General features: G+C 45.5%; 3 protein-coding genes across 22 annotated transcripts in view; 2 read left to right on the top strand and 1 right to left on the bottom strand.

The window, feature by feature from the left end:
• Positions 1-62,799, top strand: part of cntfr (ciliary neurotrophic factor receptor) — a 461,919-nt gene extending 399,120 nt beyond the window's left edge. The window contains exons 7-9 of the mRNA XM_045692705.2: positions 43,163-43,352; positions 54,597-54,729; positions 58,115-62,799. Of these exons, the coding sequence (XP_045548661.2) occupies positions 43,163-43,352; positions 54,597-54,729; position 58,115 (324 nt within the window). The 3' untranslated portion in view covers positions 58,116-62,799. The remainder of the gene's footprint in view (positions 1-43,162; positions 43,353-54,596; positions 54,730-58,114) is intronic.
• Positions 62,800-98,477: 35,678 nt separating this feature from the next.
• il11ra (interleukin 11 receptor subunit alpha) lies at positions 98,478-200,465 on the top strand. Its single transcript, XM_014139063.3, has 12 exons — positions 98,478-98,631; positions 165,712-165,811; positions 167,903-167,969; positions 174,978-175,147; positions 175,405-175,519; positions 175,625-175,791; positions 177,085-177,251; positions 179,403-179,547; positions 187,742-187,831; positions 192,080-192,173; positions 192,347-192,426; positions 198,030-200,465. The coding sequence occupies exons 2-11, from the start codon at positions 165,712-165,714 to the stop codon at positions 192,423-192,425; spliced, it is 1,194 nt and encodes a 397-aa protein (XP_013994538.1). The 5' UTR covers positions 98,478-98,631; the 3' UTR covers position 192,426; positions 198,030-200,465.
• A 10,552-nt stretch (positions 200,466-211,017) lies between these two features.
• Positions 211,018-220,935, bottom strand: tmem267 (transmembrane protein 267). 20 transcript variants are annotated; one of them, XR_014380256.1, is made up of 4 exons: positions 220,611-220,935; positions 217,718-218,161; positions 213,606-217,460; positions 211,018-213,531 (listed from the first exon to the last, which is right to left on the bottom strand). XR_014380256.1 is itself a non-coding variant. In XM_014139062.3 (3 exons), exons 2-3 carry the CDS (start codon positions 218,099-218,101, stop codon positions 217,125-217,127), a joined length of 720 nt encoding a protein of 239 aa, XP_013994537.1. In that variant the 5' UTR covers positions 218,102-218,161; positions 220,611-220,935; the 3' UTR covers positions 211,018-217,124. The 20 variants fall into 20 exon arrangements, 1 of the variants encoding a protein (XP_013994537.1); XR_014380258.1 differs by having other exon boundaries at positions 211,018-213,751; positions 213,825-217,460; XR_014380262.1 differs by having other exon boundaries at positions 211,018-213,642; positions 213,825-217,460.
• Positions 220,936-288,358: the final 67,423 nt, after the last annotated feature.

The raw sequence follows: 288,358 nt of genomic DNA, 5'->3' as shown, positions 1-288,358 counted from the left end.
CCCAGGGCCTCTCATATTAGACTGCAGTAGTCTCTGTCCCAGGGCCTCTCATATTAGACTGCAGTAGTCTCTGTCCCAGGGCCTCTCATATTAGACTGCAGTAGTCTCTGTCCCAGGGCCTCTCATATTAGACTGCAGTAGTCTCTGCCCCAGGGCCTCTCATATTAGACTGCAGTAGTCTCTGCCCCAGGGCCTCTCATATTAGACTGCAGTAGTCTCTGTCCCAGGGCCTCTCATATTAGACTGCAGTAGTCTCTGTCCCAGGGCCTCTCATATTAGACTGCAGTAGTCTTTGCCCCTGGGCCTCTCATATTAGACTGCAGTAGTCTCTGCCCCAGGGCCTCTCATATTAGACTGCAGTAGTCTCTGCCCCAGGGCCTCTCATATTAGACTGCTGTAGTGATGAGGAGAGAGAAAATAGCTTTGCATGCTATTTCAGAATATAGGAATTATTTGGCACTTCTATTTTCTTACATTCAGGCCTATACAGGGTATGTATCTACAGGTCTATATGGGGTATGTATCTACAGGTCTATACAGGGTATGTCTATACAGGGTATGTAACTACAGGGTATGTCTATACAGGGTATGTATCTACAGGTCTATACAGGGTATGTCTATACAGGGTATGTGTCTACAGGGTATGTATCTACAGGGTATGTATCTACTATACAGGGTATGTATCTACAGGGTATGTATCTACAGGTCTATACAGGGTATGTATCTACAGGGTATGTATCTACAGGGTATGTATCTACAGGTCTATACAGGGTATGTATCTACAGGGTATGTATCTACAGGGTATGTATCTACAGGTCTATACAGGGTATGTATCTACAGGTCTATACAGGGTATGTGACTACAGGGTATGTATCTACAGGGTATGTATCTACAGGGTATGTATCTACAGGGTATATACCTACAGGGTATGTACCTACAGGTCTATATGGGGTAATAGACTGTTTATAGAAATAACCGTAGAGATATACTATTTATAGATAGACCCATATAGATATACTATTTATAGAAAGAACCACATTGATCTATTATTTATAGATAGATATACTATTTATAGATAGACCCATAAAGATATACTATTTATAGAAATAACCATATAGATGTATTATTTATAGATAGACTCACATAGATATACTATTTATTGAAATAACCACATAGATATACTACATATAGATAGACCCATAAATATATACTATTTACAGAAAGAACCACATAGATGTATTATTTATAGATAGACCCATAAAAATATACTATTTATAGATATACTATTTATAGATATACTATTTATAGATATACTATTTATAGATAGACCCATAAAGATATACTCGGCTTAACTAATGACTAGAGAAGGAGGATGCATCTCTACCCCATGTGAGGTGGCAAATAACACAACAAATCAATAATCTGACTCCCTATGTTCGAAATGCAAACCAATAATTCCTTTTACAGCTTTTTCAATGATTTCGATTTTATATGCTTTCATCATTTCAGACTTTACACATGCGCCCGCCCCACTGTGCAGGAGCCCCTGGGGCTTTCACGTGAGTGTTTCTGTTGTGTCCATACTAAACAATGTCAATAGTTTATTGCCGACGCAAACGTGTTTCAGTGTCTGGGAATAAAGATTGTGGTATTGTTGTTGGTAATTTATGGTTCAAGGTAGTCCATTCGTTAAAATTCCAAAATACTATTGAAAGGGAGTGCGGTAGGGGATGGGAAGCCCCTCAGCCTGAAGTAAGTCTGTCCACCTCATGTCCTTGTCCGTGTTGTCCCTCTGGTTGATCTCGTTTCGTGACCCGTCCGCTTCCTATGACGAAGTAGTGCATTCCTCCTGGTATTTCTCTCAGCAACGTCTTGAAGTAGAATTTTAAAGGCGACGGGTGTGGGACTTGGCTGATCGAAAGGAGACTTTGTTAAAATCAGGATGGCCTTGCAGCGTTTGTCTCCTCCGTAACAGGGCCACTTTCTCCTCCATTGGACAGACACTCTACCTTCACGACCCTGGGACCTTTTCCTCTTTCCCTCATTCTCTCAGCGACCATCACCTTTGTTTTGCAGGCCTGCTGATATCAGTTGGTTCACTTTGGAGATTAGTTCCTCATTTTCATCGGCTGGCAGTCCTGCCACTATGACAGACACATCTAGGTCAAACTATATTGTTTCGGCAATGCCTGTTCTTACAGATTCTAGAGATTCTATGGCGGTCACCAGGCGTACAACTTCAACGGCTATGTGGTGTCATAGCTGCTTGCTATTTTCTCCGGTTGGAGCAGCAAAGCTGTGTGATTGTCCTGGATGGTTTTTCCCCAGAGCTGTGTGATTGTCCTGGATGGTTTTTCCCCAAAGCTGTGTGATTGTCCTGGATGGTTTTTCCCAAAGCTGTGTGATTGTCCTGGATGGTTTTTCTCCAAAGCTGTGTTATTGTCCCGGATGGTTTTTCCCCAAAGCTGTGTGATTGTCCTGGATGGTTTTTCCTCAAAGCTGTGTGATTGTCCTGGATGGTTTTTCCCCAAAGCTGTGTGATTGTAGTGGACGGTTTTCTCCAAAGATGCACGTAATCTGTCAACTTTACTATTGATTCCTTTTTCAATCCTCAGCTTCATTTAGTCCATATTTTTTTCCATCTACGGTATATACCTAGACTCCTTATCTTCGTCATGAGATTATCCATGCTATTGGCACTTTCTTTCTTTGATAAATTCGGCTTCATGCTTTTCTCACCACTGCATAGGTTTCTACAGGAGTCAATATGTTTTAGCAATTAGGTGTTTCTGTTATTGCCGTTCAAGGTAGCTAGCTAAGCTTATAGTTAGACTAGTTAACCAGCTAACTCGCCAAGCATTCCCTAACAGGTCTGTCAGTTGACTGGTTTCACCCTCACGGGATTCAGACTGCAGCTGCCTCCATTTACGAGCCCGATCTCTATGTTTTAAACTTTTTTAAAAAAAAGCTTTAAATTAAAAAAGTTTGAAAGAGTTTTGAAAGAAGCTGCAGTGTTTTCACCGCCGTGTACATACATACATATAAACAGGAGTAATAGTGACCAGTAGCAGGATAAATAGATAGATACTAATGGTAAAATATACATCTAAACAGCAGTAATCTATATCATATTATATTAGAATCTATATTAAGGCAAATAATATGGCTAAACCCCAACGTACTGATAGAGGAAAGACTAGTTTTGTTGGAGAGAATGTCCTGTATAAGGAAGGTATCATGTTTATGAATGACATTGTAAACAGCGATGGTAGAATTATATCATACAACCAGTTAATCCAGCTGCATGGAGACGTAGCCGAATACCAAATTATAACCAACTCATCAGATCTCTGCCACAAAAACGGAAGAGGCAATTACTCAAAAGAGAAAGGAATAAAAATTATAAATAGTTTAAAATTAACAGCATAAATCGTGAAATATATCAGTTTCACTTACGGTCAAGAAGGTTGACAACTATGCCGCATAGATCAGTCAGCCTTGTGCAGACTGCTTCTCTGAAACATAATCTATAGATCAGTCAGCCTTGTGCAGACTGCTTCTCTGAAACATAATCTATAGATCAGTCAGCCTTGTGCAGACTGCTTCTCTGAAACATAATCTATAGATCAGTCAGCCTTGTGCAGACTGCTTCTCTGAAACATAATCTATAGATCAGTCAGCCTTGTGCAGACTGCTTCTCTGAAACATAATCTATATATCAGTCAGCCTTGTGCAGACTGCTTCTCTGAAACATAATCTATAGATCAGTCAGCCTTGTGCAGACTGCTTCTCTGAAACATAATCTATAGATCAGTCAGCCTTGTGCAGACTGCTTCTCTGAAACATAATCTATAGATCAGTCAGCCTTGTGCAGACTGTCTCTCTGAAACATAATCTATAGATCAGTCAGCCTTGTGCAGACTGCTTCTCTGAAACATAATCTATAGATCAGTCAGCCTTGTGCAGACTGCTTCTCTGAAACATAATCTATAGATCAGTCAGCCTTGTGCAGACTGCCTCTCTGAAACATAATCTATAGATCAGTCAGCCTTGTGCAGACTGTCTCTCTGAAACATAATCTATAGATCAGTCAGCCTTGTGCAGACTGTCACTCTGAAACATAATCTATAGATCAGTCAGCCTTGTGCAGACTGCTTCTCTGAAACATAATCTATAGATCAGTCAGCCTTGTGCAGACTGCCTCTCTGAAACATAATCTATAGATCAGTCAGCCTTGTGCAGACTGTCACTCTGAAACATAATCTATAGATCAGTCAGCCTTGTGCAGACTGCCTCTCTGAAACAGAATCTATATCAAATCAAGGTTTGATATAGTACAGAGCATCTCTCTTGGTACTGTCCATCAGTGGCCGGTTTTTGGAGTCCAGGAATGCTTGTTAGGTCATAATATCAGGGAGGGTTTGGACCTGCAAACTGTATTTCTGGGGGATTTGAAGGACCAGTCAGTCAATAGGTAGTATCATTGTGCTCTTGTTTATTTTTGGGGCGATTTGGGTAAAAAGGTTGCAGATGGGGGAGGTTCAAGTCCTTAACAAAACACCGTGGGAGAATGAAGGTCATGTATTGGGAGGAGAAATGATAGAACTAGGATTTATTGGGAAAGATGGGTTGAGCTGTGGCTGTCTGAAGAGCGGAATTAATTACTGTTGGAATAATTATATACACAAACAAACAGTTTAAATGTTTGTGATCCTCCAATCAGGGGTGAGGGGTGGGGATGGGATTATTGTACGTTTTGGTTTCTGTGTTGGTCCTGGGGGTTGTGGGTAGCACGATTCCATGCCGGGAGTCGGGCGGGGCTTGGTCCTTCCCACCATTGGAAAATGTTGTTGGGCCGGGTACAGGGTCTTCACCACTGATAGGAACACCACTGATAGGAACACCACTGATAGGAACACTACTGATAGGAACACCACTGATAGGAACACCACTGATAGGAACACCACTGATAGGAACACTACTGATAGGAACACTACTGATAGGAACACTACTGATAGGAACACTACTGATAGGAACACCACTGATAGGATCACTACTGATAGGAACACTACTGATAGGAACACTACTGATAGGAACACTGATAGGATCACTACTGATAGGAACACTACTGATAGGAACACCACTGATAGAATCACTACTGATAGGAACACCACTGATAGAATCACCACTGATAGGAACACCACTGATAGAATCACTACTGATAGGAACACCACTGATAGAATCACCACTGATAGGAACACCACTGATAGGAACACCACTGATAGAATCACTACTGATAGGAACACCACTGATAGAATCACTACTGATAGGAACACCACTGATAGGAACACCACTGATAGGAACACCACTGATAGGAACACCACTGATAGAATCACTACTGATAGGAACACTACTGATAGGAACACCACTGATAGGAACACCACTGATGGGAACACCACTGATAGGAACACCACTGATAGGAACACCACTGATAGGAACACTACTGATAGGAACACCACTGATAGGAACACCACTGATAGGAACACCACTGATAGGAACACCACTGATGGGAACACCACTGATAGGAACACCACTGATAGGAACACCACTGATAGGAACACCACTGACCAGAACACCACTGATAGGAACACTACTGATAGGAACACCACTGATAGGAACACTACTGATAGGAACACTACTGATAGGAACACCACTGATAGGAACACCACTGATAGGAACACCACTGATAGGAACACCACTGATAGGAACCCCACTGATAGGAACACCACTGATAGGAACACTACTGATAGGAACACCACTGATAGGAACACTGATAGGAACACCACTGATAGGATCACTACTGATAGAATCACTACTGATAGGAACACTACTGATAGGAACACCACTGATAGGAACACCACTGATAGAATCACTACTGATAGGAACACTACTGATAGGAACACTACTGATAGGAACACCACTGATAGGAACACCACTGATAGAATCACTACTGATAGGAACACTACTGATAGGAACACCACTGATAGGAACACCACTGACCAGAACACCACTGATAGGAACACTGATAGGAACACTACTGATAGGAACACCACTGATAGGAACACTACTGATAGGAACACTACTGATAGGAACACCACTGATAGGAACACCACTGATAGGAACACCACTGATAGGAACACTACTGATAGGAACACCACTGATAGGAACACCACTGACCAGAACACCACTGATAGGAACACTGATAGGAACACTACTGATAGGAACACCACTGATAGGAACACTACTGATAGGAACACTACTGATAGGAACACCACTGATAGGAACACTACTGATAGGAACACTGATAGGAACACTACTGATAGGAACACCACTGATAGGAACACTACTGATAGGAACACCACTGATAGGAACACCACTGATAGGAACACCACTGATAGGAACACCACTGATAGGAACACTACTGATAGGAACACCACTGACCAGAACACCACTGATAGGAACACCACTGATAGGAACACCACTGATAGGAACACTGATAGGAACACCACTGATCGAATCACTACTGATAGGAACACTGATAGGAACACCACTGACCAGAACACCACTGATAGGAACACCACTGATAGGAACACCACTGATAGGAACACTACTGATAGGAACACTGATAGGAACACCACTGATAGGAACACTGATAGGAACACTACTGATAGGAACACCACTGACCAGAACACCACTGATAGGAACACCACTGATAAGAACACCACTGATAGGAACACCACTGATAGGAACACCACTGATAGGAACACTACTGATAGGAACACCACTGATAGGATCACTACTGATAGGAACACCACTGATAGGATCACTACTGATAGGAACACCACTGATAGGAACACCACTGATAGGAACACTACTGATAGGAACACCACTGATAGGAACACTACTGATAGGAACACTACTGATAGGAACACCACTGATAGGAACACTACTGATAGGAACACCACTGATAGGAACACCACTGATAGGAACACCACTGATAGGAACACCACTGATAGGAACACTACTGATAGGAACACTACTGATAGGAACACTACTGATAGAAACACCACTGATAGGAACACTACTGATAGGAACACCACTGATAGGAACACCACTGATAGGAACACTGATAGGAACACCACTGATAGAATCACTACTGATAGGAACACCACTGATAGAATCACTACTGATAGGAACACCACTGATAGGAACACCACTGATAGGAACACCACTGATAGGAACACTACTGATAGGAACACTGATAGGAACACTGATAGGAACACTACTGATAGGAACACCACTGATAGGAAAACTGATAGGATCACTACTGATAGGAACACCACTGATAGGAACACTGATAGGATCACTACTGATAGGAACACTACTGATAGGAACACCACTGATAGGAACACTGATAGGATCACTACTGATAGGAACACTACTGATAGGAACACCACTGATAGGAACACTGATAGGATCACTACTGATAGGAACACTACTGATAGGAACACTACTGATAGGAACACCACTGATAGGAACACTGATAGGATCACTACTGATAGGATCACTACTGATAGGAACACTACTGATAGGAACACCACTGATAGGAACACTGATAGGATCACTACTGATAGGAACACTACTGATAGGATCACTACTGATAGGAACACTACTGATAGGAACACCACTGATAGGAACACTGATAGGATCACTACTGATAGGAACACTACTGATAGGAACACCACTGATAGGAACACTGATAGGATCACTACTGATAGGAACACTACTGATAGGAACACTACTGATAGGAACACCACTGATAGGAACACTGATAGGATCACTACTGATAGGATCACTACTGATAGGATCACTACTGATAGGAACACTACTGATAGGAACACTACTGATAGAAACACTGATAGGAACACCACTGATAGGAACACTGATAGGATCACTACTGATAGGAACACTACTGCACTATTGATGCTGCTTTCCCATTTGTATTGTTTTTGTTTTGTATTTGTGTTGTTTTAGTAAACCTTGGACAACATTTTCAAAAGAAGCCAATTTCCCAATTCAAACCACTGATGGAATGACATTACAATTTCATTACTGGAACCTGGTAAAATGATGTTTGTAGTGTGACTAGTATAGTAGTGTGGCTAGTATAGTAGTGTGACTAGTGTGACTAGTATAGTAGTGTGACTAGTGTGGCTAGTATGACTAGTGTGGCTAGTGTGGCTAGAGTGACTAGTGTGACTATTGTGACTAGCATGACTAGAGTGACTAGCATGACTAGTGTGGCTAGAGTGACTAGTTGGACTAGTGTGGCTAGTATAATAGAGTGACTAGTGTGGCTAGAGTGACTAGTGTGACTAGTATAGTAGAGTGACTAGTGTGGCTAGAGTGACTAGTGTGGCTAGTGTGGCTAGTGTGGCTAGTATAGTAGTGTGGCTAGTATAGTAGTATGACTAGTGTGACTAGTATAGTAGAGTGACTAGTGTGGCTAGAGTGACTAGTGTGGCTAGTGTGGCTAGTGTGGCTAGTATAGTAGTGTGGCTAGTATAGTAGTGTGACTAGTGTGGCTAGTATAGTAGTGTGACTAGTGTGGCTAGTATAGTAGTGTGACTGGTGTGACTAGTATAGCCACTAGTATGGCTAGTGTGGCTAGTGTGGCTAGTATAGTAGTATGACTAGTGTGACTAGTATAGTAGTGTGACTAGTGTGGCTAGTATAGTAGTGTGACTGGTGTGACTAGTATGGCTAGTGTGGCTAGTATAGTAGTGTGGCTAGTGTGGCTAGTATAGTAGTATGACTAGTGTGACTAGTATAGTAGTGTGACTAGTGTGGCTAGTATAGTAGTGTGACTAGTGTGGCTAGTATAGTAGTGTGACTGGTGTGACTAGTATGGCTAAATCAAATCAAATCAAATGTATTTATATAGCCCTTCTTACATCAGCTGATATCACAAAGTGCTGTACAGAAACCCAGCCTAAAACCCCAAACAGCAAGCAATGCAGGTGTAGAAGCACGGTGGCTAGGAAAAACTCCCTAGAAAGGCCAAAACCTAGGAAGAAACCTAGAGAGGAACCAGGCTATGAGGGGTGGCCAGTCCTCTTCTGGCTGTGCCGGGTGGAGATTATAACAGCACATGGCCTAGATGTTCAAATGTTCATAAATGACCAGCATTGTCAAATAATAATAATCATAGTAGTTGTCGAGGGTGGAACAAGTCAGTAACACAAGAGTAAGTGTCAGTTGGCTTTTTCATAGCCGATCTTTGAGAGTATCTCTACCGCTCCTGCTGTCTCTAGAGAGTTGAAAACAGCAGGTCTGGGATAGGTAGCACGTCCGGTGAATAGGTCAGGGTTCCAGCAGGTCTGGGACAACAGGTCTGGGACAGGTAGCACGTCCGGTGAACAGGTCAGGGTTCCATAGCTGCAGGCAGAACAGTTGGAACTGGAGCAGCAGCACGGCCAGGTGAACTGGGGACAGCAAGGAGTCATCAAGCCAGGTAGTCCTGAGGCATGGTCCTAAGGCTCAGGTCCTCCGAGAGAGAGAAAGAAAGAAAGAGAAAGAGAGAATTAGAGAGAGCATATTTAAATTCACACAGGACACCGGAAAAGACAAGAGAAATACTCCAGATGTGACAGACTGACCCTAGCCCCCCGACACATAAACTACTGCAGCATAAATACTGGAGGCTGAGACAGGAAGGGTCAGGAGACACTGTGGCCCCATCCGATGAAACCCCCGGACAGGGCCAAACAGGTAGGATATAACCCCACCCACTTTGCCAAAGCACAGCCTCCACACCACTGGAGAGATATCTCCAACCAACATACCATCCCGGGACAAGGCCGAGTATAGCCCACAAAGATCTCCGCCACGGCACAGCCCAAGTGGGGGCTCCAACCCAGACAGGAAGACCACGTCAGTGACTCAACCCACTCAAGTGACGCACCCCTCCCTGGGACGGCATGGAAGAACACCAGTAAGCCAGTGACTCAGCCCCCGTAATAGGGTAGAGGCAGAGAATCCCAGTGGAAAGAGGGGAACCGGCCAGGCAGAGACAGCAAGGGCGGTTCGTTGCTCCAGCCATTCCGTTCACCTTCACACCCCTGGGCCAGACTACACTTAATCATAGGACCTACTGAAGAGAAATGTCTTCAGTAAAGACTTAAAGGTTGAGACTGAGTCTGCGTCTCTCACATGGGTAAGCAGACCATTCCATAAAAATTGAGCTCTATAGGAGAAATCCCTGCCTCCAGCTGTTTGCTTAGAAATTCTAGGGACAGTTAGGAGGCCCGCGTCTTGTGACCGTAGCGTACGTGCAGGTATGTACGGCAGGACCAAATCGGAAAGATAGGTAGGAGCAAGCCCATGTAATGCTTTGTAGGTTAGCAGTAAAACCTTGAAATCAGCCCTTGCCTTAACAGGAAGCCAGTGTAGGGAGGCTAGCACTGGAGTAATATGATCAAATTTTTTGGTTCTAGTCAGGATTCTAGCAGCCGTATTTAGCACTAACTGAAGTTTATTTAGTGCTTTATCCGGGTAGCCGGAAAGTAGAGCGTTGCAGTAGTTCAACCTAGAAGTAACAAAGGCATGGATTAATTTTTCTGCGTCATTTTTGGACAGAAAGTTTCTGATTTTTGCAATGTTACGTAGATGGAAAAAAGCTGTCCTTGAAACAGTCTTGATATATTCTTCAAAAGAGAAATCAGGGTCCAGAGTAACGCCGAGGTCCTTCACAGTTTTATTTGAGACGACTGTACAACCATCCAGATTAATTGTCAGATTCAACAGAAGATCTCTTTGTTTCTTGGGACCTAGAACAAGCATCTCTGTTTTGTCCGAGTTTAAAAGTAGAAAGTTTGCAGCCATCCACTTCTTTATGTCTGAAACACAGGCTTCTAGCGAGGGCAATTTTGGGGCTTCACCATGTTTCATTGAAATGTGTGGCTAGTGTGGCTAGTGTGGCTAGTATAGTAGTGTGACTAGTGTGGCTAGTGCAGTAGTGTGGCTAGTATAGTAGTGTGGCTAGTATAGTAGTGTGGCTAGTGTGGCTAGTATAGTAGTGTGGCTAGTATAGTAGTGTGGCTAGTGTGGCTAGTATAGTAGTGTGGCTAGTGCATCTGCTAAATTACCTAAATGTAAATGTAGTGTGGCTAGTATTGTAGTGTGGCTAGTGTGGCTAGTGTGGCTAGTGTGACTAGAATGGCTAGTGTGACTAGCGTGGCTAGTATAGTAGTGTGGCTAGCGTGGCTAGTATAGTAGTGTGGCTAGTGTGGATAGTGTGGCTAGTATAGTAGTGTGGATAGTGTGGCTAGTATAGTAGTGTGACTAGTGTGGCTAGTATAGTAGTGTGGCTAGTGTGACTAGTGTGGCTAGTATAGTAGTGTGACTAGTGTGGCTAGTATAGTAGTGTGACTAGTGTGGCTATCTTGACTAGTGTGGCTAGTATAGTAGTGTGACTAGTGTGGCTAGTATAGTAGTGTGACTAGTGTGGCTATCTTGACTAGTGTGGCTAGTATAGTAGTGTGACTAGTGTGGCTATCTTGACTAGTGTGGCTAGTGAGAGAGATGGAGCGAGAGAGAGAGATGGAGCGAGAGAGAGAGAGATGGAGCGAGAGAGAGAGATGGAGCGAGAGAGAGAGAGAGATGGAGCGAGAGAGAGAGAGATGGAGCGAGAGATAGAGAGAGGGGAGAAACACACATTTCTTTAATCTGCATCCCCTCAGCCAATCTTACATTTTTGTCTTTTCCTCTTCCTGCTTCCCACCATTTCTCTCTCGATCGATCTCTCTCTCTCTCTCTCTCTCTCTCTCTCTCCCTGCCCCCTCCCTCCCTCCCCCCTCACTCCCTCTTTATTTAATGTTTTTTGTGTTTGTGCCAGAAGTCACTCTCATCCACCAACCAGCACTTAGATTAATCAATAGCTTTCTGTAATGCAGTAACATTAGCATGGTGAGGAGAGGAGAGAGAAGCTCTCTGTTCAGCTGTCTGCTCTGACTGTAATGCAGTAACATTAGCACGGTGAGGAGAGGAGAGAGAGCTCTGACAGTCCAGCATCCCTCCCTCCCTCCCTCCCATCCTCCCTCCCTCCCTCCCATCCTCCCTCCCTCCCATCCCTCCCTCCCTCCCTCCCATCCTCTATGCTCTGCTAACAAACACACACAAACAAAACAGTTGAACATGTCTTTCTCTTTTGCCTCTCCCACTGTCTCACTTATTCACTCCCACCTTTTCATTCTCTCTTTCAGACACATAAACACAGATATAAACACACATAAACACATATAAACACACACACACACACACACACACACACATACACACACACACACACACACACACACACACACACATCGAGACATTAGTACAATGGCTGTCCTGTAATCAGTAAAGCAGGGTTGGATCAGGGTTGGAGCAGGGTTGGAGCAGGGTTGGAGTAGTGTTGGAGTACTGTTGGAGCAGGGTTGGAGCAAGGTTGGAGCAGGGTTGGAGCAGGGTTGGAGCAGGGTTGGAGCAGGGTTGGAGTAGTGTTGGAGTAGTGTTGGAGCAGGGTTGGAGCAAGGTTGGAGCAGGGTTGGAGCAGTATTGGAGCAGGGTTGGAGTACTGTTGGAGTACTGTTGGAGCAGGGTTGGAGCAGTGTTGGAGCAGTGTTGGAGCAGGGTTGGAGCAGGGTTGGAGTACTGTTGGAGCAGGGTTGGATCAGGGTTGGAGTAGTGTTGGATCAGGGTTGGAGTAGTGTTGGATCAGGGTTGGAGCAGGGTTGGAGCAGTGTTGGAGCAGGGTTGGAGCAGGGTTGGAGCAGGGTTGGAGCAGGGTTGGAGTAGTGTTGGATCAGGGTTGGAGCAGGGTTAGAGCAGGGTTGGAGCAGGGTTGGGGCAGGGTTGGGGCAGGGTTGGAGTAGTGTTGGATCAGGGTTGGAGTAGTGTTGGAGCAGGGTTGGAGAAGGGTTGGAGTAGTGTTGGAGCAGGGTTGGATCAGGGTTGGAGCAGGGTTGGAGCAGGGTTGGAGTAGTGTTGGAGTACTGTTGGAGCAGGGTTGGAGCAAGGTTGGAGCAGGGTTGGAGCAGGGTTGGAGCAGGGTTGGAGTACTGTTGGAGCAGGGTTGGAGCAGGGTTGGAGTAGTGTTGGATCAGGGTTGGAGTAGTGTTGGATCAGGGTTGGAGCAGGGTTGGAGCAGTGTTGGAGCAGGGTTGGAGCAGGGTTGGAGCAGGGTTGGAGCAGGGTTGGAGTAGTGTTGGATCAGGGTTGGAGCAGGGTTGGAGCAGGGTTGGAGCAGGGTTGGGGCAGGGTTGGGGCAGGGTTGGAGTAGTGTTGGATCAGGGTTGGAGTAGTGTTGGAGCAGGGTTGGAGAAGGGTTGGAGTAGTGTTGGAGCAGGGTTGGATCAGGGTTGGAGCAGGGTTGGAGTAGTGTTGGAGTACTGTTGGAGCAGGGTTGGAGCAAGGTTGGAGCAGGGTTGGAGCAGTATTGGAGCAGGGTTGGAGTACTGTTGGAGTACTGTTGGAGCAGGGTTGGAGCAGGGTTGGAGCAGTGTTGGAGCAGTGTTGGAGCAGGGTTGGAGTACTGTTGGAGCAGGGTTGGATCAGGGTTGGAGTAGTGTTGGATCAGGGTTGGAGTAGTGTTGGATCAGGGTTGGAGCAGGGTTGGAGCAGTGTTGGAGCAGTGATGGAGCAGTGTTGGAGCAGGGTTGGAGCAGGGTTGGAGTACTGTTGGAGCAGGGTTGGAGCAAGGTTGGAGCAGGGTTGGAGCAGGGTTGGAGCAGGGTTGGAGTACTGTTGGAGCAGGGTTGGAGCAGGGTTGGAGCAGTATTGGAGCAGGGTTGGAGTACTGTTGGAGTACTGTTGGAGCAGGGTTGGAGCAGGGTTGGAGCAGGGTTGGAGCAGTGTTGGAGCAGGGTTGGAGTACTGTTGGAGCAGGGTTGGATCAGGGTTGGAGTACTGTTGGAGCAGGGTTGGAGCAGGGTTGGATCAGGGTTGGAGCAGGGTTGGAGCAGTGTTGGAGCAGTGTTGGAGCAGTGTTGGAGCAGGGTTGGAGTAGTGTTGGAGTAGTGTTGGAGCAGGGTTGGAGCAGGGTTGGAGCAGGGTTGGGGCAGGGTTGGAGTAGTGTTGGATCAGGGTTGGAGTAGTGTTGGAGCACGGTTGGAGCAGGGTTGGAGTAGTGTTGGAGCAGGGTTGGAGCAGGGTTGGAGCAGGGTTGGAGTAGTGTTGGAGCAGGGTTGGAGCAGGGTTGGAGCAGGGTTGGGGCAGGGTTGGATCAGGGTTGGAGTAGTGTTGGATCAGGGTTGGAGTAGTGTTGGAGCAGGGTTGGAGCAGGGTTGGAGTAGTGTTGGAGCAGGGTTGGTTCAGGGTTGGAGCAGGGTTGGAGTAGTGTTGGAGTAGTGTTGGAGTAGTGTTGGAGCAGGGTTGGATCAGGGTTGGAGCAGGGTTGGAGTAGTGTTGGAGTAGTGTTGGAGCAGGGTTGGGTCAGGGTTGGAGTACTGTTGGAGTAGTGTTGGATCAGGGTTGGAGTAGTGTTGGATCAGGGTTGGAGTAGTGTTGGAGCAGGGTTAGGTGGTGTTGGATCAGGGTTGGACCAGGGTTGGAGCAGTGTTGGAGTACTGTTGGAGTAGTGTTGGAGCAGGGTTGGGTCAGGGTTGGAGTAGTGTTGGAGCAGGGTTGGGTCAGGGTTGGAGTAGTGTTGGAGTAGTGTTGGAGTGATGTATATTGTTCATCCCTCTGTTCATCATTATCCTGCAGCTCGCTAGACTATCCCAATGGACCCATGGGCGCATCCTGACCAGATGGTCTCAACACACACACTGCTGCTGCTGCCAGGGCAAGAGAGAGTACTCATTTCAGATTAAAGTCCTCACAAGGATAGTAAAACAAGGAAAATGTGGACAAGACATTTTGCCGGTCCCCACAAGGACAAATGCTGTTTAAGGCTTAGGGGTTAGGTTTAGGTTTACAATTAGGGTTAGGGCTAAAGGTTAGGTTTAGGGTTAGGTTTAAGAGGGTTTATGTTTATGTTGGTATCAAACCTTGGGTTGCACGGGCCTATTGCAACTTTCTACCCTGTTTCTGTGTTGTACATTTGACTGTTCTGGAGAAAGTGGGAGGACATGAGAGGCAGAGAGCTCCGAGGGGTCACTCACAACAATTCAAAAGCAGGGGGAAGACAATCATCAATGAAAACCTGGGAGTGAAAGGTTTAACTTTAAACCAAATGTCATATAAAATCACAATAAAACATGCATACTAGATCAATTATGGTTAGGGTTAAAGGTTAGGGTTAAGGGTTAAAGGTTAGGGTTAGGGTTAAAGGTTAGGTTTAGGGTTAGAGGTTAGGGTTAGGTTTAGGGTTAAAGGTTAGGTTTAGGGTTAGGTTTAGGGTTAGGTTTAGGGTTAGGTTTAGGTTTAGGTTTAGGGTTAAGGTTAAAGGTTAGGGTTAGGTTTAGGGTTAGGTTTAGTTTAAGGGTTAAAGTTAGGGTTAAGGTTAAAGGTTTAGGGTTAAAGTTAGGGTTAGGGTTAAAGGTTAGGTTTAGTTTAAGGGTTAGGTTTAGGTTTAGGGTTAAAGTTAGGGTTAGGGTTAAGGTTAAAGGTTAGGGTTAGGTTGAGGTAGGTTTAGGGGTTAGGGTTAGGTTGAGGTAGGTTTAGGGGTTAGGGTTAGGTTGGTTTAGGGGTTAGGGTTAGGTTGAGGTAGGTTAAGGGGTTAGGGTTAAGGTTAGGTTGAGGTAGGTTTAGGGGTTAGGGTTAGGTTGAGGTAGGTTTAGGGGTTAGGGTTAGGTTGAGGTAGGTTTAGGGGTTAGGGTTAGGTTGAGGTAGGTTTAGGGGTTAGGGTTAGGTTGAGGTAGGTTGAGGGGTTAGGGTTAAGGTTAGGTTGAGGTAGGTTTAGGGGTGAGGGAAAATAGGATTTTGAATGGGAATCCATTGTTTGGTCCCCACTAGCAAAACAAAATAAAACTGAATCTAATTGTATATATTACATTTGCGAACGACATCCGGTGTAGACTTTACCGTGAAATGTTTACTTACAAGCCCTTCCCCAACAATGATAAATAAGAAAAAATAAACAAAAGGAAATAGTAACACAATAAAACAACCATAAAGGCTTTATAGACCAGTACCGAGTCACTGTGCGAGGTCGTCGAGGTAATATATACGTAGGGGTAAAGTAACTAGTCAATCCATATAGATAATAAACAGTAACAGCAGTGTGTGTGATGAGTGTGTGTGTGTGTGTGTGTGTGTGTGTGTGTGTGTGTGTGTGTGTGTGTGTGTGTGTGTGTGTGTGTGTGTGTGTGTGTGTGTGTGTGTGTGTGTGTGTGTGTGTGAGTGTGTGTGGGTAGAGTCCAGTGAGTGCGGTGAGCCGGTGCAAGAGCATCCCCCTAAAAAAATAATTGGAGACAATGTAAACTGCCTGGGTAGCCAATTAATTAAAAGTTCAGCAGTCTTATGGCTTGGGGGTAGAAGATGTTCAGGAGCCTTTTGGTCCCATACTTGGCTGTTTGGCCAGTACTGCTTGCCATGCAGCAGCAGAGAGAACAGTCTATGACTTTGGTGGCTGGAGTCTTTGACAATTTTTGGGGTCTTCCTCCGACACCGCCTGGTATAGTCATGTACTGACCTCTGTTGCACCTTGAGGACTGATGCCAAGCAGTTGCCATTCAAAACGATGAAGCAGCCAGTCAAGATGCTCTCAATGGTACAGAGGATCTGAGGGCCCATGCCAAATCTTTTCACCCTCCTGAGACGGAAAAGGCGTCTTTACAAAAGTGTTGGTGTGCTTGGACCATGGTAAGTCCGTAGTTTTGGTGGCCCCGAGTGGCGCAGTGGTCTAAGGCACTGCATCTCACTGCTAGAGCGTCACTACAGACCCTGGTTTGATTCCAGGCTGTATCACAACCGGCTGTGATTGGGTGGCGCACTATTGTCCCAGTGTCGTCCGTGTTAGGGTTTAGCCGAGGTAGGCCGTCATTGTAAAGAAGAATTTGTTCTTAACTGACTTGCCTAGTTAAATAAAGGTTGAATTGGTGATGTGGACACCAAGGAACTTGAAGCTCTCGACCCGCTCCACTACAGCCCTGTCAATGCTAATGGAGGCCTGTTTGGTCCTCCGTTTCCTGTAGCCCACGATCAGCTCCTTTGTCTTGCTCACATTGAGGGAGAGGTTGTTGTCTCTGACCTCCTCTGTGAAGGCTGTCTCATCGTCGTCGCTGGTCAGGCCTACCGCCATCATGTTGCCGTCAAACGTAATGATGTTGTTGGAGTCATGAGCGGCCGTGCAGTCGTTGGTGAACAGGGAGTACAGGAGGGGACTAAGCACGCACCCCAGAGGGGCCCCCATATTAAGGGTCAGCGTGGGAATGTGTTGTTGCCTACCCTTACCACCTGGGGGTGGCCTGACAGGAAGTTCAGGATCCAGCTGCAGAGGGAGGGGTGTAATCCCAGGATCCTTAGCTTAGTGATTAGCTTTGAGGGCACTATGCCGTTGAACTCTGAGCTGTAGTCAATGAGCAGCTTTTTTACATAGGTGTTCCTTTTGTCCAGGTGGGAAAGGGCAGCGTAGAGTACAATAGAGATTGCGTCATCTGTGGATTTGTTGGGGCGGTATGCGAATTGGAGTGGGTCTAGCGTGTCTGGGATGATGGTGTTAATGTGAGCCATGACCAGCCTTTCAAAGCATTTCATGGCTACATATGTGAGTGCTAATAGTCATTTAGACAGGTTACCTTGGTATTCTTGGGCACAGGGACTATGGTGGTCTGCTTGAAACATATAGGTATTACAAACTGGGTCAGAGAGAGGTTGACAATGTCAATCAAGAGACTTTCTAGCTGGTCAGCGCATTCTCTGAGTACGTGTCCTGACAATCCGTCTGGGCCTGCGGCCTTGTGAATGTTAAACTGTTCAAAGGTCTTACTCATATCGGCTACAGAGAGAGTGATCACACAATCGTCCAGAATAGCTGGTGCTCTCATGCATGGTTCAGTATTACTTGCATCGAAGCGGGCATAGAAAGTATTTAGCTCCTCTCGTAGGCTTGTGTCACTGGACAGCTTGCTGCTGGGTTTCCCTTTGTAATCCATGCTAGTTTTCAAGCCATACTTCATCCGACGAGTGTCAGCGCCGGTATAGTAGGATTTGATCTTGGTGCTGTATTGATGCTTTGCCTGTTTGATTGTTCCTCGGAGGGCGTATCGGGATTTCTTATAAGCGTACGGATTAGTATTCCACTTTAGCCTTGAGCTCAATGAGGATGTTGCCTGTAATCCATGGTTTCTGGTTGGGATATGTATGTACAGCCAATGTGCGGACGACATCGTCGATGCACTTAGTAATGAAGCCGGTGGCTGATATGGTAATACAATAACATCAGATGAATCCCGTCACAATTTTCAGTCTGTTCTAGCGAAACAGTTCTGTAGCTTAGCATCCGCTTCACCTGACCACTTCTGTATTGAGCGTGTCACTGGTACTTCCTGTTTGAGCAGGAATCAGAAGAATAGAGTTATAGATTTGCCAAATGGAAAGCGGGGAAGAGCTTTGTATGTCTGTCTGCGGAGTAAAGGTGATCTACACATTTTTTGCCTCTCATTGCACAGCTATATACAGTGCATTCGGAAAGTATTCATACCCCTTGACTTTTTTCACATTTTGTTACGTTATAGCCTTATTCTAAAATTGATTAAATACAATTTTTTGTTCATCAATCTACATCTCATAATGACATCACAATATCTCGTAATGACATCACAATATCCATAATGACAAAGCAAAAAAATGTTTTTAGACATTTTTGTACATTTATAAAAAATTCTAAACAGAAATACCTTATTTACCTACAGTGGCTTGCGAAAGTATTCACCCCCCTTGGCATTTTTCCTATTTTGTTGCCTTACAACCTGGAAATAAAATGGATTTTTTGGAGGTTTGTATCATTACATTTACATAACATGCCTACCACTTTGAAGATGCCAAATAATTTTTATTGTGAAACAACCAAAAAATTGACAAAAAAACCTGAAAACTTGAGGATGCATAACTATTCAACCCCTCAAAGTTAATCCTTTGTAGAGCCACCTTTGGCAGCAGTTACAGCTGCAAGTCTCTTGGGGAATGTCTCTATAAGCTTGGCACATCTAGCCACTGGGATTTTTGCCCATTCTTCAAGGCAAAACTGCTCTAGCTCCTTCAAGTTGAATGGGTTCCGCTGGTGTACAGCAATCTTTAAGTCATTAGGCCATTCCAAGACATTTAAATGTTTCCCCTTAAACCACTCGAGTGTTGCTTTAGCAGTATGCTTAGGGTCATCATTGTGGGGAGGCAGGTATCCTAGTGGTTAGAGCGTTTGACTAGTACCTGAGAGGTTGCAAGATCGAATCCCAGAGCTGACAAGGTAAAAATCTGTTGTTCTGCCCCTGAATAAGGCAGTTAACCCACTGTTCCTAGGCCGTCATTGAAAATAAGAATTTGTTCTTAACTGACTTGCCTAGTTAAATAAAGTAAAAAATACATAAAAAAATCACACAACACTGTATGCAGTGGCATATTCCCTCTGCAGGGCATATACTACCTCATTTTAATACTTTGTTTGCATCCCACTGGCACCCTATTACCATAGGGCCTGTCATGCACCCTATTACCATAGGGCCTGTCATGCACCCTATTACCATAGGGCCTGTCATGCACCCTATTAACATAGGGCCTGTCATGCACCCTATTACCATAGGGCCTGTCATGCAAGCTACTACCATAGGGCCTGTCATGCACCCTATTACCACAGGGCCTGTCATGCACCCTACTACCATGCCAAATAATGTCCCCCGGCCAATTAGGTCCCCCTCTACGTCACAATGGGATTCGCTAAATGATTATCGTCCGTTGCTATACCAACAGCGTGATGACCTAATGATTAGACTTTTTCATTACAGCCTAAACGACGGGTTTTTTCATCATCGCTATGCAAACAAGACTGATTTCTGTGAGTGTTGGGTACGTTGTTGACATTACAACATTAAATCCATGTCTTAAACGTTGCTACGTTTCGGAAATGTCAAAGAAAAACGTGTCATCTGCTTGACACATTAAAGTTACTTACCTTACAGACCAGGAAGTCAGATAATTTCCACTCCATTCATATGCAAATCCGTTTTATTCATACAGTGGCTCGTCTGGCTGTCATGTTTATATATTAACCTGCCCTTCCCTTATCTACACTGAAATAATATAATTTCAGCATCCCTCTATTAGGATTAATCTCCCATAGGTCGTTAGTACCCCCTTGTGGTTGAATATATATGTATAGGATTCAACAATAAATAATGTGGAACAAATAAATACCATCAAAGGATACTTTACAACTTACAATAACGAACACCGTATGAAACAGTTGATAAAACCAACGTGACAATATTTAAGATTATATTACATCAACTTTATATTTTTGTGATACATTTATTTTCACAAAGATTCACTTGTAATGAATACATTTAATATGCAAATGTGACATTTACAGACAATTCGAGGAAGTTTCAAATATCTACCAGCAAACAAATGGAAAAATATACAAATATTTACATGCTTGTAAACGTTACTTGGAATACAAGGCCGATACATGTCCTATATACTTACCAAACAATTGACCAGCTTCACAGCCAATGTCTGCAAGGAAACACACCTTTATAAAAATTCAAAACAATATTACAACCGTTTATTAAGGTTGTTTACAATAACATACAATTTACAACAAGATGCAATGTATTAAAATACCTACCGTCTTGACGTGGGGAGCCGGCCAAGCAGTGACAACAAGGGTGGGGATAACATCAGCCAAAACAGACGACGGACGATGGACACGATGGACAGACAAATTCATGCACATTGACGACATGTGGCAAGCATTTTCATGTGTCTTGTTTGTCTCATCTCCAGGCCACCTCCTTACCTTCTCTCACGTATTTCCGACAGAAGCAGTGGACCTCTGTAGTGTAGGGTGTAGACACCTTGGGCCGGTCAAAAGTAGTGCACTATGAAGGGATTAGGGTTCCAATATGGACGCTGACATCCTCCACAGCTCTCTCTGTAACACTCTGGAGTAACCTCCTGAGCCAACTAGCACATTACAGGAGGCAAGCACTGGCTATCACTGGATATGTTTACCTCCACAGCTCTCTCTGTAACGCTTGGTGGACTGCTGTTAACGCTTGGTGGACTGCTGTTAATGCTTGGTGGACTGCTGTTAATGCTTGGTGAACTGCTGTTAATGCTTGGTGAACTGCTGTTAACGCTTGGTGGACTGCTGTTAATGCTTGGTGGACTGCTGTTAATGCTTGGTGGACTGCTGTTAATGCTTGGTGGACTGCTGTTAATGCTTGGTGGACTGCTGTTAATGCTTGGTGGACTGCTGTTAATGCTTGGTGGACTGCTGTTAATGCTTGGTGGACTGCTGTTAATGCTTGGTGGACTGCTGTTAATGCTTGGTGGACTGCTGTTAACGCTTGGTGGACTGCTGTTAATGCTTGGCGGACTGCTGTTAATGCTTGGTGGACTGCTGTTAATGTTTGGTGGACTGCTGTTAACGCTTGGTGGACTGCTGTTAACGCTTGGTGGACTGCTGTTAATGCTTGGTGGACTGCTGTTAATGCTTGGTGGACTGCTGTTAACGCTTGGTGGACTGCTGTTAATGCTTGGTGGACTGCTGTTAATGCTTGGTGGACTGCTGTTAATGCTTGGTGGACTGCTGTTAATGCTTGGTGTGGTATAGAGAAACCTCAAAACAGCAGGTTACAGAGGAGCCAGGCACCACAGACAATAACAGCAGGTTACAGAGGAGCCAGGCACCACAGACAATACCAGCAGGTTACAGAGGAGCCAGGCACCACAGACAATAACAGCAGGTTACAGAGGAGCCAGGCACCACAGACAATACCAGCAGGTTACAGAGGAGCCAGGCACCACAGACAATAACAGCAGGTTACAGAGGAGCCAGGCACCACAGACAATAACAGCAGGTTACAGAGGAGCCAGGCACCACAGACAATAACAGCAGGTTACAGAGGAGCCAGGCACCACAGACAATAACAGCAGGTTACAGAGGAGCCAGGCACCACAGACAATACCAGCAGGTTACAGAGGAGCCAGGCACCACAGACAATACCAGCAGGTTACAGAGGAGCCAGGCACCACAGACAATACCAGCAGGTTACAGAGGAGCCAGGCACCACAGACAATACCAGCAGGTTACAGAGGAGCCAGGCACCACAGACAATACCAGCAGGTTACAGAGGAGCCAGGCACCACAGACAATACCAGCAGGTTACAGAGGAGCCAGGCACCACAGACAATACCAGCAGGTTACAGAGGAGCCAGGCACCACAGACAATACCAGCAGGTTACAGAGGAGCCAGGCACCACAGACAATACCAGCAGGTTACAGAGGAGCCAGGCACCACAGACAATAACAGCAGGTTACAGAGGAGCCAGGCACCACAGACAATAACAGCAGGTTACAGAGGAGCCAGGCACCACAGACAATACCAGCAGGTTACAGAGGAGCCAGGCACCACAGGCAATAACAGCAGGTTACAGAGGAGCCAGGCACCACAGACAATACCAGCAGGTTACAGAGGAGCCAGGCACCACAGACAATAACAGCAGGTTACAGAGGAGCCAGGCACCACAGACAATACCAGCAGGTTACAGAGGAGCCAGGCACCACAGACAATAACAGCAGGTTACAGAGGAGCCAGGCACCACAGACAATACCAGCAGGTTACAGAGGAGCCAGGCACCACAGACAATACCAGCAGGTTACAGAGGAGCCAGGCACCACAGACAATACCAGCAGGTTACAGAGGAGCCAGGCACCACAGACAATAACAGCAGGTTACAGAGGAGCCAGGCACCACAGACAATACCAGCAGGTTACAGAGGAGCCAGGCACCACAGGCAATAACAGCAGGTTACAGAGGAGCCAGGCACCACAGACAATACCAGCAGGTTACAGAGGAGCCAGGCACCACAGACAATAACAGCAGGTTACAGAGGAGCCAGGCACCACAGACAATACCAGCAGGTTACAGAGGAGCCAGGCACCACAGACAATAACAGCAGGTTACAGAGGAGCCAGGCACCACAGACAATACCAGCAGGTTACAGAGGAGCCAGGCACCACAGACAATACCAGCAGGTTACAGAGGAGCCAGGCACCACAGACAATAACAGCAGGTTACAGAGGAGCCAGGCACCACAGACAATACCAGCAGGTTACAGAGGAGCCAGGCACCACAGACAATACCAGCAGGTTACAGAGGAGCCAGGCACCACAGACAATAACAGCAGGTTACAGAGGAGCCAGGCACCACAGACAATACCAGCAGGTTACAGAGGAGCCAGGCACCACAGACAATAACAGCAGGTTACAGAGGAGCCAGGCACCACAGACAATACCAGCAGGTTACAGAGGAGCCAGGCACCACAGACAATAACAGCAGGTTACAGAGGAGCCAGGCACCACAGACAATACCAGCAGGTTACAGAGGAGCCAGGCACCACAGACAATACCAGCAGGTTACAGAGGAGCCAGGCACCACAGACAATACCAGCAGGTTACAGAGGAGCCAGGCACCACAGACAATACCAGCAGGTTACAGAGGAGCCAGGCACCACAGACAATACCAGCAGGTTACAGAGGAGCCAGGCACCACAGACAATACCAGCAGGTTACAGAGGAGCCAGGCACCACAGACAATACCAGCAGGTTACAGAGGAGCCAGGCACCACAGACAATACCAGCAGGTTACAGAGGAGCCAGGCACCACAGACAATACCAGCAGGTTACAGAGGAGCCAGGCACCACAGACAATAACAGCAGGTTACAGAGGAGCCAGGCACCACAGACAATACCAGCAGGTTACAGAGGAGCCAGGCACCACAGGCAATAACAGCAGGTTACAGAGGAGCCAGGCACCACAGACAATACCAGCAGGTTACAGAGGAGCCAGGCACCACAGACAATAACAGCAGGTTACAGAGGAGCCAGGCACCACAGACAATACCAGCAGGTTACAGAGGAGCCAGGCACCACAGACAATAACAGCAGGTTACAGAGGAGCCAGGCACCACAGACAATACCAGCAGGTTACAGAGGAGCCAGGCACCACAGACAATACCAGCAGGTTACAGAGGAGCCAGGCACCACAGACAATAACAGCAGGTTACAGAGGAGCCAGGCACCACAGACAATACCAGCAGGTTACAGAGGAGCCAGGCACCACAGACAATACCAGCAGGTTACAGAGGAGCCAGGCACCACAGACAATAACAGCAGGTTACAGAGGAGCCAGGCACCACAGACAATACCAGCAGGTTACAGAGGAGCCAGGCACCACAGACAATAACAGCAGGTTACAGAGGAGCCAGGCACCACAGACAATACCAGCAGGTTACAGAGGAGCCAGGCACCACAGACAATAACAGCAGGTTACAGAGGAGCCAGGCACCACAGACAATACCAGCAGGTTACAGAGGAGCCAGGCACCACAGACAATACCAGCAGGTTACAGAGGAGCCAGGCACCACAGACAATACCAGCAGGTTACAGAGGAGCCAGGCACCACAGACAATACCAGCAGGTTACAGAGGAGCCAGGCACCACAGACAATACCAGCAGGTTACAGAGGAGCCAGGCACCACAGACAATACCAGCAGGTTACAGAGGAGCCAGGCACCACAGACAATACCAGCAGGTTACAGAGGAGCCAGGCACCACAGACAATACCAGCAGGTTACAGAGGAGCCAGGCACCACAGACAATACCAGCAGGTTACAGAGGAGCCAGGCACCACAGACAATAACAGCAGGTTACAGAGGAGCCAGGCACCACAGACAATACCAGCAGGTTACAGAGGAGCCAGGCACCACAGACAATAACAGCAGGTTACAGAGGAGCCAGGCACCACAGACAATACCAGCAGGTTACAGAGGAGCCAGGCACCACAGACAATAACAGCAGGTTACAGAGGAGCCAGGCACCACAGACAATACCAGCAGGTTACAGAGGAGCCAGGCACCACAGACAATACCAGCAGGTTACAGAGGAGCCAGGCACCACAGACAATACCAGCAGGTTACAGAGGAGCCAGGCACCACAGACAATACCAGCAGGTTACAGAGGAGCCAGGCACCACAGACAATACCAGCAGGTTACAGAGGAGCCAGGCACCACAGACAATACCAGCAGGTTACAGAGGAGCCAGGCACCACAGACAATACCAGCAGGTTACAGAGGAGCCAGGCACCACAGACAATACCAGCAGGTTACAGAGGAGCCAGGCACCACAGACAATACCAGCAGGTTACAGAGGAGCCAGGCACCACAGACAATACCAGCAGGTTACAGAGGAGCCAGGCACCACAGACAATACCAGCAGGTTACAGAGGAGCCAGGCACCACAGACAATACCAGCAGGTTACAGAGGAGCCAGGCACCACAGAGAATACCAGCAGGTTACAGAGGAGCCAGGCACCACAGACAATAACAGCAGGTTACAGAGGAGCCAGGCACCACAGACAATACCAGCAGGTTACAGAGGAGCCAGGCACCACAGACAATAACAGCAGGTTACAGAGGAGCCAGGCACCACAGACAATAACAGCAGGTTACAGAGGAGCCAGGCAAGACAGAGAAAGCTCTAATAGTGTTAAAGTGAAGGTACTACTGTTTTTTATTTTATTTTATTTCACCTTTATTTAACCAGGTAGGCCAGTTGAGAACAAGTCCTTTATTTAACCAGGTAGGCCAGTTGAGAACAAGTCCTTTATTTAACCAGGTAGGCCAGTTGAGAGCAAGTTCTCATTTACAACTGCGACCTGGCCAAGATAAAGCACAGCAGTGCGACACAAACAACAACACAGAGTTGCACATGCGATAAACAAACGTACAGTCAATAACACAATAGAAAAGTCTATATACAGTGTGTGCAAATGAGGTAAGATTACGGAGGTAAGGCAGTAAATAGGCGGTAGTGGCAAAGTAATTACAATTTAGCAATTAAACACTGGAGTGATAGATGTGCAGAAGATGAATGTCCAAGTAGATATACTGGGTGCAAAGGAGCAAAAAACATCAATTACAATATGGGGATGAGGTAGTTTGATGGGCTATTTACAGATGGGCTATGTACAGGTGCAATGATCTGTGAGCTGCTCTGAGAGCTGAAGCTTAAAGCTAGTGAGGGAGATATGAGTCTCCAGCTTCAGTGAGTTTTGCAGTTCGTTCCAGTCATTGGCAGCAGAGAACTGGAAGGAAAGGCGGCCAAAGGAGGAATTGGCTTTCGGGGTGACCAGTGAGATATACCTGCTGGAGCGCGTGCTAGGGGTGGGTGCTGCTATGGTGACCAGTGAGCTGAGATAAGGTGGGGCTTTACCTAGCAGAGACTGGTAGATGACCTGGAGCCAATGGGTTTGGCGATGAGTATGAAGCGAGGGCCAGCCAACGAGAGCATACAGGTCGCAGTGGTGGGTAGTGTATGGGACTTTGGTGACAAAACGGATGGCACTGTGATAGACTGCATCCAGTTTATTGAGTAGGGTATTGGAGGCTATTTTATAAATGACATCACCGAAGTAGAGGATCGGTAGGATAGTCAGTTTACGAGGGTATGTTTGGCAGCATGAGTGAAGGATGCTTTGTTGCGAAATAGGAAGCCGATTCTAGATTTAATTTAGAATTGGAGATGCTTAATGTGAGGCTGGAACTCCTTCCAGTTTACAGTCTAACCAGCCAACAAGGTCAGAACCGTCCAGAGTATTGATGCTGACGGGCAGGTGGGTGCGGGCAACGATTGGTTGAAGAGCATGCATTTAGTTTTACTTGCATTTAAGAGCAGTTGGAGGCCACGGAAGGAGAGTTGTATGGCATTGAAGCTCCTCTGGAGGGTTGTTAACCTCTATGGGCTAGGTGGGACGCAAGCGTCCCACCCGTGGTGCACTCCATCAACAGCAGGTGCATTTCAAGAGCGGCAAATTTGAATCCAAATAAATGTCAAAATTCAAATTTTTCAAACATACAACTATTTTACACCCTTTGAAAGATAAACATCTCCTTAATCTAACCACGTTTTACGATTTCAAAAAGGTTTTACGGCGAAAGCATAAATTTAGAGTATGTTAGGACAGTACATTTACAAGAGTTGTGTGTAATGTTTTGTCAATTCAAAGACAGGGTCACCAAAACCATAAAACCAGCTAAAATGATGCACTAACCTTTTACAATCTCCATCAGATGACACTCCTAGGACATTATGTTAGACAATGCATGCATTTTTAGTTCTATCAAGTTCATATTTATATCCAAAAACAGCGTTTTACTATGGCATTGATGTTGAGGAAATCGTTTCCCTCCAATAACCGGCAGTCAAGTCAGTACCACAAATTAAATAATTAAAATTAGAAAACATTGGTAAAATATTATATTGTCATTTAAAGAATTATAGATTTACATCTCTTGAACGCAATCAACTTGCCAGATTTAAAAATAACCTTACTGGGAAATCACACTTTGCAATAATCTGAGCACTGCGCCCAGAAAAATACGCGTTGCGATACAGACTAGACGTCATGTTGGGGAGATCTAAAATCGAAAATACTATGTAAATAATCCATTACCTTTGATTCTCTTCATCAGATGTCACTTCCAGGTATCACAGGTCCATAACGAATGTAGTTTTGTTCAAAAAAGCTCATCATTTATGTCCAAAAATCTCCGTCTTGTTAGCACATGATCTAAGCCAGCCGGACTTCTCGTCATGAACGAGGGGAAAAAATATATTTACGTTCGTTCAAACATGTCAAACGTTGTATAGCATAAATCATTAGGGCCTTTTTTAACCAGAACATGAATAATATTCAAGGTGGACGAATGCATTCTCTTTTATAACGTATTGGAACGAGGGTACCCAACATGAACTCGCGCGCCAGGTGTCTAATGGGCCATCATCGTTCCATGGCTCTTGTTCGGTCAGATCTCCCTCCAGAAGACTCAAAACACTTTGTAAAGGCTGGTGACATCTAGTGGAAGCAATAGGAAGTGCCAAAATATTCCTCAGCCCCTGTGTTTTTCAATGGCATAGGTTTAAAGGTAATACAACACATCAGGTATCCACTTCCTGTCAGAAAATGTCTCAGGGTTTTGCCTGCCAAATGAGTTCTGTTATACTCAGACACCATTCAAACAGTTTTAGAAACTTTAGAGTGTTTTCTATCCATATATAATAAGTATATGCATATTCTAGTTACTGGGTAGGATTAGTAACCAGATTAAATCGGGTACATTTTTTTTATCCAGCCGTGCAAATACTGCCCCCTAGCCCTAACAGGTTAACACAGTGTCCATAGAAGGGCCAGATGTATAGAGAATGGTGTCATCTGCGTAGAGGTGGATCAGAGAATCACCAGCAGCAAGAGCGACATCGTTGATATACAGAGAAAAGAGTCGGCCCAAGAATTGAACCCTGTGGTACCCCCATATAGACTGCCAGAGGTCCGGACAACAGGCCCTCCGATTTGACACACTGAACTCTATCAGAGAAGTAGTTGGTGAACCAGGTGTGGCAGTCATTTGAGAAACCAAGGCTGTTGAGTCTGCCGATGAGAATGTGGTGATTGACAGAGTCGAAAGCCATGGCCAGGTCGATGAATACGGCTGCACAGTATTGTATTTTATCGATGGCGGTTATGATATCGTTTAGGACCATGAGCTGGGCTAGATGGGACGCTTGTAATAGGAGCTTTCTCTTGCGTCCCACCTAGTCAACAGCCAGTGGAATCGCGTGGCGCGAAATACAAATACCTCATAAATGCTATAACTTCAATTTCTCAAACATATGACTATTTTACACAATTTTAAAGACAAGACTCTCGTTAATCTAACCACATTGTCCGATTTCATTACTGTTCTCTGATAGTGGTAAAGTGAAGGTACTGCTGTTCTCTGATAGTGGTAAAGTGAAGGTACTACTGTTCTCTGATAGTGGTAAAGTGAAGGTACTGCTGTTCTCTGATAGTGGTAAAGTGAAGGTACTGCTGTTCTCTGATAGTGGTAAAGTGAAGGTACTGCTGTTCTCTGATAGTGGTAAAGTGAAGGTACTGCTGTTCTCTGATAGTGGTAAAGTGAAGGTACTGCTGTTCTCTGATAGTGGTAAAGTGAAGGTACTACTGTTCTCTGATAGTGGTAAAGTGAAGGTACTGCTGTTCTCTGATAGTGGTAAAGTGAAGGTACTGCTGTTCTCTGATAGTGGTAAAGTGAAGGTACTGCTGTTCTCTGATAGTGGTAAAGTGAAGGTACTGCTGTTCTCTGATAGTGGTAAAGTGAAGGTACTGCTGTTCTCTGATAGTGGTAAAGTGAAGGTACTGCTGTTCTCTGATAGTGGTAAAGTGAAGGTACTGCTGTTCTCTGATAGTGGTAAAGTGAAGGTACTGCTGTTCTCTGATAGTGGTAAAGTGAAGGTACTGCTGTTCTCTGATAGTGGTAAAGTGAAGGTACTGCTGTACTATACACAGTGGTTACTTGGTGGTTGGAGATTGAAACTACAATCGTACGTGGCCTGTATGACAGGCATCACCACAATAGCTGAACAGTTTGGCCTCTTTTTCTGACCCTGTCTGTAGAACGACTGAAACTAATGACCCTGTGCTTTGAAAGCACACGCGATCACCTTGGCAACATACTAACCATTTGCTCCTCTGTAAAGGTACAATTTTGTTAGCGTCATAGGCAAAATGTCTATCTGTGAATGCTGATGGCCGGAACAAAGAAAAGCTCAGCCTTACAAATATCCATCTGGAATGTGGTTAGAGGGGGGGGGGGGTGGTCTCATTTGTCGGATTGACAGGTTCCATTTCACCCCCAGCCACTCTCCTCCCAGCAGTGAAGAGTCAGACACACAGTCTGAAGGCTGGAAGATGGAACACTGGGAATCTCTCTCTCTCCTCCCCCTCCCGTTGGAATCTCTCTCTCCTCCCGTTGGAATCTCTCTCTCCTCCCGTTGGAATCTCTCTCTCTCCTCCCGTTGGAATCTCTCTCTCTCCTCCCGTTGGAATCTCTCTCTCCTCCCGTTGGAATCTCTCTCTCCTCCCGTTGGAATCTCTCTCTCCTCCCCCCCGTTGGAATCTCTCTCTCCTCCCGTTGGAATCTCTCTCTCCTCCCGTTGGAATCTCTCTCTCCTCCCGTTGGAATCTCTCTCTCTCCTCCCGTTGGAATCTCTCTCTCTCCTCCCGTTGGAATCTCTCTCTCCTCCCGTTAGAATCTCTCTCCTCCCGTTAGAATCTCTCTCTCCTCCCGTTGGAATCTCTCTCTCTCCTCCCGTTGGAATCTCTCTCTCTCCTCCCGTTGGATTCTCTCTCTCTCCTCCCGTTGGAATCTCTCTCTCTCCTCCTGTTAGAATCTCTCTCTCCTCCCGTTAGAATCTCTCTCTCCTCCCGTTGGAATCTCTCTCTCCTCCCGTTGGAATCTCTCTCTCCTCCCATTGGAATCTCTCTCTCTCCTCCCGTTGGAATCTCTCTCTCCTCCCGTTGGAATCTCTCTCTCCTCCCATTGGAATCTCTCTCTCTCCTCCCGTTGGAATCTCTCTCTCTCCTCCCATTAGAATCTCTCTCCTCCCGTTAGAATCTCTCTCTCCTCCCGTTGGAATCTCTCTCTCTCCTCCCCCTCCCGTTGGAATCTCTCTCTCTCCTCCCGTTGGAATCTCTCTCTCTCCTCCTGTTAGAATCTCTCTCTCCTCCCCCTGTTAGAATCTCTCTCTCCTCCCGTTAGAATCTCTCTCTCCTCCCGTTGGAATCTCTCTCCTCCCGTTGGAATCTCTCTCTCTCCTCCCGTTGGAATCTCTCTCTCCTCCCGTTGGAATCTCTCTCTCCTCCCCCTCCCTTTGGTTAGTGTTTCAGTCTTCAGCTTCAGGGAGATGAGAAGCTGTAGCTGCAGTGATAAGTCGGACTCAGTCAATTAGGGTCCAGCGTCATGCATGGCCAGGGTGTCACATGTACTTTGCAGGAAATGAGACGGGCTGAGATTAAATCTGGAGCGCAGGGATTCACAGGGTCAAACACACACACACACACACACACACACACACACACACACACACACACACACACACACACACACACACACACACACACACACACACACACACACACACACACACACACACACACACACGATCTGCTATGTGTGTTTATGCGTGACGATGGAATAGGGTTGTGTGTGTTTCTGAATAAGGGTGTCTGCTAAATGTCAAAATGTATGTGTGTTTCTCTCTCTCTGTGTTTCTTTCTCTGTGTGTTTCTCTGTGTGTGTTTCTCTCTCTGTGTGTGTGTGTGTGTGAATGTGTGTGTGTGTTTCTGTGTGTGTGTGTGTGTGTGTTTCTCTGTGTGTGTGTGTGTGTGTGTGTGTGTGTGTGTGTGTGTGTGTGTGTGTGTGTGTGTGTTTCTCTGTGTGTGTGTGTGTGTGTGTGTGAATGTGTGTGTGTGTTTCTGTGTGAATGTGTGTGTGTGTTTCTGTGTGTGTGTGTGTTTCTCTGTGTGTGTGTGTGTGTGTGTGTGTGTGTGTGTTTCTCTGTGTGTGTGTGTGTGTGTGTGTGTGTGTGTGTGTGTGTGTGTGTGTGTGTGTGTGTGTGTGTGTGTGTGTGTGTGTGTGTGTGTGTGTGTGTGTGTGTGTGTTGGTGATACTCTTCCCGACCTGGCCCTAGATACAGAGATAGAAGCCCCGGAATTTTGGTTTCAGATAAAAGAATGCTGTTGCTTCAAAGCGTTGATTTACATACCAAAAGACTGAAGTCAGGCTGGGTGTCACTGTCCTTTCTCTCTCTTTCGTTATGTAATCTCTGAACAATTTCCAACTCTCTCTGGTCACTTTCCTCTCCCTCTGGTCTTGCCCTTCCCCCTCTCTGTCTCTCTCAATTCAATTCAATTTAAGGACTTTATTGCCAAGGCAAGTGAAATAGATAAAAACAAAAGTGAAATAAACAATAACAAATGAACAGTAAACATTACACTCACAGAAGTTCCAAAGGAATAGAGACATTTCAAATGTCGTATTATGTCTATATACAGTTTTGTAACGATGTACAAATAGTTAAAGTACAAAAGGGAAAATAAATAAACGTATTCATGGGTTGTATTTATAATAAGGTTTGTTCTTCACTGGTTGCCCTCAGTTTCCACCTCATTTGGAGGGCAGTGTGCACATAGACTGTCTTCTCTTGAGAGCCAGGTCTTTTGTCACTATGTACTCTCTATTTAGGGCCAAATAGCATTCTAGTTTGCTCAGTTAATTCTTTCCAATGTGTCAAGTAATTATATTTTTGTTTTCTCATGATTTGGTTGGGTCTAATTGTGTTGCTGTCCTGGGGCTCTGTGTGTTTCTGTTTGTGTTTGTGAACAGAGCCCCAGGACCAGCTAGCTTAGGGGGGACTCTTCTCCAGGTTCATCTCTCTGTAGGTGATGGCTTTGTTATGGAAGGTTTGAGCTTCCTTTTAGCTGGTTGTAGAATTTAACGTCTCTTTTCTGGATTTTGATAATTAGCTAATGTAGTCATAATTCTGCTATGCATGCATTATTTGGGGTTTTGCATAATACACACAAAAAAAAATGAATTCTGCATGTAGAGTTTCAATTAGGTATATCTCCCAATTTGTGAATTCTGTGGGTAAGTGGACCCCAGACCTCACAACCATAAAGGGAAATGGGTCCTATACATGCCTATAGTATTGTTAGCCAGATCATAAATGGGATGTCACATTTTATGTTCCTTTAATGGTATAGAAGGCCCTTCTTGCCTTGTCTCTCATATCGCTCATAGCTTTGTGGAAGTTACCTGTGGAGCTGATGTTTAGGCCGAGGTATGTCAAGGTTCTTGTTTGTTCTAGGGCAATGGTGACTAGATATCATTTGTATCTATCTCTCTATCTCTCTCTCTCTTTCTCTCTCTCTCTCTCTCTCCCTCCCTCCAACAACCTGACACTTCCCTCCTCACGCCAGATAGATTTGTAATAGAAAATTCAAGACTGTGTTCAGGTGTTCAGTTGTTCAGTTGTTCAGGTGTTCAGCTGTTCAGGTGTTCTGTTGTTCAGCTGTTCAGGGGTTCAGTTATTCAGCTGTTCAGGTGTTCAGCTGTTCAGTTGTTCAGCTGTTCAGTTGTTCAGCTGTTCAGGTGTTCAGCTGTTCAGCTGTTCAGGTGTTCAGCTGTTCAGCTGTTCAGCTGTTCAGTTGTTCAGTTGTTTAGCTGTTCAGTTGTTCAGCTGTTCAGGTGTTCAGCTGTTCAGGTGTTCAGCTGTTCAGAGGTTCAGCTGTTCAGGGGTTCAGCTGTTCAGGGGTTCAGTTGTTCAGGTGTTCAGCTGTTCAGGGGTTCAGGTGTTTAGGGGTTCAGTTGTTCAGGGGTTCAGCTGTTCAGGGGTTCAGTTGTTCAGCTGTTCAGGTGTTCAGCTGTTCAGGGGTTCAGGTGTACAGGGGTTCAGTTGTCTGTGTGTAGATGGAAAGTATAAAGAGCACTTTGAACTGCAACACATGGTAAGTGATTAAAACATAGGCCTAAATGGAACCATGCTCCCTTCATAGTGCACTTCTGCTTTCCATGGCCCTGTACTCGGCCCAAGTGTTGGAAGTATCCTGATTTGCTGCTGGTCTGTGTTGAATCTCGAGCACAGAGTTTGAACAGGCATTTGATTAGTATACAGACATTATTACATTAAACATAATAGCCACTTATCTGTCTGTCTTAGCTTCATGCTGCTCTCTCTTGAATCTCTAGCTGTGTTTGGACAGACATTATTACATTAAATACAACAGCCACTTCTTTGTCTGTCTTCACTGGGGCAATAGACTTTATATATGCGATTTTAGCAGAGGATTTTATCCAAAGCGACTTTAGTCATGCATTTTACATATGGGTGGCCGCAGGAATCGAACCCATAGTCCTGACTTTGAGGGTAGTTCATGTATTTAGGTAGAGTAGAGGTAGTTTATATAATTTAGGTAGAGTACAGGTAGTTTATATAATAATTTAGGTAGAGTACAGGTAGTTTATATAATTTAGGTAGAGTATAGATAGATTATAGGTAGTTTATATAATTTAGGTAGAGTATAGATAGAGTACAGGTAGTTTATATAGTTTAGGTAGAGTATAGATAGATTATAGGTAGTTTACATAATTTAGGTAGAGTATAGGTAGTTTATATAATTTAGGTAGAGTATAGATAGAGTATAGGTGGTTTTTATAATTTAGGTAGAGTATTGGAAGTTTATTTAATTTAGGTAGAGTATAGGTAGTTTAGGTAGAGTATAGGTAGAGTATAGGTAGTTTAGGTAGAGTAAAGGTAGTTTAGGTAGAGTATAGGGAGAGTAAAGGTAGTGTAGGTAGAGTAAAGGTAGTGTAGGTAGAGTAAAGGTAGTTTAGGTGGAGTACAGTGGCTTGCAATTGTATTCACTCCCCTTGGCATTTTTCCTATTTTGTTGCCTTACAACCTGTATATAAAATTGATTATTGGGGGGGGTTGTATCATTTGATTTACACAACAAGCCAACCACTTTGAAGATGCAAAAAACAGAAAACTTGAGCATCCATAACTATTCACCCTCAAAGTTAATCCTTTGTAGAGCCACCTTTGGCAGCAGTTACAGCTGCAAGTCTCTTGGGGTATGTCTCTATAAGCTTGGCACATCTAGCCACTGGGATTTTTGCCCATTCTTCAAGGCAAAACTGCTCCAGCTCCTTCAAGTTGGATGGGTTCCTGCAGGTGTACAGCAATCTTTAAGTCATTCCACAGATTCTCAATTGGATTGAGGTCTGAGCTTTGACTGGGCCATTCCAAGACATTTAAATGTTTCCCCTTAAAACCTCTTACATCTAGACGTTCTGCTAGCGGAACACCACTCCAATATCCAATGATAGGGCGTGGCGCGAAATACAAACTCCTCGAAAATCTGAAAACTTAAATTTTTCAAACATATGACTATTTTACACCATTTTAAAGACAAGACTCTCCTTTATCTAACCACACTGTCCGATTTCAAAAAGGCTTTACTACGAAAGCAAAACATTAAATTATGTCAGCAGAGTACCCAGCCAGAAATAATCAGACACCCATTTTTCAAGCTAGCCTATATGTCACAAAAACCAAAACCACAGCTAAATGCAGCACTAACATTTGATGATCTTCATCAGATGACACTCCTAGGACATTATGTTATACAATACATGCATGTTTTGTTCAATCAAGTACATATTTATATCAAAAACCAGCTTTTAACATTAGCATGTGACGTTCAGAACTAGCATTCCCACCGAACACTTCCGGTGAATTTACTAAATTACTCACGATAAACGTTCACAAAAAACATAACAATTATTTTAAGAATTATAGATACAGACCTCCTTTATGCAATCGTGATGTCCGATTTTAAAATAGATTTTCGGTGAAAGCATATTTTGCAATATTCTGAGTAGATAGCTCGCCATCACGGGCTAGCTATTTTGACACCCACCAAGTTTGGTACTCACCAAACTCAGATTTACTATAAGAAAAATTGGATTACCTTTGCGGTTCTTCGTCAGAATGCACTCCCTGGACTTCTACTTCAACAACAAATGTTGGTTTGGTTCCAAATAATCCATAGTTATATCCAAATAGCGATGTTTTGTTTGTGCGTTCAAGACACTATCCGAAGGGTAACGAAGGGTGACGCGCGGACACGTATCGTGACAAAAAATGTTAAAATATTCCATTACCGTACTTCGAAGCATGTCAAACGCTGTTTAAAATCTATTTTTATGCGATTTTTCTCGGAAAATAGCGATAATATTCTGACCGGGAGTTGTTGTTTTCGTTCAAAGACTGAAAAAGTAAAATGGACTCTTCACGTCCACGCGCGCGCCCGTCTCATTGTTCTCAGATCGACCACTTACCAAATGCGCTACTGTTTTTCAGCCAGTAACTGCAGAGTCATCATTCAACGTTCTGGCGCCTTCTGAGAGCCTATGGGAGCCTTAGAAAGTGTCACATTACAGCAGAGATCCTTTGTTTTGGATAGAGATGACAAAGAAGGCCAAGAAATGGTCAGGCATGGTACTTCCTGTACAGAATCTTCTCAGGTTTTGGCCTGCCATTTGAGTTCTGTTATACTCACAGACACCATTCAAACAGTTTTAGAAACTTTGGAGTGTTTTCTATCCAAAGCTACTGTCAAGTTGTGTATGGTTCACACTGCAGCTCTTTGCCCAAACTTGAAAAAGGCCTTTAAGGACTGAAGGACGCAAGGGACAACTCAATTTTCTTCTGACTTCTTTTATTTCTTTAGCCAGTTAGTTAGTTAGTTAATTAGTTAATTAGTTAATTAGTTAGTTAGGTTGATAACCTTTAAAGGCAAAACACAAAAAGAAATATACATTACTTCAAGTAAGGTCATTTCAAATTAAATATATAATCTGAACGTAGTCATATTATCTAAATTATACTATATACTAAATTAGACATTTGGTCTCAATTCTCAACACAAATAAACACCTAACTGGCCACAATTTTACACAACAATGTCCATGTGCCTACCGGTTGAGTCTCCAGAATCCTAAATGAGCTGAATGTGTATGGATGAGAGTCTCCTCTTCCGTGAAGGACTTCCAGTGAAATGCTTTTCCACCAAACATTTCACCACCTGCTATCACAAAGGTGCACCAGTATATATGTTCCCCAGGGAAACACAAGCTAATGATGGGTTCCACAATGCATACACTCTTTCGCCCCCTGCTGGTGTTTTATCTTTGAAATCAGTTGAAAATCTGAACGCCTTGAATATGAATACCTGTCTTTTGACGCAACACCTCCCACTTGATCTCCTGGTTCTTGAACCCAAGGAGGTCACATCGGCTCCAACTTCTGCTCTTCTACAGGTAATAACACAACCAAACGCCTGACGTCCCTGTGAAGAATTGTAGCAGGGATTTTGGTTGAACGTTTCTTTGCTTTGTCTCCACAAACATGCTTCAAAGTTGAGATGGGATAACTTGGGAAGGTTCGTATATTTGCATCTCTCACAATGCCCTCCTTGTCAGCGTTGACATTGACGACCCTACCAAGCTTATACTGACTCCTCAAAGCGTTCTGGTCTGCAAGCCAGACGACGTCTCCAACGGCCACGTTTCGCTGCTTTGTGTGCCACTTACTCCTCACAAACAGGTTAGGTCCAGTCAACTGACTCCACTTCCTCCAGAACCAGTTAATTTCTGCTTGAATAACTCTTAACCTTTTGTAGGAGTAGTCTTCAAACTCAAAGCTTCCTAAGTCTCCCCTAGGTCCAGTCCTTCCAAGAAGAAGAGAATTAGGGCTGATGTATTCTATGCAGTCCTCCCGACTCTGAGTCCTGGCATCTATGGGCCTTTCATTGGCAAGGTTAGCAGCCATGAACATAAATGTTTGAAACTCACTCCATGTGAAGAGTCCTTCGCCTCTCATATTGTGCAAGGCCCGCTTCACAGTGCGAACAGCTGCTTCTGCAGCACCATTCCTGTGAAGGGAGTCTGCTGGGTGGATCTTCCAGCTCCACTCTGTTCCATGCTTTGAAGCTTCATTTTCAAGCTCAGATGTAATTTGTTGATCCAGGAAGTGGTAGAGCTCTTTGAGGGCAGGTCTGGCACCCACAAAGTTCTTTCCAGGATCTGACCACAGTTTCTTTGGATGCCCTCTCAGTGCCGTGAATCTTTGGTAGGCCAGTAAGAAGCCTTCAGTTGACTGGTCACTGACAACATCTGTGTGTATAGCTCTGGATGCCATACAGCAGAAGACAATTCCCCACACCTTGAGCTTGACTTTCTTTCTCACCTCGTCCTTGACTTCATTTGGTCCAAATAAGTCCACTGTTGTGTACTCAAATGGTCTGGCTGGTGTTATACGCTCGGGTGGAAGGTCACTCATGATCTGTTGGCACTTTCTGGCCCTAGCCTTTCTGCACACCACACAGTTGTCAACTCTCTTTTTAGCCAGCTTCCGGCCTTTTATCACCCAGGCCTTCTTCCTCATCCGGAGGAGTGTACCTGCTATTTCTTCATGGTTTGCATCATGGGCCTCTTGGGCTAGGAGAGTGGATATCCATGCCTCATATGGTAGAATTGGTACAGCAGTCTCGTCCTCATCAAAGATCTTGAACCTCCCTCCACAAACCAAGAGCCCAGTCTCTTCATCTCTGTAAACAGCGAGTCTGTTGAGAGTGGTGCCTTGAAAGGTTATACCTTCTTGTGCTGCAAGGAACAGGTCTCTTAGTGCATCTTCACACTCCCCAACAGTGAGTACAGCTTGTTTGCCTCTGGACTTCCAGTTTGTTGAAAGAATTTCCTCCCACTTTGGTTTATCTGAGGCTGAATTCCTGGTCAACACTTCTTTCCATTTCGTTGCAGCTCTCCAAACCCAGGCAGTGACTCGGATCAGCCTGGTCAGGCTGCTGAATTTCCTGATGTCAATCAGTTTTGTTACCGCAGAGCCAGCTGGTGGTCTTCGGATCTTAGTCTTAGGTTCATCTGGGTTATTTTGCCTGCTTTGCTGTGCATCACTCTGACTTTCCTTCTGAACTCCCACTTCAGGAAGTACATCATTCTTGTTTCTCTTGGCCTGCGCTCTGGTCAGTGCTGCAGAGAAATATTTCCTTTGAAGTTTGTTTATGCCTTCCTTGGCATAAGCTGCAATTTCTTTGGCTGACTTCTGTGGCCACTCTTCCATGGGTTGCCGCAGGAACGCTGGTCCATTTTGCCACATGGAATCTTCTTGGAGGTCTTCCGGGGCTGCCCCTCTTGTTATGATGTCAGCACTGTTCAGGCCTCCCGGGATCCACCACCAGTCTTCGACGGATGTGGATTTCTGGATCTCTCCGACTCTGTTCGCGAAGAAAGATTGATACCCATAACTGTCTCTCTGGATAGCTCCCACCACAGTTTGACTGTCCAGCAGATGGAGCCATCGTTCAATTTCTATATGACTGTGTTTTTCAATGTACTTTCGAAGTCGTGCTGCGCAGACAGCACCGCAGATTTCAGCTTTCACTGCCTCCCCCTTTTGGTCCAAAGGTGTGAGTTTTGCTTTGGACTCAACCAACCTGACTTGGATGCCTTTCTCGGTTTCCCATCTGAAGTACACTACAGCTCCATAGCTCTTCTCACTTCCGTCAGAGAATGTTATTCCCCAAGGTTTACCAAGCCAGTTGACTGGTGTGAGGCTTCTGTGGAAGGTGATTTGGCTAAGACGTGTGTACTCCTCAAACAGTTTGATGGTTTCTTCTCTCAATTGTTCAGACAGAGGTTTGTCCCACGTGTTTCGGGTCAGAGTTTTGCCTCCAGCTTCTTGAAACGCCTTTCTGACAAGAATGGCACCCTTTTGTTTGGCAGGTGTGACGAGGCCTATTGGGTCATACAGGCTAGCTACTTGGCTTAGCAGTTCTCTTCTCGTCAGTGGGTTTGGAGTTTTCCCTCTCACCTCTTCTTCAAGGAGATTTTGTCCGACTCTCATCTTCTTTTTCCTCTTTGAGAAATTGATTGAAGTCATAAGGTACAGTTTGTCCTCTTCAACAAGGTATCCAACTCCAAGGGCTTTATTGTCTCCTTTCCTTATCTGGTTTGGGAGAATAAGTACGGTGCCTGACACCGCTCCTTGTTCTCCTGGTACGATCTCCTGCCTCCCACTTTGGCCTGACCGGACCCAGGGTTTGAGGAAAAATCCGCCTGTCCTCAGGATCTCTTCAACTCCTTTGGTGTCCTTGTCCAGCTTTTGTAAGTCATTATGGGAAGTCAGGATGTCATCGACATAGGCATCCTCTTCAAGGATCCTACGTTCCTCCTCCAGGTGAGCGAACATGGGCAGTTTTGCTGTCTCTCTCATGGCCAGTTGTGCAATGCTGGTCGATCGCCAATGTTGACTCTGGTGATGGCATACTCTTCAATCTCTTCCTCCTCAGTGTTTCTCCAGAGAAATCTGTGGAGATGCATCTCCAGGTTTTCTAACCACACCGAGTTGTACATCTTCCTGATGTCGCCAAGAGCAGCATGGACACCTCTTCTGAACCTGAGTAGTACTGCTCGGATGGGATTGAGAACATCAGGCCCTTTCAGCAGCAGGTCATTCATGCTGACCCCTTTAAACTTCTGGCTGCTGTTCCATACCAGTCGCACAGGTGTTGTGACAGAGTGTGGGTTTGGCGCCACCAAGTGGCTGACATACCATACTGGTCCTTTCCAGCTGGCGATCATCTCTTTGGTGAGTTTCTTTGCTGCTCTTCTCTCCACCATTTCATGCACTTGAGCTGTGTATGCCATTTTCCACTCTGGCTCTTTCTTGAGTTGTTTTTCTGTTCTTAACCTGTTGGGTCTAGGGGGCAGCATTTGCACGTCTGGATAAAAAAAATGTACCCGATTTAATCTGGTTACTAATCCTACCCAGTAACTAGAATATGCATATACTTATTATATATACTTATTATATATATGGTATTGTCTCTATGGTTATAATGCAGTTATACACAGTATTGTCTCTGGTTGTAATGGAGTTATGTTATGTATTGTATATATGTTTATAATGAAGGTATACATAGTATTGTCTCTATGGTTATAACGATATGGTGTTATATATGGTATTGTCTCTATGGTTAGAATATAGGGTGATAGTTATGGTGGCTATGAAACGGCCCTATGGTTAGAAGTAGTGTACAATACTGTAAAGGCATTTGGGGTGCTGGCATGGTCGAATTGAAATGAAAGTCATCTCTCTTTTTGGCTCTGAGACTGCCAGTCTCAAGGGAAGTGAGCAACACTCATGACCAATTACGAAGAAGACAGTTCCATTAAAATGTAAATGTAGGAGCCAAACAAAGCTGAATTTGATCGTTATTCTCCATTCACCAAAGAGCCACAGGGGGGTGTTGGGGGGGTAACTCTGAGAGGACACACAGGGGGTGTTGGGGGGGTATCTCTGAGAGGACACGGGGGTGTTATCTCTGAGAGGACACGGGGGGGGTGTTGGGGGGGTATCTCTGAGAGGACAGGGGGGTGTTGGGGGGGTATCTCTGAGAGGACACGGGGGGGGTGTTGGGGGGGTATCTCTGAGAGGACACAGGGGGTGTTTGGGGTATCGCTGAGAGGACACAGAGGTTTTGGGGGGTTATCTCTGAGAGGACACGGGGGGGGTGTTGGGGGGGTATCTCTGAGAGGACAGGGGGGTGTTGGGGGGGTATCTCTGAGAGGACACGGGGGGGGTGTTGGGGGGGTATCTCTGAGAGGACACAGGGGTGTTGGGGGTATCTCTGAGAGGACACACAGGGGGTGTTTGGGGTATCGCTGAGAGGACACAGAGGTGTTGGGGGGTATCTCTGAGAGGACACGGGGGGGTGTTGGGGGGGTATCTCTGAGAGGACAGGGGGGTGTTGGGGGGGTATCTCTGAGAGGACACGGGGGGGGTGTTGGGGGGGTATGTCTGAGAGGACAGGGGGGTGTTGGGGGGTATCGCTGAGAGGACACAGAGGGGGTGTTGGGGGGGTATCGCTGAGAGGACAGGGGGGTGTTGAGGGGTATCGCTGAGAGGACAGGGGGGTGTTAGGGGGGTATCGCTGAGAGGACAGGGGGGTGTTAGGGGGGTATCTCTGAGAGGACACAGAGGGGGTGTTGGGGGGTATCTCTGAGAGGACAGGGGGGGTGTTGGGGGGGTATCTCTGAGAGGACACAGAGGGGGTGTTGGGGGGGTATCTCTGAGAGGACACATGGATGTAAAAAAGTGTTGTTCTCAGAAGAGTATGAAAACTGCAGGCTGAGTGTCAGACCTCAGACCTCAGTCTTCTAACACAGACAGGTGGAATGGGTTTCAATCATTGTTCTTCTCAGTGCAGTAGGAGCTTTCTCAAAGTAATAGGAGCTTTCGCTCAGTGTTATAGTAGTGTACTCTCAGTGTTATAGTAGTGTACTCTCAGTGTTATAGTAGTGTACTCTCAGTGTTATAGTAGTGTACTCTCAGTGTAATAGTAGTGTACTCTCAGTGTAATAGTAGTGTACTCTCAGTGTAATAGTAGTGTACTCTCAGTGTTATAGTAGTGTACTCTCAGTGTTATAGTAGTAACTGGAGCTTTCTCAAAATAATAGGAGCTTTCTCTCAATGTAATTGAAGCACTATTTCAGTGTTATAGGAGCTTTCTCTCAATGTAATAGGAGATTTCTCTCAGTGTTATAGGAGTTTTCTCTCAATGTAATAGGAGATTTCTCTCAGTGTAATAGGAGCTTTCTCTCAGTGTAATAGGAGCTTTACTCAGTGTAATAGGAGATTTCTCTCAGTGTAATAGGAGCTTTCTCTCAGTGTTATAGGAGCTTTCTCTCAGTGTAATAGGAGCTTTCTCTCAGTGTAATAGGAGCTTTCTCTCAGTGTAATAGGAGCTTTCTCTCAGTGTAATAGGAGCTTTCTCTCAGTGTTATAGGAGCCTTCTCTCAGTGTTATAGGAGCTTTCTCTCAGTGTAATAGGAGCTTTCTCTCAGTGTTATAGGAGCTTTCTCTCAGTGTAATAGGAGCTTTCTCTCAGTGATATAGGAGCTTTCTCTCAGTGTAATAGGAGATTTCTCTCAGTGTAATAGGAGCTTTCTCTCAGTGTAATAGGAGCTTTCTCTCAGTGTTATAGGAGCTTTCTCTCAGTGATATAGGAGCTTTCTCTCAGTGTAATAGGAGCTTTCTCTCAGTGTAATAGGAGCTTTCTCTCAGTGTAATAGGAGCTTTCTCTCAGTGTTATAGGAGCCTTCTCTCAGTGTTATAGGAGCTTTTAAAAAGGGTTATCACAGACAGTGTTGACTGGATTGTCTAAAGGAAGTGACACCCCAGTACACAGTAAGAGGTACTGTCAATTCTCTCTGATTAGCTAGTTGCTTTTAAATAAAGGGTCTCCATTTTGATCCTCGCACTGTATTCAGTAACATAAACATAAAAGATGGAGAACTTTTCAGTGGTTAGTGGTCATTATGCAGTTATCACCTCCCTGTGTCTCTACCTCTTCCCTTCCTGATATCTGATTGGTTCGAAAATGTCCTGCCTCTCTGATTGGTGTGTTTCAGGTGGAGTTGTCAGACAGTACGGCCCACACCATAACGGATGCGTACGCAGGGAAGGAGTACATCATCCAGGTGGCGGCTAAGGACATGGAGATCGGCACCTGGAGTGACTGGAGCGTCGCGGTGCACGCCACACCCTGGATGGATGAACCCAAACAGATCACCTCCACCACTGAGCAGGAGCCCCTCCTCGGTACCTACCCAACGCTAACCCTAACCCTACCTCTACCCTAACCCCTGACCCTAACCCCTATCCCCTGACCCCTAACCCTACCTCTACCCTAACCCCTGACCCTACCTCTACCCTAACCCCTGACCCCTAACCCCTGACCCATAACCCTACCCCTAACCTAACCCCTAACCCCTAACCCTACCTCTACCCTACCTCTACCCTAACACCTGACCCCTAACCCTACCTCTACCCTAACCCCTAACCCCTAACCCTACCTCTACCCTAACCCCTAACCCTACCTCTACCCTAACCCCTAACCCCTAACCCTACCTCTACCCTAACCCCTGACCCCTAATCCTACCTCTACCCTAACCCCTGACCCCTAACCCCTGACCCCTAACCCTACCTCTACCCTAACCCCTAACCCTACCTTTACCCTACCTCTACCCTAACCCCTAACTCTACCCTAACCCCTGACCCCTAACCCTACCTCTACCCTAACCCCTAACCCCTAATCCTACCTCTACCCTAACGCTAACCCTAAGTGCAGTACATTTGACAGGTGCAGACAGAGACAGGTGAAGAGAGAGACAGGTGCAGAGAGAGACAGGTGCAGAGAGAGACAGGTACGGAGAGAGAGACAGGTACAGAGAGAGAGAGACAGGTACGGAGAGAGACAGGTGCAGAGAGAAACAGGTGCAGAGAGAGACAGGTGCAGAGAGAGACAGGTACGGAGAGAGACAGGTACGGAGAGAGACAGGTATGGAGAGAAACAGGTGCAGAGAGAAACAGGTGCAGAGAGAGACGGGTGCGGAGAGAGAGACAGGTACGGAGAGAAACAGGTGCAGAGAGAGACAGGTACGGAGAGAAACAGGTACGGAGAGAAACAGGTGCAGACTCCATTCCAAAGTGTCGTCTATATCAGCTGCACTGACCAATTTATAGTAGCTATTTCTGCGAAAAAAATGCCATGCTATTGTTTGAGGAGAGCTCCTAACAACAAAAAACTTTTTCCAACACAATAGGTTTCATAAATTCACCTCTGAAGGTGAAATGTGTAATTACATTCTGAAAGCTTGCTCTGATTTATCATCCAAAGGGTCCCAGAGATAACATGAAGTGTCATTTTGTTAGATAAAATCATTTTTCATATCCTAATAAGGTACATATAGCATGCACGTTCGATTTTGTATTTCCACACGTTCAATTTGCAAAGAAAGGAATCTGTGAAAATCGAACTCTCAGCGTTGTTTCAACCAGTCAAATCACATTTGTATCTATCCCTCAGAGATCCTAGAAGGTAAAAAGATTCCACTATTTCATTAGGGATGTAGTATATCCTATAGGACATCACATTTGGTCAGAGAGTGACGCCTTCATGGCACGCCGATGACGCGGGCGGCCATCACAACTATAACTTTGTAAAATGAGCACCAATCGGGTCAAACAAAGCTAGCTAGATAGCCAATGAGCTGGGCTTTACGGGAGTATCGGAAACCATGTATATCTCGTGAAATGTTGTTACTAGCCTTGTACGACCGCATGGCTTTTCATTTTGGACAAAAATGATAAGGCTATTCAGAGTTATGAAGTTATGAAAACTGGTTGTTTTGCAAATGTTGAACTTATAATATGGCTACTAATACTGGAAAAGCTAAATCAAAGTCCAAGTATACAGATTTGACGGTATTCTTGCAGAAAAATGGAATATGAATGCGGCTGTCTTTTTCACGATTTGCCCAAATGTACCTTGGTGACTTCACACTAAAAGTCTTGAGGATCAGTCATACTCCAAGTCATCCATCTGAAATGTTGCACATACACTGCTGCCATCTTGTGGACACTATCGGAATTACAACCAGAGTGATGGCTATAACAGTGACCTTTCTCTTCCATTTCGAAGATGGCGATAAGAAAACACTGGTTGGTTTTTTCTTTGTATTTTCTTCTACCAGATCTATTTTGTTATATTCTCCTACATTCAATTTGCATTTCCACAAACTTCAAAGTGTTTCCTTTCAAATAGTACCAAGAATATGCATATCCTTGCTTCAGGGCCTGAGCTACAGGCAGTTAGATTTGGGTATGTCGTTTAGGCGAAAATTGAAAAAAATGGGGGCTACTGGGTTGATTCTAATGGGATTTTGATATACTGTAAGAATGGAGATCCAGCTCAGTTCTCTACTGCTCCCTGCTGGACATCCGATGTACTGCAACTACTTCCTTACACACACACACGTACAAGCACACACAAACACACACACTGTTCACATATATAACACCAGTCAAAAGTTTGGACACACCAACTCATTCAAGGGTTTTTCTTTATTTTTACTATTTCCTACATTTGTAGAATAATAGTGAAGACATCAAAACTATGAAAGAACACATGGAATGTTGTAGTAACCAAAAAAGTGTTAAACAAATCAAAATATATTTTATATTTGAGATTATTTTATTTGTTTATTTGTTTATTTTACCTTTCTCATTTCACCTTTCTCACCAAGTTCTCATTTACAACTGCGACAAAAACAACAACACAGAGTTCCACATGGGATAAACAAACGTACAGTCAATAACACAATAGAAAAATCAATGTACAATGTGTGCAAATGGAGTAAGGAGGAAAGGCAATAAATAGGCCAATAGTAGGGAAGTAATTACAATTTAGCAAATTAACACTGGAGTGATAGATGTGCAGATGAAGTTGTTCAAGTATCTCAGTGTAGCTGGCTGCATCTCAGTGTAGCTGGCTGCGTCTCAGTGTAGCTGGCTGCGTCTCAGTGTAGCTGGCTGCGTCTCAGTGTAGCTGGCTGCATCTCAGTGTAGCTGGCTGCATCTCAGTGTAGCTGGCTGTGTCTCAGTGTAGCTGGCTGTATCTCAGTGTAGCTGGTTGCATCTCAGTGTAGCTGGCTGTATCTCAATGTAACTGGCTGCATCTCAGTGTAGCTGGTTGCATCTCAGTGTAGCTGGTTGCATCTCAATGTAACTGGCTGCATCTCAGTGTAGCTGGCTGCGCCTCAGTGTAGCTGGCTGTATCTCAGTGTAGCTGGCTGCAACTCTGTGTAGCTGGCTGCATCTCAGTGTAGCTGGCTCTATCTCAGTGTAGCTGGCTGCATCTCAGTGTAGCTGGCTGCATCTCAGTGTAGCTGGCTGCATCTCAGTGTAGGTGGCTGCATCTCAGTGTAGCTTGCTGCATCTCAGTGTAGCTTGTTGCATCTCAGTGTAGCTGGCTGTATCTCAGTGTAGCTTGGGGATAGAAGATAGTCCTGTAGCCGTTCTGTTAGCTATTTAGCAGTCTCTTATGGCTTGGGGATAGAAGCTGTTCAGGAGTTTATTGGGGTCACATTGATGCAGAAGCAGAGAGAACAGTCCATGGCTTGGGTGGCTGGAGACTTTAACGATTTTCCAGTTCTTCCTTTCACACTGCCTGATATAGAGGTCCTGGATGTCAGGGAGCTCGGCCCAGTGATGTACTGGGCTGTCGCCCCCTGGCGGGGCGGCCATACCAAGCAATGATTCAGCCAGTCAAAATGCTCTCAATGGTGCAGCTGTAGAACTTTTTGATGATTTGAGGGCCCACGCCAAATATTTTCATCTTACTGATTGGGAAGAGGCACTGTTGCGGCTTTTTCACAGCTGTGCGCGTGTGAGTGGACTCTGATTTGGACTCTGAGTGACTTTAGGCTCTCAACTGGCTCCACTGATGCCTACCTGATAAACAACCAACCAACCAACCAATCAAAAGACAGCACCTTCCCCCTCAAGTAGACACCAAGACGGCCCTCAAGGAACTTCATCAAAATATCCCTTTTAAACATCTTTCCATGAATTCTGGTATTTTCCAAAAATCGAATCCAATTGTATTTGTCACATGCGCCGAATGTGACAGGCTTACTTACAAACCCTTAACCAACAATGCAGTTTTAAGACAATAAGTTACGTTTTAAGAAAGTATTTACTAAAATAAACTGAAGTAAAAAAATGTAATAAAAAAGAAGAAAATAGACAAATAAAAAATAATTAAAGAGCAGCAGTAAAATAACAATAGTGAGGCTATATACAGGGTATTACGGTACAGAGTCAATGTGGAGGCTATATACAGGGTATTACGGTACAGAGTCAATGTGGAGGCTATATACAGGGTATTACGGTACAGAGTCAATGTGGAGGCTATATACAGGGTATTACGGTACAGAGTCAATGTGGAGGCTATATACAGGGGGTACTGGTACAGAGACAATGTGGAGGCTATATACAGGGGGTACCGGTACAGAGTCAATGTGGAGGCTATATACAGGGGGTACCGGTACAGAGTTAATGTGGAGACTATATACAGGGGGTACCGGTACAGAGACAATGTGGAGGCTATATACAGGGTATTACGGTACAGAGTCAATGTGGAGGCTATATACAGGGTATTACGGTACAGAGTCAATGTGGAGGCTATATACAGGGTATTACGGTACAGAGTCAATGTGGAGGCTATATACAGGGTATTACGGTACAGAGTCAATGTGGAGGCTATATACAGGGGGTACCGGTACAGAGTCAATGTGGAGGCTATATACAGGGGGTACCGGTACAGAGTCAATGTGGAGGCTATATACGGGGGTACCGGTACAGACTCAATGTGGAGGCTATATACAGGGGGTACCGGTACAGAGTCAATGTGGAGGCTATATACAGGGGGTACCGGTACAGAGTCAATGTGGAGGCTATATACAGGGGGTACCGGTACAGAGTCAATGTGGAGGCTATATACAGGGGGTACCGGTACAGAGTCAATGTGGAGGCTATATACAGGGGGTACCGGTACAGAGTCAATGTGGAGGCTATATACAGCGGGTACCGGTACAGAGTCAATGTGGAGGCTATATACAGGGGGTACCGGTACAGAGTCAATGTGGAGGCTATATACAGGGGGTACCGATACAGAGTCAATGTGGAGGCTATATACAGGGGGTACCGGTACAGAGTCAATGTGGAGGCTATATACAGGGGGTACCGGTACAGAGTCAATGTGGAGGCTATATACAGGGGGTACCGGTACAGAGTCAATGTGGGGGCTATATACAGGGGGTACCGGTACAGAGTCAATGTGGGGGCTATATACAGGGGGTACCGGTACAGAGTCAATGTGGGGGGCTATATACAGGGGGTACCGGTACAGAGTCAATGTGGAGGCTATATACAGGGGGTACCGGTACAGAGTCAATGTGGAGGCTATATACAGGGGGTACCGGTACAGAGTCAATGTGGAGGCTATATACAGGGGGTACCGGTACAGAGTCAATGTGGAGGCTATATACAGGGGGTACCGGTACAGAGTCAATGTGGAGGCTATATACAGGGGGTACCGGTACAGAGTCAATGTGGAGGCTATATACAGGTATTACGGTACAGAGTCAATGTGGAGGCTCTATACAGGGTGTTACGGTACAGAGTCAATGTGGAGGCTCTATACAGGGTGTTACGGTACAGAGTCAATGTGGAGGCTATATACAGGGTATTACGGTACAGAGTCAATGTGGAGGCTATATACAGGGGGTACCGGTACAGAGTCAATGTGGAGGCTATATACAGGGGGTACCGGTACAGAGTCAATGTGGAGGCTATATACAGGGGGTACCGGTACAGAGTCAATGTGGAGGCTATATACAGGGGGTACCGGTACAGAGTCAATGTGGAGGCTATATACAGGGGGTACCGGTACAGAGTCAATGTGGAGGCTATATACAGGGTATTACGGTACAGAGTCAATGTGGAGGCTATATACAGGGTATTACGGTACAGAGTCAATGTGGAGGCTATATACAGGGTATTACGGTACAGAGTCAATGTGGAGGCTATATACAGGGTATTACCGGTACAGAGTCAATGTGGAGGCTATATACAGGGGGTACCGGTACAGAGTCAATGTGGAGGCTATATACAGGGGGTACCGGTACAGAGTCAATGTGGAGGCTATATACAGGGGGTACCGGTACAGAGTCAATGTGGAGGCTATATACAGGGGTACCGGTACAGAGTCAATGTGGAGGCTATATACAGGGGGTACCGGTACAGAGTCAATGTGGAGGCTATATACAGGGGGTACCGGTACAGAGTCAATGTGGAGGCTATATACAGGGGGTACCGGTACAGAGTCAATGTGGAGGCTATATACAGGGGGTACCGGTACAGAGTCAATGTGGAGGCTATATACAGGGGGTACCGGTACAGAGTCAATGTGGAGGCTATATACAGGGGGTACCGGTACAGAGTCAATGTGGAGGCTATATACAGGGGGTACCGGTACAGAGTCAATGTGGAGGCTATATACAGGGGGTACCGGTACAGAGTCAATGTGGAGGCTATATACAGGGGGTACCGGTACAGAGTCAATGTGGAGGCTATATACAGGGGGTACCGGTACAGAGTCAATGTGGAGGCTATATACAGGGGGTACCGGTACAGAGTCAATGTGGAGGCTATATACAGGGGGTACCGGTACAGAGTCAATGTGGAGGCTATATACAGGGGGTACCGGTACAGAGTCAATGTGGAGGCTATATACAGGGGGTACCGGTACAGAGTCAATGTGGAGGCTATATACAGGGGGTACCGGTACAGAGTCAATGTGGAGGCTATATACAGGGGGTACCGGTACAGAGTCAATGTGGAGGCTATATACAGGGGGTACCGGTACAGAGTCAATGTGGAGGCTATATACAGGGTATTACGGTACAGAGTCAATGTGGAGGCTCTATACAGGGTGTTACGGTACAGAGTCAATGTGGTGGCTATATACAGGGTATTACGGTACAGAGTCAATGTGGAGGCTATATACAGGGGGTACCGGTACAGAGTCAATGTGGAGGCTATATACAGGGGGTACCAGTACAGAGTCAATGTGGAGGCTATATACAGGGGGTACCAGTACAGAGTCAATGTGGAGGCTATATACAGGGGGTACCGGTACAGAGTCAATGTGGAGGCTATATACAGGGGTACCGGTACAGAGTCAATGTGGAGGCTATATACAGGGTATTACGGTACAGAGTCAATGTGGAGGCTATATACAGGGTATTACGGTACAGAGTCAATGTGGAGGCTATATACAGGGTATTACGGTACAGAGTCAATGTGGAGGCTATATACAGGGTATTACGGTACAGAGTCAATGTGGAGGCTATATACAGGGGGTACCGGTACAGAGTCAATGTGGAGGCTATATACAGGGGGTACCGGTACAGAGTCAATGTGGAGGCTATATACAGGGGGTACCGGTACAGAGTCAATGTGGAGGCTATATACAGGGGGTACCGGTACAGAGTCAATGTGGAGGCTATATACAGGGGGTACCGGTACAGAGTCAATGTGGAGGCTATATACAGGGGGTACCGGTACAGAGTCAATGTGGAGGCTATATACAGGGGGTACCGGTACAGAGTCAATGTGGAGGCTATATACAGGGGGGTACCGGTACAGAGTCAATGTGGAGGCTATATACAGGGGGTACCGGTACAGAGTCAATGTGGAGGCTATATACAGGGGGTACCGGTACAGAGTCAATGTGGAGGCTATATACAGGGGGTACCGGTACAGAGTCAATGTGGAGGCTATATACAGGGGGTACCGGTACAGAGTCAATGTGGGGGTACCGGTACAGAGTCAATGTGGAGACTATATACAGGGGGTACCGGTACAGAGTCAATGTGGAGGCTATATACAGGGGTTACCGGTACAGAGTCAATGTGGAGGCTATATACAGGGGGTACCAGTACAGAGTCAATGTGGAGGCTATATACAGGGGGTACCGGTACAGAGTCAATGTGGAGGCTATATACAGGGGGTACCGGTACAGAGTCAATGTGGAGGCTATATACAGGGGGTACCGGTACAGAGTCAATGTGGAGGCTATATACAGGGGGTACCGGTACAGAGTCAATGTGGAGGCTATATACAGGGGGTGCCGGTACAGAGTCAATGTGGAGGCTATATACAGGGGGTGCCGGTACAGAGTCAATGTGGAGGCTATATACAGGGGGTACCGGTACAGAGTCAATGTGGAGGCTATATACAGGGGGTACCGGTACAGAGTCAATGTGGAGGCTATATACAGGGGGTACCGGTACAGAGACAATGTGCGGGGGCATCGGTTAGTCGATGTAATTGAGGTAATATGTACATGTAGGTAGAGGTGAAATGACTATGCATAGATAATAAACAGAGAGTAGCAGCAGCTTAAAATGAGACAGGGCAATCTCCACAAAGGCAAAAAGGCAATTTTTGAACAATGGATGAGCTTTTCTTGGTAATCTACTGGAGAATCATTTAGGGTTCAAGTAAAACTGTTGAATAAGTGAAGCCTTTAGAGAGAGGTTAACCTGTCTGGGAACCTGGGACGTTTGCGTCCCACCCTAGTCAACAGCCAGTGGAATCGCGTCGCGCGAAATACAAATACCTCATAAATACTATAACTTCAATTTCTCAAACATATGACTATTTTCCACCATTTTATAGATACACCTCTCCTGAATCGAACCACGTTGTCCGATTTCAAAAAGGCTTTACAGCAAAAGCAAAACATTAGATTATGTTAGGAGAGTACCCTGCCAAAAAAAATCACACCGACATTTTCAAAGCAACTAGCATGCATCACAAATACCCAAAACACAGCTAAATGCAGCACTAACCTTTGACAATCTTCATCAGATGACACTCCTAGGACATCATGTTACACAATACATGCATTTTTTGTTCGATAAAGTTCATATTTATATATAGAAACAGCTTTTTACATCGGGGCGTGACGTTCAGAAAATATTTTCCCTCAAATGCTTCCGGTGAATCAGAGCTACAATTTACAAAATTACTATTCGAAAACATTGTTAAAATGTAATATTGTCATTCAAAGAATTATAGATTTAAAAATAACTTTACTGGGAAATCACACTTTGCAATAAACGAGGTGCTATGCTCAGAAAAATAGGCTAGGCGATACAGGTTAGCGCCATCTTGGAACCATCTAAAATCAAATATACTATTTGAAATATTCCCTTACTGTCACGGCTTTCTTCGTCGGAGGACGATATAGCGAAATCGTCGTCCGAAAAGGTGGACCAATATGCAGCAGAGTTGGCGTTCATTTTCTTAATTTATTAACGAACGTTGAACACGAGAAAAAAACAAGAAAACAATAATGACAGTTTTGCTCACAAAAAACACGCAATGCAAAAACAATCTCCCACAAATACAAGACAAACACACCCAACTAAATATAGGACTTCCAATCAAAGGCAACACCAAACAGCTGCCTTCAATTGGAAGTCCACCCCAATTAACTCAACATAGAAACACACTCACTAGACTACACATAGAAATACATAAACATAGACCATAACTCAAAACCCGGAAATAATAAATCAAACACCCTCCTAACTAACACACCACCCCGAACCACATAAAACAAATACCCTCTGCCACGTCCTGACCAAACTACAATAACAATTAACCCTTATACTGGCCAGGACGTGACACTTACCTTTGATTATCTTCATCAAAAGGCACTTCCAGAAATCCCAGGTCCACAACAAATGTAGTTTTGTTAAAAAAAGTTAATAATTTATGTCCCAATAGCTCCTTCTTGTTAGCGCGTTCCGAAGGCTACTCAAAATGTACGAGGCGCGCGGGACTTGTCGTCACGAATGTGCAAAAAATATATATTTACGTTCGTTCAAACATGTCAAACGTTGTATAACATAAATCTTTAGGGCCTTTTTCAATCAGAGCTTCAATAATATTCAAGGCGGACGATTGCATTGTCTTACTAAACGTTTCGGAACGAAAGGGTACCCACGAGCGCCCGCGTCATAATAGTAATGGCCCTCCCTCTATGACCAACTTTCCAGGCCTCTCGTTCGGTCAGTTTTTACCGGAGAAGACTCAAACCACTTTGTAAAGACTGTTGACATCTAGTGGAAGCCTTAGGAAGTGCTCAATGTATCCTAACTCACGGTGTGTTTCATAGGCAAAGTGTTCAAAGTGATTCCACAAATCAGATTTCAATTTCCTGTTAGGATTTGTCTCAGGGTTTTGACTGCCATATGAGTTCTGTTATACTCACAGACATCATTCAAACAGTTTTAGAAACTTTAGAGTGTTTTCTATCCAAATCTACTAATTATATGCATATTCTAGTTACTGGGCAGGAGTAGTAACCAGATTAAATTGGGTACGTTTTTTTATCCGGCTGTGCTAATACTGCCCCCTAGCCCCAACAGGTTAATGTGTGTGATAATGTGTAATAATGTGTGTATTGATGTGTGTATTGATGTGTGTGATAATGTGTGTGATAATGTGTGTATTGATGTGTGTGATAATGTGTGATTATGTGTGATAATGTGTGTATTAATGTGTGTGATAATGTGTGTGATAATGTGTGAATTAATGTGTGTGATAATGTGTGTATTCATGTGTGTGATAATGTGTGTATTAATGTGTGTATTGATGTGTGTGATAATGTGTGTATTAATGTGTGTATTGATGTGTGTGATAATGTGTATTAATGTGTGTATTAATGTGTGTGATAATGTGTATTAATGTGTGTATTAATGTGTGTGATAATGTGTGATAATGTGTGTGATAATGTGTATTAATGTGTGTGATAATGTGTGATAAGTGTGTGTATTGATGTGTGTGATAATGTGTGATAATGTGTGTCATAATGAAAACAGGACAGTATCACCACGTGACCATATCCTTTCCTGTACCTCTATTGGCACGAATATGACATCACTACAAACTGACTTCCTGTTGGAGGAACTGTGTTATTGATTGTTCCCGATTCATTCAGTCTCAGTTTATGAAGATATGAATGAGTGAATGTTCATCCATCCTGCTAGTAACATATTGACAGGTGTATTGTGACTAGTGAGAAGTCAGCCAGGAAAAAAGAAAGGGAATTCATATGAGCACCACAAAGCCTACATGCTGTCCCGAGATGTTATATTACTGTAAACATTTCCCTCTACTTCTAACAACATGTAGACGGGTTAGGATTCTCGAACAGCCGACAGCGTTCTCTTAGAGTAGGGGCTATAACACAATAACGTGATGGACTGCATACATGGTAAATACTGTACCGCATTGCTTCAACACTAACACGTGTTCTGACATGTACTGGCAGCCTTCTGCCGTCCTCTGATTGGACCTGTGTGATCTCTGCTCTTTTTATTGGTTGTGTCTGTAACTTGCTGTGTCTTATTGGCTGTGTTCCAGACACCACCCCTTCCCCAGCCCCTCCCTCAGCAGAGCCCCACAGGGCGGGCGTCCCAGTGGATGGTGCTTCCTCAACCCTCCTCTCACCCCTCCTCTGGTACTCCTGCTATCTGCTGCTAGGGGCTCTAATCTGGTGAGTATACATCCTAACTAATATACATTACACTGCTGCCTGCTGCCAGGGGCTCTAACGCTGGCCCTCGTGTGGTGAAACCAAAACACTTATCATGCGTGTTACGAGATTACTGTGAACCAAACAGAACAGGAGGAAGAGGAGAAGAGAGTAGAGAGTAGAGAGCGGAAAGATTAGAGAAGAGAGAGAGGAGCAATAGCAACAGGAGAGGAGATAGTATAGAGGAGAGAGGAGATAGGAGAGAGGGGAGAGGAGATAGTAGAGAGGAGAGAGGAGATAGGAGAGAGGGGAGAGGAGATAGGAGAGAGGGGAGAGGAGATAGTAGAGAGGAGAGAGGAGATAGTAGAGAGGAGAGAGGAGATAGGAGAGAGGGGAGAGGAGATAGTAGAGAGGAGAGAGGAGATAGGAGAGAGGGGAGAGGAGATAGGAGAGAGGGGAGAGGAGATAGTAGAGAGGAGAGAGGAGATAGTAGAGAGGAGAGAGGAGATAGGAGAGAGGGGAGAGGAGATAGTAGAGAGGAGAGAGGAGATAGGAGAGAGGGGAGAGGAGATAGTAGAGAGGAGATAGGAGAGAGGGGAGAGGAGATAGTAGAGAGGAGATAGTAGAGAGGAGAGAGGAGATAGGAGAGAGGAGATAGGAGATAGTAGAGAGGAGAGAGGAGATCGTAGAGAGGAGATAGTAGAGAGGAGAGAGGAGAGAGGAGATAGGAGATAGGAGATAGGAGAGAGGAGAGAGGAGAGAGGAGAGAGGAGATAGTAGAGAGGATAGGGGAGAGAGGAAAGAGGAGAGGAGCTAGGAGAGAGGAGATAGTAAGAGGAGGAGAGAGGGAGAGGAGATAGTAGAGAGAAGAGAGGAGATAGTAGAGAGGAGAGAGGAGAGAGGAGATAGTAGAGAGTAGATAGTAGAGAGGAGACAGGAGAGAGGAGAGAGGAGATAGTAGAGAGGAGATAGTAGAGAGGAGAGAGGAGATAGTAGAGATTAGAGAGTAGAGAGGAGAGAAGAGATAGTAGAGAGGAGAGAGGAGATAGTAGAGAGGAGAGAGGAGAGAGTAAAGAGGAGAGATGAGGAGTATAGAGGAGAGAGTAGAGAGGAGAGAGGAGATAGTAGAGAGGAGAGAGGAGATAGTAGAGAGGAGAGGGGAGATAGTAGAGAGGAGAGAGGAGATAGTAGAGAGGAGAGAGGAGATAGTAGAGAGGAGAGGAGAGAGGGTAAAGAGGAGAGAGGAGAGAGGAGATAGTAGAGAGGAGAGAGGAGATAGTAGAGAGGAGAGAGGAGATAGTAGAGAGGAGAGAGGAGAGGGTAAAGAGGAGAGAGGAGAGAGGAGATAGTAGAGAGGAGATAGTAGAGAGGAGATAGTAGAGAGGAGATAGTAGAGAGGAGAGAGGAGATAGTAGAGAGGAGATAGTAGAGAGGAGAGAGGAGATAGTAGAGAGTAGAGAGGAGAGAGGAGATAGTAGAGAGGAGAGAGGAGATAGTAGAGAGGAGAGGGGAGATAGTAGAGAGGAGAGGGGAGATAGTAGAGAGGAGAGAGGAGATAGTAGAGAGGAGAGAGGAGATAGTAGAGAGGAGAGAGGAGAGAGTAAAGAGGAGAGATGAGGAGTATAGAGGAGAGAGTAGAGAGGAGAGAGGAGATAGTAGAGAGGAGAGAGGAGATGGTAGAGAGGAGAGGGGAGATAGTAGAGAGGAGAGGGGAGATAGTAGAGAGGAGAGAGGAGATAGTAGAGAGGAGAGAGGAGATAGTAGAGAGGAGAGGAGAGAGGGTAAAGAGGAGAGAGGAGAGAGGAGATAGTAGAGAGGAGAGAGGAGATAGTAGAGAGGAGAGAGGAGAGGGTAAAGAGGAGAGAGGAGAGAGGAGATAGTAGAGAGGAGATAGTAGAGAGGAGATAGTAGAGAGGAGAGAGGAGATAGGAGAGGGTAAAGAGGAGAGATGAGGAGTAGAGAGGAGAGAGGAGAGAGGAGATAGTAGAGAGGAGAGAGGAGATAGTAGAGAAGAGAGAGGAGAGAGGAGATAGGAGAGAGGAGATAGGAGAGAGGAGATAGTAGAGGGGAGCGAGTAAAGAGGAGAGAGGAGATAGTAGAGAGGAGACAGGAGAGAGGAGAGGGTAAAGGGGAGAGATGAGGAGTATAGAGGAGAGAGGAGATAGTAGAGAGGAGATAGTAGAGAGGAGAGAGGAGAGAGGAGATAGTAGAGAGGAGAGAGGAGATAGTAGAGAGGAGAGATGAGGAGTATAGAGGAGAGAGGAGATAGTAAAGAGGAGAGATGTGGAGTATAGAGGAGAGAGTAGAGAGGAGAGAGGAGAGGGTAAAAAGGAGAGAGGAGGAGTATAGAGGAGAGAGGAGAGGGTAAAGAGGAGAGATGAGGAGTATAGAGGAGAGAGTAGGGCCTCTGTCTGCCAGTGCAGACATCCTGTCCCTGACTTTATCCATGCAGCCAAATAGGCCGGATGTGACAAACTTTGTCAGTCTTTATACACAGTCACACCAGTAGTTGATAACAATAGTCTTTATACACATTCAGTACATACGTTGTTTATATCAGCAGTCCTTCCTCATTATTATGAAGCAGTTCTTGATGAGTCACCCATTTTAAAACAGGAACAGATGCAATATGTGATTGTATATCTGGTGCATACAGGTAGATTACTGATGTCTAAGGTCGATTCTGACCTATCTGGTGCTTACAGGTAGATTACTGATGTCTGAGGTCGATTCTGACCTGAAACACCACTGTTAGTTTGAATCCAAACTTTTTTTCAAGAGACGCTGAAATGATTTTGTTGTGTATGCTGTTCCTCAGTTTCTAACTCTGTTTGTTCTCTCTCTCTCTCTCTCTCTCTGTCTCTCTCTCTCTCTGTCTCTCTCTCTCTCTCGCTCTCTCTCTCTCTCTCTCTCTCTCTCTCTCTCTCTCTCTCTGTCTCTCTCTCTCTCTCTCTCTCTCTGTCTCTCTCTCTCTCTGTCGCTCTCTCTCTCTCCATCTCTCTCTCTGTCTCTCTCTCTCTCTGTCTCTCTCTCTCTCTGTCTCTCTCTCTCTCTGTCTCTCTCTGTCTCTCTCTCTCTCTGTCTCTCTCTCTCTCTGTCTCTCTCTCTCTCTGTCTCTCTCTCTCTCTGTCTCTCTCTCTCTCTGTCGCTCTCTCTCTCCGTCTCTCTCTCTCTCTGTCGCTCTCTCTCTCCATCTCTCTCTTTCTCTGCTCTCTGTCTCTCCATCTCTCTCTGTCTCTCTCTCTGTCTCTCTCTCTCTCTGTCTCTCTCTCTCTCTGTCTCTCTCTCTCTCTGTCGCTCTCTCTCTCTCCATCTCTCTCTCTCTCTCTCTCTGTCTCTCGGTCTCTCTGTCGCTCTCTCTCTCCATCTCTCTCTTTCTCTCTCTCTCTTTCTCTCTCTTTCTCAGATGTGATTAATTCCTGTGGAAGAAATTAAGGAGTATTCTATTTCTCTGCACATGTTAATGGACATCCTACATTGATCATTTAATTCAAGTTTCACACAACGTTAAGTAGAAAATAAAGAGAGATTATGAAGTCAAAGTTAAAAAGATACAAAAAAAAAAAAACAACATCTACTCCAACAACAACAACAACAACAGCAGCAACAACAACAACAATAAGAGAAACAACAACAACAACAACAACAACAACAACAATAAGAGAAACAACAACAACAACAACAATAATAAGAGAAACAACAACAACAACAACAACAATAAGAGAAACAACAACAACAACAACAACAACAACAACAATAAGAGAAACAACAACAACAACAACAATAATAAGAGAAACAACAACAACAACAACAACAACAATAAGAGAAACAACAACAACAACAACAACAACAACAACAACAATAATAATAAGAGAAACAACAACAGGTACTAACAGACAGCAAAGCTACAGAGCTACACAGATACAGATCTCATTGATTGATTGATTACCACGGACTCCAACACAGAAACAGGACTGTCTCCAGCTTTGTGGATCTGCGACTGATGAGACTTCTGCTGGGCAGCACAACAGACTGATTTCATTCTCCATCTTTTATTTTGGTTTTAATTGATTTTGTAAACAATTGTATTCGTTATCCAGTGATATTTGAGACACTTGTAAAGATCCCAAGATCCTTTCTTTGACATACAGCTAACTCGTCATGCCAAAGACTTGTCTTGGAGAAGTTTTCCCACAATCCTTTGCTTCCTGAAGCCTGTGCCTGTGTAGAAAGGATGGAACCCGGAGTATTTGGTAACTCCAGGAATCTGCATCTGACCGACCGACAAGAAATTTTCACAACAAAACAGAGAACTAACTAACAGTTTGGAGAAAATCCTGAATAAGCCTTCTTTACCTGTTAATGGTTTGTTTTGCACTCAGCAATCACCAAGAGAGTTTAGCTGTAAAAACACTATGGATTGGGGTTTTTTCTATTGAGGAAATACAGTAGAGATCCATATTTTGGGACCTCAGAGCTCTCACACAAGGCTCCATACATTAGGCCGTCAGTCCTCCAGAGGAATAACGCTCTGTGTAAAACACATGAGGTTACCTTTGACATGAAATACCCATTTAATATCACAATTATTATTGTTGTGCTCTGTCATATAACACCAGTCCAAAGTTTGGACACCTACTCATTCAAGGGTTTTTCTTTATTTTCACTGTTTTCTACATTGTAGAATAATAGTGAAGACATCAGAACTATAAAATAACACATATGGAATCATGTAGTAACCAAAAAAGTGTTAAACAAATCTAAATATACAGTGCCTACGGAAAGAATTCAGACCCCATAATTTTTCCACATTTTGTTGCGTTACAGCTATTTTCTAAAATGAATGAAATAAATAAAAATCCTCAGCAATCTACAAACAATACCCAATAAATAAAAAGCAAAAACAAGTTTTTAGAAATGTTTGCACATTTATTAAATATAAAAAACATAATAATTACATTTACATAAGTATTCAGACCCTTTGCTATGAGATTTGAAATTGAGCTCAGGTGCATCCTGTTTCCATTGATCATCCTTGAGATGTTTCTACAACTTGATTGGAGTCCACTTGTACTAAATTGAATTAATTGGACATGATTTGGAAAGGTACACACCTGTCTATATAAGGTCCTACAGTTGACAGTGCATGTCAGAGCAAAAACCAAGCCATGAGGTTGAAGGAATTGTCCGTAGAGCTCCGAGACAGCATTGTGTCAAGGCACAGATCTGGGGAAGGGTACCAAAACATTTATGCAGCATTGAAGGTCCCCAAGAACACAGTGGCCTCCATCAGTGTTTAATGGAAGAAGTTTGGAACCACCAAGACTCTTCCTAGAGCTGGCCGCCTGGCCAAACAGCAATCGGGGAGAAGGGCATTGGTCAGGGAGGTGACCAAGAACCTGATGGTCACTCTGACAGAGTTCCTCTGTGGGGATGGGACAACCTTCCAGAAGGACAACCATCTCTGCAGAACCACCAATCAGGCCTTTATGGTAGATTGGCCAGACAGAAGCCACTCCTCAGTAAAAGGCACATGACAGCCTGGTTGGAGTTTGCCAAAAGGCACCTAAAGGACTCTCAGACCATGAGAAACAAGATTCTCTGGCCTGATGAAACCAATATTGATCTCTTTGGCCTGAATGCAAAGCGTCACGTCTGGAGGAAACCTGGCACCATCCCTACAGTGAAGCATGGTGGTGGCAGCATCATGCTGTGGGGATGTTTTTCAGCGGCAGGGACTGGGAGACTAGTCAGGATTTGAGGCAAAGCTGAACGGAGCAAAGTACAGAGATCCTTGATGAAAACCTGCTCCAGATCTCTCAGGACCTACGACTGGGGCGAAGGTTCACCTTCCAACAGGGCAACGACCCTAAGCACACAGCCAAGACAACGCAGGAGTGGCTTTAGGACAAGTCTCTGAATGTCCTTGAGTGGCCCAGCCAGAGCCCGGACTTGAACCCGATTGAATATCTCTGGAGAGACCTGAAAATAGCTTTGCAGCGATGCTCCCCATCCAACCTGACAGAGCTTGAGAGGATCTGCAGAGAAGAATGGGAGAAACTCCCCAAATACAGGTGTGCCAAGCTTATAGTGTCATACCCAAGAAGACTCAAGGTTCTAATCACTGCCAAATGTGTTTCAACAAAGTACTGAGTAAAGGGTCTGAATTCTTATATAAATGTAATATTTCATTATTATTTTTTTAGAAATTAGAAAGCATTTCTTAATGTTAAAACCTGTTTTTGCTTTGCCATAATGGGGTAATGTGTGTGAGGATTAAAAAAAACATACATTATAGAATAAGACTCTAACGTAACAAAATGTGGAAATATTAAAGCGGTCTGAATACTTTCCAAAGCCACTGTATTTTAGATTTGAGATACTTCACGTAAATTCTTCAAAATAGCCACTCTTTGCCTTGATGACAGCTTTGCACACTCTTGGCATTCTCTCAACCAGCTTCACCTGGAATGATTTTCCAACTGTCTTGAAGTAGTTCCCACATATGCTTAGCACTTGTTGGCTGCTTTTCCTTCACTCTGCGGTCCAACTCATCCCAAACCATCTCAATTGGGTTGGAATTGGGTGATTGTGGAGGCCATGTCATCTGATGCAGCACTCCATCACTCTCCTTCTTGGTCAAATAGCCCTTACACAGCCAGGAGGTGTGTTGGGTCATTGTCCTGTCGAAACAATTTTTTTTAGTCCCAGTAAGCGCAAACCAGATGGGATGGCGTATTGCTGCAGAATGCTGTGACAGACATGCTGGTTAAGTGTGCCTTGAATTCTAAATAAATCACTGACAGTGTCACCAGCAAAGCACCCCCACAGCATCACACCTCCTCTTCCATGCTTCACTGTGGTAACCACACATGCAGAGATCATCCGTTCACCCAAAATCTCAAATTTGGACTCATCAGACCAAAGGACAGATTTCTACCGGTCTAATGTCCATTTCCCGTGTTTCTTGGCTCAATCAATTCTCTTCTTCTTATTGGTGTCCTTTAGTAGTGGTTTCTTTGCAGCAATTTGACCCTGAAGACCTGATTCAAGCAGTCTCCTCTGAACAGTGAGATGCTGAGATGTGTCTGTTACTTGAACTCTGTGAAGCATTTTTTTGGGCTGCAATTTCTGAGTCTGGTAACTGTAATGAGCCTATTATCTGCAGCATAGGTAACTCTGGGTCTTCCTTTCCTGTGGCGGTCCTCATGAGAACCAGTTTCATCATAGCGCTTGATTGTTTTTGCGACTGCACTTGAAGAAACTTTTCAAAGTTCTTGAAATGTTCCGCATTCACTAACCTTAATTTCTTAAAGTAATGATGGACTGTCGTTTCTCTTTGCTTATTTGAGCTGTTCTTGCCATAATATGGACTTGGTCTTTTACCAAACAGGGCTATCTTCTGTACACCACCCCTACCTTGTCACAGCACAACTGATTGGCTCAAACACATTAAGAAGGAAAGAAATTCCACAAATTAACTTTTAACAAGGCACACCTGTTACTTAAAATACATTCCAGGTGGCTACTTTGAATAATCTCAAATATAAAATATATTTTGATTTGTTTAACACTTACTTTTTAACTACATGATTCCATATGTGTTATTTCATAGTTTTGATGTCTTCACTATTATTCTACAATCTAGAAAATAGTAAACATAAAGAAAAAACCTTGAATGTCGAAACCTTTGACTGGTTCTGTATGTGTTTATAGTATTTTGGGGCTCTATTCTAAAGCTGAAGCATTATAGATTTTGCGATAGAAATTTAAAGGTAATTTCCAATTGAGCCGACATATATTAATGCAGTCTCTGCTAAAGTGGGAACATTGCCTTTAAATGTCAAATCAGGCTGTATATAGAATAGAGCCCCAAGTATTTTTTTATTTTCTTTCAGACATTCAGAATGGCTTAATTCTCCATGATCATATTTTGTAAAAACTATGATATGTATCTTTAAAATGAAAAAAACATTTATTATTTAATAATGTATGTACTAGCTTTAGATTCTTGTAACCTGTACCTGGGTTCTTTTTATAGATATATATACAATGAGAGGTTGTTCATTAAATGTGACCATTTCACAATGAGTAGCATCTCTGTCATTTATTTCTGATCGTAACTGCATAACACATTCCCATACTGTGCAACATGTCAGCATATGGCCATAACAGTGATGTTTGTTCATTACAAAAGCTATCCCGCTCTATGATTAGACAGGCAGAGAAAGGAGGCCCCTCCAGATGCCGATGGGAGACCTTGTGTAAAGGAATGGAGCTGAAGTTCCTTTTCCAAAAGGAGATTTCGTTAACAGCTGTTTGAGCTAATGTCAAAATTCTCCCTCTGTATTTTCAGTCAGACAGAGGGAAGAAGCCGCTCCAGGTGCTGTTGGGAGCTGAATTTCACTGTGTAACTGTCTCCGAATATGTCTTTGTCTGTGTATCATACAAAAGACGGAGCACTTGTAACAGTGCAGTCTGTGTTTATTACGTTAGATTGTCCCGTCTCTCCAGGTTCATTACTCTCTCCAGGTTCATTACTCTCTCCATCTCTCATTACTCTCTCCAGGTTCATTACTCTCTCCAGGTTCATTACTCTCTCCATCTCTCCAGGTTCATTACTCTCTCCATCTCTCCAGGTTCATTACTCTCTCCATCTCTCCAGGTTCATTACTCTCTCCATCTCTCCAGGTTCATTACTCTCTCCATCTCTCCAGGTTCATTACTCTCTCCATCTCTCCAGGTTCATTACTCTCTCCATCTCTCCAGGTTCATTACTCTCTCCATCTCTCCAGGTTCATTACTCTCTCCAGGTTCATTACTCTCTCCATCTCTCCAGGTTCATTACTCTCTCCATCTCTCCAGGTTCATTACTCTCTCCAGGTTCATTACTCTCTCCAGGTTCATTACTCTCTCCATCTCTCCAGGTTCATTACTCTCTCCATCTCTCCAGGTTCATTACTCTCTCCATCTCTCCAGGTTCATTACTCTCTCCAGGTTCATTACTCTCTCCATCTCTCCAGGTTCATTACTCTCTCCATCTCTCCAGGTTCATTACTCTCTCCATCTCTCCAGGTTCATTACTCTCTCCATCTCTCCAGGTTCATTACTCTCTCCATCTCTCCAGGTTCATTACTCTCTCCATCTCTCCAGGTTCATTACTCTCTCCATCTCTCCAGGTTCATTACTCTCTCCAGGTTCATTACTCTCTCCATCTCTCCAGGTTCATTACTCTCTCCATCTCTCCAGGTTCATTACTCTCTCCAGGTTCATTACTCTCTCCAGGTTCATTACTCTCTCCATCTCTCCAGGTTCATTACTCTCTCCATCTCTCCAGGTTCATTACTCTCTCCATCTCTCCAGGTTCATTACTCTCTCCATCTCTCCAGGTTCATTACTCTCTCCAGGTTCATTACTCTCTCCATCTCTCATTACTCTCTCCAGGTTCATTACTCTCTCCATCTCTCCAGGTTCATTACTCTCTCCAGGTTCATTACTCTCTCCATCTCTCCAGGTTCATTACTCTCTCCATCTCTCCAGGTTCATTACTCTCTCCAGGTTCATTACTCTCTCCATCTCTCATTACTCTCTCCATCTCTCCAGGTTCATTACTCTCTCCAGGTTCATTACTCTCTCCGTCTCTCCAGGTTCATTACTCTCTCCATCTCTCATTACTCTCTCCATCTCTCCAGGTTCATTACTCTCTCCAGGTTCATTACTCTCTCCATCTCTCCAGGTTCATTACTCTCTCCATCTCTCCAGGTTCATTACTCTCTCCATCTCTCCAGGTTCATTACTCTCTCCAGGTTCATTACTCTCTCCAGGTTCATTACTCTCTCCATCTCTCCAGGTTCATTACTCTCTCCATCTCTCCAGGTTCATTACTCTCTCCGTCTCTCCAGGTTCATTACTCTCTCCATCTCTCCAGGTTCATTACTCTCTCCATCTCTCATTACTCTCTCCATCTCTCCAGGTTCATTACTCTCTCCATCTCTCATTACTCTCTCCATCTCTCCAGGTTCATTACTCTCTCCATCTCTCCAGGTTCATTACTCTCTCCATCTCTCCAGGTTCATTACTCTCTCCATCTCTCATTACTCTCTCCATCTCTCCAGGTTCATTACTCTCTCCATCTCTCCAGGTTCATTACTCTCTCCATCTCTCCAGGTTCATTACTCTCTCCAGGTTCATTACTCTCTCCATCTCTCCAGGTTCATTACTCTCTCCATCTCTCCAGGTTCATTACTCTCTCCAGGTTCATTACTCTCTCCAGGTTCATTACTCTCTCCAGGTTCATTACTCTCTCCAGGTTCATTACTCCGTCAGCTGAATGTGTAGCAGGACGTCCTCTAAAACTCCTATACTTTATACCACAGGCTGCCCTGTATGTCTGTCAATCAATCAATCAAATGTATTTATAAAGCCCTCCTTACATTAGCTGATGTCACAAAGTGCTGTACAGAAACCCAGCCTAAAACCCCAAACAGCAAGCAATGCAGGTGTAGAAGCACAGTGGCTAGGAAAAACTCCCTAGAAAGGCCAGAACCTAGGAAGAAACCTAGAGAAGAACCGGGCTCTGAAGGGTGGCCAGTCCTCTTCTGGCTGTGCCAATAAATATTATAAGAGAACATGGCCAAGATGTTCAAAAGTTCATAGATGACCGGCAGGGTCAAATAATAATAATCACAGTGGTTGTAGAGGGTGCAACAGGTCAGCACCTCAGGAGTAAATGTCAGTTGGCTTTTCATAGCCGATCATTCAGAGTTAGAGACAGCAGGTGCGGTAGCGTGAGAGTCCAAAACAGCAGGTCCGAGACAAGGTAGCACGTCCAGTGAACAGGTAAGGGTTCCATAGCCGCAGGCAGAACAGTTGAAACTGGAGCAGCAGCATGACTAGGTGAACTGTGGACAGCAAGGAATCATCAGGCCAGGTAGTCCTGGGGCATGGTCTTAGGGCTCAGGTCCTCCGAGTGAAGAGAGAGAGAAAGAGAGAGCGAAGGAGAGAGAGAAGGAGAGATAGAAAGAAAGAGAGATGATTAGAGGGAGCATACTTAAATTCACACAGGACACCGGATAAGACAGGAGAAATACTCCATATAACAGACTGACCCTAGAAACCGACACATAAACTATTGAAGCCTAAATACTGGAGGCTGAGACAGAAGGGGTCGGGAAACACTGTGGCCCTGTCCGACGATACTCTCGGACAGGGCCAAACAGGCAGGATATAACCCCACCCACTTTGCCAAAGCACAGCCCCCACACCACTAGAGGGATATCTTCAACCACCAACGTACCATCCTGAGAAAAGGCCGAGTATAGCCCACGAAGATCTCCCCCACGGCACAAACCCGAGGGGGGCACCAACCCGGACAGGAAGATCACTTCAGTAACTCAACCCACTCAAGTGACGCATCCCTCTTAGGGAAGGCATGGAAGAGTACCAGTAAGCCAGTGACTCAGCCCCTGTAATAGGGTTAGAGGCAGAGAATCCCAGTGGAGAGAGGGGAACCGGCCAGGCAGAGACAGCAAGGGTGGTCTGTCGCTCCAGTGCCTTTCTGTTCACCTTCACACTCCTGGGCCAGACTACACTCAATCATAAGACCTACTGAAGAAATGAGTCTTCAGTAAAGACTTAAAGGTTGAGACCGAGTCTGCGTCTCTCACATGGATAGCAGACCATTCCATACAAATGGAGCTCTATAGGAGAAAGCCCTTCATCCAGCTGTTTGCTTAGAAATTCTAGGGACAATTAGGAGGTCTGTGTCTTGTGACCGTAGCGTACGTGTAGGTATGTACGGCAGGACCTAATCGGAAAGATAGGTAGGAGCAAGCCCATGTAATGCTTTGTAGGTTAGCAGTAAAACCTTGAAATCAGCCCTTGCCTTAACATGAAGCCAGTGTAGGGAGGCTAGCACTGGAGTAATATGATAATTTTTTGGGGGGTTCTAGTCAAGATTCTAGCAGCCGTATTTAGCACTAACTGAAGTTTATTTAGTGCTTTATCCGGCCAGACGGAAAGCAGAGCATTGCAGTAGTCTAATCTAGAACTGACAAAAGCATCAATTACATTTTCTGCCAAATTTTTGTACAGAAAAATTCAGATTTTTGTAATGTTACAAAGATGGAAAAAAGCTGTCCTTGTTCACATTTTTTGGGGGCAAAAATGTCCAGAGTAACACCTAGGTCCTTCACAGTTTTATTTGAGACAACTGTACAACCATCAAGATTAATTATCAGTTCCAACAGAAGAACTCTTTGTTTCTTGGGACCTAGAAGAAGCATCTCTGTTTTGTCCGAGTTTAAAAGTAGAACATTTGCAGACATCAACTTCCTTATGTCTGAAACACACAGCTTTTTTTGGGGCTTCACCATGTTTCATTGAAATGTACAGCTGTGTGTCATCCGCAGAGCAGTGAAAGTTGATATTATGTTTCTGAATGACATCACCAAGAGGTAAAATATATAGTGGAAACAATAGTGGTCCTAAAACGGAAACTTGAGGAACACCGAAATTTACAGTTGATTTGTCAGAGGACAAACCATTCACAGAGACAAACTGATATCTTTCCGACAGATAAGATCTAAACCAGGTCAGAACTTGTCCATGTAGACCAATTTGGGTTTCCAATCTCTCCAAAAGAACGTGGTGATCGATGGTTTCAAAAGCATAACTAAGGTCTAGGTGCACGAGGACAGATGCAGAGCCTTGGTCTGACGCCAATCAAAGGTAATTTACCACCTTCACGAGTGCAGTCTCAGTGCTATGATGGGGTCTAAAACCAGACTGAAGCGTTTCGTATACATTGTTTGTCTTCAGGAGGGCAGTGAGTTGCTGCGCAACAGCTTTTTCCCAAAAAATTGAGAGGAATGGGAGATAGAACATAGGCCGATAGTTTTTTTATATTTTTTGGGTCAAGGTTTGGCTTTTTCAAGAGAGGCTTTATTACTGCAACTTTTAGTGAGCTTGGTACACATCCGGTGGATAGAGAGCCGTTTATTATGTTCAACATAGGAGGGCCAAGGACAGGAAGCAGCTCTTTCAGTAGTTTAGTTGGAATAGGGTCCAGTATGCAGCTTGAAGGTTTAGAGGCCAAGATTGTTTTCATCAATGTGTCAAGAGATATAATATTAAAAAACTTGAGTGTCTCCCTTGATCCTAGGTGTAAGGGCACAAGGCGAGACCCAAATGCAGACACAGGAGGCAGATGTTTATTAACAATCCAAAATGGGTAGGCAAGAGACAGGCAAACGGTCAAAACCAGTTCAAAGTTCCAGAATAGCAGGCACGCTCGAGGTCAGGGCAGGCAGAATGGTCAGGCAGGCAGGAATGGAGTCCAGAAAAACAGGCAAGGGTCAAAACCGTGAGGACTAGTAAAAGAGAATAGAAAGGCAGGCGCATGGGAAAAACACACTGGTTGACTTGAACATACAAGACGAACTGGCACAGAGAGACAGGAAACACAGGGATAAATACACTGGGGAAAATAAGCGACACCTGGAGGGGGTGGAGACAATCACAAGGACAGGTGAAACAGATCAGTCCTGGCAGTATTGTGCAGACTTAGGACAACTGAGCTTTGGAGAAATACGCAGATTTAAAGAGGAGTCCGTAATTTGCTTTCTAATGATCATGATCTGATCCTGATCTTTTCGTCAAAGAACTTCATGAATTTCACTGCTGAAGTGAAAGCCATCTTCTCTTGGGGAATGCTGCTATTTAGTTAGCTTTGTGACAGTATCAAAAATAAATGTAGAATTGTTCTTATTCTCCTCAATTAAGTTGAGGAGATACTGCACGGTACTGTCTTTCCAAGCTAGTCGGAAGACTTCCAGTTTGGTGTGGCGTCATTTCCTTTCCAATTTTCTGGAAGCTTGCTTCAGAGCTCGTGTATTTTCTGTATACCAGGGAGCTAGTTTCTTATGACAAATGTTTTTAGTTTTTAGGGGTGCAACTGCATCTTGGGGAATGCTGCTATTTAGTTAGCTTTGTGACAGAATCAAAAATACATTTAGAATTGTTCTTATTCTCCTCAATTAAGTTGGAAAAGTAGACTGATCGAGCAGCAGTGAGGGCTCTTCGATACTGCACGGTACTGTCTTTCCAAGCTAGTCGGAAGACTTCCAGTTTGGTGTGGCGCCATTTCCGTTCCAATTTTCTGGAAGCTTGCTTCAGAGCTCAGGTATTTTCTGTATACCAGGGAGCTAGTTTCTTATGACAAATGTTTTTAGTTTTTAGGGGTGCAACTGCATCTTGGGGAATGCTGCTATTTAGTTAGCTTTGTGACAGAATCAAAAATACATTTAGAATTGTTCTTATTCTCCTCAATTAAGTTGGAAAAGTAGACTGATCGAGCAGCAGTGAGGGCTCTTCGATACTGCACGGTACTGTCTTTCCAAGCTAGTCGGAAGACTTCCAGTTTGGTGTGGCGCCATTTCCGTTCCAATTTTCTGGAAGCTTGCTTCAGAGCTCAGGTATTTTCTGTATGCCAGGGAGCTAGTTTCTTACTTTTATTTAATTTTTATTTCACCTTTATTTAAAACAACCAGGTAGGCCAGTTGAGAACAAGTTCTCATTTACAGCTGCGACCTGGCCAAGATAAAGCAAAGCAGTGCGACAAAAACAACAACACAGAGATACACATAAACAAACGTACAGTCAATAACACAATGACAGATGTTTTTTATTTTTGTGGTGCGACTGCATCTAGGGTATTACGCAAGTTAAATGTTAAATGTAGTTCCTCAGTTAGGTGGTTCACCGATTTTTGTACTCTAGTACTCTGGTCACTACTCAGTGAGGAACGCTGTATATGGCGGCCCAGGAGGCCTGTAAACAGTAGCTATAAAAAGTGATTGAGTAGCTGCATAGATTTCATGACTAGAAGCTCAAAAGACGAAAACGTCATTGTTTTTTTTTTTGTAAATTGAAATTTGCTATCGTAAATGTTAGCAACATCTCCGTCTTTGCGGGATGAGCGGGGGATATGGTCACTAGTGTAACCAGGAGGAGAGGCCTCATTTAACACAGTAAATTCATCAGGCTTAAGCCATGTTTCAGTCAGGCCAATCACATCAAGATTATTATCAGTGATTAGTTCATTGACTATAACGGCCTTGGAAGTGAGGGATCTAACATTAAGTAGCCCTATTTTGAGATGTGAGATATCTCAATCTCTTTCAATACTGGCAGGAATGGAGGAGGTCTTTATTCCAGGGAGATTGTTAAAGTGAACACCGCCATATTTAGTTTTGCCCAGCCTAGATCGAGGCACAGACACGGTCTCAATGGGGATAGCTGACAACACTGACTGTGCTAGTGGCAGACTCCACTAAGCTGGCAGGCTGGCTAACAGCCTGCTGCCTGGCCTGCACCCTATTTCATTGTGGAGCTAGGGGAGTTAGAGCCCTGTCTATGTTCATAGATAAGATGAGAGCACCCCTCCAGCTAGGATGGAGTCCATCACTCCTCAGCAGACCAGGCTGGCTCCTGTTTGATGGTGAGTCCCAGAAAGAGGGCCAATTATCTACAAATTATCTACAAATACTATCTTTTGGGAGGGGGAGAAAACAGTTTTCAACCAGCGATTGAGTTGTGAGACTGCTGTAGAACTCATCACTCCCCCTAACTGGGAGGGGGCCAGAGACAATTACTTGATGCCGACACATCTTTCTAGCTGATTTACACGCTGAAGCTATGTTGCGCTTGGTGACCTCTGACTGTTTCATCCTAACATCGTTGGTGCCGACGTGGATAACAATATCCCTATACTCTCTACACTTGCCAGTTTTAGCTTTAGCCAGCACCGTCTTTAGATTAGCCTTAACGTCGGTAGCCCTGCCCCCTGGTAAACAGTGTATGATCGCTGGATGATTATTTTAAGTCTAATACTGCGGGTAATGGAGTCGCCAATGACTAGGGTTTTCAATTTGTCAGAGCTAATGGTGGGAAGCTTCGGCGTCTCAGACCCCATAACAGGAGGAGGGGAGACCAGAGAAGTCTCGGCCTCTGACTCCGACTCGCTGCTTAATGGAGAGAACCGGTTGAAAGTTTCTGTCGGCTGAATGAGCGACACCGGTTGAGCATTCCTACAGCATTTCCTTCCAGAAGCCATGACAAAATTGTCCGGCTGCGGGGACCGTGCGAGGGGATTTATACTAACGTAACTATCTGTACTTACTGGTGGCACAGACGCTGTTTCATCTTTTCCTACACTGAATTGACCCTTGCCTAACGATTGCGTCTGAAGCTGGGCTCGCAGCACAGCTATCCTCGCCGTAAGGCGATCGTTCTCCTGTATATTATGAGTACAACGACTGCAATTAGAAGGCATCATGTTAAAGTTACTACTTAGCTTCGTCTGGTGGAGGTCCTGTAGAACCATGTCCAGATAAAGCGTCCGGGGTGAAAAAGTTTAATGAAAAAATTGGAGCGAGGGAAAAATAAAAAAATATAAAAACGTTAACGTTAGCAACAAACCGCACAGCAGCACGTAAACAAATCTACACGTTGCGATGACATTGAATCAACGAGTAAAACTGATTGGATTTGCAAAAAGTCATCAACTTGTCTGCTATAGCCAGGATAATCTCTGGACTCTTTCTCCTGTGCTGTGTTGTAGGCTGTGGGATGGCCTGGCATCTCTAGGATCCTGCTATAACCAGTACAGTCTGGGTTTCTGATGGATGTTGGCCTCTCTAACTGTAGCTGTCTCCTAAAGCCAGTCATTATCTCCTCTCTGTCTGGTATAGCCAGTCATTATCTCCTCTCTGTCTCCTATAGCCAGTCATTATCTCCTCTCTAACTCTCTGCTATAGCCAGTCATTATCTCTTCTCTGTCTGCTATAGCCAGTCATTATCTCCTCTCTAACTCTCTGCTATAGCCAGTCATTATCTCCTCTCTCTCTGCTTTAGCCAGTCATTATCTCCTCTCTGTCTACTATAGCCAGTCATTATCTCCTCTCTGTCTGCTATAGCCAGTCATTATCTCCTCTCTGTCTGCTATAGCCAGTCATTATCTCCTCTCTGTCTCCTATAGCCAGTCATTATCTCCTCTCTAAATGTCTGCTAAAGCCAGTCATTATCTCCTCTCTGTCTGCTATAGCCAGTCATTATCTCCTCTCTAACTCTCTGCTATAGCCAGTCATTATCTCCTCTCTGTCTGCTATAGCCAGTCCTTATCTCCTCTCTAACTCTCTGCTATAGCCAGTCATTATCTCCTCTCTGTCTGCTATAGCCAGTCATTATCTCCTCTCTAACTATCTCCTATAGACAGTCATTATCTCATCTCTGTCTGCTATAGCCAGTCATTATCTCCTCTCTAACTCACTAGTATAGCCAGTCATTATCTCCTCTCTTACTCTCTGGTATAGCCAGTCATTATCTTCTCTCTAACTCTCTGTTATAGCCAATCATTATCTCCTCTCTAGCTGTCTGCTATAGCCAGTCATTATCTCCTCTCTTACTCTCTGGTATAGCCAGTAATTATCTTCTCTCTAACTCTCTGTTATAGCCAATCATTATCTCCTCTCTAGCTGTCTGCTATAGCCAGTCATTATCTCCTCTCTAGCTGTCTGCTATAGCCAGTCATTATCTCCTCTCTAGCTGTCTGCTATAGCCAGTCATTATCTCCTCTCTAGCTGTCTGCTATAGCCAGTCATTATCTCCTCTCTAACTCTCTGCTATAGCCAGTCATTATCTCCTCTCTAGCAGTCTGCTATAGCCAGTCATTATCTCCTCTCTAGCTGTCTGCTATAGCCAGTCATTATCTCCTCTCTGTCTGCTATAGCCAGTCATTATCTCCTCTCTGTCTGCTATAGCCAGTCATTATCTCCTCTCTAGCTGTCTGCTATAGCCAGTCATTGTCTCCTCTCTGTCTGCTATAGCCAGTCATTATCTCCTCTCTGTCTGCTATAGCCAGTCATTATCTCCTCTCTAGCTGTCTGCTATAGCCAGTCATTATCTCCTCTCTGTCTGCTATAGCCAGTCATTATCTCCTCTCTGGCTGTCTGCTATAGCCAGTCATTATCTCCTCTCTAGCTGTCTGCTATAGCCTCAGAGGAAGGTTTTCATTGAAGACTGGAATGGCTGATGACGTGGCAGGTGTCAGCGTGGTAGGCACAGCTTGCTCCATGAATTAATCACGGAAATTGAGGATTAGGTGACAAAACAAACATTCTGGATAATATAGAGAATCTTGAACTATTTATTGATCAGCATTTTGATATGCTTGAAAACGAATCAGATACACCGAACCAAAGAGAAGACCTTTCCTTGAGCTTTGAGAGCGAAACTGAATTTGAAACCGTCATCTAAAATTCCAACCCTAACATTGGAGACGTTTTTATAACTGTCTCTCCAGAAGATAGAGCATTGCTTACAAGCATGAGAGAGCAGTTAAGCAACTGGATCTATTGCCTGGGCTGCTGGGGGAAGTTGAGGCCTTAAAAACAGGAATGGATTACGGTAATAAAATGATGGAAGAGCGGAAAATAAGATATTGAAAACAAGCGTGGACTCCCAAAAAGACACTACAGAGAGGCTACGGTACGATGATAAAACAATGAAAGCTGAATGACTTGATCTAAAGTGTAGAAGAATGAAAAATATTGAAATAAAGTGAATAAAGGAAGATGAAAACTATCAGTCAACGGAGGAAAAAATCAAGGTGTTAATGAAACGCAATCTCAAGATGACGGACGAACAGGTGGAAACAATTGATTTCCAAAGGGCTCACCATTTCGGTGGCAGAGCAGAGGGAAGGTCCTGTCTGATCGTAGCTATGCTAACTCACTAAATTGTCTTGTTACAACGGGGAAGGGAATTGAAGAACACCCCATTCTCTATTAATTAACAATTTCCCCACTGTACCCTATTTTCAAAAGGCTCTTAGCAGAGAAGCAGAATGTTTGTCTAGTGGGCGATAAATTATATGTAAACAACCAAATGTTCAAGGACTCAAAGATTACAACATGGCTGTGTGTAATAGCTACAGTACCTCCTGTTGAAGTATTTCCCGACGCATCCCGACGCATCCCGACGCATTCCGACGCATCCCGACGCATCCCTACGCATCCCGACGCATCCCGACGCATCCCTACGCATCCCGATGCATCCCGACGCATTCCGATGCATCCCGACGCATCCCGACGCATCCCGACACATCCCGACACATCCCGACACATATCGGTACATACCGGTACATCCCGGTACATCCCGATGCATCCCGATGCATTCCGATGCATCCCGACGCATCCCGACGCATCCCGATGCATACTGATACATACGATACATACGATACATCCCGATACACCCCGATACATACCGATACATCCGGATACATACCGATACACCCCGATACATACCGATACATACCGATACATACTGATGCATAACGATACATAACGATACATACCGATACATACCGATACATACCGATACATGCCGATACATGCCGATACATCCCGATACATACCGATACATACTGATACATCCCGATACATACCGATACTTCCCGATACATACCGATACATACCGATACATACCGATACATACCACATTACACAGTACAAATATGGATTCCTTTCTTTTTTACCCCAAACATTTTTTTGCATGATGGACTTTTTTTATTCATGCAGTATGTAACCATGGATTATGTGGACTTAAAATTAGGTTGGATTTTTGGTAATACAGACTTAATGTCAGGTTTTGATTTAGGGGAATGTGAAGATGGGGAAAGGATGATCTTTTTAAATAGTTTATTTATTTAATTTGAAGATTGTACATTACAAATAGCAAGTTTTTTTATGTATGATATGGCCTAATTGTAGAGGTCAGGTATATAATGACGTAAAAGCTGTTATATAGTGAGGCCCTTTATCGCGGATGTGAATCAGAATGAAATGTTATAAATATGAATAGATCTAATGTAGGGATAAAGGATTATAAAATTAAAAACCTGGTTCTGTATTGGAGTAGGCCTATACCATCCTAAAATAATTAGGGTCATTATCATTTTAAATGTGAAAAATAAATCTCAATATTAAAAATGCTAAGGATTATTATTGTTCCGCTACACACCGGCTTGTGGATTACGTAACAACGGGGTTGTTGTTTCTAGTGGATCATGACTACATGAAATACGTCTCTCTGCTGATAGGAATATAACAGGATATAATGAGGACTACATGTCTCTCTGCTGATAGGAATACAACAGGATATAATGAGGTATAGATATCTCTGCTGATAGGAATATAACAGGATATAATGAGGACTACATGTCTCTGCTGATAGGAAAATAACAGGATATAATGAGGTATAGATGTCTCTGCTGATAGGAAAATAACAGGATGTAATGAGGTATAGATATCTCTGCTGATAGGAATATAACAGGATATAATGAGGACTACATGTCTCTGCTGATAGGAAAATAACAGGATATAATGAGGTATAGATGTCTCTCTGCTGATAGGAATACAACAGGATATAATGAGGTATAGATGTCTCTCTGCTGATAGGAAAATAACAGGATATAATGAGGACTACATGTCTCTGCTGATAGGAATATAACAGGATATAATGAGGTATAGATGTCTCTCTGCTGATAGGAATATAACAGGATATAATGAGGACTACATGTCTCTGCTGATAGGAAAATAACAGGATATAATGAGGTATAGATGTCTCTGCTGATAGGAATATAACAGGATATAATGAGGACTACATGTCTCTCTGCTGATAGGAATATAACAGGATATAATGAGGACTACATGTCTCTGCTGATAGGAATATAACAGGATATAATGAGGTATAGATGTCTCTGCTGATAGGAATATAACAGGATATAATGAGAACTACATGTCTCTGCTGATAGGAATATAACAGGATATAATGAGGTATAGATGTCTCTGCTGATAGGAATATAACAGGATATAATGAGAACTACATGTCTCTGCTGATAGGAATACAACAGGATATAATGAGTACTACATGTCTCTCTGCTGATAGGAATATAACAGGATATAATGAGGACTACATGTCTCTCTGCTGGACTCTAATGATGGCGCCGACGGAGATGGCGGCTTCGCGACTAGCCCATAGTCAGACAGGTAATTCTTCCCACAGCAGTGATGTGAATGTACTGGATCATAGAGGGGATGTAAATGTACTGGGTCATAGAGGGGATGTGAATGTACTGGGTCATAGAGGGGATGTGAATGTACTGGGTCATTGAGGGGATGTGAATGTACTGGGTCATAGAGGGGATGTGAAAGTTCTGGGTCATAAAGGGGATAGAGGGGATATGAATGTACTGGGTCATAGAGGGGAAGGAGGGGATGTGAATGTACTGGGTCATAGAGTGTATGTGAATGTACTGGGTCATAGAGGGGATGTGAATGTACTGGGTCATAGAGGGGATGTGAATGTACTGGGTCATAGAGTGGATGTGAATGTACTGGGTCATAGAGGGGATGTGAATGTACTGGGTCATTGGGGGGATGTTAATGTACTGGGTCATTGAGGGGATGTGAATGTACTGGGTTGTAAATGGGATGTGAATGTTCTGGGTCATAGAGGGGATGTGAATGTACTGGGTCATAGAGGGGATGTGAATGTACTGGGTCATTGAGGGGATGTTAATGTACTGGGTCATTGAGGGGATGTGAATGTACTGGGTTGTAAATGGGATGTGAATGTATTGGATCATAGAGGGGATGTGAATGTACTGGATCATAGAGGGGATGTGAATGTACTGGATCATAGAGGAGATAGAGGGGATGTGAATGTACTGGATCATAGAGTGGATGTGAATGTACTGGGTCATAGAGGGGATGTGAATGTACTGGGTCATAGAGGTTCTGTAATTCAGATTCCTGTAGTCCCTTTGTCTCTCAAACATCCCGCCTTACACCTCAGTCATGTGATATGAGAGCTCTGAGCCGCAGCTAAAATAGTCTGCTGACATTTTGACGTTCTTTTGGCAAAGAGTCAGGGAGGTTGAACTTGAGACAGTGGATTTACAAGAATCAATACTGCATTACTACCAGACCTGGGTTCAATTACAATAGAAAATATTTTAATTACTCATGGTGCTTGCTGTGGTCTAGCTGGACTTTCAGATTGGAGGGGTTTACTCATTGCGACTATTCTATTGGTTCCAATGTACCAAACAAGCTCAACCAAGCCCAGATACAGTATTACAATTAGTTAAAATACTATTTGAACCCATGTCATATCGCTACAGCTGTCTGCCTCATGTCTGCCTCAACCCTGTCTAATGACAACCTTAACCTTTCAGAATAGCTAACTATGTGGCTGACAGCTCCTTATTGCAGGAATAATCAATATCAACACTCTCAATCTATTTCTCTCTCTCTTTCTCAACACTGCCTCCCTCCCCCACTCCCCCTGTCCCTCTCCATCCCACTCACACTGTCCCTCCCCCTAAACCTGTCCCTCTCCCTCACAAACAGAGAACTACACTCTATCATACTGACACCTGCTGGCCAAACAGAGAACTACACTCTATCATACTGACACCTGCTGGCCAAACAGAGAACTACACTCTATCATACTGACACCTGCTGGCCAAACAGAGAGCTACACTCTATCATACTGACACCTGCTGGCCAAACAGAGAACTACACTCTATCATACTGACACCTGCTGGCCAAAGACAGAACTACACTCTATCATACTGACACCTGCTGGCCAAACAGGGAGCTACACTCTATCATACTGACACCTGCTGGCCAAACAGAGAACTACACTCTATCATACTGACACCTGCTGGCCAAAGACAGAACTACACTCTATCATACTGACACCTGCTGGCCAAACAGAGAACTACACTCTATCATACTGACACCTGCTGGCCAAAGACAGAACTACACTCTATCATACTGACACCTGCTGGCCAAAGACAGAACTACACTCTATCATACTGACACCTGCTGGCCACACAGAGAACTACACTCTATCATACTGACACTTGCTGGCTAAACAGAGAACTACACTCTATCATACTGACACTTGCTGGCCAAACAGAGAACTACACTCTATCATCTGACACCTGCTGGCCAAAGACAGAACTACACAGAGAACTACACTCTATCATCTGACACCTGCTGGCCAAACAGAGAACTACACTCTATCATACTGACACCTGCTGGCCAAACAGGGAGCTACACTTTATTCTCACTAACTTAACCCTCCTCATTAAGAAATCTCTTCTGGGATACAGCAGTGACATAATACTTTTGGTTCTGCTGATATAATGATAATAATAGTGATGATTATGATGATGATGATGATGATGATGGCAATTATGGAATGAGTCCCAAATGGTCCCCTGTTTATTAGTGTCTGAATGATTCCCAAATGGCCCCCTGATAATTAGTGTCTGAATGAGTCCCAAATGGTCTTCTCATTATTAGTGTCTGAATGAGTCCCAAATGGCCCCCTGATTATTAGTGTCTGAATGAGTCCCAAATGGTCTTCTCATTATTAGTGTCTGAATGAGTCCCAAATGGTCCCCTGATTATTAGTGTCTGAATGAGTCCCAAATGGCCCCCTGATTATCAGTGTCTGCTTGAGTCCCAAATGGTCCCCTGATTATTAGTGTCTGAATGAGTCCCAAATGGCCCCCTGATTATTAGTGTCTGAATGAGTCCCAAATGGCCCCCTGATTATTAGTGTCTGAATGAGTCCCAAATGGCCCCCTGATTATTAGTGTCTGTAGGAGCCCCAAATGGTACCATGTTCCCAATATAGCGCACTACTGTTGACAAGAGCACAATGGAGGAATAGGGAGACATTCGGGATGATGATGATGATGGTGGTGGTGGTGATGATGGTGATGATGGTGATTGTGGTGGTGGTGATGATGGTGATTGTGGTGGTGGTGATGATGATGATGGTGATGATGGTGATGGTGGTGATGATGGTGGTGGTGGTGATGGTGGTGGTGGTGATGATGGTGGTGATGGTGGTGATGGTGGTGGTGGTGATGATGATGATGATGGTGATAAAGAGGACAAACAGTGAGGGAAAAAAGTATTTGATCCCCTGCTGATTTTGTACGTTTGCCCACTGACAAAGAAATGATCAGTCTATAATTTTAATGGTAGGTTTATTTAAACAGTGAGAGACAGAATAACATCACAAAAATCCAGAAAAACGCATGTCAAAAATGTTATAAATTGATTTGCATTTTAATGAGGGAAATAAGTATTAGACCCCCTCTCAATCAGAAAGATTTCTGGCTCCCAGGTGTCTTTTATACAGGTAACGAGCTGAGATTAGAAGCACACTCTTAAAGGGAGTGCTCCTAACCGCAGCTTGTTACCTGTAAAAAAGACACCTGTCCACAGAAGCAATCAATCAATCAGATTCCAAACTCTCCACCATGGCCAAGACCAAAGAGCTCTCCAAGGATGTCAGGGACAAGATTGTAGATCTACACAAGGCTGGAATGGGCTACAAGACCATCGCCAAGCAGCTTGGTGAGAAGGTGACAACAGTTGGTGCGATTATTTGCAAATGGAAGAAACACAAAATAACTGTCAATCTCCCTCGGCCTGGGGCTCCATGCAAGATCTCACCTTGTAGAGTTGCAATGATCATGAGAACGGTGAGGAATCAGCCCAGAACTACACGGGAGGATCTTGTCAATGATCTCAAGGCAGCTGGGACCATAGTCACCAAGAAAACAATTGGTAACACACTATGCCGTGAAGGACTGAAATCCTGCAGTGCCCGCAAGGTCCCCCTGCTCAAGAAAGCACATATACATGCCCATCTGATGTTTGCCAATGAACATCTGAATGATTCAGAGAACAACTGGTGAAAGTTTTGTGGTCAGATGAGATCAAAATGGAGCTCTTTGGCCGTGTTTGGAGGAGGAGGAATGCTGCCTATGACCCCAAGAACACCATCCCCACCGTCAAACATGGATGTGGAAACATTATGCTTTGGGGGTGTTTTTCTGCTTAGGGGACAGGACAACTTCACCGCATCAAAGGGACGATGGACGGGGCCATGTACCGTCAAATCTTGGGTGAGAACCTCCTTCCCTCAGCCAGGGCATTGAAAATGGGTCGTGAATGGGTATTCCAGCATGACAATGACCCAAAACACACGGCCAAGGCAACAAAGGAGGGGCTCAAGAAGAAGCACATTAAGGTCCTGAAGCGGCCTAGCCAGTCTCCAGACCTTAATCCCATAGAAAATCTGTGGAGGGAGCTGAAGGCTCAAGTTTCCAGATGTCAGCCTCAAAACCTTAATGACTTGGAGAAGATCTGCAAAGAGGAGTGGGACAAAATCCCTCCTGAGATGTGTGCAAACCTGGTGGCCAACTACAAGAAACGTCTGACCTCTGTGATTGCCAACAAGGGTTTTGTCACCAAGTACTAAGTCATGTTTTGCAGAGGGGTCAAATACTTATTTCCCTCATTAAAATGAGAGGAATTCCACAGAGGAACTATGGAGCTCTATCAGAGTGACCATTGGGTTCTTTGTCACCTCCCTGACCAAGGCCCCTCTCCCCCGATTGCTCAGTTTGGCCGGTCGGCCAGCTCTAAGAAGAGTCTTGGTGGTTCCAAACTTCTTCCATTTAAGAATGATTGAGGCCACTGTGTTCTTGTGGACCTTCAATGCTGCAGACCTTTTTTGGTACCCTTCCCCAGATCTGTGCCTCGACACAATCCTTTCTTTGAGCTCTTCGGACGATTCCTTTGACCTCATGGCTTCAATCAATCAATGAAATGTATTTATAAAGCCCTTTTTACATCAGCCGATGTCACAAAGTGCTGTACAGAAACCCAGCATAAAACCCCAAACAGCAAGCAATGCAGATATAGAAGCACGGGAGCTAGGAAAAACTCCCTAGAAAGGCCAAAACCTAGGAAGAAACCTAGAGAGGAACCAGGCTCTGAGGGGTGCCCAGTCCTCTTCTGGCTGTGCCAGGTGGAGATTATAACAGAACATGGCCAAGATGTTCAAATGTTCATAGATGACCAGCAGGGTCAGATAATAATAATCACAGTGGTTGTAGAGGGTGCAACAGGTCAGCACCTCAGGAGTAAATGTCAGTTGGCTTTTCATAGCCGATCATTCAGAGTTAGAGACAGCAGGTGCGGGAGAGATTGAGTCCAAAACAGCAGGTGCTGGACAAGGTAGCATGTTCAGTGAACAGGTCAGGCTTGGTTTTTGCTCTGGCATGCACTGTCAAATGTGGGACCTTATATAGACAGGCCTTTCCAAATCATGTCCAATCAATTGAATTTAAAACAGGTGGACTCCAATCAAGTTGTAGAAACATCTCAAGGATGATCAACGAAAAAGTGAGCCTGAGTCTCATAAAAAGGGTCTTGAATGCATGTAAATAATTAGCAAAAAATTTATAAAAACCTGTTTTTGCTTTGTCATTATGGGATATTGTGTGTACAGTCGTGGCCAAAAGTTTTGAGAATGACACAAATATTAATTTTCACAAAGTCTGCTGCCTCAGTGTCTTTAGATATTTTTGTCAGATGTTACTATGGAGTATTGAAGTAGAATTACAAGCATTTCTTAACCTCTATGGGCTAGGTGGGACGCTTGCGTCCCACCTACTCAACAGCCAGTGTAATCCCGTGGCGCGTTATTCAAATACCTCAAAAATGCAAAAACTTCAATTTTTCAAACATATGACTATTTTACACCATTTTAAAGACAAGACTCTCGTTAATCTAACCACACTGTCCGATTTCAAAAAGGCTTTACAACGAAAGCAAAACATTAGATTATGTCAGCAGAGTACCCAGCCAGAAATAATCAGACACCCATTTTTCAAGCTAGCATATAATGTCACATAAACCCAAACCACAGCTAAATGCAGCACTAACCTTTGATGATCTTCATCAGATGACAACCCTAGGACATTATGTTATACAATACATGCATGTTTTGTTCAATCAAGTTCATATTTATATCAAAAACCAGCTTTTTACATTAGCATGTGACTAGCATGTGACTAGCATTCCCACCGAACACTGCCGGTGAATTTACTAAATTACTCACGATAAACGTTCACAAAAAGCATAACAATTATTTTAAGAATTATAGATACAGAACTCCTCTATGCACTCGATATGTCCGATTTTAAAATAGCTTTTCGGTGAAAGCACATTTTGCAATATTCTGAGTAGATAGCCCGGCATCACAGTGCTAGCTATTTAGACACCCAGCAAGTTTAGCACTCACCAAAGTCAGATTTACTATAAGAAAAATGTTATTACCTTTGCTGTCTTCGTCAGAATGCACTCCCAGGACTTCTACTTCAATAACAGATGTTGGTTTGGTCCCAAATAATCCATTGTTATATCCAAATAGCGGCGTTTTGTTCGTGCGTTCAAGACACTATCCGAAAGGGTAAATAAGGGTGACGAGCATGGCGCAATTCGTGACAAAACATTTCTAAATATTCCATTACCGTACTTCGAAGCATGTCAACCGCTGTTTAAAATCAATTTTTATGCCATTTTTCTCATAAAAAAGCGATAATATTCCGACCGGGAATCTGCGTTTAGGTAAACAGACGAAAGAAAATAAAGCATGGGGTCGACTCGGGCACGCGCCTAAGCCCATAGTACTCTGATCGGCCACTTGCCAAACGCGATAGTGTGTTTCAGCCAGAGGCTGCCTCGATATCGTTCAGCTTTTTCCCGGGCTCTGAGAGCCTATGGGAGCCGTAGGAAGTGTCACGTTATAGCAAAGATCCTCAGACTTCAATAAAAAGAGCCAAGATAAACAACAACTTGTCAGACAGGTCACTTCCTGCATGGAATCTTCTCAGGTTTTGGCCTGCCATATGAGTTCTGTTATACTCACAGACACCATTCAAACAGTTTTAGAAACTTTAGGGTGTTTTCTATCCAAAGCCAATAATTATATGCATATTCTAGTTACTGGGCAGGAGTAGTAACCAGATTAAATCGGGTACGTTTTTTATCCGGCCGTGTCAATACTGCCCCCTAGCCCTAACAGGTTGTCAAAGGCTTTCATTGACAATTACATGAAGTTGATGCAAAGAGACAATATTTGCAGTGTTGACCCTTCTTTCTCAAGACCTCTGCAATCCGCCCTGGCATGCTGTCAATTAACTTCTGGGTCACATCCTGACTGATGGCAGTCCATTCTTGCATAATCAATGCTTGAAGTTTGTCAGAATTTGTGGGTTTTTGTTTGTCTACCCGCCTCTTGAGGATTGACCACAAGTTCTCAATGGGATTAAGGTCTGGGGAGTTTCCTGGCCATGGACCCAAAATATCGATGTTTTGTTCCCCGAGCCACATAGTTATCACTTTTGCCTTATGGCAAGGTGCTCCATCATGCTGGAAAATGCACTGTTCATCACCAAACTGTTCCTGGATGGTTGGGAGAAGTTGCTCTCGGAGGATGTGTTGGTACCATTCTTTATTCATGGCTGTGTTCTTAGGCAAAATTGTGAGTGAGCCCACTCCCTTGGCTGAGAAGCAACCCCACACATGAATGGTCTCATGATGCTTTACTGTTGGCATGACACAGGACTGATGGTAGCGCTCACCTTGTCTTTTCAGGACAAGCTTTTTTCCAGATGCCCCAAACAATCGGAAAGGGGATTCATCAGAGAAAATGACTTTACCCCAGTCCTCAGCAGTCCAATCCCTGTACCTTTTGCAGAATATCAGTCTGTCCCTGATGTTTTTCCTGGAGAGAAGTGGCTTCTTTGCTGCCCTTCTAGACACCAGGCCATCCTCCAAAAGTCTTCGCCTCACTGTGAGTGCAGATGCACTCACACCTGCCTGCTGCCATTCCTGAGAAAGCTCTGTACTTGTGGTGCCCCGATCCCGCAGCTGAATCAACTTTAGGAGACGGTCCTGGCGCTTGCTGGACTTTCTTGGGCGCCCTGAAGCCTTCTTCACAACAATTGAACTGCACTCCTTGAAGTTCTTGATGATCCGATAAATGGTTGATTTAGGTGCAATCTTACTGGCAGCAATATCCTTGCCTGTGAAACCCTTTTAGTGCAAAGTAATAATGACGGCACGTGTTTCCTTGCAGGTAACCATGGTTGACAAAGGAAGAACAATGATTCCAAGCACCACCCTCCTTTTGAAGCTTCCAGTCTGTTATTCGAACTCAATCAGCATGACAGAGTGATCTCCAGCCTTGTCCTCGTCAACACTCACACCTGTGTTAACGAGAGAATCACTGACATGATGTCAGCTGGTCCTTTTGTGGCAGGGCTGAAATGCAGTGGAAATGTTTTTGGGGGATTCAGTTCATTTGCATGGCAAAGAGGGACTTTGCAATTAATTGCAATTCATCTGATCACTCTTCATAACGTTCTGGAGTATATGCAAATTGCCATCAAACAAACTGAAGCAGCAGACTTTGTAAAAATGTATATTTGTGTCATTGTGTCATTCTCAAAACTTTTGGCTACGAATGTAGATTGATGAATATTTGTATTTATTTAATCAAATTTAGAAAAAGGCTGTAATGTAACAAAATGTGGAAAAAGTCAAGGGGTAGACTACAGTGACCTAAAGTTTTTAAGTAGACTACAGTGACTGAAATGTACTACAAACATAACCTTGTGTTTTACATGTAATGCCTAACATTGTCCAGGAGATGTTAGCAGACTGTAGCACACTGTCCCAACCATCTCTACAGCTTACACTATATATACAGTACAAAGTATGCGAACACCCCTTCAAATTAGTGGATTTGGCTATTTCAGCCACACTCGTTGCTGACAGGTGAATAATATCAAGTACACAGCCATGCAATCTCCATAGACAAACATTGGCATTAGAATGGCCCTTACTGAAGAGCTCAGTGACTTTCAACGTGGCACCGTCATAGGATGCCACCTTTCCAACTAGTCAGTTCGTCCAATGTCTGCCCTGCTAAAGCTGCCCCGGTCAACTGTAATTGAAAAGTGAAAACGTCTAGGAGTAACTACGGCTCAGCGGTAGGCCACACAAGCTCACAGAACGGGACCGCCAAGTGCTGATGCGAGTAGGCTGTAAAAATTGTCTGTCCTCGGTTGCAACACTCACTACTGAGTTCCAAACTGCCTTTGGATGCAACTTCAGCACAATAACTGTTTGTCGGGAGCTTCATGAAATGGGTTTCTATGCCCAAGCAACCGCGCACACAAGCCTAAGATCACCATGCGCAATGCCAAGCGTTGTGTAAAGCTGGAGTGGTGTAAAACTTGTCACCATTGGACCCTGAAGCAGTGGAAACGCGTTCTCTGGAGTGATGAATCACGCTTCACCATCTGGGTTTGGTGGATGCCAGGAGAACGCTACCTGCCCCAATGCATAGTGTAAAGTTTGGTGGAGGAGGCATAATGGTCCGGGGCTGTTTTTCGTTTCGGGCCCCTTAGTTCCAGTGAAGAGGATTCTTAACGCTACAAGACATTCTAGACGATTCTGTGACTCCAAATTTGTGTTAACAGTTTGGGGAAGGCCATTTCCTGTTTCAGCATGACAATGGCCCCGTGCACATAGCAAGGTCCATACAAAAACGGTTTGTCGAGATCGATGTAGAAGAACTTGACTCTGCCTGCACGGAGCCTTGACCTCAACCCCATCGGAATTAATTGGAACACTGACTGCAAGCCAGGCCTAATCACCCAACATCAGTGCCCGACCTCACTAATGCTCTTCTGGCTGAATTAGGGCTGTAGCAGTCATACAATTTATTCAGCCGGTGATTGTCAAGAAAATAACTGCCGGTCTCACGGTAATTGACCGTTAATTAACCTAAACACATTTATCATCTCCTGGCTTCCACAGATAGCCTAAAAGCTACTGATGCAGACCTTCGAAACATCTATATTTGAAAAAAGTCTAATAAATCCATATAATATAGCCTACACCATCACAATAAATCCATTATATTTTTTAGACCTGTCTAAAGAAACATGATATGAAGGAAATGTTGTCTATTTCAGAAGAACAGAATAGCATACATCATCATCTAGCCGTAACAACTGAATAAAATACATCCCCCTTGGCGTTTTTCCTATTTTGTTGCGTTACAACCTGTAATTGAAATGGATTTTTATTTGGATTTCATGTAATGGACATACACAAAATAGTCCTAATTGGTGACGTGAAATGAAAGAAATTACTTGTTTAAAAAAAAAAATGCTAAAAATAGCCCATATTAACATATGTAGCCTTAGAAACAAGGTCCATGAAGTCAATAACTTGCTAGTAACAAATGACATTCATTCTCAGACTATCTCTGCAACTCACTTAGGTAATACCTTCGATGATACAGTGGTAGCAATACATGGTTATAACATCTACAGAAAAGACAGAAATGCCAACGGGGGAGTTGTTGCGGTCTATATTCAGAACCACATTCCTGTAAAGCTTAGAGACGATCTCATGTTAAATACTGTTGAAGTAATATGGCTACAGGTTCATCTGCCTCACCTAAAGCCCATTCTGGTGAGAATCTGCTATAGACCACCAAGTGCTAACAGTCAGTATCTGGATAAAATGTGTGAAATGCTTGATAAAGTATGTGATATCAACAGATATTTTCTGGGTGATTGAAATATTGACTGGCTTTCATCCAGCTGCCCACTGAAGAAAACATTTCAAACTGTAACCAGTGCCTGCAACCTGATTCAGGTCATCAATCAACCTACCAGGGTAGTTACAAACAGCACAGGAATGAAATCATCAATGTCACGTCCTGACCAGTAAAGGGTTTATTTGTTATTTTAGTTTGGTCAGGACGTTGCAGGGGGTGTTTGTTTAGAGTGTTTCGGGGTTTGTTGGTCTATGGTATTATGTAAGAGGGGTGTTTGTTTTATGTGTTCTGGTTTTTTTTGGTCTATGTTCTATGTTAGTGTATTCCTATGTTCAGTCTAGTCTATCTATTTCTATGTTTAGTTCATTGGATTGACCTTCAATTGGAGGCAACTGTTCCTCGTTGCCTCTGATTGAAGGTCCTATTGTATAGGGGGTGTTTTTGTAATGGGATTTGTGGGTAGTTGTTTCCTGTTTAGTGTCTGTGCACCTGACAGGACTGTTTAGTGGCGTTTGTTTTGTTTTTTACGTGATTTGTTTGTTTTTCCTTCTTTTAAATTAATAAAGAAGATGAGTTTACACGTTCCCGCTGCACCTTGGTCCAATCCTTACGACGCCCGTTACAATCAACATGTATTGATCACATCTTTACTAACGCTGCGGATATGTGCTTTAAAGCAGTATCCAAATCCATAGGATGTAGTGATCACAATATAGTAGCCATATCTAGGAAAACCAAAGTTCCAAAGGCTGGGCCTAATATAGTGTATAAGAGGTCATACAAGAAGTTTTGTAGTGATTCATATGTTATTAATGTAAAGAATATTTGTTGGTCTGTGGTGTGTAATGAGGAGCAACCAGACGCTGCAGTGGACACATTTATGAAACTACTTATTCCAGTTACTAATAAGCACCCATTAAGAACATGACTGTAAAAACAGTTAAATCCCCTTGGATTGATGAGGAATTTAAAAATTGTTTGAGAGGGACGAGGCAAAAGGTAACGGCAAATAAGTCTGGCTGCCCAATCGATTGGGAAACGTAAGACATCAGGTGACTGAACTGAATAAAAAGAAAAATAAACTATACTATGAAGCAAAACTAAATTATATAAAGAATGATAGTAAAAAGCCTTCAATTAAATTAAGTTTTGGGGGGATAAAGCCAACTCGGCTCCTTCATTTATTGAATCAGATGGCTCATTCATCACAAAGCCCACTGATATTGCAAATTACTTGAATGACTTTTTTATTGGCAAGACTAGCACACTTAGGGATGCCATGCCAGCAACAAACGCTGACACTACACATCCAAGTATATCGGACCAAATTATGAAAGACAAGAATTGTACTTTTGAATTCCGTTAAGTCAATGTGGAAGAGGTGAAAAATTGATTGATGTCTATGAACAATGACAAGCCACCAGGGTCTGACAACTTGGATGGAAAATTACTGAGGATAATAGCAGACGATGTTGCCACATCTTCAATTTAAGCCGACTATCTAGTGTGTTGCCCTCAGGCCTGGAGGGAAGCTAAAGTCATTCCGTTACCTAAGAATAGTAAAGCCCCCTTTACTGGCTCAAACAGCCGACCAATCAGCCTGTTACCAACCCTTAGTACACTTTGACCAGATACTGTCGAATGGCAGTCTCTTCTCACAGTAGACTGACTGGTAGACTGACTGGCAGGAGACAGTCTCTTCTCACAGTAGACTGACTGGCAGACTGACTGGCAGGAAGACAGTCTCTTCTCACAGTAGACTGACTGGCAGGAGACAGTCTCTTCTCACAGTAGACTGACTGGCAGACTGACTGGTAGGAGACAGTCTCTTCTCACAGTAGACTGACTGGCAGACTGACTGGCAGGAAGACAGTCTCTTCTCACAGTAGACTGACTGGTAGACTGACTGGCAGGAAGACAGTCTCTTCTCACAGTAGACTGACTGGCAGACTGACTGGCAGGAGACAGTCTCTTCTCACAGTAGACTGACTGGCAGACTGACTGGCAGGAAGACAGTCTCTTCTCACAGTAGACTGACTGGCAGACTGACTGGCAGGAGACAGTCTCTTCTCACAGTAGACTGACTGGCAGACTGACTGGCAGGAGACAGTCTCTTCTCACAGTAGACTGACTGGCAGACTGACTGGCAGGAGACAGTCTCTTCTCACAGTAGACTGACTGGTAGACTGACTGGCAGGAGACAGTCTCTTCTCACAGTAGACTGACTGGTAGACTGACTGGCAGGAAGACAGTCTCTTCTCACAGTAGACTGACTGGTAGACTGACTGGCAGGAGACAGTCTCTTCTCACAGTAGACTGACTGGTAGACTGACTGGCAGGAGACAGTCTCTTCTCACAGTAGACTGACTGGTAGACTGACTGGCAGGAGACAGTCTCTTCTCACAGTAGACTGACTGGCAGACTGACTGGCAGGAGACAGTCTCTTCTCACAGTAGACTGACTGGCAGGAGACAGTCTCTTCTCACAGTAGACTGACTGGTAGACTGACTGGCAGGAAGACAGTCTCTTCTCACAGTAGACTGACTGGTAGACTGACTGGCAGGAGACAGTCTCTTCTCACAGTAGACTGACTGGTAGACTGACTGGCAGGAAGACAGTCTCTTCTCACAGTAGACTGACTGGCAGACTGACTGGCAGGAAGACAGTCTCTTCTCACAGTAGACTGACTGGCAGAAGGCGGTATCTTCTCACTGTAGATTGTGCAAAAGGTAAATGCACATTCTGTTTGCACTCCTTCTCTTCCAGGAGAAACATTACGTCATCTCTGAGCGATACAGCCGACTCAGCGCAGTAGAGGAAAGCTTTTTAACCCCTCAGAAGCAGATCTCAGGAATTACAAAGAATGTTGACTGTCTCAAATGATAGCGTATACCCTATTCCCGCTATAGTGCACAACTTTCGACTACAATAGGGCAGAGAGTGCTATTTGGAACTCAGTTGTTGAAACTCTGGACTCAACTGGGCCTCCAAATATAACAACTAATTATAACTTTTATTACAGCAGAGTCCCATTGTCTTTTACCCTGCATCTACACCACAATATAATACAAATACTAAAAACAAACCAACTCCCATTCCTGAGCATAGAGGTCCCCATCCCATCCCTCAACATAGAGGTCCCCATCCCATCCCTCAACATAGAGGTCCCCATCCCATCCCTCAACATAGAGGTCCCCATCCCATCCCTCAACATAGAGGTCCCCATCCCATCCCTCAACATAGAGGTCCCCATCCCATCCCTCAACATAGAGGTCCCCATCCCTCAGCATAGAGGTCCCCAATCAACATAGAGGTCCCCTTCCCATCCCTCAACATAGAGGTCCCCATCCCATCCCTCAACATAGAGGTCCCCATCCCATCCCTCAACATAGAGGTCCCCATCCCATCCCTCAACATAGAGGTCCCCATCCCATCCCTCAACATAGAGGTCCCCAATCAGCATAGAGGTCCCCATCCCATCCCTCAACATAGAGGTCCCCATCCCATCCCTCAACATAGAGGTCCCCAGTCAGCATAGAGGTCCCCATCCCATCCCTCAACATAGAGGTCCCCATCCCATCCCTCAACATAGAGGTCCCCATCCCATCCCTCAGCATAGAGGTCCCCATCCCATCCCTCAACATAGAGGTCCCCAGTCAGCATAGAGGTCCCCATCCCATCCCTCAGCATAGAGGTCCCCATCCCATCCCTCAACATAGAGGTCCCCAGTCAGCATCGAGGTCCCCATCCCATCCCTCAACATAGAGGTCCCCATCCCATCCCTCAACATAGAGGTCCCCATCCCATCCCTCAACATAGAGGTCCCCATCCCATCCCTCAACATAGAGGTCCCCATCCCATCCCTCAACATAGAGGTCCCCATCCCATCCCTCAACATAGAGGTCCCCATCCCATCCCTCAACATAGAGGTCCCCAGTCAGCATAGAGGTCCCCATCCCTCAGCATAGAGGTCCCCAGTCAGCATAGAGGTCCCCAGTCAACATAGAGGTCCCCAATCAGCATAGAGGTCCCCAATCAACATAGAGGTCCCCAGTCAGCATAGAGGTCCCCAATCAACATAGAGGTCCCCAGTCAGCATAGAGGTCCCCAGTCAGCATAGAGGTCCCCAACAGCATAGAGATCCCCAATCAGCATAGAGGTCCCCAATCAGCATAGAGGTCCCCAATCAACATAGAGGTCCCCAACAGCATAGAGGTCCCCAACAGCATAGAGATCCCCAATCAACATAGAGGTCCCCAATCAGCATAGAGGTCCCCAGTCAGCATAGAGGTCCCCAATCAGCATAGAGGTCCCCAATCAGCATAGAGGTCCCCAATCAACATAGAGGTCCCCAACAGCATAGAGGTCCCCAACAGCATAGAGGTCCCCAGTCAGCATAGAGGTCCCCAATCAACATAGAGGTCCCCAGTCAGCATAGAGGTCCCCAACAGCATAGAGGTCCCCAGTCAGCATAGAGGTCCCCAGTCAGCATAGAGGTCCCCAATCAACATAGAGGTCCCCAGTCAGCATAGAGGTCCCCAATCAGCATAGAGGTCCCCAGTCAGCATAGAGGTCCCCAATCAGCATAGAGGTCCCCAGTCAGCATAGAGGTCCCCAACAGCATAGAGGTCCCCAATCAGCATAGAGGTCCCCAATCAACATAGAGGTCCCCAATCAACATAGAGGTCCCCAATCAACATAGAGGTCCCCAACAGCATAGAGGTCCCCAATCAGCATAGAGGTCCCCAATCAGCATAGAGGTCCCCAATCAGCATAGAGGTCCCCAATCAGCATAGAGGTCCCCAGTCAGCATAGAGGTCCCTAATCAACCATTTGAATTACCCAAGAGGCCGCATCTAGTCACAGGGAGCTCAGTAGATTGGATATCTGCTTTTGGTTTTTGGACCAGAGCGGATCTTCAGTTAGCCATCCCTGGGACCAGGTTTGGTCATTCGTCTAAAGTCTATTAATTATGTTGAGTACGGCTGAAGTTTATGTAAGATAGCTTTATAAATAAGAAGAGAGCAACGAATCCAATCTACGTGACATCAAAGAGGGCCGGCCTACTTTCTGGTACAGTGATGTGTACCAAACCGGTCGCTGTAATAAAGCATAGTATGCTATGGTAAACTGAGTCCAATGGTTTCAATACAACGGCATCTGCATTCATATAGACAATATCCCCGTAGTCTCTACAGTGGCAGCTGCATTCATATAGACAAGGTCTATAACCGGTAGGAATGTTGATTGAGTTTTCTGCTATTTAACGAAAGCTATGACCTATTTCTATAAATGAAACCCATTTTTATTCTTAACTTCTTAACTAACTAACCAATATGCTTTTTAAAAGTTCTCTTTTCATCTATCCAGATGCTCAGATATTTATAAGCGGGGACACGATCAATGTGGGCACCATCCAATGTACATACGCCTAAATCATAAGATGCATTTTAAATGTTCTGGAAAATAATACACTTGGTTTTATCTGCATTCAGCACCAATTTCAGTTCAACAAAGATTTTCTGCAATACATGGAGACCGTAGTTCAGAAAGAGCCTGGACAACAGTGTGACAAAAGCATACACAACAATGTCGGCGTGCAGGTTACATTTTTTATAGATTTTTTAAATATTCTTTTTACAGATAAATCAATATTGTTAATGTCAATAGTGAAAGGAACCAGACCAAGAATCAAACCTTAAGGGGCAACCCTTTGTTATGTCCAGAAAACCTGATTTAAATGATTTTCCGACCAGCTACGAAAGCCTCTGAATAAGTAATGAGTAGTCCGCAGTGTGGAAAGCCTTAGACAGGACAAATAAAAAGGTATTGTCCATACAATTAATAACATCATTTAAAACCAGAAAAGCAGCAGAGATGGTGCTGTGACCTGGTCTGAAACCTGATTGATGTGCTGTGACCTGGTCTGAAACCTGATTGATGTGCTGTGACCTGGTCTGAAACCTGATTGATGTGCTGTGACCTGGTCTGAAACCTGATTGATGTGCTGTGACCTGGTCTGAAACCTGATTGATGTGCTGTGACCTGGTCTGAAACCTGATTGATGTGCTGTGACCTGGTCTGAAACCTGATTGATGTGCTGTGACCTGGTCTGAAACCTGTTTGATGTGCTGTGACCTGGTCTGAAACCTGATTGATGTGCTGTGACCTGGTCTGAAACCTGATTGATGTGCTGTGACCTGGTCTGAAACCTGATTGATGTGCTGTGACCTGGTCTGAAACCTGTTTGATGTGCTGTGACCTGGTCTGAAACCTGATTGATGTGCTGTGACCTGGTCTGAAACCTGTTTGATGTGCTGTGACCTGGTCTGAAACCTGTTTGATGTGCTGTGACCTGGTCTGAAACCTGATTGATGTGCTGTGACCTGGTCTGAAACCTGTTTGATGTGCTGTGACCTGGTCTGAAATCTGATTGATGGACATTTACAAAACATTTCATAGTTAAAAAAAGGTCTAAACTGAGTATTTATCATAGATTCTAAAGTGTTATCGAGGCAAGAGAGTTTGGAAATGAGGTGATAATTTGTCCTAATATTTATATATTTCTTAATTCCATTATTTTACTTTTAGATTTTGTGAATTGTTAGATATTACTGCACTGATAGGAACACAAGCATTTCACTACACCCACAATAACATCTGCTTAATATGTGTATGTGACCAATCAAATTTGATTTGATTTCAATTAATTATGTCACAAGGGTCATCCCTCCAGACCCTAGGGATGGCACCAGAGGGAGGATATGGACCTTCTTCCAGACCCTAGGGATGGTACCAGAGAGATTATATGGACCTTCTTCCAGACCCTAGGGATGGTACCAGAGGGAGGATATGGACCTTCTTCCAGACCCTAGGGATGGCACCAGAGAGATTATATGGACCTTCTTCCAGACCCTAGGGATGGCACCAGAGGGAGGATATGGGCCTTCTTCCAGACCCTAGGGATGGCACCAGAGAGAGGATATGGACCTTCTTCCAGACCCTAGGGATGGCACCAGAGGGAGGATATGGGCCTTCTTCCAGACCCTAGGGATGGCACCAGAGAGAGGATATGGACCTTCTTCCAGACCCTAGGGATGGCACCAGAGGGAGGATATGGACCTTCTTCCAGACCCTAGGGATGGCACCAGAGGGAGGATATGGACCTTCTTCCAGACCCTAGGGATAGCACCAGAGGGAGGATATGGACCTTCTTCCAGACCCTAGGGATGGCACCAGAGAGAGGATATGGACCTTCTTCCAGACCCTAGGGATGGTACCAGAGAGATTATATGGGCCTTGTTCCAGACCCTAGGGATGGCACCAGAGAGATTATATGGACCTTCTTCCAGACCCTAGGGATGGCACCAGAGAGAGGATATGGACCTTCTTCCAGACCCTAGGGATGGCACCAGAGAGAGGATATGGACCTTCTTCCAGACCCTAGGGATGGCACCAGAGAGAGGATATGGACCTTCTTCCAGACCCTAGGGATGGCACCAGAGAGATTATATGGACCTTCTTCCAGACCCTAGGGATGGCACCAGAGGGAGGATATGGGCCTTCTTCCAGACCCTAGGGATGGCACCAGAGATAATTGTCAGGCTAAAAATATGTGTAAATGGTTCTGGAATCAGGGTAGCACCAAGCTGTAGTAAGTAAGGATCAAGTAAAGCTACCCACTGGTTTTCTAACATCAATCTTAGACATTTAGCACATCACAAGTACAACATTGTTTAAATGAAAACAAAAATTCACTAGTAGTTGACAGATTTTTCATCAAGCCAACTAGTGGCCGCTAGAAGGAGGAGCAGTCGGCTGACTGACCGTGATCAATTAAACCACCATTTATTTCAAATAAAAAACCAGCTGAGATAAAACACTGATTAAAATCATCCTTTTTCTCAGAAATGATACCAACATCTTACAGAACTTGCTTAGGCTGTAAAGGATCGGAATTTCCACACTTCAGTGCATTTACTGTTTTCCAAATTGAGATGGATCACCTGCAGAGGCAGATAAAAAGTACCTTGATTTAGCTTCAATTGAGATAGTACATTGGTTTCTCACTTGTCTGAAAAATTACCAAACAGTATCAAATTCAGTGTTCCTACGTTTTGGCCCAGGTCTGGTTTCACATCAGAATGGCTTAGTTCCTTAGAGAACCAAGGTTCTACTGTATCTATAATCCCACTAGTCTACAGTATCTATAATCCCACTAGTCTACAGTATCTATAATCCCACTAGTCTACAGTATGTGGTCTGTTCTACTGTATCTATAATCCCACTAGTCTACAGTATCTATAATCCCACTAGTCTACAGTATGTGGTCTGTTCTACTGTATCTATAATCCCACTAGTCTACAGTATCTATAATCCCACTAGTCTACAGTATCTACAATCCCACTAGTCTACAGTATCTATAATCCCACTAGTCTACAGTATCTTTAATCCCACTAGTCTACAGTATGTGGTCTGTTCTACTGTATTTATAATCCCACTAGTCTACAGTATGTGGTCTGTTCTACTGTATCTATAATCCCACTAGTCTACAGTATGTGGTCTGTTCTACTGTATCTATAATCCCACTAGTCTACAGTATCTATAATCCCACTAGTCTACAGTATGTGGTCTGTTCTACTGTATTTATAATCCCACTAGTCTACAGTATGTGGTCTGTTCTACTGTATTTATAATCCCACTAGTCTACAGTATGTGGTCTGTTCTACTGTATCTATAATCCCACTAGTCTACAGCATGTGGTCTGTTCTACTGTATCTATAATCCCACTAGTCTACAGTATGTGGTCTGTTCTACTGTATCTATAATCCCACTAGTCTACAGCATGTGGTCTGTTCTACTGTATCTATAATCCCACTAGTCTACAGTATGTGGTCTGTTCTACTGTATCTATAATCCCACTAGTCTACAGTATGTGGTCTGTTCTACTGTATCTATAATCCCACTAGTCTACAGTATGTGGTCTGTTCTACTGTATCTATAATCCCACTAGTCTACAGTATCTATAATCCCACTAGTCTACAGTATCTATAATACCACTAGTCTACAGTATCTATAATCCCACTAGTCTACAGTATCTATAATACCACTAGTCTACAGTATCTATAATCCCACTAGTCTACAGTATGTGGTCTGTTCTACTGTATCTATAATCCCACTAGTCTACAGTATCTATAATCCCACTAGTCTACAGTATCTACAATCCCACTAGTCTACAGTATCTATAATCCCACTAGTCTACAGTATCTATAATCCCACTAGTCTACAGTATCTATAATCCCACTAGTCTACAGTATGTGGTCTGTTCTACTGTATCTATAATCCCACTAGTCTACAGTATGTGGTCTGTTCTACTGTATCTATAATCCCACTAGTCTACAGCATGTGGTCTGTTCTACTGTATCTATAATCCCACTAGTCTACAGCATGTGGTCTGTCCTACTGAGGTATACAGTATTCAGTCCCCTTGTGTCACGTTCTGCCCTGTATAAAGGGTTATTTGTTATTGTTGTTTGGTCAGGACGTGGCAGGGGTGTGTTTGTTTTGTTTTGTCCGTGTTTTTGGGTAGTGTTCTATGTTTTGTATTTCTATGTTCTATTTTCTAGTTATTCTATTTCTATGTCTAGTTTTATTGTTTTGACCTTCAATTGGAGGCAGCTGTTCCTCGTTGCCTCTAATTGAAGGTCCTATTTAGTAGGGGTGTTTTTCTATGGGTTTTTGTGGGTAGTTGTTTCTTGTTTAGCTGTGTGCCTGACAGGACTGTTTTCGTCGGTCTTTTTGTTCAGTGTTCATTTATTTAATAAAGAAGATAATGAGCATTCACGTCCCCGCTGCATTTTGGTCCAATTCTTACGACGGCCGTGACACCTTGACTTGTTCCTTAGTTTGTTACATTACAGCCTTATTCTAAAGTGGATTTTTTTTTTTTATGTCTTGAGCAATCTACACAAAATACCCCATAATGACAGAAACACCTTCTTTATATAAGTATTCAGACCCAGCTATGAGACTCAAAATTTAGCTGAGGTGCATCCTGTTTCCAATGATCATCGTTGAGATGTTTCTAAAACTTCATTGGAGTCCATCGGTGTTAAATTCAACTGATTGGACATGATTGGAAAGGCACACACCTGGCTTTCCAGTGCAATGCAGAGCGAAAACCAAGCCATGAGGTAAAAGGAATTGTCCGAAGAGCTCCGAGACAGGATTGTGTCGAGGCACAAATCTGGGGAAGGGTACAAAAACATTTCTGCAGCATTGAAGGTCCTCAAGAACACAGTGGCCTCCATCATTCTTAAATGGAAGAAGCTTGGAACCACCAAGACTCTTCCTAGAGCTGGCCGCCCGGCCAAACTGAGCAATCGGGGGAGAAGGGTCTTGGTCAGGGAGGTGACCAAGAACTCAATGGTCATGTCTGACAGAGCTCTAGAGTTCCTCTATGGAGATGGGAGAACCTTCCAGAAGGACAACCATCTCTGCAGCACTCCACCAATCAGGCCTTTATGGTAGAGTGGCTAGAAGGAAGCCCCTCCTCAGTAAAAGGCACATGACAGCCCGCTTGGAGTTTACCAAAAGGCACCTAAAGGACTCTCAGACCATGAGAAACAAGATTCTCTGGTCTGATGAAACCAAGATTGAACTCTTTGTCCTGAATGCCAAGCTTCATGTCTGGAGGAAACCCGGCACCATCCCTACGGTGAAGCATGGTGGTGGCAGCATAATGCTGAGGGAATATTTTTCAGCGGCAGGGACTGGGAGACTAGTCAGGATCGAGGCAAAGTAGAACAGAGCAAAGTACAGAGAGATCCTTGATGAAAACCTGCTCCAGAGCGCTCAGGACCTCAGACTGGGGCGAAGGTTCGCCTTCCAACAGAACAACTATAAGAGCACAGGGCCCAGATACAGACACTGGAGGCAGATGGTTCAAGTCTCTGATATTTATTATAATCCAAGGGGCAGGCAAGAGAATGGTCTTGGACAGGCAAAAGATCATAACAAGGTCAGAGTCCAGGAGATACAGAGTGGCAGGCAGGCTCGAGGTCAGGGCAGGCAGTACGGTCATGCAGGTGGGTTCAGAGTCCTGGCAGGCAAGGGTCAAACCCGGGAGGTACTAGCAAAAACAGAGAAAAGGAAAAAACAGGAGCACGGAAAAACACGCTGGTTGACTGACAAACAGGGAAAACAGGAATATATACCCAGGGACTACTGAGGAAAACAGGCGACACCTGGAGGGGGGTGGAGACAATCACAAAGACAGGTGAAACAGATCAGGGCGTGACGGAACAACGACCCTAAACCCACAGCCAAGACAACGCAGGAGAGGCTTCGGGACAAGTCTCTGAATGTCCTTGAGTGGCCCTGTCAGTGCCCGGACTTGAACCCTAATCGAACATCTCTGGAGAGACCTGAAAATAGCTGTGCTGCGACACTCCCCATCCAACCTGACAGAGCTTAAGAGGATCTGTAGAGAAGAATGGGAGAAACTCCCCAAATACAGGTGTGCCAAGCTTGTAGCGTCATACCCAAGAAGACTTGAGGCTGTAATCGCTGCCAAAGGTGCTTCAACAAAGTACTGAGTAAAGGGTCTGAATACTTATGTAAATGTGATATTTCAGTTTTGTATTTTTTATAAGTTAGCAAATATTTTTTTAAATATGTTTTTTCTTCGTCATTATAGGGTATTGTGTGTAGATTGATGAGGAGAAAAAAAAACGATTTAATACATTTTATAATAAGGCTGTAACCTAACAAAATGTTGAAACAAATCAAAGGGTCTGAATACTTTCCGAATGCGCTGTAGGTTCAGAATGTGTGCATTAGTATTATGTTAAAACGTTTTTCTATTATATTCTGTTCGATAATGAACTATTGTTAGGCCTATATATTTACAGCAGGCTTACTGTAGGATCTACCTATCGCTGATAAAGGATTTATATAACATCTAACCAATGTTGACTGCCCCGCTCCTCCAATGCCCAGACACGAACACAGCACCGGGACCTGCCCCCCTATTCCCCCCTGCAGGAAACACCATGTCGGCCTCTTCCTTACTGACGCCCCGCTCCTCCAATGCCCAGACACGAACACAGCACCGGGACCTGCCCCCCTAATCCCCCCTGCAGGAAACACCATGTCGGCCTCTTCCTTACTGACGCCCCGCTCCTCCAATGGGATCCTCTCTGGAACACCGCTGGCACCGTTTCACAACTCAACTTGTCCCGGAGTAGACTATCTGCAGTTCGGAAAGTAAAACTCGACAAAGTCAAAGTCATGGACCGCGAACACCCGAAAATGCCCTTTTAACTTTTGAAGATATTGAAGGTAAGTTGTTTTCTTTTTAAAACTATGTTCGCGAAAGTTATAAATTCAGACACAGAATATGAATTCGGGATGAGTCCGTTGAGCGTAACCATGAAAAAGGTTTCGTTCTGTAGCCTATCTAGGACTCAATACTACTTTCAGTATTTTCTACTACAACTACTGCAGGAAATGTCTTATGTTAAATGTTTAGATATGTCTGTAGATTTCATTTGATTGATTGCGAGAATAATTCATGTTTCAAGCTCCAGCCGATCCGTTATTGATGATGTTTCAGTAATGTTCTTTAATGTCTCCAATAAACAGCTAACAGCTAGTATTGCTCCATTTAAACTCAACTAAAGTTGCAAAGAAAGATTGAAAACAACATTTTATTGCAAAAAAAGGGATTCCAAATACATTGTTGTTGTTTTTTGTTTATCATAATTGGAACACTTTATAATAACTTTCATCAAAGCCAAAGTGTTTCTAGATGAATTTAAATGATTTAAAAATGTATAAGTTAGATACACATCTTACATTAACCAATACTATAAGGAAATGCCTATGAACGCTTATAAGTATTTATAAAAAGTTGAATAAAAGTTGCCCGTTTAAAAAAAATGTGCTACATCCAAAGAAGTGTTGCAACCTCACCTTTTACACTTGAGAATAGATCAGCCATGCAGATATTTAGTCTGTTGATCTGTAGTCCTAATTCTGACCATGTTTCTCTGAGCTACACTACCGTTCAAACGTTTGGGGTCATGAAAACATACATGAAATTAGTTGCAAAATGAATAGGAAATACAGTCAAGACGTTGACAAGGTTATAAAAAAAAGATTTTTAATTGAAATAATAATTGTGTCCTTCAAACTTTGCTTTCATCAAAAAATCATCCATTTGCAGCAGTTACAGCCTTGCAGACCTTCGGCATTCTAGTTGTCAATTTGTTGAGGTAATCTGAAGAGATTTCACTCCAATGCTTCCTGAAGCACCTCCCATAAATTGGATTGGCTTGATGGGCACTTCTTACGTACCATACGGTCAAGCTGCTCCCACAACAGCTCAATAGGGTTGAGATCCGGTGACTGTGCTGGCCACTCCATTATAGACAGAATACCAGCTGACTGCTTCTTCCCTAAATAGTTCTTGCATAGTTTGGAGCTGTCCTTTGGGTCATTGTCCTGTTGTAGGAGGCAGTTTGCTCTGTTCTGGGAAGGGAGTAGTACACATCGTTGTACGAGATCTTCAGTTGCTTGGAAATTTCTCACATGGAATAGCCTTCATTTCTCAGAACAAGAATAGATTAACGAGTTTCAGAAGAAAGTTCTTTGTTTTTGTCCATTTTGAGCCTGTAATCGAACCCACAAATGTTGATGCTCCAGATACTCAACTAGTCTAAAGGCCAGTTTTATTGCTTCTTTAATCAGGACAACAGTTTTCAGCTGTGCTAACATAATTGCAGAAGGGTTTTCTAATGATCAATTAGCCTTTTAAAATGATAAACTTGGATTAGCTAACACAACGTGCCATTGGAACACAGGAGTGATGGTTGCTGATAATGGGCCTCTGTAGATTTACCATTAAAAAATCTCCTGTTTTCAGCTACAATGATCATTTAAAACATTAACAACGTCGACACTGTATTGCTGATCAATTTGATGTTTTAATTTACAAAAAAAAGGCTTTTTTTTCAAAAACAAGGACATTTCTAAGCGACCCCAATCTTTTGAACGGTAGTGTGTCTCTGAGCTGGGTGTCTCTGAGCTGGGTGTGTCTGAGCTGGGTGTGTCTGAGCTGGGTGTCTCTGAGCTGGGTGTGTCTGAGCTGGGTGTCTCTGAGCTGGGTGTGTCTGAGCTGGGTGTGTCTGAGCTGGGTGTGTCTCTGAGCTGTGTGTCTCTGAGCTGTGTGTCTCTGAGCTGGGTGTCTCTGAGCTGGGTGTGTCTGAGCTGGGTGTCTCTGAGCTGTGTGTCTCTGAGCTGTGTGTCTCTGAGCTGTGTGTCTCTGAGCTGGGTGTCTCTGAGCTGTGTGTCTCTGAGCTGGGTGTGTCTGAGCTGTGTGTCTGAGCTGTGTGTCTCTGAGCTGTGTGTCTCTGAGCTGGGTGTCTCTGAGCTGTGTGTCTCTGAGCTGGGTGTCTCTGAGCTGGGTGTCTCTGAGCTGTGTGTCTCTGAGCTGTGTGTCTCTGAGCTGGGTGTCTCTGAGCTGGGTGTGTCTGAGCTGTGTGTCTCTGAGCTGTGTGTCTCTGAGCTGTGTGTCTCTGAGCTGGGTGTCTCTGAGCTGTGTGTCTCTGAGCTGGGTGTGTCTGAGCTGTGTGTGTCTGAGCTGTGTGTCTCTGAGCTGTGTGTCTCTGAGCTGTGTGTCTCTGAGCTGTGTGTCTCTGAGCTGGGTGTCTCTGAGCTGGGTGTCTCTGAGCTGTGTGTCTCTGAGCTGTGTGTCTCTGAGCTGTGTGTGTCTGAGCTGGGTGTCTCTGAGCTGTGTGTCTCTGAGCTGGGTGTCTCTGAGCTGGGTGTGTCTGAGCTGGGTGTGTCTGAGCTGTGTGTCTTTGAGCTGGGTGTCTCTGAGCTGGGTGTGTCTTTGAGCTGGGTGTCTCTGAGCTGTGTGTCTCTGAGCTGTGTGTGTCTCTGAGCTGTGTGTGTCGGAGCTGTGTGTCTCTGAGCTGTGTGTCTCTGTCCATGGTTCTCCACAGTCCACCCTCTACTCCGCTTCACAGTCTTTTTCAATTCCTTTGTTCAGTCATAACTTCATCCAAAACATTGTCTCTTGATATCATGTTGATACTCAACAAACACACACAGAAAGGGGAAGAGATAACCTCAGTGCCTGTGTGGGTAACCAGTGTGGTCCTACTTGGGATTGTACCGTTGTACCCCCATCATGGGTATCATGTTGGAGTTGGTGTCATGAAAGAGTTGTATTATGTTGGAGTTGGATCATGTTGGAGTTGTATTATGTTGGAGTTGGTGTCATGATAGTGTTGTGTCATGATTGAGTTGTGTCATGACAGAGTTGTATTATGTTGGAGTTGTATCATGATAGAGTTGTGTCATGATAGAGTTGTGTCATGATAGAGTTGGTGTCATGATAGAGTTGTGTCATGATAGAGTTGTGTCATGATAGAGTTGTGTCATGATAGAGTTGTATTATGTTGGAGTTGTGTCATGATAGAGTTGTATTATGTTGGAGTTGGTGTCATGATAGAGTTGTATTATGTTGGAGTTGTGTCATGATAGAGTTGTATTATGTTGGAGTTGTGTCATGATAGAGTTGTATTATGTTGGAGTTGTGTCATGATAGAGTTGTATCACGATTTAGTTGTATTATGTTGGAGTTGTGTCATGATAGAGTTGTGTCATGATATAGTTGTGTCATGATAGTTGTATTATGTTGGATTTGTATTATGTTGGAGTTTTGTCATGATTGAGTTGTATTACGTTAGAGTTGGTGTAATGATAGAGTTGTGTCTTGATAGAGTTTTATAACGTTGGAGTTGTGTCTTGATAGAGTTGTATTATGTTGGAGTTGTGTCTTGATAGAGTTGTATTATGTTGGAGTTGTGTCTTGATAGAGTTGTATTATGTTGGAGTTGTGTCTTGATAGAGTTGTATTATGTTGGAGTTGTGTTATTGCCTGGTCTCTATACAAGCATTCAGAAAAACTAGACCAAAAGTCAACATCAAATCAACCGTATATCAAACACAGTTCAAATATGCTTAGATTGCGTTTGTCTGTCTATTTGAAAAAGCTGAGATTTGGATCGTCTTCCTATATTGCTTTGAAATAGACAGGATTCAGCATAAAACATGCTCTAGGTCTACTGTAGGTATTTGGTTCTTGTTTGCTAAGCATAATACATAAGTAGAGAAACATCTGTGGTGAGTGTTACTATGCATACCTTCGCTGTGTGGATCGTAGTTGGAGATCCTGTCAAAATACACTAGCTGGTATGAAGTCTAATATCACTGTGGGAAAAATTAATATAGTGTTTGAACCCTCTGTGAGTAAAATAGAAAACAAAATGATATACTGTAAAGAGGAGGATGGCTCGTTCATTCCTCCAGTCTGCAGAAGAGGAGGATGGCTCGGTCCTTCCTCCAGTCTGCAGAAGAGGAGGATGGCTCGGTCATTCCTCCAGTCTGCAGAAGAGGAGGATGGCTCGGTCATTCCTCCAGTCTGCAGAAGAGGAGGATGGCTCGGTCATTCCTCTAGTCTGCAGAAGAGGAGGATGGCTCGGTCATATCTCCAGTCTGCAGAATAGGAGGATGGCTCGGTCATTCCTCCAGTCTGCAGAAGAGGAGGATGGCTCGGTCATTCCTCCAGTCTGCAGAAGAGGAGGATGGCTCGGTCATTCCTCCAGTCTGCAGAAGAGGAGGATGGCTCGGTCATATCGGGGGGGGGGCAGGTAGCCTAGTGGTTGGAGCGTTGGACGAGTAACCGAAAGGTTGCAAGTTCAAATCCCCGAGCTGACAAGGTACAAATCTGTCGTTCTGCCCCTGAACAAGGCAGTTAACCCGCTGTTCCTAGGCCGTCATTGAAAATAAGAATTTGTTCTTAACTGACTTGTCTAGTTAAATAAAGGTTAAAAAAATAAAAAAAATCCTCCAGTCTGCAGAAAAGGAGGCCTCACTCTAAATAAAGGAGCTGGAATGGAATGATGACACTAACATATGTTTGCATCCCAAATGGCGCCCTATTCGCTATAGTGGCCTTCAGAACACTAACATATGTTTGCATCCCAAATGGCGTCCTATTTGCTTTTGTGGCCTTCAGAACACTAACACAGTACTGGAGAAATTCAGAACACAGTTATCTGAGAAACACAGTTCCAACATGAAACTGAGGAAGCTAGATGGAGACTTTTGAATTGTATCTGAACTGGACATGAAATGGCAGGCTGGAGTTATAAACTGGTGGTTAGCATTGTTGGAGTTCATGACAGAGAGAGAGAGGCCAGCCCTTGCTCAGAGAGAGAGAGAGAGAGAGAGAGGCCAGCCCTTGCTCAGAGAGAGAGAGAGAGAGAGAGAGAGAGAGCCAGCCCTTGCTCAGAGAGAGAGAGAGAGAGAGAGAGGCCAGCCCTTGCTCAGAGAGAGAGAGAGAGAGAGAGAGGCCAGCCCTTGCTCAGAGAGACAGAGAGAGAGAGAGAGGCCAGCCCTTGCTCAGAGAGAGAGAGAGGCCAGCCCTTGCTCAGAGAGACAGAGAGAGAGAGAGAGAGGCCAGCCCTTGCTCAGAGAGACAGAGAGAGAGAGAGAGGCCAGCCCTTGCTCAGAGAGACAGAGAGAGAGAGAGAGGCCAGCCCTTGCTCAGAGAGACAGAGAGAGAGAGACAGAGAGACAGAGAGAGAGAGAGAGAGAGAGAGGCCAGCCCTTGCTCAGAGAGAGAGAGAGAGAGAGACAGAGAGACAGAGAGAGAGAGAGAGAGAGAGAGAGGCCAGCCCTTGCTCAGAGAGACAGAGAGAGAGAGAGGCCAGCCCTTGCTCAGAGAGAGAGAGAGAGAGGCCAGCCCTTGCTCAGAGACAGAGAGAGAGAGAGAGGCCAGCCCTTGCTCAGAGACAGAGAGAGAGAGAGAGGCCAGCCCTTGCTCAGAGACAGAGAGAGAGAGAGAGGCCAGCCCTTGCTCAGAGACAGAGAGAGAGAGAGAGAGAGAGAGAGAGAGAGAGAGGCCAGCCCTTGCTCAGAGAGACAGAGAGAGAGGCCAGCCCTTGCTCAGAGAGACAGAGACTATGGTCTGGTTTCAGTGATGGGTTCTGTTGGCACAGAGGAACTACATCACTTTCTACTTCACTTCTCCGGGGTGGATCCTCTTCAGACAGACAACTCTCCCAACACATCACGAGGCAGACATGTCAGAACATCACAATTTCAAAAACACATTTTGAAGGCAAACCTTTGCATTGTTTTTTTTAGTAACGATAGTTGTTGCAAACTAGCCACTTGTGAAATGCGCTCATTAAAAATAACCTCTGATCTCCATCTTGCTAGCTACCATTTAGTATTTTATTCAAGCGTATAGACTAGTGACCCAGGCAGGGACGTTGTTCCTCTATGCCAAAAATAATTTTAACCAGACCCTAGTCAGTACTGTCGAGGGAGATGCAGAGAGAGAGAGACTCAGACTGACTCATTTCTAACATCAGTGCTGAGATAGGAGATGCAGAGAGAGAGAGAGAGAGACTCAGACTGACTCATTTCCAACATCAGTGCTGAGATAGGAGATGCAGAGAGAGAGAGACTCAGACTGACTCATTTCCAACATCAGTGCTGAGATAGGAGATGCAGAGAGAGAGAGAGACTCAGACTGACTCATTTCCAACATCAGTGCTGAGATAGGAGATGCAGAGAGAGAGAGAGAGAGAGAGACTCAGACTGACTCATTTCCAACATCAGTGCTGAGATAGGAGATGCAGAGAGAGAGAGAGAGAGAGAGACTCAGACTGACTCATTTCCAACATCAGTGCTGAGATAGGAGATGCAGAGAGAGAGAGAGAGAGAGACTCAGACTGACTCATTTCCAACATCAGTGCTGAGATAGGAGATGCAGAGAGAGAGAGAGAGAGAGTGAGACTCAGACTGACTCATTTCTAACATCAGTGCTGAGATAGGAGATGCAGAGAGAGAGAGAGAGAGACTCAGACTGACTCATTTCCAACATCAGTGCTGAGATAGGAGATGCAGAGAGAGAGAGACTCAGACTGACTCATTTCCAACATCAGTGCTGAGATAGGAGATGCAGAGAGAGAGAGAGACTCAGACTGACTCATTTCCAACATCAGTGCTGAGATAGGAGATGCAGAGAGAGAGAGAGAGAGAGAGAGACTCAGACTGACTCATTTCCAACATCAATGCTGAGATAGGAGATGCAGAGAGAGAGAGAGAGAGACTCAGACTGACTCATTTCCAACATCAGTGCTGAGATAGGAGATGCAGAGAGAGAGAGAGAGTGAGACTCAGACTGACTCATTTCCAACATCAGTGCTGAGATAGGAGGGTAAGTGGACCAGAGTCTGAAAGGTTTAATAACTGCTGACTCACAGGGCTGTGTCTCAAATGGTACCCTATTCCCTATTCCCTCTGGTCAAAAGTAGTACACTATGTAAGGAATAGGGACACGCTCTGTCCTCTGGTTGATATTCACAGAACGAAGGGTAATGAGAGGGTAAATATTTGGGTTTTATATACAGGTGGGTCTAATGCCTAGTAAACAAAGGTTACATAAAATAAAATTATCCTGGATGCTGATTGGATAAAATCGCTTTCCAGCCAGTGTCTGTTCCAGAAGTTTAATTGCTTGTTCCATCTCACTGCGCATCCACTGTCTCATCAGCCCAGCCAGACAATGTATAAACTTGTAAAACTGTAAAAAGATTTTAGACATTATCTCCCATTTCTTTTAAACTAGCATTTGCTTTTTCAACAGCGGAGATTTGTATAAACCTCGCTGTTTATCCCTCTGACGTTTGCAACATTGTTTTAAGTTAATATTGAAATTCGATCTCCAACTGTCCCATTTGTAAATAAGAATTTGTTCTTAACTGACTTGCCTAGTTAAATAAAGGTTACATTTAAAAAAGTAAAGAGTAATGAACATGTCGGGGTTGGGAGTCGGGATGAGACAGACAAGCAGGCAGCTTTTCTCAACCAGTCGAAATCATGAATCAGAATCATTTTTATTGATACATACAAATACATGTCAATAGAAAACAGGTCAAACGAAATGAAGTGCAGCTAGTTTACAGTCTTTCCAGCTTCAGTTTGAAGTGAATGTGTTGTTGGCTGTGTTGTTGGCTGTGTTGATGGCTGTGCTGTTGGCTGTGTTGATGGCTGTGTTGATGGCTGTGTTGATGGCTGTGTGGTTGGCTGTGTGGTTGGCTGTGTGGTTGGCTGTGTGGTTGGCTGTGTTGTTGGCTGTGTTGTTGGCTGTGTGGTTGGCTGTGTTGATGGCTGTGTGGTTGGCTGTGTTGATGGCTGTGTTGATGGCTGTGTTGATGGCTGTGTGGTTGGCTGTGTGGTTGGCTGTGTGGTTGGCTGTGTGGTTGGCTGTGTGGTTGGCTGTGTTGATGGCTGTGTGGTTGGCTGTGTGGTTGGCTGTGTGGTTGGCTGTGTGGTTGGCTGTGTTGATGGCTGTGTGGTTGGCTGTGTGGTTGGCTGTGTGGTTGGCTGTGTGGTTGGCTGTGTTGATGGCTGTGTGGTTGGCTGTGTTGATGGCTGTGTTGATGGCTGTGTGGTTGGCTGTGTGGTTGGCTGTGTTGATGGCTGTGTGGTTGGCCGTGCGGTTGACCGTGTGGTTGGCCTGCTCCTCTGAACAACAGTGTCCTGATGAGTGAGCACATTTTCTATCCCAGGCGAAATATTGCCTTATTGGCTCATTGTTATGGATGTATCCAAATACATGTCACTTGAAAACAGCTTAAACAAATGCAGCTACTTCACTGTTATTCTGGCTTGTTGACGTGACTAAGTTAGCCGTAGTTGGCTAGCTAGCGATAAGAACGTTGCCAGCCAGTACGGCAATGGAACATTTAGACCGAACGACTGGGTCGCGTCCATAGATACAGAACAAATAGACTGAACGACTGGGTCGCGTCCATAGATACAGAACAAATAGACTGAACGACTGGGTCGCGTCCATAGATACAGAACAAATAGACTGAACGACTGGGTCGCGTCCATAGATACAGAACAAATAGACTGAACGACTGGGTCCATAGATACAGAACAAATAGACTGAACGACTGGGTCGCGTCCATAGATACAGAACAAATAGACTGAACGACTGGGTCGCGTCCATAGATACAGAACAAATAGACTGAACGACTGGGTCGCGTCCATAGATACAGAACAAATAGACTGAACGACTGGGTCGCGTCCATAGATACAGAACAAATAGACTGAACGACTGGGTCCATAGATACAGAACAAATAGACTGAACGACTGGGTCGAGTCCCTGGCAACCCAACCGATTTAATGAACGACCAGCCTGCTTTGGTAGCAACCCTAGATTTGTGTTGGGACTATATCTCGTGGAAGGTTGAAATAGTATGAATAAATTAATAAAAATAGCGTTTTTAATGAAAATATGTCAATCATTATTTGAATGTGCTGGTAACCCGCTGTTTAAAAGTGATAATGCCCTGGAAGCCAATATAACTTTTAAATAGGAAATGACTGTAGGAGTCTAGCAGGAAGTTCACTAGTTATCTCTGTGAGTCACAGTTAGAGGAGACAACGCATGTCTCTTTATGACCTCACTACTATGGCCTGCAACACACTGCTATACACTACTATATACTACTATATACTACTATATACTACACACTACTATATACTACTATATACTACTATATACTACTATATACTACTATACAACACACTGCTATATACTACTATATACTACTATATACTACTATACAACTACTATATACTACTACACACTACTATATACTGCTACACACTACTATATACTACTATATACTACTATATACTGCTATATACTACTATATACAACTACTATACACTACTACACACTACTACACACTACAACATACTACTCTGCTATATACTACTACACACTGCTATATACTACTTCACACTACTACACACTGCTATACACTGCTACTACACACTACTACACGCTACTACACTGCTACTACACACTGCTACTACACACTGCTACTACACACTGCTACAGACTACATTTACATTTGAGTCATTTAGCAGACGCTCTAATCCAGAGCGATTAACAGTAGTGAATGCATACATTTCATAAATTTTTTTCCCCGTACTGGTCCCCCGTGGGAATCGAATCCACAACCCTGGCGTTGCAAACACCATGCTCTACCAACTGAGCTACAGGGAAGACTCTTACTACACACTGCTATACACTACTACACACTACAATACACTACTATACACTGCTATGGCCTACTACACACTACTACACACTACTATACACTACTATACACTACTACACACTACTACACACTACTATACACTACTATGGCCTACTACACACTACTACACACTACTATACACTACTACACACTACTATACACTACTATGGCCTACTACATACTACTACACACTACTATATACTACTACACACTGCTACACACTACTACACACTACAATACACTACTATACACTACAATACACTAATATACACTACTATACACTACTATACACTACTATATACTACTACACACTACTACACACTACTACACACTACAATACACTACTATACACTACTACACTACACTACTATACACTACTATATACTACTACACACTGCTATATACTACTATACACTACTATACACTGCTATATACTACTACACACTACTATACACTACTATACACTGCTATATACTACTACACACTACTATGGCCTACTACACAGTACTACACACTACTACACACTACTATGGCCTACTATACAGTACTACACACTACTATGGACTACTAAACACTACTACACACTACTAAACACTACTATACACTGCTACACACTACTAAACACTACTATACACTGCTACACACTACTACACACTACTACACACTACTACACACTACTAAACACTACTACACACTACTACACACTACTATGGCCTACTACACACTACTACACACTACTACACACTACTACACACTACTATGGCCTACTAAACACTACTACACACTGCTATACATTTCTACACACTACTGAACATTTCTACACACTACTACACACTACTATACACTACTACACACTACTACACACTACTATGGCCTACTAAACACTACTAAACACTACTACACACTACTATACACTACTACACACTACTGAACATTTCTACACACTACTACACACTACTATACACTACTACACACTACTATGGCCTACTACACACTACTGCACACTACTATGGCCTACTAAACACTACTACACACTACTACACACTACTATACACTACTATACACTACTACACACTACTATGGCCTACTAAACACTACTACACACTACTACACACTACTACACACTACTATACACTACTACACACTACTATACACTACTGAACATTTCTACACACTACTACACCCTACTAAACACTACTAAACACTACTACACACTACTATACACTACTACACACTACTGAACATTTCTACACACTACTACACACTACTATACACTACTACACACTACTATGGCCTACTACACACTACTGCACACTACTATGGCCTACTAAACACTACTACACACTACTACACACTACTATACACTACTATACACTACTACGGCCTACTAAACACTACTACACACTACTACACACTACTACACACTACTATACACTACTACACACTACTATACACTACTATACACTACTGAACATTTCTACACACTACTACACACTACTACACACTACTACACACTACTAAACACTACTGAACATTTCTACACACTACCACACATTACTACACACTACTACACACTACTACACACTGCTACACACTACTATACACGGCTACACACTACTACACACTACTACACCATGGCGGACTTGGTGGTGTGATTATTAGTGGACATTGGTACCACTGAACAGTGGCTGGTAAAACAATATCTCCCTTCTAAAGAGGTCTTTAATCAACATGACTTCATGGATAAATAAAGGTTAAATAAAGGTTAAACACGGATAAATAAAGGTTATATACAAATAGAACCAAATCGCTAATGTGATGCTAACGATCTTCATGTTTCTATCATGTTTATATCACGCTGAACAGGTACCTGTTTATTTGTAGTGCTGTATAGTCCAGATGACTGTGGTGTGGAAGTGAAGGTTCAGGATGACATCACTACGGTACAAGTCTGGAATATCAGAATGAAAAGAGGTTGTGCATTCCAAATGGCACCCTATTTTCTTATTTAGTGCACTGCCCTTGGTCAAATGTAGTGCACTATATGTGGCAAAAGTGTTCCATTTGGGACATACCCAAACATGAGCAGATAGGTATCGACTTCATCTCGCTGTCCGTCTGCCAAACTGTGTTTGTTGTCTTCATGGGAAATTAACTGTAAGTTGTATCTCTCAGAAAGAGAAATGGCTTGTATCATATATCATAGCTGTAGCCAATGTCTGATTTGGCACTGTAAGTAGCTGATATAAATGCTTGGAAAAGTGGCCAAGATTATTCTTTAGAAGGTAGTTTGAGCTCTGAGGTCATGGGGCCCTGTACTGTGGAGATGGGCAGGTAGTTGGACATGCATCATACGCCCTGTACTGTGGAGACTGGTAGGTAGATGGACATGCATCATACGCCCTGTACTGGGCAGGTAGTTGGACATGCATCATACGCCCTGTACTGGGCAGGTAGTTGGATATGCATCATACGCCCTGTACTGTGGAGATGGGCAGGTAGTTGGACATGCATCATACGCCCTGTACTGTGGAGATGGGCAGGTAGTTGGACATGCATCATATGCCCTGTACTGTGGAGATGGGCAGGTAGTTGGACATGCATCATACGCCCTGTACTGTGGAGATGGGCAGGTAGTTGGACATGCATCATACGCCCTGTACTGGGCAGGTAGTTGGACATGCATCATACGCCCTGTACTGTGCAGATGGGAAGGTAGTTGGACATGCATCATACGCCCTGTACTGGGCAGGTAGTTGGACATGCATCATACGCCCTGTACTGTGGAGATGGGCAGGTAGTTGGACATGCATCATACGCCCTGTACTGTGGAGATGGGCAGGTAGTTGGACATGCATCATACGCCCTGTACTGGGCAGGTAGTTGGACATGCATCATACGCCCTGTACTGTGGAGATGGGCAGGTAGTTGGACATGCATCATACGCCCTGTACTGTGCAGATGGGCAGGTAGTTGGACATGCATCAACTAAGCACAAACTGTACACAGTACTGAAGCTGCTATATCATGATGAAGCCAGGATGTTTGCTTAGGGAGAGCGTGCAGGTGTACATTGTAGCTGTGTGTGTGTGTGTGTGTGTGTGTGTGTGTGTGTGTGTGTGTGTGTGTGTGTGTGTGTGTGTGTGTGTGTGTGTGTGTGTGTGTGTGTGTGTGTGTGTGTGTGTGTGTGTGTGTGTGTGTGTGTGTGTGTGTGTGTGTGTGTGTGTGTGTGTGTGTGTGTGTGTGTGTGTGTGTGTGTGTGTGTCTGGTTTGTCTCTCCTCTATCCAGTCCCTGGTTTGTCTCTCCTCTGTCCAGTCTGGTTTGGCTCTCCTCTGTCCAGTCTGGTTTGGCTCTCCTCTGTCCAGTCTGGTTTGGCTCTCCTCTGTCCAGTCTGGTTTGGCTCTCCTCTGTCCAGTCCCTGGTTTGGCTCTCCTCTGTCCAGTCTGGTTTGGCTCTCCTCTGTCCAGTCTGGTTTGGCTCTCCTCTGTCCAGTCTGGTTTGGCTCTCCTCTGTCCAGTCTGGTTTGGCTCTCCTCTGTCCAGTCTGGTTTGGCTCTCCTCTGTCCAGTCTGGTTTGGCTCTCCTCTGTCCTTCCATCTCCAGTTTCAACAGGCGTTGTATCTTAATACGGTGTTTAGTTATTTACCCATGTCTTCAAGTAGATCTGTCTGTTTGACAGTCCAGGCTGTTATTGCTGGGAATGCCTTTCCTCTTGACCTCTCCTCCTCTGGCTGTGTGACTTCCTAGAAAACACAAGTAGCTCTGTGTGACTTCCTAGAAAACACAAGTAGCTCTGTGTGACTTCCTAGAAAACACAAGCAGCTGAATCACATCCTATTTGCTGGAGCGTAAATCATAGTCCACAGATGATAGTCCAGCGTCCCGTTGCTACGCGGCTCTGAGACCACCATCCACGGGGGGATGCTCAGCCCGAATGTGCACCTCCCCACAATTCCCAACTCTTGTTACGTCTCCTCTATTCATTTGACTGTGTTGACAGACAGTTGGAGAAATTGCTTGAGCTCCGTTGAGAATTGGAAAAGTATGAAAGCAACGTACCAATATTGTAGAACACTGCTTTTTGTACGCGTACAGGTTTTGGACTCTGATAAAACACATTACAGAACCAGTTCTATCACGTCCATATTAGTAGATGCAATATGCTTGCCTTGCAGTGAGGGGAGCAAAATGGACTCTTATGCTGTCATGTTCTCCATAGCAGCTCATTATAAAATATGACCAGTCGATGTTAAATAAGACTGTACAGAAACTGACCATAATTGATGTCTAATAATCACTCAAACTCCCTTCAGGTCACTCAGTTCCACCCAGTGCTGTGTCTTTAAAAGTCTTTCAGTTGTTTTCATGGCCCAGAACATCTCTTTAATCAAGTTGTTTTCATGGCCCAGAACATCTCTTTAATCAAGTTGTTTTCATGGCCCAGAACATCTCTTTAACCTGTTGGGTCTAGGGGGCAGCATTTGCACGTCTGGATAAAAAAAATGTACCCGATTTAATCTGGTTACTAATCCTACCCAGTAACTAGAATATGCATATACTTATTATATATGGATAGAAAACACTCTAAAGTTTCCAAAACTGTTTGAATGGTGTCTGTGAGTATAACAGAACTCATTTGGCAGGCAAAACCCTGAGACATTTTCTGACAGGAAGTGGATACCTGATGTGTTGTATTGACTTTAAACCTATCCCATTGAAAAACACAGGGGTTTAGGAATATTTTGGCACTTCCTATTGCTTCCACTAGATGTCACCAGCCTTTACAAAGTGTTTTGAGTCTTCTGGAGGGAGATCTGACCGAACAAGAGCCATGGAACGGTGATGTCCCATTAGACACCTGGCGCGCTACTTCATGTTGGGTACCCTCGTTCCAATACGTTATAAAAGACTATGCATTCGTCCACCTTGAATATTATTCATGTTCTGGTTAAAAAAGGCCCTAATGATTTATGCTATACAACGTTTGACATGTTTGAACGAACGGAAATATATTTTTTCCCCTCGTTCATGACGAGAAGTCCGGCTGGCTTACATCATGTGCTAACGAGACGGAGATTTTTGGACATAAATGATGAGCTTTTTTGAACAAAACTACATTCGTTATGGACCTGTGATACCTGGAAGTGACATCTGATGAAGAGAATCAAAGGTAATGGATTATTTACATAGTATTTTCGATTTTAGATCTCCCCAACATGACGTCTAGTCTGTATCGCAACGCGTATTTTTCTGGGCGCAGTGCTCAGATTATTGCAAAGTGTGATTTCCCAGTAAGGTTATTTTTAAATCTGGCAAGTTGATTGCGTTCAAGAGATGTAAATCTATAATTCTTTAAATGACAATATAATATTTTACCAATGTTTTCTAATTTTAATTATTTAATTTCTGACGCTGACTTGACTGCCGGTTATTGGAGGGAAACGATTTCCTCAACATCAATGCCATAGTAAAACGCTGTTTTTGTATATAAATATGAACTTGATAGAACTAAAAATGCATGCATTGTCTAACATAATGTCCTAGGAGTGTCATCTGATGGAGATTGTAAAAGGTTAGTGCATCATTTTAGCTGGTTTTATGGTTTTGGTGACCCTGTCTTTGACTTGACAAAACATTACACACAACTCTTGTAAATGTACTGTCCTAACATACTCTAAATTTATGCTTTCGCCGTAAAACCTTTTTGAAATCGTAAAACGTGGTTAGATTAAGGAGATGTTTATCTTTCAAATGGTGTAACATAGTTGTATTTTTGAAAAATTTGAATTTTGACATTTATTTGGATTCAAATTTGCCGCTCTTGAAATGCACCTGCTGTTGATGGAGTGCACCACGGGTGGCACGCTAGCGTCCCACCTAGCCCCAAGAGGTTAATCAAGTTGTTTTCATGGCCCAGAACATCTCTTTCATGAAGTTGTTTTCATGGCCCAGAACATCTCTTTAATCAAGTTGTTTTTATGGCCCAGAACATCTCTTTCATGAAGTTGTTTTCATGGCCCAGAACATCTCTTTAATGAAGTTGTTTTCATGGCCCAGAACATCTCTTTAATGAAGTTGTTTTCATGGCCCAGAACATCTCTTTAATCAAGTTGTTTTCATGGCCCAGAACATCTCTTTAATCAAGTTGTTTTCATGGCCCAGAACATCTCTTTAATGAAGTTGTTTTCATGGCCCAGAACATCTCTTTAATGAAGTTGTTTTCATGGCCCAGAACATCTCTTTCATGAAGTTGTTTTCATGGCCCAGAACATCTCTTTCATGAAGTTGTTTTCGTGGCCCAGAACATCTCTTTAATCAAGTTGTTTTCATGGCCCAGAACATCTCTTTCATGAAGTTGTTTTCATGGCCCAGAACATCTCTTTCATGAAGTTGTTTTCGTGGCCCAGAACATCTCTTTAATCAAGTTGTTTTCATGGCCCAGAACATCTCTTTAATGAAGTTGTAGGATCCAGTTTAGGATCCAGGGAGGTTAATACTCAATACAATGGCCCAGGGCAGTGTTGGTCTATGTACTTCATACTACGACCCAGTAACTGGCTACCTGCTGTATTCCACATAGTAACACTAGCCAGGTACCCTCAGCTCTGAAACGCCATGCTTCACTAGATTTACCACATAGTAACACTAGCCAGGTGCCCTCAGCTCTGAAACGCCATGCTTCACTAGATTTACCACATAGTAACACTAGCCAGGTACCCTCAGCTCTGAAACACCATGCTTCTCTGGATAGAGCTACTCTGTCCTAAATACATACTATATTACTTGTTTTTCCTGAGGAGAGTACATGGGGGGGAAAAAAACTTATGTTGTTCTCTCTCTTTAGCTCTCACGCTGTATCTCTCTCTCTCTCCCCGTATGTGTGAGTCTTATCCAACAGAGAGATAAAAAGCCTTGATTGGATCAAAGAGAACGCTCTCTGGGAGTTCCAGACAGCTGAATTCCTCCTAGATCACAGACGCAGGTGTCTGCAAGGCAACAAGCAGCACCTTTGGGAGCAGGGAGAGTCTAGGGAGAACACTGGCAATGAGGACTAGGAAGATCAAATCAAATTGTATTTGTCACAAGCAACAGGTGTAGACTTTTCAGTGAAACGCTTACTTACGAACCTATTCCAAACATCAACAAAAAACAACACACACATATTTGCTAAATATTAAAGAAATAGTAACACAATAATAACAATAATGAGGCTATATACAGGGAGTACTATTACTGAGTCAATGTGCAGGAATACCAGGTAGTAGCATGGCTATATACAGGGAGTACTATTACTGAGTCAATGTGCAGGAATACCAGGTAGTAGCATGGCTATATACAGGGAGTACTATTACTGAGTCAATGTGCAGGAATACCAGGTAGTAGCATGGCTATATACAGGGAGTACTATTACTGAGTCAATGTGCAGGAATACCAGGTAGTAGCATGGCTATATACAGGGAGTACTATTACTGAGTCAATGTGCAGGAATACCAGGTAGTAGCATGGCTATATACAGGGAGTACTGAGTCAATGTGCAGGAATACCAGGTAGTAACATGGCTATATACAGGGAGTACTGAGTCAATGTGCAGGAATACCAGGTAGTAACATGGCTATATACAGGGAGTACTGAGTCAATGTGCAGGAATACCAGGTAGTAACATGGCTATATACAGGGAGTACTGAGTCAATGTACAGGGGTACCAGGTATTTGAGGTAGTTGAGGTAATACAGTATGAACATGTGGGTATGGGTAAAAGTGACTAGTCAATTCGAGATATACACTACATGGCCAAAAGTATGTGGACACCTGCTCGTCAAACATCTCACTCTAAAATCATGGGCATTAATATGGAGTTGGTCCCCCCTTTGCTGCTATAACAGCCTCCACTCTTCTGGGAAGGCTTTCCACTAGATGTTGGAACATTGCTGCTATAACAGCCTCCACTCTTCTGGGAAGGCTTTCCACTAGATGTTGGAACATTGCTGCTATAACAGCCTCCACTCTTCTGGGAAGGCTTTCCACTAGATGTTGGAACATTGCTGCTATAACAGCCTCCACTCTTCTGGGAAGGCTTTCCACTAGATGTTGGAACATTGCTGCTATAACAGCCTCCACTCTTCTGGGAAGGCTTTCCACTAGATGTTGGAACATTGCTGCGGGGACTTGCTTCTATTCAGCCACAAGAGCATTAGTGAGGTTGGGCACTGTTGGTTGATTAGGCCTGGCTCTCAGTCGGCGTTGCAATTCAACCCAGAGGTGTTCGATGGGGTTGAGGTCAGGGCTCTGTGCAGGCCAGTCAAGTTCTTCCACACCAATCTCGACAAACCATTTCTGTATGGACCTCGTTTTGTGCACGGGTGCATTGTCAAGCTGAAACAGGAAATGGCCTTCCCCGAACTGTTGCCACAAAGTTGGAAGCACAGAATCGTCTAGAATGTCATTGTATGCTGTAGCGTTAAGATTTCCCTTCACTGGAACTAAGGAGCCTAGCCCGAACCATGAAAAACATGGTCCAATGGCGGCGACCTTTACACCACTCCAGCCGATGCTTGGCTTTACGCATGTTGATCTTTGGGTTGTGTGCAGCTTCTCGGCCATGGAAAACCTGTTTCATGAAGCTCTTGCCGAACAGTTTTTGTGCTGACGTTGCTTCCAGAGGCTACACGCTTCAGTACTCTGCTGTCCCGTTCTGTGACCTGGTGTGACCTACCAATTCAGCAATAAATCAAATGTATTTATAAAGCCCTGCTTACATCATGTGATGTCACAAAGTGCTGTACAGAAACCCCAAACAGCAAGCAATGCAGGTGTAGAAGCACGGTGGCTAGGAAAAACTCCCTAGAAAGGCTAAAACCTAGGAAGAAACCTAGAGAGGAACCAGGCTATGAGGGGTGGCCAGTCCTCTTCTGGCTGTGCCGGGTGGAGATTATAACAGCACATGGCCTAGATGTTCAAATGTTCATAAATGACCAGCAGGGTCAAATAATAATAATCACAGTGGATGTCGAGGGTGCAACAGGTCAGCACCTCAGGAGTAAATGTCAGTTGGCTTTTCAGTTTTTCCACTTCAGTACTCTGCGGACCCGTTCTGTAAGCTGGTGTGACCTACCACTTTGCGGCTGAGCCGTTGTTACTTCTAGACATTTCCACTTCACAATAATAGCATTTACAGTTGACTGTGGCAGTTCTAGCAGGACAGAAATTTGATGAACTGACTTGTTGGCAAGGTGGCATCCTATGACGGTGCTGAGCTCTTACAGTTTTTTACAATCACTTTGGCACTAATTTCGGAAACCTTGATGTCATTTTTCAAAACTCTAGACACAAAACTCACAACCAATGATTAAAATGCACATTTTTCAAAACTCTTAACACTTTTTCCAATTGCTTGGATACAACACACATAAAGCTAAGATCATTTATTCATTGATCAAAAAAAAAAATCACCTGTTCAAAATGACACAACTTAACATCAAAGTATTACGATTTGTTCTGCTTTTTACAGCCAGGTGAGGAACACTGCAGTTGACGTTTTACTGTCGTTCTTTTCTTTTTTGTAGCTAATTATTTTTGCTTCGATTCAAAGAAACCCATGTTGTGATTTTATTGTATTTCATCAATAAATGTCATATTTTGTTCAATGATTCCACTGTGTCTGTAGTATTTCTCTCTACTAGTCCCTTTACAGTGATGTATTTACGTGTAGTACCATATTGAAACATGTATCACATATTTTATACTACATTATTTAATGATTGTACGAACAACTACACAGTGAAACTATCGGTATTTTGTGTGTGGGTGATCTAAATGAATGTTCCTATGGTATTTCATGATTAATTAGTTATTTGAACCAATGATTCTGCAAGTGCAAGGTTTATTTAAAGATATGAATCCACAATGCAATGTTTTGAACATTGGACAGCCTGTGTTACAAGCGATGACCGTTTTGAAAAATGACCACAAGGTTCTGAAATTAGTGCCAAAGCGATTGTAAAAAACTGTAAGTAAGGCCATTCTACTGCCAATGTTTGTCTATGGAGATTGCATGGCAGGGTTCTCGACTTTATACACCTGTCAGCAAAAGGTGTGGCTGAAATAGTCAAATCCCCTAATTTGGCCATGTAGTGTATAACAAGCGTGTTTGTGTGTGTGTGTGTGTGTGTGTGTGTGTGTGTGTGTGTGTGTGTGTGTGTGTGTGTGTGTGTGTGTGTGTGTGTGTGTGTGTGTGTGTGTGTGTGTGTGTGTGTGTGTGTGTGTGCGTGGAGTCAGTGTAAAAAAATATATATATAAACTTGGGGATAGAAGCTGTTCAGCAGTCTGATGGCTTGGGGGTAGAAGCTGTTCATCAGTCTTATGGCTTGGGGGTAGAAGCTGTTCAGCAGTCTGATGGCTTGGGGGTAGAAGCTGTTCAGCAGTCTGATGGCTTGGGGGTAGAAGCTGTTCAGCAGTCTGATGGCTTGGGGGTAGAAGCTGTTCAGCAGTCTGATGGCTTGGGGGTAGAAGCTGTTCAGCAGTCTGATGGCTTGGGGGTAGAAGCTGTTCAGCAGTCTGATGGCTTGGGGGTAGAAGCTGTTCATCGGTCTGATGGCTTGGGGGTAGAAGCTGTTCAGCAGTCTGATGGCTTGGGGGTAGAAGCTGTTCAGCAGTCTGATGGCTTGGGGGTAGAAGCTGTTCGGGAGCCTTTTGGTCCCACATTTGGCACTCTGGTACCGTGCGTTGTGCAGTAGCAAAATAACTGTCTATAGCTTAGGTGGCTGGAGTCTGACACCACCTGATATAGAGGTCCCAGTGATGTACTGGGCCATATTCACTACCTTCTGTAGAAGAGCCAAGGACTCACATTATACTGTAGTCCTCAGAGAGAGAGAGAGAGAGAGAGAGAGAGACCTCTTCTGTTCTGTTCTGTTTGGGGGACGAGCTGTGTCAGTCTGCCCGCCTGATGTTAAAGTGCTTAAGGCAGTAGGTCTATGACTGCTACATGTTAGGACGGCAGTAATGTAGTCTAGACAGTCTTCTGGTAGGTCTATGACTGCTACATGTTAGGACGGCAGGAATGTAGTCTAGACAGTCTTCTGGTAGGTCTATGACTGCTACATGTTAAGACAGCAGTAATGTAGTCTAGACAGTCTTCTGGTAGGTATATGACTGCTACATGTTAGGACGGCAGTAATGTAGTCTAGACAGTCTTCCGGTAGGTCTATGACTGCTACATGTTAGGACAGCAGGAATGTAGTCTAGACAGTCTTCTGGTAGGTCTATGACTGCTACATGTTAGGACGGCAGGAATGTAGTCTAGACAGTCTTCTGGTAGGTCTATGACTGCTACATGTTAGGACGGCAGTAATGTAGTCTAGACAGTCTTCTGGTAGGTCTATGACTGCTACATGCAGTCTTCTGGTAGGTCTATGACTGCTACATGTTAGGACGGCAGTAATGTAGTCTAGACAGTCTTCCGGTAGGTCTATGACTGCTACATGCAGTCTTCTGGTAGGTCTATGACTGCTACATGTTAGGACAGCAGTAATGTAGTCTAGACAGTCTTCTGGTAGGTCTATGACTGCTACATGTTAGGACGGCAGTAATGTAGTCCAGACAGTCTTCTGGTAGGTCTATGACTGCTACATGTTAGGACAGCAGTAATGTAGTCTAGACAGTCTTCCGGTAGGTCTATGACTGCTACATGTTAGGACGGCAGTAATGTAGTCTAGACAGTCTTCCGGTAGGTCTATGACTGCTACATGTTAGGACAGCAGGAATGTAGTCTAGACAGTCTTCTGGTAGGTCTATGACTGCTACATGTTAGGACGGCAGGAATGTAGTCTAGACAGTCTTCTGGTAGGTCTATGACTGCTACATGTTAGGACGGCAGTAATGTAGTCTAGACAGTCTTCTGGTAGGTCTATGACTGCTACATGCAGTCTTCTGGTAGGTCTATGACTGCTACATGTTAGGACGGCAGTAATGTAGTCTAGACAGTCTTCCGGTAGGTCTATGACTGCTACATGCAGTCTTCTGGTAGGTCTATGACTGCTACATGTTAGGACAGCAGTAATGTAGTCTAGACAGTCTTCTGGTAGGTCTATGACTGCTACATGTTAGGACGGCAGTAATGTAGTCCAGACAGTCTTCTGGTAGGTCTATGACTGCTACATGTTAGGACAGCAGTAATGTAGTCTAGACAGTCTTCCGGTAGGTCTATGACTGCTACATGTTAGGACGGCAGTAATGTAGTCTAGACAGTCTTCCGGTAGGTCTATGACTGCTACATGTTAGGACAGCAGGAATGTAGTCTAGACAGTCTTCTGGTAGGTCTATGACTGCTACATGTTAGGACGGCAGGAATGTAGTCTAGACAGTCTTCTGGTAGGTCTATGACTGCTACATGTTAGGACGGCAGTAATGTAGTCTAGACAGTCTTCTGGTAGGTCTATGACTGCTACATGCAGTCTTCTGGTAGGTCTATGACTGCTACATGTTAGGACGGCAGTAATGTAGTCTAGACAGTCTTCCGGTAGGTCTATGACTGCTACATGCAGTCTTCTGGTAGGTCTATGACTGCTACATGTTAGGACAGCAGTAATGTAGTCTAGACAGTCTTCTGGTAGGTCTATGACTGCTACATGTTAGGACGGCAGTAATGTAGTCCAGACAGTCTTCTGGTAGGTCTATGACTGCTACATGTTAGGACAGCAGTAATGTAGTCTAGACAGTCTTCCGGTAGGTCTATGACTGCTACATGTTAGGACAGCAGTAATGTAGTCCAGACAGTCTTCCGGTAGGCGTGTAAATTGCTCATGCGTGTAAATGACATGTCGTCACTGTGGTACTGTGTTCTAGTCTAGTTAGAGAGCGTCTTGCTTTGTAATGTTTTATAATGATCTCCTGCACTAACATGGCTCCAGGCTGCCCAGTGGAGAGTAACATGGCTCCATGCTGCCCAGTGGAGAGTAACATGGCTCCATGCTGCCCAGTGGAGAGTAACATGGCTCCATGCTGCCCAGTGGAGAGTAACATGGCTCCAGGCTGCCCAGTGGAGAGTAACATGGCTCCATGCTGCCCAGTGGAGAGTAACATGGCTCCATGCTGCCCAGTGGAGAGTAACATGGCTCCATGCTGCCCAGTGGAGAGTAACATGGCTCCATGCTGCCCAGTGGAGAGTAACATGGCTCCATGCTGCCCAGTGGAGAGTAACATGGCTCCATGCTGCCCAGTGGAGAGTAACATGGCTCCATGCTGCCCAGTGGAGAGTAACATGGCTCCAGGCTGCCCAGTGGAGAGTAACATGGCTCCATGCTGCCCAGTGGAGAGTAACATGGCTCCATACTGCCCAGTGGAGAGTAACATGGCTCCATGCTGCCCAGTGGAGAGTAACATGGCTCCAGGCTGCCCAGTGGAGAGTAACATGGCTCCATGCTGCCCAGTGGAGAGTAACATGGCTCCAGGCTGCCCAGTGGAGAGTAACATGGCTCCATGCTGCCCAGTGGAGAGTAACATGGCTCCATGCTGCCCAGTGGAGAGTAACATGGCTCCAGGCTGCCCAGTGGAGAGTAACATGGCTCCATGCTGCCCAGTGGAGTGAAGTGTTGTTCCAGGGTTGACAAGAGCGGAGGTGTTCTGGGCAGAGGGTGAGTCTCAAAGGTATCTTGTTACCTAAAAATCCTCAACTTTATACCAGAGACATTGAGAATAGTGTGCGAGCCTGCACTACTGCACTACTGTATACAGGGAATAGGGTGCCAGCCTTGTCCTACTGAACTACCACTGGCCTGGCCTGTAGTCTACTGAACTACCACTGGCCTGGCCTGTAGCCTACAGAACTACCACTGACCTGACCTGGCCTGTAGCCCACTGAACTACCACTGACCTGGCCTGGCCTGTAGCCTACTGAACTACCACTGACCTGGCCTGGCCTGTAGCCTACTGAACTACCACTGACCTGGCCTGGCCTGTAGCCTACTGAACTACCACTGACCTGGCCTGGCCTGTAGCCTACTGAACTACCACTGACATGGCCTGGCCTGTAGCCTACAGAACTACCACTGACCTGGCCTGTAGTCTACAGAACTACCACTGACCTGGCCTGTAGTCTACAGAACTACCACTGACCTGGCCTGTAGTCTACAGAACTACCACTGACCTGGCCTGTAGCCTACTGAACTACCACTGGCCTGGCCTGTAGCCTATAGAACTACCACTGACCTGGCCTGTAGCCTACTGAACTACCACTGACCTGGCCTGGCCTGTAGCCTACTGAACTACCACTGGCCTGGCCTGTAGCCTATAGAACTACCACTGACCTGGCCTGTAGCCTACTGAACTACCACTGACCTGGCCTGGCCTGTAGCCTACTGAACTACCACTGACCTGACCTGTAGCCTACTGAACTACCACTGGCCTGGCCTGTAGTCTACAGAACTACCACTGGCCTGGCCTGTAGTCTACAGAACTACCACTGGCCTGACCTGTAGCCTACTGAACTACCACTGACCTGGCCTGTAGCCTACTGAACTACCACTGACCTGACCTATAGCCTACTGAACTACCACTGACCTGGCCTGGCCTGTAGTCTACTGAACTACCACTGACCTGACCTGTAGCCTACTGAACTACCACTTGCCTGGCCTGTAGACTACTGAACTACCACTGGCCTGGCCTGTAGTCTACTGAACTACCACTGACCTGACCTGTAGCCTACTGAACTACCACTTGCCTGGCCTGTAGACTACTGAACTACCACTGGCCTGGCCTGTAGCCTACTGAACTACCACTGACCTGACCTGTAGCCTACTGAACTACCACTGACCTGGCCTGTAGCCTACTGAACTACCACTGACCTGACCTGTAGCCTACTGAACTACCACTGGCCTGGCCTGTATCCTACTGAACTACCACTGGCCTGGCCTTTATCCTACTGAACTACCACTGGCCTGGCCTGTAGCCTACTGAACTACCACTGACCTGACCTTGCCTGTAGCCTACTGAACTACCACTGACCTGACCTTGCCTGTAGCCTACTGAACTACCACTGACCTGACCTGGCCTGTAGCCTACTGAACTACCACTGGCCTGGCCTGTAGCCTACTGAACTACCACTGACCGGACCTGGCCTGTAGCCTACTGAACTACCACTGACCTGGCCTGTAGCCTACTGAACTACCACTGGCCTGGCCTGTAGCCTACTAAACTACCACTGGCCTGGCCTGTAGCCTACTGAACTACCACTGACCTGACCTGGCCTGTAGCCTACTGAACTACCACTGACCTGGCCTGTAGCCTACATAACTACCACTGACCTGACCTGGCCTGTAGCCTACTGAACTACCACTGACCTGGCCTGGCCTGTAGCCTACTGAACTACCACTGACCTGGCCTGGCCTGTAGTCTACAGAACTACCACTGACCTGACCTGGCCTGTAGCCTACTGAACTACCACTGACCTGGCCTGGCCTGTAGCCTACTGAACTACCACTGACCTGACCTGGCCTGTAGCCTACTGAACTACCACTGACCTGGCCTGGCCTGTAGCCTACAGAACTACCACTGACCTGACCTGTAGCCTACTGAACTACCACTGACCTGGCCTGGCCTGTAGCCTACTGAACTACCACTGACCTGGCCTGTAGTCTACTGAACTACCACTGGCCTGGCCTGTAGCCTACTGAACTACCACTGGCCTGGCCTGTAGCCTACTGAACTACCACTGGCCTGGCCTGTATCCTACTGAACTACCACTGGCCTGGCCTGTATCCTACTGAACTACCACTGGCCTGGCCTGTAGCCTACTGAACTACCACTGACCTGACCTTGCCTGTAGCCTACTGAACTACCACTGACCTGACCTTGCCTGTAGCCTACTGAACTACCACTGACCTGACCTGGCCTGTAGCCTACTGAACTACCACTGGCCTGGCCTGTAGCCTACTGAACTACCACTGACCGGACCTGGCCTGTAGCCTACTGAACTACCACTGACCTGGCCTGTAGCCTACTGAACTACCACTGGCCTGGCCTGTAGCCTACTAAACTACCACTGGCCTGGCCTGTAGCCTACTGAACTACCACTGACCTGACCTGGCCTGTAGCCTACTGAACTACCACTGACCTGGCCTGTAGCCTACATAACTACCACTGACCTGACCTGGCCTGTAGTCTACTGAACTACCACTGACCTGGCCTGGCCTGTAGCCTACTGAACTACCACTGACCTTGCCTGGCCTGTAGCCTACAGAACTACCACTGACCTGACCTGGCCTGTAGCCTACTGAACTACCACTGACCTGGCCTGGCCTGTAGCCTACAGAACTACCACTGACCTGACCTGTAGCCTACTGAACTACCACTGACCTGGCCTGGCCTGTAGCCTACTGAACTACCACTGACCTGGCCTGTAGCCTACAGAACTACCACTGACCTGACCTGTAGCCTACTGAACTACCACTGGCCTGGCCTGTAGCCTACTGAACTACCACTGGCCTGGCCTGTAGCCTACTGAACTACCACTGGCCTGGCCTTTAGCCTACTGAACTACCACTGACCTGACCTGGCCTGTAGCCTACTGAACTACCACTGACCTGACCTGGCCTGTAGCCTACTGAACTACCACTGGCCTTGCCTGTAGCCTACTGAACTACCACTGACCGGACCTGGCCTGTAGCCTACTGAACTACCACTGACCTGGCCTGTAGCCTACTGAACTACCACTGGCCTGGCCTGTAGCCTACTGAACTACCACTGGCCTGGCCTGTAGCCTACTGAACTACCACTGACCTGACCTGGCCTGTAGCCTACTGAACTACCACTGACCTGGCCTGTAGCCTACAGAACTACCACTGACCTGGCCTGTAGCCTACTGAACTACCACTGACCTCGCCTGTAGTCTACAGAACTACCACTGACCTGGCCTGTAGTCTACAGAACTACCACTGACCTGGCCTGTAGTCTACAGAACTACCACTGGCCTGGCCTGTAGCCTACTGAACTACCACTGACCTGACCTGTAGCCTACTGAACTATCACTGGCCTGGCCTGGCCTGTAGCCTACTGAACTACCACTGACCTGACCTGGCCTGTAGTCTACAGAACTACCACTGGCCTGGCCTGTAGTCTACTGAACTACCACTGACCTGGCCTGTAGCCTACTGAACTACCACTGACCTGACCTGGCCTGTAGCCTACTGAACTACCATTGACCTGGCCTGGCCTGTAGCCTACTGAACTACCACTGACCTGACCTGGCCTGTAGCCTACTGAACTACCACTGACCTGACCTGGCCTGTAGCCTACTGAACTACCACTGGCCTGGCCTGTAGCCTACAGAACTACCACTGACCTGGCCTGTAGCCTACTGAACTACCACTGACCTGACCTGGCCTGTAGCCTACTGAACTACCACTGACCTGGCCTGGCCTGTAGTCTACTTACATACCACTGGCCTGACCTGTAGTCTACTGAACTACCACTGATCTGGCCTGTAGCCTACTGAACTACCACTGACCTGACCTGTAGCCTACTGAACTACCACTGACCTGGCCTGGCCTGTAGTCTACTGAACTACCACTGACCTGACCTGTAGCCTACTGAACTACCACTTGCCTGGCCTGTACGCTACAGAACTACCACTGACCTGACCTGGCCTGTAGCCTACTGAACTACCACTGATCTGGCCTGGCCTGTAGCCTACTGAACTACCACTGACATGACCTGGCCTGTAGCCTACTGAACTACCACTGACCTGGCCTGGCCTGTAGCCTACAGAACTACCACTGACCTGACCTGTAGCCTACTGAACTACCATTGACCTGGCCTGGCCTGTAGCCTACTGAACTACCACTGACCTGACCTGGCCTGTAGCCTACTGAACTACCACTGGCCTGGCCTTTAGTCTACTGAACTACCACTGACCTGGCCTGGCCTGTAGCCTACTGAAATACCACTGACCTGGCCTGGCCTGTAGCCTACTGAACTACCACTGACCTGGCCTGGCCTGTAGCCTACTGAACTACCACTGACCTGGCCTGGCCTGTAGCCTACAGAACTACCACTGACCTGGCCTGTAGTCTACAGAACTACCACTGACCTGGCCTGTAGTCTACAGAACTACCACTGACCTGGCCTGTAGTCTACAGAACTACCACTGACCTGGCCTGTAGCCTACTAAACTACCACTGGCCTGGCCTGTAGCCTATAGAACTACCACTGACCTGGCCTGTAGCCTACTGAACTACCACTGACCTGGCCTGGCCTGTAGCCTACTGAACTACCACTGGCCTGGCCTGTAGCCTATAGAACTACCACTGACCTGGCCTGTAGCCTACTGAACTACCACTGACCTGGCCTGGCCTGTAGCCTACTGAACTACCACTGACCTGACCTGTAGCCTACTGAACTACCACTGGCCTGGCCTGTAGTCTACAGAACTACCACTGGCCTGGCCTGTAGCCTACTGAACTACCACTGACCTGACCTGTAGCCTACTGAACTACCACTGGCCTGGCCTGGCCTGTAGCCTACTGAACTACCACTGACCTGACCTGGCCTGTAGTCTACAGAACTACCACTGGCCTGGCCTGTAGCCTACAGAACTACCACTGACCTGGCCTGTAGCCTACTGAACTACCACTGACCTGACCTGGCCTGTAGCCTACTGAACTACCACTGACCTGACCTGTAGCCTACTGAACTACCACTGACCTGGCCTGGCCTGTAGTCTACTTACATACCACTGGCCTGACCTGTAGTCTACTGAACTACCACTGATCTGGCCTGTAGCCTACTGAACTACCACTGACCTGACCTGTAGCCTACTGAACTACCACTGACCTGGCCTGGCCTGTAGTCTACTGAACTACCACTGACCTGACCTGTAGCCTACTGAACTACCACTTGCCTGGCCTGTAGTCTACTGAACTACCACTGACCTGGCCTGTAGCCTACTGAACTACCACTGACCTGACCTGTAGCCTACTGAACTACCACTGGCCTGGCCTGTAGCCTACTGAACTACCACTGACCTGACCTGTAGTCTACTGAACTACCACTGACCTGGCCTGGCCTGTAGTCTACTGAACTACCACTGGCCTGACCTGTAGCCTACTGAACTACCACTGGCCTGGCCTGTAGCCTACTGAACTACCACTGGCCTGGCCTGTAGCCTACTGAACTACCACTGACCTGGCCTGTAGCCTACTGAACTACCACTGAGCTGGCCTGTAGCCTACAGAACTACCACTGACCTGACCTGTAGCCTACTGAACTACCACTGGCCTGGCCTGTAGCCTACTGAACTACCACTGGCCTGGCCTGTAGCCTACTGAACTACCACTGGCCTGGCCTGTAGCCTACTGAACTACCACTGGCCTGGCCTGTAGCCTACTGAACTACCACTGGCCTGGCCTGTAGCCTACTGAACTACCACTGACCTGACCTGGCCTGTAGCCTACTGAACTACCACTGGCCTGGCCTGCAGCCTACTGAACTACAACTGACCGGACCTGGCCTGTAGCCTACTGAACTACCACTGACCTGGCCTGTAGCCTACTGAACTACCACTGGCCTGGCCTGTAGCCTACTGAACTACCACTGACCTGACCTGTAGCCTACTGAACTACCACTGACCTGGCCTGTAGCCTACTGAACTACCACTGACCTGGCCTGGCCTGTAGCCTACTGAACTACCACTGACCTGGCCTGGCCTGTAGCCTACAGAACTACCACTGGCCTGGCCTGTAGCCTACAGAACTACCACTGACCTGGCCTGGCCGAGCCTACAGAACTACCACTGACCTGACCTGTAGCCTACTGAACTACCACTGACCTGGCCTGGCCTGTAGCCTACTGAACTACCACTGACCTGGCCTGGCCTGTAGCCTACAGAACTACCACTGACCTGACCTGTAGCCTACTGAACTACCACTGACCTGGCCTGGCCTGTAGCCTACTGAACTACCACTGGCCTGGCCTGTAGCCTACTGAACTACCACTGGCCTGGCCTGTAGCCTACTGAACTACCACTGGCCTGGCCTTTAGCCTACTGAACTACCACTGACCTGACCTGGCCTGTAGCCTACTGAACTACCACTGACCTGACCTGGCCTGTAGCCTACTGAACTACCACTGTCCTTGCCTGTAGCCTACTGAACTACCACTGACCGGACCTGGCCTGTAGCCTACTGAACTACCACTGACCTGGCATGTAGCCTACTGAACTACCACTGGCCTGGCCTGTAGCCTACTGAACTACCACTGGCCTGGCCTGTAGCCTACTGAACTACCACTGACCTGACCTGGCCTGTAGCCTACTGAACTACCACTGACCTGGCCTGTAGCCTACAGAACTACCACTGACCTGGCCTGTAGCCTACTGAACTACCACTGACCTGGCCTGTAGCCTACAGAACTACCACTGACCTGACCTGTAGCCTACTGAACTACCACTGGCCTGGCCTGTAGCCTACTGAACTACCACTGGCCTGGCCTGTAGCCTACTGAACTACCACTGGCCTGGCATGTAGCCTACTGAACTACCACTGACCTGACCTGGCCTGTAGCCTACTGAACTACCACTGACCTGACCTGGCCTGTAGCCTACTGAACTACCACTGGCCTTGCCTGTAGCCTACTGAACTACCACTGACCGGACCTGGCCTGTAGCCTACTGAACTACCACTGGCCTGGCCTGTAGCCTACTGAACTACCACTGACCTGACCTGGCCTGTAGCCTACTGAACTACCACTGACCTGACCTGGCCTGTAGCCTACTGAACTACCACTGGCCTGGCCTGTAGCCTACTGAACTACCACTGGCCTGGTCTGTAGCCTACTGAACTACCACTGACCTGACCTGGCCTGTAGCCTACTGAACTACCACTGACCTGGCCTGTAGCCTACAGAACTACCACTGACCTGACCTGGCCTGTAGCCTACTGAACTACCACTGACCTGGCCTGGCCTGTAGCCTACTGAACTACCACTGACCTGGCCTTGCCTGTAGCCTACAGAACTACCACTGGCCTGGCCTGTACGCTACAGAACTACCACTGACCTGACCTGGCCTGTAGCCTACTGAACTACCACTGACCTGGCCTGGCCTGTAGCCTACTGAACTACCACTGACATGACCTGGCCTGTAGTCTACTGAACTACCACTGACCTGGCCTGGCCTGTAGCCTACAGAACTACCACTGACCTGACCTGTAGCCTACTGAACTACCACTGACCTGGCCTGTCCTGTAGCCTACTGAACTACCACTGACCTGACCTGGCCTGTAGCCTACTGAACTACCACTGGCCTGACCTGTAGTCTACTGAACTACCACTGACCTGGCCTGGCCTGTAGCCTACTGAACTACCACTGACCTGGCCTGTAGCCAACTGAACTACCACTGGCATGGCCTGGCCTGTAGCCTACTGAACTACCACTGACCTGGCCTGGCCTGTAGCCTACTGAACTACCACTGACCTGGCCTGGCCTGTAGCTTACAGAACTACCACTGACCTGGCCTGTAGTCTACAGAACTACCACTAACCTGGCCTGTAGTCTACAGAACTACCACTGACCTGGCCTGTAGTCTACAGAACTACCACTGACCTGGCCTGTAGCCTACTAAACTACCACTGGCCTGGCCTGTAGCCTATAGAACTACCACTGACCTGGCCTGTAGCCTACTGAACTACCACTGGCCTGGCCTGTAGCGGCCTGTAGCCTACTGAACTACCACTGGCCTGGCCTGTAGCCTACTGAACTACCACTGACCTGACCTGGCCTGTAGCCTACTGAACTACCACTGACCTGACCTGGCCTGTAGCCTACTGAACTACCACTGGCCTTGCCTGTAGCCTACTGAACTACCACTGACCGGACCTGGCCTGTAGCCTACTGAACTACCACTGGCCTGGCCTGTAGCCTACTGAACTACCACTGACCTGACCTGGCCTGTAGCCTACTGAACTACCACTGACCTGACCTGGCCTGTAGTCTACTGAACTACCACTGGCCTGGCCTGTAGCCTACTGAACTACCACTGGCCTGGCCTGTAGCCTACTGAACTACCACTGACCTGACCTGGCCTGTAGCCTACTGAACTACCACTGACCTGGCCTGTAGCCTACAGAACTACCACTGACCTGACCTGGCCTGTAGCCTACTGAACTACCACTGACCTGGCCTGGCCTGTAGCCTACTGAACTACCACTGACCTGGCCTGGCCTGTAGCCTACAGAACTACCACTGGCCTGGCCTGTACGCTACAGAACTACCACTGACCTGACCTGGCCTGTAGCCTACTGAACTACCACTGACCTGGCCTGGCCTGTAGCCTACTGAACTACCACTGACATGACCTGGCCTGTAGCCTACTGAACTACCACTGACCTGGCCTGGCCTGTAGCCTACAGAACTACCACTGACCTGACCTGTAGCCTACTGAACTACCACTGACCTGGCCTGGCCTGTAGCCTACTGAACTACCACTGACCTGACCTGGCCTGTAGCCTACTGAACTACCACTGGCCTGGCCTGTAGTCTACTGAACTACCACTGACCTGGCCTGGCCTGTAGCCTACTGAACTACCACTGACCTGGCCTGTAGCCTACTGAACTACCACTGGCATGGCCTTGCCTGTAGCCTACTGAACTACCACTGACCTGGCCTGGCCTGTAGCCTACTGAACTACCCACTGACCTGGCCTGGCCTGTAGCCTACAGAACTACCACTGACCTGGCCTGTAGTCTACAGAACTACCACTAACCTGGCCTGTAGTCTACAGAACTACCACTGACCTGGCCTGTAGTCTACAGAACTACCACTGGCCTGGCCTGTAGCCTACTAAACTACCACTGGCCTGGCCTGTAGCCTACTAAACTACCACTGGCCTGGCCTGTAGCCTATAGAACTACCACTGACCTGGCCTGTAGCCTACTGAACTACCACTGACCTGGCCTGGCCTGTAGCCTACTGAACTACCACTGGCCTGGCCTGTAGCCTATAGAACTACCACTGACCTGGCCTGTAGCCTACTGAACTACCACTGACCTGGCCTGGCCTGTAGCCTACTGAACTACCACTGACCTGACCTGTAGCCTACTGAACTACCACTGGCCTGGCCTGTAGTCTACAGAACTACCACTGGCCTGGCCTGTAGCCTACTGAACTACCACTGACCTGACCTGTAGCCTACTGAACTACCACTGGCCTGGCCTGGCCTGTAGCCTACTGAACTACCACTGACCTGACCTGGCCTGTAGTCTACAGAACTACCACTGGCCTGGTCTGTAGCCTACAGAACTACCACTGACCTGGCCTGTAGCCTACTGAACTACCACTGACCTGACCTGGCCTGTAGCCTACTGAACTACCACTGACCTGACCTGTAGCCTACTGAACTACCACTGACCTGGCCTGGCCTGTAGTCTACTGACATACCACTGGCCTGACCTGTAGCCTACTGAACTACCACTGATCTGGCCTGTAGCCTACTGAACTACCACTGACCTGACCTGTAGCCTACTGAACTACCACTGACCTGGCCTGGCCTGTAGTCTACTGAACTACCACTGACCTGACCTGTAGCCTACTGAACTACCACTTGCCTGGGCTGTAGACTACTGAACTACCACTGGCCTGGCCTGTAGCCTACTGAACTACCACTGACCTGACCTGTAGCCTACTGAACTACCACTGACCTGGCCTGGCGTCTACTGAACTACCACTGGCCTGACCTGTAGCCTACTGAACTACCACTGGCCTGGCCTGTAGCCTACTGAACTACCACTGGCCTGGCCTGTAGCCTACTGAACTACCACTGACCTGGCCTGTAGCCTACTGAACTACCACTGAGCTGGCCTGTAGCCTACAGAACTACCACTGACCTGACCTGTAGCCTACTGAACTACCACTGGCCTGGCCTGTAGCCTACTGAACTACCACTGGCCTGGCCTGTAGCCTACTGAACTACCACTGGCCTGGCCTGTAGCCTACTGAACTACCACTGGCCTGGCCTGTAGCCTACTGAACTACCACTGGCCTGGCCTGTAGCCTACTGAACTACCACTGACCTGACCTGGCCTGTAGCCTACTGAACTACCACTGGCCTGGCCTGCAGCCTACTGAACTACAACTGACCGGACCTGGCCTGTAGCCTACTGAACTACCACTGACCTGGCCTGTAGCCTACTGAACTACCACTGGCCTGGCCTGTAGCCTACTGAACTACCACTGGCCTGGCCTGTAGCCTACTGAACTACCACTGACCTGACCTGGCCTGTAGCCTACTGAACTACCACTGACCTGGCCTGTAGCCTACTGAACTACCACTGACCTGACCTGGCCTGTAGCCTACTGAACTACCACTGACCTGACCTGTAGCCTACTGAACTACCACTGACCTGGCCTGTAGCCTACTGAACTACCACTGACCTGGCCTGTAGCCTACTGAACTACCACTGACCTGGCCTGTAGCCTACTGAACTACCACTGGCCTGGCCTGTAGCCTACTGAACTACCACTGACCTGGCCTGTAGCCTACTGAACTACCACTGACCTGACCTGGCCTGTAGCCTACTGAACTACCACTGGCCTGGCCTGTAGCCTACTGAACTACCACTGACCTGACCTGGCCTGTAGCCTACTGAACTACCACTGACCTGGCCTGTAGCCTACTGAACTACCACTGACCTGACCTGGCCTGTAGCCTACTGAACTACCACTGACCTGACCTGTAGCCTACTGAACTACCACTGACCTGGCCTGTAGCCTACTGAACTACCACTGGCCTGGCCTGTAGCCTACTGAACTACCACTGGCCTGGCCTGTAGCCTACTGAACTACCACTGACCTGACCTGGCCTGTAGCCTACTGAACTACCACTGACCTGGCCTGTAGCCTACTGAACTACCACTGACCTGACCTGGCCTGTAGCCTACTGAACTACCACTGACCTGACCTGTAGCCTACTGAACTACCACTGACCTGGCCTGTAGCCTACTGAACTACCACTGACCTGGCCTGTAGCCTACTGAACTACCACTGACCTGGCCTGTAGCCTACTGAACTACCACTGGCCTGGCCTGTAGCCTACTGAACTACCACTGACCTGGCCTGTAGCCTACTGAACTACCACTGACCTGACCTGGCTTGTAGCCTACTGAACTACCACTGACTTGGCCTGTAGCCTACTGAACTACCACTGGCCTGATACAGTCTGCTATGCTGTAGTTCTATAAGAGATGATACAGTCTGCTATGCTGTAGTTCTATAATAGATGATACAGTCTGCTATGCTGTAGTTCTATAATAGATGATACAGTCTGCTATGCTGTAGTTCTATATTAGAGTATACAGTCTGCTATACTGTAGTTCTATAATAGAGTATACAGTCTGCTATACTGTAGTTCTATAATAGAGTATACAGTCTGCTATGCTGTAGTTCTATATACTATGATACAGTCTGCTATGCTGTAGTTCTATAATAGAGTATACAGTCTGCTATACTGTAGTTCTATAATAGATGATACAGTCTGCTATATTGTAGTTCTATAATAGATGATACAGTCTGCTATACTGTAGTTGTATAATAGATGATACAGTCTGCTATACTGTAGTTCTATAATAGATGATACAGTCTGCTATACTGTAGTTCTATAATAGATGATACAGTCTGCTATACTGTAGTTCTATAATAGATGATACAGTCTGTTATGCTGTAGTTCTATAATAGAGTATACAGTCTGCTATACTGTAGTTCTATAATAGATGATACAGTCTGCTATACTGTAGTTCTATAATAGAGTATACAGTCTGCTATACTGTAGTTCTATAATAGATGATACAGTCTGCTATACTGTAGTTCTATAATAGATGATACAGTCTGCTATACTGTAGTTCCATGTGATGTTCCTTCACATTGTTTAAAGGTAAACAACCCTGGCAGATGGAAATGCACATTGGGGCTCCAGCAGCCCAGTATCTGTACAGTACCCACTGTATCTCCTCCAGTATGGAAAACAACACACAGCTCCCACACATTTGCATAGAGCAGAAAAACCTGATTGTAGACCGTTAGTCAACTTGATGAAAGCCCGTCCAACTTTAACCCTAATTCTGTCTATTTACTGAGTACTGTTGAAAGAGAGGGAGAGAGAGAGAGAGAGAGAGGGGGGGGGGGAGAGGAGGGAGAGAGAGAGAGAGAGAGAGAGAGAGAGAGAGAGGGGGGGGAGAGGAGGGAGAGAGAGAGAGAGAAAGAGTGAGAGAGAGAGAGAGAGATCAACGTGATCAAGACAAAGGAGATGATGGTGGACTACAGTTCTATATACTATGATACAGTCTGCTGATACAGTCAGGGGGAGAGAGACAGAGAGGGGGAGAGGGAGAGAGACAGACAGAGAGGGGGGACAGAGAGAGGGAAAGGGAGAGAGACAGAGAGGGGGAGAGGGAGAGAGAGTAGTAGTAGTATGTATAAGCCTGTTGTAGTAGTGTTGTTGTTCATTAGCTACCTCGGGTAAATTAGGGTTAGGGGGAAACATAATAAAGGAAAATATATAATAAAATATATATATTCCCCCTACTATTCGTACTACAACTTCAATAATCCAATTTTTTATTTTTTTAGTCCATTTTCTTTGGCAATGTAAACATACGTTTCCCAATAAAGCCCATTTGAATTGAATTGAGAGAGAGAGCAATAGAGAGAAAGATAATGAGAGAGAAATAGAGAGAGCGTGACGGAGCGAGAGAAAGAGAGAGAGAAACTCTTCGCTCTAGGGGACGGTAGTAAAGTGCACTGGATAATTTCGGAGTAGACCTTGTTCCCGTGGCAACGACGTTCCTGTGTTTGCTTGGATCCCTGCCCTACTCTATGAGACCCAGAACTTCACCTCCCCTATCCTGCCCTCTCCTCCTCCCCCCTCCCATTTTCTTCTCCTTCTCACTCCTCTCTTTCTCCCTCCTGCCCTATCCTCCTCCCTCCTCCCCTCTCCCTCCTCCCATTTTCTTCTCCTCCTCCCTCCTCTCCTCCTCCCTCCTCCCCTCTCCTTTTCCTTCCCTCCTCCCCTCTCCTTTTCCTTCCCTCCTCCCCTCTCCTTCTCCCTCCTCCCCTCTCCTTCTCCCTCCTCCCCTTTCCCTCTCTTCCACCATCCTCCCCTTTTCTTCTCCTTCTCCCTCCTCTCCTTCTCCCTCCTCTCCCTCCTCTCCTTCTCCCTCCTCCCCTCTCCTTCCTCCCCTCTCCTTCTCCCTGTCCTGGCTTTGACTCTTTTCAATATTCAGTAGTAGCCTAGACCTTTCCTCTCTGTATTGCTCTGTTGAACAACTTCTTATTCAATACAACTGTGATGTGATTGTCCTGGGAGGAAAGCCACGTTGAGGGAATAGCTGGCATCAGGAATCCATCTTGTGCTGGCTGAAGCCTGCAGGAAATTCCAGCTCTGTGGATTAGGGACTGAGCACAGGAGGCTGCTGAAGGGAGGACTGTTCATAAGAGGGAGGAGGGAGGGAGAGAGAGAGAGAGGGAGAGAGACAGACAGAGAGGGGGGACAGAGAGAGGGAGAGGGAGAGAGACAGAGAGGGGGAGAGGGAGAGAGAACACTGTTAAAAACAGCCAATCAAATCAAATTATATTTGTCACATGCGCCGAATACGACAAGTGTGGACCTTCCATTGCATTGAAATGCTGACAAGCCCTTAGCCAACAATGCAGTTTTAAGAAAATAGCCCCCAAAAAGTAAGAAATAAAAATAACAAATAATTAAAAACCAGCAGTAAAATAACAATAGCGGGGCTATATACAGGGTATTACGGTACAGAGTCAATGTGGAGGCTATATACAGGGTATTACGGTACAGAGTCAATGTGGAGGCTATATACAGGGGGTACCAGTACAGAGTCAATGTGGAGGCTATATACAGGGGGTACCGGTACAGAGTCAATGTGGAGGCTATATACGGGGGTACCGGTACAGAGTCAATGTGGAGGCTATATACAGGGGGTACCGGTACAGAGTCAATGTGGAGGCTATATACAGGGGGTACCGGTACAGAGTCAATGTGGAGGCTATATACAGGGTATTACGGTACAGAGTCAATGTGGAGGCTATATACAGGGTGTTACGGTACAGAGTCAATGTGGAGGCTATATACAGGGGGTACCGGTACAGAGTCAATGTGGAGGCTATATACAGGGGGTACCGGTACAGAGTCAATGTGGAGGCTATATACAGGGGGTACCGGTACAGAGTCAATGTGGAGACTATATACAGGGGGTACCGGTACAGAGTCAATGTGGAGGCTATATACAGGGGGTACCGGTACAGAGTCAATGTGGAGGCTATATACAGGGGGTACCGGTACAGAGTCAATGTGGAGGCTATATACAGGGGGTACCGGTACAGAGTCAATGTGGGGGCTATATACAGGGGGTACCGGTACAGAGTCAATGTGGAGGCTATATACAGGGGGTACCGGTACAGAGTCAATGTGGAGGCTATATACAGGGGGTACCGGTACAGAGTCAATGTGGAGGCTATATACAGGGGGTACCGGTACAGAGTCAATGTGGAGGCTATATACAGGGGGTACCGGTACAGAGTCAATGTGGAGGCTATATACAGGGGGTACCGGTACAGAGTCAATGTGGAGGCTATATACAGGGGGTACCGATACAGAGTCAATGTGGAGGCTATATACAGGGGGTACCGGTACAGAGTCAATGTGGAGGCTATATACAGGGGGTACCGGTACAGAGTCAATGTGGAGGCTATATACAGGGGGTACCGGTACAGAGTCAATGTGGAGGCTATATACAGGGGGTACCGGTACAGAGTCAATGTGGAGGCTATATACAGGGGGTACCGGTACAGAGTCAAGGTGGAGGCTATATACAGGGGGTACCGGTACAGAGTCAATGTGGAGGCTATATACAGGGGGTACCGGTACAGAGTCAATGTGGAGGCTATATACAGGGTATTACGGTACAGAGTCAATGTGGAGGCTATATACAGGGTGTTACGGTACAGAGTCAATGTGGAGGCTATATACAGGGGGTACCGGTACAGAGTCAATGTGGAGGCTATATACAGGGGGTACCGGTACAGAGTCAATGTGGAGGCTATATACAGGGGGTACCGGTACAGAGTCAATGTGGAGACTATATACAGGGGGTACCGGTACAGAGTCATTGTGGAGGCTATATACAGGGGGTACCGGTACAGAGTCAATGTGGAGGCTATATACAGGGGGTACCGGTACAGAGTCAATGTGGAGGCTATATACAGGGGGTACCGGTACAGAGTCAATGTGGAGGCTATATACAGGGGGTACCGATACAGAGTCAATGTGGAGGCTATATACAGGGGGTACCGGTACAGAGTCAATGTGGAGGCTATATACAGGGGGTACCGGTACAGAGTCAATGTGGAGGCTATATACAGGGGGTACCGGTACAGAGTCAATGTGGAGGCTATATACAGGGGGTACCGGTACAGAGTCAATGTGGAGGCTATATACAGGGGGTACCGGTACAGAGTCAAGGTGGAGGCTATATACAGGGGGTACCGGTACAGAGTCAATGTGGAGGCTATATACAGGGTGTACCGGTACAGAGTCAATGTGGAGGCTATATACAGGGGGTACCAGTACAGAGTCAATGTGGAGGCTATATACAGGGGGTACAGGTACAGAGTCAATGTGTAGGCTATATACAGGGGATACCGGTACAGAGTCAATAGTGGTGCTATATGCAGGGGGTACCGGTACAGAGTCAATGTGGAGGCTATATACAGGGGGTACCGGTACAGAGTCAATGTGGAGGCTATATACAGGGGGTACCGGTACAGAGTCAATGTGGAGGCTATATACAGGGGGTACCGGTACAGAGTCAATGTGTGGGGGCACCGGTGTCAAGGTAATTGAGGTAATATGTGCATGTAGGTAGAGTTATTAAGTGACTATGCATAGATAATCCGGGTAGCCATTTGGTTACCCGTTCAGGAGTCTTATGGCTTGGGGGACCAAGCTGTTGAGAAGCCTTTTTGTCCTAGACTTGGCACTCCGGTATCGCTTGCCATGCGGTAGTAGAGAGAACAGTCTATGACTGGGTTGGCTGGGGTCTTTGACAATTTCTAGGGCCTTCCTCTGACACCGCCTGGTGTAGAGGTCCTGGATGGCAGGCAGCTTAGCCCCAGTGATGTACCGGGCCGTTTGCATTACCCTTTGTAGCGCTTTGCGGTCGGAGGCTCGAGCAGTTGCCATACCAGGCAGTGATGCAACCAGTCAGGATTCTCCCGATGTTGCAGCTGTAGAACCGTTTGAGGATCTGAGGATCCATGCCAAATCTTTTCAGTCTCCTGAGGGGGAATAGGTTTTGTCGTGCCCTCTTCACGACTGTCTTGGTGTGTTTATTTTGTAAGTCGCTCTGGATAAGAGCGTCTGCTAAATGACTTAAATGTAATGTAATGTAATGTTTGGACCATGTTAGTTTGTTGGCGATGTGGATTAGTTTGTTGTTGATGTGGACGCCAAGGAACTTGAAGCTCTCTACCTGCTCCACAATATTCATCTGTTTCCTTATATTCCCCTCCACTTTCCATTACAACTATATTCAAATAGTAAAAACTCTGTGCATAACTGATAATATAACATTTGAAAAGTCTTTATCGTTTGAAAGCCTTTATAAGTTCAATTATTTGTTGGTTTATTTCACTTGCTTTGGCAATGTAAACATATGTTTCCCATGCCAATAAAGCCATCTGAATTGAATTTAGTGAGATAGTGATAGAGAGAGAGAGAGAGCGAGCGTGACGGAGCGAGAGAAAGAGAGAGAGAAACTCTTCGCTCTAGGGGACGGTAGTAAAGTGCACTGGATAATTTCGGAGTAGACCTTGTTCCCGTGGCAACGACATTCCTGTGTTTGCTTGGATCCCTGCCCTACTCTATGAGACCCAGAACTCTACCTCCCCTCTCCTCTTCCCCTCCCCTTCTCCCTTCTCCCCTTTACTTCTCCCCCCTCCCCTCTCCTTCTCGCTCCTCCCCTCTCCTTCTCCCTCCTCCCCTCTCCTTCTCCCCCCTCCCCTCTCCCCTCTCCCCGTCCTGGCTTTGACTCTGTTTTGTTTATAGTAGTAGCCTCTCTATATAGCTCTGTTGAACAACTCCTTATTCAAATGAAATAATTTGTGACTTGAAGCCAGGCACGCTTGCCTGTAATGTGATTGTCGAGAGAGAGAGAGAGAGAGAGAGAGAGAGAGAGAGAGAGAGAGAGAGAGAGAGAGAGAGAGAGAGAGAGACCTCTTAATGTAACTCCTTATATCATTGTCCCTCACAACAACAGCTGCTACTATTTATTTCATGGACGTACTGGTCTAGTCTGTCCTTAACGGCACACCATTTATGTAACCTCCTAACCTTGCTCATACATGTATGAATTCTGAATCACTTTCTATATTATTTTCTGGTGAGAGGGCTTCACTCCAGTCTGTGAACAGCTTGTGTCCTTCTGACTGAGGCAGCTAGGGTTTTGGACCAGGTCTGGTATGAGGCAGGGCAGACAGGTATGCTAAGCTAGCCAGGTCTGGTATGAGGCAGGGCAGACAGGTGTGCTAAGCTAGCCAGGTGTGGTCTGAGGCAGGGCAGGGCAGACAGGTATGCTAAGCTAGCCAGGTCTGGTCTGAGGCAGGGCAGACAGGTATGCTAAGCTAGCCAGGTCTGGTCTGAGGCAGGGCAGACAGCTATGCTAAGCTAGCCAGGTCTGGTCTGAGGCAGGGCAGACAGGTATGCTAAGCCAGCCAGGTCTGGTATGAGGCAGGGCAGACATGTATGCTAAGCTAGCCAGGTCTGGTATGAGGCAGGGCAGACAGGTATGCTAAGCTAGCCAGGTCTGGTCTGAGGCAGGGCAGGGCAGACAGGTATGCTTAGCTAGCCAGGTCTGGTCTGAGGCAGGGCAGGGCAGACAGGTATGCTAGGCTAGCCAGGTCTGGTCTGAGGCAGGGCAGACAGGTATGCTAAGCTAGCCAGGTCTGGTCTGAGGCAGGGCAGGGCAGACAGGTATGCTAAGCTAGCCAGGTCTGGTCTGAGGCAGGGCAGGGCAGACACGGATGTTAGGCTGTAGAGTGAGTATGCGGCCACAAGCCTTCACAGATTTGCTAAAAAAGAAAATGTGATAACTTTTTTTAAATCCAATGTATTTTCCACGTAGATTGTAGATGTAGATGTCACAATACATTGACAAAGACAAATTACAATGAAACAACGTTGATCCAACCAGCTTGTGGCCAGTGGGAGGGAGGCTACTGCAGTTCCATGTGAACACCATCAACTAATGGGCCCAGGTCACTACTCCTCACTATATAGGGAATAGGGTTCCATAGGGCTCTGGTCTAAAGTAGTGCACTATATAGGGAATAGGGTTCCATAGGGCTCTGGTCTATAGTAGTGCACTATATAGGGAATAGGGTTCCATAGGGCTCTGGTCTAAAGTAGTGCACTATATAGTGAATAGGGTTCCATAGGGCTCTGGTCTAAAGTAGTGCACTATATAGGGAATAGGGTTCCATAGGGTTCTGGTCTAAAGTAGTGTACTATATAGGGAATAGGGTTCCATAGGGCTCTGGTCTAAAGTAGTGCACTATATAGGGAATAGGGTTCCATCGGGCTCTGGTCTAAAGTAGTGCACTATATAGGGAATAGGGTTCCATAGGGCTCTGGTCTAAAGTAGTGCACTATATAGGGAATAGGGTTCTATAGGGCTCTGGTCTAAAGTAGTGCACTATATAGGGAATAGGGTTCCATAGGGCTCTGGTCTAAAGTAGTGCACTATATAGGGAATAGGGTTCCATCGGGCTCTGGTCTAAAGTAGTGCACTATATAGGGAATAGGGTTCCATCGGGCTCTGGTCTAAAGTAGTGCACTATATAGGGAATAGGGTTCTATAGGGCTCTGGTCTAAAGTAGTGCACTATATAGGGAATAGGGTTCCATAGGGCTCTGGTCTAAAGTAGTGCACTATATAGGGAATAGGGTTCCATAGGGCTCTGGTCTAAAGTAGTGTACTATATAGGGAATAGGGTTCCATAGGGCTCTGGTCTTAAGTAGTGCACTATATAGGGAATAGGGTTCCATAGGGATCTGGTCTAAAGTAGTGCACTATATAGGGAATAGGGTTCCATAGGGCTCTGGTCTAAAGTAGTGTACTATATAGGGAATAGGGTTCCATAGGGCTCTGGTCTTAAGTAGTGCACTATATAGGGAATAGGGTTCCATAGGGATCTGGTCTAAAGTAGTGCACTATATAGGGAATAGGGTTCCATCGGGCTCTGGTCTAAAGTAGTGCACTATATAGGGAATAGGGTTCCATAGGGCTCTGGTCTAAAGTAGTGCACTATATAGGGAATAGGGTTCTATAGAGCTCTGGTCTAAAGTAGTGCACTATATAGGGAATAGGGTTCCATAGGGCTCTGGTCTAAAGTAGTGCACTATATAGGGAATAGGGTTCTATAGGACTCTGGTCTAAAGTAGTGTACTATATAGGGAATAGGGTTCTATAGGGCTCTGGTCTAAAGTAGTGCACTATATAGGGAATAGGGTTCTATAGGGCTCTGGTCTAAAGTAGTGCACTATATAGGGAATAGGGTTCCATAGGGCTCTGGTCTAAAGTAGTGCACTATATAGGGAATAGGGTTCCATCGGGCTCTGGTCTAAAGTAGTGCACTAAATAGGGAATAGGGTTCCATAGGGCTCTGGTCTAAAGTAGTGCACTATATAGGGAATAGGGTTCTATAGGGCTCTGGTCTAAAGTAGTGCACTATATAGGGAATAGGGTTCCATAGGGCTCTGGTCTAAAGTAGTGCACTATATAGGGAATAGGGTTCCATAGGGCTCTGGTCTAAAGTAGTGTACTATATAGGGAATAGGGTTCCATAGGGCTCTGGTCTTAAGTAGTGCACTATATAGGGAATAGGGTTCCATAGGGATCTGGTCTAAAGTAGTGCACTATATAGGGAATAGGGTTCCATAGGGCTCTGGTCTAAAGTAGTGTACTATATAGGGAATAGGGTTCCATAGGGCTCTGGTCTTAAGTAGTGCACTATATAGGGAATAGGGTTCCATAGGGATCTGGTCTAAAGTAGTGCACTATATAGGGAATAGGGTTCCATCGGGCTCTGGTCTAAAGTAGTGCACTATATAGGGAATAGGGTTCCATAGGGCTCTGGTCTAAAGTAGTGCACTATATAGGGAATAGGGTTCTATAGAGCTCTGGTCTAAAGTAGTGCACTATATAGGGAATAGGGTTCCATAGGGCTCTGGTCTAAAGTAGTGCACTATATAGGGAATAGGGTTCTATAGGGCTCTGGTCTAAAGTAGTGCACTATATAGGGAATAGGGTTCCATAGGGCTCTGGTCTAAAGTAGTGCACTATATAGGGAATAGGGTTCCATAGGGCTCTGGTCTAAAGTAGTGTACTATATAGGGAATAGGGTTCCATAGGGCTCTGGTCTTAAGTAGTGCACTATATAGGGAATAGGGTTCCATAGGGATCTGGTCTAAAGTAGTGCACTATATAGGGAATAGGGTTCCATAGGGCTCTGGTCTAAAGTAGTGTACTATATAGGGAATAGGGTTCCATAGGGCTCTGGTCTTAAGTAGTGCACTATATAGGGAATAGGGTTCCATAGGGATCTGGTCTAAAGTAGTGCACTATATAGGGAATAGGGTTCCATCGGGCTCTGGTCTAAAGTAGTGCACTATATAGGGAATAGGGTTCCATAGGGCTCTGGTCTAAAGTAGTGCACTATATAGGGAATAGGGTTCTATAGAGCTCTGGTCTAAAGTAGTGCACTATATAGGGAATAGGGTTCCATAGGGCTCTGGTCTAAAGTAGTGCACTATATAGGGAATAGGGTTCTATAGGACTCTGGTCTAAAGTAGTGTACTATATAGGGAATAGGGTTCTATAGGGCTCTGGTCTAAAGTAGTGCACTATATAGGGAATAGGGTTCCATAGGGCTCTGGTCTAAAGTAGTGCACTGTATAGGGAATAGAGTGCAATTTGTGTCTCGTCCAATATATTGTTATCTGCAGTAAAGGTCAGCGGTGACCTAGCGTTCCTGCTCTAGAGGAGACATGCTGCCTGGGTGAATAAGCTCTTTGTTCCCAGTTACATGGCTGGCAGCCATCTTAGTTCCCCTCAGTGTTGGTTTAACACATCATATGACCTTCATGTGTTCTGTGTGCTCTGGGGCTGTAAACAACAGATTGGGAGTTTGTCACTGCAGGTGCAGGGGATTGATTGCAAGGCGTTGAAATCTGCCACTTTCCTTGTCTTGAACGTCCCAAGTCCAATAATGGGTGTTATATAAAAACAGACTAAAGCTGGACTTGATTTGACTTTTCTAGATGGAATTGGTTGCATTGATTTCTGCTGCTTTGTCCTTAATAGTATTTGTTTTATCAGTAACTTTAACTTCAGAACCTCCAAGTCCATTAGTGTCTGTTGTTATTCCGTAAACACCAAGTCCATTAGTGTCTGTTGTTATTCCGTAAACACCAAGTCCATTAGTGTCTGTTGTTATTCCGTAAACACCAAGTCCATTAGTGGCTGTTGTTATTCCGTAAACACCAAGTCCATTAGTGTCTGTTGTTATTCCGTAAACACCAAGTCCATTAGTGTCTGTTGTTATTCCGTAAACACCAAGTCCATTAGTGTCTGTTGTTATTCCGTAAACACCAAGTCCATTAGTGGCTGTTGTTATTCCGTAAACACCAAGTCCATTAGTGTCTGTTGTTATTCCGTAAACACCAAGTCCATTAGTGTCTGTTGTTATTCCGTAAACACCAAGTCCATTAGTGGCTGTTGTTATTCCGTAAACACCAAGTCCATTAGTGTCTGTTGTTATTCCGTAAACACCAAGTCCATTAGTGGCTGTTGTTATTCCGTAAACACCAAGTCCATTAGTGTCTGTTGTTATTCCATAAACACCAAGTCCATTAGTGTCTGTTGTTATTCCGTAAACACCAAGTCCATTAGTGGCTGTTGTTATTCCGTAAAGCTGTGGTACATTGTGTTTGTTTGTTCTGTGGCTGTAAAAAATTGACAAACTTTTATACTGTAGGTGCAGGGATTGATAGCATTGCAATGCTGGTTAGTCACTTGTTTACAGTCCACCATTGCAATGCTTGTTAGTCACTTGTTTACAGTCCACCATTGCTTTGTGCAGCTTTGTCTAGCTGATATTTGTTCATTTATCTTCAGGACATCCAATGATGTATTTTAAAAACATGAAAGTTGCAGTACAATGTGTCTGTGAAAGGATTAAATGTAGAAGTATCCAATGCATTCCTGTTGCGTTCTCTGCCCTGTATTTAAAGCCATCATTAGACGCTGTCTGTCTTTCTATTCCCTCGTAAACCTGTGTGTATGTAGCAGCTTGTCAGGCCAGAGTACACTAGGGGTTAGCTGGGACAGCTCTGAAAGGGTTCTGACAGTTACTGACAAGAGTTACTGTTACTGACAAGAGATACTGACAAGAGATACTGACAAGAGTTACTGTTACTGACAAGAGATACTGACAAGAGATACTGACAAGAGATACTGACAAGAGTTACTGTTACTGACAAGAGTATCAGAACTGGGAACCAAATGGATCTATACTGTTCCGTAACAGAACCGTTATTTTAAAATAATGGTAACCATTTTACGTTCCAAAAGTTTTTTTTCCAGTCCCACAAAAAACACTCCGAAGCCCTCACTCTGTCACTCAGAAACATATTCCAGTGTCTGTCTCTCTGCCAGCTGGACATCTCTGTCACTCAGAAACATATTCCAGTGTCTGTCTGTCTGCCAGCTGGACATCTCTGTCACTCAGAAACATATTCCAGTGTCTGTCTCTCTGCCAGCTGGACATCTCTGTCACTCAGAAACGTATTCCAGTGTCTGTCTGCCAGCTTGACTGCCAGCTGGACATCTCTGTCAGTGTTTGTTAATGTGTAGGCTACCTGCCCTTCCCCTTCTGAAGAACAGCTGTAGAGTGATTCAGAAGATACTGTAAGGGGAGAGATTTTAATTAGAGAACAATGGAATAACTTTTTACAATGCTAGTTAAGGATACTATAGTTATCACATTTCACATTGGATTTATTAACTACAGAAAGGTAAGACGTGTTTTTAATTCTGGTGCTGCTCTGCACACACAGGCTTGTTAGGTTGCTAGCTACCTCTGGTCTTAAGTTATGCCAACTCTCTGAAGTTCAAAGACATTCAGGCTGCATCACATCCGGCTGTGATTGGGAGTCCCGTTGGGCGGCGCACATTTGGCCCAGCGTCATCCGGGTTTAGCCGAGGTTAGGACGTCATTGTAAATAATAATTAGTTCTTAACTGACTTGCCTAGTTAAATAAAGGTAAAATAAAAACATTTAAAAAATTTGAAGTTCCTCCAAAGAAGCTTGTCCTCTGTAGGTATAATTCAGTTAATGCATGTCATAACAAGATGAGAGAGACCACATGAAAACAACACTAGACCCTATGGAACACAAAACGTACTATCTCATTCTGGAATACACAAGGTCTGATATCATCTGCCTTTGGCCCTAAAGAGCAGGGACCCAGACTTCATCACATGTGAGAAGCTGGCGCCGGAAGAAAACTGATCAACAACATTAAAAATGGCGCCGGAAGAAATGGCACCAGTTTTACGGACGTCCAACCAATTGTGCTATTATGTGTTTTTTTCTCGCGTTATTTGTAACTTATTTTGTACATAATGTTTCTGCAACCGTCTCTTACGGCAAAAAAAGAGCTTCTGGATATCAGGACAGCGATTACTCACCTTCGGATTAGACAAAGATTTTTTCTTCAACTAACAAGATGCACAGGATGTACTTCAGACACCTGACAAGGCCAATATCCCCGTCATTGGCAAGACGCAGGTATAGAGGACACAGGACGGGGTGCCTCGTAAGGATCCGCCGACGGCGAGTGGAAAATCTGCCTTTACCATCAATATTACCTGCCAACGTACAATCATTGGGCAATAAACTAGAAGAGGTACGATCACAAATATCCTACCAACGGGACATCAAAAACTGTAATATCTTATGTTTCACTGAATCGTGGCTGAATGACGACATGGATATTCAGCTAGCGGGATATACGCTGCACCGGCAAGAGAGAACAACACACTCCGGTAAGACGAGGGGGGGGGGGAGATCTGTGTATATTTGTAAACAACAGCTGGTGCACAAAATCTAAGGAAGTAGAGTATATCATGATAAGCTGTAGACTATTTGCCAAGAGAGTTTTCATCTATATTTTTTGTGGCTGTTTATTTACCACCACAGACGGATGTTGGCACTAAGACCGCACTCAGTCAGCTGTATAAGGAAATAAGCAAACAGGAAACCACTCACCCAGAGGCGGCGCTCCTAGTGGCCGGAGACTTTAATGCAGGAAAAACTGAAATCAGTCTTACCTAATTTCTATCAGCATGTTTAATGTGCAACCAGAGGGAAAATAACTCTAGACCACCTTTACTCCACACACAGAGATGCGTACAAAGCTCTCCCTCGCCCTCCATTTGGCAAATCTGACCATAACTCTATCCTCCTGATTCCTGCTTACAAACAAAAACTAAAGCAGGAAGCACCAGTGACTCGGTCTATAAAAAAGTGGTCAGATGAATCAGATGCTAAACTACAGGACAGTTTTGCACAGATTGGAATATGTTCCCAGGATTCCTCCGATGGCATTGAGGATGACACCACATCAGTCACTGGCTTCATCAATAAAAGCATCGATGACGTCGTCCCCACAGTGACTGTACGTACATACCCCAACAAGAAACCATGAATTACAGGCAACATTCGCACTGAGCTAAAGGCTAGAGCTGCCACCTTCAAGGACGAGACAGCCTATAGGGAGGAGGTCAGAGACCTGGCCTGGTATACAGAATTCGATTATTTGAATTCTGTTATTCGATTGGGGATCATCAGCAAGCATATATATTGAACCAAATACAATACGTTTCATTTTAGAAATGTTCAACACCAATTTGTTCATTTCAACCCACTCAGACACCATTCTTAGTTCACTGCTCAGTATATCTGTTAGCTCATTACATTCTGAGGCTGCGCTATACATTGTAGAGTCATCAGCATACATGACCACTCTTGCTTTGTTCATTACTGAAGGTGAGTCATTAGTAAAGACAGAGTAGAGAAGTGGTCCTAGGCAGCTTCCTTGATGAACACCACAGTGTATATCTTTACTATTTGAAAAGCTACCATTAAAGAACACTTTTTGCCTTCTCCTGGATAGATAGCTTTCCATCCTGGATAGAGCTGCAGACTTAAAACCATAACATTTGAGTTTACCTAGTAACAGTTCATGATCAATTGCATGAAAAGCAGCACTGAAATCCAGCAACACTGCACCAACTAACTTCCTGTCGTCCATGCTCTTTAACCAATCATCTGTCATATGTGCTAAGGCCGTACTCATAGAATCCTCTTCTTTGTTTGCATGCTGGAAACCTGTTATAAGATAAATAATCCTTGATTTGTACAGATACAATGTTTTCCAATAATTTACGTAACACAGGCAGCAAGATTATAGCTATTAGGACCAATGAATGCAGATGTTTTATCCTTAGGTAGCGGAATAACCTTTGACTCTTTCCAGGCTTCAGGGCACACCCCGTACATCAAGCACTTATTAAACATTTGAGAGATTGGTGTAGATATTTGGTTAGCTGTAACTCTCTAAGCAATTTGGCGTCTAGATTATCTGTACCAGGTGCCTTGTCATCTGAAAGAGACAACAGCACCCTTTCTACCTCTTCTCTTTCAACTTGATGAAAAACAAACCTGCATTGCCTCTCCTTCATGATACAATCTTTTATAAGGGTATATGACATGGAGCCATCAATTGGAATCATAGCATTCCTCAACTTGTCCACTTCACCTGTATAATATTAATTGAAGTAGTTTGCGATGTCGTGTGGTTTTGTAATAAATATACCCTCTGATTCCACAAAAGAGGCGGACATGTTTGAATTCCTACCCATAATAGCATTCAAGGTTCTCCACAGTTTTTCCCCATCACCCTTTACTTCATCAGTTTTGTGCTGATAGAATCCCTTCTTTTTTCCTTTGTTCACAAGATTAATTCATTTACAATAACTTTGCTTTTCAAACAGAGTGCCAGATTTATCCGCTACTTTTTTGGCATCATAACATTGAATCCTTAAATTTCTCAGCTCGTCATCAATCCATGGGGCACCGTTTGAACTCACAGGGCATTTTCTTAAAGGGGCGTGCTTATCAGCTCTACTCATAAATCATTTCATAAAAAATTTTGTGACATTTCAGGATCATCCTTACTACACACTTCTAACCATGGCACATTCTTAATGTCATCCACAAGTGAGTCCTGATTGAACCCTCCGTGGGACCCGCGGTAGATTACGTTAGAGTCAGCCTTTGGTATTGTAGTTTTCCTAGTGAGTGAGTCCTGATTGAACCCTCCGTGGGACCTGTGGTGGATTACCTTAGAGTCAGCCTTTGGTATTGTAGTTTTCCTAGTGAGTGAGTCCTGATTGAACCCTCTGTAGGACCTGCGGTGGATTACCTTAGGGCCAGCCTTTGGTATTGTAGTTAACCTAGTGAGTTCAACTAAGTTATGATCACTGTAACCTAGTGCCACTGATACAGCTTTAGAACAACGTTCAGCCATCTTAGTAAAAATGTGATGGATGCAAGTTGATGATGTAATACCGGACCTATCAGTGAACATTCTGGTTGGTGATGTCATAACTTGGGTCAGGTTACATGGCGACAGAAATACGTTTTTTTCTCATTGGACAATCCATTTTCATCCCCCCCCCCCAAAAAAAAAATATATTTCCCTATTTTCATCAGATACCTTGTCCAACACTTAGCAAATTACATCAAGATATTTAACACCAGCATTAGGTGGCTTATAGCAGAAACCAACTAGTATAGGTAATATTACCGTGTTAGCAGAAACTGCATTCAACATCCTGTATCCATAGAGCCTCTAATCCATTCAACATCCTGTATCCATAGAGCCTCTAATCCATTCAACATCCTGTATCCATAGAGCCTCTAATCCATTCAACATCCTGTATCCATAGAGCCTCTAATCCATTCAACATCCTGTATCCATAGAGCCTCTAATCCATTCAACATCCTGTATCCATAGAGCCTCTAATCCATTCAACATTTAATCCTGACGTTGTTTTACTGGAATATGATTCTGGATGTAAACTGCAACTCCACCTCCCAGATCTATTTCTGTCCCCTCCTGAACAAATTATATCCATGTATAGAGATCTCTGCATCCTCAAAATAAGAGTCCAAGTGAGTCTCTGACATTACCAATACATGAATATTGTTTAACTGCACTAGACAGCATATTTTCATGAATCGTGTTTTCCTTTAAACTGCATATATTCAGAGTGAGCAATTAACAGACCTTTCTTTGGTAGATTTACAGTATATTTTCCAAACATGAATCAGCAGTTGGAATCTGAGAGAGAGATAGTCAGTCAGTCAGTGTGTGTGTGTGTGTGTGTGTGTGTGTGTGTGTGTGTGTGTGTGTGTGTGTGTGTGTGTGTGTGTGTGTGTGTGTGTGTGTGTGTGTGTGGTGTGGGGGGGCTGGAATTGCTTGTGTTTGAGAGTGAGAGAGACAGAGAGTCAGTCAGTCGTAACTTGTGGAGGAGAATGTGGGCTTTTGGCACCAGAGGGTATTTGACAGGAGTTGACTGATTTGGAAGCAAATACAAGCAGAGCTGTAGGTTCTGGGCAGAGCTCTCCACTCCTGAATACAAGCAGAGCTGTAGGTTCTGGGCAGAGCTCTCCACTCCTGAATACAAGCAGAGCTGTAGGTTCTGGGCAGAGCTGTAGGTTCTGGGCAGAGCTGTAGGTTCTGGGCTTTCCACTCCTGAATACAAGCAGAGCTGTAGGTTCTGGGCAGAGCTGTAGGTTCTGGGCAGAGCTGTAGGTTCTGGGCAGAGCTGTAGGTTCTGGGCTTTCCACTCCTGAATACAAGCAGAGCTGTAGGTTCTGGGCAGAGCTGTAGGTTCTGGGCAGAGCTCTCCACTCCTGAATACAAGCAGAGCTGTAGGTTCTGGGCAGAGCTGTAGGTTCTGGGCTTTCCACTCCTAAGTAACAACTCCTTTCTGAGCAGCCTGCAGTAACACAGTAACATTGCTACTTAGTGTTTTAACACAGCTGATCTGTTACTTAGAAATTGACGGGAACTAAACAGAGTTAGGCTTTTCAACATTCCTTCCTGAAGTCGTTGCCTACCCCCCCCCCCCCCCCCCCCCCCCTTACTCCCAGCTGATCTGTTACCTAGACATTTACAGGAACAATAGAGAGCCTCAGCATTCCTTCCTGAAGTCGTTGCCTACTCCTCCCCTCACTCCCCCACCCACCCCCCCCCCCTCCCATGTAACTTTGACCTCCCCCAACTTTCCCCTTATGTCCCCCCTTCTCCCTCCCTCCCATCTGCTACTCTGTTTCCTCACTCAGTGGTGATAAGAGTATATTTTTAGAAATATGTTTGTGTGTCCACTTGGTATTATTCTGTACTGTGTGGTGGAGTCAACACTATACTATTGTATTGTGTGGAGTCAATCAATCAAATGTATTTATAAAGCCCTTCTTACATCAGCTGATGTCTCAAACTGCTGTAACAGAAACCCAGCCTAAAACCCCTAAACAGCAAGCAATGCAGGTGTAGAAGCACGGTGGCTAGGAAAACCTTTTCCCCTGAACACTCTGTCATGTCCTACTCTGGGTTACATTCACATTGAGTTTGTCCACCCACACCATTCATCTGAGAACAGGAGTGTGTGGATATCTTGGAGCAGGGGGAGGAGAGAGGAGAGGAGGGGACAGGAGAGGGGAGAGTAGAGGAGGGGAGTAGAGAAGAGAGAGGAGAGGAGGGGACAGGAGAGGGGAGAGGAGAGGAGGGGAGAGGGGAGAGTAGAGGAGGGGAGTAGAGAAGAGAGAGGAGAGGAGGGGACAGGAGAGGGGAGAGGAGAGGAGAGGAGGGGAGTAGAGTAGAGGAGGGGAGAGGAGAGGAGAGGGGGGGAGTAGAGAAGAGAGAGGAGAGGAGGGGACAGGAGAGGGGAGAGGAGAGGAGGGGAGTAGAGTAGAGGAGGGGAGTAGAGAAGAGAGAGGAGAGGAGGGGACAGGAGAGGGGAGAGTAGAGGAGGGGAGTAGAGGAGAGGAGAGGAGAGGAGGGGAGTAGAGAAGAGAGAGGAGAGGAGAGGAGGGGAGTAGAGAAGAGAGAGGAGAGGAGGGGAGTAGAGAAGAGAGAGGAGAGGGGAGGAGGGGAGTAGAGAAGAGAGAGGAGAGGAGGGGAGTAGAGAAGAGAGAGGAGAGGAGGGGAGTAGAGAAGAGAGAGGAGAGGAGGGGAGTAGAGAAGAGAGAGGAGAGGAGAGGAGGGGAGTAGAGAAGAGAGAGGAGAGGAGGGGAGTAGAGAAGAGAGAGGAGAGGGGAGGAGGGGAGTAGCGAAGAGAGAGGAGAGGGGAGGAGGGGAGTAGCGAAGAGAGAGGACAGGAGGGGAGTAGCGAAGAGAGAGGAGAGGGGAGAGTAGAGGAGGGGAGTAGAGAAGAGAGAGGAGAGGAGGGGAGTAGCGAAGAGAGAGGAGAGAGGAGAGGAGAGGAGGGGAGTAGAGAAGAGAGAGGAGAGGAGGGGAGTAGCGAAGAGAGAGGAGAGGGGAGGAGGGGAGTAGCGAAGAGAGAGGAGAGGGGAGGAGGGGAGTAGCGAAGAGAGAGGAGAGGAGGGGAGTAGCGAAGAGAGAGGAGAGGGGAGAGTAGAGGAGGGGAGTAGAGAAGAGAGAGGAGAGGAGGGGAGTAGCGAAGAGAGAGGAGAGGAGGGGAGTAGCGAAGAGAGAGGAGAGGGGAGAGTAGAGGAGGGGAGTAGAGAAGAGAGAGGAGAGGAGGGGAGTAGCGAAGAGAGAGGAGAGAGGAGAGGAGAGGAGGGGAGTAGAGAAGAGAGAGGAGAGGAGGGGAGTAGAGAAGAGAGAGGAGAGGAGGGGAGTAGAGGAGGGGAGAGGAGAGGAGAGGAGGGGAGTAGAGAAGAGAGAGGAGAGGAGGGGAGTAGCGAAGAGAGAGGAGAGGAGGGGAGTAGAGGAGGGGAGTAGAGAGGAGAGGAGAGGAGGGGAGTAGAGAAGAGAGAGGAGAGGAGGGGAGTAGAGGAGGGGAGAGGAGAGGAGAGGAGGGGAGTAGAGAAGAGAGAGGAGAGGAGGGGAGTAGCGAAGAGAGAGGAGAGGGGAGAGTAGAGGAGGGGAGTAGAGAGGAGAGGCCCCTGAGCTCTGTGTCCCTGTCCTGCTCAACATGCAACATTGTCTGGTGTCAACACTATACTTTGCTGTGATTGCTGCATTCTTCCCATCTGTTTCTGGCGGCCTCCCTGTTACTGTTAATCTGCGTCCCAAATGGTACAACACTCCCTATGTTGTGCACTACTTTTAACCAGTGCCCATAGTGGAATAGGGTGCCATTTGGGATGCACATTCACTGTAAGTGTCTTGGGGTCACATCCCCCCACATCCCTGACTGAACTGAGGAGAGAAAGATGTGACTCAGTGGAAGGACTGACTGGACTGAGGAGAGAGGGATGTGACTCAGTGGAAGGACTGAGGAGATAGAGATGTGACTCAGTGGAAGGACTGAGGAGAGAGGGATGTGACTCAGTGGAAGGACTGACTGGACTGAGGAGAGAGGGATGTGACTCAGTGGAAGGACTGAGGAGAGAGGGATGTGACTCAGCGGAAGGACTGAGTAGAGAGGGATGTGACTCTGGAAGGACTGAGGAGAGAGGGATGTGACTCAGTGGAAGGACTGAGGAGAGAGGGATGTGACTCAGTGGAAGGACTGAGGAGAGAGGGATGTGACTCAGTGGAAGGACTGAGGAGAGAGGGATGTGACTCAGTGGAAGGACTGAGGAGAGAGGGATGTGACTCAGTGGAAGGACTGAGGAGAGAGGGATGTGACTCAGTGGAAGGACTGACTGGACTGAGGAGAGGGATGTGACTCAGTGGAAGGACTGAGGAGAGAGGGATGTGACTCAGTGGAAGGACTGAGGAGAGAGGGATGTGACTCAGTGGAAGGACTGAGGAGAGAGGGATGTGACTCAGTGGAAGGACTGAGGAGAGAGGGATGTGACTCAGTGGAAGGACTGACTGAGGAGAGAGGGATGTGACTCAGTGGAAGGACTGACTGAGGAGAGAGGGATGTGACTCAGTGGAAGGACTGACTGAGGAGAGAGGGATGTGACTCAGTGGAAGGACTGAGGAGAGAGGGATGTGACTCAGTGGAAACTCTGAGGAGAGAGGGATGTGACTCAGTGGAAGGACTGAGGAGAGAGGGATGTGACTCAGTGGAAGGACTGAGGAGAGAGGGATGTGACTCAGTGGAAGGACTGAGGAGACAGGGATGTGACTCAGTGGAAGGACTGAGGAGAGAGGGATGTGACTCAGTGGAAGGACTGAGGAGAGAGGGATGTGACTCAGTGGAAGGACTGAGGAGAGAGGGATGTGACTCAGTGGAAGGACTGAGGAGAGAGGGATGTGACTCAGTGGAAGGACTGAGGAGACAGGGATGTGACTCAGTGGAAGGACTGAGGAGAGAGGGATGTGACTCAGTGGAAGGACTGAGGAGAGAGGGATGTGACTCAGTGGAAGGACTGAGGAGAGAGGGATGTGACTCAGTGGAAGGACTGACTGAGGAGAGAGGGATGTGACTCAGTGGAAGGACTGACTGAGGAGAGAGGGATGTGACTCAGTGGAAGGACTGAGGAGAGAGGGATGTGACTCAGTGGAAGGACTGACTGAGGAGAGAGGGATGTGACTCAGTGGAAGGACTGAGGAGAGAGGGATGTGACTCAGTGGAAGGACTGAGGAGAGAGGGATGTGACTCAGTGGAAGGACTGAGGAGAGAGGGATGTGACTCAGTGGAAGGACTGAGGAGACAGGGATGTGACTCAGTGGAAGGACTGAGGAGAGAGGGATGTGACTCAGTGGAAGGACTGAGGAGAAAGGGATGTGACTCAGTGGAAGGACTGAGGAGAGAGGGATGTGACTCAGTGGAAGGACTGACTGAGGAGAGAGGGATGTGACTCAGTGGAAGGACTGACTGAGGAGAGAGGGATGTGACTCAGTGGAAGGACTGAGGAGAGAGGGATGTGACTCAGTAGAAGGACTGACTGGACTGAGGAGAGGGATGTGACTCAGTGGAAGGACTGAGGAGAGAGGGATGTGACTCAGTGGAAGGACTGAGGAGAGAGGGATGTGACTCAGTGGAAGGACTGACTGAGGAGAGAGGGATGTGACTCAGTGGAAGGACTGACTGAGGAGAGGGGGATGTGACTCAGTGGAAGGACTGACTGAGGAGAGAGGGATGTGACTCAGTGGAATGACTGACTGAGGAGAGAGGGATGTGACTCAGTGGAAGGACTGACTGAGGAGAGAGGGATGTGACTCAGTGGAAGGACTGAGGAGAGAGGGATGTGACTCAGTGGAAGGACTGAGGAGAGAGGGATGTGACTCAGTGGAAGGACTGAGGAGAGAGGGATGTGACTCAGTGGAAGGACTGAGGAGAGAGGGATGTGACTCAGTGGAAGGACTGAGGAGAGAGGGATGTGACTCAGTGGAAGGACTGACTGAGGAGAGAGGGATGTGACTCAGTGGAAGGACTGACTGAGGAGAGAGGGATGTGACTCAGTGGAAGGACTGAGGAGAGAGGGATGTGACTCAGTGGAAGGACTGACTGAGGAGAGAGGGATGTGACTCAGTGGAAGGACTGAGGAGAGAGGGATGTGACTCAGTGGAAGGACTGAGGAGAGAGGGATGTGACTCAGTGGAAGGACTGAGGAGAGAGGGATGTGACTCAGTGGAAGGACTGACTGAGGAGAGAGGGATGTGACTCAGTGGAAGGACTGAGGAGAGAGGGATGTGACTCAGTGGAAGGTGCCATAATAATGGACTCACACACAGAAACTCACAGATGGAAACAGAGACATGGAGGGTCAGTCTTCCTCTTCCTGTCCTTTAGCCTGACAGTTCATTCTGATGGTTCTGGAAACATTTTTTTTTTTATAGTTTCCTCTCCCTGATGGCAGAAAGCCAATACTTCAGGTATATCTTTATATATAATACTAGTTATCCTCTGTCTTAAAGAGTGAGGGCTCTATTCAATCTGGATGGCTGAAGTGATAGAACGTTATTCATTTAAAGGTAATTTCCGATTGAGCTGACGTATGCAGCGATTACTTTGAATGCAGTCTCTGCTAACGCGGTAATATTACCTTTAAATGTCAATCACGCTGTAACACTGCACTTCTGCTATACGGATTGAATAGAGCCCTGAGTGGAGACCAGGGCCTGTATTGACGAAGCGTCTCAAAGTAGGACTGCTGATTTAGGATCATTATGATCCAAAAGACAGATTTTTATAGATGATTTTATTTGAACCTTATTTAACGAGACAAGTCAGTTAAGAACAAATTCTTATTTATAATGACGGCCCTCCAAAAGACAAAAACCGCTCTTACGGGCACGGGGGCTAGGATTTAAAAATAAAAAAATATATATAGTTAAAACACACATCACGACAAGAGAGACACCACAACACTACATAAAGAGAGACCTAGCCGACAACATAGCAAGGCAGCAGCACATGACAACACAGCATGGCAGCATCACAACATGGCAGCAACACAACATGGTACAAACATTACTGGTCACAGACAACAGCACAAAGGACAAGAAGGTAGAGACAACAATACAGAGCAGCCACAACTGTCAGTAAGAGTGTCCATGATTGAGAGATGGAGATAAAACTGTTCAGTTTGAGTGTTTGTTGCAGCTCGTTCCAGTCGCTGGCTGCAGCGAACTGAAAAGAGGAGCGACCCAGGGATGTGTTTGCTTTGGGGACCTTTAACAGAATGTGACTGGCAGAACAGGTGTTGTATGTGGAGGATGAGGGCTGCAGTAAATATATCAGATAGGGGGGAGAGAGCGTTTTATAAATATCACATTATTCATTATGATCTGATGAAACGGATCCTAGATCAGAACTCCTACTCTAAAACACCTAGTGAATGGGCCCAGAGATATGAGTGGTGCTCAGAGAGACTTGTTTACCTGTATCCTGTGCCTGCACTGCGGCTGCATGCAGTTGGGTTACATTTACATTTTACATTTTTAGTCATTTAGCAGACGCTCCTATCCAGAGCGACTTAAAGTAGTGAATGCATACATTTAATTTCATTCATTCATTAAAAAAAAAAAAAAAATGTTGTACTCGCCCCCCGTGGGAATTGAACCCACAACCTTGGCGTTGCACACGGGTTCAACTCATACTGTATACGCATCACTGTACCAAGAAGCTTTAGAAAAAACAACATGTGTTTTTTTTCAAGTGTTCTGCACTCCACTACAGTCCACTACTCTACAGAACACTAGGACGGCAGGTAGCCTAGCGGTTAAGAACATTGGCCCAGTAGCCGTGTACATCCCCCTGCAAGCGGATACCAAGACGGCCATGAAGGGACGTCACTGGACTTTATGCAAACTGGAAACCATATATCCTGAGGCTGCATTTATTGTAGCTGGGGATTTTATCAAAGATAATTTGAGAACAAGGCTACCTAAATTCTATCAGCATATCGATTGCAGTACACGAGCGAGTAACACTTCTCGACCACTGCTACTCTAACTTCCACGATGCATACAAGGCCCTCTCCCGCTCTCGTTTTGGCAAATCTGACCATGACTCCATTTTGTTGCTCCCCTCCTATAGGCAGAAACTAAAACAGGAAGCACCTGTGCTGAGGTCTATCCAATGCTGGTCTGACCAATCGGAATCCACGCTTCAAGATTGCTTCGATCACGTGGACTGGGATATGTTCCAGGTAGCCTCAGATAACAACATTGACATATATACTGACTCGGTGAGCGAGTTTACAAGGAAGTGTATAGGGGATGTTGTTCCCACTGTGACTATTAAAACCTTCCCTAACCAGAAGCCGTGGATTGATGGCAGCATTCGTGCAAAACTGAAAGCGCAAAACACTGCATTTAATCAGGGCAAGGCAACTGGGAATGTGGCCGAATACAAACAGTGTAGCTATTCCCTCCGTAAGGCAATCAAACAAACTAAGTGTCAGTATAGAGACAAAGTGGAGTCGCAATTCAACTGCTCAGACACGAGAGGTATGTGGCAGGGTCTCAGACAATCACGGACTACAAAAAGAAAACCAGCCACGTCACGGACACCGACGTCTTTCTTCCAGACAAATTAAACAACTTTTTCGCAAGCTTTGAGGATAATACAGCGCCACCGACAAGGCCCGCTACCAAAGCCTGTGGGCTTTCCTTCTCCATGGCCAACGTGAGTAAAACATTTAAACGTGTTAACCCTCGCAAGGCTGCCGGCCCAGACGGCATCCCCAGCTGCATCCTCAGAGCATGCGCAGACCAGCTGGCTGGTGTGTTTACCGACATATTCAATCAATCCCTATCCCAGTCTGCTGTCCCCACATGCTTCAGGATGTCCACCATTGTTCCTGTTCCCAAGAAGGCAAAGGAAACTGAACTAAATGACTATCGCCCTGTAGCACTCACTTCAGCCGTCATAAAGTGCTTTGAGAGACTAGTCATGGATCATATCACCTCCACCCTACCTGACACCCTAGATTTTATAGTTCACTCCCTACTTACGCACATACACACAAACAGTAGATATCCTACACACATACAAACACACGAACAGTAGATATCCTACACACATACATACACACGAACAGTAGATATCCTACGCACATACATACACACAAACAGTAGATATCCTACGCACATACATACACACGAACAGTAGATATCCTACGCACATACATACACACGAACAGTAGATATCCTACACACATACATACACACGAACAGTAGATATCCTACACACGCACATACACACGAACAGTAGATATCCTACGCACATACATACACACGAACAGTAGATATCCTACACACATACATACACACGAACAGTAGATATCCTACACACATACATACACACGAACAGTAGATATCCTACACACATACATACACACGAACAGTAGATATCCTACACACATACATACACACGAACAGTAGATATCCTACACACATACATACACACGAACAGTAGATATCCTACACACATACATACACACGAACAGTAGATATCCTACACACATACACACACACGAACAGTAGATATCCTACACACATACATACACACGAACAGTAGATATCCTACGCACATACATACACACGAACAGTAGATATCCTACACACATACATACACACGAACAGTAGATATCCTACGCACATACATACACACGAACAGTAGATATCCTACACACATACATACACACGAACAGTAGATATCCTACGCACATACATACACACGAACAGTAGATATCCTACGCACATACATACACACGAACAGTAGATATCCTACACACGCACATACACACGAACAGTAGATATCCTACACACATACACACACACGAACAGTAGATATCCTACACACATACATACACACGAACAGTAGATATCCTACACACATACATACACACGAACAGTAGATATCCTACACACATACATACACACGAACAGTAGATATCCTACACACATACATACACACGAACAGTAGATATCCTACACACATACATACACACGAACAGTAGATATCCTACACACATACACACACACGAACAGTAGATATCCTACACACATACATACACACGAACAGTAGATATCCTACGCACATACATACACACGAACAGTAGATATCCTACACACATACATACGAACAGTAGATATCCTACACACATACACACGAACAGTAGATATCCTACACACATACATACACACGAACAGTAGATATCCTACGCACATACATACACACGAACAGTAGATATCCTACACACGCACATACACACGAACAGTAGATATCCTACACACGCACATACACACGAACAGTAGATATCCTACACACATACACACACACGAACAGTAGATATCCTACACACATACACACACACGAACAGTAGATATCCTACACACATACATACGAACAGTAGATATCCTACACACATACACACACACGAACAGTAGATATCCTACACACATACATACACACGAACAGTAGATATCCTACACACATACATACACACGAACAGTAGATATCCTACACACATACATACACACGAACAGTAGATATCCTACGCACATACATACACACGAACAGTAGATATCCTACACACATACATACACACGAACAGTAGGGTGAGTTGAATCCCTCCCCAGAGTTCTCACCACTGTTTATCACTACCCAGCGCTGTTGTCCATATATTTACAGTAGATGTATATATTCTTATCCCAGTCCTTCACTAGATTGTGTGTATTAGGTTTTGTTGTGGAATGTGTTAGATACTGCTGCACTGTCGGAACTAGAAGCACAAGCATTTCACTACACTCGCATTAACACCTGCTAACCACGTGTATGTAACCAATAACATCTCTTAACCATGTGTATGTGACCAATAACATCTGCTAACCATGTGTATGGACCAATAACATCTGCTAACCATGTGTATGGACCAATAACATCTGCTAACCATGTGTATGGACCAATAACATCTGCTAACCATGTGTATGGACCAATAACATCTGCTAACCATGTGTATGTGACCAATAACATCTGCTAACCATGTGTATGTAACCAATAACATCTGCTAACCATGTGTATGTGACCAATAACATCTGCTAACCATGTGACCAATAACATCTGCTAACCATGTGTATGTAACCAATAACATTTGATTTGATTTGATTTTATTTGATAAGAGAGTCTGCTAAATGACTCACTACTGTAGTGGATCAGAGAGTCTGCTAAATGACTCACTACTGTAGTGGATCAGAGAGTCTGCTAAATGACTCCCTACTGTAGTGGATCAGAGAGTCTGCTAAATGACTCACTACTGTAGTGGATCAGAGAGTCTGCTAAATGACTCCCTACTGTAGTGGATCAGAGAGTCTGCTAAATGACTCACTACTGTAGTGGCTGTGGATAAGAGAGTCTGCTAAATGACTCACTACTGTAAGTGGCTGTGGATAAGAGAGTCTGCTAAATGACTCACTACTGTAAGTGGCTGTGGATCAGAGTCTGCTAAATGACTCCCTACTGTAGTGGCTGTGGATCAGAGAGTCTGCTAAATGACTCACTACTGTAAGTGGCTGTGGATAAGAGGGTCTGCTAAATGACTCCCTACTGTAATGGTTCTGGATCAGAGAGTCTGCTAAATGACTCACTACTGTAGTGGATCAGAGAGTCTGCTAAATGACTCCCTACTGTAAGTGGCTCTGGATCAGAGAGTCTGCTAAATGACTCACTACTGTAAGTGGCTGTGGATCAGAGAGTCTGTTAAATGACTCACTACTGTAGAGGCTGTGGATCAGAGAGTCTGCTAAATGACTCACTACTGTAGTGGATCAGAGAGTCTGCTAAATGACTCACTACTGTAGTGGTTCTGGATCAGAGAGTCTGCTAAATGACTCACTACTGTAAGTGGCTGTGGATCAGAGAGTCTGCTAAATGACTCACTACTGTAAGTGGCTCTGGATCAGAGAGTCTGCTAAATGACTCACTACTGTAGTAGCTCTGGATCAGAGAGTCTGCTAAATGACTCACTACTGTAGTGGCTGTGGATCAGAGAGTCTGCTAAATGACTCACTACTGTAAGTGGCTCTGGATCAGAGAGTCTGCTAAATGACTCACTACTGTAAGTGGCTGTGGATAAGAGAGTCTGCTAAATGACTCCCTACTGTAGTGGCTCTGGATCAGAGAGTCTGGTAAATGACTAACATGTCAATGTACTCTACAGTACTTTACTGCACACTTCTCTACAGTACAGTAGAGTACACTCACTGAGAGAGCTACAGAGGCATATGAAAAGGGTAGAGATAGAGGGAGAGACACAGACAGACAGAGAAATAGAGAGAGGAGTCTGAGAGGGTAGCTATCTGGCTGCAGTACACTACCCATGTCTGAGAGGGTAGCTAGCTAGCTGCAGGACACTACCCATGTCTGAGAGGGTAGCTATCTGGCTGCAGTACACTACCCATGTCTGAGAGGGTAGCTAGCTAGCTGCAGTACACTACCCATGTCTGAGAGGGTAGCTAGCTAGCTGCAGTACACTACCCATGTCTGAGAGGGTAGTTATCTGGCTGCAGTACACTACCCATGTCTGAGAGGGTAGTTATCTGGCTGCAGTACACTACCCATGTCTGAGAGGGTAGCTATCTGGCTGCAGTACACTACCCATGTCTGAGAGGGTAGTTATCTGGCTGCAGTACACTACCCATGTCTGAGAGGGTAGCTGCAGTACACTACCCATGTCTGAGAGGGTAGCTAGCTAGCTGCAATACACTACCCATGTCTGAGAGGGTAGTTATCTGGCTGCAGTACACTACCCATGTCTGAGAGGGTAGCTGCAGTACACTACCCATGTCTGAGAGGGTAGTTATCTGGCTGCAGTACACTACCCATGTCTGAGAGGGTAGCTATCTGGCTGCAGTACACTACCCATGTCTGAGAGGGTAGCTGCAGTACACTACCCATGTCTGAGAGGGTAGCTATCTGGCTGCAGTACACTACCCATGTCTGAGAGGGTAGTTATCTGGCTGCAGTCACTACCCATGTCTGAGAGGGTAGTTATCTGGCTGCAGTACACTACCCATGTCTGAGAGGGTAGCTAGCTAGCTGCAGTACACTACCCATGTCTGAGAGGGTAGCTAGCTAGCTGCAGTACACTACCCATGTCTGAGAGGGTAGTTATCTGGCTGCAGTACACTACCCATGTCTGAGAGGGTAGTTATCTGGCTGCAGTACACTACCCATGTCTGAGAGGGTAGCTATCTGGCTGCAGTACACTACCCATGTCTGAGAGGGTAGTTATCTGGCTGCAGTACACTACCCATGTCTGAGAGGGTAGCTGCAGTACACTACCCATGTCTGAGAGGGTAGCTAGCTAGCTGCAATACACTACCCATGTCTGAGAGGGTAGTTATCTGGCTGCAGTACACTACCCATGTCTGAGAGGGTAGTTATCTGGCTGCAGTACACTACCCATGTCTGAGAGGGTAGCTGCAGTACACTACCCATGTCTGAGAGGGTAGTTATCTGGCTGCAGTACACTACCCATGTCTGAGAGGGTAGCTATCTGGCTGCAGTACACTACCCATGTCTGAGAGGGTAGCTGCAGTACACTACCCATGTCTGAGAGGGTAGCTATCTGGCTGCAGTACACTACCCATGTCTGAGAGGGTAGCTGCAGTACACTACCCATGTCTGAGCGGGTAGCTATCTGGCTGCAGGACACTACCCATGTCTGAGAGGGTAGCTATCTGGCTGCAGTACACTACCCATGTCTGAGAGGGTAGCTATCTGGCTGCAGTACACTACCCATGTCTGAGAGGGTAGCTATCTGGCTGCAGTACACTACCCATGTCTGAGAGGGTAGCTATCTGGCTGCAGTACACTACCCATGTCTGAGAGGGTAGCTATCTGGCTGCAGTACACTACCCATGTCTGAGAGGGTAGTTATCTGGCTGCATTACACTACCCATGTCTGAGAGGGTAGCTATCTGGCTGCAGTACACTACCCATGTCTGAGAGGGTAGCTATCTGGCTGCAGTACACTACCTGGGAGCTGAATATAACCTGTGTGAGATTAGAACATTGTGATAAGCCAGTAGAAATCCTGTATGTTCATCTGTCTGAAGAAGACTGATGGGTATTGGCTGCTGACAACACTAGATCTTTCTTTAGAAATGTGTTCCTAGCCTGAGTGCCAATCTGTTTGAGCTATCATTGTCATGCCAAACATAGATGGACAATGAGCACAAACACATCTTGTCAAAAGTAGTGCACTATATAGGGAATAGGGTGCTATTTGGGATGCAGCCCCGGAGCTATGTCTCTGTGTATCTGTGTTTTCTCCTTTCAACCTGCAGACCAGATCATAAACCATAAACCTGCTCTGCACAGCCACCATCTGGGTTTTATTCTCATTGTTGGCTCTCCATCAAGTCCTCTGAAGAACCATCTGTCATGTTTTCCATGGCTTGATTGTGACTGAATAGTTCTGAACAGTTTGTCAGTCAGTTTTTATTGTTTAGGTGCAGTTTCCCGGACACAGATTAAGTCGTGGCTAAAAAATAATGCTCAATGGAGACTCTCCATTTCTAGTAAACCGTCGCTACGCTAGGCTTGGTCTGTCAGTGATGATGGTGATAAAGATGATTATGGTGATGATTATCAATAGACGTTGATCAGGGCTGATAATGGGTCCTGTCTGTCTCCAGTACCAGGGTCAGGGCTGATAATGGTTCCTGTCTGTCTCCAGTACCAGGGTCTGGGTCAGGGCTGATAATGGGTCCTGTCTGTCTCCAGTACCAGGGTCAGGGCTGATAATGGTTCCTGTCTGTCTAGTACCAGGGTCTGGGTCTGGGCTGATAATGGGTCCTGTCTGTCTCCAGTACCAGGGTCAGGGCTGATAATGGGTCCTGTCTGTCTCCAGTACCAGGGTCTGGGTCAGGGCTGATAATGGTTCCTGTCTGTCTCCAGTACCAGGGTCAGGGCTGATAATGGTTCCTGTCTGTCTCCAGTATCAGGGTCAGGGTCAGGGCTGATAATGGTTCCTGTCTGTCTCCAGTACCAGGGTCTGGGTCTGGGCTGATAATGGTTCCTGTCTGTCTCCAGTACCAGGGTCTGGGTCTGGGCTGATAATGGGTCCTGTCTGTCTCCAGTACCAGGGTCTGGGTCTGGGCTGATACTGGTTCCTGTCTGTCTCCAGTACCAGGGTCTGGGTCAGGGCTGATAATGGTTCCTGTCTGTCTCCAGTACCAGGGTCAGGGCTGATAATGGTTCCTGTCTGTCTCCAGTACCAGGGTCAGGGTCAGGGCTGATACTGGTTCCTGTCTGTCTAGTACCAGGGTCTGGGCTGATACTGGTTCCTGTCTGTCTCCAGTACCAGGGTCTGGGTCAGGGCTGATAATGGTTCCTGTCTGTCTAGTACCAGGGTCTGGGCTGATACTGGTTCCTGTCTGTCTCCAGTACCAGGGTCTGGGTCTGGGCTGATAATGGTTCCTGTCTGTCTCCAGTACCAGGGTCAGGGCTGATAATGGTTCCTGTCTGTCTCCAGTACCAGGGTCAGGGCTGATAATGGTTCCTGTCTGTCTCCAGTACCAGGGTCTGGGTCAGGGCTGATAATGGGTCCTGTCTGTCTCCAGTACCAGGGTCAGGGCTGATAATGGTTCCTGTCTGTCTCCAGTACCAGGGTCTGGGTCAGGGCTGATACTGGTTCCTGTCTGTCTCCAGTACCAGGGTCAGGGCTGATAATGGGTCCTGTCTGTCTCCAGTACCAGGGTCTGGGTCAGGGCTGATAATGGGTCCTGTCTGTCTCCAGTACCAGGGTCAGGGCTGATAATGGTTCCTGTCTGTCTCCAGTACCAGGGTCTGGGTCAGGGCTGATACTGGTTCCTGTCTGTCTCCAGTACCAGGGTCAGGGCTGATAATGGGTCCTGTCTGTCTCCAGTACCAGGGTCAGGGCTGATAATGGGTCCTGTCTGTCTCCAGTACCAGGGTCTGGGTCAGGGCTGATAATGGTTCCTGTCTGTCTCCAGTACCAGGGTCAGGGTCAGGGCTGATAATGGTTCCTGTCTGTCTCCAGTACCAGGGTCTGGGTCAGGGCTGATAATGGGTCCTGTCTGTCTCCAGTACCAGGATCAGGGCTGATAATGGTTCCTGTCTGTCTCCAGTACCAGGGTCTGGGTCAGGGCTGATAATGGGTCCTGTCTGTCTCCAGTACCAGGATCAGGGCTGATAATGGTTCCTGTCTGTCTCCAGTACCAGGGTCAGGGCTGATAATAATGATGATCCCCTGACCCCTGACCCAGTGTTGTCTGCTGTACGATGATGTCCTGACCCCTGACCCAGTGTTGTCTGCTGTACGATGATGTCCTGACCCAGTGTTGTCTGCTGTACGATGATGTCCTGACCCCTGACCCAGTGTTGTCTGCTGTACGATGATGTCCTGACCCAGTGTTGTCTGCTGTACGATGATGTCCTGACCCCTTAACTCTCACTCTCTTTCTCCAGATGACCTGTCTTGTGTCATGTCCCAGTGGTCTGCTAGTCATTGGCCACCTCCTCGCACTGTCCTCCGTCAACACCCAGTCAGAGATATGGACCAATGAAGGTAAGAGACAGTAACCTAACGAACCCCCTTACAGCTCCCCTGTAAGATATGGACCAATGACGTAAAGGCATCCCTAAATCAGCCATACTGTATTCTGTATAACAGAGCTGTAGTCGCTGTTACTACCGGTTACCGCCCGGTACTCTACCCTGCACCTTCGAGACTGTTCTAGCCGACTACCACCCAGTACTCTACCCTGCACCTTAGAGACTGTTCTAGCCGGCTACCACCTGCTACTCTACCCTGCACCTTAGAGACTGTTCTACCCGGCTACCACCCAGTACTCTACCCTGCACCTTCGAGACTGCTGCCCTATGCCCATAGTCATTGGTCACTTTAATAATGTTTACAGTGCCTTTAGAAAGTATTCACACCCCTTGAGGTTTTCTACAAATTGTTGTGTTACAGCCTGAATTTAAATTGAGATTTTGAGTAAAAGTCTAAAAATATCTGGTTTCAACTGTACTTAAATGTAGTGGTGGAAAAAGTACTCTATCATACTAGGAAAAGTCAAATTCCTTACCAAGCAGACGACTCCATTTTCTGTTTTTTTAATTTGATTTACGGACTGTTACAGGTTTTGGTTTGTCTGTTTATATTTAGAGATTGAACGTAGGGCGAACCGATTGGCGTCACCTCGTTACTAATGTGTTACACCTGTGCTGGCATGTCCATCTTGTTAGTCAGAAGGGGTTTCACATATTTCCCCAAAATATATTATTGTCATATTGCCAGCAGTAAGTGGAATTCAAATGATATGTCACTTTCTATAACCCCCCCCCCCCACCCCCAATACTCACCAGTCCCTATATAGGGCCCAAAACAGCCATTCAGAGTTCAACTGGTTAAATCCCTTTGAGCATCAGGAAGTGTATCAATACACCCAGTCACTACTCAGTAGGAAGGAAACCGCTCAGGGATTTCACAATGAGGCCAATGGTGACTTTAAAACAGTTACAGAGTTTAATGGCTGTGATAGGAGAGAACTGACCTAAATGACAGAGTGAAAAGAAGGATGCCTGTACTGGATTAAAAAAATAATCCAAAATATCCATCCTGTTTGAAATAAAGGCACTAAAGTAAAACTGCTAAGTTAAGTAACTATGTCCCGAATACAGAGTGTTATGTTTTGGGCAAATCCAACACAACAAACACATATTCATATTCAAGCACTGGCAAAATCCTAGAGGAAAACCTGGTTCAGTCTGCTTTCCAATAGATACTGGGAGATGAATGCACCTTTCAGCAGGACAATAATCAAATACACGCAGGAGTTGGACACTATCCCGTGTGGCTCAGTTGGTAGAGCATGGTGTTTACAACGCAAGAGTTGTGGGTTCGATTCCCACGGGGGGACCAGTACGGAGAAAAAAAATGTATGAAATGTATGCATTCACTACTGTAAGTCGCTCTGGATAAGAGTGGCCTAGTTACAGTTTCGACTTAAATCGGCTTCAGAATCTATGGCTTTGAAAATGTTTCTCTAGTAATGGTACAACCAACTTGACAGAGCTTGAATCATTTTAATAAGAGTAATGTGAAAATATTGTACAATCCAGATGTGCAAAGCTCTTAGAGACTTACCCAGAAAGACTCACAGCTGTAATCGCTGCCAAATATGATTCTGACATGTATTGACTTAAGGGTGTGAATTCTTATGTAAATGAGATATTTCAGTATTTAATTTTGAATAAATTTGCAAACATTTCTAAAAACATGTTTTCACTTTGTCATTATGGAGTATTGAGTATAGATGGGTGAGAAACAATATGGATTTCATCCATTTTGAATCCAGGCTGCAACACAACAGAATGAAATACTGTCTGAAGGCACCGATACGACTGCGAACAGTAGTTTACAAATCCTGACTGTGCTGAAGACTTATGGGAGGACTGTGAGTGTTTATACACGGCTGCTATGTAACAGCAGACACAACAGGACGCTCTAACATATCTTTGTGTATAAGATGGTCTACTTTAGGTCATAGAGATATAAAATGCTGAGGACTGGCGCTTCTTCTAAATCCTGACTGTACAAAACGAATAGAAGTGTTTAGACACACAGATCTAACAGGTCTAACATCTTGTCCAGTTTCAGATGTTCAGTATGGGAGGCTGGGATCCAACGTCACGCTGGTGTGTGGAGCAGCACTAGACAGGTATGTTCCACTATGGGGGCTCTGGGGATGGCTAGGTTCACTATGCAGGGCTCTGGGGGGGTCTAGGATGGCTAGGTTCACTATGCAGGGCTCTGGGGGGGGGGGTCTAGGATGGCTAGGTTCACTATGCAGGGCTCTGGGGGGGGGGGGTCTAGGATGGCTAGGTTCACTATGCAGGGCTCTGGGGGGTCTAGGATGGCTAGGTTCACTATGCAGGGCTCTGGGGGGGGTCTAGGATGGCTAGGTTCACTATGCAGGGCTCTGGGGGGGTCTAGGATGGCTAGGTTCACTATGCAGGGCTCTGGGAGGGTCTAGGATGGCTAGGTTCACTATGCAGGGCTCTGGGGGGTCTAGGATGGCTAGGTTCACTATGCAGGGCTCTGGGGGGTCTAGGATGGCTAGGTTCACTATGCAGGGCTCTGGGGGGTCTAGGATGGCTAGGTTCACTATGCAGGGCTCTGGGGGGGGGGGGGGGTCTAGGATGGCTAGGTTCACTATGCAGGGCTCTGGGGGGGTCTAGGATGGCTAGGTTCACTATGCAGGGCTCTGGGGGGGTCTAGGATGGCTAGGTTCACTATGCAGGGCTCTGGGGGGTCTAGGATGGCTAGGTTCACTATGCAGGGCTCTGGGGGGTCTAGGATGGCTAGGTTCACTATGCAGGGCTCTGGGGGGGGGGGGGGTCTAGGATGGCTAGGTTCACTATGCAGGGCTCTGGGGGGGGGTCTAGGATGGCTAGGTTCACTATGCAGGGCTCTGGGGGGGGGTCTAGGATGGCTAGGTTCACTATGCAGGGCTCTGGGGAGGGTCTAGGATGGCTAGGTTCACTATGCAGGGCTCTGGGGGGGGGTCTAGGATGGCTAGGTTCACTATGCAGGGCTCTGGGGGGGGGGGGGTCTAGGATGGCTAGGTTCACTATGCAGGGCTCTGGGGGGTCTAGGATGGCTAGGTTCACTATGCAGGGCTCTGGGGGGGGGGGGGGTCTAGGATGGCTAGGTTCACTATGCAGGGCTCTGGGGGGGGGGGGGTCTAGGATGGCTAGGTTCACTATGCAGGGCTCTGGGGGGGGGGGGGGTCTAGGATGGCTAGGTTCACTATGCAGGGCTCTGGGGGGGGGGTCTAGGATGGCTAGGTTCACTATGCAGGGCTCTGGGGAGGGTCTAGGATGGCTAGGTTCACTATGCAGGGCTCTGGGGAGGGTCTAGGATGGCTAGGTTCACTATGCAGGGCTCTGGGGGGTCTAGGATGGCTAGGTTCACTATGCAGGGCTCTGGGGGGTCTAGGATGGCTAGGTTCACTATGCAGGGCTCTGGGGGGGGGTCTAGGATGGCTAGGTTCACTATGCAGGGCTCTGGGGAGGGTCTAGGATGGCTAGGTTCACTATGCAGGGCTCTGGGGGGGGTCTAGGATGGCTAGGTTCACTATGCAGGGCTCTGGGGGGTCTAGGATGGCTAGGTTCACTATGCAGGGCTCTGGGGGAGGGTCTAGGATGGCTAGGTTCACTATGCAGGGCTCTGGGGGGGTCTAGGATGGCTAGGTTCACTATGCAGGGCTCTGGGGGGGGGGTCTAGGATGGCTAGGTTCACTATGCAGGGCTCTGGGGGGGGGGTCTAGGATGGCTAGGTTCACTATGCAGGGCTCTGGGGGGGAGGGTCTAGGATGGCTAGGTTCACTATGCAGGGCTCTGGGGGGTCTAGGATGGCTAGGTTCACTATGCAGGGCTCTGGGGGGTCTAGGATGGCTAGGTTCACTATGCAGGGCTCTGGGGAGGGTCTAGGATGGCTAGGTTCACTATGCAGGGCTCTGGGGGGGGTCTAGGATGGCTAGGTTCACTATGCAGGGCTCTGGGGGGGGGGGGTCTAGGATGGCTAGGTTCACTATGCAGGGCTCTGGGGAGGGTCTAGGATGGCTAGGTTCACTATGCAGGGCTCTGGGGGGGGGGGGGTCTAGGATGGCTAGGTTCACTATGCAGGGCTCTGGGGGGGGTCTAGGATGGCTAGGTTCACTATGCAGGGCTCTGGGGGGTCTAGGATGGCTAGGTTCACTATGCAGGGCTCTGGGGGGGGGGTCTAGGATGGCTAGGTTCACTATGCAGGGCTCTGGGGGGGGGTCTAGGATGGCTAGGTTCACTATGCAGGGCTCTGGGGGGGGGGTCTAGGATGGCTAGGTTCACTATGCAGGGCTCTGGGGGGGGGGTCTAGGATGGCTAGGTTCACTATGCAGGGTCTGGGGGGTCTAGGATGGCTAGTTCACTATGCAGGGCTCTGGGGGGTCTAGGATGGCTAGGTTCACTATGCAGGGCTCTGGGGAGGGTCTAGGATGGCTAGGTTCACTATGCAGGGCTCTGGGGGGGTCTAGGATGGCTAGGTTCACTATGCAGGGCTCTGGGGGGTCTAGGATGGCTAGGTTCACTATGCAGGGCTCTGGGGGGTCTAGGATGGCTAGGTTCACTATGCAGGGCTCTGGGGGGTCTAGGATGGCTAGGTTCACTATGCAGGGCTCTGGGGGGGTCTAGGATGGCTAGGTTCACTATGCAGGGCTCTGGGGGGTCTAGGATGGCTAGGTTCACTATGCAGGGCTCTGGGGGGTCTAGGATGGCTAGGTTCACTATGCAGGGCTCTGGGGGGTCTAGGATGGCTAGGTTCACTATGCAGGGCTCTGGGGGGTCTAGGATGGCTAGGTTCACTATGCAGGGCTCTGGGGGGGGGTCTAGGATGGCTAGGTTCACTATGCAGGGCTCTGGGGAGGGTCTAGGATGGCTAGGTTCCACTATGCAGGGCTCTGGGGGGGTCTAGGATGGCTAGGTTCACTATGCAGGGCTCTGGGGGGGGGGGTCTAGGATGGCTAGGTTCACTATGCAGGGCTCTGGGGGGGGGTCTAGGATGGCTAGGTTCACTATGCAGGGCTCTGGGGGGGTCTAGGATGGCTAGGTTCACTATGCAGGGCTCTGGGGGGTCTAGGATGGCTAGGTTCACTATGCAGGGCTCTGGGGGGGGGTCTAGGATGGCTAGGTTCACTATGCAGGGCTCTGGGGGGGAGTCTAGGATGGCTAGGTTCACTATGCAGGGCTCTGGGGGGTCTAGGATGGCTAGGTTCACTATGCAGGGCTCTGGGGGGGTCTAGGATGGCTAGGTTCACTATGCAGGGCTCTGGGGAGGGTCTAGGATGGCTAGGTTCACTATGCAGGGCTCTGGGGGGGTCTAGGATGGCTAGGTTCACTATGCAGGGCTCTGGGGGGGGTCTAGGATGGCTAGGTTCACTATGCAGGGCTCTGGGGGGGGTCTAGGATGGCTAGGTTCACTATGCAGGGCTCTGGGGGGTCTAGGATGGCTAGGTTCACTATGCAGGGCTCTGGGGGAGGGTCTAGGATGGCTAGGTTCACTATGCAGGGCTCTGGGGGGTCTAGGATGGCTAGGTTCACTATGCAGGGCTCTGGGGGGTCTAGGATGGCTAGGTTCACTATGCAGGGCTCTGGGGGGGGTCTAGGATGGCTAGGTTCACTATGCAGGGCTCTGGGGGGTCTAGGATGGCTAGGTTCACTATGCAGGGCTCTGGGGAGGGTCTAGGATGGCTAGGTTCACTATGCAGGGCTCTAGGAGGGTCAGTTTGTCTATGTTCGGACATATTGTCCTTTCTCCTGGAGGTCATGCTATCATTTGACTAATGCTTAGCCCCTAGCAGTTAGGCATCTCAATGCAACTACATGTCATCTAGTATTCCCTGAAAGTCATTATTTATCATGAGGACCATAAACAATAACTAGTAATGCTGCTTACTCCAAGAAAGGTTAACATCTCATCTTTCTGGTAGATCTAGTTATACACTTCTGAGGTGTAGTCACTTCTGAGGGGTAGTCACTTCTGAGGTGTAGTCCCTTCTGAGGTGTAGTCATTTCTGAGGTGTAGTCATTTCTGAGGTGTAGTCACTTCTGAGGTGTAGTCATTTCTGAGGGGTAGTCACTTCTGAGGTGTAGTCACTTCTGAGGGGTAGTCACTTCTGAGGTGTAGTCCCTTCTGAGGTACTGAGGTGTAGTCGTTACTGAGGTGTAGTCACTTCTGAGGTGTAGTCACTTCTGAGGTGTAGTCATTTCTGAGGTGTAGTCCCTTCTGAGGTGTAGTCATTTCTGAGGTGTAGTCATTTCTGAGGTGTAGTCGTTTCTGAGGTGTAGTCGTTTCTGAGGTGTAGTCACTTCTGAGGTGTAGTCACTTCTGAGGTGTAGTCACTTCTGAGGTGTAGTCACTTCTGAGGTGTAGTCACTTCTGAGGTGTAGTCGTTTCTGAGGTGTAGTCACTTCTGAGGGCACAAGATCCAGCACACAGTACAATATGATACAAAAAATGAACTATTTTATATGACTTATTTCCTATTCAACAAAACTGTATGAATAAGGCTTGAAATGCCTTATTAACTTTATAAATATAGCATAATGAAATTATAAAAACCCCTAACGCTAAGATTTCACATTCCTTATTACTGTGAAATACATAATGATGGGTTTCGTGTTAGAGTAAATGTGTATATTTTCTAAAGGTCTCTAGACATCTGCCCTTAGCTGTGAGCTCTAGCTTGGCTTCCTGAACTCGTTAGGATCTCGCCTTTCATCTCATATTAATCTTGTCCATCTATGACAAACAGAGAGTGTTTTTTGTTAAATGGCTATAAATTCAACCTCTGAATGTGCTATAGTGATGAAACCAGTCTGTCCTGCTGCACTACGATGTAAGGATTGCAGATATGTGCTTTGTCAGTGGCTGTGACGTAGGGTTCAGCCAGGAGGTGATGGACAGTGTGGGAGATAAGCAGCTGTGCTGAAGGGGAAAGAACATACATATTTTGGCTATAGGAGGAGAAGAAGACATCCGGTTCTGATAGAGCAACAGGCCACGGTGGGAGGCATAGCGACCTGACAACCAGACCTGAGTTATGCAGAAAGGGCCCCAAATACTCAAGATAGCCAGACAAAGGGGTACAGAGAAAAGGATGAGCATGCAGTGCATGCATTATTTTTGTACCACATGAGGAGGCCCTGCTAGCATTATAACCTATACAGCTGTCAGATGTGGGTGTTAACAAGCAGCAGCTGATATGGAGAGGTAATGGTAAAGAACGGTCCAGGGAAGCTATATTCATATAGAGGGAGGGAACTCTATACGTTAAGCAGAGACAGAATCATATAAAGATGGGACTCTGTAATATGAGAATTTAGTATTTTCCATGGAGGGGCTTGGCTCTGTTGCGTGTGGAATAGGGTCCTTCCATGGAGGGGCTCTGTTACGTGTGGAATAGGGTCCTTCCATGGAGGGGCTCTGTTACGTGTGGAATAGGGTCCTTCCATGGAGGGGCTCGGCCCTGTTGCGTGTGGAATAGGGTCCTTCCATGGAGGGGCTCGGCCCTGTTGCGTGTGGAATAGGGTCCTTCCATGGAGGGGCTCTGTTGCGTGTGGAATAGGGTCCTTCCATGGAAGGGCTTGGCTCTGTTGCGTGTGGAATAGGGTCCTTCCATGGAGGGGCTCTGTTGCGTGTGGAATAGGGTCCTTCCATGGAGGGGATCATCTCTGTTGCGTGAGTAATAGGGTCCTTCCATGGAAGGGCTCGGCTTTGCTACTCTGTATTAAAGTCTATATTGAATTCACAAGTTCTTGTAAGAGTATTATGTTCTTAAGACAATTTTCCACGACAACAGTTGGAAGACTGAATAAAATGGTAGGAGGGACATCCCAGGTTCAAGTGATTTCAGATTTAACATCCTACATCACAGAGGCACAAAAAAATATACTACTGTGTCCGTGGGAACCAGGGCTATCGCTATCCGTGGGAACCGGGGCTATCGCTATCCGTGGGAACCAGGGCTATCGCTATCCGTGGGAACCAGGGCTATCGCTATCCTTGGGAACCTGGGCTATCGCTATCCGTGGGAATCAGGGCTATCGCTATCCGTGGGAACCAGGGCTATCGCTATCGGGGCTATCGCTATCCGTGGGAACCAGGGCTATCGCTATCCGTGGGAACCAGGGCTATCGCTATCCGTGGGAATCAGGGCTATCGCTATCCGTGGGAACCAGGGCTATCGCTATCCGTGGGAACCAGGGCTATCGCTATCCGTGGGAACCAGGGCTATCGCTATCCGTGGGAACCAGGGCTATCGCTATCCGTGGGAACCAGGGCTATCGCTATCCGTGGGAACCAGGGCTATCGCTATCCGTGGGAACCAGGGCTATCCGTGGGAACCGGGGCTATCGCTATCCGTGGGAACCGGGGCTATCGCTATCCGTGGGAACCGGGGCTATCGCTATCCGTGGGAACCAGGGCTATCGCTATCCGTGGGAACCAGGGCTATCGCTATCCGTGGGAACCAGGGCTATCCGTGGGAACCAGGGCTATCGCTATCCGTGGGAACCGGGGCTATCGCTATCCGTGGGAACCGGGGCTATCGCTATCCGTGGGAACCGGGGCTATCGCTATCCTTGGGAACCGGGGCTATCGCTATCCTTGGGAACCAGGGCTATCGCTATCCGTGGGAACCGGGGCTATCGCTATCCGTGGGAACCGGGGCTATCGCTATCCGTGGGAACCGGGGCTATCGCTATCCGTGGGAACCAGGGCTATCGCTATCCGTGGGAACTCAGGGGCTATCGCTATCCGTGGGAACCAGGGCTATCGCTATCCGTGGGAACCAGGGCTATCGCTATCCGTGGGAATCAGGGCTATCCGTGGGAATCAGGGCTATCCGTGGGAATCAGGGCTATCCGTGGGAATCAGGGCTATCCGTGGGAATCAGGGCTATCCGTGGGAATCAGGGCTATCGCTATCAGTGGGAATCAGGGCTATCCGTGGGAACCAGGGCTATCGCTATCCGTGGGAATCAGGGCTATCCGTGGGAACCAGGGCTATCGCTATCCGTGGGAATCAGGGCTATCCGTGGGAACCAGGGCTATCCGTGGGAACCAGGGTTATCGCTCAATACAAGCCATTTCCATCTACATTGTCCACAGATGTCATAATGTCTCCGCAGGACATCAGTGAAGTGGCGTCTGAACAGGAGTTCCGTGTTACCATGGCATCACCGAGTGACATCAGATGGTCATCTGGTCCTCCTGCAGGCCGACCGCGCTGCCGAGGGAAACTACAGCTGCCATGACAACCGGGGACGACTCATCAGGACAACCAGACTCAGGCTGGGGCGTAAGTCTCCCTTCTCCTCCCTTCATAGACTGAGGCTGTGACCTAAATCTTAATCATTCCTCAGAAAGGATACCCGGGGAGAGCTGCAGTCCCTCACACACTGAGATAAACCGTGTATATATTGTGTTGTTCCTAGGATAATAGAGGCCGTCATTGAAAATAAGAATTTGTTCTTAACTGACTTGCCTAGGTAAATAAAGGTAAAATTAAAAAATGTAATTGAATGTGATCATCATTTCTCATCTCTTCTTCCTCAGATCCCCCCGGGCTGCTCAATGTTTCCTGTCGTGTGTCCAATCACAGCCTGGTATTGTGTTCATGGGTGGAGTCTGTGAAGACCCTCCTGCCTGCCCAGTACCACACCTCTTACAGGTGAGCCACCCGTCCTCTCCTCTCCGACCAGCATGGTGCTGTAGGTACACAGATATAATGGTGTTGATAGTGAAGGACCTCCCTCTCTCCTCTCTCCCCCTCCAGGGGTAATAAGAGCCAGGTGAGGATGTGTGTGGTGTCTTCCCCTCCCCAGAAGCAGTGCACCATCACAGATCCTACCATGTGGCAACACTACCACAACATCAACATCACAGAGACCAACCCTCTGGGGTCACAGACCACCATCTTGGTGGTCAAGTTCCATGAACTCTGTAGGTCACTACCTCATCTGGACACTGTCTGTCTTTACCTGTCTTTACCTGTCTGTATGTACCTGTCTTTACCTGTCTGTATGTACCTGCCTGTCTGTACCTGTCTGTCTGTACCTGTCTGTCTTTATCTATCTGTCTGTCTTTATCTATCTGTCTGTCTTTACCTGTCTTTACCTGTCTGTATGTACCTGTCTTTACCTGTCTGTATGTACCTGCCTGTCTGTACCTGTCTGTCTGTACCTGTCTGTCTTTATCTATCTGTCTGTCTTTATCTATCTGTCTGTCTTTACCTGTCTGTACCTGCCTGTCTGCACCTGTCTGTCTGTACCTGTCTGTACCTGTCTGTCTGTCTGTCTGTCTGTCTGTCTGTCTGTCTGTCTGTCTGTCTGTCTGTCTGTCTGTCTGTCTGTCTGCACCTGTCTGTCTTTACCTGTCTGTCTTTACCTGTCTGTCTGTACCTGTCTGTCTGCACCTGTCTTTACCTGTCTGTCTGTCTTTACCTGTCTGTCTGTCTTTACCTGTCTGTCTGTCTTTACCTGTCTGCCTTTACCTGTCTGCCTTTACCTGTCTGTCTGTCTTTACCTGTCTGTCTGTCTTTACCTGTCTGTCTTTATCTATCTGTCTGTCTTTACCTGTCTGGCATTACCTGTCTGCCTTTATCTGTATGTCTTTACCTGTCTGTGTGTCTTTCTTTACCTGTCTGTCTGTATCTGTATGTCTTTACCTGTCAGTACCTGTCTGTCTTTACCTGTCTGTCTTTACCTGTCTGTACATGTCTGTCTTTACCTGTATGTACGTGTCTGTCTGTACCTGTCTGTCTTTACTTGTATGTCTATACCTGTCTGTCTTTACATATCTGTCTGTACCTGTCTGTCTTTACCTATCTGTACCCGTCTGTCTTTATCTGTCTCTCAGTCTTTCTGTCTGTATGTCTGTACCCGTCTGTCTTTAGCTGTCTGTACCTCTCTGTCTTTACATGTCTGCCTGCCTGTCTGTCTGTCTTTACATGTCTGTTTGTACCTGTCTGTCTGTACCTGTCTGTGCCCGTCTGTACCTGCCTGTACCCGTCTCTCGGTCTGTACCTGTCTGTCTGTACCTGTCTGTACCCATCTGTCTGTCTGTCTGTCTGTCTGTCTGTCTGTCTGTCTGTCTGTCTGTCTGTCTGTCTGTCTGTCTGTACCCGTCTGTCTGTCTGTACCAGTGTGTGTGCGTACCAGTGTGTGTGTGTGCTTCTCTGTGTGTGCCAGTGTTGGTTGCATGATTCCTCACCCCCCCCCCTCTGTGTGTCTACAGTGCAGCCAGACCCCCCAGAGGCAGTAACAGCAGTGGGGATGGTGGGATATCCCATGAGGCTCCAGGTGTACTGGACGTACCCTGCCTCCTGGCTCCACGACGCTGTGCCCTTCCCCCTCCGCTTCCAGCTCCGCTACCGTCCTGTAGGATTCAGCACCTGGTCTACCGTTAGTTCCTCTATTCACCTGGTCTACCGTTAGTGCCTCTATTCACCTGGTCTACCGTTAGTTCCTCTATTCACCTGGTCTACCGTTAGTTCCTCTATTCACCTGGTCTACCGTTAGTTCCTGTATTCACCTGGTCTACCGTTAGTTCCTCTATTCACCTGGTCTACCGTTAGTTCCTCTATTCACCTGGTCTACCGTTAGTTCCTCTATTCACCTGGTCTACCGTTAGTTCCTGTATTCACCTGGTCTACCGTTAGTTCCTCTATTCACCTGGTCTATCGTTAGTTCCTCTATTAACCTGGTCTACCGTTAGTTCCTCTATTCACCTGGTCTACCGTTAGTTCCTCTATTCACCTGGTCTACCGTTAGTTCCTCTATTCACCTGGTCTACCGTTAGTTCCTCTATTCACCTGGTCTACCGTTAGTTCCTCTATTCACCTGGTCTACCGTTAGTTCCTCTATTCACCTGGTCTACCGTTAGTTCCTCTATTCACCTGGTCTACCATTAGTTCCTGTATTCACCTGGTCTACAGTTAGTTCCTCTATTCACCTGGTCTACCGTTAGTTCCTCTATTCAGCATTCTGTCTCTCCATCTCTCCCCTCGCTCTCCCTCCCCCTACATCTCTATCTCTCCATCTCTCCATCTCTCCCCTCGCTCTCCCTCCCCCTACATCTCTATCTCTCCATCTCTCCCCTCGCTCTCCCTCCTCCTACATCTCTATCTCTCTATCTCTCCATCTCTCCCCTCGCTCTCCCTCCTCCTACATCTCTATCTCTCCCCCTATATCTTTATCTCTCCCCTCCCTCTCCCTCCCCCTACATCTCTATCTCTCCCCCCTATATCTTTATCTCTCCCCTCCTTCTCCCTTTCCATCCCACTATATCTCTATCTCTCCCTTCCCCCTAAATCTGTATCTCTCCCCCATCTCCCTCCCCCTGTATCTATATCTCGCCCCTCCCCCTATATCTCTATCTCACCCCCTCCCCTATATCTCTATCTCACCCCTCGCCCTATATCTCTATCTCACCCCTCCCCCTATATCTCTCTCACCCCCCCACCCCTCCCCCTATATCTCTCTCTCCCCTCTTTCTCCCTACCCCTATCTCTATCTCCCCCCTCCCCCTATATGTCTATCTCACCCCCTCCTGCTATATCTCTATCTCACCCCTCCCCCTATATCTCTATCTCACCCCCTCCCGCTATATCTCTATCTCACCCCTCCCCCTATATCTCTCTCTCCCCTCTTTCTCCCTATCCCTCCTCCTATATCTCTATCTCACCCCCTCCCCCTATATCTCTATCTCACCCCTCCCCCTACCCCCCTATATCTCTATCTCACCCCCTCCCCTATATCTCTATCTCACCCCTCCCCCTATATCTCTCTCACCCCCCCATATCTCTATCTCACCCCTCCCCCTATATCTCTATCTCACCCCCTCCCGCTATATCTCTATCTCACCCCTCCCCCTATATCTCTCTCTCCCCTCTTTCTCCCTATCCCTCCTCCTATATCTCTATCTCACCCCTCCCCCTACCCCCCTATATCTCTATCTCACCCCCTCCCCTATATCTCTATCTCACCCCCTCCCCCTATATCTCTATCTCACCCCCTCCCCCTATATCTCTATCTCACCCCCTCCCCCTATATCTCACCCCCTCCCCCTATATCTCTATCACACCCCCTCCCCCTATATCTCTATCTCACCCCTCCCCCTACCCCTCTATATCTCTATCTCACCCCCTCCCCTATATCTCTATCTCACCCCATCCCCCTATATCTCTATCTCACCCCCTCCCCCTATATCTCTATCTCACCCCCTCCCCCTATATCTCTATCTCACCCCCTCCCCCTATATCTCTATCTCACCCCCTCCCCCTATATCTCTCTCACCCCTCCCCCTCTCCCCCTATATCTCTATCTCATCCCTCCCCCTATACCTCTATCTCACCCCCTCCCCCTATATCTCTCTCACCCCTCCCCCTCTCCCCCTATATCTGTATCTCATCCCTCCCCCTATATCTCTATCTCACCCCCTCCCCCTATATCTCTATCTCACCCCCTCCCCCTATATCTCTATCTCACCCCCTCCCCCTATATCTCTATCTCACCCCCTCCCCCTATATCTCTATCTCATCCCTCCCCCTCCAGGTGGAGTCTAAGGCCAGCCCCCTGCTGATAACTGATGCCCTAGCAGGCCACGCCCACCAGCTGCAGGTGAGAGCCCAGGACGATATCAACCCAGACAGCCAGTGGAGTGACTGGAGTCCCCTGCTGCAGGCCTGTCCATGGAGCGGTGAGAATACAACTGTGTCCCAAATGGAACCCTATTGCCTATATAGTGCACTACTTTAGACCAGAGCCCTATGGAACCCTATTCCCTATATATAGTACACTACTTTAGACCAGAGCCCTATGAAACCCTATTCCCTATATAGTGCACTACTTTAGATCAGAGCCCTATGGAACCCTATTCCCTATATAGTGCACTACTTTAGACCAGAGCCCTATGGAACCCTATTCCCTATATAGTGCACTACTTTAGACCAGATCCCTATGGAACCCTATTCCCTATATAGTGCACTACTTTAGACCAGAGCCCTATGGAACCCTATTCCCTATATAGTGCACTACTTTAGACCAGAGCCCTATGGAACCCTATTCCCTATATAGTGCACTACTTTAGACCAGATCCCTATGGAACCCTATTCCCTATATAGTGCACTACTTTAGACCAGATCCCTATGGAACCCTATTCCCTATATAGTGCACTACTTTAGACCAGATCCCTATGGAACCCTATTCCCTATATAGTGCACTACTTTAGACCAGAGCCCTATGGAACCCTATTCCCTATATAGTGCACTACTTTAGACCAGAGCCCTATGGAACCCTATTCCCTATATAGTGCACTACTTTAGACCAGAGCCCTATGGAACCCTATTCCCTATATAGTGCACTACTTTAGACCAGAGCCCTATGGAACCCTATTCCCTATATAGTGCACTACTTTAGACCAGATCCCTATGGAACCCTATTCCCTATATAGTGCACTACTTTAGACCAGATCCCTATGGAACCCTATTCCCTATATAGTGCACTATTTTGACCAGGACTTTCCCAGCAAACCTGGAACATTCCCAGAACATTAGCTAAGATTCTCATTAAGTGCTAGTTGGGGTTTAATCTAACATTAGAATGATAACATCCCAAAAACATTAAAATAATGTTTTTGATCACATATATATATAAAATATATATATATAATTTTTCATGTTTTAAATTAAATATCCTTGGAATGTTTTCTTAATATTTACCAAAATGTGAGCAAACCTAAATTGTTTCTATGAAAGTTCCCAGAACATTTGTTAGGTTGCAGAAAATGTTCTTATAACATAAAAACAGTCCAGTCATGTTACAAAAACGTTCTTAGAACAATTTTTGTGATGTTCTTTAAAAGTTCCTAAAACAGGTATTTTGGATGTGGGAACATTGTGGGAATATGACAAGAGATAGGTTCTTAGAACAGTAAAACTGTCCAGTTGTGCTGTGATGTATCAGGGTGCCCAAAACAATCATTTGATGTTGTAAGAATGTTGACAGAACAGCTGGTCTAAGTTGTTTAACACTAGAACCTATAAGTATCCGTTAGAGAACGTTGAGAACATACGCATCAGATCCATATCAACCCACAAGGTGTGCAAACATAAGCACCAATGCTTGATAAATATATAGTGCATAAATGAAGTGTAGTGCATAAATGGTGCATAAATGAGTAGTGCATAATAGTGCATAAATGAAGAATATTTCGTGGAAATATATCCATTTAAAATATAACAACAATAGTTTATTTTTTTGTTTAGATAGAGTCAAGGATATGTTTTGTATAGTTTTACAAAGGCCTAGTGAAAAACATAGGCATAAAGACAATTGTGTACACTTCCAGCCAATGACATTCTAACAGTCTAATAAAAACATTTGATACATGATATCGGAAGAATAATCATTGGTCGTGTTTATGAACGTCTTACTTAACATTAGAATACTAAAAAAATATTATTTCAAATAATTTGATTTGATCTGGTGTGACCACCATTTGCCTCGTGCAGCGCGACACATCTCCTTCGCGTAGAGTTGAACAGATTGTTGATTGTGGCCTTTGGAATGTCGTCCCACTCTTCTTCAATGGCTGTGCGAAGTTTCTGGATATTGGTGGGAACTGGAACACGCTGTCGTACACATCGATCCAGAGCATCCCAAACATGCTCAATGGGTGACATGTCTGGTGAGTTTGCAGGCCATGGAAGAGTATGTTGTCCTGGCACCACCTGGCCAGGTCTCTGACCTCCTCCCTATAGGCTAACTCATCGTCACTGGTGACCAGGCCTACCACCGTTGTGTCGTCAGCAAACTTAATGATGGTGTTGGAGTCGTGCTTGACCACGCAGTCGTGGGTGAACAGGGAGAACAGGAGGGGACTGAGCACCGCTGAAGTGCCCCCGTTTTGAGGATAAGCCTGGCGGATGTGTTGTTGCCTACCATCACCACCTGGGGGCGGCCCATCAGGAAGTTCCAGGATCCAGTTGCAGAGGGAGGTGTTGAGTCCCAGGGTCCTTAGCTTAGTGATGAGCTTTGATTGTACTATGGTGTTGAACGCTGAGCTGTAGTCAATGAATAGCATTCTCACGTAGGTGTTCCTTTTGTCCAGGTGGGAAATGACAGTGTGGAGTGTGATTGTTTGGGTGGAATGCGAATTGGAGCGAGTCTAGGGTTTCAGCTAAAAAGGACGGGTCGTGAGCACTATGTCATCACGCGCTGATTTCTATCTGCAACAAGTCTGTTTGGTGGAAGCACACCAGAACATTTGGATATTTTCTTCATGCACATTCTTTACTATTCACATGAAAATCTGTCACCAATTGGATGGAAACCTAGTTAGTGATCATATTTTTTTGTTGCGATATTCATACCTGGAGACATTTGTAATTTAAGGGTGCACCACATGTCCTATTCTTCTGCCAATGACGTATCAATGACCCAAGACCAGCTCAGTTAATCCCTACCATTGTGAGAATGAGTTGTCATAATGCTGCATCAAATGTACATGATCTTAGGGTCATCGGCAAACACAATTTAAGTAACTTAATTTATGTTCCCCTAATTACCCTGAATAGCTCTTCTGGTGGGAAGCTGCTATAGACCACCAAGTGCTAACAGTCAGTATCTGGATAATGTTAAATATAGTTGTAGTAATATGGCTACAGGTTCATCTGCCTCACCTAAAGCCCATTCTGGTGGGAAGCTGCTAAAGACCACCAAGTGCTAACAGTCAGTATCTGGATAATATGAGTGAAATGCTTGATAATGTATGTGATATCAACAGAGAGGTATATTTTCTGGGTGATTGAAATATTGACTGGCTTTCATCAAGCTGCCCACTGAAGAAAACATTTCAAACTGTAACCAGTGCCTGCAACCTGATTCAGGTCATCAATCAACCTACCAGGGTAGTTACAAACAGCACAGGAATTAAATCATCATGTATTGATCACATTTTTACTAATGCTGCAGATATTTGCTTTAAAGCAGTATCCAAATCCATAGGATGTAGTGATCACAATATAATAGCCATATCTAGGAAACCAAAGTTCCAAAGGCTGGGCCTAATATAGTGTATAAGAGGTCATGCAATAAGTTTTGTAGTGATTCATATGTTGATGATGTAAAGAATATTTGTTGGTCCGTGGTGTGTAATGAGGAGCAACCAGACGCTGCACTGGACACATTTATAAAAAACTTATTCCAGTTACTAATAAGCACCCATTAAGGACATGACTGTAAAAACTGTTAAATCGATGTGGATAGATGAGGAATTGAGGGGAGGAAAGGAAGGATTGAAAAATGATATGATTGAGAGGGCAAAAGAAAGGTATGGCAAATAAGTCTGGCTGCCCAGCTGACTGGCAAACGTACTGCAAATTAAGACTATTAAACTATACTATGAAATAAAGATAAATGACATAAAGAATGATAGTAAAAAGCTTTGGATCACCTTAATTGAAGTTTTGGGGAAAAAATCCAACTCGGCTCCTTTATTTATTGAATCAGATGGATCATTCATCACAAAACCCACTGATATTGTAAACTACTTGAATGACTTTTTTATTGGCAAGACTAGCACACTTAGGGATGACATGCCATCAACAAATGCTGACACTACACATCCAAGTATATCTGACCAATTTATGAAAGACAAGGATTGTACTTTTGAATTTTGTAAAGTCAATGTGGAAGAGGTGAACAAATGATTGTTGTCTATCAACAATGACAAGCCACCGGGGTCTGACAATCTGGATGGAAAATGACTGAGGATAATAGCGGACGATATTGTCACTCCTAGTTGCCACAGTTATTCTGCTGCCCAAGAATAGTAAAGCCCCCTTTACTGGCTCAAATAGCCGACAAATCAGCCTCTTACCAACCCTTAGTAAACTTCTGGAAAAAATGTCACAGTAAACAAATTGACAACAGACTTTCAGCACGCTTATAGGGAAGGACATTCAACAATCACAGCACTTACACAAATCACTGATGATTGGCTGAAATAAATTGATGATAAAATGATTGTGGGGGCTGTCTTGTTAGACTTCAGTGCAGCTTTTGACATTATTGATCATAGTCTACTTTTGGCAAAACGTATGTGTTATGGCTTTACACCCCCTGCTATAATGTGGATAAAGAGTTACCTGTCTAACAGAACACAGAGGGGGTTCTTTAATGGAAGCCTCTCCAACATAATCCAGGTAGAATCAGGAATTCCCCAGGGCAGCTGTTTAGGCCCCTTGCTTTTTTCAATCTTTACTAACGACATGCCACTGCTAATGATTAGGTTTACATACGATTTATTCAAACAACTATCACACCCACGCATATTATTAAATGACAATGATGTTTAAGACAATTGTTTTTTTATTCATTGATAGCTAATATTGAAAGGTAATATGATGCAATCTAACTAGATTAGAAGACCTAGACTACATCCTATTGTATGAGAAATGCATTGGATACAAAACAAACACTGCCATGTGATATAGGATAACATATATAATTATATAAATGCAAACAGGAACTTATATTAAATTAACTTAAGCTAGCATTGTAATATTACTGATGCCTTTCTCTGTCCTTGCAGGTGATTAGACAGATTAATTGTAGTCACTAGATGCCCCAGCCTCAAAACCAGAAACATTCCTCCTTGGAGAGGAAAGGAAGTTAGAGAATGAGAAATGTAAGATGGGAAAGACCTAGGAAAGGAAGTTAGAAAAGGAGCTAGGAAAGGATAGTAGGAAAGGGAGCTTGGAAAGCAAAGGAGGAGAGGAAAGGAAGAAATTAAAGAGATCTAGAAAAGGAGGAAATTAAATTAAACTAGGAAAGGAGAAGAGGAGCGAAAGCTAGATAAGGAAAGGGAGAGAGAGAAGGAAGCTAGGAAAGGAGAAAAGGAAAGGGAGTTAGGAAAGGATAGGAGGAAAGACAGCTAGGAAAGGAAAGGAGGGGAGGTAAAGGAAGGAAAGAGATCAAGAAACACAAGCTAGGATAGGAAAGGAAGAAAGGAAGCTAGGATACCAAACAGATGCATTTATAAAAGTGATACATTTAATTACATCTTGTTTTTATGAGGACTGAGGATGTCCTAATCTGGATTCTGTATCATAAATCTATCTGTAAATCGCAACTCACAGATATGTGAGGCCTCTCTCAATCAATGCAACTCACAGATACACTACCATTCAAAAGTTTGGAGTCACTCAGAAATGTCCTTGTTTTTGAAAGAAAAGCACATTTTTTGTCCATTAAAATAACATAAAATTGATCAGAAATACAGTGTAGACATTGTTAATGTTGTAAATGACTATTGTAGCTGGAAACGGCTGATTTTTAATGGAATATCTACATAGGTGTACAGAGGCCCATTATCAGCAACCATCACTCCTGTGTTCCAATGGCATGTTGTGTTAGCTAATCCAAGTTTATCATTTTAATAGGCTAATTGATCATTAGAAAACCCTTTTGCAATTATGTTAGCACATCTGAAACCTGTCTTGATTAACCTGTTATGGCTAGGGGGCAGTATTTTCACGGCCGGATAAAAAACGTACCCGATTTAATCTGATTATTACTCCTGCCCAGAAACTAGAATATGCATATAATTATTGGCTTTGGATAGAAAACACCCTAAAGTTTCTAAAACTGTTTGAATGGTGTCTGTGAGTATAACAGAACTCATATGGCAGGCAAAAACCTGAGAAGATTCCATACAGGAAGTGACCTGTCTGACAAGTTCTTGTTCATCTTGGCTCTTTTTATTGAAGACTGAGGATCTTTGCTGTAACGTGACACTTCCTACGGCTCCCATAGGCTCTCAGAACCCGGGAAAAAGCTGAATGATATCGAGGCAGCCTCTGGCTGAAACACATTTGCACTTTTGGCAAGTGGCCGATCAGAGGACAATGGGCTTAGGCTCGTGCACGAGTCGACCCCATGCTTTATTTTCTTTCGTCTTTTTATCTAAACGCAGATTCCCGGTCGGAATATTATCGCTTTTTTACGAGAAAAATTGCATAAAAATTGATTTTAAACAGCGATTGACATGCTTCGAAGTACGGTAATGGAATATTTAGATTTTTTTTGTCACGAAATGCGTCGTGCTCGTCACCCTTCTTTACCATTCAGATAGTGTCTTGAACGCACGAACAAAACGGCGCTATTTGGATATAACAATGGATTATTTGGGACCAAACTAACATTTGTTATTGAAGTAGAAGTCCTGGGAGTGCATTCTGACGAAGAACAGCAAAGGTAATAACATTTTTCTTATAGTAAATCTGACTTTGGTGAGTGCTAAACTTGCTGGGTGTCTAAATAGCTAGCCCTGTGATGCCGGGCTATCTACTGAGAATATTGCAAAATGTGCTTTCACCAAAAAGCTATTTTAAAATCGGACATAGCGAGTGCATAGAGGAGTTCTGTATCTATAATTCTTAAAATAATTGTTATGTTTTTTGTGAACGTTTATCGTGAGTAATTTAGTAAATTCACCGGAAGTTTGCGGGGGGTATGCTAGTTCTGAACGTCACATGCTAATGTAAAAAGCTGGTTTTTGATATAAATATGAACTTGATTGAACAAAACATGCATGTATTGTATAACATAATGTCCTAGGGGTGTCATCTGATGAAGATCATCAAAGGTTAGTGCTGCATTTAGCTGTGGTTTGGATTTATGTGACATTATATGCTAGCTTGAAAAATGGGTGTCTGATTATTTCTGGCTGGGTACTCTGCTGACATAATCTAATGTTTTGCTTTCGTTGTAAAGCCTTTTTGAAATCGGACAGTGTGATTAGATAAAGGAGAGTCTTGTCTTTAAAATGGTGTAAAATAGTAATATGTTTGAAAAATGGAAGTTTTTGTATTTTTGAGGAATTTGTAATTCGCGCCACGCCCATCATTGGCTATTGGAGCAGGTGTTCCGCTAGCGGAACGTCTAGATGTAAGAGGTTAATTAAAGAAGCAATAAAACCGGCCTTTAGACTAGTTGAGTATCTGGAGCGTCAACATTTGTGGGTTCGATTACAGGCTCAAAATGGCCAGAAACAAAAAACTTTCTTCTGAAACTCATCAGTCTATTCTCTATTCTTCATTCTGAGAAATGAAGGCTATTCCATGTGAGAAATTGCCAAGAAACTGAAGATCTCGTACAATGCTGTGTACTACTCCCTTCACAGAACAACGTAAACTGGCTCTAACCAGAATAGAAAGAGGAGTGGGAGGCCGCGGTGCACAACTGAGCAAGAGGACAAGTACATTAGAGTGTCTAGTTTGAGAAACAGACGCCTCACAAGTCCTCAACTGGCAGCTTCATTAAATAGTACCCGCAAAACACCAGTCTCAACGTCAACAGTGAAGAGGCGACTCCGGGATGCTGGCCTTCTAGGCAGAGTTCCTCTGTCCAGTGTCTGTGTTCTTTTGCCCATCTTAATCTTTTATTTTTATTGGCCAGTCTGAGATATGGCTTTTTATTTACAACTCTGCCTAGAAGGCCAGCATCCTGGAGTCGCCCACAATGTTCCCACCAGACTGTAAACACAACTTAATTAAACATTCTGAGAACCTTAAAAGAACAGACTAAATGTGTTCTGAGAAGGTTCTTGCAACATTAGGCAAATGTTTTATATTAACATTGTATAATCCGTTTTTTTGTGTTATGAGAACATTTGCCTCAACCTAACGAATGTTCTGGGAACTATGACAGAACCAGTGTTGGTTTGCTGGGCTGCATGGAGATTTTTATTTTTATTTTAGACATTATGAACTGTCTACATCCGGACCTTTATTAAACCCAGCACAGTGTTTGAATCGACTTTACTTTGTCACTACAGTTACTTGGTCTGAGGTGTTGTTAAACAGGTCTAGTCTTTGTAAATCCTACAGGTAGTACTGCCGAGCCTACTGAAGAAACATTCCCTGTCGACTACAACGACACGGACGCAGACCCCTCTACAGCCAACACCAAGTCAGAGAGTAAGTATGCCCCTGTCTGAGCCAGAACGTCCCATAGAGCAGGAGTCTCTCTCCTGTTTCTGTATCAGTTAGCCCTGTCTGAGCCAGAATGTCCCATAGAGCTGGAGTCTCTCTCCTGTTTCTGTAGCAGTTAGCCCTGTCTGAGCCAGAACGTCCCATAGAGCTGGAGTCTCTCTCCTGTTTCTGTAGCAGTTAGCCCTGTCTGAGCCAGAACGTCCCATAGAGCAGGAGTCTCTCTCCTGTTTCTGTAGCAGTTAGCCCTGTCTGAGCCAGAACGTCCCATAGAGCTGGAGTCTCTCTCCTGTTTCTGTAGCAGTTAGCCCTGTCTGAGCCAGAACGTCCCATAGAGCAGGAGTCTCTCTCCTGTTTCTGTAGCAGTTAGCCCTGTCTGAGCCAGGGCAGCTTGATGTACAGTACACCCCCTGGACAGGACACTAGTCAGCCTGGTCTGAACCAGCGCAGCTTGATGTACAGTACACCCCCTGGACAGGACACTAGTCAGCCTGGTCTGAACCAGCGCAGCTTGATGTACAGTACACCCCCTGGACAGGACACTAGTCAGCCTGGTCTACACCAGGGCAGCTTGATGTACAGTACACCCCCTGGACAGGACACTAGTCAGCCTGGTCTACACCAGGGCAGCTTGATGTACAGTACACCCCCTGGACAGGACACTAGTCAGCCTGGTCTGAACCAGCGCAGCTTGATGTACAGTACACCCCCTGGACAGGACACTAGTCAGCCTGGTCTGAACCAGCGCAGCTTGATGTACAGTACACCCCCTGGACAGGACACTAGTCAGCCTGGTCTACACCAGGGCAGCTTGATGTACAGTACACCCCCTGGACAGGACACTAGTCAGCCTGGTCTGAACCAGCGCAGCTTGATGTACAGTACACCCCCTGGACAGGACACTAGTCAGCCTGGTCTGAACCAGCACAGCTTGATGTACAGTACACCCCCTGGACAGGACACTAGTCAGCCTGGTCTACACCAGGGCAGCTTGATGTACAGTACACCCCCTGGACAGGACACTAGTCAGCCTGGTCTACACCAGGGCAGCTTGATGTACAGTACACCCCCTGGACAGGACACTAGTCAGCCTGGTCTGAACCAGCACAGCTTGATGTACAGTACACCCCCTGGACAGGACACTAGTCAGCCTGGTCTGAACCAGCGCAGCTTGATGTACAGTACACCCCCTGGACAGGACACTAGTCAGCCTGGTCTACACCAGGGCAGCTTGATGTACAGTACACCCCCTGGACAGGACACTAGTCAGCCTGGTCTGAACCAGCGCAGCTTGATGTACAGTACACCCCCTGGACAGGACACTAGTCAGCCTGGTCTGAACCAGCACAGCTTGATGTACAGTACACCCCCTGGACAGGACACTAGTCAGCCTGGTCTGAACCAGCGCAGCTTGATGTACAGTACACCCCCTGGACAGGACACTAGTCAGCCTGGTCTGAACCAGCGCAGCTTGATGTACAGTACACCCCCTGGACAGGACACTAGTCAGCCTGGTCTACACCAGGGCAGCTTGATGTACAGTACACCCCCTGGACAGGACACTAGTCAGCCTGGTCTGAACCAGCACAGCTTGATGTACAGTACACCCCCTGGACAGGACACTAGTCAGCCTGGTCTGAACCAGCGCAGCTTGATGTACAGTATACCCCCTGGACAGGACACTAGTCAGCCTGGTCTGAACCAGCGCAGCTTGATGTACAGTACACCCCCTGGACAGGACACTAGTCAGCCTGGTCTACACCAGGGCAGCTTGATGTACAGTACACCCCCTGGACAGGACACTAGTCAGCCTGGTCTGAACCAGGGCAGCTTGATGTACAGTACACCCCCTGGACAGGACACTAGTCAGCCTGGTCTGAACCAGCGCAGCTTGATGTACAGTACACCCCCTGGACAGGACACTAGTCAGCCTGGTCTGAACCAGGGCAGCTTGATGTACAGTACACCCCCTGGACAGGACACTAGTCAGCCTGGTCTGAACCAGCACAGCTTGATGTACAGTATACCCCCTGGACAGGACACTAGTCAGCCTGGTCTGAACCAGCGCAGCTTGATGTACAGTACACCCCCTGGACAGGACACTAGTCAGCCTGGTCTGAACCAGCGCAGCTTGATGTACAGTACACCCCCTGGACAGGACACTAGTCAGCCTGGTCTACACCAGCACAGCTTGATGTACAGTACACCCCCTGGACAGGACACTAGTCAGCCTGGTCTGAACCAGCGCAGCTTGATGTACAGTATACCCCCTGGACAGGACACTAGTCAGCCTGGTCTGAACCAGCACAGCTTGATGTACAGTACACCCCCTGGACAGGACACTAGTCAGCCTGGTCTGAACCAGCACAGCTTGATGTACAGTACACCCCCTGGACAGGACACTAGTCAGCCTGGTCTGAACCAGCACAGCTTGATGTACAGTACACCCCCTGGACAGGACACTAGTCAGCCTGGTCTGACACCAGGGCAGCTTGATGTACAGTACACCCCCTGGACAGGACACTAGTCAGCCTGGTCTGAACCAGGGCAGCTTGATGTACGTCGTTGCTCCTCTTTCTACCTGCTGGATTCTCTTTCTGTTTTCCATGGCAAAGAGTGCTGAGTTGGCAGAGTAGGGAAGAATGAAAGAGGAGGGAGGGAGGGAGGGAGGGAGGGAGGGAGGGAGGGAGGGAGGGAGGGAGGGAGGGCGAAGGAGAGAGCGAGAGGAGAGCGAAGGAGAGAGAGAGGGAGAGAGAGAGGGAGAGCAAAGGAGAGAGCGAGAGGAGAGCAAAGGAGAGAGAAAGAGAGAGAGCAAAGGAGAGAGAGCAAAGGAAAGAGAGAGAGAGAGAGAGAGAGCTTTGATTAAATGTTTAGTATCAGATCTCTGCTGTCCTGCCAGTTTTTTTATCTGCTGTTGCCAGATGTCCTCCATCTTGTGGATATACAGTTGTTTTATGTTATTTCATCACACAAACATTGTACAGAACAATACACAACTATGAAAATAAAAGGTTCAACTTCCACAGTCCACATATGGGTGTCTCTCTCTATACATCAGTCTCTACATACAGTACCAGTCAAAAGTTTGGACACACCTACTCATTTTCTTTATTTTTACTATTTTCTACATTGCAGAATAACAGTGAAGACATCAAAACTATGAAATAACACATATGGAATCATGTAGTAACCAAAAAAGTATTAAACAAATAAAAATATATTTCACATTTGAGATTCTTCTAAGTAAACACCCTTTTGCCTTGATGACAGCTTTGGCGTTCTCTCAACCCGCTTCACCTGGAATGCTTTTCCAAAACCTTTGTATGAGTAGGTGTGTCCAAACGTTTGTCTGGTACTGTACTTCAGTCGTTATTTTTCAAGCACAGATCCAAACAGATCTAACTGTTCTGTAACTGTTCTACTACAGATCCAAACAGATCTAACTGTTCTGTAACTGTTCTACTACAGATCCTAACAGATCTAATTGTTCTACTACAGATCCAAACAGATCTAACTGTTCTGTAACTGTTCTACTACAGATCCTAACAGATCTAACTGTTCTACTACAGATCCTAACAGATCTAACTGTTCTGTAACTGTTCTACTACAGATCCTAACAGATCTAACTGTTCTACTACAGATCCTAACAGATCTAACTGTTCTGTAACTGTTCTACTACAGATCCTAACAGATCTAACTGTTCTGTAACTGTTCTACTACAGATCCTAACAGATCTAACTGTTCTGTAACTGTTCTACTACAGATCCTAACAGATCTAATTGTTCTGTAACTGTTCTACTACAGATCCTAACAGATCTAACTGTTCTGTAACTGTTCTACTACAGATCCTAACAGATCTAACTGTTCTGTAACTGTTCTACTACAGATCCTAACAGATCTAACTGTTCTGTAACTGTTCTACTACAGATCCTAACAGATCTAACTGTTCTGTAACTGTTCTACTACAGATCCTAACAGATCTAACTGTTCTGTAACTGTTCTACTACAGATCCTAACAGATCTAACTGTTCTGTAACTGTTCTAATAATCATTTGTAATGATAATACATTTAATTTGTAAAGCTTCACACCCAAGGCGCCTAAGAAAATAATATACAAATAATAATAATAAAAACAAATCCAAAAACACAGAACATTGTACGCCGTGTCGTCTGATCCAGTGGACAGGAGAACAGAATGTAATCTAGAACTGTTTTCTCTCTTCTGTCTCCCCTAGGCTCAGAGGAAGATGGTGGCAGTCTGTTGATTCTACTGGCCCTGTTTGCTGGCATCATCCTGGTCCTGGTGTCCTCTCTATCGGTCCTCATGTGGTGAGATAATATACCATTTATCTGGTCCTGGTGCCCTCTATCTCATATAGTAAGATCCTTATACCTGTTATCCTAGTCTAAATCAGACACACTGTAATACACAGTTTCTATAGCAAGTGAATTTAAACATTTATTCACATGTAAATATGAATCTTGTTTTGTTTTCAATATAGGGTGAGGCAACGGAGGCGGGACAATGTGACAAAACAGGAACTGACCTCAATGGTGAAGATGAAGTCCATGCCAATCTAAAGTGAGCAAGCCTTGACCTCTAACCTCTAACCCTTATCACTGACCTCTAACCCTTATCACTGACCTCTAACCTCTAACCCTTATCACTGACCTCTAACCCTTGTCACTGACCTCTAACCTCTAACCCTTGTCACTGACCTCTAACCCTTGTCACTGACCTCTAACCCTTATCACTGACCTCTAACCCTTGTCACTGACCTCTAACCTCTAACCCTTATCACTGACCTCTAACCCTTATCACTGACCTCTAACCCTTATCACTGACCTCTAACCCTTATCACTGACCTCTAATCCTTATCACTGACCTCTAACCCTTATCACTGACCTCTAACCCTTATCACTGACCTCTAACCTCTAACCCTTATCACTGACCTCTAATCCTTATCACTGACCTCTAACCCTTATCACTGAACTCTAACCTCTAATCCTTATCACTAACCTCTAACCCTTATCACTGACCTCTAACCCTTATCACTGACCTCTAACCCTTATCACTGACCTCTAACCCTTATCACTGACCTATAACCTCTAACCCTTATCACTGACCTCTAACCCTTATCACTGACCTCTAATCCTTATCACTGACCTCTAATCCTTATCACTGACCTCTAACCTCTAACCCTTATCACTGACCTCTAACCTCTAACCCTTATCACTGACCTCTAACCCTTATCACTGACCTCTAACCCTTATCACTGACCTCTAACCCTTATCACTGACCTCTAATCCTTATCACTGACCTCTAACCCTTATCACTGACCTCTAACCCTTATCACTGACCTCTAACCCTTATCACTGATCTCTAACCTCTAACCCTTATCACTGACCTCTAACCCTTATCACTGACCTCTAACCTCTAACCCTTATCACTGACCTCTAACCCTTATCACTGACCTCTAACCTCTAACCCTTATCACTGACCTCTAACCCTTATCCATGACCTCTAATCCTTATCACTGACCTCTAACCTCTAAAAAGAGTGCTCACAATTTCAACCAACCACTGCACATTTACCATGTAATATGGTTGAATCAAGCCATACCACTAGATCACCTGTAATCCACACACAGAGACGCGTACAAAGTTCTCCCTCGCCCTCCATTTGGCAAATCTGACCATAACTCTATCCTCCTGGTTCCTGCTTACAAGCAAAAACTCAAACAGGAAGTACCAGTGACATGTTCAATACGAAGCGGTCCAATGAAACAGATGCTAAGCTACAGGACTGTTTCGCAAGCACAGACAGGAATACGGGATTCATCTGATGTGCATTAATGACGTCGTCCCCACAGTGACTGTACGTACATATCCCAACCAGAAGCCATGGATTACAGGCAACGTCCTCACTGAGCTAAAGGCTAGAGCTGCCGCTTTCAAGGAGCGGGACACTAATCCGGACACTTATAATAAATACTGCTACGCCCTCCGACGAACCATCAAACGGGCAAAGCATCAATACAGGACTAAGATTGAATCCTACTACATCAGCTCTGATGCTCGTCGGATGTAGCAGGGCTTGCAAACTATTACAGACTACAAAGGGAAACCCAGCCACAAGCTGCCCAGTGATGTGAGCCTACCAGACGAGCTAAATGCCTTTTATGCTCGCTTCGAGGCAAAGAACATTGAACCATACATGAGAGCAACAGCTGTTCCGGACGACTGTGTGATCACGCTCACCGTAGCGGATGTGAGTAAGACCTTTAAACAGGTTAACATTCACAAGGCCGCAGGGCCAGACGGATTACCAGGACGTGTACCGCGAGCATGCGCTGACCAACTGACAAGTGTCTTCACTGACATTTTCAACCTCTCCCTAACCTAGTCTGTAATACCTACATATTTCAAGCAGACCACCATAGTCCCTGTGTCCAAGAACACCAAGGTAACCTGCCTAAATGCACTCACGTCTGTAGCCATGAAATGCTTTGAAAGGCTGGTAATGGCTCACATTAACACCATCATCCCAAACACCCTAGACCCACTCCAATTTCCATACCGCCCCAACAGATCCACAGATGACACAATCTCTATTGCACTCCACACTGCCCTTTCCCACCTGGACAAAAGGAACACCTATGTGAGAATGCTATTCATTGACTACAGCTCAGCGTTCAACACCATAATGCCCTCAAAGCTCATCACTAAGCTAAGGACCCTGGGACTAAACACCTCCCTCTGCAACTGGATCCTGGACTTCCTGACAGGCCGCCCCCAGGTGGTGATGGTAGGCAACAACACATCTGCCACACTGACCTTCGACACGGGGGCCCTTCAGGGGTGCGTGTTTAGTCCCCTCCAATCTCCCTGTTCATCCACAACTGTGTGGCCGCACACCGACTCCAACACCATCATTAAGTTTGCTGACGATGCGGCGGTTGTAGGCCTGATCACAGACGACAATGAGACTATAGGGAGGAGGTCAGAGACCTGGCAATGTCAGCAAGACAAAGGAGCTGATCGTGGACTATAGGAAACGGAGGGCAGAGCATGCCGCCATTCACATCGACGGGGCTGTAGTGGAGTTGAGAGCTTCATGTCCACATCACTAAGGATCTATCACGGTTCACACACACCAACACAGTCATGAAGAGGGCACAACAACACCTCTTCCTCCTCAGGAGCCTGAAAAGATTTGACGTGGGCCCTCAGATTCTCAAAAAGTTATACAGCTGCACCATTGAGAGCATCTTGACTGGCAACATCACTGATGCCAAGCTCCCTGCCATCCAGGTCCTCTATACTAGGCAGTGTCAAAGGAAGCCACTAAAAATTATCAAAGATTACAGCCCCCCAAATCATAGCAAGCGGTACTGATGCACCAAGTCTGGAACCAACAGGACCCTGAACAGCTTCTACCCCCCAAGCTATAAGACTGTTAAATAGTTAGTTGAATAGTTAACCAAATAACTACCCGGACTATCAATACCTCAATTACCTCGTACCCCTGCACATCGACTCGGTACTGGTACCCCGTGTATATAGATGAGGGAAAAGGAGAGTAGGTAAAATAGAAGAGAAGAAAAGAAAAGAATAAAGGAAAGAAAAGAAGAGAGAAGGGAAGAGGAGGAGCGAAGGGAAGAGGAGGAGAGGAGGGAAGAGGAGGAGAGAGGAGGAGAGAGAAGGGAAGAGGAGGAGAGGAGGGAAGAGGAGGAGAGAGGAGGAGAGAGAAGGGAAGAGGAGGAGGAGAGGAGGAGAGAGAAGGGAAGAGGAGGAGAGAGGAGGGAAGAGGAGGAGAGAGGAGGAGAGAGAAGGGAAGAGGAGGAGGAGAGGAGGAGAGAGGAGGAGAGAGGAGGAGAGAGAAGGAGAGAGAAGGGAAGAGGAGGAGGAGAGGAGGGAAGAGGAGGAGAGAGGAGGAGAGAGAAGGGAAGAGGAGGAGGAGAGGAGGAGAGAGGAGGAGAGAGAAGAGAGGAGAGAAGGGGACAGGAGGAGCGAGAAGGGAAGAGAGGAGAGAGAAGGGAAGAGGAGGGAAGAGGAGGAGAGAGAAGGGAAGAGGAGGAGGAGAGGAGGAGAGAGAAGGGAAGAGGAGGAGGAGAGAAGGGAAGAGGAGGAGGAGAGGAGGAGAGAGAAGGGAAGAGGAGGAGAGAGAAGGGAAGAGGAGGAGGAGCGAAGGGAAGAGGAGGAGAGAGAAGGGAAGAGAGGAGAGAGAAGAGAGGAGAGAAGGGAAGAGGAGGGAAGAGGAGGAGAGAGAAGGGAAGAGGAGGAGAGAGAAGGGAAGAGGAGGAGGAGAGGAGGAGAGAGAAGGGAAGAGGAGGAGAGAGAAGGGAAGAGGAGGAGGAGCGAAGGGAAGAGGAGGAGGAGAGAAGGGAAGAGGAGGAGAGAGAAGGGAAGAGGAGGAGGAGAGAAGGGAACAGGAGGAGCGAAGGGAAGAGAGAAGAGGAGAGAAGAGAGGAGAGAGAAGGGAAGAGGAGGGAAGAGGAGGAGCGAGAAGGAAGAGGAGGAGAGAGAAGGGAAGAGGAGGAGGAGAGAAGGGAAGAGGAGGGAAGAGGAGGGAAGAGGAGGAGCGAGAAGGGAAGAGGAGGGAAGAGGAGGAGGAGAGAAGGGAAGAGGAGGAGAGAGAAGGGAAGAGGAGGAGGAGAGAAGGGAAGAGGAGGAGGAGAGGGGGAAGAGGAGGAGAGAGAAGGGAGGGGGAGGAGAGAGAAGGAAGAGAGGAGAGAGAAGAGAGGAGAGGAGGGAAGAGGAGGAGAGAGAGGGAAGAGAGGAGAGAGAAGGGAAGAGAGGAGAGAGGAGAGAGAATGGAAGAGGAGGAGAGAGAAGGGAAGAGAGGAGAGAGAAGAGAGGAGAGGAGGGAAGAGGAGGAGAGAGAAGGGAAGAGAGGAGAGAGAAGGGAAGAGAGGAGAGGAGGGAAGAGGAGGAGAGAGAAGGGAAGAGAGGAACAACACATAAATCCCATGTAATAATGCCTTTCTCTGACAGACAGGCCCTGCATAATGACAGAGGTCGAGTGATGAATATAGAGAAGACAGACAGACAGACAGACATAAATTATAGTTAGGGTTATAGTAAAAAACAGTTCCCCTTTCGTTATTGTTACTCATTGGGTATTTATTATTACTTGTTTAACTTTTCTATTATTTCTCTATTTTATGTCTCTCTGTGTTGTTAAGTAAACATTTCACTGTCAGTCTATACCTGTTTTTTACCAAGCATGTGACAAATAAGATGTGATTTGACTGACTAACCCCAACTCTCATCCATCCACAGTACTTCTGAACCCTTTTGTGATCTCTATGAGTTGGTGTGAAGATGGCTTTTGTAGCCTCGTATTGTAGCCTCGTATTGTAGCCTCGTATTGTAGCCTCGTATTGTAGCCTCGTATTGTAGTCTTGTATAGTAAGTAGCCTTGTATAGTAGCTTCGTATTGTAGCCTCGTATTGTAGCCTCGTATTGTAGTCTTGTATAGTAAGTAGCCTTGTATAGTAGCTTCGTATTGTAGCCTCGTATTGTAGCCTCGTATTGTAGTCTTGTATAGTAAGTAGCCTTGTATAGTAGCTTCGTATTGTAGCCTCGTATTGTAGCCTCGTATTGTAGTCTTGTATAGTAAGTAGCCTTGTATAGTAGCTTCGTATTGTAGTCCCATACTGTAGCCTTGTATTGTAGCCTTGTATTGTAACCTCGTATAGTAGCCTCATATTGTAGCCTCATATTGTAGCCTCGTATTGTAGCCTCGTATTGTAGCCTCGTATTGTAGCCTTGTTTTGTAGCCTCGTTTTGCATCCTTGTTTTGTAGCCTCGTTTTGCAGCCTCGTTTTGTAGCCTCGTATTGTAGCCTCGTATTGTAGCCTCGTATTGTAGCCTTGTTTTGCATCCTCGTTTTGCAGCCTCGTTTTGTAGCCTCGTTTTGCAGCTTCGTATTGTAGCCTCGTATTGTAGCCTCGTTTTGTAGCCTCCTATTGTAGCCTTGTATGAAAAAGAACAGTACCTTGCCTTAAATGGTGTAAACATATATACATCAGCAGGGTCTGTCTGTCTGTCTGTCTGTCTGTCTGTCTGTCTGTCTGTCTGTCTGCCAGCTTCCTTCCCCCTTCTCTCCTTTCTTCTCTCCTATCCTCATCCCTTCTCTTCTCCTGTCTAACCTCCTCTCCTCCTCCCTCCTCTTCTCAGCCTAGGTTGGCCCCTCCTCTCAGCCCTTATAGGGCCCCTTGTCTCCACCAGGCCACACCCCCAACAGATGGGTGCAGCATCCACAAAACACTACCCACAATCCACCATGCTTACCCGCAAGCCATCTGGAGCGTGTGCCGGGCCTGATCGCCGCCTGCCAACGAACCGACATGTTGAAACGAATGACTGACTCCTCCCACTGGAGTTTAACATCATCTGATTGGCTACGAGGTTCAACACTATGTACTGTACAGTATGTGGCACCAACTAACAACATACCTGGTCGCCTCCCCTGAGCTTCACTGGCCGAACAAGGTGTAGGTTCTGGCCTCTACCTTTCACATAGTATTCCTTTCTGTGTACCTGGTAATCTTATGGTCCTTCATTCATTTCAAATGTAAGAAGCATCACAGGGCATTATTGTATAGACCGATTGGCATTATAAAGTGTTGTAGACTGTTTATGATAGTGGGTATAGATAGATTGGCATTCTGCAGAATAGAAACTGCAATTCAGAGGAGAAGGAACGCCCTGTAAACACGGCTGCTGCTATTTGGTCATTGGATGAAAAAGAGGGAACAGAGTTCGGCCATATCCATGCTGGCCAATCACTAGCAGTGTCTGGATGTTGTCATAACTTCCTGTATATCTGCATAGCTGCGTTAAAGGAGTCAATGGAACACAGATGTTTTATTGACCAGGCTGGAACATATTCAACAATCTGATCTAACAAAACAGATTTTCGTGAAATCTGTCATGATGTATGTATTGTAACAAGCCAACAATGTGGTTACTTACAGAATCCACCAGACCAGACTAGACTAGACTAGACTAGAATAGACTAGACTCCACCAGACCAGACCTGACTAGACTCCACCTGACTAGACTAGACTCCACCAGACTAGACTCCACCAGACCAGACTAGACTAGACTCCACCAGACTAGACTAGACTCCACCAGACTAGACTAGACTCCACCAGACTAGACTAGACTAGACTCCACCAGACTAGACTAGACTAGACTCCACCAGACTAGACTAGACTCCACCAGACTAGACTAGACTCCACCAGACTAGACTAGACTAGACTCCACCAGACTAGACTAGACTCCACCAGACTAGACTAGACTAGACTCCACCAGACTAGACTAGACTCCACCAGACTAGACTCCACCAGACCAGACTAGACTAGACTCCACCAGACTAGACTAGACTCCACCAGACTAGACTAGACTCCACTAGACTAGACTCCCCCAGACTAGACTAGACTCCACCAGACTAGACCAGACTAGACTCCACCAGACCAGACCAGACTAGACTCCACCAGACCAGACTAGACTAGACTCCACCAGACTAGACTAGACTAGACTCCACCAGACTAGACTAGACTCCACCAGACTAGACTAGACTCCACCAGACTAGACTAGAGTCCACCAGACCAGACCAGACTAGACTCCACCAGACTAGACTCCACCAGACTAGACTCCACCAGACTAGACTAGACTCCACCAGACTAGACTAGAGTCCACCAGACCAGACCAGACTAGACTCCACCAGACTAGACTAGACTCCACCAGACTAGACCAGACTAGACTCCACCAGACCAGACTAGACTAGACTCCACCAGACCAGACTAGACTAGACTCCACCAGACCAGACTAGACTAGACTCCACCAGACTAGACTAGACTAGACTCCACTAGACTAGACTCCACCAGACTAGACTAGACTCCACTAGACTAGACTCCACCAGAATAGACTAGACTCCACCAGACTAGACTAGACTCCACCAGACTAGAGTAGACTCCACTAGACTAGACCGGACTAGACCAGACTAGACTCCACCAGACTAGACTCCACTAGACTAGACCAGACTAGACTAGACCAGACCAGACTAGACTAGACTAGACCAGACTAGACTAGACTCCACTAGACCGGACTAGACTAGACCAGACTACCACTATCTGTCTGTGTGCCTTTCTCCCATGGTCTGGAGGTGTAGAGGATCTACAGAGTCCCAGCGCTATAAACTACAGAGTCCCAGCGCTATAAACCTTTACAGTTACATGCCCCCCCCCCCCCCCCCCCCCCCATGGCCAAGACATCTACAGAGTCCCAGCGCTATAAACCTTTACAGTTACATTCCCCCCCCCCCCATGGCCAAGACATCTACAGAGTCCCAGCGCTATAAACCTTTACAGTTACATTCCCCCCCCCCCATGGCCAAGACATCTACAGAGTCCCAGCGCTATAAACTACAGAGTCCCAGCGCTATAAACCTTTACAGGTACATGCCCCCCCCCCCCATGGCCAAGACATCTACAGAGTCCCAGCGCTATAAACCTTTACAGTTACATGCCCCCCCCCCCATGGCCAAGACATCTACAGAGTCCCAGCGCTATAAACCTTTACAGTTACATGAACCCCCCCCCCACCCCCCCCCCCATGGCCAAGACATCTACAGAGTCCCAGCGCTATAAACCTTTACAGTTACATGCCCCCCCCCCCCATGGCCAAGACATCTACAGAGTCCCAGCGCTATAAACCTTTACAGTTACATGCCCCCCCCCCCCCATGGCCAAGACATCTACAGAGTCCCAGCGCTATAATCTACAGAGTCCCAGCGCTATAAACCTTTACAGTTACATTCCCCCCCCCCCATGGCCAAGACATCTACAGAGTCCCAGCGCTATAAACCTTTACAGTTACATGCCCCCCCCCCCATGGCCAAGACATCTACAGAGTCCCAGCGCTATAAACCTTTACAGTTACATGCCCCCCCCCCCATGGCCAAGACATCTACAGAGTCCCAGCGCTATAAACCTTTACAGTTACATGCCCCCCCCCCCATGGCCAAGATATCTACAGAGTCCCAGCGCTATAATCTACAGAGTCCCAGCGCTATAAACCTTTACAGTTACATGACTGACCGTCCCCCCCCCCCCCCCCATGGCCAAGACAGACTAATAATAATGCTATCTTCATCATCATCACCCGTTATGAGAGGTATTAAACACTTCAGATAGAACAGGCAGGACATCAGTTCTCGTCCGTCCCATGTCACAGCACTGCTCTGCTCTAAATGACAGTGATGTTATGTGTTGGTTCTCTACATCGCTGTGTAGTCATGGGAAACACAAGGTGCCTTTCCGAGATGATTTCACAACTGTAATGTTCTCTCAAGCTATTACCTATGCATGGATCGAAGCTTGGTGTATGTTATACTCTATATTAACCAACAGAATGAAATTGTTCCTATATATTATGTCATTTTTTGTATTTTTTTTTATCTTTAACTAAAACTGTTATCTATGTACCATTCCCCAGTCAATGATATGAAGCTAAAATACAGGATGTATATATTTCCCAGTCTGTATTATGTTCGTCCCAAGTGGCATCCTGTTCCCGTAGTGCTCTAGTTTTGACTAGGTCCATGGAGCTCTGGTCAACAGTAGTGTACACTAATAGAGATTAGGGTGCCAGTTTTGACTAGGTCCATGGAGCTCTGGTCAACAGTAGTGTACACTAATAGAGATTAGGGTGCCATGTGGGAAACATATCCTTTTCAACACACAATCATGTTGTCGTCATGATTCATAGTAATTCATCATATTTTATGTGCTCATGTTTTCTGTGATAATGATCGACGGAAAGTGATTGTCTCATTGATAATCAAAGTGAATTTATGCAATGTATGATTTTTAAAATTCAAACCCTGATTTAATAATAATAATATTTCAAATCCAGTCGAATTGAACTTCAGACTTAAAGATGTGTTTGTGATAGATGTTTGTCCTACCTCTAACAATACATTGTGTTATCTGTGCCAAAGCCTTGCTACGCGTATAGAAAATGGCAACTTTTACATGAGTCATGAATCACCCCCAATAGATGTCCTTTAGAGGTAGTCCACCGTTTCCATAACATACTGAATCCTACAGCTGTCACCCTTCCGTTTCCATAACATACTGAATCCTACAGCTGTCACCCTTCAGAACATACTGAATCCTACAGCTGTCACCATTCAGTTTCCATAACATACTGAATCCTACAGCTGTCACCATTCAGAACATACTGAATCCTACAGCTGTCACCATTCAGAACATACTGAATCCTACAGCTGTCACCATTCAGAACATACTGAATCCTACAGCTGTCACCATTCAGAACATACTGAATCCTACAGCTGTCACCATTCAGAACATACTGAATCCTACAGCTGGCACCATTCAGTTTCCATAACATACTGAATCCTACAGTTGTCACCATTCAGTTTCCATAACATACTGAATCCTACAGCTGTCACCATTCAGAACATACTGAATCCTACAGCTGCCACACTTCAAGTACAGTCAGTACAAATTATACACAAGATATCCCATCAGACTGTAGTAGTATTGAGACTCTTTGATTTGTCTGACAGTCACCTGAGATGTTCTTTTACACTGAGATGCTCAGTGAAGACATTCAATAGACACTGACGACAGCCATATCGTCTCCTCCACCAGAGCAGTATTGATCACATCTCTCTGCGTGGCTGTCTGATTAAATGTTCTCTCTCTCCGACCGTCACACACTGAGATGTGATGGTCGGACACGTGATTGACAGTGGTGTTTTTACCTGACAGTACTGTAGGGACCAGGTTGAAGAGAGTTATGGTTGTTGTGATGGTTAGAGTTGTTGTGATGGTTAGAGATAGGGTTAGGGTTGTTGTGATGGTTAGAGATAGGGTTAGGGTTGTTGTGATGGTTAGAGATAGGGTTAGGGTTGTTGTGATGGTTAGAGATAGGGTTAGGGTTGTTGTGATGGTTAGAGATAGGGTTAGGGTTGTTGTGATGGTTAGAGATAGGGTTAGGGTTGTTGTGATGGTTAGAGATAGGGTTAGGGTTGTTGTGATGGTTAGAGATAGGGTTAGGGTTGTTGTGATGGTTAGAGATAGGGTTAGGGTTGTTGTGATGGTTAGAGATAGGGTTAGGGTTGTTGTGATGGTTAGAGATAGGGTTAGGGTTGTTGTGATGGTTAGAGATAGGGTTAGGGTTGTTGTGATGTGGGGTAGTCTACTGGTGTTGTCCACATGGTCCTGTGGGTGGGGTGGTGTACAGTCTGGTTGGATAATGTCATTATCTATAAAAGGTAAAGGTAAGAAGTCGATCGTTTGTTTGAAGAGAAGCTTCAAGTCTGTTTCAACACAATGCTCTTAACATCTTACCAGAAATAGGCTGACAGATTCTTCTGTAGCTGTGGTATCATCACTGCCTCATCTTCAAAAGGAGGGAGACTTTAGACATGATTTTCAGTTTTGGCTCGAGGGCCACATCGGGATTTTGAAATTCAACGGAGGGATGCATTTTTTGGGGGACCAATTGTTTGTTATAATCAATTTGCGGGGGCCTCCCGAGTGGCGCAGCGGTCTAAGGTACTGCATCGCAGTGCTAGAAGCGTCATTACAGACCCGGGTTCGATCCCGGGCCGTGTCATAGTTGGCCGTGACTAAAACACCCATGAGGCGGCGCATAATTGGCCCATTGTCGTCCGGGTTAGGAGAGGGTTTGGCAGGCCAAGATTTCCTTGTCCCATCGCGCTCTAGTGACTCCTGTGGCAGGCCGGGCGCATGCACGCTGACACGGTCGCCAGGTGTACGGTGTTTCCTCCGACACATTGGTGCAGCTGGTTTCCGGGTTAAGCGGGCATTGTGTCAAGAAGCAGTGCGGCTTGGCTGGGTTGTGTTTCGGAGGATGCTGGGTCGTGTTTCGACCTTCGCCTCTCCCGAGTCCTTAAGGGAGTTGCAGCGATGGGACAAGAAAGGGCTAAATTATTTTTCTTTTTGTCTCGTGGGCCAGATTGAACTGCCCCGCGGGCCGTACTTTGCCCCCCTCCCCCCTTGCTCTAAGGTATATGCAGGACTTGGGCAGGAGCTCACAGGAGCCGAGTACAGGCACCTGAAATGTTCAACTGCTTGAACTCCTGTTCCTGTTATTGAATATTATCTCAAAAGTATTGTGGAACTCCTGCACCTAAATATAAGCAGTACTGGCAACCAAAATGAGTACCGACACCTATTTCAATCCATCTCAAGCACTGGGTATATGTTAAAGCAATCGTCTTAGTCGTGAGAACAGGACAACTTATCACGGGACACTGTCTCAACACAACATGCTTGTTTGTTTGAAGCCCTTCTAGTATTGGTAAAGACAAACCATTTATTGGGAAAAAAATGGTATCAAATCAAAGTGTATTTGTCACGTGCCATGTACAACAGATGTAGACGTTACTGTGAAATGCTTACTGACGAGCCCTTTTCCAAAACAACGCAGAATTACAATGTAATAATTGAATGGTAAAGAAAATGCAATCGAATTCTGCATCGTTCTATTGTCTGTTTCTAGTATCAACGTTCCAACAAAGTCCATGTCAGGGCAATATAATAATACACATACCCTGCCTGGCTCTTGATATACCCTGGCCTGGCTCTTGATATACCCTGGCCTGGCTCTTGATATACCCTGGCCTGGCTCTTGATATACCCTGGCCTGGCTCTTGATATACCCTGGCCTGGCTCTTGATATACCCTGGCCTGGCTCTTGATATACCCTGGCCTGGCTCTTGATATACCCTGGCCTGTGTGCCAGGCTCTTGACAACTTCTTATGGAATTGCCTTTTGGCTTGAAAATAACATTGGAGTTGGCACCCAGGCTATATACAGTGCCTTCGGAAAATCTTCAGACCCCTCGACTTTTTCAACATTTTGTTACGTTACAACCTTATTCTAAAATGTATCAAATGAAAATGTACATACAGTACCAGTCAAAAGTTTGGACTCATTCAAGGGTTTTTCTTTATTTTGACTATTTTCTACATTGTAGAATAATAGTGAAGACATCAACACTATGAAATAACACATATGGAATCACGTAGTAACTAAAAAAGTGTTTAAACAAATGAAAATATATTTTATATTTCAGATTCTTCAAAGTAGCCATCCTTTGCCTTGATGACAGTTTTGCACACTCTTGTCATTCTCTCAACCAGCTTCATGAGGTAGTCACCTGGAATGCATTTCAATTAACAGGTGTGCCTTGTTGAAAGTTAATTTGTGGAATTTTTTTCCTTAATGCGTTTGAGCCAATCAGTTGTGTCGTGACAAGGTAGGGGTGGTGTACAGAAGAAGCCTGTTTGGTAAAAGACCAAGTCCATATTATGGCAAGAACAGCTCAAATAAGAGAAGTGACAGTCCATCATTACTTTAAGACATAAAGGTCAGTCAATACGAAAAATGTCAAGAACTTTGAAAGTTTCTTCAAGTGCAGTCGCAAAAAAACATCAAGCTCTATGATGAAACTGACTCTCATGAGGACCGCCACAGGAAAGGAAGACCCAGAGTTACCTCTGCAGCAAAGGATAAATTCATTGGAGTGTTATTTCAGTGTTGATGTCTTCACTATTTCAGTTTTGATGTCTCTTCACTATTATTCTACAATGTAGAAAATAGTCAAATGAAAAGAAAAACCCTTGAATGAGTAGGTTTTCTAAAACTTTTGACCGGTACTGTATATGTCTTGGACCAGGCTATATATGTTTGTCTGTATCTTTTCTGTTAACAATGTATTAGTGTATCGTATTTTCTTTATTTCTTGATGCGCATAACTGTTGGCTGAGCAGCAGTCCTCGACTTGGGCTGGAGCTGAGTACCAGCACCTCAAATGTTCTACGGCTTCAGCTCCCGTTCCTCTTATAGAATATCAACTCAAATGTATTGTGGAGCTCCTGCACCTGAATATAAACAGTAACGACACCTATTTCAGTCCATGTCGAGTACTGCTGAGCAGTGTGGAAGGGAGGGGCTAACGCTGGTGGTTTTATATAGAGAAAAATAGCTCTGGTCCAGGGTGTGGTTTGGTAATGTTCTCAGCGTCGCCCTGGACCAGAGTTAAAGATATGAACGTCAGCACGTCCATTATAGATGTACATAGTGTATTTCTCTGCTTTGGTTTACGACAATATAAGCTGTTTTTCTTACTTTATACGTTTGTACTTCTGTGAAATAAAGATTATTATTTTATCACATGCTTGCTCTTTACTATTCTATAGATTACTACTAGAAGGTTGGAAAATTATGGGAACTTTCCCAAAACTTCCCAGGGGTTTCCAGAAACGCTGGTTGGAGGAGTCCTTGATTTCCTGTTTATGCCCCCATTTATAACTACATTACCATAGATAACATCAATTAAGGACTTATAACTACATTACCATAGATAACATCAATTAAGGACTTATAACTACATTACCATAGATAACATCAATTAAGGACTTATAACTACATTACCATAGATAACATCAATTAAGGACTTATAACTACATTACCATAGATAACATCAATTAAGGACTTATAACTACATTACCATAGATAACATCAATTAAGGACTTATAACTACATTACCATAGATAACATCAATTAAGGACTTATAACTACATTACCATAGATAACATCAATTAAGGACTTATAACTACATTACCATAGATAACATCAATTAAGGACTTATAACTACATTACCATAGATAACATCAATTAAGGACTCCCGAGTGGTGCAGTGGTCTAAGGCACTGCATCTCAGTACAAGAGGTGTCACTACAGACCCTGGTTTGAATCCAGGCTGCATCACATCTGGCCGTGATTGGGAGTCCCATAAGGCGGCGCACAATTGGCCCCAGCGTCATCCGTGTTTGGCCGGGGGAGGCCGTCATTGTAAATAAGAATTTGTTCTTAACTGACTTGCCTAGTTAAATAAAAAAAAAAGCATATTTATAACCACATTATCATAGATAACATCAATTAAGAACAATTATAACCACATTACCATAGATAACATGAATGAAGCATATTTGGTATAGATTTGAACAATAGACTTGTTTATATTGCTCCTAGTGGTCCTTCCATCCTGTGGTCAGCCTTAACCAACCCTCCTGATCCCCTAAATGACAAAAGGACATTTCTCAACCCAGGAAGTTATGTCACTTCAACTGGGTACAATGTGTTGTCGTTGAGACAAATTAATTATGTTATTTTAGTAATCCCATAACAACACGACCCTGCTCTCCTCAACATAGCTGTGTTGGGGTTATTCCACTTGGCCCCTAAAACTGACTGTCCTGTCAAAGTCCCATAACCCTCCTCTCCCTGACAGAGTCCCATAACCCTCCTCTCCCTGACAGTCCCATAACCCTCCTCTCCCTGACAGAGTCCCATAACCCTCCTCTCCCTGACAGTCCCATAACCCCTCCTCTCCCTGACAGTCCCATAACCCTCCTCTCCCTGACAGTCCCATAACCCTCCTCTCCCTGACAGAGTCCCATAACCCTCCTCTCCCTGACAGTCCCATAACCCCTCCTCTCCCTGACAGTCCCATAACCCTCCTCTCCCTGACAGAGTCCCATAACCCTCCTCTCCCTGACAGTCCCATAACCCTCCTCTCCCTGACAGTCCCATACTCCTCCTCTCCCTGACAGTCCCATAACCCTCCTCTCCCTGACAGAGTCCCATAACCCTCATCTCCCTGACAGAGTCCCATACTCCTCCTCTCCCTGACAGTCCCATAACCCTCCTCTCCCTGACAGTCCCATAACCCTCCTCTCCCTGACAGAGTCCCATAACCATCCTCTCCCTGACAGAGTCCCATAACCCTCCTCTCCCTGACAGTCCCATAACCCTCCTCTCCCTGACAGTCCCATAACCCTCCTCTCCCTGACAGAGTCCCATAACCCTCCTCTCCCTGACAGAATCCCATAACCCTCCTCTCCCTGACAGTCCCATAACCCTCCTCTCCCTGACAGTCCCATAACCCTCCTCTCCCTGACAGTCCCATAACCCTCCTCTCCCTAACAGTCCCATAACCCTCCTCTCCCTGACAGTCCCATAACCCTCCTCTCCCTGACAGTCCCATAACCCCTCCTCTCCCTGACAGTCCCATAACCCTCCTCTCCCTGACAGAGTCCCATAACCCTCCTCTCCCTGACAGAGTCCCATAACCCTCCTCTCCCTGACAGTCCCATAACCCTCCTCTCCCTGACAGTCCCATAACCCTCCTCTCCCTGACAGTCCCATAACCCTCCTCTCCCTGACAGAACATGACCAATCAATATGAATGTGTCTGATTAATATATTTTCTTCAGGAAAGGCAGGAATTCTGTCTACCGGTGACAGAATGTTGATTTAAATCTTGAATAGGTATTTTTACAAATAGACGTTATGAACCTTTAGTCTTCAGTCTGTCTCATCTGAAATGGCTCTCCATTGACCAGGGTTGGGTAGGAACAGAATCCTATTACTGCCACAAACAGCTTCTTCTGAGATGGCCTTCTCTATTTAACTGCAGTCACTGACCCTCCTTAAGGCTAAGTGCCCTGCTTACAGGAAACAGGAAATGCTGCCCCGCTCGGACAGGAAGGTGCTTGCAACGATTCTCTGCTTACAACTTTTTGGCAACAGTTTGGGGAAGGCCCTTTCCTGTTTCAGCATGTCAATGTCACCGTGCACAAAACGAGGTCTATACAGAAATGGTTTGTCGAGATTGGTGTGGAAGAACTTGAATGAACTGCACATAGCCCTGACCTCGACACCATCGAACACCTTTGGGATAAATTCTAACGCCGACTGTGAGCTATAACCCTCTTCTCCCTAACAAAGTCCCATACTCCTCCTCTCCCTGACAGTCCCATAACCCTCCTCTCCCTGACAGAGTCCCATAACCCTCCTCTCCCTGACAGAGTCCCATAACCCTCCTCTCCCTGACAGTCCCATAACCCTCCTCTCCCTGACAGTCCCATAACCCTCCTCTCCCTGACAGTCCCATAACCCTCCTCTCCCTGACAGTCCCATAACCCTCCTCTCCCTGACAGTCCCATAACCCTCCTCTCCCTGACAGTCCCATAACCCTCCTCTCCCTAACAGTCCCATAACCCTCCTCTCCCTGACAGTCCCAAAACCCTCCTCTCCCTGACAGTCCCATAACCCTCCTCTCCCTGACAGAGTCCCATAACCCTCCTCTCCCTGACAGTCCCATAACCCTCCTCTCCCTGACAGAATCCCATAACCCTCCTCTCCCTGACAGTCCCATAACTCTCCTCTCCCTGACAGTCCCATAACCCTCCTCTCCCTGACAGTCCCATAACCCTCCTCTCCCTAACAGAGTCCCATAACCCTCCTCTCCCTGACAGTCCCATAACCCTCCTCTCCCTAACAGTCCCATAACCCTCCTCTCCCTGACATTCCCATAACCCTCCTCTCCCTGACAGTCCCATAACCCTCCTCTCCCTGACAGTCCCATAACCCTCCTCTCCCTGACAGTCCCATAACCCTCCTCTCCCTGACAGTCCCATAACCCTCCTCTCCCTGACAGTCCCATAACCCTCCTCTCCCTGACAGTCCCATAACCCTCCTCTCCCTGACAGAGTCCCATAACCCTCCTCTCCCTGACAGTCCCATAACCCTCCTCTCCCTAACAGTCCCATAACCCTCCTCTCCCTGACAGTCCCATAACCCTCCTCTCCCTGACAGAGTCCCATAACCCTCCTCTCCCTGACAGTCCCATAACCCTCCTCTCCCTAACAGTCCCATAACCCTCCTCTCCCTGACAGTCCCATAACCCTCCTCTCCCTGACAGAGTCCCATAACCCTCCTCTCCCTGACAGAATCCCATAACACTTCCCTCTGTGTGAGGTTGTTCCACTTTGCCTCTGGCTGTCTTGGCACCAGTCCCTGTCCTGGACAAAGGACACTGTCCTTCCTGTCCGAGCGGGGCAGCATTTCCTGTTTCCTGTAAGCAGGGCACTTAGCCTTAAGGAGGGTCAGTGACTGCAGTTAAATAGAGGCCATCTCAGAAGAAGCTGTTTGTGGCAGTAATAGGATTCTGTTCCTACCCAACCCTGGTCAATGGAGAGCCATTTCAGATGAGACAGACTGAAGACTAAAGGTTCATAACGTCTATTTGTAAAAATACCTATTCAAGATTTAAATCAACATTCTGTCACCGGTAGACAGAATTCCTGCCTTTCCTGAAGAAAATATTTGTTTTTAAATCAGATGCATTCATATTGATTGGTCATGGTCTGTTATAACGATAACTGATTGGTCATGGTCTGTTATAACGATAACTGATTGGTCATGGTCTGTTATAACGATAACTGATTGGTCATGGTCTGTTATAACGATAACTGATTGGTCTGTTATAACGATAACTGATTGGTCATGGTCTGTTATAACGATAACTGATTGGTCATGGTCTGTTATAACGATAACTGATTGGTCATGGTCTGTTATAACGATAACTGATTGGTCATGGTCTGTTATAACGATAACTGATTGGTCATGGTCTGTTATAACGATAACTGATTGGTCATGGTCTGTTATAATGATAACTGATTGGTCTGTTATAACGATAACTGATTGGTCATGGTCTGTTATAATGATAACTGATTGGTCATGGTCTGTTATAACGATAACTGATTGGTCATGGTCTGTTATAACGATAACTGATTGGTCTGTTATAACGATAACTGATTGGTCATGGTCTGTTATAACGATAACTGATTGGTCTGTTATAACGATAACTGATTGGTCATGGTCTGTTATAATGATAACTGATTGGTCATGGTCTGTTATAACGATAACTGATTGGTCATGGTCTGTTATAACGATAACTGATTGGTCTGTTATAACGATAACTGATTGGTCATGGTCTGTTATAACGATAACTGATTGGTCTGTTATAACGATAACTGATTGGTCATGGTCTGTTGTAACGATAACTGATTGGTCATGGTCTGTTGTAACGATAACTGATTGGGTAATGTTGTTATGAGGAGGAAGACTCCTAACTGTTGCATCTTGCTCTGAGCGGCAGACTGATTCCTCCTGAAATGCATTATTCCAGTGTATCTAGAGCGACGCCCAGTCACGCCCATAAACAGCTTAAAAAGTCCACCACACAGACACATTACGGAGCATACCGAGTGGTCCAGGGCACACATTTATTTTGGAAAAAAAGAACAACTTTGAATCCACCCAGTATTTACAACACAAAGGTACCAATATCAAAATAAGATATACACTTTATATACACAAAAGTATGTGGACACCCTTTTAAATTAGTGGATTTGGCCATATCAGCCACACCCGTTCAGAACTGTATTTAAAAAAATTATAATAATTGAGCACACAGCCATGCAATCTCCATAGACAAACATTTGGGCAGTAGCGCACCGTCATAGGATGCCACCTTTCCAACAATTCAGTTCGTCAAATTTCTGCCCTGCTAGAGCTGCCCCCGGTCAACTAGTAAGTGCTGTTTTTGTGAAGTGGAAACGTCTAGGAGCAACAACGGCTCAGCTGTGAAGTGGTAGGCCACACAAGCTCACAGAACGGGACTGCCGAGTGCTGAAGCGCGTAAGAATCGTCTGTCCTCGGGTTGCAACATTCAGAGTTCCAAACTGCCTCTGGAAGCAACGTCATGTCTAGAACTGTTCATCCAGAGCTTCATGAAATGGGTTTCCGCGGCCGAGCAGCCGCACACAAGCCTAAGATCACCAGGCGCAATGCCAAGCGTCGGCCGCAGTGGTGTAAAGTCCGCCGACTTTTGAGCAGTGGAAACGCGTTCTCTGGAGTGATGAGTCACGCTTCACCATCTGGCAGTCCGACGGACGAATCTGGGTTTGGCGGATGCCAGGAGAACGTTACCTGCCCCAACGTAGCTGTAAGGTTTGGTGGAGGAGGAATACTGGTCTGGGGCTGTTTTTCATGGTTTGGGCCCCTCAGTTCCAGTGAAGGAAAAGTTAACACTACAGCATACAATGATATTCTAGACGATTCTGTGCTTGCAAAATGTTGGCAACAGTTTGGGGAAGGCCCTTTCCTGTTTCAATATGACAAATGCCACCGTGCACAAAGCGAGTTCCATAAAGAAATGGTTTGTCGAGATCGGTGTGGAAGAACTTGACTGGCCTGCAGAGGCCTGACCTCAACCCCATCGAACACCTTTGGGATGATTTGGAACGCCGACTGCGAGCCAGGCCTAATCTCTCAACATCAGAGCCCGACCTCAACGCCCATCATCAGGGCCCAACCTCACTAACGCTCTCGAGGCTGAATGGAACCACGTCCCCGCAGCAATGTTCCAACATCTAGTGGAAAGCCTTCCCAGAAGAATGGAGGATGTTATAGCAGCAATGTTCCAACATCTAGTGGAAAGCCTTCCCAGAAGAATGGAGGATGTTATAGCAGCAATGTTCCAACATCTAGTGGAAAGCCTTCCCAGAAGAGTGGAGGCTGTTATAGCAGCAAAGGGGGGGACCAACTCCATATTAATGCCCATGATTTTGGAACGAGATGTTGTGACGAGCAGGTGTCCACATACTTTATCGTCAGTGTAGTGTACTTAACATTTAAAATTTGAATTCAATAAATAATATTCAAAACAAATCAAATGCTGAAATAAATACATGTGAACGATGATATTTCATTCAGTACACACTGTGAATAAAAGACAGCAGCAATAATCCTGTTGATGCATAATGAGAATGGACATATGATTAAACATAATACTGTATAATAAATTGACTCATCGATGCCCTCTGCAGGCCGGGGGGGTCAAACTGCAGCCACAGTATATTTATTCAGTAGTGCACAATTTAGCGAAACATTTTGCAAAGGAACAAGTTTTGCAAAAAAAAAATAAAAAAAAAAAGCGTTTCTTTTTAGACAAGTTCAGGTTAAATCCCGGGTCTGTTTTAAATCTGTTTTATTCCGTTCAGTACCTACTGAATATACCCACAGCTGTTCAACCTCTCTCATCAGAACGCCAAGACTAGGAGAACACCGACTAATACAACTCAAATATTATGATCACAAATTAGAAACATATTAAAAGGAATGTTTAAATAGCGTTTCTCCAAAATGTCATCTTGTTTCGATTATATAGATAAAAACATATCTTAACACAGAAACCTTAGCAAGCCTCGGTCTTTCCTAAAAACATGTTAAAACATGACATCGTAACCTAACGTGAACTACACATATCAGGCAGCAAATGGAGGCTCCACCAATAACAAACGCATGGAAGAATGTATTGCTCTGTTCCCTACGACCTTCAGCTTCATACATACTGCTCTGTTCCCTACGACCTTCAGCTTCATACATACTGCTCTGTTCCCTACGACCTTCAGCTTCATACTGTACTGCTCTGTTCCCTACGACCTTCAGCTTCATAATGTACTGCTCTGTTCCCTACGACCTTCAGCTTCATCATGTACTGCTCTGTTCCCTAGGACCTTCAGCTTCATAATGTACTGCTCTGTTCCCTAAGACCTTCAGCTTCATAACGTACTGCTCTGTTCCCTAGGACCTTCAGCTTCATAATGTACTGCTCTGTTCCCTAGGACCTTCAGCTTCATAATGTACTGCTCTGTTCCCTAGGACCTTCAGCTTCATAACGTACTGCTCTGTTCCCTAGGACCTTCAGCTTCATAATGTACTGCTCTGTTCCCTAGGACCTTCAGCTTCATAATGTACTGCTCTGTTCCCTAGGACCTTCAGCTTCATAACGTACTGCTCTGTTCCCTAGGACCTTCAGCTTCATCATGTACTGCTCTGTTCCCTACGACCTTCAGCTTCATACATACTGCTCTGTTCCCTACGACCTTCAGCTTCATACATACTGCTCTGTTCCCTACGACCTTCAGCTTCATACATACTGCTCTGTTCCCTAGGACCTTCAGCTTCATAATGTACTCCTCTGTTCCCTAGGACCTTCAGCTTCATAATGTACTGCTCTGTTCCCTAGGACCTTCAGCTTCATAATGTACTGCTCTGTTCCCTAGGACCTTCAGCTTCATAATGTACTGCTCTGTTCCCTAGGACCTTCAGCTTCATAATGTACTGCTCTGTTCCCTACGACCTTCAGCTTCATAACGTACTGCTCTGTTCCCTGGGACCTTCAGCTTCATAATGTACTGCTCTGTTCCCTGGGACCTTCAGCTTCATAATGTACTGCTCTGTTCCCTAGGACCTTCAGCTTCATAATGTACTGCTCTGTTCCCTAGGACCTTCAGCTTCATAATGTACTGCTCTGTTCCCTAAGACCTTCAGCTTCATAATGTACTGCTCTGTTCCCTAGGACCTTCAGCTTCATACATAATGTACTGCTCTGTTCCCTAGGACCTTCAGCTTCATAATGTACTGCTCTGTTCCCTAGGACCTTCAGCTTCATAACGTACTGCTCTGTTCCCTAGGACCTTCAGCTTCATAATGTACTGCTCTGTTCCCTAGGACCTTCAGCTTCATAATGTACTGCTCTGTTCCCTAAGACCTTCAGCTTCATAATGTACTGCTCTGTTCCCTAGGACCTTCAGCTTCATAACGTACTGCTCTGTTCCCTAGGACCTTCAGCTTCATAATGTACTGCTCTGTTCCCTACGACCTTCAGCTTCATAATGTACTGCTCTGTTCCCTAGGACCTTCAGCTTCATAATGTACTGCTCTGTTCCCTAGGACCTTCAGCTTCATCATGTACTGCTCTGTTCCCTAAGACCTTCAGCTTCATAACGTACTGCTCTGTTCCCTAGGACCTTCAGCTTCATAACGTACTGCTCTGTTCCCTAGGACCTTCAGCTTCATAATGTACTGCTCTGTTCCCTAGGACCTTCAGCTTCATAACGTACTGCTCTGTTCCCTAGGACCTTCAGCTTCATAACGTACTGCTCTGTTCCCTACGACCTTCAGCTTCATAACGTACTGCTCTGTTCCCTAGGACCTTCAGCTTCATAATGTACTGCTCTGTTCCCTAGGACCTTCAGCTTCATAATGTACTGCTCTGTTCCCTACGACCTTCAGCTTCATAACGTACTGCTCTGTTCCCTAGGACCTTCAGCTTCATAATGTACTGCTCTGTTCCCTAGGACCTTCAGCTTCATAACGTACTGCTCTGTTCCCTAGGACCTTCAGCTTCATAACGTACTGCTCTGTTCCCTACGACCTTCAGCTTCATAATGTACTGCTCTGTTCCCTAGGACCTTCAGCTTCATAATGTACTGCTCTGTTCCCTAGGACCTTCAGCTTCATAACGTACTGCTCTGTTCCCTAGGACCTTCAGCTTCATAACGTACTGCTCTGTTCCCTAAGACCTTCAGCTTCATAACGTACTGCTCTGTTCCCTGGGACCTTCAGCTTCATAACGTACTGCTCTGTTCCCTAGGACCTTCAGCTTCATAATGTACTGCTCTGTTCCCTAAGACCTTCAGCTTCATACATAATGTACTGCTCTGTTCCCTAGGACCTTCAGCTTCATAATGTACTGCTCTGTTCCCTAGGACCTTCAGCTTCATAACGTACTGCTCTGTTCCCTAGGACCTTCAGCTTCATCATGCACTGCTCTGTTCCCTAAGACCTTCAGCTTCATAATGTACTGCTCTGTTCCCTAGGACCTTCAGCTTCATAATGTACTGCTCTGTTCCCTAGGACCTTCAGCTTCATAATGTACTGCTCTGTTCCCTAGGACCTTCAGCTTCATCATGTACTGCTCTGTTCCCTAGGACCTTCAGCTTCATAACGTACTGCTCTGTTCCCTAAGACCTTCAGCTTCATAACGTACTGCTCTGTTCCCTAGGACCTTCAGCTTCATAACGTACTGCTCTGTTCCCTAAGACCTTCAGCTTCATAACGTACTGCTCTGTTCCCTAAGACCTTCAGCTTCATACATAATGTACTGCTCTGTTCCCTAGGACCTTCAGCTTCATAATGTACTGCTCTGTTCCCTAGGACCTTCAGCTTCATAACGTACTGCTCTGTTCCCTAGGACCTTCAGCTTCATAATGTACTGCTCTGTTCCCTAGGACCTTCAGCTTCATAACGTACTGCTCTGTTCCCTAAGACCTTCAGCTTCATAACGTACTGCTCTGTTCCCTAGGACCTTCAGCTTCATAACGTACTGCTCTGTTCCCTAAGACCTTCAGCTTCATAACGTACTGCTCTGTTCCCTAAGACCTTCAGCTTCATACATAATGTACTGCTCTGTTCCCTAGGACCTTCAGCTTCATAATGTACTGCTCTGTTCCCTAGGACCTTCAGCTTCATAACGTACTGCTCTGTTCCCTAGGACCTTCAGCTTCATAATGTACTGCTCTGTTCCCTAGGACCTTCAGCTTCATAATGTACTGCTCTGTTCCCTAGGACCTTCAGCTTCATAATGTACTGCTCTGTTCCCTAGGACCTTCAGCTTCATCATGTACTGCTCTGTTCCCTACGACCTTCCATTCCATCCAAGTGGACACTTCAGAAGAAGAGTAGAGAATTGGAATGTAGCCTTTCCCCTTTCAGTCGACCCATCAGTATAACACCCTCGTACGACCATCCTGCTCCTGCAAGCTTACATTCTGCTTAGCTACACCGACAGCACAGTAGTAATCAGCCTGGTAATTACAAGGCTATAAAATACCTCACCGCTCGACATCAATCACTTCCACACACTACTGCACTGACAGTCACACAGGACACAGCCTGACGGTGACGGACTAGAGGAGGGAGAAGAGGAGGCAGTTTAGTGGGGAGGTGGAGGAGGAGGAAGAAGTGATCACTCCCGTGGTGTGAAGAAAATAGATGAGTGAGGCTGAGGCATTGTGGGATTTAACAGTGTCCCAAATGGCAACTTATTCCCTTCATAGTGCACTACTATAGACCAGAACCCTGTTCCCTATATAGTGAACTACTTTAGACCAGAGTCCTATTCCCTATATAGTGCACTACTATTGAATAGGGCTCTGGTCTAAAGTAGTGCACTATACAGGGAATAGGGCTCTGGTCTATAGTAGTGCACTATACAGGGAATAGGGCTCTGGTCTATAGTAGTGCACTATACAGGGAATAGGGCTCTGGTCTATAGTAATGCACTATAAAAGGGAATAGGGCTCTGGTCTATAGTAGTGCACTATGAAGAGAATAGGGCTCTGGTCTATAGTAGTGCAGTATATAGGGAATAGGGCTCTGGTCTATAGTAGTGCACTATGAAGAGAATAGGGTGCTATTAGGGAAGCATAATGTTGGCCCTTCCATCCATCAGATGTCGATGGCGATGCCGTGTTTGGTGGAGATCACGTCTCTGGTTCCTGTCAGGTACATGAGCACAGAGCACAGGTGCGGCAGGGTGGCTGTGATGCTCACATACAGCCAATAGGAGATGGGGGCCGTGTTGCCGAATGGACACACCCACAGGCCATGGCGGACCCCGTCTCTGATGTGGTGTGAGGCCAGGGAGATAAACAGCAGCCAGGGTAGAGAGCACCATGAGTCCTTTAGCCTACCCAGCCACAGCACCAGCCTCAGAGAGAAGCAGAGGACAGGGATTAGAGAGGAGCAGTGGAGAGGTGGGCGGTGGGGTAGGCTGGTGGCTGCCTGGAGGAGGAAACAGGCAGAAAAGAAACATAGGTTATTGTTTCTATTCTACTTTATTTTATTAACACAGTGGGCCAGTTTCCCCAGACACAGATTAGGCCTAGTACTGAACTCAAGTTATTTCAATGGAGATCTTCATTGAGCATGCTTATTAGTCCAGTTCTAGTCCTAATCTTTTGTCTGTGTAACTTTAGTACACTAATCTATAACTGACGCTGAAAACCAAAAAGGGAGAACGTTATATAAATCTTCCTTACTTTGAGCGACAGAGAGCCAGCCATATAGAAGTGGTCCAGGTCTATAGCAGAGGCCAGTATCCCCGCTAAAATAACTTCATAGAAGTCACTCTTCTTCTTGAGGCCAATGACGATAGCCCAGGACCAGAGGCCTATCAGACCATGGGAAGTGTTGTCCAGCACTGCCCGCAGCCACAGGTGCTGTTGGAGAAGGGTCAGCTGCATGACGTGGTCAGCAAGTACACAGAAGGCCCCCAGTGCAGTGCTGGCCAGTAAGGAGGCAGAGGAGAAGGTCTGGAGCAGGGCCTGAGCTTTCTCTGTCTCCATGGCCAGGCTCAGGGGCATGGATACACCTGTACCACCAGCAGAGGAGGATGAGTCCAGCTTGGAGTGATACCCTCGCATGGCGCTTCTGGAGGTAGCAGATCCACTTCCATAGGAGGTCAGCAACACCTAGCTGGCAAACTAGAAGACAGAATACTGTAAACATAAATTACACATGATGCAACTAGCTCTGGTCCAGGGTAATATCATAGATAAGACAGGATGGAACTAGCTCTGGTCCAGGGTAACATCATAGATAAGACAGGATGGAACTAGCTCTGGTCCAGGGTAATATCATAGATAAGGCAGGATGCAACTAGCTCTGGTCCAGGGTAATATCATAGATAAGGCAGGATGCAACTAGCTCTGGTCCAGGGTAACATCATAGATAAGGCAGGATGCAACTAGCTCTGGTCCAGGGTAATATCATAGATAAGGCAGGATGGAACTAGCTCTGGTCCAGGGTAATATCATAGATAAGGCAGGATGGAACTAGCTCTGGTCCATGGTAATATCATAGATAAGGCAGGATGGAACTAGCTCTGGTCCAGGGTAACATCATAGATAAGACAGGATGGAACTAGCTCTGGTCCAGGGTAACATCATAGATAAGACAGGATGGAACTAGCTCTGGTCCAGGGTAACATCATAGATAAGACAGGATGGAACTAGCTCTGGTCCAGGGTAACATCATAGATAAGACAGGATGGAACTAGCTCTGGTCCAGGGTAACATCATAGATAAGACAGGATGGAACTAGCTCTGGTCCAGGGTAACATCATAGATAAGGCAGGATGGAACTAGCTCTGGTCCAGGGTGTTTATGTGACGCTAGCTGATGCTGTGCCTTGAAGAAGACCTTGCAGAAGGCTCAGCAGTAATTGTCCTGGACCAGAGCGAGAATCAAACCTACACTGATGTAGACTTTAGCATAAAGTCACGCGGTGTTTTTACCCTCTCTCTCATTTTGATAACTGCTCCTTTAAGAAGTCACTGTGGATCATGATCTTTAAATAAATGTCTATTCTACTGGAACTGAGGATATATGTAGCCCAGGCCAGGCTCATAGTAACCTGGATTCAATTCATCAGTGAACTGAGGATATATGTAGGCCAGGCCAGGCTCATAGTAACCTGGATTCAATTCATCAGTGAACTGAGGATATATGTAGGCCAGGCCAGGCCAGGCCAGGCTCATAGTAACCTGGGTTCAATTCATCAGTGAACTGAGGATATATGTAGGCCAGGCCAGGCCAGGCTCATAGTAACCTGGGTTCAATTCATCAGTGAACTGAGGATATATGTAGGCCAGGCCAGGCCAGGCTCATAGTAACCTGGATTCAATTCATCAGTGAACTGAGGATATATGTAGGCCAGGCCAGGCTCATAGTAACCTGGGTTCAATTCATCAGTGAACTGAGGATATATGTAGGCCAGGCCAGGCCAGGCCAGGCTCATAGTAACCTGGGTTCAATTCATCAATGCAGACCGTAGCAAAACGTTTAGAAACAAAAAAAAACTAACATTTACATTTCTCATTGGACAAGTTCAGTCCTTCTGTTTCAGTCTTCTTCCATTTGGTGCCTTGTGAATATGACCCTGCATTAGCCTGCCGACATACTAGAATAGGCTAGACAATGTGCATAAATCATTTCTTCAATGAATCTACCATTGTACAATCAAAAGAAAAGTCACTGACATCAATAAAAAGGCTTGATCTTTCCAGAGATGCAGACAGGTCTGAATGATGCAGAACCAGAAAGCTACCAGGGAAAGACTCCTATTTGTCTCCTTGTGTAACAAGATGTTTGATTGAAGAATACAGATAAATGCCAGTGGGAATTTGTTCTCGCTTTTGTGATGTTTTGTAGTAAACACACACACACACACACACACACACACACACACACACACACACACACACACACACACACACACACACACACATCTGTTAGATGTACAAAATGCAAGCATAGGCAGAATTCAACTCGTGCATCTGGTGTAGCTAGCTAATTATCCGTGAAAAGAGTTGCTTGTCTGTTTAGGTGGGTAGAAGACATCTGCATTGTTTGCCGTTTGGGGTTTTATGCTGGATTTCTGTACAGCGCTTTGTAACATCGGCTGATGTAAAAATGGCTTTATTAAAACACATTTGATTGATTGATTGATTTGTGACTAGGAAATAACTACATAGCCTACGTTAGGTAAAAATACTTCATTATGTTCAATGTCAAGAAAAGTTGATATCACGACGTTAACTAGCTGGATAGCTAACTAGCTGGATAGCTAACTAACTACTGGATCAGTTTAGACTGCAACATCACGTGAAAAACAAAACGCGTTATTGTTTTTAGATTGAATCATCTTGAAATACAAAAAGTAGATGAATGTAGTTAGGCTAGGTAATTTTATTAGCTATGTAATGCTAGCTAACGACAGCTAGCTAGCTAAGGAATCCCGCACCTATCTGCGAAACGTTATAGACTACAGACAGGTGTTGGATTACCAAGATTTTAGCAATGTGATAAGGCCCAACGTTATTAAAATGAAATAACGCCGTTGATTAAAACGATAGCAACATTTGTCACTTACCCCATTGTAGCTAAATTCGTTCATCAACTGTAAACTAGCTCCGGTCCTGTCCACACAGCCTGAACCAAGAGGCGCAACATCCCGGCTCTTCCGGGAACGCTTCCGAAACAGACCGAACGGACCAGGCCGAGGTTTGGCGTTTGAGAAGTCAATGAGAGAATTGAAAACTTCTTGAGTATAGATGTTAATTTTCTCGAAATCTAAAAAGCACAACTTAGATTCGAGTCAATGTATGAAGTAGTTGAACATGTTATTACCCGAAATGTTACGTTTTCATTTTTTTTTGTCAAAAGCAACTTTATATCTACGGACTGCCGTTTATTTGACGGACAGCACATGCGCAGTTTGGCACGATTACGAAGCGATGACGTATCCCTACGCATGAGTTACCTAGGCGACGTCGCAATTGACACGTGATCGGGGATTTCTATAGAGGAAGCAGTTTTAACTTATCTTTATACAGTACTGTCTTTGGCCTGTCTGTGTCTGTCTGTGTATGGGAGGGAAATAAAACACACTCCTGTTCCGCCCCATTAGAGAGGGCGTTTACACAAACACATAATTGGTGGAAAGAGCTGTCAGTCATTTATTACGGAAGAATGAATGTCCAATCATGGACGAGATTGGTCTGACCATGATAATTCGTTTATCCTTTGTTTGGCATACTGTAAACAAAGGAACATTTCTAATCAAATGAAATCAAATTTTATTGGTCAAATTGGTCACATATTTAGCAGAAGTTATTGTGGGTTTGGCAAAATGCTTGTGTTCCTAGCTCCAACAGTGTAGTAATATCTAACAATATAGAACAATACACACAAATCTAAAAAGTAAAATAATGGAATTTGAGTTTATTTTATTTTTACAGGGACAGTGCACATTAATCAACGTTTCAGTAAAAGTGCCGGTTTTAGCCAGCCGGCTAATTTTCAACCGCAGTCCCTGGGCAGGTTATTAAAAACAATTACAATACAGACAATCACTGAACAGTGAGCACACGCAGAGTAACATAGGACAAGGAAGACATAGCATACAGACAGAGAAACATAGAACAAGCAAGACATAGCATACAGACAGAGCAACATAGAACAAGCAAGATGTAGCATACAGACAGAGAAACATAGGACAAGCAAGATGTAGCATACAGACAGAGCAACATAGGACAAGGAAGACATAGCATACAGACAGAGCAACATAGAACAAGCAAGACATAGCATACAGACAGAGCAACATAGGACAAGCAAGATGTAGCATACAGACAGAGCAACATAGAACAAGCAAGACATAGCATACAGACAGAGCAACATAGGACAAGCAAGATGTAGCATACAGACAGAGCAACATAGAACAAGCAAGATGTAGCATACAGACAGAGCAACATAGAACAAAAAGCAACAAGACAAAATCCATAAAAGCAACAAAGTGTTTCCACACCTCACAAGCTCCAGACAACAGACAACATGGAAAGCAACAATACACAGCTAGGGATTATGTTCACAAATCTGATTGACCTTTAGCCATGTCTTCATGGTTTTTGTGAAAGTGTGATAGGTGGTGCAGTTATGTGTGTCTGATGGCAGTGTATTCCAGACATGGGAAGCTCTCACAGAGAAAGCGGAAATATATAAATATTAGAACGACCAATGTAAGAGTCCGGATTATATATATATATATATATATATATATCTTTTTTTTTTTTATTTCACCTTTATTTAACCAGGTAGGCAAGTTGAGAACAAGTTCTCATTTACAACTGCGACCTGGCCAAGATAAAGCAAAGCAGTTCGACACATATAACAACACAGAGTTACACATGGAATAAACAAACATACAGTCAATAATACAGTAGAAAAATAAGTCTATATACAATGTGAGCAAATGAGGTGAGATTTACATTTACATTTACGTCATTTAGCAGACGCTCTTATCCAGAGCGACTTACAAATTGGTGCATTCACCTTATGATATCCGAGATAAGGGAGGTAAAGGAAACAAATTGGCCATGGTGGCAAAGTAAATACAATATAGCAATTAAAACACTGGAATGGTAGATTTGACAGTAGATGAATGTGCAAAGTAGAAATACTGGGGTGGAAAGGAGCAAAATAAATACATAAATAAATAAATACAGTAGGGGAAGAGGTAGTTGTTTGTTTATATACACTGAAGAAAAATATAAATGCCAAATGTAAAATGCTGGTCCCATGTTTAATTTTTCCTTCTTCGTAACATTGCAGAAATCTGAAATGTTTTGTCCAAAAATGAAGCAGAAAAGCTCATCTGTGCCTATTAGACTACTGCAAAGCTCTACTTTCCAGGCAACCGGATAAAGCACTAAATAGACTTCAGTTAGTGCTAAAAACGGCTGCTAGAATCTTGACTAGAACCAAGAAAATGGATCATATTACTCCTCCAGTGTTAGCCTCTACTTCCTGTTAAGGCCAGGGGCGATTTTAGCATGTAAAAAAACACGTGGGATGCATGCCAGCAGCCACTACACAACAACACTAAACAATACATGAATTGCACTATTGCACTAATTGCACTCCTGAATCTATTCTACCACGCCCAAATCTGCTCCTTTTATTCTCTGCCCCCAACACACTAGACGACCAGTTTTGAAAACCTTTAGCCGTACCCTCATCCTACTCCTCCTCTGTTCCTCGGGTGATGTGGAGGTTATCCCAGGCCCTGCGTGTCCCCAGGCGCTCTCATTTGTTGACTTCTGTAACTGTAAAAGCCTTGGTTTCATGCATGTTAACATCAGAAGCCTCCTCCTTTTGTTTTACTCACTGCTTTAGCACACTCCGCTAACCCTGATGCCGTGTCTGAATCTTGGCTTAGGAAAACCACCAAAAACCCTGATATTTCCATCCCTAACTATAACATTTTCTGTTAAAACCTGTTGGGGCTCGGGGGCAGTATTGAGAAATGTTGAAAAAAATATGTGCCCATTTTTAACTGCCTCCTACACCAACTCAAAAGCTAGGATATGCATATTATTAACACATTCGGATAGAAAACACTCTGAATTTTCTAAAACAGTTTGAATGGTGTCTGTAAGTATAACAAAACTCATATTGCAGGCAAAAACCTGTGAAAAATAGATTTTAAAAAATGTGAATTTTGTGACTGTACTATTTAGTGTCATTGTTTTATAGATACCATAGTGAGAAAGGATTCATTTCGCAACACCTACGGCTTCCACTAGATGTCAACGATCTTTATAAAGTTGTTTGAAGCGTCTATGATAAACAGAGAGCAAATTAGAATGCAAGGAAGTTGACATGTCATCACTTCATTTTTTTGCGCCTGCGCATAAATCTGAGAAGCGTGAGTTTGTCATCTATTGTTTATCTAGACATAGGATAGGTTGTGTGAAAATATTACTGATGTTTAACGTTAAAAATGGACCAAAAGATTAATGCTAAACAACGTTTGACATGTTTGAACGAACGTAAATAGATTATTTACTAGGTTTTTTTAGCTTTTCGGCGTGATTTTACACCCCCCCACCACGTTTTGTGGGAGCATAATGAACGCTAACTACTTGGTGTTATTTGGACATAAATTATGAACTTTGTCAAAAGAAACCACATTTGTTCCGGACCTGGGATTCCTGGCAGTGCCTTCTGATGGAGATAATCAAAGGTAAGGGGATATTTACAATGTTATTATCGATATTAGATGATGCTAACTGTATAGCATAGCTTATTGTTCTTAGCATAGCACCCCGTTTATTGCAAAATGTGATTTCCCAGTAAAGTTATTTTGAGATCTGGCCATTCGGTGGCAATTACGAGATGATAATATATTATTCTTTGAATGACAATATTATAATTTACCAATGTTTTCGAATAGTAATTTTGTTATGTTCACCGGAAGCATTTCAGAGAAGAAAAAAATCTGAATTTCACGCTACTGTAAAATGCTGTTTTTGGATATAAATATGAACTTGATGGAACAAAAAATGCATGTATTGTATAACATAATGTCCTAGGAGTGTCATCTGATGGAGATTGACAAAGGTTAGTGCATAATTCTAGCTGGTTTCTGCTTTTGGTGACGCCTGACCTTGAATTGAAAATGGATGTTTGTACTTTTGTGGCTATGTACTGTCCTAACATAATCTAACTTTATGCTTTTGCCGTAAAGCCTCTTTGAAAATCGAACAATGTGGTTAGATTAAGGAGATGTTTATCTTTTAAATTGTGTAAAATAGTTCATTATTTGAGAAATTGAAATTATTAGATTTTTGATGTTTTGAATTTCCAGCCTTGTTAGCAATCCCGACTCGGGGTTCATTGCTAACCTGTAGCCCCAACATTAAATTAAGATAGAACTGCCAAATGGAGAGGAGTTGCAATCTACTGCAGAGATAGTCTGCAAAGTTCTGTTATACTTTCCAGGTCTATGCCCAAACAGGGGCGAAAATCTGATATCAACTTTGGAGGGGACAATTACATTACATTTTCTCAAGAGCAATTCCTGAGGGGGACACCAAAAGTAGTGCTGTAACACATAGCCTACGTTTAATATGGTAAATGTATATTGAGGAACCAAAGAAATAAGGTGTTTGCCGTACTCCTAACTACCTGTACCCAAAACTACACAACAGCAATACCATTGCCTTTAACAAATCTTAGTTCAGTCACCAGTTTAAGTTGAGAGTGGGGGTATCCATGGCATTTTCCAATGATGTTCCTATTTTACAAGTAAAAAAAATTGAGAACCTTTCATAATGTTGCCAAACAAAGACTCAACAAACTTACCTGAGACTCCCTGTCTCTGCCAGTCTGTCCCTGCATATCTGTCCCCAACTCTGCTGTCTGTGTGCCATCTGTTGCCTGCTCTGCCTAATGACATCATTGTGAAACATTTCCATTAGAATTTCATTTCTTTCTTATGAACATTTTATCAACTAGTCTTTGAGATATTAGGCTACTATTAGGCTACTATTACTTTGCGTTTTGGTGTACTGAAAAATACTCTGATGTCCGTCTTTTTTCTGCCATTTTTCTGCCATTTTTCTACCTGGTTGGCTACACACACACAGTATGTAGGTCATTTACAGTAGGAGATGGGCTTCTATCATCTTATCTTCTATCATTCTATATGGGCTTCGATCTAAAAGGTAGCTAGCAAATGTGAAATGGATTGCAGTGACAAGAGTTGACAGCTGTATGAGTTCACCATTTACACAACATATGCTGCAACCTTTTGTAATTTTAATCGTTTGTTTCATATTGGCTGGCTTCTAACAATAGCTGAATTTGCAAAGCTAGCGAGCACCAATTCAGTGGTGTTTGCTATAATCTTTGCTACCTGGGTTAAATAAAGGTGAAATAAAATATATAAATAAAAGTTCCCTTGCGACAATTTAGCTTTTGCAACGAGACCATTAAATATATTTAAAACAATGGTAGAAGAGAGTGTAGTTCTGTTCAGTTTATCGCTAACCTTATCACAGGGACTTTGAAGTACTAACTTACATGAATGCTGATCTTGGAATAAATTGACGATAGCAAAGATTCCATCTTTGACGACGCCACATAAATGGAATAGGTACTAGCTAGCTTTGGCGCGCTAGCTCTGCATATTCAGCTAGTGTGTGTGCGCGATTGACTGGATTAACCTCACGTCAGTTACGTGCATTGAGTGCCTTTCAGACAGTAGATACGACCTCTACGTTACCTCGCAAGCTAAGGAACTGGCAGTGGATCAAACCATTGTGAGGCAAAGGGTGGGGGGGTCGCAATCTTTTGAAACTTAAAAACGAGCTATTAAGTGTCTATAATCAGCACAATTGCTTTCATTGCGTATTATTAATATTATTTAAATTACATAGTTATGTTTCAGTGATATATTGGGGGGGACAAATCATATTTTTCCCAGGATGGGGGGGTCGTGTCCCCCCCGTCCCCCCGGGATTTCCGCCCCTGTGCCCAAACAGTTCGAGCTTCTATTTTTTTTAAATGTATCTCTCCAGAAATAAGTCTCTCACCGTTGCCACCTGCTATAGACCCCCCTCAGCTCCCAGCTGCTATAGACCCCCCTCAGCTCCCAGCTGTTATAGACCCCCTCAGCTCCCAGCTGTTATAGACCCCCTCAGCTCCCAGCTGCTATAGACCCCCCTCAGCTCCCAGCTGCTATAGACTCCCTCAGCTCCCAGCTGTTATAGACCCCCTCAGCTCCCAGCTGCTATAGACCCCCTCAGCTCCCAGCTGTGCCCTGGACACCATATGTGAACTGATTAATCCTCATCTATCTTCAGAGTTCGTTCTGTTAGGTGACCAAAACTGGGACATGCTTAACACCCCAGCAGTCCTACAATCTAAACTAGATGCCCTCAATCTCACAGAAATTATCAAGGAACCCACCAGGTACAACCCTAAATCCGTAAATATGGGCACCCTCATAGATATTATCCTGACCAACTTGCCCTCCAAATACACCTCTGCTGTTTTCAATCAGGATCTCAGCGATCACTGCCTCATTGCCTGCATCTGCTATGGGTCCGCGGTCAAACATCCACCCCTCATCACTGTCAAACACTCCCTAAAATATTTCTGAGAGCAGGCCTTTCTAATCAACCTGGCCCGGGTTTCCTGGAAGGATATTGACCTCATCCCGTCAGTCGAGGATGCCTGGTCGTTCTTTAAAAGTAATTTCCTCACCATCTTAAATAAGCATGCCCCTTTCAAAAAAGGTAGAACTAATAACAGATATAGTCCTTGGTTCACTCCAGACCTGACTGCCCTCGACCAGCACAAAAACATCCTGTGGCGTACTGCACTAGCATTGAATAGTCCCCGCGATATGCAACTTTTCAGGGAAGTCAGGAACCAATACACGCAGTCAGTCAGGAAAGCAAATGCAAGCTTTTTCAAACAGAAATTAGCATCCTGTAGCTCTAACTCCAAAAAGTTTTAGGACACTAAAGTCCATGGAGAATAAGAGCATCTCCTCCCAGCTGCCCACTGCACTGAGGCTTGGAAACAATGTCACCACCAATAAATCCACAATAATTGAGAATTTCAATAAGCGTTTCTCTACGGCTGGCCATGCTTTGTTCCTGGCTAGCCCAACCCCGGCCAACAGCTCCGCACCCCCCGCAGCTACTTGCCCAAGCCTCCCCAGCTACTCCTTCACCCAAATCCAGATAGCTGATGTTCTGAAAGAGCTGCAAAACCTGGACCCATAAAAATCAGCCGGGCTAGACAATCTGGACCCTCTCTTTCTAAAATTATCCGCCGCCGTTGTTGCAACCGCTATTACCAGCCTGTTTAACCTCTCTTTCGTATCGTCTGAGATCTCTAAAGATTGGAAAGCTGCCGCGGTCATCCCCCTCTTCAAAGGGGGTGACACTAGACCCAAACAGTTACAGACCTATATCCATCCTGCCCTGCCTTTCTAAAGTCTTTGAAAGCCAAGTTAATAAACACATCTCTGACCATTTCGAAACCCACCGTACCTTCTCCGCTGTGCAGTCCGGTTTCCGAGCTGGTCACGGGTGCACTTCAGCCACGCTCAAGGAACTAAACGACATCATAACCGCCATCGATAAAAGACAGTACTGTGCAGCCGTATTCATCGACCTGGCCAAGGCTTTCGACTCCTGTCAATCACCATATTCTTATCGGCAGACTCAACAGCCTTGGTTACTCAAATGACTGCCTTGCCTGGTTCACCAACTATTCAGATAGAGTTCAGTGTGTCAAATCGGAGGGCCTGTTGTCCGGACCTCTGGCAGTCTATGGGGGTACCACAGGATTCAATTCTCGGGCCGACTCTTTTTTCTGTATATATCAACGATGTCGCTCTTGCTGCGGGTGATTCCCTGATCCACCTCTATGCAGACGACACCATTCTGTATACATCTGGCCCTTCTTTGTACACTGTGTTAGCAAACCTCCAAACGAGCTTCAATGCCATACAACACTCCTTCCGTGGCTCTTTAACGCTAGTAAAACTAAATGCATGCTTTTCAACGGTTCGCTGCCCGCACCCGCTCGCCCGACTAGCATCACTACTCTGGACGGTTCTGACTTAGAATATGTGGACAACTACAAATACCTAGGTGTCTGGCTAGACTTTAAACTATCCTTCGAGACTCATATTAAACATCTCCAATCCAAAATTATATCGAGAATCGGCTTCCTATTTCGCAACAAAGCCTCCTTCACTCATGACGCCAAACATACCCTCGTAAAACTGACTATCCTGCCGATCCTCGACTTAGGCGATGTCATTAACAAAATAGCCTCCAACACTCTACTCAGCAAACTGGATGCAGTCTATCACAGTGCCATCCGTTTTGTCACCAAAGCCCCATATACTACCCACCACTGCGACCTGAATGCTCTCGTCGGCTGGCCCTTGCTACATATTCGTCGCCAGACCCACTGGCTCCAGGTCATCTATAAGTCTTTGCTAGGTAAATCTCTGCCTTATCTCAGCTCACTGGTCACGATAACAACACCCACCAATAGCATGCGCTCCAGCAGGTATATCTCACTGATCATCCCCAAAGCCAACACCCACTTTGGCCGCCTTTCCTTCCAGTTCTCTGCTGCCAATGACTGTAACGAATTGCAAAAATCGCTGAAGTTGGAGACTTATATTTCCCTCACTAACTTTAAACATCAGCTATCTGAGCAGCTAACCGATCGCTGCAGCTGTACATAGGCCATCTGTAAATAGCCCACCCAATCTACCTACCTCATCCCCATATTGTTTTTATTTACTTTTCTGCTCTTTTGCACACCAGAATTTCTCCTTGTACATCATCATCTGCACATCTATCACTCCAGTGTTAATTTGCTAATAGTAACTACTTCACTACTATGGCCTATTTATTTCCATACCTCCTCACACCATTTGCACACACTGTATATAGACTTATTTTATTATTATTATTAATTTTATTTTTCTATTGTGTTATTGACTGTATGCTTGGTTATTCCATGTGTAACTCTGTGTTGTTGTTTGTGTCGCACTGCTTTGCTTTATCTTGGCCAGGTCGCAGTTGTAAATGAGAACTTGTTCTCAACTGGTTAAATAAAGGTGAAGTAAAATAAATAATAATAAATCACGATGGTTATTAATTTATTTAAACTGTCAAGGATATCACATACAGTGCCTTAAAAAAGTATTCATCCCCCTTGGCGTTTTTCCTATTTTGTTGCATTACAACCTGTAATTTAAATTGATTTTTATTTTGGATTTCATGTAATGGACATACACAAAGTAGTCCAAATTGGTGAAGTGAAATGTTAAAAATTACTTGTTTCAAAAAATTCAAAAATAAATAAAGAATGAAAAGTGGTGCCTGGAGGACTAGAGTCTGCTGCAGCCTTATGGAGCGAGGCCTGAAACTGCTGCAGCTAGAGGCCTAGAGGCCTAGAGTCTGCTGCAGCATTATGGAGCGAGGCCTGAAACTGCTGCAGCTAGAAACCTAGAGGCCTAGAGTCTGCTGCAGCCGTTATGGAGCAAGGCCTGAAACTGCTGCATTTAGAGGCCTAGAGGCCTAGAGTCTGCTGCAGCCGTTATGGAGCGAGGCCTGAAACTGCTGCATCTAGAGGCCTGGAGAACTAGAGTCTGCTGCAGCCGTTATGGAGCGAGGCCTGAAACTGCTGCAGCTAGAAACCTAGAGGACTAGAGTCTGCTGCAGCCATTATGGAGCGAGGCCTGAACCTGCTGCATTTAGAGGCCTAGAGGACTAGATTTTGCTGCAGCCTTATGGAGCGAGGCCTGCTGCATCTAGAGGCCTGGAGGAAGGTTCGACATGCCTGAAGGCTGCTGTAAGCCTAGACGGTATATCATATTTTACTAAATGCCGGTATTGATGCACGGACCAGTTTGGGTTTTTACTTTATCTTCTACAGTGCCTTGAGAAAGTATTCATGCCCCTTGGTGTTGTTCCTATTTCTTTGCATTACAACCTGTAATATACATTTATTTTGATTTGGATTTTATGTAATGGACATACAAAAATATTCAAAATTTGTGAAGTAAAATGAAAAAAAGATTTTGTTTAAAAAAATGTAAAACTGTAAAGTGGTTTGTGCATATATATTCACCCCCTTTGCTATGAAGCCCCTAAATAAGATCTGGTGCAACCAATGACCTTCAGAAGACTCATAATTAGTTAAATAAAGTCCACCTGTGTGCAATCTAAGTGTCACATGATCTGTCACATGATCTCAGTATATATACACCTGTTCTGAAAGGCCCCAGATTCTGCAACACCACTAAGCAAGGGGCATCACCAAGCAAGCGGCACTATGAAGACCAAGGAGCTCTCCAAACAGGTCAGGGACAAGGTTGGGGAGAAGAACATATCAGGGTTGGGTTATAAAAAAATATCATAAACTTTGAACAACCCACGGAGCACCATTAAATACATTATTAAAAAAATGGAAAGAATATGGCAGCACAACAAACCTGCCAAGAGAGGGCCGCCCACCAAAACTCATGGACCAGGCAAGGAGGGCATTAATCAGAGAGGCAACAAAAAGACCAAAGATAACCCTGAAGGAGCTGCAAAGCTCCACTGCGGAGATTGGAGTATCTGTCCATAGGACCACTTTAAGCCGTACACTCCACAGAGCTGGGCTTTACAGAGTGGCCAAAAAAAAAAAGATATTGCTTAATTAAGGATCTGCCCCTTTTTTCAATTTTCGCCTCAAATGACGTACCCAAATCTAACTGCCTGTAGCGCAGGACCTGAAGCAAGGGTATGCATATTCTTGGTACCATTTGAAAGGAAACACTTTGAAGGTTGTGGAAATGTGAAAGGAATGCAGGAGAATATAACGCAATATATCTGGTAAAAGATAATACCCCAAAATTGTTTTTGTTTTTGTACGTCTTTGAAATGCAAGAGAAAGGCCATAATGCATTATTCCTGCACAGCTGCAATTTAGATTTTGGCCACTAGATGGCAACAGTGTATGTGCAAAGTTTTAGACTGATCCAATGAACCATTTCATTTATTTTCCAAATGTTGTATCAAGACTGCCCAAATGTGCGTAATTTGTTTATTAACAACTTTCATGTTCAAAATTGTGCATTCTCCTCAAACAATAGCATGGTATTATTTCACTGTTGTAGCTACTGTAAATTGGACAGTGCAGTTAGATTAACAAGAATTTAAGCTTTCTTGCCAATATCAGATATGTCTATGACCTGGATTTTTTGTTATTGTTACTTACAACCTCATGCTAATCGCATTAGCCTACTTTAGCTCAACCGTCCCGTGGAAGGGACACTGAACCCTGAAGAAGTTTTAAAGAAAAAAATTAAATATACCTTTGGTGTTCGTAAAAGGCATGTGGGAGATTCCCCAAACATATTGAAGAAGGTACTCTGGTCAAATGAAACAAAAATGTAGCTTTTTGGCCATCAAGGAAAACGCTATGTCTGGCGCAAACCCAACACCTCTCATCCCCCCGAGAACACCATCCCCACAGTGAAGCATGGTGGTGGCAGCATCATGCTGTTGGTATGTTTTTCCATCGTCAGGGACATGGTGTATGGTCAGATATCTATCAATATATAGGACTACTGGTGTGTGGTCAGATATCAAATAACATTTTATATGTTCAATGCGCCAAATACAATGTCTGTTGACTATACCATGAAATGCTTGCTTACGAGCCCTTCCCAACAACGCAGAGTAAAAAAATAAAAAATGAACACAAGAGGAATTAAAATAAAATACAATAATGGTGCTATACAGAGGGAGTAACATTACCAGATCAATGTGCATAGGTGTAAGGTATTTGAGGTAGATACAGTATGTTATAAACCTTAGAGACATCGTTCCAAGACACTTTCTCCCATGATGATGGGGTGTTTCTTGTTGAACTACGTGGCACAACTCTACCTTTTGAATCGACCTCTTTAATATCTTTGTCTACTCAACAAATGTTTCTGCTTCCCTGTATCGACCCAATACACTAATGTAGAAACACGATGGTATAGTATAGGTCCGATAGGTCCAAACACCTTAGATCATGATCCACACATAGATACCTTTTCACATTCATTCAGCCTCAAGTCTCCTGAACCTGGTTGCATAGTGTTTCCCGTAAGAGTTTCCCAACATGAATAATTTCGTGCAGTCAAAATAAATTGTGTGCCAGGGAATTGTTTAATAAGGTTGTTACATAGAGCACCTCAAGCATCTTCCTTGGAGAAGGGCATAATTAAGAGGTTTTACTGTAGTTTTAAGGCAACGCTGTACGGCAAGAACCAAAGTGCCCAGTTACCATGGAGACGTCTGATTCTCGTGAGTGAGTAAATTAGGACCCAAGATAACAGGATAACAGGATAACAGGATAACAGGATAACAGGATAACAAGATAACAAGATAACAGGATAACAAGATAACAAGATAACAGGATAACAGGATAACAAGATAACAGGATAACAGGATAACAGGATAACAAGATAACAGGATAACAGGATAACAAGATAACAAGATAACAGGATAACAAGATAACAAGATAACAGGATAACAGGATAACAAGATAACAGGATAACAGGATAACAGGATAACAGGATAACAGGATAACAGGATAACAAGATAACAAGATAACAGGATAACAAGATAACAGGATAACAAGATAACAGGATAACAAGATAACAGGATAACAGGATAACAGGATAACAGGATAACAGGATAACAGGATAACAGGATAACAAGATAACAAGATAACAGGATAACAGGATAACAAGATAACAGGATAACAGGATAACAGGATAACAGGATAACAGGATAACAAGATAACAGGATAACAGGATAACAGGATAACAGGATAACAGGATAACAAGATAACAGGATAACAGGATAACAGGATAACAGGATAACAAGATAACAGGATAACAGGATAACAAGATAACAAGATAACAGGATAACAGGATAACAAGATAACAAGATAACAGGATAACAAGATAACAAGATAACAGGATAACAAGATAACAAGATAACAAGATAACAGGATAACAAGATAACAGGATAACAGGATAACAAGATAACAGGATAACAAGATAACAGGATAACAGGATAACAGGATAACAGGATAACAAGATAACAGGATAACAAGATAACAAGATAACAGGATAACAAGATAACAGGATAACAGGATAACAAGATAACAGGATAACAAGATAACAGGATAACAGGATAACAGGATAACAAGATAACAGGATAACAAGATAACAGGATAACAAGATAACAGGATAACAAGATAACAGGATAACAGGATAACAGGATAACAAGATAACAGGATAACAGGATAACAGGATAACAAGATAACAGGATAACAGGATAACAAGATAACAGGATAACAGGATAACAAGATAACAGGATAACAGGATAACAGGATAACAGGATAACAAGATAACAAGATAACAAGATAACAAGATAACAGGATAACAAGATAACAGGATAACAAGATAACAAGATAACAAGATAACAAGAGTAAAAACAAAACCTGTGGGAAGAGATCACAGACAAAATCAATTTGCAAAATCTGGCAGTAATTAGAACAGTAAATGAAGTGAAAAAGAAGTTGAAGAATCTATTAACAAGGTGCCAGCGGTTTAGACATTAATGGCTGTGTGTTGTGTTATTTTGAGGGGACAGCAATTTACGCTGTTATACAAGCTGTACACTCACTATTTTACATTGTAGCAAAGTGTCATTTCTTCAGTGTTGTCACATGAAAAGATATACTCAAATATTTACAAAAATGTGAGGGGTGTACTCACTTTTGTGAGATGCTGTATATTTTTGTTGGACAAGTTCTCATAACCAACAGAAAACAACTTTAATTTCACTACATAAATCAACTCAAATGCGTCGCTTTCTGCAATATAAACTGGCTGTCAACCATTAAAACAAAACCAAAAAATGTGTACAATCTTTTTATAATTTTATTTTGCCTAAATTTGAGAAACAGGAGTAAAATAAAGTATGTTTTTATAACTCATCCCCTTGGAACCCAAAGCCCAAACAAAACTCTTCTCCAATACGGAAAAACGTGCAGTCAAAATAAATTGTGTGCCAGGGAAACACTGGCTAAACACAAAACATATTGACTGTCGATCATTGAGATAATAAGCAACCAAGTTTTCCTTACAATGGACATGTCTGATTAGAAGAGGAAACTCCTGCAATAGTGGAATTTGTGTGACTGGGTCCCCAAACATCAAATGTCATGTTCTACTACATCTGAGAATAAACCCTGATATTCTAAAAGCAGTGCAACAATGTTGCCTTTTTCCTCCGGAGACAAGTGTTCCAGAAATCCATCAAGGTGTTCTAGAACCTCTGTTACTCAGCAACCAGCTCAGGGTGTATTAGTCTCATACCCTTGAGGAAGACTATAGTCAACAGTGAGAACATCACTACTGGTTTCGTCGTCCGATCGTAGCGGGTGAAGTATGGTTCAACATGTTGACATGACACAGTCGGGTTTTACATCATCCCTGCTGGTCAAACCCTCCCTTAACCCGGACGACGCTGGGCCAATTGTGCGCTGCCCCATGTGTCTCCCAGGCGCGGCCGGCTGCAACAGAGCCTGGACTCGAACCAGGATCTCTAGTGGCACAGCTAGCACTGCGATGCAGTGCCTTAGACCACTGCGCCACTCGGGAGGCCCTTGCTGGAAGAATTTTGACTTGAAATTCTAACCTTGGTACGACTGCAATACCTGCGGAAATCCAAACCGTTAAATTAATTTCAACAGGGCCTTAACAATACTGGGAGCTGTAATTTTCCTCAGTGGAATGGCCTCAGGGAAGCGAGTGGCACACACATCATGGTCAAGAGAAACTGGTAACCACTCTTGGCTTTGGGCAAAGGACCAACACAGTCCATCAGAACCCTGCTGAAAGGTTAGTGAAAAACAGGAATAGGCTGCAAAGGCGCAACCGGTACAGCTTGGTTCAGTTTACACATCCGCTGGCAAACGCGACAGGATTTACAGTAAGACACAACATTCTGTTTCGGACCAGGCCAGAAGAAGTTACAAGATACAGTCATATGTGTCTTGTTGACCCCAAGATTGCCTGCCATACTACCATTGTGAGCCAACCTCAGTATCGAAGCGTAACTGGAACAACAATTTGAGCCACACTGGGCCAATCATCTCCACGCTGTGTACTAACTAACTATAACCAGATGCTGAAGTGTCAGACAAAGGCAAAAACACTCTCCAAAATGAAGGACTGGGCTCGCAGTATCTTCACCAGCATCGCCACTCTGCAGAGACACAAACCCATCTGAAAACAAAGGGTTCAAACACACCTGATACAAAATCTTTTTATGATTTTTTTAACCAGGTAGGCCAGTTGAGAACAAGTTCTCATTTACAACTGCTACCTGGCCAAGATAAAGCAAAGCAGTGTGACACAAACACAGAGTTACACATGGGATAAACAAATGTACAGTCAATAACACAATAGAAAAATCTATATACAGTCTATATACAGTGTGTGCAAATGTAGTAAGATTAGGGAGGTAAGGCAATAAATAGGCCATAGTGACGAAATAAATACAATTTAGATCCAAAATCTTGTTTAGGAGATATCCCAACCAGAGACTTAATGTGCTGGAGTGCTCCCACAAAAAATAAACAGCTTTTTCCTCTCTCTCATTTTTCTGTTTCAACTTAGGACACAGAGACAATGTGTCCTTTCTCATGGCTAACTGGCAGATACGTAAAATCTGTTTTCTGATCATCTTTAGGCACTGTAGAAACGGACTGGAACCTTTCTGGATTGCTTTTAACTACTGGGTGCTTTGTTTGTGAAGGTAGTTTTATGTCTCAACAAACTCATCTGCAAGAACTGTAGCTTTCTGAAGAGATCCTTGTGCTCTTAAATGTAGGTACCAGCCCTTTCGTTAAGGCAATTCTTGAACTGCTTGAGAAGTCAAATGAAATCTAATTTTATTTGTCATATACACCGAATACAACAGGTGTAGATCTTACAATGAAATGCTTACTTACAAGCCTTTAACAAACTATGCATTTTTGTGATGTTCGTCGTTAAGAGGAGACCAAGGTGCAGCGTGGTGAGTGCTCATGATACATTTATTTTAACTCAGAACACTAAATCAAAACAAGCAACAGACCATCACGTTCTGCAGGCTAAACTGAGCTGTACAAAAACAAGATCCCACAACTGGAGGGGAAAAGGGCTGCCTAAATATGGTTCCCAATTAGAGACAACGATAGACAGCTGCCTCTGATTAGGAACCATACTCGGATAAACACAAAGAAATAGAAAACATAGAATGGAACATAGAACTACAAAATCTAGAATGCCCACCCAAATCACACCCTGACCTAACCAAAATAGAGAAATAATAGGGCTCTCTATGGTCAGGGCGTGACAATTTTTAAGAAAATACCTAAAATAAAGTAAGAGATAAGAATAACAAATAATTAAAGAGCAGCAGTAAATAACAATAGCGGGGCTGTATACAGAGGGTACCAGTACAGAGTCAATGTGGAGGCTATATACAGGGGATACCGGTACAGAGTCAATGTGGAGGCTATATACAGAGGGTACCAGTACAGAGTCAATGTGGAGGCTATATACAGGGGGTACCGGTACAGAGTCAATGTGGAGGCTATATACAGGGGGTACCAGTACAGAGTCAATGTGGAGGCTATATACAGGGGGTACCGGTACAGAGTCAATGTGGAGGCTATATACAGGGGGTACCGGTACAGAGTCAATGTGGAGGCTATATACAGGGGGTACCGGTACAGAGTCAATGTGTCAATGTGCGGGGGCACCGGTGTCGAGGTAATTGAGGTAATTATGTACATGCAGGTAGGGTTGTTAAAGTGGTTATGCATAGATAACAGAGAGTAGTAGCAGTGTGGGGGGTGCAAAGAGTCTGGGAAGCCATAGTTGTTCAGGAGTCTTATGGCTTGGGGGTGGAAGCTGTTTAGAAGCCTCTTGGACCTAGACTTGGCGCTCCGGTACAGCTTGCCGTGGGGTAGCAGAGAGAACAGTCTATGATTAGGGTGGCTGGAGTCTTTGACGATTTTTAGGGCCTTCCTCTGACACCACCTGGTATAGAGGTCCTGGATGGCTGGAAGCTTGGCCCCGGTGATGTACTGCGCCATTCGCACTACCCTCTGTAGTGCCTTGCGGTCGGAGGCTGAGCAGTTGCCATACCAGGCAGTGACGCAACCCATCAGGATGCTCTCGATGGTGCAGCTGTAAAATCTTTTGAGGATCTGAGGACCCATGCCAAATCTTTTCAGTCTCCTGAGGGGGAATAGGTTTTGCCGTGCCCTCTTCACAACTGTCTTGGTGTGCTTGGACCATGTTAGTTTGTTGTTGATGTGGACGCCAAGGAACTTGAAGCTCTCAACCTGCTCCACTGCAGCCCCGTCGATGAGAATGGGGGCGTGCTCGGTCCTCTTTTTCCTGTAGTCCACAATCATCTCCTTCATCTTGATCACTTTGAGGGAGAGGTTGTTATCCTGTGACCACACCGCCAGGTCTCTGACCTCCTCCCTATAGGCTGTCTCATCGTTGTCGGTGATCAGGCCTACCACTGTTGTGTCATCAGCAAACTTAATGATGGTTTTGGAGTTGTGCCTCGCCGTGCAGTCATGAGTGAGCAGGGAATACGGTCTGTCCGAGTATGATATTCTTTAAATCCTCAAGGTCCTTGACCTCTTGAACACCACCGATGCTTTGTGATTCTGTCTTTCATAATTTACGAAACTGTTTGTTTGACCACTTAAGCCCGATGGATAGCAGCTTTAAAAATGTCATAATCTGAACTCTGGTCACGAGATAAAGAGGCGAACACTTTTTGAGCCTTTTCCACAAGAACACTTTGGAGGAGCAGTGACCAAATATCTCGCAGCCATTTTAGGTATGTCACAATGCTTTGCAATGACGAGCAGATTCAGCTTTGTATATTTATCTAGCATTTCCCATGTAGGGTTTGCCACAACTGCGTCCAATTTAACGTCCATGGCTGTATTAGCCTATGTGTTTATGCAACTTTCAAAATTATTCCACCAATCTTTTAACCCCTTCAGTGACAGAAACTCTACCCACTCAAATATCTGGGCACAGCAGACCTTCTGAGAAGGTGAGACTACCATACTCATGGGGAAACAGTATCCTGGACGAGAAATCAACTAAAGCACTAGGCCCCCCCACTCTTAAATAGCAGCATAGGTGAAACACCTTCCCACTAACGAGATGGCAACCAGCACAGGTGTAACACACACTGACTAACGAGGTGACACCAATCGGTGCGCCCTACTTGCTAACGAGCTATATGTGCTAAAGTCCATCCTTAAAACATAAATGGAAAAAAACCTAAGCCTGTAACACTTCCTTGAAGTTGGACCGGAGCCGCGGGAGGAAATAGCATGCTAGTCAAAGACACGTTTGTTTAGCTCATGTATTACTTAAGGAACGAATAGCATGTGTCACTGAGGACCCAGAGACCTCTACAAACACAACTTGCAGACGCATGCCTTACATTTCCAACATATGACAGCTGACAAAATGTAAGTCAGATAATTGGGGAGTGAAATGCCACTCATATCAGAGAGAACGCGTAGAAAAAAAAACTATAGGATGTCAATTGAAGTCCCTTAGGAGACCCTATATGTCTAACTTAACTGCAATTTGTTGCAATTGTCTTCACTTTCAGGAGAAAGGTTCCCCAGAGGTCTTAATGCTGCAAAAAAATAACTACTGCTCCTAGAAAAACTGAATTAGAAACAGAAATGAATAAACTGGAGACGCTTTGAATTTGAAAACTGCTGAATGCCAAGATCCAGAAACAGCAAGTGGACTCCTAACAATCACAACTATCCCTTAACTACTGACAATATTAATACTATGGAAATATATATTTATTAATGTCTGAATGAAGATGATAACATTTTTTTTTTTTTTTATATTCTGTTTTACATTGAGCAGATTTGAAGGCTTATTTGATAGATAGAAGGGATGTTATAAGGAGATGGGAGGTTTTACATTGTAGATTTAAATGTATTAGAAGAACTCATTTTACATAATAATTATAATAAAACAGATTTAAAGTGCCTTTCAAAAAAGAGTAAGAGTTAAAATTAAAAGCCAGGACTTAGTGAGTGGGCAGAGCTAAGCTGTGGGGAAAGCCAGACAGACTGACAGACCAGAGGGTTTAGTTTCCAAAAACACTGGCAACAATGGTGATTCCCTAACCAGGAATCCATTATCACTGTGACATCCTGATTCATACAATGACTTGCATAAAGCTGGAAAGGTTTACAAAAGTATCTCTAAAAGCCTTGAGGTTCATCAGTCCACGTTAAGACAAATTGTCTATAAATGGAGAAAGTTCAGCACTGTTACTACTCTCCCTAGGCGGGGCCGTCCTGCAAAGATGACTGCAAGAGCACAGTGCAGAATGCTCAATGAGGCTAAGAAGAATCCTAGTGTCAGCTAAAGACTTACAGAAATCTCTTGAACATGCTAACATCTCTGTTGATGAGTCTACAATACGTAAAACACTAAACAAGAATGGTGTTCATGGGAGGACACCACGGAAGAAGCCATTGCTGTCATAAAAAAAAAACATTGCTGCACGTCTGAAGTTTGCAAAAGAGCACCTGGACAGAGTAAACTGCAGTTGAGTTGTTTTTAAGGAAAAATGGCACAGCACAGCAACAACAAAACCTCATCCCAACTGTAAAGTATGGTGGAGGGGACATCATGGTTTGGGGCTGCTTTGCTGCCTCAGGGCCTGGACAACTTGCTATAATTGATAGAAAAATGAATTCCCAAGTTTTATAAAGACATTTTGCAGGAGAAAATAAGGCTATCGGTCCACGAATTGAAGCTCAACAGAAGTTGGGTGACGCAACAGGACAACGACCCAAAACACAGAAATAAATCAACAACAGAATGGCTTCAACAGAAGAAAATACGTCTTCTGGAGTGGCCCAGTCAGAGTCCTGACCTCAACCCGATTGAGATGCTGTGGTATGACCTCAAGAGAGCAGTTCACACCAGACATCCCAAGAATATTGCTGAATTGAAACAGTTTTGTAAAGAGGAATGGTCCAAAATTCCTCCTGACTGTTGTGCAGGTCTGATCCACAACTACAGAAAACGTTTGGTTGAGGTTATTGCTGCCAAAGGAGGGTCAACCAGTTATTAAATCCAACGGTTCAAATACTTTTCCCACCCTGCACTGTTAATGTTTACATGGTGGGTTCAATAAAGACATGAAATGTATTATTAGTTTAAGCAGACTTTGTCTATTGTAACTTAGATGAAGGTAAGACAACATTTTATGACCAATTTATGCAGAAATCCAGGAAATTCTGAAGGATTCACACTTTTTCTTGTCACAACTGTTGACTGTACTCAAATCCCCTTCCCCATGTCACCTGTCACTGTCCTGTTCCCCTTCCTGTTACCCATGTCACCTGTCACTGTCCTGTTCCCCTTCCTGTTCCCCATGTCACATGTCACTGTCCTGTTCCCCTTCCTGTTCCCCATGTCACCTGTCACTGTCCTGTTCCCCTTCCTGTTACCCATGTCACCTGTCACTGTCCTGTTCCCCTTCCTGTTCCCCATGTCACCTGTCACTGTCCTGTTCCCCTTCCTGTTCCCCATGTCACCTGTCACTGTCCTGTTCCCCTTCCTGTTCCCCATGTCACCTGTCACTGTCCTGTTCCCCTTCCTGTTCCCCATGTCACATGTCACTGTCCTGTTCCCCATGTCACATGTCACTGTCCTGTTCCCCTTCCTGTTACCCATGTCACATGTCACTGTCCTGTTCCCCTTCCTGTTCCCCATGTCACATGTCACTGTCCTGTTCCCCTTCCTGTTCCCCTCGGACAGAAAAAGTATTCTGTATGCTGTGTTCGGGTAAAATGATTACAGATCACCATTTTAATGTGGATGTAAACCCAGTAATGTATGACCTGTTTAGATAGGATGTGATGATTTGACAAGACTTAAATTTCATCTCAAACCTGCATAGTCCTTCAGGCGCAACACTTTAAAAGCCTATTTCTGCTCCAACCCGAAATGTGGTCTGACGCCACATGTGGAGGGCGTAACACGATCACGGGCCTCCCGAGACCAAATGAGCTCCTTACAGCATCGCCATGCGCCGCCCAAATCATGTAACAACGAGAAGGGCTCCGTTTAGCTTTGCATTGACATGATTGGTTGACGGTAGGTGGGGGCGGTAGTTCCTGTATATGCACTTCCTTGACAACTTCCTTCACAACAGCTCTGCGCTGCTCTACGAAGCGCAAGAAGTTGAGGTATTTTGGTAAGCACATGTGACAATTAACACATGGTGTGAGAAGGTTCTGTATTGCTCTCTTGTGGTGGAATGACCTCAAAGAGGGGTAGAATGGTTCTAACTCACCGACTGCATTTAGAATGTCAGAATGGTTCTAACTCACCGACTGCATTTAGAATGTCAGAATGGTTCTAACTCACCGACTGCATTTAGAATGTCAGAATGGTTCTAACTCACCGACTGCATTTAGAATGTCAGAATGGTTCTAACTCACCGACTGCATTTAGAATGTCAGAATGGTTCTAACTCACCGACTGCATTTAGAATGTCAGAATGGTTCTAACCCACCGACTGCATTTAGAATGTTAATGGTTCTAACTCACCGACTGCATTTAGAATGTCAGAATGGTTCTAACTCACCGACTGCATTTAGAATGTTAATGGTTCTAACTCACCGACTGCATTTAGAATGTTAATGGTTCTAACTCACCGACTGCATTTAGAATGTCAGAATGGTTCTAACTCGCCGACTGCATTTAGAATGTTAATGGTTCTAACTCACCGACTGCATTTAGAATGTTAATGGTTCTAACTCACCGACTGCATTTAGAATGTCAGAATGGTTCTAACTCACCGACTGCATTTAGAATGTCAGAATGGTTCTAACTCACCGACTGCATTTAGAATGTTAATGGTTCTAACTCACCGACTGCATTTAGAATGTCAGAATGGTTCTAACTCACCGACTGCATTTAGAATGTCAGAATGGTTCTAACTCACCGACTGCATTTAGAATATCAGAATGGTTCTAACTCACCGACTGCATTTAGAATGTTAATGGTTCTAACTCAACGACTGCATTTAGAATGTCAATGGTTCTAACTCGCTGACTGCATTTAGAATGTCAGAATGGTTCTAACTCACCGACTGCATTTAGAATGTCAGAATGGTTCTAACTCACCGACTGCATTTAGAATGTTAATGGTTCTAACTCACCGACTGCATTTAGAATGTCAGAATGGTTCTAACTCACCGACTGCATTTAGAATGTTAATGGTTCTAACTCACCGACTGCATTTAGAATGTCAGAATGGTTCTAACTCACCGACTGCATTTAGAATGTTAATGGTTCTAACTCACCGACTGCATTTAGAATGTCAGAATGGTTCTAACTCACCGACTGCATTTAGAATGTTAATGGTTCTAACTCACCGACTGCATTTAGAATGTCAGAATGGTTCTAACTCACCGACTGCATTTAGAATGTCAGAATGGTTCTAACTCACCGACTGCATTTAGAATGTTAATGGTTCTAACTCACCGACTGCATTTAGAATGTTAATGGTTCTAACTCACTGACTGCATTTAGAATGTTAATGGTTCTAACTCACCGACTGCATTTAGAATGTTAATGGTTCTAACTCACCGACTGCATTTAGAATGTTAATGGTTCTAACTCGCCGACTGCATTTAGAATGTTAATGGTTCTAACTCACCGACTGCATTTAGAATGTTAATGGTTCTAACTCAACGACTGCATTTAGAATGTCAGAATGGTTCTAACTCACCGACTGCATTTAGAATGTTAATGGTTCTAACTCACCGACTGCATTTAGAATGTCAGAATGGTTCTAACTCACCGACTGCATTTAGAATGTTAATGGTTCTAACTCACCGACTGCATTTAGAATGTTAATGGTTCTAACTCGCCGACTGCATTTAGAATGTTAATGGTTCTAACTCGCCGACTGCATTTAGAATGTTAATGGTTCTAACTCACCGACTGCATTTAGAATGTCAGAATGGTTCTAACTCACCGACTGCATTTAGAATGTCAGAATGGTTCTAACTCACTGACTGCATTTAGAATGTTAATGGTTCTAACTCACCGACTGCATTTAGAATGTCAGAATGGTTCTAACTCACCGACTGCATTTAGAATGTCAGAATGGTTCTAACTCACCGACTGCATTTAGAATGTCAGAATGGTTCTAACTCACCGACTGCATTTAGAATGTCAGAATGGTTCTAACTCACCGACTGCATTTAGAATGTTAATGGTTCTAACTCACCGACTGCATTTAGAATGTTAATGGTTCTAACTCACCGACTGCATTTAGAATGTTAATGGTTCTAACTCACCGACTGCATTTAGAATGTCAGAATGGTTCTAACTCACCGACTGCATTTAGAATGTTAATGGTTCTAACTCACTGACTGCATTTAGAATGTCAGAATGGTTCTAACTCACCGACTGCATTTAGAATGTTAATGGTTCTAACTCACCGACTGCATTTAGAATGTTAATGGTTCTAACTCACTGACTGCATTTAGAATGTCAGAATGGTTCTAACTCACCGACTGCATTTAGAATGTTAATGGTTCTAACTCAACGACTGCATTTAGAATGTTAATGGTTCTAACTCACCGACTGCATTTAGAATGTCAGAATGGTTCTAACTCACCGACTGCATTTAGAATGTCAGAATGGTTCTAACTCACCGACTGCATTTAGAATGTCAGAATGGTTCTAACTCACCGACTGCATTTAGAATGTTAATGGTTCTAACTCACCGACTGCATTTAGAATGTTAATGGTTCTAACTCACCGACTGCATTTAGAATGTCAGAATGGTTCTAACTCACCGACTGCATTTAGAATGTTAATGGTTCTAACTCACCGACTGCATTTAGAATGTCAGAATGGTTCTAACTCACCGACTGCATTTAGAATGTTAATGGTTCTAACTCACCGACTGCATTTAGAATGTTAATGGTTCTAACTCACCGACTGCATTTAGAATGTCAGAATGGTTCTAACTCGCCGACTGCATTTAGAATGTCAGAATGGTTCTAACTCACCGACTGCAGTTAGAATGTTAATGGTTCTAACTCACCGACTGCATTTAGAATGTTAATGGTTCTAACTCACCGACTGCATTTAGAATGTTAATGGTTCTAACTCACCGACTGCATTTAGAATGTCAGAATGGTTCTAACTCACCGACTGCATTTAGAATGTTAATGGTTCTAACTCACCGACTGCATTTAGAATGTCAGAATGGTTCTAACTCGCCGACTGCATTTAGAATGTTAATGGTTCTAACTCACTGACTGCATTTAGAATGTCAGAATGGTTCTAACTCACCGACTGCATTTAGAATGTTAATGGTTCTAACTCACCGACTGCATTTAGAATGTTAATGGTTCTAACTCGCCGACTGCATTTAGAATGTCAGAATGGTTCTAACTCACCGACTGCATTTAGAATGTCAGAATGGTTCTAACTCACTGACTGCATTTAGAATGTTAATGGTTCTAACTCAACGACTGCATTTAGAATGTCAGAATGGTTCTAACTCGCCGACTGCATTTAGAATGTCAGAATGGTTCTAACTCACTGACTGCATTTAGAATGTTAATGGTTCTAACTCACCGACTGCATTTAGAATGTCAGAATGGTTCTAACTCACCGACTGCATTTAGAATGTTAATGGTTCTTACTCACCGACTGCATTTAGAATGTTAATGGTTCTAACTCACTGACTGCATTTAGAATGTCAGAATGGTTCTAACTCACCGACTGCATTTAGAATGTCAGAATGGTTCTAACTCACCGACTGCATTTAGAATGTCAGAATGGTTCTAACTCACCGACTGCATTTAGAATGTCAGAATGGTTCTAACTCGCCGACTGCATTTAGAATGTTAATGGTTCTAACTCACCGACTGCATTTAGAATGTTAATGGTAAAAGATCAGACTTATATGATCAGAATGATTTTTATTGATTTGATTTCCATTCAACATGTTGAGCTACAATCTCCCAGGAGACTCAGGAGTGAAGCTGCTCTCATATCAACTTCAACCAGGGAACAATATGAGTGGTTGTGTGAAGCTGGAAAATGACTAATAAAAACAAATATTCACAGTGTACTCATACTTTTCTTATAGGCGTTGCGTGGTCAATCCAATGCCTGTTTTAACCGTACAGCATTTATGGTGATATGGCCTCTTCAGAAGTCAGGGCATTCAAACAAAATCATTAAGTAATTATCCATTTTAGTCCAAAATAAATTCACAACCATGTATGTATTTATTTATTATACCTTTATTTAACTAGGCAAGTCAGTTAAGAACAAATTCTTATTTACAATGACGGCCTCCCGGGGAACAGTGGGTTAACTGCCTTGTTCAGGGGCATTGAATTCAATTGAATTCAAATGAAATGTTGTCATCAACGGTATACCAAGCATCAAGGACATTATCAACATACATACACTGCTCCAAAAAATAAAATCCAATTTATCAACCCATGGAGGTCTGGATTTGGAGTCACACTCAAAATTAAAGTGGAAAACCACACTACAGGCTGATCCAACTTTGATGTAATGTCCTTAAAACAAGTCAAAATGAGGCTCAGTAGTGTGTGTGTGGCCTCCACGTGCATGTATGACCTCCCTACAACACCTGGGCATGCTCCTGATGAGGTGGCGGATGGTCTCCTGATGGATCTCCTCCCAGACCTGGACTAAAGCATCCGCCAACTCCTGGACAGTCTGTGGTGCAACGTGGCGTTGGTGGATGGAGCGAGACATGATGTCCCAGATGGGCTCAGTTGGATTCAGGTCTGGGGAACGGGCGGGCCAGTCCATAGCATCAATGCCTTCCTCTTGCAGGAACTGCTGACACACTCCAGCCACATGAGGTCTAGCATTGTCTTGCATTAGGAGGAACCCAGGGCCAACCGCACCAGCATATGGTTTCACAAGGGGTCTGAGGATCTCATCTCGGTACCTAATGGCAGTCAGGCTACCTCTGGCGAGCACATGGAGGGCTGTGCGGCCCTCCAAAGAAATGCCACCCCACACCATGACTGACCCACCGCCAAACCGGTCATGCTGGAGGATGTTGCAGGCAGCAGAACGTTCTCCACGGCGTCTCCAGACTCTGTCACGTCTGTCATGTGCTCAGTGTGAACCTGCTTTTATCTGTGACGAGCACAGGGCGCCAGTGGCAAATTTGCCAATCTTGGTGTTCTCTGGCAAATGCCAAACATCCTGCACGATGTTGGGCTGTAAGCACAACCCCCACCTGTGGACATCGGGCCCTCATACCACCCTCATGGAGTCTGTTTCTGACCGTTTGAGCAGACATGCACATTTGTGGCCTGCTGGAGGTCATTTTGCAGGGCTCTGGCAGTGCTCCTCCTGCTCCTCCTTGCACAAAGGCGGAGGTAGCGGTCCTGCTGCTGGGTTGTTGCCCTCCTACGGCCTCCTCCACGTCTCCTGATGTACTGGCCTGTCTCCTGGTAGCACCTCCATGCTCTGGACACTACGCTGACAGACACAGCAAACCTTCTTGCCACAGCTCGCATTGATGTGCCATCCTGGATGAGCTGCACTACCTGAGCCACTTGTGTGGGTTGTAGACTCCGTCTCATGCTACCACTAGAGTGAAAGCACCGCCAGCATTCAAAAGTGACCAAAACATCAGCCAGGAAGCATAGGAACTGAGAAGTGGTCTGTGGTCACCACCTGCAGAACCACTCCTTTATTGGGGGTGTCTTGCTTATTGCCTATAATTTCCACCTGTTGTCTTTTCCATTTGCACAACAGCATGTGAAATGTATTGTCAATCAGTGTTGCTTCCTAAGTGGACAGTTTGATTTCACAGAAGTGTGATTGACTTGGAGTTACATTGTGTTTCAGTGTTCCCTTTTATTTTTTTGAGCAGTGTATTTGACTACTGATTCATAGTGTTTTAGGAGACAATTATTTATAATAATCAATTCTTTATTTAATTTGACCTTGCTTGGTGAAGTCGGACTTATTTCAGAATAAGTTGGGTTGTGAGCCTAGTCTGCACCTTTTTATAGCCTATCTGTTGACATGTTGTGCACAAGCATTGTCTCAGAATCACTTTGTCACGTGCATTAATAAATAGCTGAAAAGAAATGGATGAAAAAATTATTCCATTCATTTTGTCTTCATTATCTCACAGTCAAAGTCACACAACATGAAGCCTAAACTGCCTGGTGGTTGAAAAAATCTTTCATTCCATATTTCTTTGCATGGTGCATGTACTGGCCCGGTTTCTTTGCATGGCGCATGTACTGGCCCGGTTTCTTTGCATGGTGCATGTACTGGCCCGGTTTCTTTGCATGGTGCATGTACTGGCCCGGTTTCTTTGCATGGCGCATGTACTGGCCCGGTTTCTTTGCATGGCGCATGTACTGGCCCGGTTTCTTTGCATGGCGCATGTACTGGCCCGGTTTCTTTGCATGGCGCATGTACTGGCCCGGTTTCTTTGCATGGCGCATGTACTGGCCCGGTTTCTTTGCATGGCGCATGTACTGGCCCGGTTTCTTTGCATGGCGCATGTACTGGCCCGGTTTCTTTGCATGGCGCATGTACTGGCCCGGTTTCTTTGCATGGCGCATGTACTGGCCCGGAAACCAGGCCAGTGAAAGAAGATAACGGGAAACTTGTTTCCTTCATTTATTGATGAGCTAGTTGATTGAAATAAAGTTTATTTTTGGACTGATCCAGGATGTAATATGAGTTTATATGACCTGATTCAACACATCCACACATCTACAGTTCACTGTCTGGTCTGTGGTGTTCTTTCTGACACCGTTAAGAATAGTTCACTGCCCGTTAATAATAGTTCACTGCCCGTTAATAATAGTTCACTGTCTGGTCTGTGGTGTTCTTTCTGATACCGTTAAGAATAGTTCACTGCCCGTTAATAATAGTTCACTGCCCGTTAATAATAGTTCACTGTCTGGTCTGTGGTGTACTTTCTGACACCGTTGAAGAGTTAACTGCCCGTTAATAAGAGTTAACTGCCCGTTAATAAGAGTTAACTGCCCGTTAATAATACATCAGAACAACTTCTGCACCTAGCTCTCCTTTTGAAAGACAAACTAAATATTAAGAACATAGTGGACCTTTGTTATGGAGATGCTGTTTCTATTTCTTGATTTCAGTCTACTGCACGTGTGTGTTTATAGTTAAGTAGCCTAATGTTGAGGTTTTGCAGATTATAGTATTTTAATCTGCCGTGAGCGTCCCATTGGTGTATTGACACGCTTTTATGAACCATATTCTGATCTTGGATTTTTTTATTATTTCCTATACAGAATAGGTTTCATTGACTCTCCTCTATAACTGCTTCTCCCCTTTAACTGCCCCTAATTGACCCTCCCCTTTAACTGCCCCTAAATGACTCATTTTACAACATCCAAGTCCATTGGTGAGGACCAGCTTGAGCAAAGTGAGGTGTAGAATCAGTGATCTACCAATAGTACTCCCTGACAAATAAGTTTCTGTCAATCTCTCTCCTCCTTTTTTATAAAAAAAATAAAAATAATAACCTTTATTTAACCAGGTAGGCCAGTTGAGAACAAGTCCTTTATTTAACCAGGTAGGCCAGTTGAGAACAAGTCCTTTATTTAACCAGGTAGGCTAGTTGAGAACAAGTCCTTTATTTAACCAGGTAGGCCAGTTGAGAACAAGTTCAAATTTACAACTGTGATCTGGCCAAGATAAAGCAAAGCAGTGCGACAGAAAACAACAGAGTTACACATGGGATAAACAAACGTACAGCCAATAACACAATAGAAAAATCTATATACAGTGTGTGCAAATGTGGTAAGGCAATAAATAGGCCATAGTGGTGAAGTAATTACAATTTAGCAAATTAACACTGAAGTGATAGATGTGCAGATGATGTGCAAGTAGAAATACTGGTGTGCAAAAAAGTTAATAAAAACAATATGGGGATGAGGTAGGTAGATTGGGTGGGCTATTTACAGATGGCCTATGTACAGCTGCAGCGATCGGTTAGCTGGTCAGACAGCTGATGTTTAAAGTTAGTGAGGGAGATATAAGTCTCCAACTTCAACGATTTTTGCAATTCTTTCCAGTCATTGGCAACAGATAACTGGAAGGAAAGGCGGCCAAATGAGGTGTTGGCTTTGGGGATGACCAGTGAGCGATACCTGCTGGAGCGCGGGTGGGTGTTGTTAGAGATGCGGAATGGACTAATAAAACGGGGGGAAAGTTTACGAGACTCCAAACGGGGGGGCTGGGGGATGGCTTGGCTGGGGCTGGGGGATGGCTGGGGATGTGGATGGCTAGGGGTGGCTGTGGATGGCTAGGGGTGGCTGTGGATGGCTAGGGATGGCTGTGGATGGCTAGGGGTGGCTGTGGATGGCTAGGGATGGCTAGAGATGGATTGGGGATGGATGGGGGATGGCTGGGACTGGGGATGTGGATGGCTAGGGGTGGCTGGGGATGGCTAGGGATGGCTGTGGATGGCTAGGGGTGGCTGTGGATGGCTAGGGGTGGCTGTGGATGGCTAGGGATGGCTAGAGATGGATTGGGGATGGATGGGGGATGGCTGGGACTGGGGATGTGGATGGCTAGGGGTGGCTGGGGATGGATAGGGGATGGCTGGGGCTGTGGATAGATGACTGGGGCTGGCTTGGTCTGGGGATGGCTGGGGCTGATGTAGGCTGGGGGGTCATGGCTGGGGCAGGCTGGGGGATGGCTGGGGCTGTGGATGGCTGGGGATGGAGTTTGCTGGGTGTGAATGTGGCTGTGGATGGCTGGAGTTGGCTGCGGATGGACAGCTAGGGGATAGCTGGGGATAGCTGGGACTGGGGATGTGGATGGCTTCTGATGGATGGCTGTGGATAGATGACTGGGGCTGGGGATGGATGGGGCTGTAGTTGGCTGGGGGATGGCTGTGGATGGCTGGGATGGCTGTAGTTTGCTGATGGATGGCTGGGGCTGGCTGGGGATGACTGGGTCTTGCTGGGGATGGCTGAGGTAGGCTGGGGGATCATGGCTGGGGGATGCCTGGGGCTGTGGATGGCTCGGGATGGAGTATGCTGGGGGTGGTTGGGGCTGAGGGTGGTGGTTGGGGCTGAGGGTGGTGGTTGGGGCTGAGGGTGGTGGCTGGGGCTGAGGGTGGTGGCTGGGGCTGAGGGTGGTGGCTGGGGGGGATGGTGGTTGGGGCTGGGGATGGCTGGGGATGGAGTTGGGGTTGGCTGGGGTACGGCTGGGGATGGATGGCTGGAGTGGGCTAGGTATGGTGGGAGATGGCTTGGCTGTGGATGGATGGCTGGGGCTGGCAGGGTCTAGTTACCTTCTCTAACACTAGAGGGCAGTGCAGGGTGTAGTTACCTTCTCTAACACTAGAGGGCAGTGCAGGGTGTAGTTACCTTCTATAACACTAGAGGGCAGTGCAGGGTGTAGTTACCTTCTATAACACTAGCGGGCAGTGCAGAGGGAATAGGGCTGTGTGTTGTACGTTTCTAGTCAGTCCGAAGAGGGTGCTGAGGTGTTCTATGGCTAATCTCCAGTAAAACTAATGCTGAGCCTGTAAAATCTATTCTCAGTGCAGTGTGTAGATCTGTAATCAGCCACACAAGGGCACTACAGTGATGTTAAGTGTGTAGATCTCTAACCAGCCTCAAGAGGGCAGTACAGTAATATTGATATGTTAAAAGTGAGTAGCAGGCTGCCTGGAGGCTTCAGTCAAAACACACAGGAAGTGTCTCAGTTGTGGGAAGGGTTTAACTATTGACAGACTGGCATGTTGTTTCAGCCTGTTAATGGATGAAGGACTACAGACAGCTTCCTACTGTATTGTGAGAACGAGTTCACCTAATCTGTCAGCAATAATAATCCTATTATTAGCTATTATTATACTCCTCGTGGTCTGTGTTAAACTTTGAAGGCTGGTAGTTAACTGCACACATTGTATGTTGTAATATTGTTTCGTTTTTTTTTTGTGTGTGAATTTTGACAGTAAATGTAATCCCCTTTTTTATACTTTTCACACCAAAACTCATGACAACACAATACCCCTAGAAGGCTGTGTGAATGAGGAGCAAACAAAAGCTTTTCTGAAATGTCATTCCCTCCCTGCTTACAATAAATCACAGCAGGCCGGGCCGGGTGGAAACAGTTGGACACACACACACAAAGGCTGTTAGCCTGAGTGCCTGAGGGTGTCCATATGCCTGTATGTGTGTGTGTGTGTGTGTGTGTGTGTGTGTGTGTACATCCATGTTAGTGTTTGAGTGTCCGAGAGTCCTGAGTAGTTTGGTTTATTTGGGGGGGGGTGTAATTTAGAAACTACAAACGCCACCTTTAATGTGTTGCACAAATTAATTGACCTCAATGCCTAAACGATGGTGTACCAATTGGTGAGATATCAGTGGGTACTTCACTTCATCTAGTTTCGGTCTGACTCAGACCCAGCCTGCAAGCATCCTCTCACAACACCCACCAAGGCTTAACCACAAAGACTAATATAGATGGCTTGTGCTGTGGTATAGTGGTAGAGTTTTTAGACACATAGCAACAGTATCTTATTATTAGGCCCGCAGCAAAACATATTTTTTTTTCTTCTACTGCATCATTGATTGTATGTTGTTTTACTCCATGTGTAACTCTGTGTTTTTGTATGTTGTCGAACTGCTTTGCTTTATCTTGGCCAGGTCGCAATTGTAAATGAGAACTTGTTCTCAACTTGCCTACCTGGTTAAATAAAGGTGAAATAAATAAATAAATAAAAAATGTTTTGTACACTCGGTATAAAGTGTATATATCCAGTGCTGTGAAAAGGTATCCCCAGCCATCCTCCTTTTTTTATTTTCTCAATTTTTTTGCGTATTTGTTAATACTGAATGTTATCAGATCTTCAACCTAAACCTGATATTAGATAAAAGGGAACCTGCTTTTTTTTGTTGCCATTTTCATGTTGACTTGTGGCAGGACTTGAAATTACCATTTCATGCTTGAAAACCCCAAAATGTCTCTGAGTTAAAGCAGTTCTGGATGGAAGAGTGAGACAAAATTCCTCCACAGCGACGTGAGAGACTGATCATCAACTACAGGAAGTGTTTGGTGGGAGTCATTGCAGCCAGTTATTGAGTGTAAGGTGTCAATAACTTTTTCTCACAGCGGCAGTGGGTGTTGCATAACTTCATGAAATAATTTTACTAAGTATGTAATTGTTGTGCTATTTGTTCACCCAGGTTCCCTTGCTCTATTATTAGGTTATGGTTGAAGATCTGATATCAAACATATGCAAGGGTAGAGAAATGTAGAAAGTGGGCAAATACTTTTTCACAGCGCTGTTTAAAATATTGACACATTTTAACGTTTTGTATCTTAATTCAGTACACTTTAAATTGATACGTTTTCTCAAAAGTCTGTTTTTGTTTTTTTGTGTCTCAAAGTAACACCCAGTCCCCCTGGCAGCTAGCTTCGCTTCCTCTGGCAGGTTCATATCATTGTAGCTACCTTGCATTTATGGTAACAGCAGCCTACAAGAATCTGAATGTAGGAGATCAAGTGTGATGTTATGACAGCCAAGGATGCTTAATGTTATGACTGTGTAACATATCAATCATTACAATCTACAGGATAATAATACATCATTATCAGATAGTGTAACTAACTACAGCTTTCCCTGTGGCTCAGTTGTTAGAGCATGGTGTTTGTGTGCAATGCCAGGGTTGTGGGTTCGATTCCCACGGGGGGCCAGTACAAACAAAAAATGCATGAAATGAAATGTATGCATTCACTACTGTAAGTGACTAAATGACTAAAATGTAAAATGTATGAATATCAGTGTTTAAAATGATGAAGACGATACTTAACATGAGAAGTCATGTAAACATGAATATATTACCCAGGGTAGAGGGAAGCTTCTCTGTACTTCTGACTGCTGAAGCCATAGAGGCCTGACTTGAGCCATATATTTAGAGTCTGGACATTGAGGTTTCCGCATTATAATACATGGCTTCCACTCTAAAATATGTCTCTGGTCCTGACCTGCTGTGAATAATATGTCTCTGGTCCTGACCTGCTGTGAATAATATGTCTCTGGTCCTGACGTGCTGTGAATAATATGTCTCTGGTCCTGACCTGCTGTGAATAATATGTCTCTGGTCCTGACCTGCCGTGAATAATATGTCTCTGGTCCTGACCTGCCGTGAATAATATGTCTCTGTGTCACGACTTCTGCCGAAGTCGATGCCCCTCCTTGTTCGGGTGGTGCTCGGCGGTCGACGTCACCGGTCTTCTAGCCTTCATTGATCAGTTTTCATTTTCCATTGGTTTTGTCTTGTCTTCCTACACACCTACTTCCAATTCCATTAATTACATGTGTATTTAACCCTCTGTTTCCCCTCATGTCCTTGTCGGTGATTGTTTGTGATGTTATGTTAAGTGTGTATTTTGTATCGGTGTGCGGGTATATGTTACCCATGTTATTTTGTACTTTGGTTTTGGAGTTAGTTTTTTCATTAAATACTCCAGATTAACCAATTTGGTTTCTTCTGCGCCTGACTTCCCTGCCACCACGATTATGACAGAATCACCGACCTGCATATTGAAGTCAGCAGGAGAAGATACCCCGGACGGCGAGGTGCAGGAGCGCATCCAGAAGAATGCGGAGAAGCTACACCATCTATGCTGGGAGAGACAGGGAATTCATCCAGCGCCTCCACCAGCCCAACCGGGGTCTATCCGAAGCGCCCCGTGCCAACCGGAACCCGGTGGCATCAGTCTAGCCTTGCGTCAGTGTTACGACGGGGTTTCCTGCTCAAAGTAGAACTTTATCTGGCCACGGCTAACGGTCAGTCGGAACTGGGTGAAAAGAGTTTCGCCCTCGTCTCGTGCCTCACCGGGAGAGCCCTGGAATGGGCCTGCGCTGCGTGTGGAGAAGGAGATGCGGCGTTGGACCGTTTTGAGGAGTTCAGCCGCCGTTTTCGGCAGTTTTCGACCACCCCCCCGAGGGCAGAGCGGTTGGTGAGTGCCTCTACCATCTGAGGCAGGAGACGAGGAGCGTCCAGGATTTCGCCCTGGAGTTCAGAACCCTGGCAGCCGGTACGGGATGGAATCACGGGGCCCTGATTGACCATTACCGCTGCAGTCTGCGTGAGGACGTCCGTCGGGAGCTGGCCTGCAGAGACACGACCCTCACCTTCAACCAGCTGGTGGATCTGTCCATCCGGCTGAACAACCTGCTGGCTGCTCGCGGACGTCCAGATCGGGGTCTGGTGGTTCCATCCTCCCGCACCCTATTTCTTCTTCCCATGGAGGGGAGGTGAGCAGGGAGACCGGAGGGGGTTCCCGCTCGTGCACCATCTGTGGCCGCAGAGGTCACACTGCTGGTTGGTGCCGGGTAGGTTCCTCTGGGAATCGAGGTAACAGGCAGGGCGCTCTGGCGCTACCCCAGGTGAGTAGGCACCATTCTCATCCAGAGTCTCTGTTGCTCATATTTGTGTCTGTCACTTTTCCAGATTATAATGTTTTTTTTTTAACTTTTTTTATTTTTTAAATGTTTTTATTTTTTATTTTTTTCCCCCCTCATTCCCAGCATAAGGCACTTGTAGATTCAGGCGCGGCTGGGAACTTTATTGATCAAACGTTGGCTCATAGTTTAGGGATTCCCATTGTACCCGTGGGTGTGCCATTCCCCGTTCACACCTTAGATAGTCGATCATTAGGGTCAGGGTTTAACAGGGAGGCCACCGCTCCTTTGAGTATGGTGACGCAGGGGGGTCACAAGGGAAAAAAAAATGTATTTTCCTTATTGACACTCCTGCGTATCCGGTGATGCTGGGCCTACCTTGGTTAACTAGTCATAACCCCAGTTTGTCTTGGCCACAGAGGGCTCTCACGGGGTGGTCGCGAGTGTGCTCAGGTAGGTGTGTAGGGGTTTCCGTTGGTGCTACTACGGTTGAAAGTCCAGACCAGGTCTCCACTGTGTGCATTCCCCTGAATATGCCGATTTGGCTTTCGCCTTCTGTAAAAGGAAGGTGACTCAATTACCACCCCATCGACGGGGGACTGTGCGATAAATCTCATGGTAGACGCTGCACTTCCCAAGAGTCACGTGTATCCCCTGTCGCAAGCGGAGACGGTGGCTATGGAGACATATCTCCGAATCCCTGCGTCAGGGATACATTAGGCCCTCCATTTCACCCGTCTCCTCGAGTTTCTTTTTTGTGAAGAAGAAGGATGGAGGTCTGCGCCCCATCTGGTGCGTATCCGAGAGGGGGACGAGTGGAAGACAGCATTTAATGCCACATCAGGGCACTATGAGTACCTTGTCATGCCGTACGGGTTGATGAATGCTCCATCAGTTTTCCAATCTTTTGTAGACGAGATTTTCAGGGACCTGCACGGGCAGGGTGTAGTGGTGCTTGGTCACCTGTTGGAGCATGACCTGTTTGTCAAGGCTGAGAAATGCCTGTTCTTTCAACAGTCCGTCTCCTTCTTAGGGTATTGGATATCTACGTCAGGAGTGGAGATGGAAAGTGACCGCACTGCAGCCGTGAGTAATTGGCCGACTCCAACCATGGTGAAGGAGGTGCAGAGATTTTTAGGGATTGCCAATTACTACCGGAGGTTTATCCGGGGTTTTGGTCAGGTAGCTGCTCCCATTACCTCACTATTGAGGGGGGGTCCGGTGCGTTTGCAGTGGTCAGCTGGGGCGGACAGGGCTTTGAGGAAACTGAAGGCTCTGTTTACCTCGGCTCCTGTGTTGGCTCATCCGGATCCCTCTCTGCAATTCATAGTGTAGGTGGACGCATCTGAGGCTGGGATAGGAGCTGTGCTCTCCCAGCGTTCGGGTACGCAATCTAAGCTCCGCCCCTGTGCCTTCTTTTCTAAGAAGCTCAGCCCGGCGGAGAGAAACTATGATGTGGGGGACCGGGAGCTGTTGGCTGTCATCAAGGCTTTGAAGGTGTGGAGACATTGGCTTGATGGGGCTAAACACCTTTTTTTCATCTGGACTGACCACCGCAATCTGGAGTACATCCGGGAAGCGAGGAGACTGAATCCTCGCCAGGCAAGGTGGGCCATGTTTCCCCTGAGTGTCCAGCTGGGCGTCTGTACGTTCCTTCTGCTGTCCGCGACTGATTGATCTACTGGGTTGACACGTCACCCTCCTCTGGTCATCCTGGGATTGATCGGACGATGCGCTGTCTCAGTGGGAGGTACTGGTGGCCCACTTTAGCTAAAGACGTGAGTGTTTATGTTTCCTCCTGCTCAGTGTGTGCTCAGTGCAAGGCTCCTAGACACCTACCCAGGGGTAAGTTACAACCCTTACCCGTTCCACAACGGCCGTGGGTGCACTTGTCGGTGGATTTTATAACCGATCTTCCACCTTCACAAGGTAACACCATGATCCTGGTCGTTGTGGATCATTTTTGTAAGTCCTGTCGTCTCCTCCCTTTGCCCGGTCTCCCTACGGCCCTACAAATGGCGGAGGCTCTGTTTACACACGTCTTTCGGCACTACGGGGTGCCTGAGGATAGTGTCTGATCGGGGTCCCCAGTTCACTTCTAGGGTCTGGAAGGCATTCATGGAATGTCTGGGGGTCTCCGTCAGCCTTACTCGGGTTTTCACCCTGAGAGTAACGGGCAGGTGGAGAGAGTTAACCAGGATGTGGGTAGGTTTCTGAGGTCTTATTGCCAGGACCGGCCGGAGAAGTGGGCAGAGATGGCTCAGAACTCGCTTCGCCACTCCTCCACTAACCTCTCTCCCTTTCAGTGTGTGTTGGGGTATCAGCCGGTTCTGGTTCTGGCCCCTTGGTATCGGAGTCAGACCGAGGCTCCTGCGGTGGACGACTGGTTCCGGCGCGCGGAGGAAACCTGGGACACCGCTCACGTCCGCCTTCAGCGTGCCATGCGGCGCCAGAAAATTGGCGCAGACCCGTCGCCGCAGTGAGGCCCCGGTGTTCGCACTGGGGGACAGGGTCTGGCTCTCGACCAGAAACCTGCCCCTGCCCTGCCGGAAGCTGGGTCCGCGGTTTGTGGGGCCGTTTAAAGTCCTGAGGAGAGTGAACGAGGTATGTTATAGGTTAAAGCTCCCCTCCTATTACTGCATTAACCCCTCGTTCCATGTGTCTCTCCTCAGGCCGGTGGTGGCTGGCCCGCTCCAGGAGGCTGAGGCGCAGGAGGTTCCTCCGCCCCCTCTGGACATTGAGGGGGCCCCGGCGTACTCCATTCGATCCATCCTGGATTCGAGACGTCGGGCGCGGGGCCTTCAGTACCTCGTGGACTGGGAGAGGTACGGTCCGGAGGAGAGATGCTGGTTTCCGGTGGAGGATGTGTTAGATCCTTCCCTGCTTCGAGAGTTCCATCGTCTCCATCCGGATGGCCCTGCGGGTTGTCCCCGAGGCCGGTGTCGAGGCGCTGCTGGAGCTGCGTGTCGGGGGGGATACTGCCCCTCCTTGTTCGGGTGGTGCTCGGCGGTCGACGTCACCGGTCTTCTAGCCTTCATTGATCAGTTTTCATTTTCCATTGGTTTTGTCTTGTCTTCCTACACACCTGGTTCCAATCCAGTTAATTACATGTGTATTTAACCCTCTGTTTCCCCTCATGTCCTTGTCGGTGATTGTTTGTGATGTTATGTTAAGTGTGTATTTTGTATCGGTGTGCGGGTATATGTTACCCATGTTATTTTGTACTTTGGTTTTGGAGTATGTTTTTTCATTAAATACTCCAGATTAACCAATTTGGTTTCTCCTGCGCCTGACTTCCCTGCCATGTCTCTGTCCTGACCTGCTGTGAATAATATATGTCTGGTCCTGACCTGCTGTGAATAATATGTCTGTGGTAGCTGTTTTGTGGTGATGTGGAGACAGAACAAGCCACAGTAGTAGTTGTTCTGTTTCCACAGCTCCACCACAAACACAGATCTACGTGATGTTAGGAACACATGGCGACAGAGATATGAAATAATTCACTGAAGTGAATGGAGGTGATCCATTAAATGGTGGCTTAAACCTTCACCTACAGTACCTCCATTGAGTACAGGCTTAACTGAATTACAACAGAGACAGAATATAATATGTCATTTTATTGAATAGTTTGGGGTAGGTCTTGTCTCCGAGGAATTCTCCTCAGAGCCAGACGGGGAGAGGTCTGTCCACAATAAAGTGCTGTTCTGCCTTAACATCGTTATCAACAAGGCTGCTCCTATAGGCCCTTGTTTTGTTCCATCTTGACTACTGTCCAGTCGTGTGGTAAAGTGGCCCAAGTAGGGACTTAGGAAAATTACAATTGACCCAGAACAGGGCAGCACGGCTGGCCCTTAAATGTACAAGAAGTGCTGATATTAATAATATTTATTTTACCAGGTAAATTAAGGTAAGCCATCACGGTTGACAACTCCCTTGTGTCCTCCTCCCAGAGTGCTAAGAACCTTGGCGTGATCCTGGACAACACCCTGTCGTTCTCCACTAACATCAAGGCGGTGACCCGATCCTGTAGGTTCATGCTCTACAACATTCGCAGAGTACGACCCTGCCTCACACAGGAAGCGGCGCAGGTCCTAATCCAGGCACTTGTCATCTCCCGTCTGGATTACTGCAACTCGCTGTTGGCTGGGCTCCCTGCCTGTGCCATTAAACCCCTACAACTCATCCAGAACGCCGCAGCCCGTCTGGTGTTCAACCTTACCAAGTTCTCTCACGTCACCCCGCTCCTCCGCTCTCTCCACTGGCTTCCAGTTGAAGCTCGCATCCGCTACAAGACCATGGTGATTGCCTACGGAGCTGTGAAGGGAATGGCACCTCCATACCTTCAGGCTCTGATCAGGCCCTACACCCAAACAAGGGCACTGCGTTCATCCACCACTGGCCTGCTGGCCCCCCTACCTCTGAGGAAGCACAGTTCCCGCTCAGCCCAGTCAAAACTGTTCGCTGCTCTGGCACCCCAATGGTGGAACAAGCTCCCTCACGACGCCAGGACAGCGGAGTCAATCACCACCTTCCGGAGACACCTGAAACCCCACCTCTTTAAGGAATACCTAGGATAGGATAAAGTAATCCTTCTAACCCCCCCCCCCCCCCCCCCCCCCTTAAAAGATTTAGATGCACTATTGTAAAGTGGTTGTTCCACTGGATATCATAAGGTGAATGCACCATTTTGTAAGTCGCTCTGGATAAGAGCGTCTGCTAAATGACTTAAATGTAAATGTAAATGTAATGTAAATGTAAGTTGACTGAGAACACATTCTCATTTACAGAAACTGTGGAGAATAGATGGAGGGGGGATGAATGAGCCAATTGTAAACTGGGGATGATTAGGTGACCATGATGGTGGGCCAGATTGGGAATTTAGCCAGGAGATCGGGGTTAACGATAAGTGCCATGTGATCTTACGTGACCACAGAGTAAGGACACCTGTTTAACGTCCCATCCGAAAGACAGTGCCCTACAAAGGGCAATGTCCCCAATCAATGCCCTACTGGCTCTCTGTTACAATCATAACCATCTAAATGGTATGCTGATGTGGCTGTAGTCAATGTAGTGGCTGGTCAATAAGATAATATAGTGTAGTGTCTGGTCACTGAGATAATATAGTGTAGTGGCTGTAGTCACTGTAGCTTATGGTCACTAAGATAATATAGTGTAGTGGCTGGTCACTAAGATAATATAGTGTAGTGGCTGGTCAATAAGATAATATAGTGTAGTGGCTGGTCGCTGTAGTGGCTGGTCACTAAGATAATATTGTGTAAAGGTTGGTCACTGAGAATATATAGTGTAGTGGCTGGTCGCTGTAGTGGCTGGTCACTAAGATAATATAGTGTAAAGGTTGGTCACTGAGAATATATAGTGTAGTGGCTGGTCACTGAGATAATATAGTGTAATGGCGGGTCACTGAGAATATATAGTGTAGTGGCTGGTCACTGAGAATTTTTTGTTGTGGCTGGTCACTGAGAATATATAGTGTAGTGGCTGGACACTGAGATAATATAGTTTAGTGGCTGGTCACTGATGTAATATAGTGCAGTGGCTGTAGTCACTGTAGTGGCTGGTCACTAAGATAATATAGTGTAGTGGCTGGTCACTGAGAATATATAGTGTAGTGGCTGGTCACTGAGATAATGTAGTGGCTATAGTCACTGTGGTGGCTGGTCACTAAGATAATATAGTGTAATGGCGGGTCACTGAGAATATATAGTGTAGTGGCTGGACACTGAGATCATATAGTGTAGTGGCTGGTCACTGAGATAATATTGTGCTGTGGCTGTAGTCACTAGTGGCTGGTCACTAAGATAAGATGTGTAGTGGCTGTTGTCACTAGTGGTTGGTCACTGAGATAAGATAGTGTAGTGGCTGGTCACTGAGAATTTTTTGTTGTGGCTGGTCACTGAGAATATATAGTGTAGTGGCTGGACACTGAGATAATATAGTTTAGTGGCTGGTCACTGATGTAATATAGTGGCTGGTCACTAAGATAATATAGTGTAGTGGCTGGTCACTGAGAATATATAGTGTAGTGGCTGGTCGCTGTAGTGGCTGGTCACTAAGATAATATAATGTAAAGGTAGGTCACTGAGAATATATAGTGTAGTGGCTGGTTGCTGTAGTGGCTGGTCACTAAGATAATATAGTGTAGTGGCTGTAGTCACTATAGTGGCTGGTCAATAAGATAATAGGGTGTAGTGGCTGGTCACTAAGATAAGATAATGTAGTTGCTGTCGTCACTCTAGTGGCTGGTCACTAAGATAGTATTTACATTTACGTCATTTAGCAGACGCTCTTATCCAGAGCGACTTACAAATTGGTGCATTCACCTTATGATATCCAGTGGAACAACCACTTTACAATAGTACATCTATCTTTTTTTGGGGGGGGGGGGGGGGTTAGAAGGATTACTTTATCCTATCCCAGGTATTCCTTATAGAGGTGGGGTTTCAGGTGTCTACGGAAGGTGGTGATTGACTCCGCTGTCCTGGCGTCGTGAGGGAGCTTGTTCCACCATTGGGGTGCCAGAGTAGTGTAGTGTATTGTCTGTAGTCACTGTAGTTTCTGGTCACTAAGATAAGATGGTGTATTGGCTGTAGACACTTTAAGATAAGATGAGATGGTGTCGTGACGTTGCCCTGTTGGGGGAGGTTTATGTGGCTGGCCACTGAGGTAATATAGTGGTGGCTGTAGTCACTGAGATAATATAGTGTAGTGGCTGAAGTCACTGTGGTAGCTGGTCACTAAGATAATATTGAGTTGAGTTTATTATATTTTTACAGGGACAGTGCACAGTAGTGAGTTCTTGTGCAGCTTGTTGTTTTCTCTTTGCATGCACATATATCACTTTATCATCTGCATACATTTGAACTTCAGACCCAGTGCAGACGGAAGGCAGATCATTAATGTACAGGCTGAACAGGAGGGGCCCCAGTATTGACCCTTGGGGCACGCCCACATCATAGCTAAGAGTAGGCGACAGCTCATTGCTCACTCTGACACACTGAGTTCTACCTTCAAGGTATGATTTCATCTATCTCAAGGCATTGGGGGAAAAGTTGAACTTGGACAATTTTGTGATGAGAATCTCATGGATAACAGTATCGAAAGCCTTCCTTAGGTCCAGAAACACAGCCCCAACAACGCCCCCTTTGTCCATCTTGGACTTCACATTTTCCAGAAGAAAGCAGTTGGCCGTTTCTGTGGAGTGTTTCGCTCTGAAGCCAAACTGCATGGAGTGTAATGTGAAGGGGCTGTTGTTGAGGTGGGAAATCAGTTGTTCTGCTACACACTTTTCAACAACCTTCGACACCACAGGTAGTATACTAATGAGCCTGTAGTTACTCACGTCAGCAGGGTCGCCCGATTTAAAGATGGCTGTTATTATGGCCGACTTCCATACCCTTGGAAACACCCCCAGACCAATAGATGTGTTGGTGACCTTAGTAATGGGGCCAATGAGTGACTCTTTGTAGTTTTTAAGAAAGGTAGAGTCCAGCCCAAACACATCTTTGGATTTAGAGTTCTTTAGTGAGCTAATCACCTTGTTCACCTTTGACTCAGAAACCTCCCTTATGATGAAGACAGGTTGAGCGTCATTTACTAGCACTGAGCCCAAGAAACCAGTGGAGGGGTTCTGTGTCAGTTCCCTGACAGTCAATAAAGTAGGAGTTGATATTATCACTAAGATAATATAGTGTAGTGGCTGGTCACTGAGATTTAAATGTCAAGTGTTCATTGCCAGAAACTTGATTTAATGTATAATGTATACTGAATAAAACAACACTGAAATTATTGCATTTATATTTTTGTTCAAAGATTTTACTGAGTTACAGTGCATATAAGGAAATTAGGCAATCTAAATAAATTTCACATGACTGGGAATAAAGATATTAATCTCTTGGTCAAAAGTACCTAAAAGAAAAGAAAACCAGTCAGTATCTGGTGTGACCCATCTTCTTCACATAGAGTTGATCAGGATGTTGATTGTGGCCTGTGGAATGTTGTCCCACTCCTCTCAATGGCTGTGTGAAGTTGCTGATAATTGGCAGGAACTGGGAAACGCTGTCGTACACATCAATCCAGAGCATTCCCAGTTTCTGGAGAAATTCTTCAGTTGTGAAGACCCACAGATTCATCCACTGTCCATGTGGCTGGTCTCAGATTTGATTTAACTAGGCAAGTCAGTTAAGAACAAATTCTTATTTTCAACAACAGCCTAGGAACAGTGGGTTAACTGCCTCATTCAGGGGCAGAACAACAGATTTGTACCATGTCAGCTCAGGAATTTGAACTTGCAACCTTTCAGTTACTAGCCCAACACTCTAACCACTAGGCTACGCTGCCGCCCCCAAACGATCCCACAGGTGATGTATCCGAATGTTCAGGGCAGGCGTGGTTACATGTGTTCTGTGGTTGTGAGGCCGGTTGGACGTGCTGCGGAATTCTCCAAAATGACGTTGAAGGCGGCTTATGGTAGAGAAATAACATTCAGTTCTCTAGCAACAGCTCTGGTGGACATTCCTACAGTCAGCATGCCAATTGTAATGATAATAATATTTACAGTAACAAGAAAAAGAATCTGAACCCTTAGGAAATATCTTGATATTTAAATTGGTCAAGCAATTTGAACTCATCTAGGTCACAAAAGACAAACACAGTCTGCTGAAGCTAATAACACACAAACAATTATGTTTTCAGGTATTTATGTTAGAAAGCTGTTTCAGAGTTCAGTATTCCAGCTGTGAGAAAGCCGTTTCAGAGATCAGTATTCAAGATATGGTAGAAAGCTGTTTCAGGATTCAGTATTCCAGCTAAGTTAGAAAGCTTTTTCTTAGTTCACTATTTGAGATATATTAGAAAGCTGTTTCAGTGTTCCAGATATGTTAGAAAGCTGTTTCAGAGTTCAGTATTCCAGATATGTAAGAAAATGTTTCAGAGTTCAGTATTCCAGCTATGAGAAAGCTGTTTCAGTGTTCAGTATTCCAGATATGTTAGAAAGCTGTTTCTGAGTTCAGTATTCCAGATATGTTAGAAAGCTGTTTCAGAGTTCCAGCTCAACCCTCAGCTGAGCTATAACCTCAACCCTCTCCTGAGCTCTGTATTTTCAACTCACAACCCTCAGCTGAGCTATAACCTCAACCCTCATTTGAGCTATGTATTTTCAACCCTCAGCCCTCAGCTGAGCTATAACTTCAACCCTCAGCCCTTAACCCTCAGCTCGCCTCTGATCTATTTTAACAAATAAACAACCTGGCCGGATATTGTCCGACAGAACTATCTCTGTGAGCCTGGATAGACGTGGTCCGACTGAACTCTGGGAGCCGGGTCAGACGTTGTCCAACTGAACTGTACCCCCAAAACACCAGTCTCAACGTCAACAGTGAAGAGGCGACTCCAGGATGCTGGCCTTCGAGGTAGAGTTCCTCTGTCCAGTGTCTGAGTTCTTTTGTCAATCTTAGTATTTTCTTTTTTTTGGCCAGTCTGAGATATGGCATTTTCTTTGCAACTCTGCCTAGAAGACCAGCATTCCGAAATCACCTCTTCACTGTTGACGTTGAGACTGGTGTTTTGCGGGAACTATTCAACGAAGCTGCCAGTTGAGGACTTGTGAGGCATCTGTTTCTCAGACTAGACACTCTAATGTACTTGTCCTCTTGCTCAGTTGTGCACCAGACCCTCCCACTCCTCTGACTATTCTGGTTAGAGCCAGTTTGCGCTGATTTGTGAAGGGAGTAGTAAACAGCGTTGTATGATATCTTCAGTTTCTTGGCAATTCCTCACATGTAATAGCCTTCATTTCTCAGAACAAGAATAGACTGACAAGTTTCATAAGAAAGTTTTTGTTTCTGGCCATTTTGAGCCTGTAATCGAACCCACAATTGCTGATGCTCCAGACACTCAAATAGTCTAAAGAAGGACAGTTTTTTTGCTTCTTTAAACAGTTTTAAGCTGTACTAATGTAATTGCAAAAGGGTTTTCTAATGATCAATGAGCCTTTTAAAATGATAAACTTGGATTAGCTAACACAACGTGCCATTGGAACACAGGAGTGATGGTTGCTGATAATGGGCCTCTGTACGCCTATGTAGATATTCCATAAAAAAATCTGCCGTTTCCAGCTACAATAGTCATTTACAACATTAACAATGTCTACATTGTATTTCTGATCAATTTTATGTTGTTTTAATGGACAGAAAATGTGCTTTTCTTTCAAAAACAAGGACATTTCAAAGTGTCCTGTGGTGGCTAATTTCTGCATTACCAAATGAGGAGAGTTACAAACTTCACACACCAGTCAGAGTTATACTTAAACTACATCTTTAATAGCTTTGCAATAGCACTTGACTTTCAATGATGCGCCATTTCTAATGAACCATTGAAAGTGACAACACAATAGTACAAAGATCTTTTATAGCCAAGATACACCCCTCTCAACCTACACGACGAACAACAGATACATAGAATGGTCATAAGGTTAAGATTTGTATGAAAGATATCTTTAAAACATAGCAGACAGCAACTGCTGTGTCAACAGTTTTCATTGTATAGACCAGTGTCTGGTCCTCCTACTCCAAACTGGAACCGTCTCTCCCTGGTACGGTATAGCACAAAAACATTAGCTCATGTTATCTGGAATGCGCTTTAGGTTTTATCACCCAAAGACATCGTAAATTATGACTTCTAACACTCCTGGGACACTACATATAGTATAATATTCTGCATTATTGTATTCTACAGTATACTACAGTTTACTACAGAATTCTATACTAATTACTGTAGTATATTTGTATGTAGGATGTGAAATAATGTCATGTCATGTCTCCTATCCCCAGCTGCTCACATCAGCACTCTGTTGGAGACAGTGGACATCCTGTTGGATCACATTCATCTGTGAAGTCCCGATCGCCAGCTGACATCACGTGGACATAGAACAACCACCCCATCCCGTGAGAACCCACCCACCCCCTATCTTGACCTATCAGCTTGCAACACAACATACAAATCCTAGCTGCTGTATGCTGCATGCCATCAAAATATGGTAATTGCTGTGTTTGGGATGCATCCAATCAGTGGAAGGGTGACGTGCCAAATATTTCACCAGGAGGTCACAGCTCTATGTCTCTGTTTCCTCTCCTAAACGCATCATATCAGCCTACTATGATAACTATGATTCATGTTCTACAGCAGAGGAGGCTGCTGAGGGGAGGACGGCTTATAATAATTGCTGGAAACGGAGCGAATCGAGTCAAAAACCTGGAAACCATGTATTTGATAAGATTCCACTTATTTCGCTTCAGCCATTTACCACGAGCCCGTCCTCCCAAATGAAGGTGGCACCAACCTCCTGTGTTCTACAGTTACCATGACTCCTGCTACACCATCAGGGAGAATGACCAGCTGTTGCTGATCCTTAACGTCAGAGAGTCTGATAAAGGGGAGTACTGCTGTGTTGCTAACAACGGCGTCGAGGGGCCGGCCAAGAGCTGCGGAGCCTCGCAGCTTAAAATGAGTATGTGGGGTTGTTCCACGTGTTACAAGAGATCCATATAGTGTTCTGGGCTGTGTCCCAAATGGCACTCTTTCCCCTATTTAGTGCACTACATTTAACCAGGGCCATAGGGAATAGGATACCATCTGTTCCACACCCTGTTCTAGTTCGCTCTACAGTACCTCCAAATCAGTCTCAGATATTTCAACTGATCACTTTCCTAGCTGAGAATAGAGTCAAGATCATGAGTTTGAAGTATGTTTAGCAGTCTTGCTCAATGTTGATTGTCCTTGTCAATCACGCTGGTGTGAACACTCCAATGTGTAAAGTTGGCCGATGTTATGCCAATGAACGGCCTCCTGTGGTGCAGATGGATTTCATCCAACAGAATCAGGGAGAAGAATTCTCATCAGCAACTATGTTCTACTTCCAGAGCCTCAGATTTAAAATCCCCACCAACATAAGGCTACTGATTGAGTCCAAGGCCGTGTTGCCCTGTGTCACGTTAGGAAACCCCAAACCAGATGATCTCCTGGATAACAGATGATGCTTTTATACAGGTACCTTTTTATTTTTAATCATCTCTGTTTTAAATAGATATATTTATTTGTGAGGAAAGCATAAAACACTACCAAAGTATTAAGAAGTTATCATGGAGAATACTATAATGAAATGAAATAATGACAATTTTGACAAACCACTAGTTGGTGCCAGACTACACCACCCCTTGAACTGAACTGCTGGTAACTATGAAAAGTAACTAGAAACGCCCCATGGGAAGGAAGATGGCGGACTGATCGAAGTTATGTAGAGCACCTCAAGATAAAAACATAATATTCAATATCGGTAAATTAGAATAAAATATTAGCACTTCACAATCTGGTGGGTGATAACCTTCAATCTGGATAATAACACTAAACAAATCTTAAGACCAGAGACATTTATCTACAAATATTACAAAAACAAGCAACACCCAAACATGACGGAGGGTCAGACAGGGGAACCCATCTCAACACGACGGGGACAGGGGAACCCATCTCAACACGACGGAGGGTAAGACAGGGGAACCCATCTCAACATGACGGAGGGTCAGACAGGGGAACCCATCTCAACACGACGGGGGGTAAGACAGGGGAACCCATCTCAACATGACGGGGGGTAAGACAGGGGAACCCATCTCAACATGACGGGGAGTCAGACAGGGGAACCCGTCTCAACATGACGGAGGGTAAGACAGGGGAACCCATCTCAACATGACGGGGACAGGGGAACCCATCTCAACATGACGGAGGGTAAGACAGGGGAACCCATCTCAACATGACGGGGACAGGGGAACCCATCTCAACATGACGGGGACAGGGGAACCCATCTCAACATGACGGAGGGTAAGACAGGGGAACCCATCTCAACATGACGGGGGTAAGACAGGGGAACCCATCTCAACATGATGGAGAGTAAGACAGGGGAACCCATCTCAACATGACGGGGAAAGGGGAACCCATCTCAACATGACGGAGGGTAAGACAGGGGAACCCATCTCAACATGACGGAGGGTAAGACAGGGGAACCCATCTCAACATGACGGGGAAAGGGGAACCCATCTCAACATGACGGAGAGTAAGACAGGGGAACCCATCTCAACATGACGGAGACAGGGGAACCCATCTCAACACGACGGAGGGTAAGACAGGGGAACCCATCTCAACATGACGGAGGGTAAGACAGGGGAACCCATCTCAACATGACGGAGAGTAAGACAGGGGAACCCATCTCAACATGACGGAGAGTAAGACAGGGGAACCCATCTCAACATGACGGAGAGTAAGACAGGGGAACCCATCTCAACATGACGGGGGGTAAGACAGGGGAACCCATCTCAACATGACGGGGACAGGGGAACCCATCTCAACATGACGGAGGGTAAGACAGGGGAACCCATCTCAACATGACGGGGACAGGGGAACCCATCTCAACATGACGGAGGGTAAGACAGGGGAACCCATCTCAACATGACGGAGGGTAAGACAGGGGAACCCATCTCAACATGACGGGGGGTAAGACAGGGGAACCCATCTCAACATGACGGAGGGTAAGACAGGGGAACCCATCTCAACATGACGGAGGGTAAGACAGGGAACCCATCTCAACATGACGGGGACAGGGGAACCCATCTCAACATGACGGGGACAGGGGAACCCATCTCAACATGACGGGGACAGGGGAACCCATCTCAACATGACGGGGACAGGGGAACCCATCTCAACATGACGGGGACAGGGGAACCCATCTCAACATGACGGAGGGTAAGACAGGGGAACCCATCTCAACATGACGGGGGTAAGACAGGGGAACCCATCTCAACACGACGGAGGGTAAGACAGGGGAACCCATCTCAACATGACGGAGGGTAAGACAGGGGAACCCATCTCAACATGACGGGGACAGGGGAACCCATCTCAACATGACGGAGAGTAAGACAGGGGAACCCATCTCAACATGACGGAGACAGGGGAACCCATCTCAACACGACGGAGGGTAAGACAGGGGAACCCATCTCAACATGACGGAGGGTAAGACAGGGGAACCCATCTCAACATGACGGAGAGTAAGACAGGGGAACCCATCTCAACATGACGGAGAGTAAGACAGGGGAACCCATCTCAACATGACGGAGAGTAAGACAGGGGAACCCATCTCAACATGATGGGGGGTAAGACAGGGGAACCCATCTCAACATGACGGGGACAGGGGAACCCATCTCAACATGACGGAGGGTAAGACAGGGGAACCCATCTCAACATGACGGGGACAGGGGAACCCATCTCAACATGACGGAGGGTAAGACAGGGGAACCCATCTCAACATGACGGAGGGTAAGACAGGGGAACCCATCTCAACATGACGGGGGGTAAGACAGGGGAACCCATCTCAACATGACGGAGGGTAAGACAGGGGAACCCATCTCAACATGACGGAGGGTAAGACAGGGAACCCATCTCAACATGACGGGGACAGGGGAACCCATCTCAACATGACGGGGACAGGGGAACCCATCTCAACATGACGGGGACAGGGGAACCCATCTCAACATGACGGGGACAGGGGAACCCATCTCAACATGACGGGGACAGGGGAACCCATCTCAACATGACGGGGACAGGGGAACCCATCTCAACATGACGGGGACAGGGGAACCCATCTCAACATGACGGAGAGTCAGACAGGGGAACCCATCTCAACATGACGGGGAGGGGAACCCATCTCAACATGACAGGGACAGGGGAACCCATCTCAACATGACGGGGAGGGGAACCCATCTCAACACGACGGAGAGTCAGACAGGGGAACCCATCTCAGCATGACGGAGGGTAAGACAGGGGAACCCATCTCAACATGACGGGGACAGGGGAACCCATCTCAACACGACGGGGAGGGGAACCCATCTCAACATGACAGGGACAGGGGAACCCATCTCAACATGACGGGGAGGGGAACCCATCTCAACACGACGGAGAGTCAGACAGGGGAACCCATCTCAGCATGACGGAGGGTAAGACAGGGGAACCCATCTCAACATGACGGGGACAGGGGAACCCATCTCAACATGACGGGGACAGGGGAACCCATCTCAACATGACGGGGACAGGGGAACCCATCTCAACATGACGGGGACAGGGGAACCCATCTCAACATGACGGAGACAGGGGAACCCATCTCAACATGACGGGGACAGGGGAACCCATCTCAACATGACGGAGAGTAAGACAGGGGAACCCATCTCAACATGACGGAGAGTAAGACAGGGGAACCCATCTCAACATGACGGAGGGTAAGACAGGGGAACCCATCTCAACATGACGGGGAGTCAGACAGATGAACCCATCTCAACACGACGGAGAGTAAGACAGGGCAACCCATCTCAACACGACGGAGAGTAAGACAGGGGAACCCATCTCAACATGACGGGGGTAAGACAGGGGAACCCATCTCAACATGATGGAGAGTCAGACAGGGGAACCCATCTCAACACGACGGAGGGTAAGACAGGGGAACCCATCTCAACATGACGGAGAGTCAGACAGGGGAACCCATCTCAACACGACGGAGGGTCAGACAGGGGAACCCATCTCAACACGACGGAGGGTAAGACAGGGGAACCCATCTCAACATGACGGAGAGTAAGACAGGGGAACCCATCTCAACATGACGGGGACAGGGGAACCCATCTCAACATGACGGGAGTAAGACAGGGGAACCCATCTCAACATGACGGGGACAGGGGAACCCATCTCAACATGACGGGGGTAAGACAGGGGAACCCATCTCAACATGACGGAGAGTAAGACAGGGGAACCCATCTCAACATGACGGAGAGTAAGACAGGGGAACCCATCTCAACATGACGGAGGGTAAGACAGGGGAACCCATCTCAACATGACGGAGGGTAAGACAGGGGAACCCATCTCAACACGACGGAGGGTAAGACAGGGGAACCCATCTCAACATGACGGAGAGTAAGACAGGGGAACCCATCTCAACATGACGGAGGGTAAGACAGGGGAACCCATCTCAACATGACGGAGAGTAAGACAGGGGAACCCATCTCAACATGACGGAGAGTAAGACAGGGGAACCCATCTCAACATGACGGAGGGTAAGACAGGGGAACCCATCTCAACACGACGGAGGGTAAGACAGGGGAACCCATCTCAACATGACGGAGAGTAAGACAGGGGAACCGATTTCAAAACGAAAACGTGACTCTTCTACAGACACAGACGATTTAATATTTTCACCAGCGGGAATGGTAAAGGTCGAAACCGATCTGTTAAAATCAATAAATGACAAACTGGGTATACTTGAATTAGTTAGTAAGGATATAAAAGAGTTGAAGGCAAGCCTCGAGATGAGTGATGAAAAAGCTGCGACATTGGAGAAGGAAACACACAAGCTAAAAGGGACAGTCAATAAGATTGAAACCTGAAGTGAATGAAGTTAACAAGGAGAACACCGTTCTGAGAGAAGCCTTACTGGACATACAGACTAGATCCATGAGAGAGAATCTGGTACTAACAGGTATCCTTACTGGACATACAGACTAGATCCATGAGAGAGAATCTGGTACTAACAGGTATCCAGGAGAAAGAAGGGGACGTTCCTGAATCTGTAGTTAGAGAGTTCCTCCTTACAGCGCTTCAAATCCCACGCGAAGCTATCGACAAAATCCAACTCGAATGTGTACACCGCTTCGGACAGAGAGGCCAAAGGTATGAACACCCAATCGTTGCCAAATTTGCTTAATTTAAAGATAAAATAATGGTTAAAAGCCTGGGTAAAAGACTTGCTGGGACCAAAATTGGCATGAAGGACCAGTTCCTGAAGGAAATTGCAGAACGGCGTAAAGTTCTGTATCCAATTTTCAAAGAAAATAGATTAAAAGGGAAACGAGTAGCTCTCGTCGTCGATAAACTATATATTGATAACCAGTTGTTCAGAGACACAAAGACTACTCCATGGTTATTTAAACAATTACAAAGTTCTTATAGACGAGGAAAATAATGAAACACAATTCTAGCCCGGTTATGGATTGTAACAATACAATAAAACTGGAACACACAAGCACTAATTCAAGATGGTGAAGATAAAAACTAAGTAAACAGAAGGCACAGTATGTGTGGATGGTGGGTGTGTTTATCTTTTTATTTCATTTGTTATGTTTGGGAAAGTTGAGTGAGTGAGTAATAAATGGTTGCATATCCCAGAACCAATGTATTGTTGTGAGCCGGGATATGAGAGGGCTTTCAATGTTGTTCAGATGATGGATATACTTTATAATGAATTATACATCTTATTTATTTATTGTCCTATCATGGGGGAACAGTTTTAAAATAAATTATATATATTTATTTATGATCCTAATTTAATGGTACGGTCAACAACCCTATACCCTAGACACCCACCTGAATGACACAGATACTAAGGAGAAGTCCCTAACTGTTTTATGTGCCTGCTGTAAGCGGTCTCTATGCAGCCAAAATGCGGTCAGAGACCAAGAGCAGCACTGCCCCCTCTAGATTTTGAGCCTGCTTGGCAGGGTTGGTCCTGTAGTGGTTCTGAGCCTGCTTGGCAGGGTTGGTCCTGCAAAGCCAAAGCCTCCTAAATGGAGAGCATACTACACAAGGAAATTCTCAAAGCTGCTAATGAGAACCTTGATGACCTTGTACCTAGCCGGTGGGGTTTCCGGTGGGGTGCCCCCCCACCCAGGCAGTGGCAGAGCTGGCAATACTAGCTGCAGTAACCCATGGGGAGGGGGGTCACACTCGGACATTCAGAGAGGGGGCATATTATTGTGGCCCCGGTGGCACAAAATCAAAGGTCTGACTGCATGGAGATGCTTGGGAATATGGTCAATACGGGGGACCGTGTTGTAGGTGTTTCAGGGAAAAGGTGTATTTTTGACCTCCATCATCTAGGATGTGACAATGGTTAATAAAATCTCTCAATTTCTGCCCATTTTTTTTGCACGGTCTTGCAGGCCTTCTCATACAGCTGCAACTGTATATGCATTTGTAAATCAAGACCTTTCTTGAGTTGGGCTCTGCGATGGTGCAACTGTTGAGAATGTGAGCTTATGGTTGTGTGGGGGGAAAGGGTTGAGTGTGTGTGGGTGTATGTGTGTATCCCACAACTGTTGTGAAGGAGTAAAATATGTTAGGGACAATAGAGGATCATCCACAGCTATATATAATACAAATCGAGGTGAGGGCGATGGAAATGCATTTGGCAATTGATTTACTTCAATTCGGTAAATGGCACTGTGTGCTCTTTTCCCAGGATGCATCCCAGTCTGTTCAGGGCCCTGGGATACGGGGGGTCGGGGGTGGTCTGCCGGGCATTGGGATGACAACCTAACTAGGGATGAGGAGGGCTTTTAGAGGGGGGAATAGTGGGGACCAATTGGAGGTTTACTTAGTAGCAAAGCAAATTTCATGGTACAGCTAATATAGACACTCAATCATCATGTTACTTTTTAATGGTACGTTTACAAACATATATTTTGATAAATAGAATTGAAAGTTGTGTCTCATTATGGTAAGTGGTGAAATAAGTATAGCCAGTTATAATTGTAATGGCTTAGCAGATAATAAGACGATCAGTATTTACCTGGCTAAAAGAGAAGGAATATAATATCTATTGTTTACAGGAAACCCATTCAACAATTTTAGATGAAGTTTTCTGGAAAAAGAACTGGGGGGGAACTGGGGGGGTGAAATATATTTCTCCCTGTGTTTCCTGTCTCTCTGTGCCAGTGTATTTATCCCTGTGTTTCCTGTCTCTCTGTGCCAGTGTATTTATCCCTGTGTTTCCTGTCTCTCTGGGCCAGTGTATTTATCCCTGTGTTTCCTGTCTCTCTGTGCCAGTGTATTTATCCCTGTGTTTCCTGTCTCTCTGCCCCAGTGTATTTATCCTTGTTTCCTGTCTCTCTGGGCCAGTGTATTTATCCCTGTGTTTCCTGTCTCTCTGCGCCAGTGTATTTATCCTTGTTTCCTGTCTCTCTGCAGGATACTCATTCAACAATTTTAGATTAAGTTTTATGGAAAAGGGTGATATCAAAAGAGGTGATATTAATTAATGGTCGTTTTGATCCAAATGTGCAAAATGTCCAAACAGATCAAGGTAGATGGATTATTTTAAATATGTTATTGGACAATAAACAGATATGGCTTATTAACCTATACGGTCCAAATAATGATGATCCAAGCTTCTTTGAAAATATATATAAGAATTTATCAACTCTACAAGCAGCACTAGACTCTATTATTATGGTGGGAGATTTTAATATGGTCTTAAATAGGAAATCACACTACAAACTATCACCCTCAGGCACTTAAGGAAATCATGAATGTCATGGATATATTGGAATTAGTGGATATATGGAGACTTAAATATCCTGACCTAGTGAGATATACATGGCGGAGGCTTAATCAAGCTAGTCGTCTTGACTACTTTCTTATGCCATTCTCTCTGGCACCAAAAGTAAAAAAAAAGTGTTGATAGGGGACAGAATGTGGTCAAATCATCACATAATTGGCATATATATTACTCTTACATAATTTCCACATGGGTGAGGATATTGGAAATTTAATCAAAGCCTACTAGATGATAACTTGTTTAGAACTAGGACAGAAGAATTTATAACTGACTTTTTCAGACATAACATAGGTACAGCAGATCCCCTTATTGTATGGGACACATAAGTGTGCCTTTAGAGGCCATGGAATTCAGTACTCATCTATAAAACAAAAGCAATTTAGATCAAAAGAGTCCATATTAACAAAGGAAATTGAAGGACTAACAGTTCAGTTAGATAGCAATAAAAATGGTACCATAGAGGCACAGAATAAGTTAGAGGAAAAACAACAAGAAATGGAGGAACTTATTCAAGAAAGATCCAGTGTAATATATTATAAAAAATAAAGCGAACTGGATGGAATATGGGGAAAAAATGCACCAAATGATTTTAATCTTCAATATAGAAATGCTACCAAAAGAAATGTATTAAAACTTGTTACAAATGATGGAGTAACCCATGATTCACCGAATGATATTTTGAAAGAGGAAGTAAAGTACTTTATATGTTTTCATTTCAGTCTCCTCCATCTCCACTAACTGAAACTAATTGTGTGGATTTTTTTCCTAATAATAATGTAAAATTAACATCTGTACAGAAAGACTCATGTGAAGGCCAAATTACAGAGGAGGAACTGCTTGATGCAATTGGTGCCTTTAAGGCTGGGAAAACTCCAGGACTGGATGGCATACCAGTGGAAGTACACAACTTTTTTTGATATACTCAAAGGACCATTATTAGCATGTTTTAACCACTCCTATATAAACGACAGATTATCAGACACGCAACAAGAAGGTCTGATATCATTATTACTGAAACAGGACCCAAATGGCATATATAAAGATATAGTCAATTTAAAAAATTGGAGACCTCTCACACTTCAGTGTTGTGATGCAAAAATCCTAGCAAAATGCTTGGCGCATAGAATTAAAAAAGTATTGTCAGATATTATTCATCCTAATCAGACAGGTTTTTAGATGGACGATACATTGGAGATAATATAAGACAAGTACTGGAAATAATAGAAAACTATGAAATATCGGGGACACCAGGCCTGGTTTTCATAGCTGATTTTGAAAAGGCTTTTGATAAAGTACGACTGGAGTTTATATTTAAATGCCTACAATATTTCAATTTTGGGGAATCTCTTAAAAATGGGTTAAAGTTATATACAGTAAACCTAGGTGTAAAATAAAAAAAAATGGCTACATCTCAGAAAGTTTTAAACTATCTAGAGGAGGAAAACAAGGTTGTCCACTATCTGCATATTTATTTATTATTGCCATTGAAATGTTAGCTGTTAAGATTAGATCAAACAATAATATTATGGGAATAGAAATCCGTGGCTTAAAAACTAAGGTGTCATTGTACACCGATGATTCATGTTTTCTTTTAAAACCACAATTAGAATCTCTCTACGGCCTCATAGAGGATCTAGATACTTTTGCTATCCTCTGGATTAAAACCAAATTATGATATTGGATCACAAAAAAATGCAAATTTTACATTACCATGTAGTTTACCAATTAAATGGTCTGATGGAGATGTGGACATACTCGGTATACAAATCTCAAAAGAAAGAAATGATCTCACTCCAATACATTTTTATAGAAAGTTAGCAAAAATAGATAAGATCTTGCTACCTTGGAAAGGAAAATACCTGTTTATTTTTGGAAAAATCCCCCTGATTAACTCTTTAGTCATATCACAGTTTACCTATTTGCTTATGGTTTTGCCTACACCTAGTGACCTGCTTTTTAAATTATATGAACAAAAAATATACCATTTTATTTGGAACGGCAAGCCAGATGAAATTAAAAGGCCTATTTATATGACAAATATGAATTCGGAGGGCAGAAATTATTAAATATTAAAGCATTAGACCTCTCACAAAAGGCATCAGTCATACCAAAGTTATACTTAAATCCAGAAAGTTTTCTAGTAAATTGGTACAAATGTCTCATCCTATGTTCAAGAAGGGCCTTTTTCCCTTTATTCAGATTACACCTGCTCACTTTCAGTTGTTTGAAAAGGAAATAATCTCCAAAATATCTTTATTTTTTAAACAAACATTAGAAAGTTGGTTGCAATTTCAGTATAATCCACCTGAAAAGACAGAACAAATAATACAACAAATATTGTGGTTAAATTCAAATATAGTAATTGATAATAAAAAAACAAATTTGAAGAAATGTTTAAAAAAGATATAATTTTAGTGAATGATACTATAAATAGGACTGGTGGAGTGATGTCACACATGCAGCTAACACAGACAATGTGCTAACACAGGAAATGTCTGCTCTACCCAATATTACAACCAATTAATTGCAGCATAACCACAGAAATGGAAGAGGCAAGTAGAAGGGGAAAAAGTAAGGAACTTGTATGTTGGCCCTGTATTAAAGAACATACATGGTTAAAGAAAAGTGTGATAAATAAAAACATATACCAATTTCATTTAAGGACCAAAAAAACTGACAGCTGTGCCATATAAATTGCAAAATAGTTGGGAAGAGATTTTCGATGTACCCACATGGTTTATGAATTGATACGCAAAACAACGCCGGATTCAAAACTTCAAATTTTTCAATTTAAATTACTATACAAAATTCTTGCAACTAATAGAATGTTATATATATGGGGGATACAATCTTCCCAGCTCTGCAGATTTTGCTGTGAAGAGGCAGAGTCACTAGATCATTTATTTTGGTATTGTCCATATGGAGCTCGTTTTTGGTCACAGGTCCAGGAATGGCTGAAGAATTGCAACATTTGCCTAGAACTAACGCTGCAGATAGCAATACTGGGTGATTTGAAAAGCCATAGTCAATCAATCAATAATATAATAATTATTTTAGCAATAATGTTTATTTTTCATTTACAATCTGTAGTAGCTATGAGAATAGAAAGGTTCAATTATTTTGTGAAGCATCACAGCACAGTTGAAAAATATATGGCAAATAGAAATCCAAAATGGATGATGTTGAGAGATAGATGGGAAGGGTTGAATGGAGCTGAAGGGTGGGACTAATAACAAGATAACCAATGTAAAACATACGGGGTTTGTAAAATGTATATAGGTTCAGAACTTTTGTGAAACAGCACAGTTACAAATAGAAATCAAACTGGATGGACATCAGAAATAGAGGAAGGACTAAAAACAAACAAAAAATAACTATTGTAAATAGTTTGTCTGTAAAATGTGTATAAGATGAATGAATTGAAGGTAAAAGCCGAAGTGTTTATTAGTTTACTCCAATTGGGCGATCGGTGGTTGGGTTTACGGGGAATAATAATAAAGGTATATTCTTTAAAAAAGTATGTATGTCTATATAGGTATGTGTATGTATAAATGTGTATATGTATGCATGCGTGTATGGATATATATATTTACCCAAAACATATATGGGGGATTGGAAATAATGCAGACAATTACATTGATGGAAGCAATATTCTTTCCGCAATGTTAAGCTAATCCACACCTACTTTTTTTTTCATAAATAAATAATAAAAAAAAGACTCTTACTAGAGCTGGCTGCTTGGCCAAAATGAGCAGTTGGGGGAGAAGGGCATTGGAGGAGACCAAGAACAAGATGGCCACTCTGACAGAGCTCCAGAGTCCCTCTGTGGAGATGGGAGAACCTTCCAGAAGGACAACCATCTCTGCTGCACTCCACCAATCAGGCCTTTATGGTAGAGTGGCCAGATGGAAGACACTACTCAGTAAAAGGCACGACAGCCCTCTTGGAATTTGCCAAAAGCCACCAATAGACTCTCAGACCATTATTAAATAAAAAATAAAAAAAATATTTAAAAATTAAAAATGGTAACTATGAAACAGCTTCAATTCAATGAAGATATCAAATGTATTCTTACTCGGCTACATTCACAATCAATCAATCAATTCTCTGAACATATTAAACATCACAGCATTGTTTAAAGATATATGTAGCTGTCAGTCGTTGCTAGGAGTGGTGGTAGGAGTCAGGCGCAGAGAGCAGAGGTGAGGAACTGTGTGTTTATTCAATAAAAACACAACACGATCGACGCCAACACAACGGGCGTGAAAAATGCAAAGTGCCCAAACAACAGGTGCACAGCATGCATGAAAATAGAACAGTAGTAGATCGCCAGCACATCCAAATACAAAAACACAACCTGACGCTAAATAATCCCGCACAACACTGGGCGGGCTAACCAGGCTTAAATAACCAAAATCAAAAGACAAATGAGGAACAGGTGCAACCAATAAGACAAACCAAACGAAAAGGAAAAAAGGATCAGCGGCGGCTAGTAGGTCGGTGACGACGACCGCCGAGCGCCACCCGAGCAGGCAGGGGAGCCACCTTCGGTGGGATTCGTGACAGTACCCCCCACCGACCTCGAGGGCGACCCGGAGGACGAGGCGCAGGGCGATCCCCATGAAGACGGTGGAACTCCCTCAGTAGTGGAGGGTCCAAAATGTCCCTCCTGGGTACCCAGCACCTCTCCTCCGCGCCGTACCCCTCCCAGTCGACGAGGTACTGTAGGCCTCGCCCCCGAAGTCTGGAGTCCAGAATGGCGCGTATTTTATACGCCGGGGACCCCCCAATGTCCAGAGGGGGGGGAGGAACCTCCGGCACCTCACCTTCCTGCATGGGACCAGCCACCACCGGCCTGATGAGAGACACATGAAACGAGGGGTTAATACGGTAGTAAGATGGAAGTTGTAACCGGTAACACACCTCGTTTATCCTCCTCAGGACTTTAAACGGCCCTACACACTGCGGGCCCAGCTTCCGGCAGGGCAAGCGGAGGGGCAGGTTTCTAGCCGAGAGCCAGACTCGATCCCCTGGTGCAAACACAGGGGTCTCACTGCGGTGCTGGTCAGCGCTCTTCTTCTGCCGTCCACTCGCCTTTGTAAGTGCGTCTTTGACGGCTCTCCAGGTGTCCTTCGAGCGCTGCACCCAATCCTCCACCGCAGGAGCCTCGGTCTGGCTCTGGTGCCATGGAGCCAGGACCGGCTGGTAGCCCAACACGCACTGGAACGGTGACATGTTGGTTGATGAGTGCCGTAGAGAATTCTGGGCTATTTCTGCCCATGGCACGTATCTCGCCCATTCTCTGGGCCGGTCCTGGCAATACGTCCTTAGAAACCTACCCACCTCTTGGTTCACCCTCTCCACCTGCCCAGACCACTGCTCTCGTGGGGGATAACGGCGAAGGAGGAGGCAGAGATGTGGCAGGTCCTGGAGGACCTGCGTAGGGACAGCGTGGAGGAAGAGCCTTGGGTGGCAGAGGTGCGCACGGTATCGCCAGTGTGCCTGCACAGCCCAGTGCGCTCTGTGCCAGCGCCCCACATTTGCCGGGCTAGGGGGAGTGTTCAGCGAGGACGTGTTGTGCCAGCTCAGCGCTCCTGGCCTCCGGTGCCCCTTCTCGGTCCGATGTATCCTGCGCCGAGGACGCGCACTGTGTCTCCGGTACGGCTACACAGCCCAGTGCGTTCTGTGCCAGCGCTCCACACTTGCCAGGCTAAGGTGGGTGTTGAGCCAGAACGGGTGATGTCAGCTGTGCACTCCAGACCTCCAGTGCGCCTCCTCGGTCCAGGATATTCGGCGCCGCTTATGCGCACTGTGTCGCCGGTGTGCGGCCCCAGTCCAGTCCGGCCCGTCCCTGCTCCCCGCACCAAGCCGGTGGTGTGTGCCCCCAGTCCAGTCCGGCCCGTCCCTGCTCCCCGCACCAGGTTAGTGGTGCGTGTCCCCAGTCCTGTCCGGCCCATCCCTGCTCCCCGCACCAGGTTAGTGGTGCGCGTCCCCAGTCCAGTCCGGCCCGTCCCTGCTCCCCGCACCAAGCCAGTGGTGTGTGCCCCCAGTCCAGTCCGGCCCGTCCCTGCTCCCCGCACCAGGTTAGTGGTGCGTGTCCCCAGTCCAGTCCGGCCCGTCCCTGCTCCCCGCACCAAGCCAGTGGTGTGTGCCCCCAGTCCAGTCCGGCCCGTCCCTGCTCCCCGCACCAGGTTAGTGGTGCGTGTCCCCAGTCCTGTCCGGCCCGTCCCTGCTCTCCGCACCAGGTTAGTGGTGCGCGTCCCCAGTCCAGTCCGGCCCGTCCCTGCTCCCCGCACCAAGCCAGTGGTGTGTGCCCCCAGTCCAGTCCGGCCCGTCCCTGCTCCCCGCACCAGGTTAGTGGTGCGTGTCCCCAGTCCTGTCCGGCCCGTCCCTGCTCCCCGCACCAGGTTAGTGGTGCGTGTCCCCAGGCCAGTCCGGCCCATCCCTGCTCCCCGCACCAGGTTGGTGGTGCGTGTCCCCGGTCCTGTCCGGCCCGTCCCTGTTCCCCGCACCAGGCCTACGGCGCGTGTCCACAGTCCGGCACGGCCTGTGTCCGGTCCACCGGTGACCAGTCCTGTTCCGGTCGGCGGCATTTAAAAAAAAATGTTTGCAAATGTATTAAAGATAAAAAACAGATACCTTATTTATAAGTATTCAGACACTTTGCTATGAGACCTGAAATTGAGCTCAGGTTCATCCTTGATCATCCGTTTCCATTGATCATCCTTGAGAGGTTTCTACAACTTCATTGGAGTCCACCAGTGGTAAATTCAATTGAATGTATATGATTTTTAAGGGCACACACCTGTCTATATAAGGTCCCACAGCTGACTGTGCATGTCAGAGCAAAAACCAAGCCATGAGGTCAAAGGAATTGTCCGTAGAGCTATGACACAGGATTGTGTAGAGGCACAGATCTGGGGAAGGGGACAAAAACATTTCTGCAGCGTTGAAGGTCCCCAAGAACACAGTGGCCTCCATCATTCTTAAATGGAAGAAGTTTGGAACCACCAAGACTCTTCGTAAAGCTGGCTGCCCGACCAAACTGAGCAATCAGGGGAGAATGGACTTGGTCAAGGAGGTGACCAAGAACCCTATGGTCACTCTGACAGGGCTCCAGAGATCCTCTGTGTAGATGGGAGAACCTTACAGATGGACAACCATCTCTGCAGCACTTCACCAATCAGGCCTGTATGGTACAGTGGCCAGATGGAAGCCACTCCTCAGTTAAAAGCTACATGACAGCCCACTTGGAGTTTGACGAAACCAAGATTTAACTCTTTGTCCTGAATGCCAAGCGACATGTCTGGAGGAAACCTAGCACCATCCCTACGGTGGAGCATGGTGGGGGCAGCATCATGCTATGGGAGTGTTTATCAGCGGCAGGGACTGGGAGACTAGTCAGGATCAAGGAAAAGATGAATGGAGCAAAGGACAGAGAGATCCTTGATGAAAACCTGCTCCAGAGCATTCAGGACCTCAGACTGGGGTGAAGGTTCACCTTCCACAGGACAACGTCCCTAAGCACACAGCCAAGACAATGCAGGAGTGGCTTCGGGAAAAGTCTCTGAATGTCCTTGAGTGGCCCAGCCAGAGCCCGGACTTGAACCTGATCGAGCATCTCTGGAGAGACCTGAAAATAGCTTTGCAGTGACACTACCCATCCAACCTGACATGGCTTGAGAGGATCTGCAGAGAAGAATTGGATAAATTTACCAAATACAGGTGTGCCAAGTTTGTAGCATCATACAGGTCGCTCCTACCAGGTGGCGTGGCGAGAATCTGTCTCCGCACCACGTGCTCTCACCACTGGTGTCCCCCAGGGCTCTGTTCTAGGCCCTCTCCTATTCTCGCTATACACCAAGTCACTTGGCTCTGTCATATCCTCACATGGTCTCTCATATTATTGCTATGCAGACGACACACAATTAATCTTCTCCTTTCCCCCTTCTGACAACCAGGTGGCGAATCGCATCTCTGCATGTGTGGCAGACATATCAGTGTGGATGACGGATCACCACCTCAAGCTGAACCTCGGCAAGACGGAGCTGCTCTTCCTCCCGGGGAAGGACTGCCCGTTCCATGATCTCGCCATCACGGTTGACAACTCCCTTGTGTCCTCCTCCCAGAGTGCTAAGAGCCTCGGCGTGACCCTGGACAACACCCTGTCGTTCTCCACTAACATCAAGGCGGTGACCCGATCCTGTAGGTTCATGCTCTACAACATTCCCAGAGTACGACCCTGCCTCACACAGGAAGCGGCGCAGGTCCTAATCCAGGCACTTGTCATCTCCCGTCTGGATTACTGCAACTCGCTGTTGGCTGGGCTCCCTGCCTGTGCCATTAAACACCTACAACTCATCCAGAACGCCGCAGCCCGTCTGCTGTTCAACCTTCCCAAGTTCTCTCACGTCACCCCGCTCCTCCGCTCTCTCCACTGGCTTCCAGTTGAAGCTCGCATCCGCTACAAGACCATGGTGCTTGCCTACGGAGCTGTGAGGGGAACGGCACCTCCGTACCTTCAGGCTCTGATCAGGCCCTACACCCAAACAAGGGCACTGCGTTCATCCACCTCTGGCCTGCTCGCCTCCCTACCTCTGAGGAAGCACAGTTCCCGCTCAGCCCAGTCAAAACTGTTCGCTGCTCTGGCACCCCAATGGTGGAACAAGCTCCCTCACGACGCCAGGACAGCGGAGTCAATCACCACCTTCCGGAGACACCTGAAACCCCACCTCTTTAAGGAATACCTGGGATAGGATAAAGTAATCCTTCTACCCCCCCCCCCCCCCTTAAAAGATTTAGATGCACTATTGTAAAGTGGTTGTTCCACTGGATATTATAAGGTGAATGCACCAATTTGTAAGTCGCTCTGGATAAGAGCGTCTGCTAAATGACTGAAATGTAAATGTAAATGTAATACCCAAGAAGACTCAAGGCTATAATCGCTGTCAAAGGTGCTTCAACAAAGTACTGAGTAAAGGGTCTGAATACTTAATTGTATTGTCTTTGATTTACATTGTTATTTTGTTGTTTTCCTTTGTTCGGGTATCTTTGTTCTGGTCACTTTGTCCTGGTCTATTTTTCAGTTTTTTCTCTTCATTGGTAGTTGGCACATCAGGTGTGTAGTTTATTGGTTGGGTGGGGATGGTGGTTTGGACAGGTGAGTGGCTTCACTGCAGGTGGATCGTGTGTTTAAAAAATCAATTATGATAAAGAATACAAGTACAAAAAAATACTCTGAACAGGTGAGTGATCGGATCACCATTCTGGATTATGGGGCTCTGAAAATCCATAAGAACAGCAAGGAAGACGCGTGACAGTACCGCTCTGTGGCCAAGAACAGCTTCGGGATCGCCAGTCCAAACGAGTCTCCATAGAAGTACAGGGAAAGCCTTCTCCAAACCAAGTCTCCACAGAAGTACAGGTAAGTCCTTCTCCAAACAAGTCACCATAGAAGTACAGGGTAAGTCCTTCTCCAAACCAGTCCCCATAGAAATACAGGGATCACCTTCTCAAAACCAGCCTCCATAGAAGTACAGGGCAAGTCTTATTCAATGACCTTAATACAGCCTGGTTTGCATGACAGACCACTAGGTGGTGCCAGACAACACTACTACTGAACCTAGGTGGTGCCAGACAACACCACTCCTGAACCTAGGTGGTGCCAGACAACACTAGTCCTGAACCTAGGTGGTGCCAGACAACACTAGTCCTGAACCTAGGTGGTGCCAGACAACACTACTCCTGAAACTAGGTGGTGCCAGACAACACTAGTCCTGAACCTAGTTGGTGCCAGACAACACTACTACTGAACCTAGGTGGTGCTAGACAACACTTCTACTGAACCTAGGTGGTGCCAGACAACACTACTACTGAACCTAGTTGGTGCCAGACAACACTACTACTGAACCTAGGTAGTGCCAGACAACACTAGTCCTGAACCTAGGTGGTGCCAGACAACACTAGTCCTGAACCTAGGTGGTGCCAGACAACACTACTACTGAACCTAGGTGGTGCCAGACAACACTAGTCCTGAACCTAGGTGGTGCCAGACAACACTAGTCCTGAACCTAGGTGGTGCCAGACAACACTAGTCCTGAACCTAGGTGGTGCCAGACAACACTAGTCCTGAACCTAGGTGGTGCCAGACAACACTAGTCCTGAACCTAGGTGGTGCCAGACAACACTAGTCCTGAACCTAGGTGGTGCCAGACAACACTAGTCCTGAACCTAGGTGGTGCCAGACAGTACTTCTCCTGAGGATTAAATGTCAGGAATTGTGAAAAACTGAGTTTAAATGTATTTGGCTAAGGTGTATGTAAACTTCCGACTTCAACTGTAGCTAAAGTTGAAGTCGGAAGTTTACATACACCTAGTTTGGAATCATTAAAACTAGTTTTTCAACCACTCCACCAATTTCTTGTTAAAAAACTATAGTTTTGGCAAGTCGCTTAGGACATCTACTTTGAGCATGATACAGGTAATTAATCCAACAATTGTTTACAGACAGATTATTTCATTTATAATTCACTGTATCACAATTCCAGTGGGTCAGAAGTTTACGTACACTAAATTGACTGTGCCTTTAAACAGCTTGGAAAATTCCAGAAAATTATGTCATGGCTTTAGAAGCTTCTGATAGGCTAATTGACATAATTTCAGTCAATTGGAGGTGTACCTGTGGATGTATTTCAAGGCCTACCTTCAAACTCAGTGCCTCTTTGCTTGACATCATGGGAAAATCCAAATAAATCAGCCAAGACCTCAGAAAAACAATTGTAGAGCTCCACAAGTCTGGTTCATCCTTGACAGCAATTTCCAAACCCCTTTAAGGTACCACGTTCATCTGTACAAACAATTGTACGCAAGTATAAACACCATGGGACCACGCAGCCGTCATACCGCTCAGGAAGGAGATGCGTTCTGTCTCCTAGAGATGATAGTACTTTGGTGCGAGAAGTGCATATCAATCCCAGAACAACAGCAAATGACATTGTGAAGATACTGTAGGAAACAGGTACAAAAGTATCTATATCCACAGTAAAATGACTCATATATCGACATAACCTGAAAGGCCGCTCAGCAAGGAAGAAGCAACTGCTCCAAATTCGCCATAAAAAAGCCAGACTACGGTGTGCAACTACACATGGGGACAAAGATTGTACATTTTGGAGAAATGTCCTCTGGGTTGATGAAACAAAAATATAACTGTTTGGCCATAATGACCATCGTTATGTTTGGAGGAAAAAAGGGGGAAGCTTGCAAGCCGAAGAACACCATCCCAACCGTGAAGCACGGGGGTGGCAGCATCATGTTGTGAGGGTGCTTTGCTGGAGGAGGGACTGGTTTACTTCACAAAATAGATGGCATCATGAGGAAGGAAAATTATGTGGATACAAGGAAGCAACATCTCAAGACATCAGTCAGGAAGTTAAAGCGTAGTCACAAATGGGTCTTCCAAATGGACAATGACCCCAAGCATACATCCAAAGTTGTGGTAAAATGCTAAAGGACAAAGTCAAGGTATTGGAGAGGCCATCACAAAGCCCTGAACAGTGAGACAGAATAACAACAAAAAAATCCAGAAAAACGCATGTCAAAAATGTTATAAATTGATTTGCATTTTAATGAGGGAAATAAGTATTTGACCCCCTCTCAATCAGAAAGATTTCTGGCTCCCAGGTGTCTTTTATACAGGTAACGAGCTGAGATTAGGAGCACACTCTTAAAGGGATTGCTCCTAATCTCAGTTTGTTACCTATATAAAAGACACCTGTCCACAGAAGCAATCAATCAATCAGATTCCAAACTCTCCACCATGGCCAAGACCAAAGAGCTCTCCAAGGATGTCAGGGACAAGATTGTAGATCTACACAAGGCTGGATTGGGCTACAAGACCATTGCCAAGCAGCTTGGTGAGAAGGTGACAACAGTTGGTGTGATTATTCGCAAATGGAAGAAACACAAAAGAACTGTCAAAAGAACTGTCAATCTCCCTCGGCCTGGGGCTTCATTCAAGATCTCACCTCGTGGAGTTGCAATGATCATGAGAACGGTGAGGAATCAGCCCAGAACTACACAGGAGGATTTTGTCAATGATCTCAAGGCAGCTGGGACCATAGTCACCAACAAAACAATTGGTAACACACTACGCCGTGAAGGACTGAAATCCTGCAAGCGCCCGCAAGGTCCCCCTGCTCAAGATAGCACATATACATGCCCGTCTGAAGTTTGCCAATGAATATCTGAATGACTCAGAGGAGAACTGGTGAAAGTGTTGTGGTCAGATGAGACCAAAATGGAGCTCTTTGGCATCAACGCAACTCGCCGTGTTTGGGGGAGGAGGAACGCTGCCTATGACCCCAAGACACCATCCCCACCGTCAAACATGGAGGTGGAAACATTATGCTTTGGGGGTGTTTTTCTGCTAAGGGGACAGGACAACTTCACCGCATCAAAGGGACGATGGATGGGGCAATGTACCGTCAAATCTTGGGTGAGAACCTCCTTCCCTCAGCCAGGGCATTGAAAATGGGTCGTGGATGGGTATTCCAGCATGACAATGACCCAAAACACACGGCCAAGGCAACAAAGGAGTGGCTCAAGAAGAAGCACATTAAGGTCCTGGAGTGGCCTAGCCAGTCTCCAGACCTTAATCCCATAGAAAATCTGTGGAGGGAGCTGAAGGTTCGAGTTGCCAAACGTCAGCCTCGAAACCTTAATGACTTGGAGAAGATCTGCAAAGAGGAGTGGGACAAAATCCCTCCTGAGATGTGTGCAAACGTGGTGGCCAACTACAAGAAACGTCTGACCTCTGTGATTGCCAACAAGGGTTTTGCAACCAAGTACTAAGTCATGTTTTGCAGAGGGGTCAAATACTTATTTCCGTCATTGAAATGCAAATCATTTCATAACATTTTTGACATGCGTTTTTTAGATTATTTTGTTATTCTGTCTGTCACTGTTCAAATAAACCTACCATTAAAATTATAGACTGATCATTTCTTTGTAAGTGGGCAAACGTACAAAATCAGCAGGGGATCAAATACTTTTTTTCCCTCACTGTATATATATATATACATGCTACACACATCTACACAGCATATCTACAGTATCCTGTTTTTCAGGAGAATGTGTTTAGTTGTTTACCCAGTGTGTTGGTCAGAATGTGTTTATTTGTTTACCCAGTGTGTTGATTTTAACTCAGATGTTTTTCTAGCTGCTCTCTCTGTGTGTGTGTGTGTGTGTGTGTGTGTGTGTGTGTGTGTGTGTGTGTGTGTGTGTGTGTGTGTGTGTGTGTGTGTGTGTGTGTGTGTGTGTGTGTGTGATCAGATGACCTGACCTGCCTACCTCTCTACCAGGCCTGATTCTGGATCAGATGACCTGACCTGCCTACCTCTCTACCAGGCCTGATTCTGGATCAGATGACCTGACCTGCCTACCTCTCTACCAGGCCTGATTCTGGATCAGATGACCTGACCTGCCTACCTCTCTACCAGGCCTGATTCTCTGCTGCTCCTGGCTGGGTTTCAGTTTACTCTTCTTTATTAACCCCTAGTGTGTTGTGTCTGTGTGTGTGTGTGTGTGTGTGTGTGTGTGTGTGTGTGTGGTGTGTGTGTGTGTGTGTGTGTGTGTGTGTGTGTGTGTGGGGGGGGGGGGAGAGATATCTCAGAGTATCTTCAGCTTTCTCCCAGTCAGCTCTGGTATTTCTCTCTCTTTCTCC

Source organism: Salmo salar, chromosome 13 (genome assembly GCF_965601325.2).
Source record: "Salmo salar chromosome 13, fSalSal1, whole genome shotgun sequence".
NCBI lineage: Eukaryota > Metazoa > Chordata > Actinopteri > Salmoniformes > Salmonidae > Salmo > Salmo salar.
Note: the sequence above shows the minus strand (reverse complement) of the source record. Positions and strands in the feature narration are given on the sequence as shown.

What these genes read in the sequence shown, in the direction of transcription:
- tmem267 (XM_014139062.3), bottom strand. Translation starts at nt 218,101, where the DNA reads ATGCGAGGGTATCACTCCAAGCTGGACTCATCCTCCTCTGCTGGTGGT. An exon ending in CTGGCTCTCTGTCGCTCAAA is followed by an intron (nt 217,461 to 217,717) that starts GTAAGGAAGATT and finishes TTCCTCCTCCAG; the next exon opens with GCAGCCACCAGCCTACCCCA.
- il11ra (XM_014139063.3), top strand. Translation starts at nt 165,712, where the DNA reads ATGACCTGTCTTGTGTCATGTCCCAGTGGTCTGCTAGTCATTGGCCAC. An exon ending in CAGTACCACACCTCTTACAG is followed by an intron (nt 175,520 to 175,624) that starts GTGAGCCACCCG and finishes CTCCCCCTCCAG; the next exon opens with GGGTAATAAGAGCCAGGTGA. An exon ending in GGTCAAGTTCCATGAACTCT is followed by an intron (nt 175,792 to 177,084) that starts GTAGGTCACTAC and finishes GTGTGTCTACAG; the next exon opens with TGCAGCCAGACCCCCCAGAG.